This window comes from Melozone crissalis, unplaced genomic scaffold (assembly GCF_028551555.1).
Source record: "Melozone crissalis strain CALT ecotype California unplaced genomic scaffold, PUWL_Pcris_2 ptg000009l_1, whole genome shotgun sequence".
Classification (NCBI taxonomy): Eukaryota; Metazoa; Chordata; class Aves; order Passeriformes; family Passerellidae; genus Melozone; species Melozone crissalis.
Genome location: NW_026535787.1, coordinates 3,407,738 through 3,696,095, shown reverse-complemented (window position 1 = coordinate 3,696,095; position 288,358 = coordinate 3,407,738). Strand labels below are relative to the sequence as shown.

The 288,358-nt window shown below is 39.7% G+C and overlaps 1 protein-coding gene across 1 annotated transcript; it reads right to left on the bottom strand.

Moving 5' to 3' along the window:
• Positions 1-67,028: 67,028 nt before the first annotated feature.
• On the bottom strand, positions 67,029-239,219 carry EPHA3 (EPH receptor A3). Its single transcript, XM_054270246.1, has 17 exons — positions 239,119-239,219; positions 223,688-223,752; positions 186,510-187,170; positions 127,301-127,456; positions 126,482-126,817; positions 113,993-114,117; positions 107,059-107,221; positions 105,495-105,597; positions 104,977-105,044; positions 101,267-101,392; positions 96,583-96,768; positions 92,718-92,779; positions 90,291-90,500; positions 83,580-83,729; positions 81,429-81,622; positions 70,385-70,540; positions 67,029-68,999 (listed from the first exon to the last, which is right to left on the bottom strand). Exons 3-17 carry the CDS (start codon positions 187,102-187,104, stop codon positions 68,894-68,896), a joined length of 2,736 nt encoding a protein of 911 aa, XP_054126221.1. The 5' UTR covers positions 187,105-187,170; positions 223,688-223,752; positions 239,119-239,219; the 3' UTR covers positions 67,029-68,893.
• Positions 239,220-288,358: the final 49,139 nt, after the last annotated feature.

Here is a 288,358-nt window from a genome sequence, read left to right as displayed (position 1 = left end):
AGAAAAAATCCTCATTTTAAAGAAAAGCAGACAAAAACAACAGCCACAATATCATGAATGCAGCCTCCAGTTTTGACTTCTGTGTCCTGTCAGCTGGGCTAGCAAAAAGTACAAAAATTCTGAAATCTCCCACAACATACAGGGAGCTTCTCATATTTGTTAGTTATCAAAATATTAACATTAAAAACAAATAAAGAGGTAAGGTAATAGTAAAAGATTGAGTGAGAGGACTGGTAAGGATGATAAGAAGGCCAACCAAAAAGCCCAACTCCAATTTTTAGGACTTTAAGACATGTTTTGCCACCCTTTGCCATCACCATGATTTTCACAAGTGTCTGAGCTGCAATGAATCACATCATGCCTTCCTTCATTGGCTTGCTCAGGAAGATTATCCTAAATTATCAAAGGAAAATGATAATAAATTAAATTATCATAAATTATCAAAAGAAACTTCCTTTGTTCAGTTGTCACTGCTGATCTGACAAAGTGAGCATCAGGAAAAGCCACCCCTACTCAGAAGCCATCTGAAAGGGAAATCGTGCCACATGTAAAAATAATTTTAAAATAAATTAAAACCACTTTAACACCCAAGACAAAGTTGTCATAGAAGTCAGTCAAGGAAATGGTAAATCATTAAAATGATCAAATAAAACGAGATGGGAGTATTTGGCTGAGATTCCTACTGCTTAATGTTTTTCCCCATTCCTGGTCAAAAGGGTTCCTGACAGAGCATTTTCCGGAATTTTATCCAACTTATTCTGAAATGTCATCATCAGCAGGAGTGACAGAGAGCAGCCCAGTGTTCCCAGCAGCAATACTGGCAAATAACACCCTCTGGGCATCACACCTTGTCCTGCAAACCTGAGCTAAATCAGTGGCAGCTTCCCACACTTTGCCCCTAAGCCACCGTGCCAGGACCACTGCTCTGGCTCACTGTGCTGATCAGGACATTTTCATTATTTCACAGCACATGAAACATTCTATATTTCATTTTATCATCTCATTTTCTTTATATCACAGCACCTATTTCAGCCTTTGCACAGAGTCACAACGTGAGCAGCCACCACAATTCTTTGTGATCCACAGGTGGAGGAAAAGCATTTTGAGTGTTCCTTTCTCAAGCAACAGATTTCTTTCCCTCTCCTACAATTACATTTCTACCATTCTGTGGAAACATCCCCTGGAATGTTACATTTTAGACTTCCTAGATATTGGAGAACTTTCATAGGTGCTTGAGACAGGAGTCCCAAAGATTTGCTTTTGCAGAAGTGTCTTCTGCAGTACTGTTTTATAAATTTAGGAAATTTGTGGAGTGTTGAGATTCCACTTTCCCCTGGGGTCAAAGCATTGCCTGACCACACACCTCAGTGTTGTGAGTAACAAGCAGCTCAAATGATCCACACAATAAGAAAAAAAGACTCTCTATCACCTCCAAAGTGCTGACATATCAGTCCAAAACAGTCACTGAGATCTGCTTGTGGTTTAGTCTGCAAATAAAGATCCCTGATTGAGTTGCATTTTTTATTTTCTCTTGTAAGTGTAATAATTTAAAAAATTCTACCTATTTATTTTATAATAATAAATTCTAAAAATAAATAATGAATATATATTTTCATACACTGAATCTAAGAGACACTTTGCACATCTCTGCTGAAGGGAGTTAAAACTGCCACAGGAAAAAAAAAAAACTTGAAGGAAAAATACATTTGAAACAATAAACTGCAAAGAAACCATGTCCAGGCAGATAAACCATTTCAAATAAAACAATGTAACCAAGCCACAGAATGAAACACACAAAGAACCTGAACTGGATCTTTCTGCAGCTAAAATTTTGACTTAAAATCCATTTGTTTACAACAGCTTGCTAATTATTGGCAATACTGAAACAATTCATTTATATAACCTATGTTTTCACTTACTTTTTACAGCACAGAATTTTGGGTGAGGCACAACATTTCCAGAAGCTATCACAGAACAGAACCATTGAATATTTTGTGTTTGCCTTACTACTACTGATGGCATGGGGGTATCTCCAGATACATGAGGCCCATAAAGGACACTTAGCCTTAAACTGAGGCAGAAATACATGAAAAAATGTAGCCTGCACCTTCCTCAAAACCAAAATTCTTCAGACTCCTCCATTCCCACCAAGACTGGGAATGTGTTTCTGCTTTGCATGGAAGATGTCCATGAATGCCATAACCAGGAAAGCAGGCAGGCACTGCCAGTGCAGCTGTAATTGTGGCCTGAATTCTGGAATTCTGCTGTTTAGCAATAAAAAGCAAACCTTTCAAAATGGGATGTGAGAGACAGCTCCCCATTCCATGCAGGATTCAGGCTGTGATCAGCTCTTCCACTTGATGTGTTGGCAATTTTGGCTGTGGCACACACACCACCAGGTGGTTGTCAGGACCTGTGGGGATTTTTATTTGATCAAATAACTTGCCTTGATAAATGGCTGAAGCTGTGCCATTCTAGGCACAGCCCTACACATCTGCATTCTGCTCTGTCAAATACAGATCCACATCTGGAGCTGGGGAATTGCTGGAGGTTCCATTTGCCATTTAAAATCTTAAAGAAAACCAAGAGGTGTTCTCAGACACTGGAGAAGAGGGGATTCAAGGGCAGCCTTTTCTCCTGTGGCCCCAGGAATTCATCACTGGTGGTGTCAGGTATCTTACAGCCTCAGGGAATGAAAAGATGCCCTTTCTGAAGGACGTTATCAACTGTTATTTTAATTTAACACATGCTGACTGAAGGACAGAGGTGTCATCATAATATTTGGCTGTAGTTTCCCTGACTGTAGGTCGATGCCTGGTTTCAATTCTCTGCCTCCTGCCTTTCACCTACATGGCACCAACATCTGGGGAATTATAAAACCAGTCTCCTCAAACTGTCTCTCTTTTTTACTATTATTTAATACATATCAATATGAATATTTAATATAAAACATATTTAATACTATTAATAATTTGCATTATATATTATTAATATAGCAATCTATTTAGTACATATATTTAATATATCAATATTTCATATACATAATATATGAAAATATATATTACCATTATTTATACATATATTTAGTATATTATATGTAGCAAATACATACATACATATATATATATACATATATATACACACATATATATGTATATACATACATATATATATATATATATATATATATATATATACATATATATATATAAAATATATATAGTTAATTTTGTGGGTGAGTTGGGGGGGGGGATGTTGGTTTGGGTTTTTTTGGGGAGGTTGAGATAAGCAACAAATTACAAAGTTGTACAAACCAGGATTTTAACAGGTTGGAAATGCAGTGTACTCAGAAATGTTTGAAACTGTCAGCATGGACCAGGTTGGAAAGAACTGTGTGAACACAATGAAAATCAGTGATGTAAGTGTGTTCTTTTCACTCAGATTTTACTTTGTAGAGGGAGAGTGAACAGACATTAGGTTTTTTCAAAGCAGTATTGCCAATAATGCCTTCAGAATAGCAGCTACTAATAGTAAATATACATATGAATATTAAGGTTGTGTAGGTACACATCTGAACAGTGCAACCTGAACGTGACAATGCAATTATTTTGTTTCTGAAAAAACACGGCCCTCTCAAGTTGCCATAAGCCTTAAAAATATTTTGCAGCCCTTCAGCTTGCTCTACAGGCTGTTCTTTCAGGAAAAAAAAAAAAAGAAAGAAAGAATTAGATAAGACTGAACTCAGAATAAATTCACAAAACTTTCTAAGGCACAAGGGGGGTGTAGACTCAGATCTAGTGTCCAGGTCAGAAGCAGATGAACTTTAGGGTCCCTCCCAACCCAAACCATGTTACAAACCATGTTATAATTCCACATTGTTGCTTCTGTGCCCGAAGTCTTCCTAACTTTATCAGCCTCAGAGTGCCACCATCCATCCCCCTGAGGAGCTCAGCATCTCCCCTCCCCAGGATGGCCCTGGGGGCTGCTGCCACCCCCAGCCCCCCTGTGGGCACCACCACAGCCAGAGCTGGCTTCCCCCAGCTGCAGCAGATGTTTTGGAGCTTGGGCCAAAGGAAACTGTGTAAGGCTTTTCCTCCCTTTCAGGGAGGAATGTCAGAACAGTCAAGAAATGGGAAATATATAACTTTATTCAGCCTTCCAAACCAGGAGGGAAATGCTGCTGTCGGATTGCTTGGAAGGGTGTAAGGGGCCAAACTCTGCCATTTAAGGAAAAAAAAAAAAAAAAAGGTAGTTGCACCTGTGTAACTCAAACATCCCTGTCTGCATAAAGGAGGGGGGAATCTTCTTTCCATTTCAACATATAATATATAATTTTTCTAAAACTCCTTCAGACAAGCATAAAATAGCAAGGTATTTTTTAAAAAGTAATTCCAGAATGGAACAAAGAACATTTTCCTACACAAATCTGCTACTTCACCTTATCACACTGAGATTATGATGTTTTGGCTGCCTTCAAAACACAGGCAGCCTAAGAGTCTTAACCAGCCAACTCTTTTGTTTAAACTAGATTTTAGAATTAACTGTGCCAAGCTTGTCACCAACCCAAAAATTCACTTAGTTTTTAAAATTCTAGTTACTTAAAATAAATTAAACAGTCCGAGAGAAGGGATATATACTTTATCTGCTTGTATTTGAATTTTCTGTTTGTAATTTTTCCTGCCTTGATGATGCACAAAGATGTCTGTGGAAATAATGCCAATTTTTTAATATCACTCATAAAGATTATGAGCAGCTTGAACACTTACATTTCTGCAGACACCCAGCTTGTAGACCTCTCTACAGCAAACTTCATAGAGTATTTCATCTGAGTAATTAATTATTGTACGGAGAAACTGAGCTGTTCCATTTGAGATAAAACTACCGCAAGAATTCCGAGAACAATCCTTGAAGGCAGAAGACTGAGCACATCTGCTACACCCTTGATCTACAGGATGGATTTTTTTTTTTTTTTGGCCCTAGAGATGGATGGATGCATTAAGAAGCCACTAGGCTCCTGTTCAAACTAAAATATGAACAAGGTGGTTTTCAGTTATTCCACTTTCTTTTGGTGTGGGATGGTTTAAAAAAAGCTGAAATCGCACTCACTCAATATTTAAGCAAATCAATAAAACACACTCAGCTCACACTTTTTCTTGAGATTCACAGCAAGTTTCAATCATGAGAACAGCATTTTTCCTGTGAGCATGAACCTTTTAAAACTCCCAGACCTGTAAATCTCTGAGAGCTGGAGCACACCCAGGGCTCTGTGAAGTCCTGGTGATCTGAGCTCGGAGCCCTCCACACTGCTCTGGCAGCAGGGCAGGTATTAGAATATGCAATTATTTATGGAAATGGTCAAAACCTCGTGGAAATAATGAGGTTCTGATGACAGATAGGCAAAGCTTTTGTTAAAGTAAGAACTAAAGGCTTAACATTTTAAGTGGGATTGAAAATGTAACCAAAACTCTAATTTGGTGAACTCACACAAGCATTCAGTAAAACAAAAGCACACAAACCCCACATGGATTCTTTAACCTGTGTGGAAGAACACAGTGGAGATGAGAGCGTCAAGCCACAATTTCAGTCAGTAATCTATTTCAAGAACCTGTTTTTTTCCTCACATTGCTTTTAAAAGTGTACAGCCACTACAATTCAGGAAAGATTCCTCAACAGATAAGTGGAATCAGAAAGTAGTCCCAGGGAAGTCAATTTATTTTATTTTACAAATTAGTCTCTTCACCTTTAATTATTTATTCATTAATTATGAATTAACTGAAGCCTTGTTTGTGTCAAGTTTGCTCTTTAAGCACATTTGGGTACCCTAGATGCAAACATAGCCTGCCTGTTTTCTTAAATTATTTGGTACATTCTTAACTTTGTATTTTGGGGGCCTGACAGTTCAGAATCAAAGACTTTACAAATTACAAACCTTTCTTTTTCTGTCAGGCTGAAGTATCATTTATTAACAACAGTGATATTGAAGGTTATGACTCCTAAAGAAACTATTTTTTTTCTAGGTGCTTCTTTATGTCTACATATTTTCATAGTCTGAGACGCCCATTCTCACTAAACATCACAGCCATACCTCATATTATCTGAGTTAAAACCACAAATGTCCAAGGGTTATGGATTCCCCAGCTTATTTACAGGTTTTAATTTATTAGAAAGAAACCATAGTTTGCACAAACATTTGCTGAGAAAGTGTGAACAAGCATGTTGAGGTCAGGAGTTCTGTGAGAATTGCAGTTCAGATCACCTGGGAGCAGCCCTACAGTGGCTGAATCCTTTCAGAGGAACACTGCAGCAAGGCTTGCAGCTCCTTAGGAAAGTATTTTCTAGAAATGATTGCTACAGGCAGGTGAAAAAGCCATTTCTTTTCCATTATACCCATGATGCAGAGGCAAGTAGAGTGCAGATGCAGAAATATCTGTCTGAAAGGCAAGAACAAAGGCCTGGGATAATGAACGCTCTGTATTTCAATGCACAAGAACAGTCTTTATGTTTGTGGCAACAAAACAGAATTCTTTTGTAATGGATCATCCCAACCTCACCAAAACATCTGGTCATCTTTTCCCATCTGGACCCTTTTCTTCTTTTTATTTTTTTTTCAATTTGGCTTTGCTTATCTTGGGACTGGTGAAGGTGAAGCAAGTGCTGGCAAAGAAAACCAGTGAGAAGGGTTTGATGGTTTGGGGCTCAGCCAAGAGGACATTGTCCAAGCTGTTCCACATTGACCCCCAAGTGCCTGAATTCTCCAGCAACAGAGAAAAGCCTCCCATGGGATAAGTAATTCAATCTTTTTCTGGCTGGCTCAAGTCCTCTTACCAAAGGCTACAAGTTCATCACGACTTGAAATGAATTAAATGGAGCTCTCTAATTCAGAGCTATTGAAACATCACCTGCAGCTTTAACTCTCGCTTGGGAGACCTGAAATATGATAACTATTTCCAGTTGCTTCCATTTGCAGAAATCCTCTGTACATAAAAAAGTAATGCCAAGGTATTACATGGCCCTAAATACATGGCTGTTATCAGTTTGGAAGGATTAGCACCTCATCCCTTCATAAACAAACCTCACCCACTTTGTGCTCACACTGCAAATATCCCCTTAAAACTTCAATCTACAGCAAAATGAATCAAAATAGCTCAGATGACTGATGAAGACTCACCTATTTTTAGGGGTTCACAGCTGCCTAATTTTTAGCCTAACAGTGGATATGATGTTTGTGGCCTATTCCTCTGCCCAAAAATAAACTTTCAACTTTTTTTTAATATCACTCATAAAGATATTACCAAACACCAAAGCTGGAAGCAGTTACTCTCTGATAGGAATTCTCTCTAGAAATCTTTTTCAGAGCAGAACTAATACATGTATTTAAAAAGTAAACTAAGGCTCTGTCTAAAAACTCTTCTTATTTGGACAAATTTATTTTACCAGTAAAGACTTTTCCTGAATCTTATGTCCAGAATTTCATTGAGCTTTGATTTTTCAGTCTTATTTTTTTTTCCTTCTTCCTTCAGCTTTATCCACCTCCCATCTGGAGATGTGCTGCAAGTGCTATGTGGTGCTCCAGGCACTCCATGATTTTGGGAGTATTTGGTGAAAATGAACAACTCCCAGACAGTTTTTAACCTGTTTTGAGTGGAAATGAACCTTTCAAAGAAAGAAGGCAAGGGACTCTCTTCTAGTCAAGGTGCATTGAAATTTGAAAGGAAAGGGCCCAGAGGAGCAGGAACAAAGTGGAGGAAGGTGGTGAAGGAATCCCTCACACTCAACACTTGTGAGGTTCAATCTGGAGCACTGCATCCCATCCCCACCTCCTGAGCCCTCAATACAACACCAGACTTCGATAAAGGTCACTCTGCAGGAGCCCGGATGAGCAGGGGCTGAAGGATGAGTTCCGGGAGGAAAGGCTGAGGGGCTGGGGCTCCTTCAGGCTGGACAGTGGGTGGCTTTGAGGTGACCCAGCAGCTGTCCCCACTGCCCAGGGCAGGGCAGAGCCAGGCCCTTCCCAGGCCTGCACAGCAGGGCCATTGCAGAAGCTGAAACCAGCAATTCACACTGGGAATACACAACATCTTTTCCCCCATAAGATCAGTGAGGTAGTGGCGCAGTTCCTGCCCAGTGCGGTCTCCAGCCCTGAGGTATTTCAAACCCTGGCTGGATCAGGCCCTGAGCAGCCTGGGCTGAACCTGTGGCTGACCCTGCTCTGAGCAGGAATTTGGATTAGAGGCTTCTCAAGATCCCTTGCAAACCCAGATGCCCTCTGATCCCATGAAAATTCATGCTTGCCCCACAGGTGTTTCTCTCCTGACTTTTTCAAGCTCCACAGAGCTTTTAAGAGATTATTATAAATATTCCAGTGGACTCTTGTCCATTCCCCTATGATCCTGCAGTCCTGCTGTCACCACTTAGCAATGCAAAAGAGATCATCAGCTATCTTGTGAGATTTTTACAAACACCTTGCAGCGAGAAAGTATCAAGGTACAAATTCTGTGTTAATACACCTACAGGGACAATCAAAGACAGGAAAAAGGGTGCACTTAAAAAGGGCTAAGAAAAGGTGTTATTTATATAATAATAATATTTAGTCAAGCCTAATAAATACAGAGAAGCAACAGCAGCCACAGCAGTATGTAAAGCTATGATAAAAAAAAATATTGCAGAAAGAGGTGTACAGGACAAGATTTCTGGGATACCTGCAAGTCTTAATTTACTGCACCAGGAGCTGTTGGTGGACCCCATCCCTATCACCACACTCTGCCCACCCAGCACTCATCCAGGCTGGGGAGGGCACAGACTGTGCTGGGACACTCCTGTTTCTGGCTTGTGCTGCCTCATGGATGCAGATTTCCTAAACAGCTATGGAGAACCATTCTCCTATGGAGAACCATCAGGAGAATAACACGTCTCTAGAAGAACAACCACACATGGACTCCTCAGAACCCACCCCTATAGCTGTGTATCAAAACCTAAAACATCTGCCACACTTAAAGCCACTCAAGTAAAAGCATAATTAAAAAAAAAATGGATGCACACTGCTGCCCAGACACGGTGCTAATCTCACCAACAAAAAAATGTGTCCTCGGCAGAGTTCGAAAAGGTAAAGCAAGCATTAGAGAGAATCACATTTTCTGAGGTGCTATTATTCCCTTGGAAGACACTGCTCAATCCTTCAGCAGCTGCAGCAGTTGGTAGGAAGGCAGTGAATTGCAGAGTCTTTTGGAGCATTTTAACTGATGTCACTGCAGGAGAATGGCAGCTCAGCCTCTACTGACACCACTGAGAAGACAAATATTCCCCAGATCTCAGCTGGATGAGCCAAGCAGTGAAGCTCAGCTCTCAGCAAGCTCCCAGCCCAGCACTGACTCTGTGTTTTAAAGTTTATGGGGTTTTGGTTTTAGCTGAGTGCAAGCACTCCATTATCGATCTGTAATCTGGGCCATTTCACAGAGCCCTGCAGAGTAGCAGGGAAAATAAGGGTCTCTGACAAGTAATAACTCCTTTTCACCTCTATTTTTGATTCTATCTCCAGCCATCAACCTTCCAAAGGCACCTGTAATGAAAGCTCCTAGGCAAATGAAATCCAGGTCCCTTCCATAAGTCAGAGCTAATACACCATTAAAAATACTGCTGAGGATTTATAGCCCCCAAAAAAGAATACACACTGACTGCACAGAGAGCATCTCATGTGAATGCCTCTGGGCCACAGAACTGGGAAATCTCATCCTTGTGAAAGATGGACTTTCTTTAAGTTTCTGCTATGCTCAGCAACATAAGTATTTTGGTTAAGGACTGCATTAAAGAAGAATTAGCTAAAATAAATGGTATCACCCTTTTGATCTGAATGTCTCCACAGATATTTAGGAGTGGGGATTGGAAGTAGTGCCCCTCCACTCGACCTCTCTGCATTTCCCTATGACCAGTTAGGAAACAACTGAAAACAAGGATATTCTATGTTGCAGAACAAAATAAATTTAATAGGTTTACAGGTTCTCTGCTCCTGAATCCTACACAGCCTCAATGCAGGCAGTTACTTATTGGAGGAGTTTGCCCAAGAGCCCTGGTAAGGTCTCAAATAAAGTTTACTCAAGTACATTTGCAGACGTGTCACTGAGAATCCCCATAAAATGGTCCTTAAACTGCATTTAACAGGCTTTACTTGATGAATTGAGAAATATATTGGCTGCTATTGGTAATTAGTAGACACCTAAATGTTTTCATTTACAAGAACCTTAATAAGAAGCATTTAAGTAGAATAAAACTTTAATTTAATTTTGAAAAACAAATCAAACCACACAGATTTTTTTTAACACATCACCTGAGTACACCATGTCGAACCAGCAGTAGGAAATCAAGACCACACTGACAACTTCTGACTGTCTAAATCCTTACCAGCAAACTTGTGTTTATTAGTATTGCATTAAAACACAAAAACTTCTCCAAAATCAACATATATACACATATATATTTTAAAAAATCACTTCAACAAGATGTAATTCATCCTTTCTGGACGCAAATCTGTTAACTAATTGGAGACATATTAATTCCTACATTAATCCACATCCTGAAAGTTATTTTGTTTATTTTCCTTCAAAGTTTTCCAGAAATAATTTATGTGGGCTTTACTAGATCATCATCCAAGATCTGCCTGACCATGTTTTCTCTACAAGCAGAAAAAAATCTGCAGGAATAAGGAGCTTCTGTGAGCTCCAAATTGAAGTATTCAGTCTTTGCTGATATAGGTACAGATAAGGCATCTTTTAAGGTAATGATTAAAATCATTCAATTTACCAAACTCAAGGCAATAATTTTAATCAAGACAACCAATGAGTATATGAAAAAAGTAGAACCCAAAGTAATTGTTTTATGTTTATGCAGCAATAGGAGAATTTATCTCGGTCCTATTGATTTCAAAAGTGGTACAAAAGACAAAATCCTTGCCCAAACCAAAAGTCTCATCATCTTCTGTTCTAAGCTGAGTCCAATCTCAGATTTCCAGCATATATTTAGAGCTTTAGTCTGAACTGGTTTTGCACTCTGAGCAATGTAACAGATATTGCCCCAAACCCATGTGGTTCAAGTTAAAAGTAGCTATTTGAAGAAGATAATCTCAAATGTGAAACACTGGAGATTAATACCAGGAAAATGCTGAGTGTGTTGTACACATACTCAATTATATCTTCCCAAAAAGAGAAAATCCTCACACAGTATCTTGCTTCTAATTAACACTGATAAAACATCATCAGTGCTATGAGAAACACACTCTACACTAAGGAGGAAAATTACATCCAGGAACCTGCATTTCTTTTCTAAAATGTTGACATCTGCCAACAGTAGAGTAATTCCAAGAAATTTCTGTTTTCTCCCAAGGAAAACAATCTCTACTTTCAAAACGGGGTGCAAAAAAGATTCAAGAAGGAAAACTTCCAGAACACAGTAAAACATAGGAAGTGTTCTCAGCAAGAGAATAAACCTGGTTTGTTGTACTTCAGAGGGGACATTGTAGAGGCCCAGTGGAGCCAAGAGCATGAAGAACAAACTACCCCAGAGCAGCTGATGTGACATTCTCCCAGAATGGTTGTGGAACTTCCAGCAGAATAAACCCAAAACCTGCTTCACAGAAAACAGGGCAAAATTTCCCCCATCCTATTTTCAGCCTGGCTGACAAAGTTTGTGTCATCCATAAGAAGCCTCAGAATTAAGATCCCATCATATGCTCAAAACAAAAAGAACATTTCCAAACACACCTCTGATTTTAAGAAGATATTCTTGAGCCTTTTATCACTTTGCATCACACTTTGGCTTGTGGGGTCTCAGTTGCCTTGTAAAATAAGATTTAAGATATTAAATCTGCTCTGATTCAGATGAAAACATCCCCATACAATTTCTAAAAGGATGCAGCTGATTTCTGTCATAATTTTTTACACACTTTATTATATTGGTTAATTACTTGGGAAAAAAACTCATAGAAACCTAAATAAAACAGAAAAAAACCCCAAAAGCAACCATGCTGACTGATGTGGGGCTGCAAAGACTTTTAAAAGCAGGGCAGTCTAGAGAAATTAGATTTGTAATCCATGTTACAAACCCAGTTTTGCTTGTGCAAATATCCAGTGTTAACCCATTTTAAAGCACTGTTCCACTTCATTGTGTGTGATTTAAAAACCTACAGAGGTGACTATGTTTTATTAGTGGAGAGCAGCTGGGGAGAGGAGAATTCCTACACAGCACCTTGTCGTGCAGAAACACAAGGCATTATTTTTATTAATTGTTAAGCAATTTGTCTGCTCTACCACCAAACAACTTTCCCTCATGTGCAATCCACAGCCCTGCCAAGAGAAGGCTGCCAAATCACCACTCCCTCCACCTGAAAGCCATTTTCATAAGCTCTTGTTTAAAGTAGAGACCAAATGGTTATTGTATTTTTGTTAATGTAACGCAGCTCAATTATAACAACCTGTGGCAGATACGCAGGATTTGGACGTTCATGCTAACAGATGTTTGAGAAGGGAGCAATTCTGGTTGGGCTGTTTTTATGCCAGCAGATCTTGTGCTGAATCTATATAAAAACCATCTTCCTCCCCCCTGAACGCGTATATTAGAGAAAGGACTGCATTAATCCCCAGTGTAAACCCACTGAAGTCAGCAGTGTTGCATCAGCAATGAATTTGACCCTTTGTGGTTAGCTGACATTTATTTTAAAGCACAGCCATGAATCCATCTTCCCCCGTCTGCCCACCTTCCTTCAGAGAGGATGTGCTGCCCCAAATAATGAAGGGACTGACGTGGTGGTGGCTGAGTATGAGCTGAACTTGTGCAGTTATCTAAGGATATGGTTTCACATGTTTAGCTTTTGTATTTGGATAAAGGGATTACACCATGAGTAATGTCTAACAACCATTGCATACGGTTTATTTGCTTTCCAACATCTGCTGAATCTCAAATCCAATTAAAAAAAATACATCTAAAAGCTAACTAAAGTCTCAGCAATGTGCCAAATTAGCGACACTGCTCTTCTGCTTGAAGAGAAATGTTCCCATGTCCACGAGAACACAAAATGGCCCTGCCTCAAACCCACCCACTGATCTGCATCACCAGTGCCAGTAGGAAATACAAAAGTGAAAAGAAAAATAAACAGCAGAAGAACAAGGGGAAGAAAAATAAGTGCAGGACTGAGCAGAAATAGAATTCCCATGAGGATGTAAGGCTGGGACAGGGTGAAAATCAAAATAACAGAGGAAAGGTTTTGCTGGTGAAGTAATAACACAAAAGAGAGAAACCGTGTTGGGCCTTTTTGAGGTTTCCTTGAACAAATTTTCTGTTTGCAAAGGGCTTGGGTGGCCTGGCAATATCCCTATTTTCCCTGTGAACACTGACATGGGGTCTTTGAAGGTCCATTAGGAAAGTGACTCCATAACAGATGAATTTCTCTGTTTATTAGCAGGTACAAGCTAATGACAAACAGCACTGTGGCTATTACCTTGTACTTAAATTATTTCCTTAGCAAAAGACCAGTGCATTTAATGATTCCAAGAAAATAGAGAATAGGAGCATGTTTCCAACTTTACTTCTCCTAAAGAAAAAGGTGTCTACTGACTGTTTCTTTCAGGTTTGCTACTCATATTTTAATTTCTCTCCTCTTTTTTTTTAAGTGTTCATTTTTTTAATGTTTTCATTAAGTGTTCATTAACATCCCAAATGCTTGAGTGCCAAAATGGAAATGTTTGATCAGCAAGCATTACACTAGAGAACAAAAATCTTGGTCAGGTCTCCTCTCACTCGGTCCTAACAAAAAGCAGGAATTGAAATTTTATTCTTCTTGAAAAGTGATGCTTTCAGTACCAGCAGTATTTTTATGCCTATTCTTTTATATAATTAAGAAAGCAAGGCAAATAAACAGAAAAGAAAGATGTTTCACTGATGCCCAGTGGTTGGTGTGGCCCTTTTCAGGTTGTTAGAACATGGAAAAAAATTAGATGCTGAGACTGAGTGGTCATTTGAAAAAGAGGAGGGACAAGGTCAAACAAGCTGAAAAATCTGAGGCTGTTTGAAGCCTCTCTCTCATCATTCAGGGAAAAATCATCTCTCCAGCAAAGCTTGCTGGTGCTCTTTCATTTTTCTATCTAGGGAAAGATGCTAAATTATGTAAATCCCAAAGAAGTTTATTAGACCCTAGGCACTATCTGGGTTTGTTATCCAAGCATGGCAGTTTCATCTGTGTCATCATTTGGAAAGCTGTCAGTCCTGTCAGCATTTCTCTGAAGTGTGAAACAAAGACCCCACTTCTCTGATCAACAATCCTTTTTTATAGCCCCCACTTTTCAGCTAAACTTGGAATTGTAAATGGAATTTACCTTAATCTTCTGAAATATTAAACACAATAATGCAATTTTTTAAAAAATAAATCCAAAGCAACAGTTTTCTTGATTCTGCTGCAAATTCCAAGTTAACAGAAAAAGTCTGGACTGTTTGAACAGATTTAGTCAAAGTGATACTTATTGTATAAGCCACTGCACAGTTTGCTGTTCCATCCCAGAGCAACCATCAACTCAATTAAGCAAATGAGAGAATCAAGTTATTTGGGGAATGCACACCTCTAATTAGCTGGAATTATTTGTGCAGTTAACTCATTTATGGATAGATTTCTCAGCAAGCCCACAGCCTCCTCTGCTTTCTCACCGCTGCACTGAGCCTAATTGCCATTCTGCTTCTCTTAAAAACCTTAATGGGAAATTGAGTGCTGTGGGGGAATGCAGGTGGGGAGAGGGAGATCTGTAAAGGACAGGCTGTCCTCAGTCACAGAGACAGAAAAGAACCTTTTTTCTTCCTTCTGACACCTCCTATTGCCTGACCTGCACTTCTTGTTGGTACAAGCATGCACCAGAGTGGTGATTGCACCTTGACAGGAGGGGAATGTCCAGCTTGAACCTCACCTGGCAAACACCATCCTGCTCCTGGCCAAGCCTCCTTGCTGTGTTAAACCAACCTGACAAAGCAGTAAAGCAAGGACTCTCATCAAACGGTGGAATTATGCCTGAGCAGAGTATTCATTATTTCATTTCCACTGCAAATCCACATCAGAGTCACATAAAACCTGTCCAACATGTCTATTTTCTTGTTAACTTCAAGTGATGGTCATCAGTCCAGGGAGGACACAACTACAGCTGATTTTAAGAAAATATATACCAATAAGGGAAAAATCTTATCAAATGCTGGGGCATTTTGAGGATTTTGCTGTCTGACTCCATGAGGGAATGGAAGGCTCTTAAATTTTTCCAATTTTTATTTTTACTGCAAAGCACTGAGGACAGATTCTTTTTTTTTCCTTTTAGTGACTTGCTGCACTTTGGATGTTGAAAGGACATGGTTCTATTTAAATTAGCAGTTAGGCATCTGACCAAGTCAGTCATGATTAGAGCTATACAAAAATACATGGCTGATGAGAGGACTATTTTTGACTGATTAGAGCATGGAGAATTTTTATCAAACTGGATCAGTTACTGTTCAAAAATTACAAGGAAAGGATTGTAACCACTGAGCTGACATAAATTTCCAGGGTAAATAAGTTACTGTCTTGTGACAGTAGAAAGAAAACAAAACAGCCGCTAGAAATGGTGGGATGGAAAAATCAGGGAGTTTCTCTTTTATAGACAACATGCAGTGCCTGTTGTGTTGCTGCATTTTTTCCAAGGAAAATATTTTAGCTTAGCACATACAATACATTGAAAGAAAGCAAAATACCCCAATATTCTGTGATAAATTGGAACATGACACCTAATTCCTGAGGCAATTCACGACCAGAACAAGCAGCCTCTTGCCAGCAGCACGCACTGAGTTTGTTCTGCCTCCCCCAGCCCCCTGAGAGCTGCAGGCTCACCCCTGGGAGCTGAGGGATATTTTCCTAACACCAAAGCAGAAATCATCGTCCAGTGGCTGAAATTCAAGAACTTCCTGGGGAAGTTGCTTGCTTCCCCCTGAGGTCTGGTTTTAGACACGTCACTTCAACACTTTTGCATCCTCTCTTGGCTGCTGGCTGCAGCTGTGTGGGTTCAAGGCTCACTAACAGGGATGGTCACTGCAGCCCCACAGCCCTGACCCCAGCCCAGGTTGCTAAGTGCTGCTGCAACACAAACAAGGATCTGGTGCTTGGCAGCTGCCTGAAATTAATGAGCTGGAGGGGAGCTGAGGGGCTTTCCAAGGGTTCTGGAGAAATCTTAGGCCAGGCACTTCCCATCCTGGATCCCAGCTTTTCCATCTGTAAAGCTGAGGGTGAGATGCTGACTCCATGTGAAAGTGCTTGGGAACCTCCCCGAAAGCCAAATGGTAAAAACATGCCCCTCTGTAAGGAGCTACAGCCCATTTGTTTTACTAATATTGGACAATGTGAACTACATTTAGAAGGAAAGAAACCTAAAATTGCTTCTCTAAATATATAAATTATCCTTGCTGCTACCTTTGCTGATGATACAACCACACAATATTTGGACATGGGGAGCGGGCATTGAGATTTCAAATATAGTTCATAGAAAAGATACATACTGCCCTACCCTAAATATCATCAGAGAAAACATTATTTATGCTCTAGAGATTAATTCTGGATCTATTGGAAGGAAATAAACGCAGCTATGAGCTGTTGGATTGATTTTTAATTAGACATTTTAAGATGTATTTATTTTAACTGGCTTCAGGGACGGATCATTATTTATTGCCACATCAGGTTTTACTGGAAACTGGAGGCACGGAGTTCATTTGCCAAACTCACTGCAGACAGGAGGAGAGATAGACAAGTCTCAGTCTACAACTGGGAGAATTTTAGAGGAAACCTTTTGATGACTAAGCAATCCCAAAGAGCAAACTTAAAGGAATTGTAATTTCTACTGCTGGAAGCCAGTAGCACCCACATGGATGGAAGAGATGAGGTGGGAGCCTCCAGGAAGCCAAGCACAGAGCAGCACTTTCTCCCAAAACCAATATTTTTTGGAAATCACTCTTTCCCTAGGGCTCTACCCTCTGTGGCAGCAGCGCCTCTTTTAAAGGGGTTCCAAGTCACTGTCCCCACTGCAGATGTGGGATTGCACTCCCTGGGTCTTTTCCTGGCAAAATCAGCCTAAGGATAAAGCCAGGAGCAGGAAGGCTTTGAACAGCACAAGTCGCTTCCTCCCACTGATTTGCTTTGCTCAGAGGGGTGCAGGGCAGAAATAAAGAGCAATGTCTCCAGGCAGCTCTCACAGAAAAAAAATTACCATCTCTTTTTATCTGGCAAACTTTCCAGAGTCTTAGCACAAGATATGAGAGGAACAAATCCCCCTTGGGCCTGGCTTTGTGGTCAAAAGGGGCAAGCTTGGGAAAACAGCTCTGGTCCCTCCACTGCTCCCCAGGCACTGGGGTAAGATATTTATTCCTGGGTGAGTCACTCTCCAAGCTGAGCCCCTGGACCAGAGTCCACCCTTTCAGCAATAAATCTCAGCTTCAGGTGGTGCAGAGGCACCTTGGGAAAAAGGGACAAACAATGCCCAGGCTGCATTGGTGCCTCTGACACATCTGGAGAGAAGGTGATGCTGCAGCACATCATCGGCTTCTCCCTCTCCTTCCCACAAAGAAAAAAAACCAAAAAATATATCTTCAAAAATTTTCATGGAAAAGAGGCATACCTGAGGCCAGATAGGGAACTAAGGAGGTTCAGAAAATTTATCAGGGACCACAATGAATATATGTGGGAAAAAAATCACAGTCCAGTAATTTATATTTCTCTGCAACAGCTGAAGACTAAAGGTGAATTGCCCTGTAGCATAAAAGAAACTAGATGATTATCTAATCAAGCCAAGCAGTGATGAATTCATTCAGCCACTCTGCCTGTCACTGTTTACAAGGCACTTTGGAGATGGATTTCCAATGAAAGCTCTTTAAGTGTGGTGCACCGACAAGTTACTGGCATGTTTTGTTACCTGTGGACTTGTATTTCATTCTTGTCTGCCACAGGAAGGAAAAGGCTGAAATTTATAATTACCAGGGGTGCTTTTAAGTGGTGCAATTTTTCAGTAAAACACAAAAAAGAAGGGGAAATAAAACCCTCAACAACTAAACAAATCTTACACGCACACAAAAAACACCCAAATAAAAACAAACAAACAAACAAAAAACCGAAACAAAAACAAAGAAACAAAAAAACCAGAAAAAAACCCCAAAAAGTAAGCAAGTCCAGAATTTTCTCTTTTTAGTCGAAAAGGTGCTCTCATGCCTCCATAAAATGACAAAACTGGCTCTAGTGGCAACGACTAGATGAAGAATTCACAACTAGACAGCAAATGAGAGCAATTAGGCCAGAGTTCACAGAAAAGCAATCAACCAGCCAAGTGCTCCCTCTTAAATCTCATCTCTCCACCAGGAACTCAGTAAGTGTGGGGGAGTTTCTGAAGATTCCCCTTCCTCCCATTAAAAATCAACCCCAAAACTTTTTCTTTTGACTATGGAGAACTACACAGGCCTTAAAAATATTTCAGCTTTATTTCAGACTAAATCAGTTTTTTCAAAGTAGACACTGAACAAAATATTTATATGAATGAGTAAATAAAGAATAAGTATTGTAGCTCAGCAAGTCAAAAGCTTCCCCCAGTTCCTGCCGTCACACTAAGCTCATATTTGCTAACTTTCCTGTTTAAAACCACACATGTGTATCACAGTTCCAGCAGCTTTCAAAACAAAGCATCATCAATAACTTGTTTAAGAAACAATTGTCTAGGCAGGACACTGAACTTTTGTCTGGAAGCCTCTGAAGACATCCGGAGTGGGGCAAAAAAATAGAACCAATCTCCAACTCAAAGTGCAGTTTGGAGACTTCTTCATTTTCATTACCACATTTAAATTCTGAAAGACTTAATTACCTACTGAGGACCTGACTCTGATCTAAGCCACTTGATATTTTTAACAGTGAAAACTAAAAATGTTACACTGAAAGAAATTCTTCTCTCATGCAGCACCACACCAGATATAGCTATTGGCAAAATTATTAGAAACAAGTCCTAAAGGTTCCCACATATAAAATCATGCAATGATTATTTTGGGGTGTTGGTTTCCACGTTGGTTTCCCTCTATCCCTTGCAGCAGCACCCATGCTAACGTTCCTCTCTTTTCTGCAGTGCATTTTTTTATTTTTCTTCCAAACCAGTTATTAAAGGATTTTTGTTGTTGTTTGGTGGTTTGGTTTTTTTTTTTCATTTATTACAACAGAAGAAAAATATTTACTAAAGTAATTCACAATATATCCTTCAAGTTCTGACTTTGCCTTGAGGACTTCTAAATATAACACTTCTGCCTCTCAAACACAGCAGTAGTTCCAGTCTGGCAAGATCATTGTCCGGAGTGATGGACCACGTGGGACCAAGCTGGAGCAATGCTGTTCCTCTTGCAGATGAAAATAAAGGAATGCATTTGTGGGTCCATCTAATCCTTTCTTTGCTTTTTGCAGGCCAAAGGTCCTCTGGGCATCATTGCAACGTGTTCCCAAGGGCTGCACTCCACATTTAGGGGCTGGCTCTGCTGACAGATGTGAAAACACCTAGCCAGACATTCTCCAACAAATGCACAAGGGGATGCTGAGAGCATAAGTAATCACAGACAAATTTAAGAATAATGTCCATTTAGGATTTAGGCTATTTTATTCTAAGCTGAATTTTTTGTTTGTAATGAATTTATTGTTTACTGATCTGCTTAGAACACAGACTTGCTGTTTTCTTGCTGCAGAATGCTACAAGATCAGATGAAATTCACAATAAAGCAAGTGTCTGCTGTGTATAAAATATAAATAATTTTAGAGTGAGGAAACAGGATAGCTGGATCTCACTGGTACTGTTTGACATCCTAAATGTTTTCATTTAACCTTAATTTATAACTGCATCTAACCATTTCATGCCTCTCCTCTTAGTTCCTTCCTCACCTCATTTCTTGCATGTAGACACTGAAGCTCACAGTTATTTCCCAAAGTTAATAATGATTTTTATCTTTCTGCCTCTCATTCCTTTTCCAGCACACAGCTTCATGTCCTATAACCACATGACACAGTGCTTGATTTTAACATCAGTCCCTCCAAGATTGAAACTTAGCACAGAATGTCATTGTGTATAAACCTGAATGCAAATCCCCATGGCTCTTCCTGAATAATTTAGAAAACTAGTCACTAACTGATGGCAAGAAGTGTTTAGTCAAACTCAGAAAAGCTTTCTTACAGCATTTCTTGTCTTCTCTGGGTGCAAATCCCTCGCTAGTGTTCAAGATAATTTTTTTAGGATTAAACTCATCACAGCAGAACATGTTTATGAACCCTAAATCTGACTTCTGCATGCTTTATTCTCTTAGCCTTCCCAGCTGGATGCTTTATTCTCAGCCTCCTCAGCTGGCCTGAAAATAAATAACCCAAAGATCTTTATAAAATCTTTTCAGATACCTGCTCCATTTGATCCTGCTTCACTTTGATCTCATTTGGCAAAGGTGATTTATATTTTGAGCCCTTGGAAGTACCAAGTTGGAGCTTGTTCACTGCCTGCTTTGCTGCCAGGTGTTTTGGAAGCTGTGCTGAGCCAAAGCTGGCGGTGAAAGGTGGAAGGGGCTTCCCTCTAACCAACAAGGCCTGGCCAGAGGTCAGGGCATCCCTCCCTGAGGGGCTGCTCAGCAAGGACCACTCTTCCTCCATTCCAAAACTCCAGTTAGGAGGAAAATGAGCTTTTGAACCACCAGCCCAGCCAGCCATGGCCATTCAATAGCTCTCCAATACCATCAATCTGTGTCAGAGCAGCAGCACCAAGTCAAAATAAGGGTCCAGCACCACCCCTGTCTGCCCAATAATACCTGCAGCTTCCACCCGTTTGCAACTCAGACTTTCTGAGCCTGACTTCACCAATTGCATTTTATATCAATTTTCCTGGATGCCTTATAACAAATGTAGACTTCCACATCCTCTGGAAGTGAGGCCTGTGCTGGTGTGCAGCCTGGGTGTCACAGACACTGCAGAGGCAAAGGGGGAGAGAGGTGACATTTCTGCGATCTTCAGAGCTGCCCAGATGACAACACACATCAGCATTATGAGGGAAATAAGGTTAACTCCTTTTGAAAGACATGCACAGTCCTTCAATAGTATTCAGCTCTGATCTTTATCTAGGCTTTTACTTGTCTGGGTTTTTTTTGTTTTTTTAAATCATATCTATTGAACTTTGAGGCCACAAATCAAAGAACAGGATCACTGCTGCTGTGGTCCTCCCTTATTTCTTTACTGCTATTTATTGCCCAGGCCCTATATGCTTGCATGCACCCAGTTGTTAATTTTAAATTACTCCCAGTCACTCTGTCAAAAATCTTTTTGCCAAAGACATATTCAGCAATGGAGGCACAACTTTACTTGCCTGTTATGGAAAGGCAAACAACTTTTTATTTTCTTTTGTCATCTCTGGTGGGTTAAAGTACGAAAAAATTAGCTGTGCTTGCTGTTACTTATTCAAGAGATTAAGATGACAAAAGTCTCAAAACAAACAAGAAACACTGATCTACTGAAAATGTTTTGTCTGAAAGCTCTCAGGAATCCATTCTTGGCATATACCACATGTCTCCTCTTAATGTGGTACTACTGAACAGGGTCAGAACTGGGAAGATTTTGGTAACTCACCACTCACAGACAGATAATCTTTCGTATAGAGGAAACTCACACTGGGATTTCTCAATGTGAAACTACTAAAAACACACACAAAACACAAATGGGCCACAACCACAAACAAGTTTTCAGCTCACAATATATGAGTGCATACTCCCTCTGAACAAAAACTCCCACTGATGTCAGGAGGGCCAGAAGGGCACCTTAAATCCAAGATTTCCTCTCAATTTCTGATCACATCACTAGAGGAAAGTGTGAGGACAGAAAAAAGTATGGCTGCTACTTGGAATAAATTAGAGTAGCAGAACTGCACAAAACACATGAGGAACTCAGTGTATTTATTCACCACTCAACTCCCAAGGTGCTGAACCACTTTCCTAAACCAGAGTCTGTGAATCGATCATTTTTGCCCCTTGGCTATAAAATTTCCATGTCATAAAGGATAAAATATGTTTGTAAAAGCATTGCAACACAAGTATTTTAAAGTCTTTACAGCTGTCAGATGAAGATGCAGCTTTTAAACACAGCATTCACCATTTCTGAGCAGGATCAGGCGGCTCATTATGTGCCTTGAGATTCCATCTCCAGTTTCCTAAAAATCCCTCTGCTTCAGCACCTCACTGCAGTCACCTCATCTTCCCTGTCCCAGAGTATGACTGTCCTGGCCATCCTTTGGAGGAAGGGAAAGCACTCATTAATTATTAATTTGTCCTGGCCATCCCGCTCCTCTCCCCAGCCCCTGGATGATTTAAGTACCATGACTTGTTCTTTCCCATTCAGTGCCTCTTGCAGAAGAGCTTCAAGTAAAGCTTATGCACATTTTTTCCCTAGTAGTATAAATTCGACATCCAGTGGCTTTTGGGTTTTCTAATAACATTTTTGAGCCTTTTTCTTCTCTTGTGATGAGATCTATTAAGCTACACAAGGTAGAGGTGGACACTTTTCTCACCTCATACTCTGGAAGGTGTAAAGTAAATTTGTCATCACAGGCAATGTCAAACACCCAAGAAACACCTGAGGATAGCGCAGCAAGTAAAGAGTAGGAGTAATAATTGTAATAAGGTTAAAACCTAGAGTGAAAAAAGTTAAAAAATCCCCCCAAAACAGAATAAATCTAGAAAATCCTTCACTGATAATTTATGTGTGCTAAGGAGAGAACATTGAAACCTGAGCAGTGTTGTCAAAACCCAAGGGCACAGAAAGAAGCAGAACTCCGCGAGAAAACCAAGAGTAAAGCACTACATAAGATACTGCTGGGGGATGATCCAGGTGGGAGACTGGAGAGGACTGTAAATTACCATCCAGGAAGTGCTCACAGAAGGAATAAAACCCTTTTCACCTATTCTTATTGAAGAAAACCTCCAAACTAACCAACCAAAAACAACACCAAAAATAAGGAATAAAAACCTATTCTTATATAAGAAAACCTCCAAACCAACCAAAAAAAAAAAATCACCAAAAACAAACAACAACAACAACAAAAAATCTTTTTTATTGCTCAAGACTTGTCACACTTATTCTGTGCTTCAGCTGCAATTTAAACACGAATTAAATAGAAAAAAAAGGTTAACAACACAGGCAAAAACCACTCCAAACCAAACCTTAAGCAAAAAAGTGTCATCCAGCTTCTGAAACACTACTGTTTCAAAATCTACACATCAAAGTACATTAAAAATTCCATCCAAGGTACAATAGCAAGATAAATATTTCTAATTAATGAATTATCATCTTTTGGACACTTTTCACTCTTTTTTTTTTTTTCCCTAAGGAGAAATTATTTTGTGAAGTGAGTGACATGTTTAGAGTATCCATGCAGAAAGATGTGGCAGTAAAATTCAAAATATGTCATTATAATCACAGAGTTGGGGGTTCCTTCCCCTGGCTTTCTGTTTTTTACCTTCCAGTTTTTGGTTATGGTAACAACAAAATAGTACACAGAGGCAAAACCCCAAATCTGCATTACAGTAAAAATTACATCCCTGGAAGAGAAAGCTCACTAAGATAAACACTAAAATCTAATTATAAGCTCATCTATGATGGGCAAACCCCCCATATGAGTTTTTTATCTTTATCATATAACAGAATCAGGCACCTGTCTGAATATACACATTGTATGGTACAGGATTTTATTTCTCCATCCTCCTTTTCCAAGAGTTTCTGAAAGTTTTCTAACTCACCACCTTGACAGTTTTGAAGATGGATCTATTAATTTCCTGACACTCTGGCAGCAACTGCTGTGATAAAAAGGTAATAGCAAGAAGAAAAATAGGTGTCGCTTCCCTGCATTAATTCACAATTTCGTTTCACATCCTTTAAAACCCTTCCTCTCCCATGAAGTCACCGGTGTAGGGCACTGGAGCAACAATGAAATTCTACTCTAGTGAAGGAGGGGAAAAGGAGGCCTTTCAGTCTGCACAATGAAATGCGACAATTGCCATGGACACCTAAGCTGTTCCATGAAAAGCATTCCTGTAAAGGATTGCACGGTGCCTGTCTGGAGAAATGCAACTGCTGCATTGCCAAATTATTCCCTCAAGAGGGGGCATTAAGTTGTCCCCACAAGCTCATACCCCTCTGAAATCTACATTTCAGGGCTGGATTTCTTTGCACTCATCAAGATTGGAGGTCCATGGTTATGCACGTCTATAGTCTAGCAATAATTCATTAATCTCGAATTTATTTCTTGCAACAGAACATTAAAATACCTTAAAACATCCAGGGCACAGATTCCCTTATGGAACTAATACAAAGTGAAAAGCTGAACAAGGAAGGTACCAGCACAAGACAGATACACACTAAACAAATGTTATTACAGAAAAATGGCAATTAAGATTCTCTTAATTAGCCTGTCATTTTGTATTTATCATCATAATGTTTGTTTTACAATGCTTTATTAAATCTGGCTTTATGACAAACAGTCTGCTGGCAATGCATCCTGCTGTGCAACATATGGTGTTACACCTAATGAATATTAATGCTGAGAAGTACAAATGGTCTTCTGGGACAAGGGCTGATGGCTGGGAAACTCCTGCAGATGGCATCATTATTCAGAGAGCTTCACCTCACGTGTTTCTCATCAGGTCTCCTCCACAGCTACCTGGGATGCTGCCTGTGGGCTTGCAGGGGAAGTCTAATACATTAAAATTCTTCACAGTCCCATTCCAGATTTTCAGGGGGTTTGGTGGGGGTGTGTAGCTTTTTGTTTTATTTTTGTTTTCTTTTTCTTTTTTTAACAAAAAGTCATAGCTTAGGTTCATATTACAAGTCCTTCTACTCTTTGATTAAAACAAAACAAAACAACAAAAAGCCTCCAAGCTGAAGCCCATCCTCATTCAGGATTTCTTACTGTGCTGGACAGTGTCTGGTGTTGTTCTTATTTCTCTTACATGGTGCTTATAATAGAGAGACATTCCCTCCCTAGACAGAAACATAGGGAGAAGAGGCTTTTCCCTTTTCCCCTGGTCACTTATTTGTAGTTTTGGGCCAGCAGAGTTCTCAGATGGACACAAAGGGACCATGGTAAGGAATTACAAAGTGTTAAGCCTTATCTTTTCCTCTTCACTTTTGGAAGCCTTTAATTTCCCCTGGAGAGCTCAGAACAGGAGAGCACCTGAGCACATCCAGCTAACAGAGCTCAAGCTACACTTACCCAAAAATTAAACCTGTCTAACTGGGAGACTCTTGAAGAGGCCAGATACATTAGTGGTACAGACCTTACTGAAGATAGAAGACCCCTCATACCATTAAGTCAGTTCTCCTCCATCCATTCCCTGATAAAATGTTTATCTGTCAAGAATTCTCTCCCTTTTTCTCTGTCTGCAATATCACAGCACCAGCAGAGGCAATGCATTATCATTTCTATAGCATATCTGCTTAGGGAGCTCCTGCAACTGGACAGATTCCTACCCTGAGCCAGTTTCTTATTATTTCACAGCCTCAGCAAAGCAGCTCATATCTAGCAGTGAAGTTATTTCTGACCAAGAAGTTATTTCTGGTCCTTTCAGCCCATCAAGTTTTCAAAATGTGATTACTTAATATGATATTTTAAAAAGCTACTTGCTTGTTTTAAAAATTACTATCATCACTTAAAACAAATAAACCAACAAAACAAACAAACAAAAAAACCCCACAAAAATCCCCAGCCCGCATTCAAAAGCTCTGATTAACTTTGCTTTGATTACTTCCCTTTGCACCCACAAAAAAAAAACAGTGCTGTATCTCAATGAGGAAAGAGATTGCAGCTTTTCCAGCACAAAAGACAAGCACATTATGTTTCTTTGAGAAGTCTTCTAGATTCTTCTGGAAGCCTACAAATTAAGAATGACAAAACAGACCCAGCAGATTTTCACAACATGCGACTCCCAGATTCTCCATCAAGTCTGACTATAGAAATGACAGCTGTGCTCACCAATAATCACTTTGTTTGTGGTACACCAATTATGCAGCACATTCTCCTAAACAGCTGGGCAATACACACTTATTTGAATGCCATCAATGCTTCAGCTATTCACAGAACCACCCCAATATAAGCTTTTGGCTTCCTTCTGCTGAGAGAAGTCACAGTTTGACTCGGAGCAAAGAAAAACAAATACAACATTGGCTGCCAGAATGCTGAAGATAGGCTGTTGGTTTTCACTAGATTTATTTTGAGAATATTACATTTATTTTAGTCTTTCAATGGCCTGTTGCTGCAACAAATAGAAGAAACATCTCTTTTATGTTCCAATATTCAGGGTAAGCACCATGGAGACAGCTCTAGCTGAGACTGAAGAGACAAATCAGCAGCTCACTGTATGCCATAAATATCTGTGTGGCTTTTGCAACATTTCCCAACCCAAAAGGTTCAACTATTACATAGAGATGGCCCAGAAGGGTAGGAGCACATAGTGCTAAGCCAACCACACCTTTACAGCAGAAAAGAAAATTTTCTTTCCTCTTAGCAGAGGAAAGAAATGGATCTGCAGAGCAACCTCCACAGGGTCAGGCATCAGCTCCTCAGATGAAATCAGAATAACCTACATTTTCATCAAGTTTTCCAGGAATAGCAATCCCTTCACCTGCTGCTCTCCAAGCCAGAGCAGTTTGGTTGTTTGACATGAACCAAGTCCCACACACACATCTTGGGGAGCTTTAGGACATTCCCTGACCAGACAAAGTTTGGTTTCTGCTGTCTGAACCAGCTTTGTGTCCAACTCCCACTTCACCTCCCAGCTCCATTCCTTGCTCCCAAACACAACCCCCATATAAAGCACTAATTAGATTGATAGATTAACACAACATACTGTGGCTGAAGAGCCAGCAAAGGTTGATGTAAGTCCTGAAGATCAGAAGGGTATGAATATTACAGTGAATGAATCAGTGCAGAGATTTCCCTGTCAGCAGAGAGTTCCCCTCCAGTGTTTGAAAGGAATCACCTGGAAGCTGCCACAATTCTGGTGTGAGGCAACAGCAAGGGGAATAAATGGCAATAGCAGTGCATTTAAAAGCTATTTCATTTATCAACAACAAAAAAACCTGTGGAGTTTTGGCAGTCTTTGGACACGAGGTCAGAAGCTGTCTCGCCAATGTCCTCCTCCATCCATCCCCGTGCTTGGTTGATGCTTTTTCTCACTGCACATTGAGATCAAAGTGCAGCCAGACTCCCACCCTCTGCACTTGTTTTCCTGTTTGTTAAAGGCACCATCAATAATGAAGGCAGTGCTCTGGGAATTAGGTTTGTTATTCAGCTTGTGACATTTGTTGTAACTGGATCCAAGAAGTGTAAAACATTGTGGAGGTTTCTGTGCAAGTGGATAAACAGTAGCTGCTGCTTTATGGATATTTTGGCTTAGGGCTGAAGCAGTTTCTAAAGAGGCAAATTCTTCATTTTTCATATGGCATCTCGGGAATACATCACACCAGATTAGACTGAATTTTAAGGCAGAGACATAGCAGGCCAAACTCACAGTGTTGATATAACAGATCTTGCGCTTTCACATTGCTCAGCGCAGACGGTGCTAACTCTCCTATTTCTTCCCTTGTCTTCCTTTTAAAATAAAAGCAAAAGATGACAGAAAGCTTACATTCTAGCCTGATAAAGTTAATTTATTTGCCAATTTTAAGGGGCTGCCTGCTGTCAAGGAGCAGGACCTCCCAAGCTATTTGTAGGGTAAGGACATCAGGATTGTCTCTTACCCAAAGTGCTTCTCCTCAAGGCACCTCCCTTCACCCCCCTGTCCTTTTGGCACGGCTGGACCCAAACCTCCAGCAGCTGCTGAGACACCCAGAAGGTCCCTCTCTATCTGGCTTAAGGCTGTAATTCTTTAGCCTGAGGCTACTGTCTTCTTTTACCTATTTACCCAAGAGGAACAATTAGCAGCTTCCTCCAGCAGAGCTGTTTGAATGCCACTTTATGATTGTTATTCCTGCTAGGTGGCTTAGCATGCACTTTTTTAACCTTCATTTAGTTTTCAAACTAACAGTGTTTGAATACTGATCAGTTTAAACCTGACAACTTTCACAACAATTTGTGTTTTTGTTATCCAAATCTGAACTACTTTACTGACCCTGGAAACTTCATCCAAATGATTGATAAGGGAGCTTCATTCTTTAAAATGGGTCTCATTCTTGATAAAGATACCACAAAGTAAACACACTTAAACATAGGTCTGAAAACTTTGCTGCTGCTGCTCCAGCTCCAGGCAGCTTTCTGAGGTCAGTTTGTGAAATTCTGCACCAGCTCCTCCTTCCAATACCTTCAAACATTTCTAGGAAGTTCAAACAAGCAGCTACAGAGAAGGTAAAGCCCATAATGGTTTCCAAGGATGAAGCTGCAGGGCTCACTCTGAGAGCAGAGTCAACTTTTCTTAGGCTGCTGATACAGCCTCAAAGATAAACACAGGCACTAGAATAACCAATCTCTCTCTTATCTATTGTGTGTCAAAGCTGTTTTCTCTCTTGCACAGTACACAGGGGTAAAACTTCTTGGCTGTTTGGTATCTCATGCAGCTGCTTGTCCTCTCTGAGGGGACATAATTCAGTACTGAGAAGTTTTCATATCCAGACATGAGTGGGAACAATAACAGATTCCTGCAGAGTTTGGGGCAAAACTGGAAGAAAAGTGATTTTTAAAGAATGGCTGGGCTATGCCAGCTCAGCTGAGAGTTTTAAATACATTTCCAAGTATGTTCTCTAAGCAACAGAATAATTTTTTTCATTGACACTAACCTCCAGCTGCTGGGGCTAGGAGTCCATTTTACCCTGTCCCCATTCCAGCTACCAGGTTCCTGATTTGTCCAAGCAAATCTGAATCTCAAAATGTCCAGGTTATAACCTGTACCCAAAGCACATTTTCCCCATCACTTGACCAATAAGGAGGAAAGATTGGCTGTCTGAAATGAGCACTTTTCTTTTTCTAGAAGATACAAGCATCTCATCAAGTGTTCCATCCCTAAACAGACCAGCAAAGGTTAAAACAGCATTAACATTGATGTCCTGCTCATGAATTGCTCCTCACACACAGGAGGCAAGTGGTTCACAATTCTGTGCTAATTCAATAATGAGAATAGCCAGGAAGTTTGTGTTTTTAAATTAATTGGTGCTGTATCCATCTTAAATGTCAAGTACCGAGTTCCTAAGAGCTATGAACCATCCATGAAAATCCCAGAAATGGCAGGTGTAATGCATCATATCTTATATACTAATAAAAATACTGCCTGCTAGGCTTTATAAGGTCATGGCTTACTGCTGTCTCTCAACAATAAAAAGCTTAATGCAACACTGGGCTCTGCATGATCTTCATAGCCAGAATTAATGAGGAGGAATCACAATTAATGGTTTTCTGCAAACCAATGGATCACAAGTGACAGGAGCTTATTCACAATTTATGAAGAACTGATTTTTTTTTTTCCTTCTTTTTCTTGGTGGGTAGAGGGCTGGAAAATTGCAAAGAGATAATGAAAAGCAACTATTACACAGAATATGGTAATGCAGGTTTATAATCAGAAGGCACAGATGTGCCCATGGCAGGAACTGGCGAGCTGCAAGCTCCTACATGAGCTTGAGATTTAAGACACACTGACAGAAAAGTACCTGGGGCAGCATCTGCAAGTAAATCACTGCTCTGTAAAGTGACCTACAGAGGGCATCTTTCTGTATGATTTGTGGTCTGAAACATGAATCAGAAAAGACAGAGGAGAAAGGTAGATGATGAGGGAGAGTTGAGCAAACAGACACATTTTGCTCACTTTTCAGTCACAATATCACCGGCTCCTGCAACCCTCAGGAGCCAGGTTTCAAAATAAGTCATTTTCTAAATGCCCACAAACCAAATTTAACTTAGGGACCTAAAATGTCATAGTTATCTGTGGCTCAAACAACAGAGTTTCAGTTCCCCAGCCTGTTCTGGTTTTAGAGTGAAAAATCCTATAAAGGCTCATGTTTATACCTTCAGACACATACAGAGATGTCCCACTCCTTACAGAAGTTGGTTCCTTGCTACTTCTTTATTGAAAAAAAACAACAAAAACAAACCGAACCAAACATGACCAAAAGCCCAGCAAAAACTACCAAACAAAAACTGTGATATAGATATTGGATTTTCTTTTCTCATTTAAAAGTGAAACATTTAAATGTGAATTAACTGATGTGGACCAAAAACACTGGGTCCTAGACCAGACCTTCACCTATTTCCTCCCAACATTCAACAGTATTCCTCATCTTTAGACCACAGGGTCATTTTAGACCTCTCTGCAAGTCCCCAGGAGACATCACAGCCACCCCAGAGCTCAAACCAGGACTCTCAGTGCCCAAGGTTCCCTATGGCTCAAACCCTCAGCTTCTTTGGCTCCTTAAGATCTTCCTTGGGCCACAAAAGGGAAGCAAGGTGCCCCTCCTTTATCTTTTGAGGGGAAAACACCAGTAGAAGAATTCTGCCTGGGATCCACAGCCAGAGTGGCACTGCAGAGGTTTGAACTGAGGTGCTCAATGAAACATGCTTTGCTTTCTTGCAAAGAGAAAAGAAAGGGCTGGAGAACAAGCCCTTCTATACAGCACAGGGCAGTGACAGAAAAAGAAATTGATTATGTGTAGTGGCAGGAAGACGAAAATATTAAATCAGTTTGGGAGGGCTTTGCTTGCATAAAAACAATGCTGTCAAAGTGAGCATCACTGGTTCAAGGCTTCCACACCCTTCCTCCTCCCCATCTCACCCCAGAAACCCCTTTAGCACCTAAAGCTTAATGTGTTTCCCATTTGAACATTTTGGTTAAGGAAACCAATGGATTGTTTCCCCTGTCACAGGCAGTTACCAGGCAGATACAAAGGAAGGCAGGGTGATGAAACCTGGCACAATAATTCCAGCTATGACATAGACTGTGCACTCTTAGATTAATTATTGAATTTGGGGTGATTGCTTACAAGGTGAGCTCCTGTTTTCCTTCTGCAGCAATGGATGCAAATCAGAGCAGGCAGCTGGTGACATCAAAAGGCCTGGGCAGCACATCTGATTTTCCCCTTGCATCTGCATAACTCCACTGACTCAGATTTATATTGGGGTGGAACAGAGAATAATCAAAGCCAGCGTGCTCTGTCTGAGCTGGGGCACAAAAATGTCAGCAGCCTTAATCTTTGTAAGGAATCCATCATTAAAGCAGGGCTTTAATGCAGCCTGGGTGCTGCACCCAAAGCTGCTGCTGCTCAGTGATGGATGCAGGGCAGGTAGCAGAGCTGGAAAGCAGGGAAGAGATAATTGAAATACACGTGTAAGCCATTAGGCTATCACTCCCTGCGGGGCAGGCAGGGGGAGCAGCAGCAGGATGGCTTCCAGGTGGAACTTCTGGAGCCTGAGCTGAATCCAGCCCAGGAGGGGGCACAGCAAGGGATCAGGAGGGGACAACACCCCCTGGTTATTGATTAAAACAAAAAAAAAAGCTACAGATGCACACAGCACAATTACAAATAAGAGCTATGACAATCAGAAGGGCAGGTTCTGATTAGGATCTGCAGCTCACAGAATTCTTTCCCTTAGGTGGACTGATAGTGGCAGAGGAAGGTGGAAGGGACTCACAGGAGCAGCATCAGCCATGCCCTGACCTGGGCTAAGTGCACATTGCAACCTTGCAGCAAAAAAAGTGACTCCAAGGTGAACATAGTCAAAAAAAAACAACACTGCACATGTTCCCCACATCCACACCCTCATTCCCCTCTTCAGAACAAGGCACAGCTGAGCCAGGCAGGTTGTGCTGGTAACCCTGCTCTGCTGGACAGAGCCTTTCAGAAACAAAACTACCAGCAACATTTGTGCAGGGGTCTAATGGCTTCTTAATACCTGCAAGAGTGGAAAGGCACTTTTAAAATCCCATGTACATCTTCTATTCTAATATACCTGAGAATCCAGCACTAATACTTAATTTTTACCCACACAGTTTTTTTCTTTGACACGTGAGGACAAGAAATTTATAAGCCACCCTATGCAAAGCTAAGGACACAAGCAGAAAAGTGATCCATTTGCAGGGAACTATTTGGCACAGATTAGCTCCTGGTCTAACTAACTAGTAGAAGTGAAAGAAACTGGAAGTGCATCCTCTCACACAGACATAAGTGTCAGAGCCGTCCTTAGAAGTGAAAGAATAATCATTGCAAGAAATAAAGCTGAAACATGTCATGTAAACACACAGATGCACAAATGGTGAACTTGTGAAGCTGTGTGCTCATTGCAATGCCACAGAGAGTAGTGGAGCAGATGTAATTAATCTTGGTTGGAAATGCACAAAACGCCTGAAATTTACCCCAAGCCACAGCCCATGGTCTGCTTGTAGTGATGGTTTCCCCTCCCGTGCTCCTGGTCACAATGGATTTTGTTCCATCCTTCCTCCATCCCTCAAACACTGATAGGTGCTTGAACTCCTCCAAACAGAAGGATTTTCCAGTCAAATCCAGTTTGAAGGCACGCTTTTTTTCTGGTTTACACTCCGAATGGAAAATAGAGCTGAATGACACCACAAGTGATGACATCAGCTTTAATAGCGCCTCAAAACTCAGATTATGCATGAAACATTTCTTCAACAATTCCCCAAACCCCATGTATTTTTCCTGGCCTGCAATTGCAAGAAAAGATACACTTCAGATGAGTTCTGGAAATAGCTTGGGGCTGTATTCAGAACAATGACCTGAGCTGTCACCTGCTCCTGTGTCCCCCCACACAACTTTGGTGCTGATTCCCAAAACCCCATTTCCATCCTGCACCTCCACTTTCTCCCACCACCCTGGGGTCTCCTGCAGCATTTAACCTGAGGATGTTCTGTATTTGGAGCATCAAAGTATTTTTCTCGAGGACCTGTGCTATTTGATGTGCACGTGGTTCTCATTAGTTAGGAATGGTTTGGGCTTTATGAAGAGATTAACTCTGCTGAACTTGTTCATGGGGTGAAAAACAACTTTCAGATGCAGAACTTCTGTGATCCCTCCTTGCCCAGGATGATTTTAGGATATGAAATAAACCAGTTGCAAAATCAGTCTTGCTCCTTGCAGGCTCTGGGAGTGAGCAGCAATAAAGGGCATATTCATCAAAGGTTAGTGCTCAGAGTGAAGGAGTCCATATGGCTTTAGACTGGAGCTGGAGGTGGGGAACAGGCAAAGGAGGGGGAAGAAGGGAGAAAATTTCAGCCAAAAACTATGAGAGAAAATGTATATTTAACAAGACTATTGCATAAGGAGGCCTGAATGATATTTCTAGATAGACAGCAACTTTGTCAAGGGCTAAAAGAGAGAGAGTAGGACTGGTACTGCATTTACTGTGCTCACTACAGTGCCTGGAGAAGCCAGGTGACCAAACAAATTAAACAATAAAAAAATCCTTACAGGCCAAATTGGGAAGATTGTATTTCAAGCTCTTTTAGTCTCTTTATTTGTCTATTTCACACAGCTATTTTTCAAGAGCTACCAGACTGTATTGGTGCAAGACCCAGGACAATACACCATAAGAGGTTTTATTCCAAGCAGAAAGAGATTTATGGCTCTGGAAAGTTTCCCTAGATATTCCAAAGTCATGTAACCGATACCCTGAAAAAGTGTTGAGAGCCTCCCACTACCAAATAGGGAATTAAAAAATTCTAGACATTAAAGCTGGATACTTGAAGTCAACATGAAAAAGAAACATTTAACTGCATCAAAATGAAGAACACTGGCAAAGTGAAAGAAATTTGGGTTGATTTAACTTGAACATAAAAAAATAAATGACCCAAGTATTGTGCTGCATTCTCACAGTTTGGCTGGCATTCACACCAGATCTGCCTCTGCCCCATCTATCAGAGAGAGAGGAAAAATTGCTTAAAGCCTCAGTATCATCAAGAGATTTATAAATGGTGGGGTTTAGTTACAGCAGATTGAATTCGTGTCTGCATCTTATCAAACTGGAGCCAAATTGTGGCACAGATCTGAGGCTCAGGGCGAGGCACAGGGAACAGACAAGGCATTCATCTGCACCAGGGCACAAAAGGGAAGGGCCAGATGTGGGAGGGAAGGCGAAGTATCATTTAACCAGAGATGTTAAATCCAGGTCTTAAAGTGTGCCAAGGGAAAAAAAAAAAAAAAAAACAAACAAAAAAAACCAAACAAAACAACACAAAAAGCCAAGCAAGAAGTGAACAAACCCATCTGTTGTTGCAGCTTAACTCGACTGCAGCCCCACCTCAGCACTGAAGCAATCACAGTGTGCTGCACTTCTCACCAGGGCTGCATCCCTGCACTTGCCCAAGTGTGAGGGGGATGCTTTCTGCCACCAAAAGCTGTGAGAGAGCTGAACATGCTCTGTCCCCTGCCAGCACAGGCTGTGTCACTGAGGCAGAGCTCCACTTGGCAGGACCTGTGCTCAGAAAAGCTGGAAACACACCACCAGGCTTCCCACAGCTTCCTCACACCCCCTCATGCTGGAGCAGCATGCAAGTTATTCTGGAGGCTGAGAAAAATGTCAGTTTAAAATATTCCTGCGTGAATCTGGCACCAGTTGTCTTGCTTAGTGTCTTCACTGTAAATTAATTAGCCCTTCTGCAGACACATTTTCTATTTATAACACTTTTCTCTGTGACATTGGTGCTGACTTCTTCCTGCCTAAATATTAGATGCCATCTGTGGGCTCCCTGTTGTTTCACCCACAAGTCAAACAAACAAACCACAACTGAAAGCGCTGCTATCAGTGCCTTCAGAAACAAGGCTGAGGGTAAATTTGAAATTTGGCAATATAGAATGGACAACATGCATACACAAAAAAAAAAAAAAATCAAACAAAAAAAAATCATACAAATAGCTGCCCCATTCTTCTGTGAAAAGAGGATGCTGACCCCCATTGCTCCCAACACTGAAAGACTTTTTCAGCTTTGTCACTCCCTCTCTTTCTCTTATGACAACATGCAGGTGTTCTCTACTACTTTCAGAGAGAAACCTTAAAAGACTGTGAAATGATAATTTTAACATGCACAAGGAAGAAAAACAAATTGTGAGAAGCCACACAATAGGATATAGCCAAGCCAGGAAACTTCACATACCAAGACCTAACTCTATTGATTTCTTCACTGTCTCATTATAAGATCCTCAAATGATCAATAAAATGCAGAAGAAATATAAATATATAATTTATGAAAAAATATAAATATATAAGTTATGCAAAAAAGTATAGAAAATACTTTAAATCTTTGTTTTAATCCCTGGAGGTGGAGCTGCCATCTCATAAGAAATTTCTTGTAATTCCCTATAGATAAATGACATTTAAATTTACACACATACACCAAAGAAAAAGGCACTTCAGCTTGGAATAAGTAGCTGGAAATTCCTGCTCCTCCTCCCTCGATGATCTAATTTAGAAATATGTTGAATAAGAGTTTTGTTCCCACTTAAAAAAAAAAACCAAAACAATCAACTATTGGAAGGTATAGACAGCTCATGAGGGGATACAGGGGAGCAGGTGAGGAAGAAAAGGGCCAAGAAGCCTTTGGGGACAGGAAGAAGGGGTGTGAAAGGAATGCACCTGAAGAACAAATATTGCTGTGCAGGGACCTGCAGGCTCCAGAGAGGGGAGAACCCTTCCTGATGCAGCCAAGAGATTGTTGCTCAAGCAACTGCAGACATAAATAAGCATTGCGCACTGAAAAGAGCATGAGGAACCTATAGAGGAAACACTGCTGTCAATGTGACAGTATTTTTTCTTTCTCTAGATAGAATAAGACTGAAAAGGAAAACTTATTGCCTTCATGAATTCTTATCAACATTTATGGTGTCCTTTATATATCAGGCATTAATATTTCACACATCCAAGGTGACAGAGTATCCCTCTTCCCCTCAGAGGTTTTCTCTCTAGTGCACAGCAGAGATTTGTGGACACATCCATTATCATAGACCAATTATTTAGCGACTATTTCCCTATAAAAACCTTTCCTAAAGCTTCCTACAGGACCCACAAGTCTGTTCCAACTGGTGCTGCATTTAACCAAAATTAAAACCCAGTGCACAGAGTCCCAATGGTCTGAATTCTTTCTGTGAACACTGATCAATTTTCTTTTCATTCTCATCACCATTTCTGATTCAGCTTCAGACAGGAAGAAAAAGATAGAGGGGAAAATCTGTGGATAAATAGATACACACACACACACACACCTTGCCCAAACATGTTTATGCACCTTGGAAAACCTGTGATGTGTTTTATACCTCCCAGTGGCTCCCAACACCAATTTCCAGTTATAATCAGTTTTTCATCTTGGCTGTCACACCACAGAGACCACTGGCCAATTAATGGTTGTATCTCTTTCTCTCCTTATAGAACTGGGGAGATGTTAAGCTTTGCTATAGTGTGGAATAATTCCTCAACCCTGCTTTCAGAGATCACTGCCTCCACACCAGCTAGGAGGAAAGAAATCAAATGTCTTCATCTGCAGCTTTCAGGTTCTTCACTAACATTTTAAATAGAGATTTGGACAAAAATTAAGGCAATTGGTACCCCTGAAAAAAATCTTCAGCCACTTAAGGCTTAGAAATTACTTATTAAACGATTATTGAGACTCTAATCAATCACATTCCAGAGATAATATTTTAAAAAAGCAGCAATTTCTTAAAGGCTTTAAGGCTCTTTGTCTCTAACAAGTGCTTAGATTGCACAGCCTTACCTGGATTTAAACACTTCATAATACATTTAAAGTTCATCAAACTTCTGCAAGGTCAGCACAAGACGTTCTGGGGTAAATCCTTCTAACCCTTGCACATCCAAGCTCCAATAGCAAAAGAAAAGAAAAGTGAGATACATCACAGGATTTGTTTGCCATTAATGCTGCTGATCATGTCTGCTGATGCAAGCCTTAGCAGAGATTAATGCAATGATGAAACAAGACCCTGGTTAAAAGCAGTGAAGACTTCAGAGGGCAGGAAAGGAGGGAGAAGGAAATGTGACACAAATCAAAAAACTGGTGCTTGACAGAAGGAAAAAGCAGAGGCATCAAAAAGCAAGAGACACATACAAGAGGAAACTGAAAAAATCGAAGGAAACACACACAAATGAAAAACCAATTCACTTGAAACAAAAACACCTTACTGGGCTCTTTGGTGCATTCTATTTACACAAATAAGGGATGCAGCAGGAGCCAGGGCAAAATTAAATGCTGAATTCTTCCCCAGTCACACAGAGCAGAATGAAGTTTGCATCATGACTCTCAGAATAGAACGGACACACCAGAATTGCTCACTGATATTAAGTTTGTATTTTTGTTTTAAATTCCCTTTCTAGGGACAAATTTCATCACAAGGACAGGCCCAGTAATTACAGGCAGGTCTCCTTCTCAGTGATGAAGTTGCAGCCATGCCCAGACAACATCAAAAAGGAAGGAGCATTCATCAGGACTCCTACAAGCCCTTGGTCACAAAATTAGGAAATAGCCAAGCACAAATAAGGGGGAAATGATGGATCTGAGCAGCAATTCTTTTGACATTTCTGCTAAAGGTTCTTCCAGAAACAGTTTATATCCAGACAACTCATCCTAGCTGTGCCCATAGTTTCCTAATCAAATTAGAAAGATTGAGTCATTAGGGTCAAGTGACCAGCCACAAAATGATTAAAGACCGTAATCAAGAAATCGAAACTAATTAGTACCTAAGCCTATTAAAATGGCTTCAAAATAAATTACTTCTACGTAAATTTATGTGCAGAGGTACAATTTTGAAAAGTAACAGAAGCTCCAGGTAGAAGTTGCAGCATTCCTGAGAAGAGCAAAGCATTTCACTGGGACAGCAAAACACAGAAAAAAGGGCTTGGGTCCAAGTCAGCATTTTCAGGTGAATCAGCAGAGTTTGAAGGGTCAGGAGTCACAGTCTGAGCTCATCTGAGCAGCATTGCACAGAATTTATAGTCAACTCTTCTAAAAATTCATTTTAAAATACCCAACTTAAGGAAATTTTACTCCTAAATGTGAAAGCAATGAAATGAATTGTTTACAGAAGTTCTGAGAAGCTAAGGGGACAAAACTAGAAAACAAATCATCTCCATCAATTTGTAGTGGTTGGAAAACCTCAGAGTCTGGCAATTTTGTACGTGTAGAGACCCAGAAACCAAGGTACCCTCTTGGTTACACAGAGCTGGATATGACACCAGATTTCTATCTTTTTCTAATGGAAACACTGCAAATGCAACCCTTAATTTAAGACATTTCAGCATTTTTGTATTACTCTCCATCAAAACCAAGAAATGGAAATGAGCATAAAAATTAGGAGTTACAGAGAACAGCGAAACCTCATGCAACTACTTTATACATCAAGTTCAATTCTGATTCCACTTAAGAAAATAATTTTGAGCCATTTTTATTAGGAACATGAATCCAAATAGATTTATGCACTCCCCATATAGGCTATCCTTGTGCACAGACAGAGTTCCTTCAGAGACAGCACTTCCAGGAACTGTGAAATTAAGCACATTATTCTTTCCATAGCTGAGGTTTTCTTGCTAGCCCAGTCTCCTCTGCAAGCAGTCAGTACATTTTAGGAAACACATTTTCTTGCATCTCAGCTCTTACTTCAAAGCACACTCCCAGATTTTTCTCATGGCAACAAGTAACATAACGTGCATAACCAGCTAAGAGTAATAACACAGCAAGGATTTTCTCAATTCAGAATTGATGGTGTGATGATTAGAGTCAAAATAAAAGCAGAATTAATTCACTTTATTACTCCTGCCCTACACGTTTTCAGATGTTTCCTTGGCTGGTGTATCATCTAGTTTGATAGAAAAAGGAGTTTGCTCCCCTGCCCTTTAAGAAGGTAAGTCACATATTTTATCTTTTCAGTGAATGAGAAATTATATTTCTTTTCCAACTTTTCTCTTTTCTTACATCAGTTATTACTACTTTTCATATGTTCCCTCAAATCTTGCCTCAGCTCCTTCACTAGATCTCTGTGCCATCTTTATCCCATACAAAACCCCATGGATTCTTTCAGAGCTGTGGCTGCAGCAGATCTCTCTTTATCTCTCTCTCATGGCCCTCCTCCAGTCATTGCCTTGTTCTAGGGCTCAGCACCAAGGAAACCCCATCTCGTGCATGTTACATGAGCTTAGATGGAAAATTACTCTTTTTTTCTGTGGCTGGGATGGGCCACTCTGGCTAAAAAGCAAAGGGAAGATGGGAACAGCAGCTGCAGAGTTTATTCAAGATTCAGAGGATTGCATCTGCACCGTGTCTCAGGTGAGCACAGCACAGAGGTCTGAGAAGAAAGGAGCACCCCAATTTTTGTTGGGGTAAGGATAGGAGCACATTGTGCTGAGGGGCAGGGAGGCCCTAAACTCAGCTTTGTAGCTGGGATTAAATACTGAGATCTCCCCAAATCTGCCCCAGTAAGATTCCTGCAGGCACAACACCCCCAGCCACACAACTCTGCCTGCTGACACAGAAAGGAGCTAACAGTAAAAAATGACATGCACAGCACATTTCTCAGTGTTACACCAGATAAGCAGCCTGTCTGGCAGTAATTCAGTTTGAGCCTGCTCTGCTTCTAAGGGTGTGTGCTCCTTGAGGTTTGGCTACCAAATGTTATCCTCTAATTATCATTGCTTCCTGGAGCTCTGCAGCCCCTCAGAGAGATCCTCACTGGATGTATTGTGCTCTTTGTAGTAGGAGCAGCTGCTGGTGCTCACCTGGATGCATTCATCAGGGTAGAGCTCCTCAACACTATTTCAATCATCTTTGCAGGAAAACCAGTGCTAAGCAACCCCAAATCTCTTCTCTGCTTCTTGCTTACATTAAGCTTTCAGCCATTCTGAAGGTTACTGTAAAGGTGAGAGCCTATTGCTTGTTAGCAATAAAAAAGTTAATTTGGCTCTGCTATAAAATAAACCTAATCCTAAATAAAAAAAAAAATATAAAATAAAAATCACATTAAAGTAGTTACAGCAAATTTCCTAGGTAATGAAGAAGGTATGGTCCTTCATTTCCACCTCTATCATTAGTTACAGATGTTGAATTTTAAAATATTTTTCCGTGATCATGGACTGTACACCCTGGGAAAACAAATATCTGGGGGAGGGAGAGGAATTTGCTGAGGAACATTTCTCCAACAGTAGTTTTTTTCATCCATTGATTTACAAGGCACTGATTTACAAGCTGTGAATGAATAGTAGCCTTCAACAACAGGAAGCCACGGCATTGAGAAACCCTAGAGCGTCAGGTGGAGCCTGGAGACAGGGCTGTCTGCTAGCAGGGAAATTCACTCCAGGAGCCCCTGTAATCAGAGCTGTTAGCCAGAAGGAAATGTCTTCAGCAGTCTTACATGGCTCTTAATCAGATACTGACAGAGTGCCTTTGATCAGTGCATTTCCACAGCGAGGGGAGCTGCAGCTCGCAGGGCGTCTACACGAATTTCACAGCCAGCTCCCAAAGCGTGCAGGCACAGCGATTGCTCTGACTTCATCCTGCTCTCTCCCCTGCCTCAGAAGACAGGCAGGGCCTTAGGAATGAGCAGTGAGGAGCAGCACAGATGCTGAGCAGCTTTGCTGGTGCCCTGCGTGCAGCAGGGAGTCAGCCTTGCCTCTGTGCCTCGTGGCATTTCACAGCCTGGGGGTGGAGCAGCAGGAGAGAGAACATTTGCTCAGCTGCTCCTGGCTGGTCCAGGCTCACGGGGAGCCAAGGCTGGAGAATCAGGCTAAAACAGCCTCCCATAAAATAACTATGGTCTAAATAAGAGTTTTAAGAGGGCAGTAGCGAAGATTAAAGCCCTGCTGCCCTAACCAACAACTAACTTTAAGTGTGTAATAATTTACAGAAGGTATTTCATGGAAAGCATCAGCTTCACCCAGAGTGTAAAATGCACATGGTAAGAGGAGAAGTGAGGCAGCTCTGGGCACTCCCTGTCCATGCCATTGCAGGAACATTCTGCAGTATGAAAGCTGGCACACGCCAGGACTCACTTCTTGACTCGTAAGAGTAATTTGGGAAACCCAAACAGGCTCCTGAGCTTTTATCACTCGAGGAAAGGGCCTCTGTTTCTAACAAGCTGAAGACCACAACAAGAGGTTCCACACATTACCCAAGTTAAGCAGTGAAAGACAGAACAGGAGGCTACAGAGGGGAAAGAGGGTTTTGGGTCCCACTCCACTAAAAGAATGTGCTGTGAGCAGAGAGATCATCAAGCCAAACAGGGATACATTAATCAGGCAGTCATTCCTCATCCTCTTACTTCACCTGGCTGCAGGCTGATACAGCAGGGGTCCAGAGCAGTGGGTGACCATACACAGCATCTGCAGTGACCTGTGCAGCACATATGGAATATACATTGCAGAAACAGGAGATAAAAGCTCACCTGCTGCTCTGTGGCTTTCTTAATAGAGTGCCTCTGCACCACTGGGTGAATTAAGAGCAGAGCAGCAGCTTTAACTCTGGATTTCCTCACCTCTGTGTTAGAACACCTCTCTTGTTTAATTTAAGTACTTATTAAGTCATTGAGGAAATGAAGAATGTGATGTCAAGACAGAGCAATTCTATTCAGTCTTATTACACAGTAAAAGATACTACACAAGATAAAACAGATATAGGAGAGCTATTCTATAGCAGATGCACTCTGTAATAATATCATCAATAATTATGCACACTTAAAAAAACAAACAAGACAAATGGCTCACTAAAGTGAAGGAACACTGGCACTGCTGCTCACAAATACATCAAAGAATCCAATGAGGTCAAACCAAACATTCAAATGCTCTAAAAGGGTTTACACCTTCAGGGGTAAAGAGAGAAAAAATACTAGACCATTCAACACATAAGTGGTGGCCCATTTAGAGTTTGAGAGGGCACCTGCATGCAATGTATATATATTTCATTAGGCATATAACTGGTTTGGATATGGGCAGGATAAAACACAAAATCCTGACAGCATTTTATGACAGAAATCTCATCTTAGACTTGCTGCTTGCTCTTTTCTCCTGTGTGTGTACGAGATGAAATAAAGTATTTCAACCCAGATTCATCCCACATCATTTCTGGTGCCCCAGCAAGGAAAATAGTTTATCAAAAAAGCAACAGTAGTTCCATATCATGGTCTGGATCATATGTGGAATATGAGATTTTTTTGGTTCTTATTTTTGGTATTTTCCTGGGCTTTTCCAACACCACTTGCTATACAACATATAGCACATAATCCTGGTTTTCTATTAAATAAATTTTGTATTTGCTCTCACACACAAAGTGAACTTATCATGGATTCACAAGCTGTTGCTTGCAGCAAGAATGACCTTCTAAGTAATTGTTTCCTTTCAAGCTTATTCTGCCATTCACCTACTAAAGTTTATTATAGAAATTCTCAGAACCAGCTTTCTACTGTTTCATGCACAACCATTCCAAGGAAAATTGAGATGAATACAACACAAAGCAGAATGGATCTCTTTCCTCCCTAGGCCCTTTAGAAGATATCATTAATTTCAGCTAAACTTTCTCCATCATGGAGGGAAACAACCCAAATGGTGGAGATGGAAACTTTTTTATAAAAGTCATTAAGAAGCTTGTTAAGCAAAGGCATCTGATGGAAAAGGAGCAAAAAGAGAACAATAATGATCCCCAACATGGACTCGGTGAGTTTGGCTGGTCTAGAGCATTGTGCCTGTCCTGAGGAGCCAGCAGAGCATCCAAATAGAAATCCTCCCTTGCTGCTGCATGATGGATGTCAAATATGGGGATGCTGCTGTCCTTGTGGATGTTTAGAGATATACATTTCTACAGCAAAACATAAACAAGTGGAACCACCATGCAAGCCTCAAAACAAGAGCAACTTTGTGTGCTAGCCCCCAGATTGAAAGCAGATGTAGGGCTTGGTAATTAGGCCTGATTTGAGCTGCATGAAGTGCATAAAAGCAGTTGTTTTGGAAATGAAGGGAAGGACCAAGGTAATGTAAACACAATTTGTCTTTTTGCTGCACATGGCAACAGATTAAAGAAAATGAAAGAGAATTAATCATGGGGCAAAAAAAAAGGGAAAAAATCTTCAGGGAGGGTACTTACATACTCTCATCCTTCAAAACTGAAATGTTTAAATGCTGCTCTTTCAGGGCTTGTATTTGCATTATACTGATGTGTAACCTGATCAAAAAGCTCATTTATTTTATAAAGTTCTATATTTATCAAACACATGTGTCTAAAAATGCACAATTAAAGTGGTTGTGAACTCATCAGGAAGAGATTGCTGATAGCTGACTGATTTGGTCACAGGCTCCTGCTTCAGTCAATGGAACCCTTCATTTCCAGCATTTGGATCAGACCTTGTCCTTGGGAAAGACTGAATGCTGGCAGAACCTTTTCCAGGTGAGTGGCACCAAAATGATGTCTGGAGGAAGTCACTGCAGATGGATCCTAGGATTTCATAATCTTTTCTGTTGGTTTTGGCTTTGCAGAGAATTGAAACTCTTCCCACTCTGTTCCCAAAGAACCAAAGTGTGATTGCAGGGCACAAAATCCATAGGTTGCTCCAATATCCTCTCAAGGTGCACTGGGGCCTCTGGATGTTGGATTTAATCATCCAGGCTCCTCCAGCATCCCCACCTGAATGTGATGTGGGGATGTGACAATGTGAGATTCCTTTGTTTATCTCACTAAATGCTGTCAGTCACACACAGGACACAAACACATTTTATTAAACCAAATGAAAATGTTGCATTAAACACTGAAGTCCTGTAGGCTAAAATCCATTGCTTACAGTATTATCACACAGATGAATACAATATTTTTTTTTTTTCAGTTTGAGAAAAATCTGATATTTAATATCTGCCTGGAGCTATGCTGAGGGCATCAGTCTTGTAAATATTCACTATTCTTAATCTCTGCTTTGTGTTTTTCATCACTTAACTCAAAGTGTTGCCATTTGGATTCTAGCTAAGTTTTCCCAAAAACCAAAGCACCACAAAAGAATTGCACTCCTCAAAGATTAAACATGCATTCCCACCCAACATTCTTTTGTAGCAGCAGAATTATCACTATCTCTTTTTCCCCTCCCCAGTATATAAAAAAAGCAGTTTTAAGTTGCAGTATGCCTGTTTTAAAGGCATTGCCCTAACAGAAGACAATGCCTACTTGCAAGAAGTGTTAAAAATGGAGTACAGGTCATTACAAGGATACAAGCTTTTAGTAGGAAATTAAATTAAAGTTCCCTGCCCATGTTCACAGAGTATATATATGTATATGGAAGTTCACTAATAATTATTTTTACTGATGATGTTTAGGGCTGGGTTCTCTAGGGTTTTTTTAGGAAGTTTTACTGGCCTTTGGGGTTGGGGTATTTTTCTCTGAATATTGTAGAGTTTAACAGTATCAGGCTGAAAGAAGTAAAAGTGCTTGCATCACTACAAAGCAGCCAAAAGAATTTTTCAACCTCTTTGGTTTCTACAGCAAGGATGTGTTAACATCAGATTCTTGCCCTGCAAAGGGTGCCAGGATGTTACATTTCTCATGTCTCAGAAATTCACTTTTTCTCTGAATATAGAATGTATCACAGTAGCAGCAGTGCCATTCCATTAGAATTTTGAAACAGAATAATGAGCTAAATGAGCTAAATATCTTTTTTTTCCAGCTAATTAGAGGCTTGAATATGCTTTGAAACATTAGTGAGTGGTGGAGCTTTAGCATGAATGATCCAGTAGAATCAAGGTCAGCAAAAATAAAACTCAAAAAAGGAGGAAGCACTGACAAAGATTTTTCAGGTGGTTTCCTTGGGGGAAGGTGATGTGAGAAAGCAGAATGTGGCTTACAGAGGCTCATTCCACAGTCATCAGCAACCCTCAACTAACTTTGGCTGCACTACTTATATATTGATTTAAAGAAAGCTGATCATTACCACTACTTAGAAGAGAATTCTGCATTAGAATTTCTTTTTTTTTTTTGTGGGTTTAGGATTGTTTTTAATGGCTTTTCCTGTTTATCACGAAGTCTGAGGCAGCTCTAACCCACCACAGCACTCAGGGCTTTGTGTTCCCCACAGTGAAAGAGATTTCTGCAGCCGCAGAGGCAGCGAAGCCAAAAGCACAACAGCTCAAACTGATACAGAAAACATTCAGGAACTCAAACTCTGATGTTGGGGAAAACAAAAGAAAGAAAAAAGGGAAGCTGTTTGTTTTGAACATAGTAACATTAAATTCCAATTTAAAGGCAATTTGGGAATCTCTGCAACCATTTCAGATTTGTCAGCCCAGTGGTTTATGAAAACAACATGGATTCTCTCTCAGATCAGAAGTCCTCATCGCTCCCCCTCCCTCAAACACACTTTGGACCATGAAATGCCTACCTAAAAGGAAATTCAGTGCCTTGTGTCACCTTTGAGAGGCTCTGCTCCCAGTTTTGGACTCCTGGGGCTGTGGTGAAGAGATCCCTTTTATGGCAAGGAGGGCCAAGAGACCCTTTTAGTTTCCCTAACTTGCTACCACATCACTGACATTTCAACTAAAAAAAACCCAAACAAACCAAACAAACAAAAACCTGTCCACAAATCAAAAAAAAGATCAACACAACCAATCAACTAAAAAATAAAATCAAAACCAAATAAAACCAAAGTAGCCTTTGACTGACTTTCATTTTTACTATTTTACAGTGCAGAAGCTCTTCTTAACTGAGAGCAGTGCAGCTCTAAAATGTCTGAGGTTGTGCTGAACCAGCCTCACAATTATATTAACCTTCCTTCCACACTCCAATACAAATTGGCACTTGTACAATTCCTGTTTCTAGCTCTCTGTCTGAGGGATTGGCTCCAGGCTGGGCAGGCACCAGCCCCAGAAAGGCAACATTAACTCCAGGAGATGTCAGAACCCTGCAGAAACCCTCTCAGCAGGCTGGGAGCTCTGGATACCAGCACAGCACAAATGAATCAAAGGGGTTTGGAAATCTTTGTTCCAGCATTTCAGCTGCCAGGTGTCTGCTGTCAGTGACCACAGCCTCAGCATCTAGATGGGCCTTTTCTCCAAGGCATGGTTAATTAATAATTTAATACATAACGTTAATTTTTGTCTCTGATGGAATTTGCTGAGTTATGAAGTTACCCTCAAGCTCCCCTTTCCCTGTCAGGGTGGATGCTCTCCTAATATTTTAGTAAGGGCAAAATCAGTGGTACAGGATGGCAACAGCCTCCTTCAGAGACACATTCCTGGCAGGGGGAGATGTAAACATTAATGTTGAGACTTCTGTCTAAATTCCAAAAGACCTTGAGTGTCCCCAGGCATTTCTCCTGCCCCAGGATCAGTTCTCATTGCAACCAGCCAATGGCCAGATTCAAAGATCAGCTGGATCATCTTTCAAACTGAGCAAAGCACACAAGAAACAGCAAAGAATTTTTCTTTATAGAGCAAACCTGCAGGGTCTGGAAGTTGGATGTAGCAGCAGCTCCCAGGCACTCCTTTACTGGTTAGGTAAACAAAGTAATTCACATCCATCCCCAGATGATTGCTTTAATATGAGTTTTTCAGGGTTTTTTAGATCATTTTTCTTGTTCTCACAAAATACACCTCAGGAAAAAAAATATTAAAGCCTTATATCAGAACATTGGGCTGCACAACTGTTTCTATCAAAATGTGTCTTTCTACTTTGCCCAATTCTGCCAACAAGTGTTGCCAGTACCCCTACTTTAAAGGCTTATTTGCTCTTAATAGAAAAGTTATGCATCACTGCACAATCACCTGAAGGCCAGATGGATTATTCTTCCCTCAGCTGAGATTTATGTCTGTCAGTATTACAATATATGACTTGATAATTAATGAGAATTGTTTACCTTGTGAGGTCTCCCAGTCACTGCAAGTGTAAAACTGAGGGAGATCTCCTTGTCCAGGAATATTAGTTCCTTTAGGTCATGTGTCTGCAAACTGCTTTCTGTCCTCAAACATATAAATATCAAATATTTCCTCGTTGTATCCTCTCAGTTGCCAGTGTAACGGGCTCTCCATAAGTTCCATTGTGGCACATTAAAATAGGCCATGCCATGAGACATTTCAAATGCAATTGGTTCTGCTCAATAAAGAATTATTCTGTTGGTTTGTGCTTGTTCAGTGGGAGCCATGAGAGACTAAAGACCTATGGAAGAATGGGGAAAGGTAACCCAGCAGGATTTCCATCTTTTTTCCTCCTCTCTAGTCCTCATTGAATACAGGTAACCAAGATTTTGGGGAGACAACCTCCCACCCACAGACCCCATCAGCTGTTATGTGTAGAATTAAGAATTATTACATAAACTGAAAAATAGAAAAGGTAAGATAAAGAGTGATATCAACCTTCTATAGATCTCCCTTTAATGAAGCTTTTTATGTCCCTACCAGCACACTAATTTTATTAGTTCAGGTAATCAAAGGTATCACCTCATTTAGAGGCAAAGGAATCAAAGTGGTTTCATGATAACACAAGCAGCTGTAGCAGACACCTCAGGCACCTTCCAGCACCACATTTCCACCAGGGAACAATTTCCTGTGGACTCAAGGCACTGCTACATCCCCACTTCTACTCCAGAGAAAAACCATAAATCCCCCCAGTCCCAAAAAACCAGACCCAAACCTGACACACTGGCTGTTCCCTTTTCCTGGGAGCACTTCAAGGCACACAGCAAAAGTGGTTTCACATTTCTCTTTCATTCAGAGTCAATAAAAAACTGAGCAGTCATGGATGAAGATGTGTTACTGAGACTCACAGAAATGTAAAACATCCTAAAATTGAAACTGCTGCCCTTTAAGTGGCTGTAGGTAATAGCTGAGCTGCAGCCACGCTGCTTTTAATTTAACAGCACTGAGTGACAAATGATAGCATGGAGTGGGGAGAAATGGCCTCCCTGCAGAGTCCTGCTCTTTGCTACATTTTTAGTGTGCTTACTAATCAAATATGAAAATAAGCATACTGTAAGCAGCACCTTTTAGTTTATGGAGGGGACTTGAACTAAAACCTCACAGACCTCTCGGGTGGTTGAGCCAGGGAGGTTTTCCATCTGGAAATTATCTCTTGCTGTAAACTTCTCTCCTTCACCTTTATGTTTATCAGAAAACCAAACATAAAATCCCAAACAGGGGATTTTTGGAAATCTTTAGCAAGCCTTAGCATAGTCAAAGTCAAAAATGCTGTGTAAACTATGGGTCTAAAACCTTCTATCAAGGTATTCCTCTCTATCCTTAGTGCCTATTTCAAGGCTTGTCCTCAGCCTCCTCTTTCTGCCATTTTATTTACTCACAGTTTATCATCCCAGTCTGGGGACAATAACTATGCTCTCCTACTTCTGACCCAGCTCCAGGCTTTAATCTCAAGTCTTCCATTATTTACCCTCAACAATTTGAGAATTTTTTTACTTTGACTTAACCATTCAGACCACCCCATTGCCCTACAATTCAAACCTTGCATGAATTCAATTTCTAAACACAAGCAGTGTCTGATAACCACAGCTATGAGACAAAACATTCAACAAGGTTTACGCAACCAAGCAAAGGATGGTTTGCAGGGGACAGCAATTTTGCCTCGCTCCTCTCAGAAGGCAGCTTTGAAATAGGATTTAAATCAGCTCTGAAACCTCCTGCAAGGAATCAAGTGATGCACCTTGGCTTCTCTTTGGTTTGGTGACATGGGACAGTGCTGCTGCTGTGCCAGAAAAAAGGTGCAGGGTCTGAGGTGCAGCAAACCCTTCTCATGCCATGGCCCCAAAACATCTCTGCAGAAGATGTCACACCTGCCCCATCACACCCAGAAGGAGAAGTTAAAAACTCACAGAGCAATCCCAATCCATGGGCACAGAAGTGCCATAAAAGGGGTTTTTATCACCCTGCTCATCTGAGCATTGCCTTTGGCCACACACAGGATCCTAAGCCACGACAAATTGCTCTGTCTCCCAGGATGACACACAGCCCTTTGTCTCTGGGTGTTTTTCTGTTAAGCAAAGTCAAAGCCCTGATTTATGTGAGGCTACAGCCACTGCTCCACTCTGTGAGAGGGGTTTTGTTATGTTTTTAGACTTGGTGTTGGTGCCCTGTACACGAGCACAAAGGTGGTGAGGTTCAAAGGAGCACAAAGGACTCACATTTGTCTGTCCCTCAGTGACAGCAGGGCTTGGGCACTTGGCTTCTGCAGAACCTGAAGTCTCTGTAACTCAATAACTAGGTAGGCAGGCTGTTTGAAGCCAGTTTAAATGTGTAACAATAACAGAGAAAAGCGAGGGACAGAGTTGGAAAAAATATGTCAGCTCAACTGACAAACTCAAGGAGCTACTGCTATTTTCTACTTTGATTTATTTTGGGAAAAATAAAAAGAGCATTTAGATTTAAATAACTAAATTTGCCCAATTCACACCAAAGGAAATGCTGGCTCTTCAACAGCAAAGGCTCAGCAGTGTTTCCCAGAGCCACAGATACACAGAGGTGACACAGACATAGACCAGACCTGGCATGTTCTAGGACGTATCTCTGGCAATATTTTAATTGCTGGAGCCAAGACCCATCATGCTACCAATGCTGTTGAATAAAAGCTTTCATTTGAAGTAATGTTTTTACATCCTAAAATTGGTCCTGATCGACTTCACCTTCAGGTAATCAGCAGACACTCCTAAGGGATTTTTTTTCCACAGCCCATTTTCCTTACCCCCACTGAAATTCTGGTAATGGAAATTTGACATGCAGAACCCAAGTCATTCAAAGCCACTGTTCTTGTTAATTAAGGGCCTCCTGCCTTCAGATTTCTTCCAAAAGTCACATTTTCCTTTGGCTCCTCCAGACCTCCCTTGTGTTCCTGTTTCAGTTGCTTCAACCTCAGCCCTGCTCAGTTCTTTACCAGAACTGCAGGCTATGTCTGTGCAGCGAGGCTGAATAAACAACCTTAATCTTTCACACTAGGTTCAATTAGATGAGAAGCAGTCAAAACCCTGATCAGCAGAGCCTAATCAGTGTAGATGTGGCCCTCTGTCCTTCCCTGGTGTAATTGGCAGTGAAAACATGCAGAAACAGGAGGAAAGGACAGGCTGGAGACAGAGGTGATCATCTCAAACAACTGACTGATCACTCATAATCTGGATTCATGTATTTGGTAAATACATCCTCTTCCTTTTCACGGGCGTGTGTTGACACCTACAGTAATTACTGCAGAAAGTTAACTCTCTGAGGCAAGATTTCTACCCTGCCTAATTGCACAAGTACCCCCTCTTAATCCATCAGCACTGATGAGCGCTGACACCCTCCTGTCAGCCTGTAATTCCTCGGCAGAAAATGCCACAGACACTTTCTCCTCCACCTTTCAGAGCTCCTCATGCAAACCCGAGTAATTAGCACTGACCTTTGGGCTAATGCTGCTTGCCAATCAGCAGCGCTTCCCCACTCAGCAGATAAATTTGTGCAGCCCAATTTGACAACCAGGAGCACAAAATAAGCACAGCAGGCAGGCAGCAGTGCTCACAGCCTGCTCGCCAGCCGGGGTGGGGATGCTTCCCCCAGCAGTGCCAGGGACTGCAAGGGAGCACAAGGAGCAAAATTCTCATGACACTCCACACCTCATAGGATTAAGGGCAAATTTGAGACCAAGGACCAAAAACCTCACAAACAGAAAACAAAACTAATAAAAAAAAACAACAACAAAAAACCCCCCCTAAACCCCCAAAACAAACCTCCCCGAAACAGAAAAAAAACCCTAGACCAAAAAAGCACAAAACCAAAAAAGCACAAAACCAGAAAAAAACCAAAACCAGAAAAAAAATGCAAAAACCCCAAAGCAAAAAAAAAAAAAAACAAAGCAAAAAAAAAGCAAAAAAAAAAAAAAAACCAAAGCAAAAAAGAAAACCAAAGCAAAAAAGAAAACCAAAGCCAAAAAAACAAAGGAAAGAAAAAATCACCAAAGCCAAAGAAAAAACCAAAACAAAAAAAACCAAAGCAAAAAAAAACCAAAGCAAAAAAAATCACCAAAGCCAATAAATAAACAAAAAAACCCACAAAGCAAAAAAAACCCAAAAACCCCACAAAACAACAACAACAAACCCTAAAAAAAAAAACCACCAACCCCCCCCCCCCCAAAAAAAAAAAACAAAAAAAACCCCAAAAAACCAAAAAATTATTTTTTTGTTCAGGAATCTTTCAGTGATAAATAAATGCAGGCAACAGGGGAGTTGCAGGAGTGTGTGCAAACTGAAGTCTGGTCTGGGACCTGCCGGTTTGGGAGCAACTCTGCTTTTGTGGAAAAGGTCATTTGAAGCTTCCAAACACTCAGGTTCAAGAGTTCAAGTGGCCACATATTGTTGCAGGTTTCCATAAGTGACTGCCCCTAGACAAGGAAGGGCACAGAGGGCTGTCCTGGCCACCCCCTAAACCTTCGGGGTTTGCTCTGAGCCCCCTGCTCAGGCACATTGGTCACAGCCTCATTCACTGTCACGCAAATCCCACAGAAGATAAATCACCCTGCATTGATCTTTGGCAGTCTGCATCTAATAGACAAAAGAGCAGAAACCTGACACCTTAATCATGGCACTGTTACAAGCTGCTGCTCCCCACCAAGCTGAAAACTTCTTCTGCACTTGGGCCCATCATCATGAGCCCCATCCCAGGTGTCACAGGGTGGGAAATGCCATCTCTGCCTGCTTTCAGGGATCAAGATTAATACAGAAGCCAAGGGAAGGTGCTGGTGCCTGGCAGGACAGAGGAGGAAGCAAAATGTCCTGGACCACAGGGATCCAAGCAACCCTCCCAACATGAGGGTTTGAGCTTGCTCTGAAGATACACAACTGCTGGCATGGGCATCTCCATGGTACAAAGCCCTGTCTCTAGTTCATTCTGATTCCTCAGAAAAATAAAATGTTACCCTAGGAAGCTGTTTGTCAACAGGATCCTTCCTACCTGCCACATCCATCGAGTTTTGCCACTGCAAAAACCTCTCTGCTTTCTTTGCAGCATCACCACTTTGTCAAAGGTAACAGAAACATTTGTGCAGTGAGATGCAGTGTTTTTCATGGATGGACATAAAGAACTACTTCAGAAATCCATAACTGATCTGCTACATCACAGGAAAATACACAACTAATTTTCTACTCATGGTTTATACTTTAAAGAAGTCACATTTGCAGTAACAGAAATGAGCTTTGTCTGGGAAGAATGATTTGTATTAAGCTTATTAATTAATCACAATGTCACATTCCTGAAGAAGAGTTCGGCCCAAAGAATTTCCATTAGAAAACAAGACACACAAGATATATCTAGAAGTAAAATTGAGATAAATTCCTCTAAGCCACGCACCTGTTTCTGAGTTGTTCTATGGAACAAGCCTTTGTCCAAATATTCTTGGACAACTTTTCTTTAGGAGATGCTAAGCCAGAAGCTCCCTTTGAAGCCAGGGAAAGCTGCAGTTTCTCCACACCTTCAAGCAGATATAACTTGCAGACAAACACAGATGCATACATCACACATACATAACACACACAGAGCTGCAGGAAGACATTTAAAACAGAGTTCCCTTTTGTATTTACTTTACAATCACCATGGGACACAACAAATTAACTGAACTAATCAACTAATAGAGAACATTAACTCTCTCAAAATCTAGATGTGGTTGCTGGATACGGGAATTGGTACCAGACAGCCTTTAGTCACTGACTGTGTTACTGATTACGTCCAATTATGGCAAAGAAAAAGGATTCTGAAACATTTGAGCTGGGGCAGAGAAAGAGAGAGAGAGAAGCATAATTTGTGCCTTATGTTAGGCAGATCTTCCTCCTCTATTACAGCATTATTCAATTATTCACCATCTCTTTACCACCAAGGAGACAGCGTGGCCGTGAGCTCTGCAGCATTTACCCTGTAGCCGAGCTGCCTGATGCTCACACGTCCCATTAACAGGGCACCAAGGGCTGACACCCAGCCAGGCTGCCCTGGAGAGCCTCACACCATGCCCAGCTCACAGCCAATTTGTCAGGGTGGGAGGCTGAGTTTCAGGCCTGGGATGGGATTCCCATTTCAGGGTCCTGCCAAGAGCAGTGTCGGTGCCCTGGGCCTCGCGATCCTCGGCACGGTTATCCCACACACCCTGCCCTGGGAATTCCTCCTGTGCCTGAGCACCACAGAGCTGCTCCTTTGTCTGCCAGCACCATTCATGGGTGAGCTCCTCACTGATCTCCGGGCCTGGCAGCCACAGCTCTGGCACACACAGGGCGTGCAGCACAAAGCAGACGATGCTCCCTGCTCACAGCAGTGGTTTGGGTAGAGTGGTGCTTCAGCAGAGCAATGGGCATCACTTCCTTTCCACCTCAATCACCTCCTTTCCCCAACCCCGAGTAAAAAACCAAAATAAAATAAAAGTAAATCAATCTATAGCAAAAACTTCTAATTCAGCAAAAGATTTACAGCTCAAAGGGTGCAAAACAGGCTGAGACTGTCACTCTCCAAGCTCAGTTTAGTCTCTTAGATGCCTCTATAACCTAACCTAAGCCTAAGCATAAAATTATTTCCCTCCCATCATATCTTCATGGTAAATTAGCCCAGTATGCATCTGTTCAGGAAAGGGTGGTAAGAGGAAGCCTGGAATTGAAGGAAAGAAAGCAGCTCTATTTCCACCAGGCAGGTATTAAATGTAACAGGGAGGTTTATCACTCTTTCAGAGGCACTCATGCCATCACACTTGAAAATCTCACAGTTTATAAAGCATATCATAAAAGCAGGAGCCTTGGGTCTAGCTAACTCTGGAGAAGAGCCAAGCATCTATCTTAGGGCATATCTGCCCAGGTGGGCAGGACACACAAGAGCAGAGGCAGCAGAGGCACAAACCAAGGTTACCATCATTCCTGGTTTCAGTCCACCAACTTTCACTTCTCAAGCCACAAAAAAAAAATCTCAGCATCGCCCCAAGGCAAGGCCAAGGCACAGCAGAGCTCTCAGCCCATGCAGCATCCAAGGTCACAACGCACCCAGAACAAGGGGCTCTCCATGAAAATAAATTCCTTCCCTCTCTCAGGGCTTTGCAGGTCATCTGTAGCAGAGCAGCCACACCAGGAGCCCCCTCTAGCTGACAAAAAAAAACTCTTCCAAGCCAGATTTTAACCTGTGAGAATCTACAAACCAACCCAAGACAGCTCTAGGTTTACCTCAAATTTGAGAGCACAGAAAACAACAATATCAAGGGCTATTTTACCTTTTGCCAGCCAGCAGTCTGCAGCCCTCAGGAAGTCCTGGCGTGCTTGGCCATCAGCAAAAACCAGACACACGTGCCCTGAGTTGCTTTAAGCACTGCTTTAAGTATGCACAGCTGTGACAGAGAACCTCCATTTACACCCCAGCAATGAAGCGCTCTTCAGATTACACAGCATTTTACACAGGTGCTGAGGACTATGCCTGATAAAAGACCATAAAAAAATAGGTGCACTAACCCCAGGGGTGGTCTGTTTTTTCCTTTATAAACGTTTTTAATTGATTCTGCAGGACAGAACACCAGAATAGACTATTAATCCCAATATAAGTTTTGCCCTGAGTAAAAGGTTGGACTGGATTTACTTTTATCCAAATCTGTCCCTTGTGTAAATCTGTGGAAGACAATCAAGTTACAGCATGGGAAAATACACACTTTTATATCTAAATGCAAGCTGTCTTTATTAACTCACTGCAGATGGATGCAGGTGCAGGTAGTTGCTACTGATCCCATTTAGAAATTCAGGCACACAGTTTCCCCTAAAGATCTGTGCATACTAAAAGGGAAAAGCTGAAGCTGCACAGGCCAAATGTTAAGCTCCTACAACAAAAAGAGAGGTTCCTGTGACAGTAGGACAAGTTTCTGTGTCTCCAGTGTTGTTCCCTGATGGCCACAGGCTCCAGGACAAGAGCACATCCCACGCCAGGGAATATCCATCTGGGAGATGCATTTTGGGCCCCTGAGGCTATGACAGATTTCTCTCTTGCATGTCATTACATTAAACCACTTCTTCTGTGTCAGATGGTCATTTCCTCAGCAGTTTCTGGAAGGAGGGAAATCCCTTAACTGCCTTGGGATAAATCCCCAAGTCGTTCGGTGTCTCAAGGGGACACAGGATTACAGCTGTGCCAGGCTGAAAGCACTGCTCCTTCCTGGCTTGGAATAGCAAGGAAGGGAACAAGCATCTCCCTATTCAAACCTCAAATAAACAAGATAAAAGCACAATACAATTTGATCATCTTTCTTTCCTTTTTTTTTTTTTGTGGGTTTTTTTTGTTTGTTTTATTTTTTGTTTTTTGTTTGGATGCAGCCCAGTTAGTTTTGATCTGATTTGCTGGCGTTTTTTCCACTCTCATCAGTTAACAGGAATTAAACCAAAGGAAAATCTCTGCTTTTTTGATCAACCCACCCAGGCAGTTGTGTAAACATGCAGTGACTCCACATGTGGTATCACTCAGTCCATAAACAGGAGCTGATGCTCTCAGCATCCCCCTGGCTGTGCAGTGCACCAGCCCCTCACAGGTGACAAACAGGATGCTGATTCTCCATCAGAAGGGAAGGTTTCATGGCTTCTTTGTCAAAAAACTAATGAGCAGGGAAGGAGTTCAAGGCTACATGAGAAATGTTTTGCTTCTGGATAGGTTCTATAATTTTTGTAGTTCGTGAAATTTCTTGTTTGGGCAAAAAGAAAAGGGCCAGGGCACCACATCAAGGCTTGCACAGGTGACATAAAAACTTTTGTGCCCTTCTGTCCAGCAAGAGGCTTTAACAAGCACAATATTTTTCTGCACACTGCACCCAGGAGAGAACAAAATCCTCCCTAAGATGCCCACCTAGGAAAATGGATTGGTTTTGTTGGGTTTGTTACCTGACTCATTAAAAAGTTCTTTAAAAATATCAGTTCTCCACTGTTGGCACTGCTCAGGCCTGCTGGCATTGAGAGAACACTTTCTAGATAGAAAAATGCTCATTTGTGGAAATTCCAGTTAGTCGATGAAAAATCTAAAAATATTTATATTCATCCCCAAAGCAACCCAATAAGCAGCTAATAAGTCTACAGATGTGCTGAGCTCAGTTTTTGTGCTGTGAGGACTGTCTCAGAGCAGAAATCCAGGATTTGAGAGAGCACAGGAAGTCAGATAAACTCCAGCTACACATCTGGCTTGAGCCTAGCAATTTCCCATTTCTTGGCAGGTGGGCATGGATATCCAGCCTCTCCTCTTTTGGGCTCCTGGGAGTCGTGTGTAGGGGCAGCCATCCCAGAAGGTCTTTCCAAATCTTCAGCAGGATTGTAAATCCTGTTCTTTTTTCTGGCCTCCTCAGGATTTTATGCTCCATGGACCAGAAAACCCCCAAAGCCTTGAGAATCAGGATTGTCCAAAAAAATCCTCCAGGGGTAGTGCTGTGGAATCCACATCTAGATGTAACCATTCATTGAAGAATGGAAAAAAGACAGGAGGCTGGGATTTCACCTCCCCTTGGCCTCTGCAGCATCCTTTGTGGGGCAGTTGTGCCTTCCAGCTGTGCAGGATAATTAAAATGAAACACTTTCTTTGGTTGGTGTTTTGTTTTTTTTTTTTTTTTTTTTTTTTTAAAGTGAGATTTTTGAATGGAAATGTCAGAAGTTCTATGAGGACATAGGTACCAATCCCTGCTTGGGGACTAAGCTAAATTCAGGGAGCATAGTAAGGTACAGAGTTCAACATGCAGCACTAAAATGAGATTATAATGGATGCTGTAACTACCTGGTTTTGAAGGATGGGGTCTTTCAGCCCAGGGAAGTGCTCAGTGTAGATGTAAACTGAATATTCTTCCAATTATAAGTCATCGGTTACTACCCATTGGTCAAAGGAGTAAACACCATGTAGCTTTATATAATTTCTGTAATTTTATTCACCATGCTCCCACTAAAATCAAATTAAAATCCCTTCCTTGCATCTTTTTGTTCAAAATCTTACCCCTTCTCCTTCCCTCTCTGTGAATCATTATCTTACAATAAAAATAAGCTCTACTGTGACCACATGGAGTCAGTGATCTGAAGCTTTAATTGCCTTCATCATGTCCCTTAGTTAGTTAATTCAAGAAAAATAAAGGTTACAGAGAGTGGGGAGGTGCAAAGTCTTTTCTCAAGCCACAGGACTCCTTCATGCTCTTGGTCATCATTGATAGAAACTGTAGTGACAAAGGTTACATTAAATGGTCTTTAACAGTGTGCTCTTTAAATACAAAATCAGAAAAGAAATAAAAAAATCCACTCAGCAAACAATATAAACCCAGTGTTTTGGCACTGCCTGAAAAAATGAGAGTGAAATTATCAGGGTTGCAAAAACATTTATTTCCACTTACAGAGCAAAATCTCGCCAACAAAATCAAGTTGTTTGATTGATTTTAGTTTTTATAAAGTCATCCAAGCCTCCTGCAGCCATAATCTCTGCGTTAAAATCTACTGCAATTTCATGTATTAAACATTAAAAAAAACCCAAAAAACCGTAGAAGCTGCTGCCATACTCTTAAATTTCTTGAAGCTGCAATTGACTTGTAACAAAGGCCCCCAGTGCATCACAAACAGGGCTGTCAAGCCATAACAGCTCTATTGCAGCTCTGTCAGCCCTTGTGCAGGCTGCCAAAATCCCCACCTACCCAGGGGAGGTCACATCCGACAGCAGAGGGGTAAATGGTCCTTGTGCGAGCTGTTCTCCCACGGAGCAGATTGCACAGGTTGTTCCCTTGCTCCTCAAGTGCTGAGGAGGAGGAGGAGCAGTGCAGAGTCAGGGAAGCGCCAGGGGGTGAAAAGCAGCAGGGGATCAGTTTGGGGTTTTCCCCCCATTTTGTGGCTCTCCCAGTGTGTCGGGGCTTTGTGACAATGAACAGGCAGGGCAGAGGGACCATGCTGGGTGGGGACCAGCCCTGATGCAGGCAGCAGCAATATTAACTGTGCTGTCATCTCTCTGTGCCCAGCACACCAGGGAGAGGCGAAAATGGGATTTGTCTTTTAGGACAAAGATTTTTCAGGAGTGGGTGGTGCCTTGTGAGGGCTGACCTAGAACAGAGGCTAAGCAGAGCTAAAGAATAAAGCAGGGATTTATTCAGAGGATCTCCTCAATGGATCCACCTTGGGCAGCACAAGAGCCCAGCCAGGGCAGCACCCAAGATGAACCAAAATGGTCACAAAATGCACAAACACCCCCAGGGTCTCTCACTTTTGTAAGTCCTGCTCCATTTGCACCTTGCAGTTCATTGTCCCATTCCAGCTTTAGCCCCTGCAGCCCCACCCTGCTTGTTTTTCTCTCTCCAGCCCACGGTGTTTGTGCTCCTGGGCTGAGATTGGGATCATTTGTCCTTGGTGCCCAGCTGGAGCAGGAATTGTTTTGTCTCCCTGCTCTGTGCACAGAGCTCACCATCCCCTAATATGAAGCTCAGACCCACACACTAAAGCAGCACAGAATCTGAAAAATATAAAAGCTAAAACCTGAGGCATCATAGGGAAGGGAAGAGCTGTGTGAGTCCACGTGAATCATGCACTCTGAAGCTGAAAAGACTGAGAGGTTTCTCTGCCTCAGGCCATTCCAAATGATTTCTGTGAGACACCAGACCAGATTATTTTCTTGAAAGCCTTTGCTGACAAAGGTTTCAAACCTACTTTTGCTGCTGATTTTGGAGCACAGCTAGTGTCCAAGTGAAAACTTCTCAATTATTTCACAGCTACACTCCTCATTGTATTGGTTTTCCTCTTTGCTGTGATTAAATCATTCCCACTGTTTTGTATAAGGCACATAAAGACGTTTCAGCAGAAAGGAGAAAATGTCCAGTTTTAAGGTTACAAAGTAGACCTGAGGGTTTCTAAAATGCAATGACAAACCCAACAAGAGCCAAAGCCAACAAGGCACTTAACAAAGACAGGCTTTTGCCTTGGCTGTTCCCTGTTGCTGAGGCACAACAAATACACACAGAGAATGAAATGCAATGAGTTTCCAATGATGAGCATTTTCCTTAATTCCACCACCATTTAGCCTTGCCAAATGTGGCAAGGGCTGGGCAGTGGCTGTTCCAGGTGCTGGTATCCCCCAGGGAAGCCTGGAGCTGATTTTGGGGTCTCCAGCCAGAATGAAATCCCCTCCCTCACCCATAGCTGCTGCTTCAGCCCCTTCTGCAGCTGGGAAACAGTGCTGGAAATCACAGCACCACAGGGAAATTGTGGCTTTCAGGAGATCCCCAGGGACTGTGGCACCACGGGGTGTGATGCCAGGGATGTGGTGGCAAGATCAAAGCAATGTAAAAAAACCACCCCATACTTAACAGAACATTTTTTCATTTTTCTTTCATTTTCTTTTTTCTTTTTCTTTTACCTCTGAGGGTTGGATAAAGCGAGCATGGCCTAAAAAGAAAAATATGTGCACATTACTGTAAGCTTCTAATGGTAGCAATAAGTCTCAGGGGCGCTTCTCCAAGTTGCAGTTGGACTTTTACAATATGCAGAACCCCCTTTTAAGGCATCTCATTCTGCTTTCTCACAAATGCAAAGAGCTAGGCAATTACTGAGAGGTTGGAAGTGCCACAACCCTCAAATGACACAAGAGCCGAGGTATTTTTCTTCCAAGAACCTTACACTCTCATGTTCTGCAGAGAGATTTATAATGCACTGCTCCCATTCCACATCCAAGCCCCTGCACAGCATCTCTGGAGAGAGGGGTAACTTTAGCCCTGTGTCCAAACTCTGCTAAGGCTAAATGAAGGAAACAGGAATGCTTCCCCTGAGTCCTCTGCTCCTGCCTCTGATATTACTGAGCTTGGTATTTCAGGGAATAAACCAGATCTTTTTTTCTTTTTTTTTTCCTCCCTCACTCTCCCACTGGAAAATTAATCAGCTTTTCACAAACTGTAGGTGAAATCTCTGACAAGCCTTCTGAGCTTTTTCAGATTCCTTTGTACTGGAAGATATAGTTTTTGTCTGCATAGTAATGGCAACCACTCCCTCAAGATACAGGACTAACATTTAGCCTAAAACATCAAGCAGATTTCATTTACCTGGTGATCCAAGCCCATAAAACTTTTAATTGTTAAATATTTTCTAAGTATTTCACGAATATTTCAAAAGTATCACAGTAACTACACACAGCCAGACCTGTCATAGCAAACTCAATGTTTTACAGCATGACAAGAATAGTTACTTGGAGAAAGAAGTGCTGTTGATAAAATGATAGAATAGCAGCAGATAAGTTTGATAAGTTTTCCCTTTTGGGAAGCCACTGAGACATTTTTGACCATTGATTCACTTGGCTCTGTGCATTTTCAGTCAGATACTGCAGACACTGAGGACACAGATGAAAGAAGGGCATGATCTAAATTTCAGATTGTAAATTCCAAAGGATTAGGAGAAAAATATCCAAGCTGGTTGTTCCACTGGTTTCCCACAAGATAGAAAACTTTTGTTCTGTCTTCTCAAGGAGCCCTATTTACTGTGATCCACAGGATCTCCTGTTGAGAGCAGCAAATTATTTAATCTGTAATTCTGGCACCCTTCTAGCAAGCACTTAGCAACAAAAGGCCATAGCCAAAATCATTGCAAGGCCTTGGGAGGGCATTGAACAGCCTGTGCTCACCTGTACTAAAGGTGATCTTTACTAAAGGTAAAGACTTGGGTTTGGGAAGAAATCCTGTGAAAGGGGCTGCTCTGGAAATACACCCAACAGATCCCAGTGAAAACACTGAACCAGGCAGAGTGGGGGGAAAGGGTTTTTTTGGTGCTGTGCTTGTCATGGTTAAAAACAGACAGATAAACAAAAATACAGCTCAGATAGAGTGCTTGAAACCCACACTAGCAGGAGGTGTTGTGGCAGCCAGAGAGAACAGGCCAAAGAGCTGCTTGTGTCCATAATGTTTATAATAATATAAATTTATAGAGATTATGCCTCAAAACATATGTTGAGATGATGGAGCCTGGTCTATACACTGTAGAGAGCTGGATCACAATCACCCAACATTATCTTAATCATGGAGGAGCTGCTTAGTGTGTGGGTGCTATTAAATATCTTTTTTTACTGTCAAAATGCATTAGTTTAGCTGGTTATGGTACTTGTTCAGCAGAGGATATATTGCATAGAAATTAGAATAGAAGGGAGAAAGAATGCACTCAGTTTTGGGTGTTAGGAGTAGCAAAGGTCTCTGATTTCTTCAGCTCTGTGATTCAGTGTCTGCCTTCTGTCCTCTTTCTAATGGGATCTCTTACCTTGCAGCAGGAAATTGATAAAGCTGTGTTATACCTCTGAAGGCTGGCTGGTGCCAGGGACAGAGGTTTACTTCAATTTAATCTTTATTTTATATTTGTTTGAAAATCTTTATCTTCTATTTGTTAGAATGGCTTAATTACAGTTATTTATATAGTCCCAGCTGGGGAGATGTTCCCAGATTTTCGTTGGTATCTGATATACTTGGTTTTTTTCACAAAAACCCTCTAGAACCTTACATGAAGAGGACAGCTTTTATATGAGGAAGAGGTAAAAAGGCAGAAAAGAAATTTCTCTGTGGGCCAGTGAAATTTGCTCTGTCTCCAAAAACCCACATGCACAATGAGAGAAGTTGGGAACAGAAAGTAAAGAATGGAACCAAGTAATAACTGAATATTAAATTAAAAAAAAAACCAAAACAAAAAAACCCCAAAAACCTCAACAACTAAAACCTCATGCAAAAAACTATAGAAAATATCTACATCCAAATCTCAGAAATAGATTTTGTTTGTTCAGATTGTTTCCTATTTTCGTTTGACTTCCTTGGCAGGTAGCCCAGTGCTCCATCAGTGAGAGGAAAGGAAGTTACAGCACCACATTGTTGTAGGGATTGGATTTTATTGCTTTGCTAGTACAATTAGGCAACTATTAACTCGGTTAAATGAGGCACAATTTTTTATTAAGTATATCCAAATTCCCACAAGTGGGAATTGTGACTTAGTCCTCAACTAAAGCCCCCCAAAAAAGCTTTATGAGAGTGAAAGAAAGAGATCAAAAATAGCTAAATAATAAAAGGTGATGCAACTTTAAAGGGGCACACTGAAAATGGGAATAATTATTGGTAATTAGCTGACAACCAGCCTGAGGGGAAGCTGCAGCTCAAAAACCTGGCAGCAAATATTCAGCTTGGACCTGCAAAAAGCCACCCAGATAATGCAGAAAAGGTGGGGACAAAATGTCCACACTGGAGGTGATTTATGGGGGAAAGAATCCCAGACAAATCAAACTGGGATTCACAGAGTTAAACTTGGATGGCACAGAAAGGGAAAGCGCAGCAAGGCAAGCAATGAATAGTGCAAGGACAGAAACACTGCTTTGACTCTAAAACATCTCCCCAAGTCATCTCCCGTCCTTGTTTTTGGGATTTCTGGGGGTTTGGGCTGTAAGCTGGCAGCAGAGAGGGCTCGGGGCGATGCTTGGTGGGGACAGCAGGGGACAGCAGGTACCAGGGAAAGCCGGCAGGAGGAGGGGGCTCTGCCACACAAAACTCCTCTGCTCTGGGCCCAGGTTCGGCCTTTTGGCCTGCACGAGCTCTGAGAGCAATGAAGGTGAAAAGAGCCAACCAGCCCGTGAAAATAAAATCCTTCAAATAAAATGAAAATAAATTTCAAATAAAATGTAAACTGTACCTAAGGACAATTTCCTGCTGGGTAGGGAGGGGGAAGGACAGGAAGATTGACTTCAGAGATGTTTATTTGAATCCCTGGTCAGACTACAGTGCAAAACTACCAGACCTTCATGATTTTTTAATTTTGATTTTTTCATTTAAACAAATAGGGTTTAGCATTTATATGTTTTTTACTGGCTTCATTTCATCTCAGGGCCTTAAAATAAAATGTTTTACTCTACGCTCCCATGAACACATTGAGACTAAACACTCTTTTTTTTTTGTCCTTACAGGCCCTGAGGCAGGAGAAGCCAAAAAAGCCTGCTTCCCTAAATCCCCAAAAATTAAGAATAAAAAGCTCTGGTTATTTCACATTCTCTAGCAAACATACACTTCTTTAAAGGGCTAGAAGCTAGACTCAGTATTAATTACAAATCCATGATGAATAGACACTCACTTTACTGAAGAAACTTAAAACTTGAGCTTTCTAAGACTACTGGATAAAAGAGGAGAGGAGATAAAGGATATTTCTCCCCTTACATGGAGAGCAATAGAGTGAATTGAAAGATTTCTAATAAACCTCAACTACCTTCAAATTGATATATCAGTGATGAACCTTAGTTGCTGACTCTAATTAAAAGTAAATAATGAAATTTGCTAACCAAATCATCCCTTAATGATGACTCTAAGTCATTGCTTGATGGCAAAAATTCAAAGCAGAATCTGGTCATGCACTAAAATATTTTTCTGGATGCATTTTATTTCTGTTTCATAATTAGAAATCTTAACAGTCAAAAGTGATTGATGCATTCAGGATTTCAGAGTCTGTGGAATTTATAGCATTTATTATATATTTATATTTTATATTTATATATTTTATATTTATTGTTTATTTATAGCATAGATTATAGCAAAAAGGGACTGGTCCAAGTACTGGCTATTCTCTTGGAGAAATCCTGGAGCCAAGATCATCCTGAGCTTTAAAGAGAGGAGAAAAGCAGAGCCCGGCAATTCCAGAGCAGGCATGCTTACCTCAAATACCCAGAAAGATTTTACACGCATATATATATATATATAGCAGCTGGAGGATTCAAGGTCTTAAGAAACCAACTCAGATTTGTCAAGAATAAACAAATCCTGTCAAACTCATCTAATTTATTTCTGTGGCAGGATAATCTAAAAAGTAGTGGATGTGATTTATCTTGTCTTTACTAAGACTTCTGGTGCTGTCCCCCTTGACATTCTCATGAGCTAACTGGGGAAATATGAGCTATTATGAAATAATTTTAATGTGAAAGCAGAGAGAGCTGAAAAATCCCATGTACTGAGTACTCTTCATTTACCAGAGGTTCTCTGGCCATCTGAAAAGGATCATGAGGAAGCCAAGGGGAAGCTGCTCTTTGTGTTTTGTGCTGTTCACCTTTGCATGAGTAACCTTCATGAACACCATGTGCCTGTTTGTATATGGGAATAAATCAAATCTGAGGGAAATATCTCTAAAATAATTTTTTTTTTTGACAGGGGAAAGTAAAATTCATTAAGGAATCCCAAAGGATTGGACTAAGGACTGAAAAAGGAACTGAGTGCACACCCATTAAACAGGGAATTACTGACCAGGCAGTGGTGGTTTGGAAAGGAACTGAGGCATTAGAGCAGCTCAGAAAATGAAAGGAAGCCAATAGCATGGATATCCACATGAATTAACAGGGGTGGCACATGTGAGACAGCAGAAATAATGCTCTGATTACACTTGGCACTGCTGGGCTTTTAATGGTGCAGATATCTGATGATGGGCATCATCCTTGGGAAGAAATGCAGAGTAGAAAAACACCACTTGGGCAGCACTAAAAAACCCAGGCAGGCATATTGAATTTATGGAAGTGATTATCAGCAATTTACCTCTCCAGACTCGATGATCCTGATGGGTCCCTTCCAAATCAGCACATTCTGGGATTCTGGGGGCTGCCAGGCTGTTCCTTGTCCTGCTGTTGTTAAGTGAGTGCATCTTGCTGCCCTTCCAGAGCTGGCTACATTCATTAATCAAATGAATACCATTTTACAGTAAAAGCAATAAAAACACCAATAGCCACCGTGCCCTCTAGACTCTGGAGCAAATATAATGTACCAGCAATGCCACAGGGATGGACACAAGCTGGGCTGACACAACTGCTGAGGAGAAACCTATTGACAGAGAAAATGGTTTGCACCATTATGTGCATGGAGTAGATCCCATCAGAGCCCTGGTGCTCAAGCACAGCATCAAGCCCCCTGTTTGGAAGCTAAAATGACGCCATTTGTCCACCACAGCATGAAGCACTCTGGTGGCAGGAAGGACAAGGGGCATTTAAGGACAAATCCAGCTCTGGGTGACTTTTTCTGTAATTCCCCTTTCTGTTAAACACACCAAGACAGAATGCCACCCCCACCCCAAAAAAGAAGTATGCTACATCCACATTCATAAATTTTATCAACTTACAGACTCCAGGACAGGTATATCATTCATTGTTTTGCACCAGTAAGCAGAGTAGTATACAAAAGCATGCAAAATCAGTTATGGTACAGAAAGAACCTGCAAAATTCAAGAAACTGGCAAGCATCAAAACCATTCCTATTTTCCTAGGAAGAGGATTCCTGAGTTGTGTATGTTGGCATTTCCAAAGACCCTGTACTTGGGTGAAGCACACAGAAACAACATGGCAGGGACATAACAAAACAGGGGCAAAATATTATCTAATACAGGTACTCAGAGGCAAGAAATGATCATGGGGTGAAGTTACAGTATGTGGTGGGCTATTTTATTTTGTTGAAAAGTACATCTTTGACTGGATTCAACATATTAATAAGATGAAAATAGGTCCACTGGTGAGGGAGGAAAGAAAGCAAAAGTTTGGAAATACTTGACACAAAAATAAAATAAGTGGCAGCTTTTTTCAATATCCCATAGGCAGGCTGTAGAAGATGATGTTTTCCAGTATCCATGGAGAAAGTAAAGTCTTTGACTGATGTAAGTCAGTTTTGCACAAATGCTGGTCTGTTTAGTTAAAACCTGCACTGCTTGTTTCTTTCAATAGATAATATAGGTAATATCTAGCTTTCACTCCAGACCCATGCTTTAACACTCAGAATTTATCCATATTTAATTACAATTTTATCACACTAATCAGATAAATTTACTTTGTCCTCCAAGCAATCACCTCAGTATTTCAGTATGTAAAAAATACTTTCATTATGTTTATTATAAAAATATAAATGTTTCCACTACAAATCATTTTACATTAGTAAGAGGCCATCTACAATTGCACAATATATAATCTAAATGAGTAAGTAATGCTTTTGAAATACAAGTTAAAGTAAATACATATTGCCAATCAAATCACATCTATACATTGCTTATTGGATGCTAAGTTACAGCACAAAAACTAGATTATGTTAACAGAAATAAATAAAATGGAAACTATATTGAAAGGTACAAACCCAATAACATGGCGTGTCATTTTATGAGCAGTTTGCATTTTGCTGGATGTCCATAACCTGTACAGGCAGATGGCCACACGACCTCTATTTCTCTACTCCACACTGAAGAATTGTACACTGCTATGTTTACATATGTACAGGGGGACAGGGAGTACATGATGCTTGCAACAGAGGCCACTTACAGTACAAATCAACTTCTGACAGGGAGAGAAAACCTAATGGGCTTTAAAAACTCTCAGCTCCTAACAGCAAAGAAAAGCAAAACCCAGCTGCTTCATTTTGTTTCCCCTCGGTGAGATTGGATCTTTTATGCTGAGCATGCCTGAACAGTGGGCAAGAACACGACAGGAGGAAATTGAGGGTGGTTGGTGCAAAGTTTTCAAGTGTCTAAAACTCTAAGAGCTGGGTCTCCAGGAGCATCTCCAGAGGTCAGCTCCCCACCCCAGCCCCTCATCCCCACACTCCAGCAGCAGGGTGAAGCTGAGGAGAAATGTCACAAAAAGCCGTCCCCACACAGACAGTGTTTGCCACTGGGTTTTGGTGGCTTAAATTCACTAACAGTGTCTGATTTAGAGCAATCTCAACCCGAAGTAAAGATGGATGCTGAATGAACTAAGCAACACAAAACAGCTTTTCTGTCCAGCTCGCTGCATTTCATGATAGATTGGGGCAGATAAGGGGAAGTGTTCTTTACATCTTGAGTGTTTTATTTTACCTTTCTTTCATTTTCATTTTCAAATTTCAATTTTAAAACCCATTCACTTCTCTTTCAGAGAGAATTACTAATTATTATGCTGTGAGTGTGTTTCAAACCCAGTCCTTTACAGCATGCTCACTACCAGCACTCATGAAAAAGCCTCTAACACTTCTTCTAGCAATGTGTGATAAATGTTGTGCCTGGACATTTTTTAAGTCCTGGATTCATGCAGAACAGTTCCAGTCCCACAAATCCTAGAAAGTGATTCTTTCCTCACTTACATACCAAGGAGCTTCAAAACCCAAGCCAGCAGAAGGAAGCACAAGTGGTCACCTGCTTTTGCATGCACAGAGAAAACACAATGTGCCATTTTTTCACCTCCTTCTCACACAGTCTTGAATTTTTAGGGATTCATCATCATCAGAATCAAGTCTGTATTCCAGAATGTCAAGTTGGGAAGCAGAATGGTTTCCCCTGGTGACCAAGGCCTGCTCTCTGTGTGCCTGGCATCACATCTACAGCATTAAGAAGCACAAGAAATGGCTCCCACTATGTTTTAAACCACTCGTTTTCAGAGCAAAAAGTGGTGTCTGCTCAGAACTGGGACTGAGCAGAACTGCTCCAGAGCAAGAACTTAGGAGTTGGGAAGCTCTTTGGAAGATGCTAAAAATGGTGGAGGGCCCCCAAAATCCACCTTCCAGTCTCCTTTTTCCAATGGGAGATGTCAATGTTCTCCTGGACTTGGGCTCCCTTTTGCTTTCTTTCAAAGGACAGGTACCCACTGAAGCTGTGCCAAAAATTCAGGTCCCCTACAGGATGGCAGTGCCTCTACAGGGGGGTTTCTAGCTCAGGCATGTGTAAACTTCCACACCAAAGCCTCCCCTCACAGCTCAAGTCATCCCTTTAAACAAGGGTCACTTCCCAGGGAACTCAAAAAGCATCATCAGTTAAAGCAGGATGCAACAAACCCTGGCCCTCTTTTCTCTTTTCTTGGCAGATCTCTCACCTGAACACCATCCCAGAAAAAGGAAATTATTGTGACAGGAAAGCAGCCCTGGGGTAAGAAATGGGATGTCCTGCTTGGGGCAGATCCTGATCTAAAGATCAATGCACACACCACTGACAAAGCCCCAGCCTGGAGGAAAATACCACTCACAGCAAATGGAAGAAATCTCATTTGCCAAAAAAAGTCCAGATGCTTTTCATAGTGTCAGTGCTGGAAAAAAACCACCTTTCTTTCCTTCTGTATTTCATACATGATGCTATGAGTGTATAAAATCATCTAGTCACTAACCCTCAGACAGTTTCTCAGGTTGAACCAATGAAGTTTGGATAACATTTGGCACTTGGCAATAATACAGCCAGGTTAAGGTATTTAAGCATAAATATAAACAATAATGGAAAAAAAAAAACCAAGAAAATAAATAAGCCTTTTAAAAATTAAGACTTGTTTCTATTTAAATGAACACAGTTAGGGAAGCTAACATAATGGTGAAAATCTTTTGTCAACTAACTCAAAGTCACTACAAACTTTATTTCTGTGTTCCTTCCTGAAGCTGAAATAGCATGTTACAATGACATTATAGTAAATATGGCCAGACAGGTTGTGAGGTATAGTCCTCTATTTTCCTTGCTTTTAAAGAAATAAAATACCTGTTACAGATCTCTTCTGTATAAAAATACTGCAAGTCTTTCTTTCTTCTTGTTTGCTGTATAGATCAAATACACAGCTTTTATGTCCATGGTTTTTTTCTGTTATTCAGTCACTTAATATTCAAATGGCTCTAAGTTTTAGTAACACTGGTTTTTACTTGGAAGGATTTTTCACATGTTTTTTTTTTCTTTTGATATTTACTATCTGCATTAACAGTCAGTCAAGAGCACCCACCCTTTAGGATTAACAGATAGAAAACAAGTTTGCTCCTATTTTTAAGGCATTTATACTCAGTATTTGAGTGTCTTGTGGGTTTGAAATCTCAACCATTGCGTTTCCCAAGCTGTTGCCAAGATCTCCTTTAAATTCTGCCATTTGTCAGCCATCACTTTTCACCTGCGATGCAACTTTGCTCCTTTTTTTTGTTTTCCTCTCCCGAGCAACATCATTTTGGTACCTTACACAGGAACAGGGCTGTTCTTTGTATGAGTTTCTAGAGCTTTGATACTGCTGACAATCTTCTTTTGAGGGCCCACCACTGTAACACCAACTTTCTTCATGTCACTGGAAAAAAGAGGAGGTGTGTGAGTGAGGACACTGAATTTCACAGCTCTGCTCCCAGCAAACAACAATGAACCTGCTCGTCTCACAGTGCTGCACTGCAGGAACCTCCAGGTACAGGGATAATGCTGAAACACAAGCCCTGCTGCAAAAAACCATAGAGCAACTGCCTGAAAACATGAGGGGCCTGCAAAAAATTAGTCAAAGCTCGTTTAGCCTTGTTGTGGAGGAAAACATGGAAGAAAAGGCAATGAAATCGTTCTCCAGTGATGCAAGCACTGGGGTTTGGGGTTTTGGAGCAAGGGGGTCACTGCTGGATCAGCTGAGCCTCTCTAACACCTCCATCCCCCTGCCAATCTGATGGCTTTTCCTGGGCAGTGCTCACACATCACTGGCCTGTGAAAGGTCCTCTGAGCTCTGCTATCAGCCCTGAGGTAAAGGAATCCATGGCCAAGCTTCCCTCCCCTGGTTCTCCCCTCCTGTCTGTCCAGGATCTCAGCCTCATTGTTCCTTGTGCAACACAGAGGTGCTTTAACACCTGTGCAGGGCTAATTAACCAGGGGCCCACAGGAAATTGGGCATTCCTAGGGGATTTCTACACTGTCCCCAAAGGGTAATTGTTACAAAAAGCAATTAGCACCCTTTTAATAGATGCAGTAATACACTAATTAATGGCATTGATGTGTTTAATTGTTGGTAGCACAGCTGCTGCATACTTCTCCATAACTTGTTGTGCATCCAGCCAGCCAAACTGGGAATTAAGATTTCCTTTGGCATTAAAGTTTTAACTGTGCTTGATGCCTTTTCAGGTGCAGAAAGAACATTACCCTACTCCTACTTGTCATTAGAACAAAGATGGATTGCATTTAAAATGTAATAAACTTGCAATTTGCTCACTTCCAAGCATAGCAGGAGGGAGCTCAGCTCCTGAGTAATTATTAGCATGGAGGAGGAAAACAGCTACAAAGAATTTGCCCCTTCACCTGGTTTGGTGGAATATGGGATAGGCAATAAAGGGAAAGATTGGTAATGTGTCAGCTGTAGAGAAACTCCCATGTAAAATACAGAATTTAAAGAATCAACAGAGAAACTTCAGTGAAAGGAAGTGATGCTCGTGTACCAGATGATGCATGGTGCTACTCTATTGGAAGAAATTGGGAATTTCCTTGTATTTAGTGAGAAAAACCTGTGGGACCATGGCCTTCACACAATCACCAGACACAGATTTCCTTCATGGCTATTTCAACTACAACAAATAACTCCCATTTGTCTCTTTAAATGTAAGAAATTTTTAGCTAAGAATTAGGAACACCATACAAAAGTGCTACCTTTGTGCTTATGTTTGAACTTGTAGCTGTGATGAAAACCCACATCAGGCTGCAACTTACTCAGTGGAAATCTTGGCTATGGTGTCACAGGAGCTGTACTCCACCCCAGTGAAGATGTCCTTGCACTGCCCTGTCCGGAATCCATTGAGCCAATCACCCGCGGTGCGGAAGGCTGAGATGTCAACGCTGCTTTGGTCCAGGAGGAGATTTGATGGCCTGAAATGAAAGAGTCATGCAATGGAATTTAGGAAGCAGGGAGAAACACAGCTTTGTTTTGTGTCTAAACTCAGCAGTGGCAGGAGCATCCAGGCTGGATGTGGCTTTGCTGTTTGTCTGTGGGAGTTCTCAGCTGCTGAGGCCACCATGGGACTGGTGCTGGCAGCCCGGACAAATGCTGTGCAATCATCCTGCTGAACAGCACCAGCTTCCCACACCCGTGTTTAAATCACTGCAGCATTCACAAAGTACATTGGGACCTCCCAAATTAATGTTAACAAAGACTTAATTAGGTTATATTTATGTGATTCACCTAGTCCCAAACATCACACGGACAATGCACACTCCAGGCTCCAAGCTGAGTGTGTTGGTAGAATTTGGTCATATCAAATGTTCAGAATATTGTGGCCCACTGAAAAATCCTACTACATTAGAAGCTTCAACAACATGCAAAGTACCTTATTTTTCTTGTTTTATTTCATGCTTAAAGCCAAGCATGTGCTTGGCTGGGCTGTGCCTGAGACTGAACTAGAGAATGTTCAAAGCAGTTTTCTCTGCAACTTCACATTCTATTTTCTGCCCCAGAATTCTTTTTCTCTCTAGCAACCTGCACAGGAGTCTGACTACTGCTGCTGAACCCATTTGAAGTGACTTTTGTCCCTGAAAGCAGTGAAAATGAGAGGTGGCTGGACTGACAGCATAATTTAAAGGCAGTGATTGCACAGTGTAACAGGTAGGTGACAGCTACTGGAACTGGAGAACTGATCTGGGCTGTAAAACACTCTCTTCACTCCAAACCCAAGTCATCTCTGTTCATCAATGGAACCAACATAAATAGGAGGAGATTTTAAAGGCACCAAGAGAACCACATATTTAAATGTAATGATTTTAACCTCATAAGAACCCTAGAAATTCCAAATCCTTCTCAATTCCAGTATGTCTTAAATTTCACCAAAATCAGCAGCACTACATCACATCTTTGCACTACACCTGACTTGCCCTGGAATCAGGGGATACCACATCAGTCACATAAGTAACATTACTTACATCACTAATTTTACCTTTCACTTTTGAAGAAAAGAACAATGATTTTTAGTATTGGCCACATCTTAAACAGCTCCTTTCACTTTGATTGTTATCAATCAGCTGATTTCTTTCAGGCTCAGAAAGTTAATACAGTATTTTTTTTCCCCCTTCTGGGATTGCTGGGCATAATTAAAGAGCTACTTGGATTCTTGAAAATTGTAACTCCAAACACACACAATCAGTTTTCACCAGGTCCCAGAGGAGCTGAGGTGTCCCTGATGGGAACAGCTTTTGCCTGGCTCCCTTCCCTCCAGAGCCCAGCCAGGACTGTGACCACTGGCACCAACTCTGGACTTCACAGGCTGGGAACAGCCACCCATGGAAAGAAAAGCAACAAAAGACACAGAAACCTGCTCTGTCCCCAGAACAGCAGCTCACTTCATGTGCTGCTGCCGTGGTCAAACCAAATCTTAGACACCTACATGACACCCAGCTTTAAAGGCTCAGTTTGATAATCAGGCCCAAGATAGTTTTAATCAGTAGCTGTAAGGCCTGAAATTCACTGACTACTGTTTGTCCTGTGAAGAGCCAATGGTTTTTTATTTATAGTTTTCTGGGTACAGTGGCTGGAATCCCAAGATATTAATTAAGAGTATTTATGAAGTGTTCTTAGTGATAAAGCACACACTTTTTTTTCCCCAGCTTAGTACACCTTTTTAACTTAAGTCTAATAAAACAAGGTCTGACTCAAGAATCACTAATGAAAAAAAAAAAAAAGTATAAACAAGTTGAAATAGAACAGGTCTCTAGGATTAGGAATTAGAGTGGCCCAAAAGAGCCTTTATGTTTATTACTTGGATCAAAGTATCATCATGACAAAAAATATGACCTAATTTTAATGCAAGTGACCTCAGAGTAACCAGCACTGTAAAGTATCATTTTTCTTCTTGCAGTACTCCAAACAGAAATTAGTTACTTTCCTCCTCAGAGAGGACATCTGGACTGTTTATCAACGAGCAGGAATTCGCCTTGCTGCGAAGAGCCTGCACTGTCTCCTCATGTGCACCAGGGGAAAGCTGGGCTTGCAGAGCATCTGCACACCCTGGCAGGCTTTTCCCCCTGCCCCAGCCCCTAGACAGAAGGGCTGACCAGGGAATTTATGGTCTGGGTGATGTGTGCCATGAGCTCACACTTTAGCAGACAAATTAGACGGGCTGCAGTCCGTGCAGCTGTAAACGACGTCCTGCAGGGCTCCACCTGATCCTTTACAGCTTTTCATAAATCAGTACCTACCAGCTTCAGGAGAGAGTCATTAAAAAGAAATCATGGAAATTACATGTTTGCTCAGGGGAAGTGAAATAGAACATTTCTCTCCATCTTTTCTTCTCTCCCCTCCTTTTTTTATTTTCTTTTTCCTTTCTTTAACTCTTTTTACCTTGTTTCTCTGACTAACTATGATACACCCTCTTATATCATCTTTTGACAGTCATGGCAAGATTTTCTGTCCTGTTCACCCTGACTGTTGTTGTATCTACTACACCTACAAAGTTGTATTTACTGACATCTGGTGCCCTAAAAAAACCCCAACAAACAGCAAGACTCAGTTTGGAGAGACAAATTGAACAGTGAGATGCCAGTTACAAAACATCCCGTGGCTGGAGGCTTTCTCTGGATGTGTCCATTACTTTAACAGTTGGCATTAACCTTTGAGCCATCTGCACTATGGTGTATTGTCATTAGCACAGTTTTTTGTCACAACACAGGGAAAATTTTGCTGCACTAGCAAGAAAAAACACAGAAAACATCATCAGAACCCTTCCCAATACAGCATGAAAATCTCACCTCTGGTTGGCCGCTGTCTGGGTAGAAAAAGAGACAAACTAACTTGTAAAATCCAGGAACTGAGACAAAGAAAATGAAAATGTCCTGCCACTTCTTCTTCAAATACACAGAGGAGCTGTGCACACACAATGCCAGACTTTGTACTGTAGGAGCCTCTCTCTTTCCATCCTTTCCTCCAAACAGCACAACCAACCTTCAGTTTTTTAAATCTGGACTTTCCTTTCCACAGTCAATTTCTTTTAAAGAGGAAAGGATTTTTAAAAAGTCCCCAAAAACATAAAGTAATTTCCTGTGGCAAATTTGAGGTAATTAAAAGCTGATTTAGTATAGTGAAATTGCTCCCAATGAGCCTGGTTGGAACTCAGATCCTATGGGCTTTATGACCATGGTGAGCTGAAGCACAGAGTTGGGGTCTAACAAGAATTTTATTTCAAGAGAAAAATAACCCCAAAACCAAAGGTGGCACAGAAAGCAAATTTCAGTTTTATCTTCTATAGCAATCAGAGTCATATGCATGCATGTGTATCAACAGGAAACTAGTAAATAAATGACATGCCAAGGAGAAGTAGAGTTATTCTGTTTACTTGATTATCCCTGGACCTTAAAGATAAAAATCTTTGGAGTTCCATCTCTTCATGCCCATTTTTAACATGCTCTGAGCAGAAATGGTAATTTAGTCCCTAAATTACAATTCACCCCTTAAAGGGGGCACATGGGCTTTTCCCAAGGGCCTTCCTGGGTTGTTTTCATACTCTCCAAATAATCATGTTGTGGGCTGTTCCTTGGAGTGAAAGGAGAGCTGGAGAAATCAAGAGGGGCAACACAAATAACCAAAAGGAAAAAACAATGCTGTTGAGGCTGCAAAAATGGCACACCTCTCTAAATGTCAACATTTTTGGTTTTCTAGCTCCATTGTTGGCAAAACAACCAAACCAAACCCAAAAAACCCCAAACAGCCAAATACAAAAAAACCCAAAACAACCTAACTTACCACAGCTTCCACTGGGATAATAACCAAATAAAAAATTAACTGTCCCAAAGGTCAATCCTTCAGTCTTCCCTACTCCTTCAGCTGCCCCTCAGAACATGATTTTCAATGTGCTCTTATTTTTCAGCATCTTGGTGGGATAATGAATCACGTGCCTGAGTGTATTCATGCTCCTTCATTTACTTCTTCCCAACAGCAAACCACTAAAGGCAAAAAAAGCCCCCAGCATGTTGCTGAATTTTGGTTTTTTCCCCCCTCATAACCCAGCCTAAGCTGTGCTTTTAAGGAAATACAGGCACATGGCCATTTCCTGGGGTGTGTGGCTGGCTGACAGACCCTCAATGCCAACCACTCATTATTGTTAGGACAGTCTATGAGCTCCTCAGAACAGGCAGAGAAAATAGCTTTATAAAGCTCTCAAAATGCTTAAAAATCTACCATTTTCTGTGGAGAGCTTCCCTTTACATCTCACTTTTGGCTGCACTGCTGTTGCCTATCATCAAAAGAGAAAAACCCCTTGAATCAGGGTTAGAATAGTAAAGTAAAATGCAGATCTTTATCTGGAAGCTTCCAGGTGTCCCCGTGGGGATGGGCACACCCAGAATCAATTTTCTAAGATTTTATAAGGTTAATTAATTTAAGGTTAAATATTTAACAGCTGCATCCAACAGGAGATTCAGCTGGCCCAGTAACCCACCCCTGGGTCAGCCCCTTGGACTTTCCCCACTTCTTATTTTAGGTCCCCTATTTGGAATAAAGAGTATTTATTAATCTAAACAATATTTCAGGGATGTGTTCCAAAATCTAGGGGGAAAGGGCAGGAAAAGTACTACAGCCATGCATTAGCAATCTACCAAGCTACAAATATATGAGAAATATATAAAAAGCTTAGGCATCACTGTGAATTTCTATTTCTGTCACCTCTTTCCAGCATTCCCAGTGTGGAATTGCCACCGTCACCAATGAGGGCTCCAAAAACTCCTCGGAAATCCCAATAAACAGCAAAACCTCCCCTCCCCACCAGGCCACCCGCTGGTCCAGCTGCATTTCTATTTAAATTACAGAACACTCAATCCCAACCCAGTAAATTCTTGTCCCAATTTCACCAAACTAGAGGTGTGAAAGTGCAAATAGATGTTTTACTGTCCCTGTTAGCAGCCAGCCCTGCTCACTTCCAACCCTTCACTTTGAAGGGACAATGGCTGAGTGAGTAATAATGACCACTAGGAAAATCAGGGGTTTTCTGTCTGAAAAGCTGAATGAAGTCCCTAAAATCTCCTCAGTCTAACCCCTCAATCCAAACTGTGCTTTGACACCGAGGAGTTGGACTTACTGCATTCCATTTTGTGATTTGCAGTTAAGTTTCTTTTTTTCCCCCCTCCTTCCATATATTCACAATTTTATGTTTAGCAGGCTTCGGAGAGAGAGCTGGAGTTTTAAGTTTACATTACTTGAATTCTTTTAGAGCGAACAGTCTGGGTTTAGGACACAGATTAGGTTTTTGCTGGTTTTTAAATGAAGCTTAAAGTCCACACAGAATCTTGCCCTACACAGCTTTTGGCCAAACTCAAACCCTGTTGTTAAGACCCTGACAACATCCAAGGAAAACTGAAATCTCCTCCTCTCTTCCATCCTGGAAGTTCCTAACAGGGAGAAGCAAACAAACAATATTACAGCAGGTCAGCACTATATGTCAAGCATCTGAAGCCTTCTGACCTGAATGGCGAAAAAAAGAGACTTCTCAACAAAGTGTTCAGCCAATCTAAACAGTAATTTCATTGCAAATATTTTTGTAAAAACAGGGCTTGAATTATGCTACAAAAAGGAGCAAGTCCAAATTTTTTATTTGCCCTGTTCACTGCTCCTTTTGAGTTTGATTTTCATAAAAATCCTACCAAGCTAGAATGTAGTGTTTCCACCAAATTATCAGATTTTAAATGGAAATAGAATTTGTGAGGAGCAAAGTTTAAAATGCAAATTTTAAATTTTAAGTGCTGCCCCTGGATGTCTGAGAATGACAGCAGTGAGAGCAGCACAATAAGAGACAGCAAAGCTGAAGGTGTTCAGCAGTGAACCCTTGCAAACAATTACTCAGAAAAATAACAGCCCTTCCAAAGATTGCTCAAGGAAATTTCCCAGCCAGTGTTCCAAACTACACATCAAATTTAAGCAAATCAAGGCAGGGTTGCAAACAACTCGCTACCATGAAAATGAATGTATGAGGAACTAATTATTCATACACGTTTTTTCATCATGAAGAAACTGACCCTGACCCCCTAAATTTTCAGAGCTCTATGAAAAGAATTTCAGTTATGATTTTTCTGAAATATCCTGAATTTTCAGGTGTTCTTCTCCTCTTCCTTGCCATACAATTATTTCCTCTTCTCCTAAATATGTGCTTGCAGTAAAGAAAAACAACAGCAATACCTGACATTGACTTTCACACTACCAAAAGCAAACACAGAAGCAGGTTGGAATTTTTTGGTGCAGATTCTGTATCAGTTTTGCAATCAATCAGAGGTCTGGCAGAAATCCAGAATTTCTAAAGGAATTAAAAGCAAATTTCAATTTTCTTTCAAATGAGGAACTCTGTTCCATAGGTTCATGAAGACTAAATGACTTCAGTCCCCCCTACATCACAGATGTGAACACACAAAGCAGATATGGGAAAGCTGCCCCAACGTTTGAGCTGCCTGAATCCTGTGTCACAACCTTATACCTCAAGATCACACTGTACTATGACAGCTTTGGACACGTAAAGGCTTTAAATATATTATATTACACACTATGGTTTAAATATATTTTTTCAAATGGTCATGTAAGATTAAGATTCATATGCATAAAATGGTAATATACATTGTAAATATATATATATATTCATGTATATATGTATACATATAAATGGAGAATCATAAATTTAAGAATAAAAAAACCCATAAATCTAAAAAAATGACAAATTTAAATCAGTGAAAAAAGTTAAATGGATCAAAAAAAATTTCAAGAGTCCATTTCATATTTGCAGTGTACACAAAGCACTTCCAGTTGCATGACTCAAGTTACAATTTTTTCCCCACACAAATGAAACCACAGCTAAAGAGCCGTTTCAGCCTCACCAGCTTGCTTGCAGGTGGGTGAAGTGATTCTGACTCCACAGCCCAAGCTGAGAAAAGTTTCCATCTGCTTTGTATCCGTATGAAATGCTCACAAATGTGAAGCAATACACAGTGGGCTGAAAAAACAATAAGCTCAAGAGGAAAAATAATGAAATTGATCAAAACTGGAAGAACGATGAACTCACTCCCACCCTAAAGATATCCAAACAACCAAAGGACTCTGTTAGAAAAATGAACATTGTGTTCAGAAAACAGGAAAGAACAGCAAGACATAAATCAAATAAAAATATCATGAGACTGTGCTTTAGAAAACCACATGGGTTGCACTGAGTTCTGTTCCTGCAGCCCCTTACAGAGCTGCCTAAGGGACACAAAAACCCCACGTGTCCAAAACCAGTGCAGGTCTTATTAGCAAGAGCTCAGGGTGGCCACCTGATTAAAAAGTGAATTTAGACAGGTAAGAAAGAAATCAGCTACAAGGAATAGAAACGGAATTTGTACATGAACCTGAGATGAAACACAACACCAGGAAAGGTATTATGAAACGTTTGCTGGGCTGAGGCTACAAAAACCTTTTGTCAGTGTGAGGTTCAAAGGCACGTAGAACGGTCTGCAAAACCATGATCAATAAGGATAAAAACATCCCCTTGGGAATAAAGAAATTATTAGATACCATGGAGTGGCCTGAAGGGATAGAAAACTTTAAAGGGAGGAGGGAATTGAAGGCTTTGACTCCTCTTCTGTGAGGTATTAGCGCAGAACGTGCCTGGGCTGTGGCCTGGAATCAGATGTTCAGCCAAGCACATCCTCCAGTGGAGGTCAGTTAACAGCAACCCAGAGGACAGGGATATCCTATGCACCTCCAGAAATATGTTTTTTAAACAGATACAACGGTGCTGTGACTGCTTTAAACAAACATCAGCCCTAAAATCTGTAAGAAGAGACAGGTTTTGCATCTGCACCAGACATCGTCAGGTTAAACATTTTTCCCCTGACCGAGGATATTCTGAACACCTACAAGCATATGGAGGGCATGAAGCTTTAGCATTCCTCCAGTAGCACCACAGACACAGCTAGAGGAGAGCTGGGACCTCTATAACTTAGATTAATTGCTTATTATGGGTAGGAGGAGAGGCAGTGTGGGAGTGCTGCGGCCTCAAATAACAACTGAGAGCAGCCACTTGAGCCAAGGCACTCTCCAGAGCCCTCAGGGCTGAGTCCCTGTGTGTTTCCCCTGCTCTGATATCTGTCCCTCTCTGGGATCCCACTGTGTCCCCTTCTCCAGGAGCTGCCCTGACCCACAGCCCTCCAGTATCACTTACACATTCCTGCACACAAGGCTATGGCAAGGCCCCAGCCCATTTTAAGCCTCACTTCTCATTTTTCTGTCTCATTTTTCTCTGTCGGGCTGTCAAAAAGCGCTGCTGAACCTCCAGGCTCAGTCCCTGGCCACCAGCACCAGGGGCTGTCACCTGCCACCAGTGCAGGACACCACAGGGCTGTGCAGCTGGCTGCAGATTTTCACTCCTATCTAAGGTTTGAGATTAGTCTGCTTTGACAATGATTTCATGGCACAGGACTGCCCAGCACCCCCCACTGGTGTTTATTTGTGGCTGTGTTTAAGGATAGGCTGGGCTGGCCTGCAGACACTGACAGAGGAGACAGAGAGATGACAGATCATTCCCTGAGCTGCAAGAAGCTCCTCCACAGAGGGAACTCCCATGCTGGGACCCCACAGTGCCCTGTGTGTCACCAGGCAGTGATGGAGAGACACTGCACTGCCTAGCAATGTGCAGGGATGTGGCACTGGAGGGGTAACTGGGAAGGAAAGTAGGAATGAAATCACCTTTGACGCTGCCCTCCTCAGAAATCCACTCAGTATCAAAGCCAAGCAGCAGCAGGAGGAGCATTGCACTGAGAGCTCTCCTAAAGCAGCTGTGAGAGGTTCCCTACCATGCAGGCAGCCTCCTTCCTCCCCTCCTTGCCTCCCCATGAGCTGAGAGCATGGCACTGTGCTAGGGATGTGCAGCCTCTGCCACCCTCTGTGCCACAAAGCACAGAATGGAACAGGAGAGACAAAAGGGAACAATAAATATCCCCCTGTGGAGCTCCTGCACAGAACCCAGCAGGTGGAAACAGTGCTCAGCCTGAATTTGGTCCCCTCTAGAGGATATCAGCTTCTACTGGCTATGAACAGGTAACGGGAAATTAGGGTTCCACACTGTTTTTATCCCTGTTGCAGTTCAAATCTGCAGCTAGACGGACCACAAACAACACCACAAACATTTTGCTTCTGTTTGGAATGAAAAACGTGCAGCCCTAGTTTCTGCAGTCAGGTCTCCAAAGCCAAACAAGATAGTTATGATTTCCAGCTCCCCTAGTCATCAGATTGCTGCAGCACATCCCTAGAAAATCATTCTTTGCACCAATGATTTGCCACATAGTGGTGCAAGGTCTTTGGAAGAAATGTACTTGACTGAAAAAATGCTGTTTAAACAGTTTGGAATTTTTCCCAAAAATGTGTTGTGGTGTTTTTTTGGGTTTTTTTTTTGGTTGGGTTTTTTCTGCCACCTCCTAGAAATAATTGCTTCTGTAAGCATGTTGGTTTCCTACATGTTAAACACTCACCAAGCAAAATTATTCAAATATAATTTTGTGCGAGCCATCTTCTCTCAATATATAAATTTAAAAGCAGAGCCCATTAGTATGCCTGCCTTTCTCCTCCCAGTTTTCCCTTCTTTTTCTGCCCTCTGGCATGGCAGCAGGAGGCAATTAGAGTGGCCAGTGTGTGGCTGAGGATGCAGCACAAAGCCTGGGCCAGGAAGGAGGAGGCGAGGTCCATGGCCATCGCACAGCAGGCTGCAGGATCAATGCAGCTCTTCCCTCTGCCTTTGCTCCATTTCCCTCAGCCTCCCCATCCAATTGCCCTGGTGGGAAGGGTGCTGCATCACAAGGAGAGGTCTGACAGCAAGGTTTTCTGTGCTCCCTTTTGAAACCTGCCTCGTGTCAGGTTCTGGTCTCTTGCCCAGTGGCACACAGAACACCCTCCAGGGCCCGGCTCTGAAGCAGCAGAGGAGCAGAGTGCTTTTCTCCCTGACTCTGCCTGCTTTGCTGACAGAGGATTTGGCACTATCATTCATGCTAAAAATACTTTTACACTCCTTCAGTAAGAGTATGACATTTTGTGCATTGTACAACTGAGTCTCTTTAACACTTCTTAACTAAAGCTCTTCTTTCACCACGTCTTCATTATGCCCTTAGGTGTCAACACACTCTTCAGCTGCTCTCTCTCAATGAGATAATTCTTATCTCATCATAGTGATGATGTTCCAGAGTGTGTTGAAAACCCAGGATTAAAAATGAATGTTTCAAATGCAATTAGGAACATTGCACAGGTTGAAAATTAATTCCTAGTTCACACATTGATCTAAGAGGGAGTGTAAGTGCATTTTTAGGTCTGTGAGCACTACTGAAAAAAAAAAAAAGAGAGATTACTCAGATGATTAAAGTTAACATGACTTGTCAGAGAAGAGCCTAAGTGTATTTGGACCCAATTCAGAAAGATACTTAGGAACATGGCTGTCTGTAACCTGTGAAACACTAAGCACTTACAACACCACCAAAGGGCAGAAGGAAAAGGAAAATCCCACGATGGCCAAATCTGCCAGCTGTGTTTTTCTCAAAAAAACTCTGCTCAGTCTTACAGTAGGTTTCATATCCTTAGCATAAAAATCTTTCACAAATTGGATGAGTAATAGCAAATAAATAATAAAATAACCACAGTAATGATAATGATAATAATAATAATATTATATCCTTCTCTCAAGAGAGAAGGTGGTAAAGAGTGCAAACAAATTCTAATTACAGGAGATGAAGGAATCAAAGAGGTTCATGAGCAATGCAAGATCTAGTGTGTCACCTTGCCGCCGCGTTGGTGATTATTTTCAGACTGCTGGGATTACGGATCAGCTTATCCAGGATGCTGACAATCTGCTCAAACTTGGGTCTGTTGTTTCTGTCCTTCTGCCAGCAGTCCAGCATCAGCTGATACAAGGCAGCTGGGCAGTCCATGGGAGGTGGCAAGCGGTACCCTTCATCCACAGCCTTAATCACCTGCACAAGGAGAAAAGTTTGTGCAAACTTAAAGGCACTTTACAGCAACTTGGGTTTTTATCAGCTGTGAGAACCTTAACGTGGACGCTGTGTGTTTAAACAAACGTGTTTATTCACTAATTGTCTCTCCTTTATCTGCAAAGTAAACCAGGCAGTCGATTAGGCATGCAGAAAGGGGAGTTAAGATACAGTGTGTGACTTTGAAGAAGGTGAGTGTGTGGAAAGGATCTCAGAAACTCACACTCACTTGAAATAAATCCATAAACAAAAGCCACAGTTAGCAAGAGCTTGCTTAAGTATACAAAACTTCAAAAGGTCCTGGATATGTCTCCTCTGATTACACTTAGAAAAACAACCTTTCCACATCCTCCAGTGGATGCAAAACTCAAAACACCAACAAGAAAAACAGCCTACCTTGCTGAAAAATCAACATGCCCCTCACTGCCATCCTCAACCAACAGACAGAAGGTCTTGTGGATGATGTCACAGGGCCACAAAATGCTTTTAAAACTTACCTCAGCTATACATTTTCTACTAGGCAGTGCAAGCCCAATTCCTTATAATTTGCCTAGGCGAATAAAATTTGTCTAGATTTTCTGTATTTTTTCCAGATGGACACATGCAAAACTAAGATTACTTTAGAATTTATGTTGTCCAGAAGATTTTTAATCCAGCCTTTTCACTAGAATCCAACACTTCTTGATCAGGCCTACAGCATCTATTGCCCCCTAAACAAAAAAACCCAATGTAGAAAATTCAATGTAGAAAATGATAAAGCCATATTCTGTTAATCTTTCCTTTTCATCTGTATCAATTAATTGAAAAGCAGAAGAAACTACTCTAAATCAGAACAAGGACAAGAGCACAGTTAATGCTTTAAGCAGCCATGAAGGAGAGATACATAAATAGGTTAATCCTTCCATTTTAGATTTCAATGGGATATTATTAAAGACATCCCACTAATATATCAGTCTGCACAACAGGATACATTAATCTCCACAAAAACAATCATTACCAATTAAAAGAAATGCATCATTTTCTGCAGAGACTTGGGTTGCAAGGGTACCCATTTAAAAGGAAGTTTTCTTCTCTTTTTCCTTGTTTAACATAAAGTAGTACAGAAAAATGTTTGACTACAACTATGTAACTGACTTATTTATTTTAACTTAGAACTAGTAACAATATATATCATCTCCTTGGAAAATCTGTTTGTGTGAGTGATTGCACTCCATAAAATTTTGTCCATAAGAAACTCCTGTGGAATAAATCTAAAATTAATAAAACAACAGAAAAAGAACTCAAAATAGACATAATAAAAAAATCTTCTTTGGGGAAATGTTATGCTTCTTTTAAAAATACTGGGAGAGCTCCATTAATCATTTGGATTGCAGGCTTGGACAGTTTACTAATGTTACAAAGAAACCTGTATTGGAAGTCTAATCAGATCACTCTCCTTCTCTATTTTATCCATTGATTACTTCCAGAAGCATTTTGGTTCCATTAAACTCTTAGCAGAAATGCTTTGCTTCTCTTTTTCACAAGTGCCAAGAGCAATTTATTCTGTGCATTTGACATTTGCAGAAAACTTCTATAGGATATTATACAAGTGGAACCAAAAGGGGATCAACAGAAATTTAGGAGGGTTTTCTAACAACAAGCCAAGGAATGTAAAAGGCAATGACCTCATTGCAGTGGAATTATTTGCATCATCTTACAGAAAACCACCAATGGGACAAAATTCTCTACTCTGCTCCTTCAGAGGTCCAAAACACTCTGCTATAAAGATGGCGGGTTTTTAAAATTCTAATGAACTTTTACTTGACCAGGGAGATCCGGTGGTTTTCATCTCCACACCTTACTGCATGTCACCATCAAAAACTCAGAGCCACCTGCTCTTGGCCTCCTTTCACAGCTTGATCCCTTCTGTGAGAACACAAAAAGCCAACAATTTACTCACATCCTGGTTGGACATCTCCCAGTAGGGTCTCTCCCCATAAGACATCACCTCCCAGAGGACAATCCCATAGCTCCAGGCGTCGCTGGCTGACGTGAACTTCCGATAGGCGATGGCCTCTGGAGATGTCCATCGGATGGGAATCTTGCCCCCCTAGGAGCAAAACAAAACCAGAGAGTCCATTTGACTGTCCTGCCACAAATATGATTTCATGTGGTTGATTATTTTATCTCTGAGATTCTCAGTAATCGTGATATTGGTGTAAGAAAAACTAGTGCAAGCTGGAAAATGCTGCTGCCATTTGTTATAAGAGCAAAAGAGAGAGTAAAATACATTTCAGTGCAAAATCTACTGATATCTAGATTTACCATAGATTTATCTATCTACAATAAAGATTTATAGTACATTACAGCATACATACTTTATAGACACACATATATATACATATTTCATATATATATATATATATATATATATATAATATATACACGTATGTATGAGTGTGTAGCATAATTCACACAGATAAAAGTAAATGGTAAACCAAGTCTGGTTGATTTTCAGTTATGAAATGTTGGAAACTGCCACATACATCATTAAAGGTGAAAAAACCACTCCAAGGTCCTTGCTTATAACCCAGGTTCTTTTGCACAGCCCAGGAGAGCTGGATTTGGCTAATTTAAAGGCATTGAAGTGAATTCCCTGCATGGCTTCACCAGGTTTTCTGGGACATTCAAGAAAATAAGGGGCCATGATGTTGCTTCACTTCACTAAAGCCAAGCCTCCAACTGAGACAGAAAGTCAGATTCAGATGGAGTCACTTGTGCAGTGGGAAGAGTGAAAAAATGTCAGCTGGGAGAGTGACTTTGGACATTTTTTACAGTCACAAGAGAAGCAAGCCACCATTAAATGCCAAGCTTGAAGAGAATTGAAGCTTCCAGTACAATTAACATGGTAGGTAGGGGAACATCTCTCTCTGGTCATGGCCACCACTTGGTGCTGTAGGTCAAGTTAATAAAATGCACATAAGAAATCTCAGGCTGAGTTTCTAAAATGTGAGAATTAGAGGAAAGACAATTCCTGGTGATGCCAGCTTTGACAGAGTTTTTTGAGAGTCACACATGGGAAAATGAAGTTCTAAATGATAGCAGTGCAGAACTTGTTCCTGAAGGCAATTCTGGAGTGAATGTGTTTGTACAGAAAACTGTGAGAGTTTAAAGTTATTTCCAGTTATGCATAACGTGTACAGAATATATTCTGAAGATTTCACACCAGACCAGCTCTTTGCAGTGCTTCTGACACCTCCATTATATTCCAGTCACACACCTCTCCTCACAACCACCTCTGTGGGGAGAGAGTGCTCTTACTTCCACTGAGTAACCAGCAAGAAAAAAAGAGATTTAAATATTTTACTGCTTTGCCTACGCTCCCATGAACTGTACCTGCACTGAGGGTAGCTGTGCAATCACCAGCTTTAGAATCACTGGCTTGATTAACAATAGAAATGCAGGCATTAGTGTTAATGAGAAACCTAAATACAGTCTAACTACACTGAACCATCTTCATTTTCATGGCTAATATTGCATAAATTAAATTAAGTACAAACAACACAGGCAGTCCTGACTCAGACTACGATTTAGGCCTCCAAAATGTCACTGGATAAGCCTTAGAGGCTTGGCGAAAGTCAGGGAGGGGATTGTCTTGGCATATGGTTTTCATGGATACCATTCTGTTTAGCAGAGCTCCCTACCAAAAGAGAAATCTTCATTTCCCACACAACCCTTAAAATCAGGTGATCACCAAATTTACACAGGAAAAAGAGGACACAGAAGATAAACTGGAGTGTTTGAAACCACTGTTTTATCACTGAAGCCAGATGAAGAGCTTGATCTCTCTCTCTCTCTCTCTCGGAAATTAATCTATTGGATGATGGTCTTTAGTCACAAAAAGTACATTGTATTTTCCATGCTTTATAACTTTATTCACAATTCCCAGTGCTGCTCCAGAACAGTACCAAGAACATAAAAATGACTTTGTTTTTCTCATACTCAATTAATAAGCTCCCTTTACAAGTGTCCAGGGGCCCTCAGCAAGCCCAAGGCCCAGCCAAGAAACAAGGAAAGCTCTCCTGTAGCCTCGTGTTTTCACAAGAAATCCACTTACAGTTTTAGATGTGAGGCTGATAAAGAAATCAATCTCTCTGTTTTCTATGCTAGAAGTGAGCCCTGGTTTTCAATAAAGAACATAAATCCTGGGGGAAAGCCACATCCTAAATTTACATCAACAAAGACCCCACCACCATGAAGAGGATTGGACATCTCCCAATAGGCAGGGGCAGGAATTTCATATTGGACAGAAGGTCTTTATAATCTTATGTAAAAAGTTATCTATGAAATTAGAGAAACATTTAAAAAAAAAAAAAGCAGCATTAATTAGTCTCCTAACATTTGGGACTGCTTTATTGCAGAAAGATTAAAAACTCAATGAAACAATTTCTGGCTTTGCTTTACTGAAAAAAGAAGGTGCATCTACCCCAGATCCGTCTTGCAATGAGTGTGAGTCAGTGACTTTCAAATTCTCTTTGCTAAGTCTCAGCTGTAATCCTATACAAACCTGCAGATCCACACAGCATTGCCATAAATAACTCAAAAATATTAATTAAAATGTAGTTAAAAAAAGAAATCAACTGCCAGTGAACAGAGTCTAAAAGTGTAATTTTGCTCTTCTGCTCCCCAATTTGTCATATAAATGTCATAATTATTTTTAAAAAGAGATTTTGCTGACTTTTTTTGGAATAATTTAAGAACAAGAACAGCAATATATTTACTGATTATTTTCTGAAGATAAGTACAGTTTTTATATATTTTTGTCATGGTCTGCCTTTAAGGACATGCTCGTCATCAAGCTCAGCTCCCTAAATTTGAGTAGAAAGACAGTTTTGGTGTTAGAAATTGTAGGAGTTTGTTACTTCAGCTCAAAATCCCAGGCACTCTGGGTCAGAGAACCTCTCTCAGGGTTGGAAATCAGAGAGCCAGCAGTAACCAAAAGTTTTATCTTCTGTAGATGGAGCTGCTATTCCTGCAGTATCTGTCTCTCCAACGTAATTTATCTAAAGTCAATGAAGTCCTCAATTTATTTCGAGCACGTCTGGCACTCCAGCACAAGGCAGCTGTTTCCAGGGCTTCAGAACCCATTCCAATATTCTGATTTATAATCTGTTACAGGGTGACAGCCACAGGCACCTAAGCCACAGGCCTGGGGAGGAGTGAATCAAGAAAAATGGATTCTAACTGAATTACTAGAAGGAGTTTGCAGAAAGAGCTGAAAGTAAAAGCCTGACATTCATTCATTATACCAGGACTTAGGAGAGGCCAGGAGATATCTTAATGGCACAGAACAAGAGAGATTCATGTGAGTGAGATGAGCCAGTTTTTACCGTTTTACATGCCTGACATTATCTGATTCTGCTTGTCAGTCCCTTACTAATGCATGTTTTATATTGAAATCATCTCCTCCTTGAGTAGTCAGTGATGACAGAGCACTGCTCATCTATTCTGTGCTTTGGAGAAAGAGAATTTTTGGGATTTTGGTTCCTTTTTACCACACCCTTCAATACATTCAGACTGTATCACTGTGATTTTGCGTATTTAGGGAAAACAACTGATTTCTGTCCAGCACAGGCTGCATTTACATTAAAATGCCATGAATACTGGTGATGTATCTCTGTGCCTAAATAGTCAAAGTTCATCTACAGATTACCCAAATATTGTCTTTGAGAGACATAATTACAGTCCCTCTGCAACTGTGATTGCTTAAATTCACTTCCACTTCATAGTGTGTCATTAGTCCACCCATTTGTCATACAGACATCTGAAAAATAATAAGGATAAACCATATCCATTTGAAATGACAATTTTAATACAATCTCAGTGTTTCAATTAAAAGTGAATAGATATGGAGAATGTGGATAATTACAGCACATCCCCTCAGGCACAAAGACTCTGTGAAAAAATTAAAAAATCCAAACAGTCAGCCTGGTTCACATGCTGGCTTCTGCTTCGGTAAGCAGGCAGACCCCAGGCTGCCAAAGGCCTTTTGTGGTATCAAGGCAGTGACAATAATTCAGGAGGTAAAAAAATGACCCTCTCAGTTAGAAAAGTTCCTTACAACTCCTGATTCCCTGTAATTCACATGTGCACTTGTGATCTTTGCATTGTCCTTCAGGCTTCTGGTACAATAGCATGAATATCACAGATTGTGCATTGATATATAAAGGAATACATAAATTATTGATGTATAAAAGAATACATGTTCATAGCCTTAATGCAAAGCTTCAGACATGGCTTCTGAGAACAGCACAAGATAAAATTTCACCCAGGCAGTGCTGAGTATTGAAAGCCTGTCTGGGCTTCTTGGGGGTAGATCAATCCTGACTTGCAATTATGAATTAAAGCAGTGAAATCATTCTCAGGCTTTGACATTTACAGGTGGAAAATAGGGGTAGATAAGGAGCCTAAATAGATAAAGCATCCATCTTTGCAGCTAACTTTATAAATTTCCTAGCACCACTGATACTAAATGGACAACTGGGAGTAGGAAGAACTGGAGGACAGGGGGACATCAATATAATACACACTCTGTAATGTTTGAAATTTGAGTTATAATTTAGATTTTTTTTTTGTTGCTTTTTTAAATATCTTGTTGTCATCCTTTAGTTTTAAAGACATTTGTTTTGGGACAATTTTATTATTAGGCATGAAATAATTTGAGATGATACCATTATTTTTAAAAAGTGGCACTATTTTTGTCCTATAATTAGTGGTTGAAAAATGTGCTAAGCCTAGGAAATGGTCCTGTGTTTTGTGAAATATCCAAGCAGCAGGAACACAAACTGTTCATCTCTCTGCCAGTGGAGTGAAACTCTGTTTCACATCTGTGATCCCCATTTTTTCAGTTGGGGATCAAACATCCCACCTGGAAACACTCCCCTGACATCAACATAAGACTCACTTCAAAGGGAAATGTGAGCAAAAAAGATGAATATCAAATAGCCTTGTTCTTCTCTCAGAGCCAACATGTGGCACAGGTATATTCACAGCAACAACTCTTGAAAAAATAAATTAGATTTGTCCTAAGTTGTATTTGAAGGTTTTAATTACCTGAGCTTTTTGCTGCAGCAGTTTGCACACACACCATAAACGCCAGATGGAGTTTACAGAACACAGATGATTACACTTCACAAAATAGTTTCTTTCCATCTGATTTCACTATCTAATTGCAAATAAGCAGGTAGACTCAGAAAATAGGTGGCAGGGGGAGAGGAAGAGGAAATTCACACAGAACACAGGCTGAAAACACTGACAACTTGTGCAGCCTGATTTGTCCAAGCCACCTACAGACACGTCACTGATGTGACAGCTTCATCCAATGCTTCATTTTCAACTTGATTTTAAGAGAGCAAACAAGTATCTGACACAGCAATACACCTATTTATTTATAATAATAATTACTATTATTATTAATAATACTATATTTATAATATTTATTTATTAGAGCTGTAACACTACTGAGAATGAACACTGCTTTCTCCTGCTAATGTCTCTCCGTATTCACCATGCCAGATCTCTGCAGACAGTTTTCTAAAGTGCTATATATTGCATATTTCTAACTCCATGGCAAAGTTTATCAGAGGGCAAAGAAAACACTGAAAGATCGAGTAAAGAATAGTGTCTTTGTGCCTGCTATGTTATGAAGGTATGATAAATGTATCTATTAATGTATGAGTATATAATGTGTAAGAAATCTGTCATTTCTTTACTCATTTCTCATGTTATTTTATTTCAATCATGAAGAAGGCAGCATGTAAACTACTAAAATTATTGATTGCTCCTGTCAGTGTTCAGGAATGAAAGAAACCTCAGAAAACCCCCATTAAGGTCATGCTGATACATTGTAATCTGGTTTGTACAGTGAAGATGAGGTGATCACTGTGAGCAATGCAAATTACACTTGACTAAGATACTGGATGTTAATGTCACTTTTTGTAAAGTCTACAAAATCCACTTTAAATAGCATTAAAATGAACAACCAGATATCCAAGTACAGTACACCTATATACATAAAGCTAAAGGCTTCCATAAAAAAAGGGAAGTGTTATTCAAGGTCATAATCAGATGTGCATTTTTTTGTTTTACTCAGTTAGGAGTACAAGAGCAAGTATAATGACACACCCTTGAAGAACAGTGATTGCAGTATGCCCCAGTCAGAAATTTGTTTTATAATGCTAGAAAGCACAAAAAAATTCAATGGGTAGGTAGGATATTTTTTTACTGTGTGGGAGCTAAATCAGCAGTGTAACTAAAACTTCTCAAAGCACACATGAAGGCTTAAATTATTGTGTGCCAAAAGAACTCAGGCTTTAATTGTAATATTCACTCCTTTACACAGCCAGGAGAAAGAAACAGAGCCAAGAATTTTGAATAGTCTAAGGAAAGTAATCCACCAACAGAAGCCATACTTTTTGCATGTACATTTTCTATTTTCTCCAGACATGAATTTAAAAATAATTGTGATGAGCTCCTGGTTTATTGAGCATCTCTGGGCAGACAGACTGACTGCCCTCTGCAACACAGCCTCAGATTTCAGATTTCCATCAAATCTGAGTCTTTGCCACAACCAACAAGAATTTAAAAAAGGTAAAGGAACACAGGAACTCACCCTTGTGGTGTAAGCAGCTTCTGGGTCATCCTCCAGCACACGAGAGAGACCAAAATCTGAGACTTTGCAGACCAGGTTGCTGTTGATGAGGATGTTACGAGCAGCCAAATCCCGATGGACGTAGCCCATATCCGACAGGTACTTCATGCCAGATGCGATCCCTCGAAGCATGCCCACCAGCTGGATGACTGTGAACTGGGCATCATGCTTCTGGAAAACATTGAAATGTCATCTCAGGGATTGCTCATGCTCCTTCTTGCACAGATTGTTTCATAAATAGCCTGGAAGCTCCTCAGATGAAGAGCTCGTGAGTCAGGCGTTGTGATTTAAATGCCACATGTTGGTCTCCCAATCAGCTGAGGGAAGGGGACAGATTTGCAATTCAGATAAAAATTCATTTTTCCTCTTCTTGCTGTCATCAGAGTTTTAATTTCCTAGATGGGGCACGTGTGAAAGCAGCACATAAATCTAAGTCGTGTGTGCTCCTGAGACTGGAGTGTCAGAACATTACAGAAACAGATGTCCAACTTCCCTGCAAGACCACAGGATTTTCTAGTGAAAATCCAAGCCTTCCCCAATGGCCTAATGAAAGTTTGATATTACACAGGAATTCATTTAACAAAAGCAAATGCTGATCTGAGTCAGCGGCTTTCAAATTCTGTTAGTTTTAAACTCATTTCAAAAATTCAAAAATTACTGAAACATATTATGACTTAGCCTAGAAAACATTGCTTGGATATATTTCAAATCATCTACTTCTGGGCATAATTCAAATCTCCCAACTCTTACTAATCCTGTTTGCTAACATCTACTTTTGATGTTGATATATGGATACATAGACAATAGGACAGCATTTGCTGTAGTGCAGCTCTCAGATGAATTCCCCAGTGCTGTAAATGTAACCTCATGGGCAGCTCTCCAGCTCCTCGTGCTGCTGCTTCTGGAATTTTATTAAATACAAGGGAGCTGGCTCTGTCACATGAGGTGATCTGACATGAATCAGTTTGCCAGACTGATTGCATCCATTTTTCCTTTTTAGTTAGTGTACTTGGGGGTAATATTAGCACTGGAAACATTAGGCAAATATATGACACAGTGGATACTTAAACAGTCTCTCAGAACTCCCCTTCATGAAGAAATTAATATTTTAAAAGATTCTAAGCAGTTGTCTGTCCCTTTTTTATCTGAGCCAACACAAGAGAATTTTATATAGACTCTGGAAAAGATTTAGCTAAAAACCAGAAGGTTTCTAACCATGAACAGAATCAGATGCTCAGAGAGCCTCTCAATGGCAATGAGGAAAGAAAACTAAGTAGTTCCAAAAGGCATTTATAAAAAGGTTATAGGGCCTGAGTTGCCTGTGATATTAATGAGTCACAAGGTTCTTATCTATGCTTCCACATAACAGTAGTAAAAAAAAAAAATCACAGTAAAATGAAAGAACAAGCTGAACAACTGTTCTGTGCAGTCAGAAATTATTCTCCCTTCCTCAGGGCTCTCTTCAAGGATTTCAAGTCTAAACAAAATATATATAGTTCAGTACAGAGATATTTCATTCAGCTATACTGACACATTATTTATATGTATTTTACATGCTCCAGTGGACACCATAACATATATAGTACATAGAGAAACTAAGGTTGACAATCTATCCCCTTCTGGGGTTAAATGTCTAGTTCAATGTTATGAATTTGGGGGATAATGTCATTCAGCCGTGGCAGAACCAAAGCAGTCTCCCAGCCAAAGCTGAATTTGCCCTAACAAATTAAAATTAAACCAGTGTTTCCCCTCAGATGGGATTTCACTTCTCCTGCACTCCTTGTTTTGCCACAAGTAAATCTTGGTGACACAGGGAGCGTTTGAATTTTTTTAGGCTCGCTACCAACTTTGACAGAAAACAAAGATAAATCAGTGACAGCATTAGTGTGTCTAAGGTTGGAAAAAGAAAACAGGCCAGTAAACGTTGCTAGTTAAACATTTCTAACATCCTCAGGTATGGGGCTATTCTCTCAACTTTTCATTACTGATAAAATTTCCACAAATCTATTAATTTTGAAAATCTCTTGCTTAGACAAAGAGACTGCCAACCAATAAGCATAATTGCACAACAGTCATAATTCAGCCTCCAGAAAAACAGTTCTCATTTTTTGTGTGCCAGAATGTTGCTTTGTTTTCTTCATTTTTAATAGATATGACACATTAATGCAACCAAAATTGCCTTCATTTTGGAATAATGCTTACTGCAAATGGACCAGCAGATCCCTAAGTGGCTTTCTGAGCACATCATGATACTCACAAACCCAAATGAAAATAAAAAAATATCAAGCAACAAGAGCTGCTGATGAATCAGTGCAGAGTGGCAGCAGACCCCTAACAGGTCCAGAACAAGAGCCACTTCTGCCCCATTTAGTTTCCTGTTGCACTTACTCGTAGGAAGCTGTCCAAGGAACCATTTTCCATATATTCAGTAACAATCATAACTGGTTTACCTGGAAATAGAGCACAGAGGTCAGGCTTTTCAAAGAAACACATTAGAACATCATCAGCAAACCCAAACATTTCAGGATTGTGTCCAAATCTTCCTAACCCCAAGGATAATTTTTACATTATTCCTTTACATTTAGAAAAGAAGCAGAAGATGTGTGGGCAAACTGACGCTGGGTGCAGATGCAGGTGGAAAGGAAAGTGCACAGTAAAACACAGGGCACAGGAAAGAGAAGCAGAGCTGTAGGATGGGCATTCCTTCCAGGAACTCCTTTTCTCTGTGCTGGGATCCCTGACCACAAAAAATCCCTGATCCCTTGGACATAGCTGGGACCTGAACATGCATTGGCAAACTCTAAGAAAACAGCCCTTGAAAAGCCTTTTTTGTTCCCCCAAAACTCATCCAGATACATTCAGACCAGTTTTTGAAACCATTCCCTCCACCCTAGGGCATTTTGTGACATAACCAAGATTTTCTATGCAGCTCTGACAAGCTGGAGAGAAAGTAATGCAAAAAATCATGCGATGACAGGGAAGTTTTCAGACCAAGGTCATTGCCCTGCTAATTTTACCATCATATGGATTTTATTATTTCATAATATTTACTAATGCTTTGCTTATTTTCTCTTTGTGGTGGAGAGAAGGCTGGGTAAGACCATGAAGTTATTTAAGGAGATGAATTATTATTGCACATAAAACACAGGAAGGCATCTGACCATAAAAGTAGGACAAAAGGCCTGCATATTGTATATGGGCATGGTGAAATTTTAGCTTTTAAAACTGAACAGCATGAGGCTTGAAAAAGGTACCCAGCTTAATTAAGAAGAAGAAAGCCATCAAAAAAGCTAAGTCAATGGTAACAACTTTTTTTCTGTTTGCTTTTCAAAAAGTACAGCTTCTACCAAATAGAAATCCTAGAAGAGAAATAGTCATTTCAAAGAATGAATTTAACACAAGAACATTATGAATTAATGGGTTCAAATATCTTCTTTCTGTGGTACAAATGATGTGTTATACTGTGGGAGTCACACTAATGACTAATTAATTGACTCTCATCCATTCACCAGTAGGAAATACTGTATGCAAAATATTAATCTTCAATGATATGAGAGATGATACAGATAAGAGATCTAGCAATGTAAAAGCTCAAACAAAAAAAATCTATTTATATTTAGTCTTGCTTGCCTAGAAAGAAAAGAAAAAGCACTTAACTTGCACTCTGTGTGTAACATGAATTCAAAGGGATTTCTGGTAACACCCAGAATATGCTGCTGGACCTTTCAAGTACAGGGCTACCAAAACTTTCTATGATAAATTGATTTACTTTGCCCTGCACTTTGAAGCCAGGAGACAGGTGCCTGGTTTCTGTACAAACTCAGGCAATTTTACGAGACTTTATCAGAAGAACTTAAATTAGAGTAAGAAATATATCTTCCAAATAATTACAGGAGCATCTTCCTGCCTTGCTCACCCACACTCTAAAAATCTAAGTGCAGGGTTTCAACCTCATTCAGTTGGAAATGTGCCCATAATAAGAATCACATGCTCTGAAGTTTTAAAAGAACCCTCTGCATCCATTTATCAAAGCTCAGCCGTTTATAAATGATAACAAGTTGTGTCAACAGCATTGCCCAGGTTTATTAGAATAGCAGGCTGCAAATTGCTGTAAATTATTAGTAAACTAAGCAGAACATGTGTGCTGGTTATTAAGACTGCTGCCTACAGTGTGCCCAGGGGTGCAGGGCAGCAGCTGGGAAATGCAGAAATCCACAAGGAGCAGAGGAACAATTCTGTGCTGGAGGCAAGGCTGGAAGCCTGATATAGTGATTGATTTGTTAAAAAAAAAAAACAAACAAAAAAACCCTCCAAACTCCCAAGCTTGTTCTTCCATCACCCTGCAGAATGTCCAATAGAACAAATAATTATATTTATTGTTATATTTAGTTTGTGCCAAATACTTTTGCCCAGTAAAAAGCAGCTCCAGAGCAGATTTCTCAGCTCCTGTTCTGGAGCTATCTGCAGAGGGTGTTGTACCCCTGAGGTTTTATTGGCTTCAGCAGGGAATATTCAGAGTTTGCTCTCTCACACATGGATGTGATGGGCAGCTGGCACTCCTGATCTCCTTCCCCTGCCCCCCAAACCAGACAGCAGTGCTGTGAATGCACCTGAGTGCCAAACTCACTAAAAGTCACTCACACAGAGTACAGAGAGAATTAGTAATGCACATTCAAGAGCAATGCACAAATTCCTGCCTGTACAGCAATTAAGTTATTGTCTCAAGTGCTCCAGGAATACAAAATGTAACAAAAGAGATTTTAGCTCAGCTGTGTGCAGGCTGATGCTGGCGTTTCAAGTGATTTTGTGACTGCAAATCTTAGTCTGACTGTACAAAATGTGTGTCACTACAAAGCAGGAGATAAACCTCAATTTATGCAGGCAGACCTTTCCTAATAGGACTGTGAGACCTAAGATAAACAATAATTTCTTTGTTATTGAAATCAGCAAAATAGAATTTCATGACTCACACATAGAGAAGGCATTATTATTATTATAATTGTGACTCTTCATAACATGTAGTGTTTTACATACCTTTCATTAGTGACTTTTAGACATATTCTAGTGGGGTTTTCATTTCTTATACTTTTCAGCAGTACGCTATGAAATTTTTTCATGCCTATCCTTGTGAAACTTTGAATCACACAATTAAAAAACCAAAATTTTCTTCAAACTAATAAAACCATCTACTTAAACCCAAAGAGTTTGGCATGATTCTAGTCAGTTAAACTAGAAACATCCTCAGCAAATTCCAAGCTGATCGCAGAAATGGCAAAGAGGTGCTTTGCCAGCAGGGTCCTCTGGGATGAACAAGAAAATATCCCACCAATTTTTTCTGCTCCCATGAAAAATCTTGGGGCACTCCTTTTTTTTTTTTTTTTTTTTTTTTTAAGATTGTGCCATATAAAATTTTATTGATCTCCCACTTAATAACTAATGTAGGTAGATAAATTTGATTACTGAATGTATCTCTTCACTCTGCAGTGGATATATAGAAAATGTGGCTAAAGAGGGTTGTTGAAATATATTACTTTTCCAAGAAGGTACCACATGTACATGGAGGTTTCAGTTAAATTTTTTTGATCTCAAAAAGAGAAGGTGATTTGTTATCATAAACAAGAATGAAGAATATGCTTTAACAAAAAAAAAAAAAAAAATCCCAAGCAAACACATAACATAAGCACCAAAAAGCAGATTTAGAAAAGGCATTTGAGTAAATATATATATAAGGACAAAGATAAAATTAATTTTACTACTGACAGATTAAATCCTCAAGACTTCTTCCTTCTTTGAGATTTTTACCAAGATGTTTGAATTTTGCAATTCTGGAGCTTTAACATGCCTTGTGCTGGTACATATTCAATATCCTATGGATTATTTCCCCTGCATGAAAACCATCTAGTAAAAAAGTTTGGCCTTATTTAATGATTCACTAGAACCTGTTGCTGTACCAGATAGGCTGTTCATTAATTAGTGCTAATGACAAATCTAATGGCTTCGCTGAAAGCAGAACACAGTGAAGTTCAGTGCAATTAAGAAGCCTCATCGCTCTCCACAACTCCTCACCAGATCATCACCACAGTGCCTCCTGGTCCTTTTGGAGCAATTCCTAACTCTGGAGTTTATTACACCTGCCAATTTATTATTGAGCTTTTTGCAGAGCATAAACCTGGCTGACTTCATTCATAATTCACTTTTTCTCTCCTTTGACTGATCAGCAAATCAGAGAATTATTCAGGCTGGAATTGCTTACTTTTAGTGACGACTCCCTCCAGCCGGATGATGTTGGGGTGGTCAAACTGGCCCATGATGCTGGCTTCTCCCAGGAAGTCCCTCCTCTGCTTCTCTGTGTAGCCAACTTTCAGGGTTTTGATGGCCACTGAAATCTCCTTTTTAGAAGGCAGCTTCAGGCGTCCACTGCATACTTCTCCAAATTCTCCTAAAAAAAGAGAGTGGAAAAGTGATGAAAGCTGAAATGTGGTTATTCCGTAGGGATTCAAGGAAGAACAATCAGCACTCAAAAAAGCCCCTGGAATATGGTGTATACTGATTTACCCTTTTGCAACATGCAAGAGCAGAGCACAAGGAAAATCATCTTGGAATTCAGAAGAGGAAGTATTAAATATATAGAAAACTGTTGGAAGAAGACACCTCACTTGAAAATTTTTTTCTGTTGAATAATTTTTACACAGATCACATAAGGAAGTTTCAATATATTATTATTTGAGCAGCAACTGATTTTAATGCCCCTTTTCAGCTTTTCTTTTCTGAATATTTTTATTTTTTAGACAGCCGAGTTAATAAAAAAACACCTGAATAAATGTGTGGTAGGGCAATGACCTTTCTCTGTTGCTAACCCAGGCTAGATTTGAGTCAACAACATAGACATTAATGTCACCATATCTTACCACCAGCTGCTTCATCCTCTAGGCATAGAACTGTACTATCAAGGTAATAACCAGTCAAAGGAAGATCCATTTTTATGTACATATATATTGCTAAAAAGCACTGACATTACATCCTTTGATTCTAACACTGTTTGTATTTCAGGCTGCCAAGACAGGCAGCGGCTCAAAAAACAAATTTTAAAAGCTGTTACTAGTAACTAAAAGGAGTTGAGTTCTTTTCAGACCTAATTAAAAGCATTCCACTTCTGCAAGCCCAAATGACCATTATACTTTACCAGGAGTTCAAACACTAACCCCAGCTCAATACTGTCAGAGCACCACAAAATAGGAAGACCAAAGCACATCTTGAAAACAGAAGAAAGGGGGAAAAATGCTTGAAATAAATCTTGTAGCACCCTGCTTCCAGCCCCATTTTCTTGATGTTTTAATGGTCCAAAAAGCTATAACAAGCTAAGCTCTTAGAACTATTTTACAGTTACTGTCAATGGAGACTTTAGCTATGATTTCAGCCAGCAGCCCAGCAATCAATCCTTCATTTTAAAGCTGGAATTGTGTATCTGATATTTGTTTAACTTCTGGGAAGGAAAAGGTTGTGGGTAATGTCCATCAACACAGTCCCATTCAGCCGTGGCTGAATGATCCAGAGCTTGAGTGATTAATCAGATTCCAAAAGTACCTCAAGGCCAGCAGATGCTGCAAGAGAATAAAAGATGGGCCCTTCCTAGTTGTCTATGGATATAAAGCAGGTTCACTTTCTTGGAAAATGATTTCATTGGAAAGAGCTCCCCAGGCAGCCCAACTACATTAACCTATGATTTTTTATCTCTAGGGCAGCATGGATGCTAAATACATTTATCTGGTCAACACCATAGTGACCCATGCAGTTACACCACAATTTTTCCTGCAAATTATTATTATTACATGACCCCAGTAAGAAATGGACTGGGTTTCACCAGACACTGCTTAGGAGAAACAAGGGCTTGTGCTTGAGTGGAAAACCTGGCACTGACTGTAAGATGTGAGGATGATGACTTTTCATACAAAGCCTTCCTGACGTGTTTATTTTTAATTACACCCCACACATAAAGATTGAACAACCTGCCCTGCTGACTGGTATGTCTATTTACATGTGGGAAGCTGATAGGGATTATTTAGGAGGGCTGTTCATGGCACAAAGATCTCTCTTCAGGATATTTTAATTTCTTTTAAAAGAGGTTATTTAGTACATTAGAGGATGGTGTTTGCTGTGCATTTAGACTCAGGGGAACAGTAAATGAAGATTCTGTGAAATCAGCTACTCCCTCCAGTTTGCTGCATTTTAAATCTGCGCAGAGAACACCCTCAGATTTGGAGAGGCACCAAAGTTCAACATTTCATAAACCTTGAGAACATCAGCCACATTCATTGGGACACTGCAAACCTTCACACTAAGTTTACAGACAGGTAGCCCCTGAATTTTGTGAATAATTTGATTAACAAGATGTTGTGCTACAAGTATATTTCTTCTCTGGAAGAAAAGCAAATGCTTGCTTTATTGTTCAACAAAGCACATAGTCAAATCCACCCCAAATCAATAAAGTACTTTCTTCAGTATTCTCCTACTGCCCAGTTGGATTTAAACTTCTGAAGTGGTTTGTTGAACTGAATCCATAAAAATAAGTGAGTTATTTTAAAAGAAAAAAATTACTGTAAAGAAAAGTCTGAAAAAGTGGCTTCTGACCTCAATTTTCTTATGCTTAGCCTCCCATGAAAATCCCTTGTGTTTTTCTTGAGGTTCTTTTGGATAAGAATATTTCCTTATTGCATTTGTGTATGTTTTCAAAGCTATGTAAGCTCTGAAAGCCCTCTCTTCTCAGAGACTTCTGGCTAAAGCTGTGAAAAACTGCTTGGAGCACTTCAGAATGTTGAGACTGCCTGCCTGACTTGAAGGTCTCATTACTTACGTCACACTCCAGGGCAGTTAAATGAATCCCTTCTTCTCAAATCCCTGTCTTTTTTTATATAATTTCATCCACACTTGCCTTGCAAAGGACAAGGGCAGGAAGAGACCAAGTCATTCACTCAAACAAGGCATTGACTCAGTAAGAGGCAGGAAATGCCTTTCTGGTTTTGGGGAGAAGTGTTCCTGAAGAAGTTGCCTCAGAGCACTCTGAATGTGAAAGCTACCATGTGCTGAGGGTGATAGCAGTGTAAAGTGATGCCACAAACTCATTTTGGGTGCTCCCAGCCCTCTGTGGCCTGATTTTCATCTGTTCTTCCCTTCCTGTCTCTTCCTGATGGCATCTCAAGCAACTGCTAAGAGGAAATGTTAACTATAATGCCCTATGTGCTCCAGACTACATTAACTGAGTTATGGTGCCCAAAAAAAAGGTGTTATTACAGCCTGAGTGCAAGTTTTAATGTAAAAAGTTTGCAGGAATCCTCTAACACTTGGCTCAGTTGGTTTGAGCAGGGTGCTGGTAATGCCAAATCCAGTTTCAATCCCTGTGGGGGGATTAATTTGAGAGTTGGGCTCCACAATCCCTGGGGTCCCTTCCAACCCAGAATAAACTGTGATTCTCACTGCAGTGGAGCAGGGAGGCTTTTAAAACATCTGACCCTACAAAATTTTTCCTCTGTTTGCAGAGGCCATATTTGACAAATTTTGATTTACTTCTTATTCTGCTGTGCATCCTGACTAAAAACAGGTCAGAACAACCAAGCTGTAAAACATGGCATGATCCTAGGAACTCCTTTTCTAGATTCATATATCGCACACAGCCCAAATTTACAAACTTTGCATTTGTGAGGCTCCTGAAAGTCTTGCAAGGAAACACACTGCTTCTGGACTTTAATTTAGAGTATTCTTCCTTCTCCATCTCCACACGAATTCCCTGCTACGTGCAGTAAGCAGAGCTTTGCTGCCTTGACTGAAGATAATGGAGAACAGTGCACTCTTGTGGGGCAAAATTAAAACCAGCAAGGAACATGGATTCCATCTTTCCATAAAATAACTTCAAGCTAACAACAGCTGAGTAGCTTCAGTAAGAGAATATGAAAACTGTTCCTTTTGTTTGCTGGGTGATTCAGGAGATGCACTGAGTGCAGTACCTTGGATTCTGCACTTTTTCCAGCTGAAAATCTTTTGCTGTGCACTCAGAGTCTGTCTCTTACATCTCATGGTTTTAATTCAAACCATATACTTAGAGAGAAGCCAAAAAAATCAATAGTAAAGGAACAAGTATTTTTCAATGGATTAAAAATCAATAGTACTCCTCATAAATGCTTTAATATAGGAGGAAAGGCAACACTCCATGATCTCCTGGCTCAATGAGACAATCTGCCACTTCACTTCAAGGAGCAAGCACACATTCCATCAGGAGCTACATGCTCCACTGCAACACTCAGTGTAATGAAAATTTCTGTAATCTGGCTCCTCTGATACAAAATCTGATCATTTCACCAGCTTGTTTTCTGTAAATCCAACAACCTGTGGCATCTTTATGGCTCAGACAACCAGTTAGTGGACAGACAACCCTTTTCTCCTAAATCAATAATTCAAATCCCAAGCAGTGACCAAAATCAATCCAATGGCCAGAGGTCACTGCAGCCTGATGGATGCATGGTGACTGCTATGAAATGAGTTTGTGGTTTCACTCAAGGCATAATAGTCAAGAGTCCTTTTATGGGGAAAGAGAAAAAAAAAGAAAACATCTTCACAGTTGATAACATTTTCTGGGCTGACAGATTTTAAAGAGAAAGATAGAAGTGAGGCAGAATGATCTTTTCCCTTCCAACAGTGGTGCACTCAAGTATGGGCTTGGTGTCCTTTGAGAAGCTGTCTTGCTGTCTCCTTTCTTTCAGGAAAAAAAAGAAGTAGAAAATTGTGTGCCCTTAACTTTGCACTAAAATCAGCTGCAAATGTGACCTGCTAATTTGAACACTTTCTAGAACATTTTCTTTCCAGTAACAACTATGAACCTAAAGACATAAAACAGTATATACACAGCAAAAATATATCTTTAATTCAGTATAGATGGTGGTCATTACCTGCTCCAACTACTTTATCAATGGATATATTGGAAGCATCCAGTTCCTTGGCAAACTCATGCACAGCTTGGTTGGGATCCTCATATGTGTGTGGATCTACATAAGTTCTCAGACCTGGAAGTTTTACTGTGTAAAAACAAATTCAAAGAGAAAATGTTACTTAGACTTGAAATAAAACTCATGGGACAACAGAAACCAAATCAATAGAAGGAAGAAGAAGGAAAGAATTTCCTTTGAAGAAGTAAATTCTTCAAACCAAACTGGTTTTTGTGGGTCCTCAGATTCTTTGTACAGTGTGAAACCAGACACTAATGCAGAGAAGTGTGACAACCTATTTCAAATATCTGCAATTTAAGGCAACATTTAGATGCTGCTTTAAATTGACCCTTCCAAAATAACAAAAAAGGGGCAAGGAACAAAATGTGTTGCTACAGTCAACCTGACAAGTTCTTAGGAATATATTAAGAAATCAGAGTAACTCCAGCTTTTTTTTTCCCCTAAGTCCATCAACGAGATGCATAAAAGGAAACTTATACATTAAAAAAAATGCATCTCTGCCAGAACATTCAAGGATAGCAGACAATTGTTCTGAATAAAGGCTGGTCCTAGAGCTTTGTTCCCCATACATCCATGTTATTATTTGGGGCACCTCTAGAGTTTCTTGGCTAGGGATTGCTGGAAGAGATCATTGCCAACCTTTGCCTCCAACAAAAATGCTGAAAGCAAAGCACAGCCTCATTCCTCCTGCCCAGCTCAAAGCCTTGCTTGTGTTTGCACCCACTCCCTTCTGTGCCTGCCTCTGTTGTACTCATTTTACAACAGGAATATATTTTATTAACAAAAAGTGAAATACTCAGCTTGAAGTTTTCTGCTTCTGACACAAACCCTACATTCCCAGACATGTATTCCAGCTTTCCCTAACTGTACCAGTAGGTCTTGTAAAAGATATTAACTCCTTCAACAAACACTGCTCTGACCCACTCAGTAATATCCTTTCCAGCTTAGCATTATTATACTGCAGCAACTTTTTCACTGCTAAAATAGTTAAACCTTTTTTTGCTGGGGTTGCAAAGACGCGGGAAAAAAAAATCTTTGGACAGTGAGAGCACAAAATTGTTTTATCAAACAATACAAAGTGTACGTATAAGAAGGAAAAAACCCCTCAATTTTATGAGTATTTATTGGCCTCAGATTATAATCATACCAGTTATGATAACTGGGTAACACAGCAACAAACAAAAAAAAAATGATAAAACTGAGTTCCCAAGCTAATTGCCTTGAAAACAAAGCAAAGTAAGAGCCATGCTCCTAACACAAGGGCTGTGTGTGCACAGCCTTAAAAAGCAACTGTGTTTCCTTCAAGAGCCTGATGATTACAGAATTACCTGCAAGTAAAACAAAAAGTAATTGGCTGTATATTGCTGTTGGTTAAAAATCTTGTAAATGCTCCTTCCCGTCCATGCTGAATGTACATTACAGGCCCCCTCACATCCCCAATAAAAATAACAATTAAAAGCTTCTGCACTGTGGGGTTTTTGGCTTGGGATTTTTAATGCTGACCCCAGTGGTTCCCAAGATCAGGTGATGGTGGCTGCAAGGAGAATAATCCCTTCACACCAATAATTAAGGGCAGCCTGTGCAGTAACTGGGTTCTGTCATGAAATACAGATAATAAACACGTGCACATGTGTTAAGCTGCACTACTTTACAGCTCATTCTGTGCAAACATAATAATTTACATTTTCATTTTAACGGCACAAATTGCCCTAAAGGTAGCAAAAAAATAAAAAGGCCCAGCCAGAGGAGGCAAAGGGAGAGGATCTGAGGAGGTGAAACATTTTTGTTCCTTTGAAGTAATATTATAGGATTTGTAATAAGGCTGCAGGGAATAGCTCATGGCTGGAGCCTTTTTAAAAGTAATTCAGAGTAAACTGACTGAAATAAACCAGCTGCTGTGTATAAGATGCTGAAAGTTTACGACAGCCATGGAAGTTACTTTGTCCTTTTTCAGTTCATGAGAGCAATTTGCTTACTTTTTGGGAATGACTGTAATTTGGTAGATTGAAAATTTCAACAGCCACACAGGTACATACTTCCAAATTGTAACAGATAAATATCTGCAAAATCTATAATAAATAATTTTCAAGAACTTCTAACAGACATACCAGACCCATGATTGGCTCTGGTCTTATTGCATAGTGAATCAGCATGGCACTACTCAGAAAACAGTACATAAATATCTAAAGCCAAATTAAAAGCAATTTAATCCACAGGAATTTAACAGCACTGCCATGTTTAAGAATAGTGATTGCAACTTTCCATTGTGTGGGAGTAAGGAGAGCAAATTCTGACCTGTTATTTGTCTGTGACACTTATTTTACTGGCTGCTTTTATTTTATAACCTCATTAAATTTGGATGATGAAGCATTAATTCTATGGGCCACATGTAGCCTTAGAGATTTTTTTGAGAATAGTTGGTTAGCAGTTGTTGGGCTGCAGCTTGTGTATCCCCTGACAGTGCTGGGGAAGGAGACAGAAATTGTGGATATTCCTGCTCTTGGCTCTCTGGAGATAAGGAGAGGCAGGAAACTTAAAAGAATAATAATTTGAACAGTCAGAGCATAGTTATTCCATTGTCACGAGGATTGGGAAGCAGCTTTAATTTCCAGCTACTGCAGGTAAATCCCTCATTAAAATGTTAATTCACTTATATTTGGGGAGAGGCCACCTGATTATGGTACCAGCAGCTCTGTTCTTGCAAACAGCAGAGTGCCAATGTTGTGTGCAAAAAACCCAACAGATATTAATGTTACAACATGCTAAACAACAGAAATACATGGCTCAGCCATGGTTTACATGGTGTAGCAGGACACTCATCTACAGCTGAAACAGTTTCAAAGATGAACTACTGCTCCTTATTAAACAAAAACTCATTAGACATCAAGAATTACGTGGGTTAAAAAAAATATTTTCTTGTCTTGGTGTCTGTTAGGGGCCTTATCTTTGCCTGTAAGGATTTAAAAATCCAAAGTACAGTGATTAAATGAAAAACCAACCAAGTAATCCTCCCATTCCTGATCAAGAATTAGGCTATCACCTTCTTTTCACCTCAGCTTCTCTTGCTCCAAAACTAATTTTTTTTCCTGTTTAAAGGGTGTATGGATGGAGCTTTGCCTGTGAAACAACCTTCAGGATCCACAGCTCTGCTATGGAAAAGTGTAACAAAATTATGCACATTGCAAAGGGGATCCAGAATCAGATTATTACAATTATTTGTAGGTGAACTTCTTCAAGCAAGCAATTTTCACAGCAGCTTTGGTGTTCATCAAGATGGGTTTAATTTATTCATATTTTGCTCTGGGAAAGGAAAATATGTTTCTCAGACTTTATATAATGAGGAAGATGCACTCGTACTCTGGATTTCAGTGCTGCACAGCAGGATAAATATTACAATTCCAAACACATGCATTGTTTGAACATAGACAGAGATGTTTTGCTCATTACTAACCTGGACACAGATTAAAGAAGTTGAAACAAAGAATAATTGTTTGGGGAAAATCCCCTTACCCACAAGAGAGGGGATAATTCTCTTCCTAATTTCACCTTGGTTTAAGTGAGGTATGGCTCTTTTTTTTTTAATTGAAAAATATCAGTTTCCTAGGGGAGGAATTCAACAGATCTGGAAGCATTAAAAGGCTTCAGTAACTTACAGTGGCCATTCCCAAAATGCAGCCTTTTCTCATCAGTGCCATGTTTAGACTTTTTGTATCCACAGAATCTACAAGCAAAGAGGAAAAAAAAATTAATACAGAGAATTTTATGTGTTGACTGCAGGTGGAAACAGAATAGAATGTTTTCCCTGCACAATTAAAAGCCTGTTTGAAAGTTTAATGATATTTACATTCTCTGTGCCCTATAGAGGCATGTGATGTTCTCAGGGAATTTGAGGAAATTGGCTAATGAGAGGATTTGTTGATTTTTGACCCCTACAGTTTAATTTTACAATTGCCTGAGAATGTGTTTATAGCATTTTTTAACAACTGCTGCATGATTTGGGCTGCTAACGCGAGCGGGCTCATTACTGACTGTGAGCAGTGCTTGGAGCTCCTGGGCAGCAGACAAAGGATTAAAAAACAGCCACACCATGACACCCCATGTGCCACTGTCACCAAGGCTCCCCTGGGATGTGGCAACAGGAGAAAATGTGCAAATCAGACCCCAGACTCACCTCCCAATCAGGACATACACCACCACGGTGAGGAGGATGATGGCCACTGCTGCTGAAATGGCAATCAGCACCACCTGGCTGTTCTCACTGGAGATGGAGAAGGCTGCAAAGGCAACACAAAAACATGTAAGTAACCTCACACACACACACTCATTGGTGACATCAGAATTTACATGCACATAGGGGACAGGCATCATTATATAGCATTTGGTCTCCTGCCAGATATTGAATCCAAGACATAATTTTTCATCAAACAAATAAATACAAGAGAAGAAAACTTAAGACTCCAGACACCTTTGCCAATTTACCCAAGTTGTTTCTGCTACTCTCAATTTTTACTCTTGCTTATTGTACCAACTGCTGGCAAACTGATGCTAATATAAAAACATATACATAAATACAAAGATACATGTCATGCATGCCATACATACTTTATGTCATGCTCAGTAAGGAATACTTCCTTGGCAAGAAACCCCATAATCATCACCTTCACTTCCTCTTCTGTATGATGGAAAGTGTTTTTAGGAGCTAAGTTTCCCAGTAAAGCCTGACAATATCCACATGAAGGTTGTGGAAAGCCAGGGCACGCAGGCACAGATGTCTACAGGGAAAACAAGGGCAATTTTCTGCCTTACTTTAGGTATCTCCCTGGGTGCCTGAGCATGGAACTTTACAAAATGAACTGTTACAAAATGACAGGATGGCTTTAGACCTTTGGTGTGAGAACCAGTGTACAGCTACCATTTCTGACCTAGACGGGTTAGAGAGCCTCTGTTTAGGATCATAGCATTCCCATTTGTGCCTGTTACACACAGCTGCACCTATTTATGATAACTGGGTAACACAGCAACAAACTCATGCCATTTGTTGGTCATCTGTGTAATTTGTATGCTTATTATTGAGATGTGCACCCCTGTCTCCTTCCATATTTCTATTTTTTCAATTTCCCCTTCTTTTGGTAGTATTACTTTGCAGAGAAAACTCATTAACCTCTAAACTGTTAGGCTTTTAATCTCTGCAACTATTTTTTCCTCCTTATTGTAATTGTCCTAACTTGAGTTCTAGTTTCAACTAGAACACCAAAGCTGCAAGTCACCATAACAGCAATTTTTAACTCTTTTTCTTAAGCATGAAACTTATTTGCCTTTCAGAATAAGAGCTGGGGTGGAGAAGGAAGAAGTGGGGATGAAATACATGACGTATCTCAAATATACACAGAATCAGGGTGAAAGATTTGGCTTGACACTACTCTTTGTTTTCTATCACACCTCCTCCCTCAGCAAGAGCCACAGTCTAGCAAGGCATCAGTTCTGGCTTGAGGTAGAAGTAGGGTAGGGAATGGAAGAAAACACCACCTGTGATAGTTCTGGGATAGAACTTTCCTTACAGCCTGTTTCAAGTTTAATGATAACACATAAAGTTATCCAGCAGTGCTACCAAGAAAGACACATCATAAATAGTTATGAGACACATTTCCTCAGCTAGAGAAGGAGCGAAAGCAGCCATTGAGATCAGTCAGGAACTGGGCAGGATGTCAGCAAAAACCTTCTGAACAGATACATACAGTCTGGGCTGGTCTCAAACTCAAACTTGCGGCTGCTGGTGCCGTATCCAGCTGCGGTCCTGGCTCGGATTTGGAAGACATAGGTGGTGTCAGGCTTGAGGCCACTGATGGTCACGTTGGTGCCCCTGGCTCTCAGAATTGTATAGCTTGTCTCTTGTTCCTGCTTTTGAAAAAAGACATCAGATTAAAATCACACCCTAAAAAAAAAAAAAAAAAAAAAAAAAAAAAGGTGGTTGGTTCTAAATTACTACAAAAGTCCTGGAGACCACTGGTGTATTTTTGAATATTTATAACCTAACAAACACTTGTGCAAACATTCATTTTCAACCATCTTTTAACAAAATACAAGATTTGCCATGGTATTGTGCTGTAAATTGAACACTAGACATGCTGAGTTTATGACATTTTACTAAATGGTTTTGCATCATTTTGTCAGTGGTCTGTAATACAACAAGAAAATTATTAAAAGATTATTTAAAAAACATAAATCAGATTTGCCTACTGCACTGATCTGGAAGTTGTAACAGGCCAACTTAGACATTTTAGGGCCCTGCAGAGCTATTGCAGGATGCAGTTTTTACTGCCTCACATTTTACAAGACAGTGGTTACCTCTATAACAGTCAGAAGGGAAACCCCACTCAGGCTCCTCAGCTCAGCAAAAAGGCAGATTTAGCTAGTTTTCTATTATGCTATAAAAACTATGAGATAGTTGTGTCCATCCTCATTTGGACAAAACCACACTGAACTCAGTCCTGGACTATGTTCATAAACCCTTCTCTGCTTAAGAGTCACCTATGTCTGACATAATGTTCTTTATACAAAATAAGAGGAGGACTGGTTTGTAATTTGGTAAGTTTGGATACACTTCACACTGTGTAAAAAGCTAATCCTGATAAAAGTATGTCTCTGTCTCACTGTAAGCACATAATCTTAACATCTAAGCATGCATTTGGGGCCTGAGGTACTGCTTATTTTACTAAAGCCATCTTGTACCAAAAGAGCATTTTTGGCTTCCTAAATATGGCAGCTGGAACTGTCTCAGGAAAAAAAACAAACTCTTGGCCAGCAGCCACACATGAGGGAAACTGTGAGAATCTCAATTGTTTAGGTTCCCCAGCATGAACTTTTTTTTAATTCTGGAGGTGGTGGGGATTTCATGTGATGTCCTTTTGCTTTGAGCCCCGTGCAGAACACTGCGGCCATTGAGTCCTGCCGCACGTCGGGTGCAGAGCATCTCACCCAACCCTCATCGTGTCTATGGCATTGCATTAGCTGCTCAGGGGCTGACATTTTCACTCTGACAGCTCTGCAGTGCCAGTGCACGAGCTCAGGGGCTGGAAAGCACCCAACACACTCATTGCCATTTCACCTCCAGGTGTAAAGTTCAAGTGACTGGAGTTGTTTTAGTGTGTTTGCTCTGCTGTCTGCAGGAATAGAGTCAGGATATTCTAGGTTAGTAGGCGAACATCAGAAACTGCTCACTTTGGTGCTAAAGAAGACTAAGTGCCCTGTTCTTGGCAGTGCTTTGATATACAGAAACAGAAACATTTACACCATAGTTAGGAAAATTTCCAGAATCTCCCTGTAGTACTCAACATTAGGCTTGTGAGAAATCACAATGAAAGGAAAAAAAAACTTAAGAAAACAGAAAAAGCAGCTAAGTGCCTAAAAGTTACCATCCAGAATCTAAACCTCAGATAGGGGGAGCTGGGCCCAGTCTTCAAAGAATGACTATAAAAATGTTGACCATGGCCCATTTTCTTTGCAAAATTAAAAGGAAATCAGTGTTGGACCTCCTCAGTTTCCCAATACTTCTTTAAAAAGTTCTCTGTTCTAAATTCAGGGGATCAAATTTACAGGAGGACACTGTAAAGAGCTAACAGGCTTGTGTAAAATTATTTATTTTTGAACTAACAAAGGCCTGGTATTATAATTTGCAGGCTTTCCTTATCTCATCATTTAGTTGGATGTAGGCAACTATTCTAATTTCAAAGACATAATAATCTTGTCTTTAAAACACAACATCTTTTGTGTATGCTATGACTGGACATTCATTTTGATCTCGCTTCAGGCTGCTTTTATGAAATGCAAACATTGCCTTCTGGTGCAGATACATACGTGCAAGGGAAAACACAGTCATGGCCCTGTCTGTTAATAATCCACACTGGAACTTGGAAAATAAACCTTTAAAACAATGGTATGGAGGATGTCATGGTATCTCAGTTTATGGGAAGCTTTTTACACACATATTTTGTAAGTCATTTTTTATGTTCGTAGTAATCAAATCAGCGCAACACCACATAAAAGCCCAAGTTTATCTTTCCTGGGGATAAAGCAAAACTTCAGAAATACAGCACTAGAGCTCCCATAAGCAGAAGGAACAGACAAAAAGGATACTCAGTCCTTGCCAAGCAGAACTTCAACCAAACACTCTGAGGATAAGTTTGAACTTGGATGCACAAAGCAATTTCTTCCTGAATATTTCTGCATAGTTTATCAGACACAACCTTTGCTGGGAAGAAAATCCTACTGCTGTTAGGGTCTCATTTGCAAGGGACATTTTATAATGTTACACTTTGTTTTACAAAAATCATGTTTTGGAGACATTTTAAATTGATACCAGGAAGGGCAAAAGGTTTGCCCTTTTCCAGATAAGCACAGAAAGTGCTTATATTATAGAAGGAAAAATATTTTTTCCATCAGCTTCACGTGCACTTGAGAGGCCAAAACCTGGGTACACATTTCTAGGAGGAGGCCACACTCCTGATACTGCTTCCCTTATTGCCAGAAGTGAGCTCTGCATGGATATGACATTTCCTACAAGTCTTGTGGAGTACTCATGGTCTACCTGCACTTAAAGCCAGAATAATTAGAGTTCAAAAGCAACAAAGTGCATTTGAATATAATGCACTTTTTCAGCCTCCAAGTGCAGAGATCTGTATTGGCTGTAACCACTGATCACACAAGTCCTATGATGGCAAAAGCAAATCTATTTTAGTAACCTGAGCCTGCAGCTGAATTTCATTCATGGTTTGCAGAAGACTCCATCTTAATAAAGAGTACGTGATTTAATTGTAAGCCACATATTTAGTTGAAACAATTAATAGTTTATGAGTGGTGTTTAAGAGATGACTTTCTTCTGTACCTTCACATGACAAGATACTCCTTCAAGAGAACATGATTATGTGAATAAGGACAAGGAGGAAACAAGAACAGGGCTTGTGCAAGGGAAAACATGGCTTTGTTATTTATGCACTTTGATGGATGAGACACTTAAAATTCAGCACAGCATTATATGGATGAACTAAACTGAGGTGTCATTTAGTACTATTACCTTAACATAAAATGTTATGCCTTACCATAAAGCGAATGCCTAAAAATTCCATATGGTCTCCCTCTGAGAGATTTTGTTTCTTTTAAATGTTTTGAATAAAAATTGATTGGGGCTTCATAATAAAGCTCTAAATTGTATTTTTTTGCAAAAATACAATTCTATTCCAAATACTGCCGCTGAAAAACTGCCACTCAGTTCATCATGCTATGAAGTGCTCAAAGCCTGGTTGGATGCAGCTTTGGACAACCTGGGATAGTGGAAATTATCCCTGCCTATAGCAGAGGGTCATGGATGATCTTATAAAGTTCCTTTCCAACCCAGGCCATTCTGATTAATTCCAAGGAGTTGAAATAGTTTCCTAAAGCTGTAGCTACTAATTTCTTTAGACACATATAAAGCTGTTTCAGCTATACAAAGGCAATAACTGACGAAAAAACCCCAAATGAGCAGGGTAATTAACTGCCCTTGAGAAACTGAATATATTTCACATATTTTATGACAATAATCCATGAGAAAAAACTACAAGATATTCTAGTTTATATACATGACATTGTATTTTTTATTCCAAATCTCTTGTAATATCCTAAATACCTTAAGACCAGCTTAACAACATAATGCCATGAACAAGATATATGACAGAATTGGGCTGACCTGCATTGCTCTATTAATGCTCTGTTTTTTAATTTCTAAGAGATGACAAAAGACATATCAAGTGAAAACAAGCAGGATGAAAAAGGATGGCTCAACACAAACCATCTATCAGCAATCAGGTATGACTTGTCAGGAGAAATACCCAGATTTGCTAACTCTGAAGGGTTTCTTTCCATTTAACAGCAGTGGATTTTCTGATGAGCACAACCGAGATGATTTCTGAAGCAGAAAAATCAAATGGACTGGACCAGTTTGAAAAGAAACCTCTCCTCTCAAAAGAGGAGGGAAGGAAGCATGTTCAGAGACCCCAGACTGAAAAGCAGCATCTTTCAAAGGCGTTTAGTGGAGGAATGAAGAGTAACAATTCTGCATGAGCTGCTCTGGCCTCAAGTAAGTTTATCAGAGAATTAGTTTTGAACCTATTTGCAAAGCTTAAAAATATATAGATTCAAGTTTCCTGACAACAGATTTGCTTTTGACTTTTTTTTTTTCTCCTCATAAACCCTGAGGAATAGGCTTCTGACTCCCCAAGGGCCTGCAGAGCACACATTAAAAACACTGGTGCCAGAAAGGTTGGCTTTTTAAAAGCCTTTTGCTCTAAATGGTCTGGCTCCCATTGTCAAGCACTTGGCTCCCTGGTTTAAGAAAACTGTCTGGTGCACATGAACTCTTGATCACAGACTTCAAAGGGGAGAAACACATGTGCAAGATCAGCCCCCTAAGACTGGTGGGTTGTCTTATAAAGCTGTCTTCTGACAACCAAGTGCTCCCTGAGAGTGGATACACCCGGTGGGAATAGGAGCTGTGTGCTCTGTCTGTGCATAAAACAGCACTGCATGGCAATTTTTGTGAACAGAAAACCCCAGTTTTGGTGCAGAAAGATGATCAAAACATCCCAAACCAACACAAATAAAACTTACAGGTGATTTAATTAAAATTAACTGAATGTGCACAGCAAGGGAAAAAATCTCTCCCTTTGGGGCAAGTAAAACCCAAGAGATCACCTGTGCTGTTTTTGGCTGGGGTGGAATTAATTTTCCTCACAATATCCAGCTGTAGCTTTGGGAATTGCACTGAAAACAGGTTTGATAATAGAGAGATATTTTTGTTATTGCTGAGCAGTGGTTGCAGTGTCAAGGCCTCTTACACCTTTCCAAAGAGGAGGCTGGGGGTGAGCAAGGATTTGGGAGGTGACAGAGCCAGGACAGCTGATCCCAGCTGAGCACATGGATATCCCATCCCAGATGGCACCATGCTCAGCTTGGAAGGCTGAGATAGAAGAAGGGAGAGGGGGATATTTGGAGTGTTGGCATTTGTCTTTCCCAAGCCCTGCTTTCCTTGGGATGACTGAAATTGATCTTGTCCCAATTGAAATTAAAAAAAGAAAACAATGTGGAAGCCCACAGATGCTGCTCCCTTAAATGAGACTGAGTTGAAACGTTTTGGATGATTTCGTTTTCCCCCATTATCACCAGCACATGGTATGTTTAGATTTTTACCAAAGTCTTTGAAGGTTCAAGTGCTCAGCAAAAAAACTCTTCCCAAAATCAGATTACATAAATTTGGGAGAAATCTTTCAAGCATCCAGCCTTCTGATCCTCTTTCTTCATCTGAAGATCAGGCATGAGCTACCAGCACCACATTGTCCCCCTCCAAACCTTCATGAAAAAAAAAATTCTAAAGATTAACTGAATACTCATGGAGTATTTTTAAAAGCATTTTTTAGAGGATATTATCACTACATCTTCACTGGTATAAAGCCTGATTATTAGATATGAAGACTGTTAGCTAATGCTCAATTTGCTAACCAGAAATCTGGCATTTTTTTCAACGTTTGTTAATTCCAGGAGTAATATATAAAATAGAGCTATCAATAGATCTATAAAAAATTGGCTAAGACCACACTCCTCAATCTCCATGGCAATTTATGATATTTTCAATTCTACCAGTAAGACCTGCTAAAAACATTCTATTACGAAGATTTTTTTTTGGTAAGTATAGATCTCTATAGGATGTCTAAATGAATGGTTGTAAATAAAAGAAAATGTCAATAAAAAGCAGAAGGTAGATTTTCTTTCATTTGTAGTAATTTGCTTGCAATTTATGAATAATTCAGTTATTCATAAAAACAACATTCACAGTGCAAACCAGCCCAGTAGGCCAGCCAACATTTTCCAAATAATTTTCACGTAAAAGATGCTCATGCTACAGGGAAGTGCCACCAGCATGTGAGGAAATGTATGGGCACTGACAGCATGACAGAACAGCATAATAAGGAAATTTTAGTTGAGAAAATAAGAAAATAAAGGAACTATATATTGACTGCATTACTTTGTGTTTGTTTTATGTGCTTGGGGATTCCCTATGAGGGAGCTGGGGGTGCTCAGCCTGGAGAAAAGGAGACTCAGAGGTGACCTCATCACTCTCTGCAGCTCCTGAAAGGTGCCTGTGCTCAGCTGGGGCTGGGCTCTTTGTCCAGCAGCACTGACACAGCCTGAGCTGTGCCAAGGGAAATATAGGTTGGATATTAGAAAAATTTTTTTTACAGAAAGAGTGATAAAGTTCTGCAATGTTCTGCCCAGGCAGGTGGTGGAGTCCCCATCCCTGGGTGTGTTTAACAAAGCCTGGATGTGGCACTGGGTGCCAGGGTTTAGTTGATGGTTTGGGGCTGGGTTGGACTCAATGGTCTTGAAGAGATCAAGAGTCAAGGATCAAGAGATCGTGAAGGTCTCTTTTAACCTACTCATTCTGTGAACTTGGTAGACAACACAATGATTTCACTTTGTATTTCCAGATGTTCTCATCACCAAAAACCGAGCAGTTCCAACACTCAGTGCTGTTGAGGCAGGCTGTACAAACCTGAGTGTTTCTGAACCCTTAACACAGGCAAGATGCAATGATTTCATCCCAGCAGTGCTGAGCAAACCCCTCCCCTTTGACCTTCCCACCTTTTCGTAGTATTTGACCTCGTAGTCCAAGATGATCCCGTTGGGATGCTCGGGCTCCTGCCAGGAGAGGGACACGCTGTTCCTGGACGTCCTGTCCTTCCTTATGACTGTGATGGGGGATGGAGCTGCAGAGGGGGCAGGGGGAGAGGGGAGGGAAAGAAGCAAACTGAGTTTATCTGTGTTCCAGCTCTTGGCAAAGAGTGAGGTTTTCATTTAATCCAGCAAAGGTCTGGCCCCTCACCGACAGCAGCAGCTGGATTGCAGCCGTGGTACTCCTGCCTTGGAGCACCCTGGCCTCACGGAAAACCAGCTGAGATTTTCCCCTCCACTGGAGGAGGACTGGTGGCAAGGCAGCAGATGGTTTTGATCTGCTACTACAGTGTTAGCAATGAAATATATTCAGTGGGAAATACAGAGCAAAATAGCAGCAGTACCTGTTTGTTATAATGCTGAGGTATTATCATTACCAGACTCTGCAGAACTCTGACTTCAGACTTTCCTAACATTTTGATAAGAAAGTCTAAAAGGGGGCTGGGATGCATTAAAGTACAAGGAGCTCCTGCTACTCACGGCTGGGAATAACCATCAGCACAATTCAGCCTCTTTGGCATCATTATTTGGTGAAGTTCTCCAGATGAAAATTGCTCCCATACACACTTCACTTTTCACCACATTTCTTTGAAAATGAAAATGAATAAAAAGGGAAAATATAAACTGCAAAATAACATAATTTTTTTATGTGCATTGATCAGGGTTAGGCATGACAACTGATTGCATACCATAGGTTCACACACCACCCACAATGTGGAAATAGTATCAATGTTAAACACACACACAAAAAATAATAATTACTTAAGATTCTTGAACATTGGTTCCATTTTAGACCACCCAGATCCATAAGTTGTTCCAAGACCCGGTCTGGGTTTCCTGGACTCAATGAAAGCTGTGCAATTTTTAAAAATTATTTTGTTTTGTTTCTTTTGGGTTGACTTCCCACTCCAAATGCTTCTTTCCATGGCTTTGGCTAAAATTCATCAGATTGTATTTCACAGATCACACACTGGAGGTTGTAACTGTCATTTCAAAAAAAAATCTTTTACTAATAAACAGCCTTTTATCTTAACATGTAAATAAAATCTGTTTATAAGTTCAACATTTGCTATCCTAATAAAAAGGCTCTAGAGCTGATCTCAACAATTTAGTATCGGCTGAATCCTCTGAAGCTTTTATTGTTCATATAAAACTAGCTGCACTTTATAGGCATTACATATTTGCATGCTTCAGCCAATGCCCTTTCTAAGTGGGTTTTCATTTTTGCAAAAGAACTTTTCAATAGTCAGGAGAAAAAAATTTAAAAGAGAAGAAAATTAAAGAGAAAGAAAAGTTTTAATTAAAATAAAATTTTGACAATTCATTCTGCTTTTGATTTTGCTGAACTTCCAGCAAAATATACTTTCTAGTCCTGAGTCATAATCTAAGTATTAAAATCCTCCTTTAACAGAGTGGAGGATCCACTTTTTCATATTCCTTCCAGGCTGAACACGTCCTCTGAACAGCATTTTCACATTTCACACAGTTCACAAAACATTAAAATGTGGCAATTTTTTTTTTCTTTTCTTCCAGCAGGAGGAATTTATCCTGAATTTAAATTCCTAAAATCAATCTGGGAGAAGCAGACACGATTTGTGTGCAACAAACATCCTTCAGCAATTCCACTTGAATCCTGCAAACCAGTGCCAGAGCCAAAACACAAAGTGCTTAGCAGGCTGAACTTCCCTGCTGTAGCCAGCTCCATGGGAACTCATATGTCCATACTTGCTTCTTTTATGCTCTCCTAAGTCATTTTTATGTCTTCTTTTTAAGTCAAGCTATTTATCCCTCTTTATTTCTTTTTTTTTTTTTGGTATGTGGATAGATTATCAAGCCCAGTACCCAGCTGGTAACACTTCCCATTAAGGTAAAATTAATACTGATGTTATGAATAATTAATATATGATTAACAGAAATGGCTTTTCCCCTAATAAATTATGGTAATTTTGCTCTAAAAGATTCTCAGGGCAGGCTGAAACAATGTTGCATGCTGCAATACAGACCAACTTTTAAAAACAAGCTTTCTCCTAACACAATATTAATTATTTTGAGCTCATTTGCACACATCTCTGCAGATGCTACCAGTAACTTATCTCACAGCAGTTTATTAGAAAACATCTGCTCTGCAGTTATCAATAACATTATAAAACATTCATATACCTTCCCTAATCCCTAGGGTTCCCAAAGCTGCTCAGAAATGAGACATTCAGAATCCCACTGCATGGGCTCAGCGAGCGGAGATAAATAATCAAGGGAACATCATGTTTCAACTGCCTTTAATCTCACACCAAGGTGAGACAAAAAGGAAAAAATTCCCAGCACAAAACCATTCTTTGCAGGTTAGTGACAAGCTGGACTGTCACAGTTTTACATTTTAATGCATTCTTTTGGATTTTTTTTTGTACACCTGTTAGGTGGGTTTAAAAAGTGCTAGAAGGCTTGAACCCAATTAAAGAAAATATCTTGTTCAGATAACTTCTAACTTTATGCTTAAATCTACTACAATCAATGAATTTAAGATACAGTAAGAGTTAAGGTAAACTGAATATAGCCCCAACCCAGGGCTGGGCTATAATTTGGAGAAATAACCTGACATTTGAACCATTTAATTAATTTCTTGTTGTACAAATGCTCAGAATACAATGTAAAACTTAATAAGCTCTGTTCTAAATACTGTCTAAACAAAAGTCAGCCTTAATTTCCATTTTGTAACATCAGAGCAGCTCAGTTACTGTATTTCACTATTTCATTGGAAGTGTCTGAAAATGCAGCAAAGAGAAAAATCAAAGTAAAGGCAGTTAACATTATAAACCAATAAACAGTGAAAGCATCACCATGTGCAACACTGCTTAGACTTAAGTCTTTCACATGAGGGAGAGAGAATTAAGAGTTCCCTAAAGAGAATTAAATAACCACAACAGGACGAGATGGAATTCAAAATCAGGCTACAAAAAGGAAGAGAAATACATGATATTTAGAAGAGCCATTTTTCATTGAATTCCCATTATTTTTCTAACTTAAATTGAAAATTAAAAATGAAATTTCTATTGTAAACCTGCAGCTCTCACTGACAAAACAACTGGGTTAGCAAATAATGAGACATTTTTAAGCTTTTTAGGATTAATTGAAATTTTAAAAACTATATGACAGTATCAACAGTAATGCAAAGGTTAAATTAGTTTACCATTAGGAAAACTTGTACCTAAAGGGCAAACTTGCACCTAAAGGTAAAACTTAAGGAGAGTATATTTTTGGACTAAGAAAATGTTTCAGTGATTTTTTATTTAATCACATGTCTCGTATGCTGCCAGGTATTTATATTTTTATTGATATTTTGATTATTGTATTAGCACTCAACTTCTTCACCTGAATAGGAGCTGGGATTTTATGACTAACTTTAGGCTTGTGTGAACATATATGAAGAGTTTTAGTCTTAGCAGCCCCATGCAGTGCACAGAGAGGCATTTTTACACTTCACATGGTTCGAATTTGTCTGGCACTGCAGCCTAACTGCTCTGAGCACTTAACAGGAACCTTGAAAACTCCCTGGAGCTAAGAGGGGAAATGTACTTTGAGCGCTCGCTGTTGTTAGGTAGCATTTGTGACAACTGGGAATGTGGATGTTGAAAAGGTAACAAACACAATGATTCAGGGAGCTCAGGCTCAAGTGTAAAAACCTCCTCGGTCATGACTATTAAAGGTGCAAGCAAATAACATGAAGGATCTGCAGAGACGACAATAAAACTCTGCTCAAATTGATTTCCCACTGAAACTGACCCCAACAGATGATTTGTTTTCCTCCAGTTTAATAGCAGCTATATATAAATTTCCTTATTGACTTTTTCCTTATTCCTTGGTTATTGTTTTCATATGTGACTGGCTTACAGATGTACAAATGCATTGAAAGAAAATTCCCTGTCCTGTGACAGGGAGAACTCAGTATTAACTCTGCGAAGGCACATGTGTACAACTGCTGAAACATTTAGTCCTATTGTTTCTGGCTTAGCTTTCTAGGTCACAAATTAAATTTTAGTAAAGGATTTAATTCTAAAATTACTCACAGCTCACTTCCAGCTTTTGCTTGCAAACAAGAGTAAAATATGCTTTGCCTTTCCAAACTATGCTGAAAGATGGTGACCAAGCAGAATTGACTGTTCTACTCAATTTTCAACTTCTGCCCTGCTGAAAAAATGGAAGGCTTGTTCCTTTTCCTTTCTTTAGAAAATTGATGCTTTTATTATCTAATCATAATACTGTAATCTGATATAACCTATAAATTTTTTTTAATGTCTATGATGCCCCCAGGAGGTAATGTAGAACAAGAGCAGTAAATAAAGATCAAAACCCGAAAATTAAATCTGCATTCTCTGATCCAAAGTAGGATCCGCTGGGACTCAAACCTAAATCTGCCAGTCTTAGAGGACCAGCATCCAAACCACAAAACTATCATGCAATTTAAAGTAGAAATAGCAGTATTTGAATGAACAAACTGATCTCTCACTTGAAGAGAGTTTCTCTGGGACACTGGAGCCACATCCACGTCAGGACAGGAGAGAACTCACCATGGTGCTGGCTCTGGCAGGCTCATAATGCTCCACACACACGTTTGGATTAGGATTAACGCACAACCACCCAGCATCTGGGTTTTTTGGGAACCAACATTTTCTCTCTAGGTTTGTCCATCTAATTCCACTACTCAATTTGTAAGAGCCCCAAGCACTGACTCACAAATCCATGTAATGATGTCACACCTCCATGACATGATCACACTAACATGAAGTCTGAAACCAGCTGCACTTTTACTTGGAATCTTTCACACCTCCAGCCTCTATTCTGTGGATTAGTGTAGAAGGGGTTTATGAGAGAAGCCTGCTCACAGAAAGCAGCACCTGCCCCTTTTTCAACCTCCTCTGGCTGCACTCCTATTCACTTTCTCTGTTAAGCACTGCTACAGGCTTGTGCTGAAGCAAGCAAGCCCCATCCCAGGGGCACATTCCAAAAAGGTCCCCAGGTGCCTCCCAGGAGGCAGGAGGAGGAGGAAACAGTCCCACTTTAACAACTCTTTGGAAACCTGCTAAACCCTCCACGCTGCTCCTCCAGGTACAACTCCCCACCGCTTCAAGGCTCGTGCAGGCACAGCCCTTTGCCCTTTAATCTCCAGGACACATAGTTAAAGCAGCACAGTGCCTGTGTTTGTCCTCCTGCACCTTTTCCTTGAGCAGGCTCCATCTATTTTTATGACCTGGGCTGTAAAATGTCACCTGAATCTGTAACATCACTGGGTGACCATCAGCCTGAAGGTGACATTCCTTCCACTCATCCCACACCAGCAAAAAGCCCCTCACACCAGCCCCAGGCTGGATCCTGGTAGGGTTCCATCATAAGCAAGGGGGTGAAAAGGCTCACAGTTTCTGGGAGAAGGACTATCAAGATCACATTTACACACGCCAAAATGTGGGAGGAAAGAAACAGGACGAAACTTCAAAGGCAAACTCAAGCAGGCTGCCATTGGATGGAACAAAGCTGGGCACATTTCTCCCAGAAACAGAAAAAAATTAAAAAGTGGTTTGTTCGTGGCTGTTCTGATGGATGACTGCCTGCATTATGGCAGAAGTGCCCAAATGCATCTGTGAAAGGCTCCAGCCTGTGGTTACAGACTCCAGAGGGGCTGCAGGCATTTCACAGGTGCTGAGGAAGAAAGACTGCAGGGAACTGGAAGGGGGGAAACAAGCAGCTTCAGCAGGAATTACACCAAAAGGCAGCTGCTTGATTTCCCTCTCAAGCGCACAGAAATGCAACCTTCTGGGCAGCAGCTGTCAGTGGACAAGTGATTATCAGAGATCATTTCTCACTTTTACAAATAAACTCTAAATTAAAAGAAACCGTCATTAAGCATAGCGCAATTGTGTTCTTGCTTCTCCCTCTTTTTATTAAAAGAGATAGCAAATGCCTTCCCCAGAGCAAACAAAAGGTTTGATTTGCTCATGTGTTAAACACATGTATAATAAGTCATGGAAATGCCATGTCCATTTGGGGAGGATCAGGCTGCACAAGGCACTCGCTTCAGAAACTGGAAATTATGGTGCTGTGGCATTCCCAGCTGTTATTTCAGAGAGAGGAGACAAATGCTGGATGTGCTTTCATAAGGATTCATCCCAAAGGTACTCACAACACAAATGTTATTCTTTCTGCTCTCTGTTGAGCTGGTGATGGTGGGAGCTTTGCAATAGTTCATATTTTTCACTGAATGTGTTAAGACCCTATCAGTTTAAATAAACAGTTTTTCTTTGCCTTCCCCATCCCTTTTTTACATTACATTACCTTAGAGGATTTTAGAGCCTCACATTTCCTGGAGTGAAGTGTTCAGAAAGAAGAATTTATTCACCATGCTCACAACATCAACATTCAGGTGCTGAGCAGGCTTTCCTTTTCTGTGATAATTTGATTATTTCCTCAACCAGAGAAACCCCATGCACAATGTAAGAATATACTTAAGAACTATCTCTAAAAAAGCCAATATCCAAAACTGGAGAAGACAATTGCCCTCAAATAAGTAATTTATGATACAAAATACTTTCTCTCCTATGTAATCACCGAGTGCTCCTGAACTGGTTTGTCTGTAAGTATTTTCCATCTGCTCAGAACAAGAAAAGAAACAAAATTTCTCAAACTTCTTGCCCTGTCATTTGGAGCAGCTGCTTCTGTGGAGGTTCATCAGAAAAGAAGAACCTCTAACAGAAAAGACTTGAAAGGTGTTGACATCTTTCACATGCTTTTGCATTTGAAGGTGATTTAATAATTTTGTTTGATTTAAAACATTTTTTCATATACACAGACATTTAGTTTACTAAAAGGAAATACTAAAAAAAGAATCTTTTGCTTTTAAGCTGACACTTATTACGTTCATAATTCCCATTGCAGGAACAGTCCCCAAACCCAAAGGAACAATTTTTCCCATCTCTCCCCAGCTTGCAGATTGCCTAGAGGGAATTGCTTCAGGAAGCAAATTGGTAGCTGTGTTTACAATCAAGAGGAACACAATTTCCCTCAGTGATTACAGAGAATGCCAGCACAGATAACAGAGAGAGAGACACAAGTCTAAGGGTTATTATTTAACAGAGGACTACGCATCCTGCTTACCAGCATTCCTTCATTTTTACTCTTGTACCAAACTAAGATATTAAATGAGGAAGACTAACAGAAGCAAGAAAAGAAAACCATTATCCAGTGACTGCTGAACAAAATCTCACTGTGATCTGTGGAAAAACCAAGTAAAAGCTCTGAAAGAGGAAAAACTCTCTGAGCCACAAACTTCACCTGTGAACTTTCTGTCAGGTCAGGAGCGTTCACATGAGGACTGAAGAGCCCAGAGAGTGTGTGTCACAGACTTTGAGGCCTTGGCAGAGCTTCCTTGACGTTCAGGGGGAAGAGGGATCAAAGACTTTGCAGGCAGAACATCTCCAGCTAATAACAGGCTATGCATGGAGTGACATTGTTAAAAACACTTCCCTTTATATCCCTAAAGGAGTTTTATTGAGTTAAAATGATCCTCGAATAGCCTCTGGGCTGAACTGTAAAACACATTTGAAGAGCGTAAAATCTTTATTTATGCCAGGAATGTTTGAAACTCAAAAGATAAATGTCATTCAGGAAAACAAGCATGTCCTAGGTATTCAGAACCTAATGGGGCACAGCTGTAATAACAGTCAGTGAACCAGAGACTCCCTACATCATGTCATTAGCTCACTTTTAATAAGTCTATCTTCTTGTCCTTTTTATAAGGGCCATAGGGAAAGAAAGAAATATATCATCCCCCAAACATCTGTGCCTCACTCAAATTGTCTCTCTTAGAAGACAGATCTACTTAAGGGACTTGCCTTGGGATATAGGTTGTAAAGTGCACACAACCCTCTCTAAATATGGATTTTATTTAAACAGGGAGCATCACACATCATTTGTGAGCTGCTGAAGACAGTGCAGTGCAGGCTGAGCACATAAATAGCATCAAAGTACCTGCAAATAATCAAATACATACACTGAAACAAAGCTTGGGGCTGAACTTATTCCCTTGAAGCCAGAGATTTCATACAAATAAAGTTCTGGTTCTGCGAAGGTTTCAACAAGTCTTCCAAGGAGCCACAGAAGTCTCTACTTAAAACCGGACTGAAATATTGACTGGTTCTTTCTCCATTGTAAATGTTTATCCCTCCAAGCTGAAATTAACACATGGCTTGGAATTTTAAATGGCACAGGGAGGTCAAGATACTGCAAACCCTTCAACACTACTAATGATCCTAATTTCTCTATCTCCACCTTAATTTTGTTCAAAAGGTTATTTTAAAAATAATTTTCGTTCTGGCCTCTTGTAAAACTCTGCAGTGCCTTACTGGTTACTTTCTCACTAAACAAACTGATTTCCTATGTCTTTTCATGCCTAGGTTCAATGATTAAGCAAGATGATTAAACAAGTTAGGTGGCTTGTTCTGCCTCCTGGCTTTTAGAAGTATAAAAGATAAGAGACTCTAGATAATCAAACTACTGCTTGTCAAGGGAAGCTTGAGGTGATATAAAGTAGATCTGGGGTTTTGTTATTATTTATAATGTAGCCTTGCATAGGATGCTTCAGTTTGGATGCAGGGGTGGTTGCTCTCTAAGCTTCCTCTAGGAAAAGTCTCTGACAGGGAAAGGAATCAAAATTTTGCAGGTGCACAACTGATCTGTGGGGAGGCCAAACCTCAGGGTTAGGCACTTTTAGTCTTTCAATTGAGAAGCATAATCACTTCCTACAATTAGGAAAAAACTGACATTTCTAGCTGAAATTTAGCCCACAAAAAGCCTTCTATGTTTCCTCTGCAGGGATTCCTCTTTATTCTCCAGTTTATTTACTTTTGGCACCTATCTGCATCCTGCCTGAATTGTGTGGAAGAGCTGTGGTGAGCTGAGGACAGAAATGGAAGAAGTCTCTTGTTACAACACATCCCATTTCTTCCTCTGCTGGTGCCAGGAGATGTGACAGCACAAAACTCTTTGGAATTGGTTTAGTGCTGACATTGCCTTATTGTAGCTGAATTTAGTTGCTACCACCTTTTGCAGCTGCCCTGTTGAGACCCTGGGTTAAAAGGCCTTAAAGTCCTTAAGAATTAAGCTCCATTTAAAGCTGTTACAATGATCAAAAAAATCCCAATCTATTTTGTCATCAATGTAATAAAGAACTGAGATATAAGGGGGGAAGAAAGGAAAATATTTGGGGATTGGCATGAGTAGATTGGGAAAATACAGAAAATTTAATTATTTTCACAAAACTTTGATGTTAATAATAATTTTGCTAGAAGCATGAACACTGAATCAGCACTAAATAATGGAAGGCATAAGAGTTCAGGAAGATGCACATGCAAAGTTGGTGTTTTGAGACAGAACATTCAGATTGATGTGGAGCAGCTGCCAGGAAAATGCTGTTGCAAAAAGAAGGTCATAGACCTGACCTTCTTGTTCCCATCTACCCTCTACAGGGTTTTCATTTTGCTCCTTCTGCTTGCTCTGCCCCATGGCCACTCTGGTCTAACCTGGATTTGTGACCCTTCATGGCAATCCAGACCCACTTGGATATGGTACATGGAAATTAAGCTGTAGAATAAAGCTGGATAAAGCTGTAGAAAAGCTCTCTTGGGACAGCATTCTAGACCTTACAGAGCTAAAAATGTGCTTCTGATATATCCCTTTTGTGATCTGACCAGTGAGGGAATGCAATTATGTTTTTGTAATTATACTTTAAGAGACCGCTTATATACATACTTAAGGTCTAATTTTAACAACTTGCAGAGTTTCTAAGGGAATTCTAATACAGTAAACCAATTGGCATGATCAAGAGATAGCACAGTTAAGCCTGTACTAACCCACATCACCTAAATGTACTTACAGGAAAAATGGGCCATGCATAGAAGCAGAAAATAAACTGCTTAAGCAACCTGTGGGTTACAGTGAACAGAGCTGCTACTGCCAAAAATGCTTTTGACTTTGCCACATCCCAGGTACTGTGTGTTCCACTCCAAAATCAAAATCCACCTTGCAGAGCAAAGGCAGCAGCTCAGGGCCCTAGGGAAGCACGCTGTAAAGCAAGAGGGAAAGAACTTCCCTGATCCTGCACAGTTTTTTTTTTTTGTGGACTGTCCTCAGGTGATTTCTAACTGCTGCGCTGATGAACAAGCTGAAAGGCAACACCTTTGATCAGAGAAACAGAAGGAAAGAGGGGAACTCAACAAGGACGCTCCAAATCACTGATCCGAAAATCCAAAACAACGAACTATAACAGCAACAAATTGAATGGACATAAAACGCAGGTGCCAGGGCTGAACTGGGTGGATTCACCTCTGTCTGCCTACTGCACAGTTAGACAGCCCCCCAGAGCACTGGGAAATGTAGTACTGGGGTCAGGAAATAGCCTGTTCTCACATTTTTATGCCTCCCACTACCGCTGATCTGTGATTTAAGGAGCAAACATACACCCTCTACAGTGAAAAACATTGCAGTAACACAGCCCACCAGGAGGATGCCTACTTAGAACAATGTGAACTTGTCTGTGGCTTCAGGAAGACAGAACTGGAAGTATTTTGGGGACATGGTGTGGGATGGGAGGACGTGGGAGGAAGCTTACTGAACACATGCATGTTTTCTGTACAAAGCCTCCTGATGGAAGCTGCATGGAGCACAAGCACAGAAATTGCAGCATCTAGTTCTCTCTCTTCACTGGCACACATTGCTCCTAAAAATTTCACACCCAACCAAATGCCAAGGAAGAGTCTAGATTCTTCACAACTTTCAGATAAATGGAGCCATGTCAAATGAGAAGCAAATGGCAGAACAGAGCAGCGATGACAAAGGCTCTGATCCAACAGCCAGGGCACACTGCCGTGCTCAGGCAGGACCTCAAAGGCTTTAAAAAGTCTCCACAGAAGGAGAGCAGCCCTTTTGTACCCCATCAACTGTGACACCACGATCTAATTCAGTATTCAGCTCCACACCCCCATCATGTTGGCAATAATACACAGTTGGTGAGACAACTTGTAAAGGAGTAAAAAAAAGGAAAAAAAAAAGCCGTGTTTTCAATCTCTCTAATTTAATGTTAGCTTTTTATGCATCTAACATCAAAGCCTTTTTTCACTTCTATTTAATCAAAATTAATCACTAAGATTACTACAGCAATTTACGTTGGAGATTATTGAAATGAGTGTTTTATTAAAATCTGGTTTTATTAATAAAACACATTCTGGCTAAGGAATCATGTGAGCCTGCTATTAGAGACTATTAACTGGGAACTGGGAGTTAATCATAACAGTCATGCTGCCAGGCTCTTTGACAGAAACACACACTAGGTTTGTTTCTACTTTTACAGGAATATCCAAGACAATTAGTCACCCTGGCACAGAGCAAATCCTGCAAATCAGGGAGAGGAAACAAAGGTGCATGTGGCATTCACATTCTCTGAAAAATCTTTTCGCCCAGGATTTTCCCCTGGGAAGCTGAGAAGCCTCAGAGAAAAAGGAAAACAATTACTATCTCATTTGCTTCTCCTTCCACATGAGTATTTTGCTCATGTGGAATGTGGAGATTGTTTACCCACAGGTGAGTGTTTCACTGGATTGTGTGTGAGTTGTTTTCACTCATTGGCCAATCAGGGCCAAGCTGTGTTGGGACTCTGGAAAGAGTCATGAGTTTTCATTATTATCTTTTTAGCATTCTCTAAGTATCCTTTCTGTATTCTTTAGTATAGTTTAGTATAGTAGTCTTTAATATAATATAGTATAATAAAATAATAAATTAGCCTACTGAGTACATGGAGTTATCATGGTCATATTTTCTGGAAAAATCCCTTCACCAGGATTTCTTCTCTTGGGAAGCTGAGAAGCCTCAGAGAAAAAGGAAAACAATATATCTCATTTGCTTCTCCTGTGTTTTGCTGCTTTGGAGTGTGGTTTGGACATTGTTTATCCAATAGGTGGTTGTTCAGTTGGATCCATGTGAATTATTTTACATGACCAGTCACTGTCCAGCTGTGTCGGGACTCTGGGAGGAGTCACGAGTTTTTCATGAGTATCTAGTTAAACTTTCTGTAAGTATTCTTTCTCTATTCTTTAGTATAGTTTTAGTACAGCATAATATAATATAAACCATATCATGTCATATACTATCATATCATATCATACCATGTCATATCATATCATAATAAATTAGCCTTCTAAGAACATGGAGTCAGATTCATCTTTCCTCCTCACAACGGGGGACCCCAGAAATACCACATAGAGTCAGATTCGTCATTCCTTACTTCATCTGGGAACCCCACAAACACAACAGGTGCACAAACCCCAGCAGCTTCAAAGGAAAGGAAATCCGAGGGAGACTCACCAGCCTGGTTGGTGGTGATGCTGACAGCAGCGAACTGCCTGGACAGGGTGCTCAGGTCGGAGACGCCGTTGAGCGCGTCGATCTCGAAGGTGTAGTTGGTGTGTGCCAGCAGGTCCACCACGGTGACGGTGGTGTTGGTGAGGCCGCTCTGGCGCGGCAGGAAGCGCACGTTGTCGCTGCAGGGCTCGCACAGCCGCCCGCCCCCTGAGCACTTCTTGCAGACGATGTTGAAGGTGACGTCCTTCCTGCCCCCCGTGTCCAGGGGCCAGCTCCAGTCCAGGATCACCGAGGTCTCGTTGATGTTGGAGATGACGTTTCTCGGGGCAGAGGGTGGTCCTGGGAAAGGGAAAGCAGGGAGTGAGATTTTCTCCCTAAGGGTGCTCCAAAATGGGAATAACGAGGGCACAGAAATATAAAAGTAAAAAAAAAACATTATTAACCAAACTCTTCTGGTTATTTCCTGTGGAGACTCCTGCAATATTTCACTAGATTACAGACCTAGGCTAACAAGAACCATGTTTTCTTTAGAGAGTTCCCTCAGGGTGCAGTTCAGGATTGAGGGCTGAGTACAGGTAGCAATAAAAAAAATCCTACTTCTCCTTCTCGACTGTGACAGGGTACAAGAAGGAGAAAATGAAATCAGAACAGGCACAAACCCAGCCCACCAATTTCCAGCAGCCTGTCCAACACTCAAGAAGACACGAGAGGGAGTGGATGGCTGACTGCAGTGGGACATGAGAGGAAGCAAGCAGGCGAGCTGTTGTGGAGGGACAGATGGAGCAGCAAGAATGACAGCCCCGAGCAGAATGAGCTACTCACTGGTGCAAGCCATGGATGGAGGGTCTTTCTCAGAGCGAAAGTAATTCTTTTCACACCTGCAGTTCAGAGATGCATCTTCGTAGGTGGAGCTGTGAGGGGGGCATTTGGCACACTTCACATTGCCAGCAGAGGCTTTGTAGAACCCAGCTCGACAGGCTGCAAAGTAACAGGGATAGAGTTTTAAATTCCTTGGGCATCTTGATTCTAACATGTGACTACTGCCCTGGAACCTACCCATATGGGGATCACAGTTTGCAGACATTTATGGTCTAAAATTACAGATTTTTCTCATAATCAGAGCTGGCAGAAATAAAACATCTTGGTAGCATGGAGTTCATGCATCAGCCTGGATTTGCATTTAATTTTGCCTGGAAAACAAAACAGGGTATTGCACCACTAAGAAGAAACATTTTCTACACTTCCTTTTGAGAACTTCGCTCCTTTTCCTTCTCTTCTGCTTCATTTACCAAAACTTTGGCCCTGCATAAGAAGCTAATTTATCCTCCCTCTGCTGCGAACATTTTCTTACAAGGGCACACTGATTGGAAACTACATCTCTTCAGTTCATCAAGTCAGGAGCAAGCAAGCCAAAACCAAGAAAACAACCTGAACAGAGAAAGATCTTTTCCATTTTTAAATGATCATGTCAATGAGCTGCGTGTATTACCTGTGTAAAAAAGATTTTTTTTTTTTGGATTAGCAAAGTCTTTAGATGGGCAGCCTGAAGTAGGAAAAAGCTCTGAACAGATATCCCAGTAGCTTTTCAAGTGATGGAGGAGGTAGGGACTGTTATTGTCTATCACCAAAACCTAAATAAACACCTAGGCAAGGCAGATTTGTTGGTTAGCTACTGATGCCAAACACCTGAGTGAAATGCTCTGGTGAATCGTGAGAGAACAACTACTCTGCTCTTCTCTGAAACATCCTAAAAAGGGACAGCCTCCTCCAACAAGGGACAGCAGGAGGAGCACGAAGGGTTTCACAGGGAAGTGCCAATCTCAGCCTCCCTCCAGCTCTTCCCAGCCCTGGCAAATGGCAGTGCTTGGCTGCAGCTGCTCCCTCCAACTTCCAGACTGCAGCAAAGCAGCTGCCAAAGACAGCTCCTGCTCCAAGTTCTCTCCTGCAAGCCCTGAGGAAACATCCCTGAGTCTGAGCCTCTGAGTCACAGCCCCAGCAGACAATCTGCTACAGCAGAACGGTAAGAATTGCTAAAGAAAAGCAGAACTGCTACAAATGACCTTGTGTGAGCAGCACAAACCTGCCCAACCTGGCACAGCCCATCCAGCTGGCACTTCTGGTGTTCCCCTCTCCTCAAAGGCTGCCCAAGGGGCTTGGGGATTCCCATTTAACTGGAGGAAATAAAGGAAACCTAAGTCCTTCTTACACCCCTCCACTAGAAGGAAATGCAGCAGAAAACAACAGAGTTTGGGGGGTTTTTTTGTGTAGCTGTTATTTTTGCAGCCTTTCACAACTCAAATGCCATCCCCTCCCATGTGATGCCCCATGAGGAACCTGGATCAAGCCCCTCTGGCTGACAGAGGAACCTCCAGTGACTTTGCTGCTTCTGTTCCCAGCCCTGAGACAGCAAGACAGGCAGAAAAGAGGCCAATCCCCTTCTTACCAGCAATAATAACTAAGCAAACACAATAAGGAATAAACACCACACTTCAGTTCCTTCATTAATATAGATAACTTCCACTAAAACTTCTCATGGAAACTTCCACCAGGTATTAAACTCCAATGGTTTTGCTTAACCAGCTTGAAGGGACAGTTTTACATTTATGAGACAATGATGTATTTATGATTCCATACAGCAGAATTTTTAAATAAATATATATGCTAGTTTAATGCAAGGACGAAAAAAGAAAGGCCCTACCACCAGTATTGTAATAAAAGCAATGAATTTAACAGAAGTAAACAAGCTTGCATTAGAAGAAGACATATTCAGAGGGATAAAGAAGAGAAACTGCCCATAAATCAATGTCTCTCATCCCTCAGGTGAAAACTCATGGACCTCATTTAAGAAAAGGTGGTGATGGTCAGTGGGGGAGTGAGCCAGTCAGATTCCTGCTGTCCCAATGTGCCCTAGCAAGGGCATCCCAATCTCATGTCTTCCCCTCAGGCTGTCTTGCACTTTCTGTCTTTGTCTGTCAGACCAATTTCAGATTACTCACAACTGCAGCCCAAAGGAGAAAAAAAAAAAAATGCATTTACACTTGAAACTGAAGCTCAGAACTGGAGGCGCCAATGAAAAATATTGTCGATGTACTTCCTATAATTACTAATAATTTTTTAAAATTCTGATATATAAGAGAGAAAAAATGAAGCTGTTACTTCCAAAGGCATTAATTTCTCTGTCAGACAAATTGGATTACAAGTACTGATAAAAGAAGCTTTGGCTTTTTGAGGCAAATACCATGGCTTTGGTTTCAATTAGGTTGATAAAAATCATAGGAATTAGCATAGGAAGTCTTCACAGAATCTCTAATTTTAGCATGGAAACCAGCTGTGAACAGCAGTTGCTTTTACTCAACAATTTCTTGCAAAAACTAAGCACTTTTTCTTTCCCTCACAATGGGGAACAATGCAGGAGGAAGTAGATGCAATGGGCCAGGAAGAAAAAAACTGTTAGCACACTAAAAGTGAGTCAAGGAAACTTTGGGAGCTTCTATGATATAAACTTCTGTGATATAAACAGTACAGCAAGGCTGGCTGGTTTTGCTTTTTTAGGAAGATCTCCTCAAGCCTGCTGGCTCTGGTGACTCCTGTGGTAACTTCCATCTGCAGCATTCTAAAACTGCATTTATTCTGATTTCAGTCTCTTTCGTTTGGGTGTGATGTCAGGATGACTTTATTGAGTCACATGTTAGTCAGAATTTCAGGACTCTGGTTGTCCTTGTTACTGTGTGAAAATGAACTTCCTTGAGCTCTAACTGATGAGTTTGTCTCAGAAACAGAGAGCAGGGAAAGTTAATTCAGTGAGAGGAAAACAAATGCATGCAACAATCTGTGCTTGGTACTGATTAAAGGAATGTGGTTGCCTTTTCTGCAGCAAAGTGAATTTTGCCTCAGCCTGACTAATCTGCTTGGGATGAAAACACGCTCCTAATTAAGGGTTAAATTATTAATTTAAACTGCAATTAATTTTATATTAAAACATAAATCTGTTAGCAAATAGGAGCATTTTAGCATTCAGGTCCTGCAGCCCCCTGCACACAGAGCAATCTCAACAATTCCCAGCTGTAAACACCAAGGAACAAGTGGAGCCTGCACTGGGGATGTCCCAGCCCCAGCACTCCAGGCTTGACAGGGCCCATCTCCTGCACAAGGTCAGGGAAACTTCATTTAGAAACTGCCTGGCACTGCCCAGCCCTGCAGGAGCTCGGCTTTTTGTGCTTTTTAGGCAGGGCTGGAGCATCACAACAGGCTGGAAGTGGATTACACATCCATGGCATGGCTGACCAGCACCCACCCATTGATTGTTTCCTGTCTTTATTCCTCTGCTCCTCATTAAAACAGCCCAGGGGTGAAATGTCACTGAGGCATTAAGGTACAGCATTTACCAGGAAGGGAATTCAGTCACAAACCTGTGCAGCTCACAGATAACACATCCTCAGAGTGTGCACTAACAAGACAAATCAAAGCAACTCGGGACAAACCTCCTGTGCCAGGACAGGGAAGCATTCCCCATGGAAGTGGCCACTCTTAGAGGGGCTTTGCAAACCATTCCCACTGTCACCTGAGCAGGTGAGTTAATTGAACTAATCAATATTTTAATTCTCATATCAGAACGCATTCTTCACTTCCAGGATTTTGAGAAAATCCTCCAGTCCCTGCAGGGACATAGATTTGCTTGTGTTTGAACAGGTACAAAGCCCTGAAGCTGGGCCTGGTCATCACAGGATGACCCTTGGCTGGCCAGGTGTATTGAGAAGGAAATCACAGAATAGGTGGGAAAAGATCTCTGAGACCATCAAGTCCAGCTTATAACCTCCCACCACCCCCACCACCATGCCAATGAAACCACAGCAATGGGATGTGTCCAGTCTTTCCTTAAAATGCTACTGACTCCCAATGCCCACACACAGCCTTGCATCTTTGAACTTTTCTCCAGTTCCTTTTGAAAGTGTTTACACATATTTTCCTTTTTTTTTCCCACTATGGCACCCCATTCATCAGCAAACTTTATAAAGTAGATTTCCTTCAAAACCCCTCAGAGCAATGAAACCACCTTCAGCAGCTCTGGTTGTTCATCACTATTTCAAAAGCCATAAATTCTATAGCATTCTATATGTGTGTAGCATCCCCTCTCTCTCTATCCTGAGCCTCCATGAACTTCTTGAACACCAACTCAGCCCAAAAAGGCTTCTAAAAATTAGACTGTACTTTTGATTCATACTTCCACTGAACCGCAGGCACACTTTTTGTCATCAGACCTGAATAAAAAGACACCACTTAAGTGAGCAGCTCTAAAACCAAGGGCTATTGCTGTACATGCAGAGCAGGCTTTCTCTGTGATGGGCTGTGCTGCTGGCACCTGAGCAAAGAGAAAAAAAGAGTGAGAAAGGCTTGAATGAGGGATAACAGCTCTTCTTGGGATTCGACCCCATTACCACTACTGTAAGAATATCCCCAGAAAGAGGAAAGGATATTGACAGTCCCCTCGCCTTAGGATTCCATTCTGTCCGTTAAAGAAATTAAAACTTAAAAATTATCCTAGTATGTGTATTCTTGCATCATCCATGAGATATGCATGGAGCAAGTATTCAGTGCAATGTCACACTGAAATGTCTCTAGGAAAACACTCCTCAGAATGAGCACTTCTCATTTTTTATACCTGAAAGCTGCTGCTAACACACAAAAAAAATCAGTAGTATTTAATCTTCCTCATGAGTAAATTTCTGCCTTTTTCCTCCTCGCTTCATATTTTATAGTGATCTGTGACCTTAACATATTTTAATCAGATGCTTCTTAAATTGGCTTTACTCCCAGGTCAAGCCATTGAGCAGAAACAATTCCTGTTCCTTTGTTTAATAACTGTTACTGGCAGACATATTAATTATATGTACATAAGAGATAGTCCTGTCCTGAGGGAACAACACTGCACCTTTCAAGCACAAAAAACCCAAAGTCTGTAATAGCTGCACGTTGTGCCTTGCAGGGCTTCTGTGTCTCTTTTTGCGCAGTGCATTTCAGCCAGGATTGCTGCCAGCAGCTTTGTTTAAAGTACAATGTCAAAGATTGCAGACCTAAAACAGACCTAAAACCTCTTTACAGAAAAGATGTTCTCACTTGTGGGCATGCAAGCACCTGGTTTCAAAATGTGTCAGGCATTGTGTCCTCTCTGCAGCCAGTTTTGGGGGAAAGAAATCTTAGTGGATCACTTAAACAGGTATTTAAACCTTTACAACAGGTATCACTTAAACAGGTATTCCTTAAACAGGAATTTAATAAACTCATGTTTATAAATTGCCATATAAATTATTTCACCCTCATACCTAAAACTCAAATACTATTTCAAAACCCTGGAAATATAGAGATATCTGTTAATTTATTTTTTTAAAAAGATCGTTATGTTAATCATCATTGTACTGCCCTTCATGTAGACTATCCAATATTTGGGGGGGTTTTTTTGCAAATTATTAGTTGCGATGTATTCTGCTCCAGTTTAGGTAGTTGATGTGAAGTACAAAAATTCATCTTTCCTTCAATTTACCTTCAAATTTGTTACTTTTTTCACCAAATCAATGTACCCTTGGTTTTTATTACATGACAGGAAGACCAGCTGCTCTTGATGTGTCCTCTCAAAGCCATTCCTCATCTTACAAAGATCTATCATGAGCTTATCTTCTCTGTGATGAACAAAGACAAACTTTTCCATCAGCTTTAACAGGAATATCTTCTGATCCTTTGATCATACCCATCTCTGTTTCTACACTGCCATTTATACAGTGGAAAATGTTCTTATTTTTCCCATGACTGTCTGATGAAACCAATTGACTTATATAGTGGACCACAGATTACATCTTGCTCTCTAACACATTTGGGCCTTTGCTTTTTTTCAGATTTTGTTTTTTATTTTGAGCAACCCATGGAACATCTCTCCCAGTGTGTCAATGCACAGATCCCAAGTCAGAACAGTTAATTCAGACATATAAAAGGGATAAATTTTCTCTCAGGGATGGAGGGAAGATGATGATGCATTTACTGAGGCTGAATATTCTTTTGCAACTTCCCACCTCTGTTAGCACATTCAGGAATCTTTTGGTGTCCCTGGGAGAAAATTAATGCAGAACAGGCTCCAAACCCAGTGTCACCTTCTAATCAAAATGCTGCCTGGTGGCCTGTGTGATGTTTCAGAGAGCCCAGCCCAGCTCCCTGATGACACAGGTCCACTACTGCAATTTGCATGAATTAGTACTTTTGTTAGGAGTCTCTGCAGAGCTGTCAAATTAATTGGAAAAGAAATTTAACAAACGCCTTTTCCCTCAGAGATTTGCTCTAAGGTCAGGGTTGAGGCACATTGCTCGAGCAGCGTGGGGGAAGCTTGTGTTCTTCACACCCTTGCTGAACTTATTTTGTTGGTAAAAAAGAGAGGATTTTGGTTTCTTGAGCTGTTAATTCATTACCTGTCACTGACATAAAAAAAGACAATCTATTTCTAATGCTGCATTTGGCTAGAATAGGATTAATTTTTTTTCATAGCAGCTGCTATGGGGCTGTGTTTTGCATTTGTGCTGTAAATAGTGTTAATAATTCAACCAAGTTTTTATTTTTTACTGCTGAACTGCTCACACGTTGTCAAGGTCTTTTCTAAGCAGGCTGGGGGTGCACAAGGATTTGGGAGGGGACACATGGGACAGCTGACCCAGTTTGGCCAAAGGGATGTTCCATCCCACCTTTTCTGGGGATGGCTGAACACCTGCCTGCTGATGGAGAGTGGGGAATCAATTCCTTGTTTTGTTTTCCTTGTATGTAGCATTTGTTTTCCCTACTAAACTGTCTTTCTCTCAACTCACAAGTTTCTTCACTTTGCTCCTTTGATTCCCTCCCACATCCCATGAGGGGAGAGGGAGTGAGTGGCTTGGTTGTCAGCTGGGCTTAAACATGACAATCTCACAACACTAAATATACCAGACGCTGATAAAATAAAAATAGAATGGCTCAGTTAATAGCCAGTGACTAGAATGTCTGTACACTCATTTCCCACAAATTCTCATACCTCAAAATTAGTTATTTTTCCCAATTTCACCATATTTTTGAATTCAACCACTGGAGGCAAGACATGGCCAGAGGCACATAAAGTTTAGGAAGCAAACACTGGAGATACTTCACTGTCCTCCCTTCCAAAACACAACCAACCAAAATAAAACCCAAATCAAAACCAAAGTTCACATTTTTCAGCACTGATGTGAACAGGAGCTGACAAGCTGAAATTTTGTGCCTATGCCTTGTTCAGTGCTACTTTCACTGCCAACCACTGACTCATTGTTTCTTGAATTCACTGAGAGCTGGTGCTGGGAAAGGAAAGCTCTTAGGAAGAGAAATGCTGCTGCAATGGCAAGCACTTAAATCTGTAGGAAAAAAATCCCTAAGGTTTAAGCAACTGTCATTAAACCTGATATAATTTAAGGTATCAAAAAATGGTTGTAATTTGCAGCAGTATACAGCAAACAGCCATTGCTTTGCGAGTGATGCTGTTAATACCACTTAATGGCTGCATCTATATTTTAGCCACACTTTGAAAGGAAAATCCCATTTCTCCCCCTCTTGTATTATGATTCACAACAGAAAGTGTGCCCAGACCACACAAATACATTTATTCCAGGTATACTGGAAGAGGTTCTCCCTACTACAGGAAGTCTGTAGGATCTGATAGAGATTTTCTCAAGTGAAAATTAAATGCTTAAAAATTGTCATGGTGTGGGCACAGGATCCTTAATTCAAATTGCTGAATGCTACTGATCTGCTCCTATTTGGCCACACTCCTTGCTAATGTAGACTTAAGCCATGAGCACCAGCCTTCAAATATCTCTGTGCTGTCAGAATCTGGCAATAGGAGGATGATTTAAACTAAAGCCATTAAACATATAAACAGATATAGTCATGTGCAGAGAGGTTTCTAAAGAAAAGCTTTAAACAGAAGACCCAAAACATTACAGCTTCATCATTGTCAGAACATCTTCCTCCCTGTGTTTTTTTTTCATCAACTGTATTTTCATCCTTCCAGCAGAAAGCCTGAAAATTAAACAGTTCTAGCCCCTGGGGACATCTGTGAGCTGACAATCCTCTCACAGCTGAAAAGAAAGGCTTTTGCAAAACTATCTGAACACTGAAATGCATTTCTGCACTGTGTGCTTTAGGTTTTGCCTCTTCTTCCTTGGTATTTTTCCTTTTAAAAAGAAATTTCTTAATTACCTAACATGCATTTTGTGTGCATGTGTTAAAAATGTCTGGGTTTGCAGGGTAAGCAATTATCTGCTGAACAAAAATCCAATTAAACGTAAATTTTTAAAAACATCTCACAGTTCAGCATTTTTATTCACTTGCCTGCTACCTGTGTGAATCCAAGGGGGGCAGAACCTCAGCTGTTTAGAAAACAAAGAATGCGATGTATTGCATTTTACACAGTATTTGCTACAGAATGAAACCCTTCCTTACAATCAGCAACAGAAACAAGAAATCAATATTCTCCAACAGCATTCACTTGCCAATACAGGAAATTCATCAGAAGGGATAGGAAACTCAGTTTGCATTGCTCTGCTCTGTGCTTTTTCTAACAAATAATACTTGGTGCTGATATCCAATGCCACATGTTCAATTAACAGCTTGCAATTCCACTGGAGTTTATGGGGAAAAGAATCACAAAACAGAATTACAATGCCTTTCATGACTCTGCATTTTTTTATAAGAAAGGTTTTACTATATAGACACCATGCCATTTTCTGAGTGAAGGAACTATATTGCAAACACCATGGATTTAACTACAACATTGGTTTTATATAAATTTTTTCCCACTTCTTATTTTAACAGTCAAAAGCAGAAACCAAGAAGGCTGAAAGGACATCCAAAACCCTCACAAGATGGAAGCATTTAGGGAATCCACCATGAGATTTGACATTCTGTATCTATCAGGACCAACTGATGCAGAATAGGGCGGGGTTTTTTCCCTACTAGGAATATTCTCAACTACTTCCATTAGAATTCTTTGGAGTTTACTAAGAGGTAATGGGGAAGTCAAATTCCATCTGGTTGCTTTGCTTAGCAAAGCGCAGATCACAGGTCTGTTTCCAAAATATCTATTTTACTTTTTCTGAACAAATCTCAAGACAATAGAAAAGGTTTTCTTTTTTGTAGGCTAAGTTTGAAGAACAAGAAAGAATCCAGAAAAAAGAATGCTGTACACATTAATCTGGTACAAATGATACAAGATAGCACATAAAAACCCAAACAATTTTAAGCAATCAAGTCAAGAAAATCTGCTCTTGAAAACTAAAGTTGTAACAGAAATAATTACCTGCTTATTGATGTAACTTTGACTGAGACGACTGGTTTCCAGCATACATGTCATTGAGACCTCTTTTTCACTAAATACTACTTTTTAAAAGCCAATACAGAGAGCACAACAGGAAAAAGGTCTGTCCTTGACTAAGCAGTTACACATCTCACATTCACTACTAACCAGGTGCATTTCTGAGAGCCCAGGGCTGATGGGTAAATCTCTACACCTGACACAAAAGCCTTGCAGACTGGTGAGATCCCACATAAGCTTTCCAGCCACAGCTGGAGCTCCCAGCCTAGTGCTGGGACAAAATGTGTACTACAGGCAGGCAAGGGTTCAGCTTGGGATAACCCTGGACTAGAAGATAACCCTGGAAGGAGTTCCTTAAACTGTGTTTTTCTGCAAAGCCATGGTTCAGCAGCTCACAAGCCCTCATTTCCCCACCAAACCCACAGAACAAGGGTGTATGTCAGCTGTGAGCATCCCATGGAAAGTTTTTCTTCTATAAAAGGCTCTGTGCTTCAGACAGGAATCCAGTTAAAGTGTAATAGTAATAATGTCCATGTAAGTCACTAAAGCATTTCTACTTTTTTTCCCCTTCCTCCTCTCCTTGCTGCCTGTCCTGTGTGTCAGATTAAAAAACATACAACAAGTGATTATGATAGGCAAGTGTAACTGTATTTTGAAGGTGCTGTCAAAATGCATTAGCAAAATGTCCCATTACAGCCCAAGCAATCTGAAATGATCTCCCACTAACACAAATGCCATCAGTGCTGTGTTCTGCTGCCCTGACAGCACAAAGTGAAGCTGTGACAGCTTCCCACAGCTACGAACCTGGCCCTGCAGATCCAGCACCTCACATCCCCACCTGGTGCCAAGGACATGGCACACGCAGCCCTTCGCTTTGTCTTGCTCCCCCTTATAAATTAATTTATAATTATAAATTATAAATTAATTACTAATTTATAATTATAAATTATAATCTGTGCAGTGACCCTCCCTCAGCACTGCTCAATAAATCCTGACTACCCCTGTCTGGGCAAGGCATGGCCAGCAGTGCAAGGGCCAGGGAGCTTCCTCCAGCACCATCACCATTTTCTGTGCTGCTCTGTGCCCCTTGGGACAGGAATTCTGAATAGCTGTGAACCGGAATATTAATTGCACTTTCTAACTGTTCCCTAACAAGGAAAACTTTCCTCCTGCATTAGGATTTGCTCTTAAAGAACATTTTGCTCTTTTTCCACTTCTTCTCTTGGCTGCAGTGAAGACTGGGTTAAATGTGAATTCCCACTAAATGTGTGTGCAGCAAGCATTTGGAAGAGGCGAGCAGCAAGCAGACTTGTTATTCTTGATGAATAATGTAACTTAAGAGCTGTAATGCTCACAATTGATTTAACAGCTGCCAACAGCCCCAGTTTAGAAAAGAGTGAGGCAATGCTTGTAAATTTGGCTTGAATCAGATTAGTCCTCCCTGTTACCCTGCAAGTGGGAAATATTTCTGCCTTGCCTGGTTGGTGGCACCCTCCTCGTGCTTTATCTGTTGGGCATTTTTTAATGACAATAAGTACAGTCATCTTTCTTCTCACACTATGTGTAAGTTTGTAAACCTTCCATCAGAACTCTTTGCATATAACACTGAAAATCTCTTCCTGCTCCCTGCTCCATGCACTCTCCAAAGCCTCCAGTAATATATAGATATTTTTACCTCAATCTTATCACATTAATTTCTGCATATTTTACGTCTGTGGCACAACAAAATCAGAATAGGAGTTAGAGCTCACGTAGTAATAAAGGACAGTGTTCTATTTAAAAAAACACCAAACTTCTTTCTATTAACAAAACCTCCTTTCTTCTAAAACTCCTGGTTTACAAAGGGATCACCTCACAAGGTTTAGGCAATGATCCCAAGCCTCTGCATCAGTATCACAAAACATCCAAAGTAGCAGAGGAAGGAAAATAAATCTCTCAGAAATTAGGAATGCTTATCCATGGAGGATTCCTTGTGTATAGCTAATAATCAACAATTTTAAGGCAGCTATAATGGCAGCAATCACCAAAAAACGCAACCCATTTTCCCCTTGCATCTGAAACATGTGGGAAAGGGTACAGTGGAATTCCCTCTCCTTTTTTTTTTTTACCCTTTGACTTCTTCAGGTGTTTTTACAGAGGAATTTCTCTGAAAAAAGGTCTAAAACAGAAACTTATGGCCCTTCCAAGGGCTATTTTTGATTCGGTAATTTCTGCCCCAGAAGAGTTTTGTATGACCAAAATAATTTGTTGTACAAAATAATTGTTTACAAAAATAATTTGTTTACAAAATAATTGTAAACAAATACCAAGTTGAATTAACTATAGGACCATCAAGAGAGGGAAGGAGATATTTAAGGATATAAAGGAAACAGTAGAAAACAATCATGAAACAACAATAAGAGGAGAGTCTAAAATTTTTTAATTAGCATTTTGTCATCTAATTCCTTTTCTTTTCAAATAAGTCTACTACCTCAACATTCACTTGCACTAAGATGCCACAGTCCAAGTAAAAAGCAGAAGCTGAGTGCAATACCTAAGTGATGTCCTCTCCAATATAGAGGAAAAAATGAGTGTGTTATTTTCACAGCCAAACATTCCAGCCTACTAAAATAACTCCGTTTCATAAGTGCTCCTGAAACAGTTCCAACTCAGGCAGGAGCAGAGTTGGCCTGGATGAGCAGTTCAGAATCCATGTGATTATTCAGTCCTCATTTTTGCTAAATTTAATATTGGCTCTTTGGGGATGGACTCCCAGAGGTGAGGCAGAAAAGGGCCACTCAAACCCTGCCAAGTTCAGTGGGGAAAAACTTGGACTGACAGCCTGGTTATCTAATTGTTAGCAGCAGGCAGCAGCAGTTTTAAGTAGCAAATTAATATGTTTGGGGGTTATGTAAAACAAGAATAATTTACAACAAATTGGTATCAGGAGAAGTTCTAATCAGCCACAATCTGAAAATCCTGAATTCCCATTAAAATAAATTGGAATTACATTTGCTACTACGTAGCCTGCTTTTGACTGCAGGAATTTTGAGTGGTGAAAAGAGATTAGTCGGGGCTTGGCTTTATCTGTAGACTTTATCTATCTAATTATATATTTGAGACTGGTAAAATTAGTGTACAGAATAATGGAAAAAGTTATTAAAAAGTTGCTGAACAGGCCATTTTTCTTCCCTACATATGGAAAACAGGATTCAAATCTGACTCCAAGAGATCCTCAGCTACTGAAGCAGTGACTAAGTTCAGGGGTAAAGAGAACAGAAAATATTAAAGAATAGCGGGGGAAATAAAATCTACTCTGGAACATTTAAAGGCTTGTTTCCAGGGGTGAAAGGGAGCATGATCAGATTAAAAATTAGAAAAAAATAACCAGGCAGCATGAGAAAAGAAGTTAAAATTGATCTTGGCTCTGGGGAGAGAGTGCAAGTCCCCTCCAGATCCCCCCTGCCACTCCAGCAGTTCTGCACTAAGGTTCTTCCTCAAGGGCCACCTCAAAGGCCAGGAACTTCTTGGATGAGCCTTTAAAAGCCACTAAAAATATTTTGAATTATTAAATATTCACAAATAGAAAAGCAGACCACAGACAACAAGCACCTGGGATTCTTCACTGTCAGAAAGAGAACACAGAACTAGAAAATCACTTGTCCCCATTCTACCCCTGGCAGGATCCCCATCTGTAGGAGTCTCTACATTTCACAGAATTACACCAACATAACTAGACATGGTCTATTTTTATCTTTCTGCAAAAAAAAATCTCTGTGTGCTGATATTTTTCCTAGCTATACCTTCACAATTTAATCTGAAGCTCTGTATTTTTAGAGTCGGCAATAAGAAAAAATCACCCCCCCTTTGCAGCAGCTCAAAAGATTACTTCAAATGCACACACAAGAAGCAGCTTTTTGAGGCTTTTCTTTGTTTGTTTTTTGGAGGTTTGCACATCTCTAGCTTAGCAATCACTTCTATCAGCTTATATTAAATAGCTGCTTCATCAATTTCAGTTAAAACCAAATTAGCTTGAAATGAAGCCAGGATCTATACAAGACTAGGAGAAACTTAAATAAATCAATATCAAACAACAACCTCATCTGAAGCTAGACAGCTTGCTGATGTGCTGAACAAGAATATAAGCATTGAATCCAAGCAAGAGTTTCTTAAATCAGAATAATGTCCCCATATGTGTTTGCAATTATCTAATAAAGCTGTTCTCACTAACTGGGACGGCAGCAGAGCTAAGAGAAAAAACTGACACAAGCCAACAGGATTTCCTGATAAACACAGATAAAAATCTCTCATGCAAAATGACTGATTCTGGCATTTCTAACATTTCTGTGGGAAAATCCCAACACACCCTGGAGAGAGGCCAAAACCATACAAACCCTACAAAAGTAGTTTGATTATTTCGCTTCTAAATTTTAGGACAGCACTGTTGAGTCCCATCTTGTTTTCTATTCTCATTGTCTTTCCACAAGAGAGTTCCAGGAGTTTCTATGATTTCTGTGATTTCCTAAAGACTTATTAACCACATGTATATATATATATATATATATATACATATACATACATATATATACACACATATGTATATATGTGTGTGTGTATATATATGGAGAAATATCTAAAAAAAAAAATTAATGCACTAATTTTTTTAAAAGCTTAATTTAAATGTATAAAATTGTATAATTAAAATTTATAAAAACTAATAAATTAATGCATTTATTCCAATTATTTGTGGGAGTTTATTTGGGAGAAAAATGCACATATTCTATTATTTACTGTTTTATAAGCCTAAAACAAAGAGAAAGTTAACACAATCTTTTCCAGAATTAGTCTGTTCATTTCCTTCAGCTATCTGCTGTTCAATTAAGCTAAAGAAGCAATGAAATCCCTTCATTATCTTTACCACTAATTTTCTACCTCCAAAATTAAGACCCAGCACAGAAGACAGTAACAGTATTCCCTGGTTTATTTTGTTGTTGAACTTTGGGATTCATAATGGATGAGAGAATTTTAAAAAAGTAATTTAAAAAAGAGAGGGACAAGAGAGAGAAAGATGATCAGGTATAACAAAATTATAAATTGATTCATGAAACAGAAATAGTGAAGTGACAAACAGAACATCTTACATTCCAACCTTTAAAAAATACCATTGAGTTAGGGAGAAGATGGTGATATTTCTGGTCTTGAAATGTTTGAGTTGAAGATTATTTTTATTATTTTATTTATTAGTTTTTATACATTTCTCCATATATATATATATGTGTGTGTATATATAGATAGATATATACGTGTATATATATATATATATAAAAATATGTATATATATATATAGTTAATAAGTCTTTAGGAAATCACAGAAACTGTTGTCAGACATGTCCACTCTTTCATGCAGAGGGAGAATTTGGTCCACCTACCTGGTGGTGAAGTGCATGTGCACAGTGTTTATGTTGAAAATGCCACCAACTCTGTCCAGAACAGCCTCCAGAAAATGCCACTAAACAAAATGCTGTACCTGTGTAGAATCTCAATTTTTAAAAGTGGTCCCAACAGCCACCCAGAGGAAAAACGTTGCTGAAATTTAGCATTATTTGTAAGAGCCTAAGAAGTGTTCATAAAAAAAGTGAGGCAAGTGCAAGAGAAACAGGCCTGTAGTCAAGAAATTAAAGCTAACATCTTAAAAGATGAAAAGGAAACTACTAAAAACAAATAGTGTAATAATTTGGCAAAGGAGATGCTGAGATCATTTCAAGCAGAGGGCTCAGGGTTGGCTGTGACAAAGAACCACTGTGGCAAACCAGCAGCACTGTCATGCAATAACACAAACCCAAGTGCAAAATGACTCCAGAAGCTCTTTTTAAGCCTTTAATATCTCTGAATCTCACTTTCAAGCCTCGCCACGACGTGAATTTATTACAAACACAGAGGCACAAAGGCTTTGCTGCCTGTCGGCCATGGGTGTGAGCAGCAAGCAGTGAGCCATGGTGGGGACCCACATCTTGAGCACACGTGCTCTGGGACCTGGGAGGCTCCTCTGGCAAACTGGGATTTAAATGGCTCAAACAGCTTTGTTCTCACCAGCTCAAGTGTCTTGGCAGAGTGGCTGAGAAATGCTGCTGCAGCACTTCCCTACTCTAATCCTGGCAAGAGCTGCTGTTGTTGTTGTTAATCTTCTGCTTTCCTAAGGACTAAATTCATTATTATTTTAAATAGACGTGGCAGATGCTGAACTGGTGCTATTCATGCATCCACACAGAGATAAGGGGCCCTCCTTTTGCCCCAGTGATGCAACTCCACTGACAGTTAATATCCTTTAATTATGTCCCTTAATCCTAATATTGTCATCAATAAGATACTTGAGATCCTTGTAAAAAAAAATTAACGCATAGAAAAAAAAGAGAAATATTTTAAAGGTAGATTTCAAATTGACCAATACTTTATCTACTATTCTTATTTTCATCCCCTATAAAATAAGAATCCACTATTCTTATTTTCAGACAGGACAGTGAGATGCTTCAGTCTTAACTACCAATATTGAATTAGAGAAAAACAAGAGAAAAAAAATTAACAAGAACAAAACAAGTAAATGCTGTGAAAGAGTCAGGTGAATTATAGCAGAAGTATTTTATCTGGCTGTGGGCAGTTAGGAGAAATTCTCTCCCTTCCTCTGATTTATTTTGTGTGTGTTTGGTTATCCTAAAGAAAGCTGTCAAGGTAGCAGCACAGGCAACCCCAAACCCTTTACTTAGAACTATATCACAAACAATCCAATCTTTACCAGTTAAATACCTTCCTTTTAATTAACCACTCTCAGCAAAGATAGAGAAAATTAATTTCTTTTTTGGTGCAGTAATTCCTTATTACATGCCCACTGTACTTTAGAAAGAGGCTGCTATGATGACACTACTAATTAGATTTACTTTTAAACTATTAATGCATAAGAACCTTGTGTCTAATTCTTTTAAACAGGAGAAGAAACAGTGTCAGAGCAAAAAAAAAAAAAAAAATATTAAATCTCAACTATTCCCCAAGGAGAGAAGGGCAATCTTCAGTGATTAAATAAAAACCAATTATTAGAAAGCAGAAGATGCAATTCCCATTTTAAAAATAAAGTGTCAAAAAACCTCTTTTCCTATGAAATTATGCAGTGTGGTTTTTTTTGTGACACTACAAAATGTTCCAAAAATTTGAGGCATTTTACTTTGTAAGCATGGGAAAAGGAGCATCTTACTATACTCACACCATAGTTAGACTAAACTTTTAGGAACAGGGAGTGTGGAAGTTGCACCCCTATAAAGGGAATATTGGGCAGCTATTCTACAGTTGGAAGGGAGTTTTTTACACTTATGAAGAGTTATCAGGGACCTGCTGGCAATTCAGATAAACAGCCATTTTGGCACTCTGATATACTGATACCTTCCAATAATTAGGTGTTTTTCTCCTAAGTAGCATCCTCCTGTGACTGTTGTTTCACTCTCTTTATGGCTTTTGGGTTGATGAAGCCCCTATTTGATGAGTATCTGGCCCAAATACTCTTTTGATATTTCTTTTTCCCTGTGTCACCTTTCCCAAACTCTGACAACCATTCCTAGTTCCACCCTCCCACGCTGAGCATTATTTTAATCTAAGATCAAAGGCTTCACAGGCACAGTGCTGGCCTCTGGCTTTCAAAAAGCTGCTTACATGTACCAGGCATGAGATGTTTTGAAGGGAGACACTCACTTGTATGCAGCAGTAATGAGTTGCTGCCTATTACTGTCCAGCCTGCACAAAAACTCAGTGTGAGTGACCAGCAAGACAGGAATGCAGCTCAACTTGCTGTGTGTCATTTAACCACTCTTATATCTCAAATATAAGTCATATATCCATTAAAAAAAATTACCAAAACCAAAATTTAGTGAAGGTGAGTTGGTGCCTTCCTGCTCAGCATACAGTGGAGGAATATCTTATGGTGCAACCCTGCATTTCCAAGGAGCACAAATGCTTAGGTTTTCTTCTTCTTTGCATCAGAGGTTATGATAAATATAAGGGTTAAAACTACACAGAGAAGTAGCTCTTTTCATGGGATTTCTTGTGGCAAAGAAATTAACACTACTTGGAGTGCTGACTGCTGCTATAGGACAACCAGAGTAATTAAAACAGGGGAAAAAAAGGAAAATTTCTCAAGGCTTTCCTTCATATAGCTCATTAACTCAAGCACTGGCAGGTGCCAGTATTAATTCTTCAATTCCTTCTCCTTTATTTAGTTTCAGAAATAAGCCTGACTAAACACAGTTGAAAAGAAGCAATGGTGCAGGCTGCAAAGGCTTTGTAATTAACACCAGAGAGAGACAAATGAGAAAGTGCTGACTGCATATTCCAGCATCTGAGATCACACCACACCAAAAGAGCTGCCCAGCAAGAGAAAACCAGCAAACTTTGTAACAGAAGCATTAGTGCTGAGTGAAAAAGGGACTGTTTTATTTCTGCATGCATCAATTAAAAACCCCCATCTCCTGAGAATAACAGAGCAGAGGGACGTCAAGGGACAGCAACTCTTTACATCCACCAAGGAACAAAAAGAAAACCCAGCAAAAAATCCCCAAAACAAGAACAACCCCATACAAAACAAAATCAATCAAATCATATGTCTGTGGTTCAGCTGGGATGTCAGCACCCTTTTTAAGATTTCACTGCCAGCCATCAACAATTCATCTCCACTGACTGGACACTGAAACTGTGACAGGGTAGGTTGAAAACCTGCTCAAAATACATCAAAGCCCTTGTGAAACAACAAGAAGTTCATCAGGAGAAGAGATGTTTTCATCTATCATGCCAGCTGGGCACCCACGTCACATAAATCAGCCCAAAACTTTGAGCCATGCACAAGGAAGTTCCTTTCTCCTTGCTGCCAGTGGGTGACAGAGTTATGAAGTGCAGGAAATGATCCTTGCACATCATCTCATGCAACGTTGCACTTCTAGGTCCTCAGTGGTTTAATAACAGCTCTTCAGCCCAAGTACCTAAATTGCCTAAAAGGTGTCTGCAACGTGCAACCTTGTACTGATCTCATTATTCCAATATTCTGTGAAATATTCTGTTGTTTCCTCCCCTTTCCTCCAGGCTTGGGCTTTTGTTCAGGGCTAAAAGGGCATTTATTACCATCTCTGAATATGCACCATAAATGTTCTGCATAATGAGCTCTGTGGGTTTAGAAAATCATGATTTTTCTCCAAGCCAGGCATCCCTCGAGTGCCTGAGGGATGCTGAAGGAAACAGTTTGTTGTGGAATTGGGATGTCTGCAAATGCTCTCTCCTTGGGGAACGGTGAGGATTGGAGCTCCCAGAAGTGACAATGCCAACAGTTGAACATCAGAAATAAACTGCTAAAGGTTTCTCCTCACAGCACAGCACCTAAGGGGTTGGTTTGCTCCCTGCACCAAAAGCATGATAAACTTCATGTGGCCAGAGTTGAACTTTGAGAGATGTCATTTATCCTTTTATAAGAATAATTATATTGAAACCCACTCCGTACACATTTTCCAAAAATATGCTGAAATGTTTTTTTTTTTAATATAAATAAAATGTTGTAAATTATACTCAATTACAAAAAAGAAAACCTACCACCCTTTCCCCCAAGAAATAACTTCAAAAATTACATGACCAGTTCGTTCAACTCCTGCATTCAGCTTTGCTTGGGGAAAGCCAGAGCTTTCCTGTATTAAAATACAAACCTTACCAGCAAACTCAACAAGACTCGCAGTTCAGCACAGGCACATCTTTTTATTTTTTCATGTCTTTATAAAAAGAACTGATCAAAACCCTTAAAATTCTTTCTAAGGACCTTCCTAAGATGACAGCTGTGAGCTGCCACTATATTTTTGTAAATGGTTTAAAATAAAAGAGGAGGTTAAAAGCTTTTTCCCAGTTCATAGCCAATGGTGGAAACTCCTGCAGACCTCTTGACACCACATACTTTACATCTGACATAATGACAAGTTTTCTGATGTTTAAGCTGAGGTCTTAATTTTCCACCAAGTATTTACACCAGAAAGAGCCCATGGCTCTCTGAAGGGTCAGCTGGAGCAAGGCCACGTTAAACACACATTCAAAGGCTTCTGAAACATCACACTTCCATTTCTGAGTCAAGAAATATTCACAGGTTTTTCCTTGGGGTGTGACACCACCCCTGTGTGTGGTTGTGGGGTGTTCCGAGCATCCACAGAAAAACCAGAACAACAACTCTGCTGCAGAAACATTGCTTTAAAAATCACCTATTGCACAGCATGCTGCTTTTTGGAAATTCATTTTCTTCATAAAAAACATCTTCCTGAGAAAAGGTACATGGTGACAACCTCATGGAAAACACATTAATGTTTCCAAGTAATTCTCAGCTATTAAACCAGAATTTTCACCCAGTTAGACCACTCTGAGGGAATTATACTAAACCGAAAACCTGGAGAGATCCACTCCATATTGATGTGGTCCAGTGAGCAGATAAAATGCCCTGCACTGCTACTCCTCTACCTGTGACAGCAGCAAGGCTGCCAATCCAATAAATCAAACAGTGGAGTGAGGTTTCAGCCTCTGACACTGAGGAAGAAGAAAAAAGGCTTCAATGCTGTAAGGAATTACAAACTATATTTAAAAAAAAAAAAAAAAAAAAAAGACCACCCAAAAAGTTTCTTTTTTTTTTCTTCTTTCCCCTCACATCTCTATTACCACTGCACTGCCACAGGTCTTAAAATTATACCATGCACACACATACACTGACATGTACATACCCTAATCCCAAAACATCATCCTAACTTTGTCAGATTTATACAAAAATAACATTTTTCCTCCATTAATGACTAATACATTTTTCATAAGCAGTCATGGAGTGAGAGGCATCTCATTCATAACATGCTTTTCATTCTAAACATCTGCCTAAATGGATGCCAAACACAATTCTGGCTATGTTCAGTATTTAACTGATAAAATGCCTTCTGTGACAGAAATGAGGCACTGGGATGCTGTGCCCCGTTGGCATTTACAGCCCTTTCCATGGGCCACCTTCAAAAGCTGTAGAGAAAATATGAAATGCAATGTACAGAGCAGGCAAACACAGTAATCTTTTCCTGATGAGCACCATTTTTTTTCAGGATTATATTCTTGAATGCCTGCACCAGCAATATTTATTCTGCAAGGAACTGGGAGACAAACAAAACCTTGCACTTGGTGCAGTTGCAGTGGCAAGGACTGGAACAAAGCTCCAGTGTCACAAGTCTGAAATAATGTCCCACACTTTGCTGCTAAATACTGGTTTTGTTAAGACTTTTGGCTTTCATGCAAGCATATGGCCATGCTGCAGTGGTTATCATCATATTTATGGTTAGGAGTGGCCTAGAAAGCTGTTTGATCACTGTAAATTACACAAGGAATGTCTGGGATCTTTGGCCAGTTCTTGAGTATTGTCTCCTTCCTAAGGATGGGAATCTACAAAACCACATGAATACTGGGGGGTTTGCCTCTTGAAGGGCAGAGATTCTGTGTTGTTTCTTAGCTCAGGGAGCAAAGGGAAGGACCCTGGCATGCCCCACTCTGGTTTCTGGCCAAGGTTTGACAAAGATGTGCTCTCCAGGTGTCACAGAGCATCAACTCTGCATGGTTCCAGCTGGATCTGTCCAGCACACCGTCCCCAGCAAGCCACAAACCCTGCTCCACACAGCTACCCTCCTGTTAAAACTAGATCCACACCAAATTATGTCATCTGAGGGGTCACTCCCTCACCTGTGATCTGACATCTTCTATTTATAATTATCAGGTCTAGGAAAAAAACCCAAAAAAACCAGCTTAGCTGCTCCTGTCAGAGCCAAAGCACGGAAACTGTCAATTCCAGATCCTGACGTCTTGTAAGGCGCACAAAAATCATCCCTGTTTGAAGCCCAGCTACCACAGGTAGAGCCTTTTAACCTCTATTAACCAGTACCAGGGTCATGCCAAAGTTGCTGTGAAGAATGCAGATGGTGCATCACAAATAGCACAAGCATAGTTTGGAAATCTATAATTCATCTCAGTAGCGAGTGAAAAGAATGATTTCTTGACAGTACAACAAACACTTTCACATTTTGGCTTCTGAAAATGCACTTAGCACCTGCACAAACAGAGCTTTTTCTTGAATCATGGCCATTTGGTGGAGTTATGTAAGGTAACCAGTGCCAGGACAACTGGCACATTTGCATTTCATACAAATTACTTGTGCTAAGAATATGCTTCCACACTAAAAAAAAATTAAAAAAAAACAAAACCAGGAATAGAGAAAAGAAGCAACTCATCAGTAGAGATCACAATAAATGGTATCCACTCACACCACTATAAATGTCCAAGCCACTGATATCCAGCCACATAAGAGCTTGGTACCACTGTGAGGGAACTGGGAAAGAGCCAGAGAGATTCAGCTCTCCAGAGGATCCCAGGGAGCCAGAAACTGAACCACACAAAGGATTCATGCATGAGACTACTACTTCTCACCTTTTAAATGAAGAATAAAATAAAGGGAAAAAAATAAAAATACCATAAAGTCATTATTAAACAGATAACCTAGACATTCATAATTAAAAAAAAAAAATTCCCCCCAAACCATCACTTATAACACACTTCATATTAGAATCTTATACTCCTCACTTCAGAGAAACAAAACACAAAAGATTTTACTCTTTGATGAGTGGAAGATTCTCATCTCAACCATATTAAATTACAAAGGATGTTCATCAAGCAGGATGCCAGAACCAAATATTTTAAATGATCATAAAAATGCCTAGGGAGATGGTAAAAAACTTTCCCACATATCAAAAAATCCATTGAGAAGTTTACAATTAGACAACAACAAAAAACTTGCTCTTTGCTCTCCTGCAGGATAACCCATAAAATGGGAACTAAATTGAGAAAACTCTGGGATGCATGTTGAAAATAAACTATACTGAGGCTTTCCATACAATAATAAAAATTATTATTGTTCAACTCAAGTTATTTGCAATTGCAGTGGTTTAGCCATTACAAAACCCAGGACTTGATCAGAAAAATAAACACCATTCTTCACTCTTTTGCAGTATTTTATCAGTGTTGTGACTCACTGATAACAGGAGTTTCCCAAGAACCAGAGTTTAAAATTTCCCAGTTTTAGATGTTCCTGTTTACAAATACAGTTGTAACTTTAAAAGCCATTTTAGTAGCATTTATGTCAATTAATTTTTCAATTTTGAACCATCACAGCCTGCTGAACATCACTGGATAAGGTAGTGGGAGGATTATCTATAAAGAAGATACACCAGGCAAACAGAAATTCCTGAGGATTTCTGCAGACTGTGGATTATCTCATGTCTATAACAATTCTTCTCATGTCCTTGTGAGTTATCCCACAGCTTTTATCTAAAGAAAATAATTTGTAAAATCAAGCCTAATTAGAGATTTAGGAACAAGAAACTTCCCTTTTATTGGTAATCTGAAAAACAGAATACAAAAGTAATTCTAAAGTTAGCACACTAAGCTACAAGCCACCCATAAAAAGCAACAATTCTGTTCTCTCTCTCTCTTTCTCCTGAATTTTCACAGTCATCAAACTTCCTCTAAGGCAGAACAACTCTGATGCAAGACAATACAAGCCAATGCAACCCTGCTCTTTATAAGAGGTAAAAAAAAACCAAAAAACAAAACCAAAGTAAGACTGACACTCCATCCAGAAACTTCTCTCTCAAAATGGTATATTGGCTACAAAAATGGAAATTGTCCTCAAATTAAGCTTTGTAAGACTCTAATTTTAAAATGAAGCATCAATTACTTGTCAGTCTAATTTGCTCTTCACAAGACATAAATGAAAATTTTATTAGGATATTGAAATCCTAATGCATCTTATTGCATAACTAAGAAATAAATTTGGAAGGAGCTTAAAATAAATAACTTGAATAACTTGTACTGAGTACTGAATTTCATGTATAACATTGGAGTAGACATTTTCTGTTAATTTTTTTTTTTAAAAAGTGTAATAATTTTAGGAGCTCCATTTATTACTAAATAAACCCCAGATTGGGTGAGGTTGGAGGCCACCACAGTGGGTCATGGGGTCCAGCCTTCCTGCTCAGGCAGGGCCATGCCAGAGCACATGGCACAGGATTCCATCCAGAAGGTTCTGGAATGTCCCCAGTGACAGATACACAGCCTCTCTGGGCAACCTGTCCCAATGTCACCTAGAAGTTTTCATGCTCTTCTCTTAAAGAAGTTTTTCATGCTCTTCTCTTCATTTAAGAAAGATTAAACAGTGTATTTCACTGCCTAAATATCACCTTACCAGCATCTGTGGCACGTGGTTACGAATACCTGCACGAGAGTGATGCTCAGATCCTTGGGACTGTGGAAACAGCCAGGAGAGAAGGTTTGAACACCCTCAGCAGCAGCCCTGGCCATCTCCAGCTCCATGGAAACCCCACTGCTCCCTCTGAGGCACTCTGGGTCTCTGCCATGCAGGACATGCTGTAAAAACCAAACACTGTCCCTCTCAAATCTGCGGCAACAGATTGGGTAAGAACTCTGGGGCTGGGATGAGGCTTTAAAACCTGCAACAAAGCCACTTTGCATTTTTTGTCACTCTTTCAGGGACATTTGCGCGAGAGGGCATTGCTTTGTTGTGTATCTCCTCACCTCATGGATCAAAAATGCTGTTAAGGTTATGCATTCAGTCAAGGATGGAGCAAAGGATCCAAGAAACCTCTATTTCTACTTGCCAGCTGCAACTTCTCTTTTCACCACCTCCTCCTTTTTAGCACTTCTACATGGTAGAGCTAAAACTGGGTTTCTGGAGGCACTCTAAACTGGCTGCACTAACCACTGCCAGCAGCCTAGCTTCAGATGTTTGAATAGCTCACAAAAATCAGCTGGCTGCAAACAGGAAATACCCAAGGAATATTTAATGCCAGACTCCAGGAGAATTTAAGTGCTCACAGAAAATCAGTAAATGAGTAAATCAAAAAAGGAATGGCTCTTCATTCTGGCTGGAATTGTAACCTTGGAAGGCAGTACAAAAAAGCCCCAAACAAATAACAAAAACCAAAACAGAACCAAAAAAAACCCCAAAAAAACAAAAAACACCAAAAAACAATGCCAGCACAACAGCATCGGTATCTGTGCCCTGAAGGCAACATTTGCCCATCAAAATAGTCATTATTAATGGTAGAGACCACATAACTTACAAGAAGTATACTTTGACAGATTTTTGTAGAGTTTTGGCACAGAGGCTTTGTTCAAAAATAAATTTGCCATGACAGATGTCCTCACACACTTCAAAATCCAACAGTTCCTACATGCAATTCCAACGATAAGGAGTGAAGAAGAAACAGTGTCAATCAAACCCTCTGTTCCAGCTATTGTAAAACTTGCACAGCATATGAATATCAGTTTCCTAGAGATCAGTTCCCAAACTCTATGCTGCAGGATTCCTGCCTCGTGCTCCTGGGGTCTCAGCTGGGTTTCTTGTGCTCTTTGACACGTAGCTATTGGTAACAGTGCAAAATGAATGCAAAGCAGCTTATAAAATATTACCAGCACCACACCCTTCTCTCTCTCTCCTTCCTGGGGTTTATGATGATATAAAATGCATAGCATGTGAATATCACAGTCCCACCTGGATCTCTATAGGTTCATAATATTTTTTTCCCCTTTTCCCTTACCAGCACATTACAACACTCAATACTTTTCTTAGTGGAAACACCAGAAACTCAACATCAACATAGTAGGTAGTAATTTGAACATAAAAAATATTAAGACAGCAGGTAAATATTCAATTATAGACTTTTGTATTCTGTGAATTATTAACTCAGTGATGAAACTCAAGGTGAAGGCTTAGCTGCCTTCATTGTGTGCTGAAGATTTGCAACAGTAAAATCTGAATCTCAATAAAAATCAACTGCTTTGGAGGGCTGAGAACAGATAACTGTTACAATAAGTTTTTGATTCAGTTTTGGTTTAACCTCCACTTTACTCAAGCTGCTTTAATTCAATTTTTATTGAGAGAAAAATCATCTGTAGTGATGTTTGGTTAGGTTCGCTATTTCATAGTTGGGAAAAAAAAAGCTATGCCTAAATTCCCAAAACAGCTTATCCCTGGAGGCTGATCTCCTGCAGTTCATCCTCCTTCTGGGAGAAGCTCTGCAGGAGGTGTACTCACTTATTTAAGATCTGAAATAGTCTTTTACGTGGTGTGGAAGTCCATGATAAGTCAGAAAAACCTGTGCTAAAAAAGCAGAGTGTGATGCTTTTTCCAAAACCAACACAGTTTTACTGTTTCCCACCTTTAATCTTTGTCCTCAACTTGCATGTGCTGCTTTTGAGGCTAAACTCTAAAATTTGGCTCTGCTGGATGCCCACAGCATGAAGAAGAACCAAGGGGTCAGGTTCACCAACACTGCAAATATATGTGTGGTTTCCAATAATTCTCACATAATTTTACTTGGTTCCTCTTTCAGACTGTTCATCAAAAGGATCAAAACCACACTATGAGCTTTCTGCCACTTTCTCTCCTGCAGGGTAGGGAGGTGAACTCCAGCCATTCCTAACAGCTGCTCTGATGGCACTCAGAATCCATGTGAAACCAAATCAAAGACACCTGACACTGGCAAACATCAGTGCCTCCAGGACAGCTCCCTGAGCCGAGATCGATGGGCACAGAAACGTCGCTTGTCTCTGCTGCAGTGCTTTGATTTGTGTGAGCTGTACAACAGGCAGCAGAGACAAGATGACAATGTGTCCCTGGTCTGCTTCAGCAGACCCTGGCAGCCTTCTTATTGATCTGGAATTAAATCTGAGCAGCTCTCCCTGCACTGCTGCTGTGAGGATGCAGACCTGCTGTCTAATGCAACACTCACCCCTCTACTCAGGTCTCAACTCTCTAGACATATTTTTTGTGAAATATAATGTTGTACTGAAAGAATTCCAAAAGCATTTCCATAGACTGAGTAATAAATAGCATAAGTAATGCTATTTATTATTCATTTAATGCCACTTCATGCATTTACAGATCTGGGGGAACTTTTAGATTTCTCTTAGTATGTACTCAGTATTTATGTGTGGGCATCTTGTCTGGTTTTAAAAGGCTTTAAATGCAGATCAAGCTAAAAATGAATGAGAACAGCCAGTAGCACCTAAAAGGCAAAATACACCCCTCAGGTGTGCTGTACAGGGGTTCCTTTTGCACATAAAACTCTGCACTTCTGCAGGACACTCCTGAAGATGAATGCCCTCATTTAAGAAACAGTGGGATGTGACTTGTGATCAATTAGCAAAAATCCTATGTGTACAACTGGCTGACACACCAGCTTATTTCACTGAACACTGAGCAAATTGAGCCATTCCTCTGAATTTTCAGCTCCATTTAGCCTAGACATTTATTAAACTAATGTCTAAGCCCCCTACCAATCATCTATGGAGATCTGCTTAAAAGGAGAGTATAAAATGAATTAATGATGCAAAGCTCACAACATTTCTTTTCTAAATTAGGCATATCTGGTACTTTATCTGTAAATATTACAGTACAGCAATTGTACCTCATTGACCTTTTCCATCTTGTCCCTGAAAGACAAGCAGAGTGGAGCTGTTGTAGCAGACAGGTCTGCACAACCTTTTAAGGATATTGCTCACTGCTTGGAGAAGAATCCATACCTGACTGATCACAGTTTGCTTTTTAGTCAGAAATGGCCACTTTTATCTTAGCAGAAAAGGATACATTTCATTAGGAAGAAGGTCACTCTTCCCAGTTACAAACATATAAATAAATAACAACAGAAAGCATCTTGCCCCTCGTCAAAAACCTTTTAGGCTTTGACTTTTAAGAGGCACAAAATGGACTGAAGGCAACTCGCTCCTAAGGAATATTGATGCCAGATAAACATCTTCAAAGTGCCCTTGAAAGCCTGCATAAATAGTTTCACTTAGTTTGGCTTTAGTTTTAATAAAACTGCTTATTAAAAAAAAAGGAAATCTGAAAACTACTCCAGACAGCACTTGTGGGAGCAATGACCTCTCAGACCATGTTTTCTGCATCACAGAGCCCCACAAAAGCTGATTCCAGATCCTGCAGCCTTTTCTATCTCTAAGTAACTGCAATCACTGAGGAAAGAAAGATTTGTTTATGAATGAGGGCAGAAAACAGCAATGATAAAATGAACAGGCACCACATTTCAGCTTCTGGCTGACACAAAGTGAAATTTACCTCTGTGTCTCACCTGGGAAGCTCCTTAGCTGCTCAAAATAGCAAATGACAGACACATCTGGAGTTTGGGCATCCCTTCTTTATCAAATCTTAATCATATCCTGTGCTAAAAGATTACTTGATGTGGCTTAACCTTTCAGGTTACAAATATACCATATTTAAATGTACTGAGAAGAATATTTCAAGGGCAACTGTAATAGTTTGGTTGAGATATTCACGTCATTATTACAAGAGATATCCATGTCATTAAATGCTGTTCTTCCATATTTTATCCAAACACAAGTTTGCTCATATCCACCATGGCAAAAGACAGCAGATAATACAGATTCTATACGTGACACCAACCAGAATCACAGAAAACACTTTCTGGCAGAGGAAGTCAATGGGGAATCTGGAATGTCCTCCTGCTGGGCCTACACATGGTAATCCACTCAGTGAATGAAAAACTGGATTGTTTCACTGGAACAAACAGGGAGCAATGGGAACACAGAGCTGCAAAAGTTTTCATTTAATGAACTTGGTACACTAATCATGTTCCCATAACTCAGCCTGACAGGCTGACTTCCCACCTGAAAGAAGGCAGCTTCTTCAACCTGAAACCACCTACAGAGCCCACCACATGCTCACTGCTGCCTTTATTCCAGAGATATGGCATGCCTGGATACTGCTGGGGAACCAGCAGAGCACTGGAAAAAAATCAGGCAATATGTCTTGAATCATGCTCCAGTGTGCTTGGGATTAGAAACACACCTTGAAAATGGGAAAGGTGGCCAAGAAAAGTTACCACAAATCTGTCTTCAGGGTGATCTTCATTCAGCAGCAAAGCTGACAGAGTCCAGTTTAAAAAGCTTCAGGGGAATTAAAGGGTGCTGTTACAAAGATACACTATAAAAAGGTTAAGCCTAGCATGAAGCTTCTAAAAGCAAAAACAAGTATCTTTTTGGGAATATTTTTGTTGTTGTTTGTACAGTCTGTACACTTTGAACAGCTACCTAGAAAAGAAAGGTGGTGCTATGCTTCACATAAAAAAAAAAAAACCCAAAAAAACTTTGTGAACTGAGCTAAATGTACAGAATATCAACATTTGAATATAAATTGTATTTGGCTATCAAATAAAATAATGATGCTGTGAATTTCTTTCTCCAATTTGTGTTTAGCTTTACCAAAAGTTCAGGTTCATAGCCTTCTCCTCAATGTCAAATCATTTTTCACTGACAAATCACTTTCTTTCCCATTAGAAAAGGACAGACAGAAGTGTCATGCCCTGAAATGAGATCAAAGCTCTGCAAATGTGAACTGGGGTGACTGGTTGTTCTTTCTACAACAGATACTATTCATAGCTCTAAAAAACTTCTAAATTCTCCTCTCTTTCTTGCCTAACTTCATTGTCTCCTTGTTTTTCAACCTTTATTTATGCACTCCAGGAGCTCTTGCTCTCTACAGCTCTGATTCAGGACGTGTGTTTAAAATACACTTTCATTTAAGCACGTACCTATATCCTAAGGGGCAAGGCATATATTTAAGTGCTATTCTAGATGAATGCCTTTTTCCCTCCTCTCTGCCATTTTTATCCCCTGGAGGGTCTTTACCAGGTAAAACACAGATCCAATTGTGTTAATCCCACTAATTTAGGGTTTATTCAGACGGGATCAAGACAATTCTAAACCCCCTGCTGCTTAAGAACTTCTGCCTTTTATCATGTTGCTACTGCAAATTAGTATTAAATGCAGACGAACTAAACAGGTATTTAATTTCTGGTCTTACACAGTTGGAAGAAAAAGGCAAGCAGGACTGAACTGTAGCTGTTCACAGAATAAAATTAAAAAGGAAGCCCCTTTTGATCTTAGCTCCTTAGAATCTGGAGAAATAAAGATCCATATTTGAAACATGAAGTGGTAAGAAATTGTAAAAAGCTGACAGCTCATTACTGCAAAACAGTAAGAAGTTCAGTGTGAAAAGCTACAAGGTATGTGGAAATGCTTCCATAATTTAAAAAGAGTCAGGGGAAGGTGATCATTTTAAATGTAACTATTTGCCAGCAATATTATCACTTTCTGAGATGTAACCACAGCCTTGGAACCCTGACAGGCACATTAATGCAAACACTTGCTTTGAGAAATTGTTGGCTCATATTCTTATTTCATCATCTAATCATTACTTCACTGCTAAGGAAAATGCAAACCCCCAGACAAGTGCTTTGGTCCTCTGATGTGAGTTTAATGCCACTTTCAACAGCTCCTCCTGTCCTTCCTGCTGAAGCAAAGGATACTCATCTACAAATGATGAGTCTGCATATTTAAAAGATGTTAATTTCTGTGTCTTTCTAAATTAATTAGGTTTTGTTTGTTTGTTCAAAAATAAGCACCCTGAAACTTTGAAAAGTTTGGGGTTTTTTTGTGCACAAGCATTACTTTCATAGCTGGAATAAAAACACAGTCCAGTTTTGTGGTTCCTGAACTCACCCCTGATTTTCTATCCACTTTCTTAAGAGATTATTTCAATTTTTAGCTTCCCATTCAATGACAAAAATACCTCAGCTAGAAAATTCACAGTGGGACCTTCCCTTTAACACAAGGGGCTGCTTTTCCCAGGCAGGGATGACCCTCAGCTGCCAAGCCTGCTGATATCCTGCTGTACAACAAATTCCAGCCTATAAAATTCCAAAGGAAGAAAGGTCAGTTCATAGGACAATCACTTAAAAAATGTTACTGCCTGAAAAGCTGCAACTTTAATCCTTCAATGCAATGCTCACTAAATATAAGCAGAGAAAGCACATAATAAAAAAAAAAAAGCTGCTGTTACAGCTTTAACCAAAACATGATCTCCTGGAATCCCTGCAGCAATCCATGCTCACATTTTGCAAATGAAACAGTAACTATGAAAACAAGCTTGAAATAACGTATCTTAAATCAGCGTTTCCATTTCACTTAAGTGCTTGCACTTTGTTAAATGTCAGGGACAGAGCGTGGCCATTAACTGCAGCAACATCACAAGTGTACCCAGTAAAAACTCAGCTGTAATTGCTTGAGGAAAGGAATAAATTTCAGACCAAAAACTTTACTTCAGACTAAAAAAAAAAAAAAGGAAAGAAACAAAGACCTGTCAGATGACAGAAGAACAACAAGGCTTTTGAAATATTCATAGTGGATGTGAACTGCAACACTTTTTTGGGAAACAATATGTGGGGAAGCAACAGGGGGAGCTTTTAAAGATTATAGATTAAAATGAATTTTGATTGACTCTTCAGTTTAAAAGAAATAAAATTATTGCAAAGTATTTGCCAGATATATGTAAATCCATCTTTGGTTATTTTATTTATCTAACCGGGAGTAAAATTACAGTGGTCTGGATTAGTACCACAGCTGCACTCCCTCAGAGCATCAGTGACTTACAGATATGCCTTTTAATGCAGAACGCTCTTTTTAGTGTTGCAGAAAAAAAATACATGATTTCCTGAATTCTGTGGGAACTTTGGCTTCCTGAGAGCACCATTTAGCTCATTCTCATAAATCTTCCCACCAAACACAGAGAGCTCAGGAAAATTCACTCTTACTTAATCAAACTTATAAAATAAGGCCTTTTTAAAACAACATCCAAGCAGTTCAGCTGGGTCCCTACCCTTCACTGCTGCTTTCAGCTCTTGCTTTTATTTTAAAAATTTACATGTGAAACCACTGTGTCAAAAATAGAAGAGCACAAGTTACCTTCGCATGTACTGCTATTCAGGCTTTAATAACACAGTATAAAAGACATACAACAGCACTGGCAGGCAACCATTAAAAAAACCAAACTCTCCCATTCATTCCCCTTTTGCCCTCCCTGTAAGCACCAGCTCGGGGCAGGTAGGACGATCAATAATTGATCAGTAATGCAGGAGGGGTGGGTGGCACGTGGCTCAGCTGAGCCCTGTCCAGGAGCCCTTCCAGCAGCGCAGGATGCTCGTGGCTGTGGGTCGGCCTGGGTCAGCATTTCCATCACAAAACCCCATTGTTCCTCACTTGTAGTTCGAACAAGTGGCCAGATCTCGACTTTGAATTTGCAGGAGTGAGGCTGGATTAGGAAAGAAATTTATGGCAGCCAGCTGAGAGTGCTGCTCAGCAATTCAAAAGCACATTGCAGTGCGAGTGGAGAAAACGTGTGAGAGCTTCAGAGAGCTCTTTTCCTTTCAGAGGGTTCAAACTGATTTTGCTCAAAACAATGACAGAGCCCAGGAGCCAGTGGCAGCCTCCTGAGCACAGCTCAGTGCTGCAAGAGATGCACAAGAACAAATTTCCAGTGCTACATTTAATCCTCCCTAAATTAGGCACAAAGCAGAGTCTGTAGCCTTGCTGTGCTTCTCAAATCCCTTCAATAAAAAGGTAATCTAGAACTCATTATGAACAATACCCAGAACAAAGAGAGGGGGGTAAAAAGAAAGAAAAAGAGACATTTCTTCCCATGTCCAATGGTTCTCAAGGGACTTTCCATGTGACTAAATGTAAGACTATATCCCATTTGCAATAGTGAAAGTATCCTATTAGCCCTTGGGAAGCCTGTTGGGACTTCAAACAGCAGATTTTGAAGTTACATGCAAGCATCACTGTGCAAAGGCTAAAACTATCTAGAAGAATTGTCATATTCCATGATTTTCATATTCCCATTTCACTTAGTAATATCAAGGATTGCTCTATGAAAACTGTGGAGAAAACCAGCAAAGAAAATGCAATTCATTTGTTTATGCTAAACATTTGTTTATGGTTTTTTTCTCCTTCTCACTTCAAAAAAAAGTTTCCTGAAAACCTTGGACAGAGCCAAAGTTTTCATTGTTCAGTATCAATGACTGAACAAATTTTCCTTTAGAACATCATGTTCACAAAGAAGGAACCTGATTATTTATTCCACACTTCTCCTCCCCTTACACAAAACACATTACAGTACTTTTAGGAATAGAAAATATGGCTGTGTGAACAAAGAAAATATCAGTAAGTTACTACCCACAGATAGCCAAAGCCTATTTGTGAGCTTTGTGGATCCCTTTAAAGACATCATTTTAGCAAAGTAACTCTTCCAGTGGAAGGTTCACTTGTTAAAGGAATCACCTGCAAAAATACTAAAAATAGGTTTTTTCTCTTGAATTCAAGGCATTACACAGCTCTCCTCTGTTATCTCAGTCATTATTAACTTACAGATATGCTTAAAACCGAAATATTTCTACAGGAAAAAGAAAGGGGAAAGGAGCAGCAGACAGACATTCTATGAATCAGGGAGAAAACAGCTGCAAAAGGGACCAGCAGAAGTTATGATGCAAGGCACATCACCTCACTGAGGCCTGATAGAACTCCTTCCTCCTTCTACTCCTGTGTGAGCTCATCGTGTTTTTGGGCATCACAACGAGAAACTAAATTGCAACTGCAGTGCTCTCACCACAATGGGGAACATTAGCTCCTTTGTGGGGTGGAATACTCAGGGCCAAAAAAAAGTCACCAAAACCATCTGTAGAATATGGGAAGGGGATTTGGTAGAGCTGCTCAAGCCCTTGACAATAAAGCACTTTTCTTCTGAAACAACAGCAGCTTGGCCATTAGCATTTCAGCACAAGATAAAACCGGGTAATTCTGTACCATTCTGGGAATGAAAGAGAGCAGGGCTTGGCAGGGCTTTTTCTGACTCAGCCTAGTTAATACCAGCAGTGGGAAGGGATTCAAGTGTTTGCCTTCCAGTGATTCTGCTGGCAGAAATGTTGGCATTTTTGCCAAGCTCTAGATGCAGAGAAAGGCAGGAAGACAACTTCCTGCCTTAAAGCTGCCCCATCCCAGCCTCAGGTGTATGAATTCCACAGGAACTCACTGGAAGTAGGAGCAATAAACACTGAGAAAGACAAAACAAATAGGTCTTGCTTCATCTCTACCTTAGACACTCTTAAATTTGTCATTAGAATTTTTTGCTATGGATTTCCTTCTTTTTTTTATTATTATTAGAATGGCAATGAGGCAATTGAAATTAAATATTTAACGCCATAAGCATGCTGGTCTGCTTTTGAATGGACTTCATAGCTTCACTCCCTGTAGGAAATCAATAAAATGTCTAAACAACCTCTACAGATGCTTATAACCAAATAGAATACTGAGAATAGTTCTTAAAAAATTCTTTGCAGAATAAAATAAATAAATCCATTTGAAGAACATTCCTCACCTATTTTAACAAAGACAGACTGATATTTGGAGGGTGTGGATTCAGCCCTGAGTAGCTGTGAGAAACAAGGGGGGGGATAAAATTCTTCTGTCAAAATGCAGACCACATAACTCTCAAGCCATCAGAGATTTTCTCCAACCTCATTTCTGGTTTTATTCAAGGATTTGGATCAGCCTTATAAAATATCTTGAAACTGGTGTAATCAATGACTTCATACCAGAATTATGCCCTGCATTCACACCAACGCTCCTGCAAACCACTGAAGACTAAGAAGAGGTACAGAATTGATGTGTACAAGCAGTGAAACCTGAACACTTTGATTTTTCACATTCCTGACTGATGAGGCTTTGGGCAATCCAGTTTATCTGTAAAAAGAAACCAGCTGGCAGGCAGAAAACCCCTGGGTTTTGCACTTGAGTCCCTCCTTCCTTATCCATAGGCGCCACAGTCCAAGAGGTAACCCGGAGGCTGCCTCTGGATGGGCAGGATGTCTCCTTCTCCGTGCAGCCAGGAGGCCCCCAGAGGAATAGAAAAAGGGTTAGGGATGGCTCTGTGTCCCAGAAAAGGGAGGGAGACCAAAGGCAGCCAAGGCTGAGGCAAAAGGGACAGAAAGCACAACAAACACCCCAGCACAGCGTGGTGCCTGCTTTGCTTTCCTCTATTTTAGAACATTCCCTGTTCAGAAATGGGTACAAAACCCACATCACAGGTCAGATCTACGAAGATAAAACAGATTCTAAAAATCCCTTATGTAAGGAACCAGGTAACAGCAAGGGATATTTCACCAAAGCTTCCTAAACATGAACCAGAGCCCATAAAAACAGGCAGAGCCAAACAGACCAGGATGTTCTTGCTGGACACAGATGTCAGTCCCAAAGCAGATCTTAGGGCTGTGGCACCACATCACAAGTGCAGTGTATTTTCCCATAATTTGTCACAGAAACCTTGGAAAGTGTCCTGCTGATCCCCTCCCTGTGAGTGGCACACCAAGGCCTGAGCCCAGCAGTTCCGGACATTTATTTCCTCCCCTATCATTCCTCCTCCATGATTTCCATTGGGAATTGCAGTGTGGTTGCTCATGGAGGATTTGCTGACTCCTCTTTTTCTTTTTTAATATCTCAAGGCCCCAGTAAACCTATTTCCTAATTCATAGAAGCTGGAGATGGAAAAGCCCTAGGTCATGCAGGCCTTTGCTTCCCCTCCCTCCTTCCTTCCCCATTTGTCCAGTTTGTGATTGTTTCCTCCAATTCTGTAGGAAATGTATTTCTTCCCTTCTGATTGATCCACAGTATGGAATCAGCACAGATAATTAATGACACATTTTCAGTCAATGCCCAGCACACTGCCTTACCCAGGACTCCAGCTCCCACACCAGCAAACAGCCAACTGAATTCATTTACAAAGCAAACAGAAATGCTGCTCACCGGCTCCTTAAATTACTTCTGGAGGCCTTGAAACATTTTCTGTAACTCAGAATTTGGCATTCTGAGGATAAGGTTACCTTTTCCCACTGATCCAGTTTGATTTCTACTAATTTTCTGCTACATGTTTTATTCAGTTCTATTTGCAATTTAGTTACCACAGAAAAAGAGCAGTCTTGGGGTCTGGATTGTATTTTTTTCCCTCTTCTCCTCAGTTTCTACCAACAAACCTGGCTGTGTTGTAGTAGCAAGAGAGAATAAAAACTATGTCTAAGCAATGAATAATATCTGAGAAAAAGGATCTAAGCAAGAGTTTCACTTAACAAAACTCTCATCTGGCATTTTGTTTTAAATATTTTTTTAAAGGTCAACTACTCTTGAAGGACTTTAAAGGTTGAGCAGGAAGATCTCGGTATCTGAACAAAACTTAATCTCCACAAGGCAGTAAAGCAGTGCAAAAATGTTATGGATGGGGGAGTCTGACAAATTACAAGGTCAGTAATTATCATACTTCACCTCCTTCTTTTCTGCACTTGCTAGTTACACTCCAGATCACAAAAAGCACACAAGTTTTCTCATGTTTGTGTTGCTGCTCCACACACAGTCACCCCCACCCCATACATCAGGAATACCAAAGCCACAGTATATTTCTGTCTGCCAAAGGTACCCCCAGCTTTTCCTCTCAAAGGTACAACAGAACAACTGCAAAATGAGGCAAACCAGCAACCTCTACCTGTGCCCTGTGATTTCAGCAGGCTGTGCTCAGTGAAGGCATTGCCTGATGACCCCAGAAGACCCAAACTTCCTTCAACTCGTTCTTCCATGTCCAACCACGTGTGCCCAGGCCCTGCTTGTGGCTACAGAGAAGCTTTTCAGTGGTTTGGGCAATTTTCATTGCAGCCTTGGGGAAGCATTCATTAGTGCTGACCTTGAGCTGCTAATGACTGCAGTTAACGGGGAACCCACAATTATCGTTCCATTCCTTGTCTCTCTCCCACTATTTCCTCTGACAGCCTTTGCCTCCACACCAGTAAACCTAACTCTCAGGCAGCAGGAAAGCAAATAGGTGAAGTGAAGGATATGAAAGAGTTTAAAGATTTCATACCCACCTCATCCTCTCTCCCATTTCACCTTTCATTCATTCTGCAGTTTCATCTTCTGAGGAAATGAAGATGACTTGGGGAAGCTCCTCATGGTCCAGCACCCTGAGGGACTCCACAAGGAACCACAATGCTCTGGAGAAGGCATCTTTCATTCTCTGCTCAATCTATGAACTCTTTAATCCCCATTGAATAAAATTAGTGTAAAACAAATCATCATAAAACAGGGGGAAGGCAACAATAGGGTGGCTGGCTGTTCAGGGACCAGCTCCTGCAATGTTGAGAAAAGGCCTCTCCTCAACATTCCTCTCAGGATAATCCCCAAAAGAAGCACCTCCATTTGTTAACTTGCCTGCTTTTTACAAACTGTGTCCTCTACTGCACCCTTTACATCTCCAAAGGACAAACAGCCAACAGTAAATTAGGGTTGTATTCAAAATTTCCCCAAAAAGACTGAAAGAAGAACAAATATTGACTCACCTATCTCTTGGTCATATTTCTGAGCAGAAAAAGTGCTGTGCGTATAGTTTTGTATACACGCCAGTGACAGGTTAAGAAAAAAAAAAAAATCTTATTTACAATCACATTTATAAACTACTTTGATACCTCAGAGATATCCTGAAGGCATCTTAACCACCCTTGCATACAATCAACAAATTTCCTCCCTTGTTTTTAGTGTTTTTTGTTTTGGTTTTTTTGTTGGGTTGTTTTTAGGGGGGGTGTTTTGGGTTGTTTTGGTGGGTTTTTTGGTGTTTTTTTGTTTGTTTGTTTTAGTCAATGTAATCTGCGGATGAAAGTTCCTTTGCAGTTCAGATTATCATAAATTCAATTTCCCCACCTGGTAAAACCAAAGATACATTCACTGTGTGCAGACACTCTGAGCAAAGTCCTGCCTTGGAAACAACTGAGATGCAGTATAGGATGATAGCCATTGCTTTTTATGTGCTATTGAAAAAAACAGCTGAAATTCAACTATTTCTTACAGCTACCACTATATCCTCAATCCCTGCAAAGACAAACCAAACTTTTATGAGCTGCACTTTGTCTTTTGGTTTTTTTTCTTCTGAGAATCTCCCAGTAAAGGCTTTTGAAGCCCCAAATATTTGGAAGTGCAGCCTGTGCTAGGCTAATCAAGGCAAGTGCTTATTTATAACATCCCTGCTTGACTCAGTAATCTCTCCCCTTTTCTTTATATGTGGGACCTGAAACTGTGGGTCTTTAGTTTTTAATACACCATGAAACCAGGACCTGATCTCTGCCCATTATACACGGGGTCATTTCTGACACACATTCTCTTTTTGGTGAATTCAATCCATGTTACAGCTCTCAAGAGATTAACTGCTGTTACAGCACAATCACACAACTAAGGCTTACTTTGACTCCTGAAAAGTTTTGGGGTTTTTTTTTTTTGCCTCTCTTTCTTTGTTTAGGTAGGGTTTTTCATTCCTTTCTTTGTTAAAAAAGTTGTGGGAGAAAGGAATAAGAAGCACTCAAACTATTAATTGATGGTAATTGTTCTTATTTCATAAGCCTGCAAATCCTCTTTTTTTCCATATAATAAAAGCCTTTCAGATCCTCTAAGCAAAAAATGTACTGGATTAATGTCTATTATGCAGCTCAGAAATCTCCAGGCCAGAAGAGGTGACATTAGCTTCCACAAGAAAAGCCTCACTGCAATAATTTATGGTTATGCACAAGGGGAAACTTTGCAAAACCTTCCAAAAAATGCAAGCATGACAGCAGCTCCTGCTGGGATCAGGAGTATCACTTGCAGCACTGCTTTAACCACAATTTCACCTCCACACTTGTCGATGCATAAATCTTTCATTATCGCTGGGAATAACTGAATGACACCTGGGAACAGCACTGGAGATGAAAAAACACCCTAAAGACTCCCACATTTCCTCAAAGCAGATGAATTTGAGAGGTTTATCCAAACCATTATGGTTAAATATACTCATTTTATGTTCAGAGCATTCTTGAAATGGAATAAGAGATAAAATTGTCCCTGCCCTGTAGTTAATCACCATAGTTCTGTAATTAATATGGTCTGAATATTTCTCTAGTGACCATATACAGAGAAATCATTGCAAAAATCCTGGTTATTTCAATTCCTCTCACTCCTTAGCATAGTTTATTTAAAATATCATACATTTCTGTTTTCAGGAATATACGACAAACATTCAGTAAAAATCAAAGGGTGTCACAATTTAAGTGTCAGCCATAAACCTCTGGAAATAAGGGACCAAAATAAAAAAAAAATTATTATATATTGTATGCATTTTGTTTCCCAACTATAGCTCTTGGACTACCTCTAAGATACTCTGTGAAATTTAAGTATCGAGTATTTAGTTCCAGTAAAATTTCAAATGCACAGATTTATATTTGCCATGTTTTTTTATAGCTGAATCAGTGGTTAGGGTGCAACATACTAGAAAATACTTCACACTGATATTCTAAAAAATGCTACTTATGGTTTTTATGCAACAGCTCTAGCAAAGGTAAAATATCTTTGTTCACAGCTTTGCTCCAACTAACCTACCTTCCTTCAACAGAAAGGAAATCCCTCAACTTTTTTAGAGAAATTTTGCGTGTGCATACATGTAAATATTTACATATGTGCAGTCACACACATGCACACAAAAATATTATTTTGGCAACTAAAGAGAATTTTGAAGGGATGTTACATGAGACTACTTCTCTGCTTTTCTCACTCTGGCCAGATTCTTAAATAAACAACCAAATGCAGTGTAGTGTGAGGACAGGAGAGATATTTAATAATGCATCCATTTGTTCTGAGCCTTCAAAGGCTCAGTGACCTTCAAAGCTGATCAGGTGGGGCTGTGGTTGGATTCCCACCAGCCACAGCTCCAATAATGAAAGCCCAGCATCACTCTGAGTGAGAGCTACTCTTCCCACTTCAATTTGGATCACAAATACACTCTGGAACTCTGCTGCTAAAATCACTGAGTCATTGCACTATTATGGTTGAAAAAGGGTTAAAATTAATCTCATAACAGTAATGCACTGAAGTTATTGCTTCTATCAATTCCTTCTCTCACAGGAAAAACAGAGAAAAATGTTTAATTTCTCCCATGTTCCCTTTTGAAAGGAGCAGTTAACAGAAAATTATCTCCCTACCGTATAAAAATTGATATGAAGGAGACTTCTATTTTTTTTTTTAGATAACAGATTCAAATTTATGATGTATTGCTCCACAAATACTTCAGATCCCTGAGCATTTAGGGGGTCCTTTGAACTGTTGCATGAGCTGCTTTAAAATTTTTTCCCATGAAAGAGGTTGTAGCTTGCATGGGATAGAAGTGAGCACTCCACAGCATCCCACAGACCAAAATCAGGTACCAAAAATTAACTCAAATAACTCACTGAGATGTCCAAGTCCCACCAATATATTTAAAAAGCTGTCAAACTTCCTTCCTCAACCTGCAGCACCAGAAGAAGACCTTGCCTCAAAACCCTGACCCTCTGCCTATATTGGGATGTCCCACACCTTAAAAGCTGAGCTGGTTGGAGAGGGACACCCAGGAGGGACCTATTAGCACCTCCACAGCTCAGGCCACTCTGCTTGATTACACATTCATTGAAATTAATTAATTTTTAATTTCCCACTAACCTCAGCTATTATAAATCAAGTCAACCAGGCCAGGGAAATGTTCACTGAAATATGAAACTGTCTCTGGAAGAAGTGCTTGAGCAGAGGTTCAACTTCAGCAATCTGTCACATGAGAGACAAGAATAAAGCAAATTACTCTGCACAGAAATTATTAGAAAATAGTGCCTTGATTAGTTATGCTGTTTCAGAAAGGGCACAAAAAGAAAAAGATGTTATACCAGTACTGAGCTCTGTAAGTCTGGATCTGGTATTCCAGCTAGTTGAATGATCTGGAAAATCCATTTCTTATTTAATTTAACCATTTGGAATTTTTTGTTTGTTTAAAAATGAAGGAGTAAAACTCATTTTACACAATAAAAACAATGAAAAATAATATACAATATTACTGTATCTGTATCTATGAAAGCAAAATCTAGGCTCCTCATAGATGTTTCTCTCACTGTCCTCAGACTTCTCTGCTATAGCTCCAGGGAAAAGCAAAAATCTCACTCTGAGATATTGGCAGGTTAGATAAAGACTCACTTGATATCCTCCTTCCTGCCTCCTGGTGCTTGGTTAGCATGAGAGTCATTTATCAAACACATTTATCCAGCAGGAGCAGGTTTCAGCTCCACAAAAATCAAGGCTCATGCAAGATCCACAACCTTCTGTCATCAGAAAAGATGAGGATGGGAGGAGACCCTTTGGTCTCCAGTTTTAAAGTTCAGATTTATTATGTTGGAAGTATGAATTCACACCTGGGTTAGACTCCACTGGTTTAAATGGAAGAGTAACTCACATCATAAACCTGAGCTGGTTCAGTATTACCCTATTAATATTCAGATATTGGGCCCCACCAGTGGCTAGTATAAGAACCATGGCACTGAACACGTAAAATTCCAGTTAATTTTAGAGACAAACTGGGACTTGACACTTCTGGAGCTACTTTTCTTTCTCTACTCAACACCCATTTTGCATTTTCATCTACTTACTCTCAATGCCACTTTGAAGCAAAGCTATTTTTTCTTCTTCATGGATAATATTTCATAGCCAATACCTTTACAAGTGTAAGAACTACTACAAGACGTATTTCATAAAATAAGAGCAGACATCCACAGAGATTCTATGGTTACTTAAAACTATTTTTGTAACTACCTCTGCCTGAAAAGAGTACAGCAAGAAGACAAATGGGTTTTGATGCTTCCTCAGAATATTTCCCTTCACTCCAGGTATTTGTGGTAAAGGGACTTCTTGAGCCAGAGAAGGTGCCTTTGTATTTAATAATCTTTGACAGCATTTTCAGCATCCCCAGTGTCTCAAGGCTGCCAATACTACACCTTAAAGTGAAATTAGACAACAATTAAACAGGTTTAAGTAAGGAAATTACTACAAATGACCTCTAAAAATGGTAGGATAAAAACCATTATCTCACACCCTAACATGTTGTGGATAATTTACATTAGTTGGTAGTGTAGGAAGTAGAAGTAGTGCATTCTTAATCCTCGTATTCTTAGGATAGAAATGGATGGAATGGAAAGGTGGGAGTTTTCTCTTTCCCAGGAGATAAAACTCATACCTCAAGACTTGGTTGGCACTAGTAGTTAATTTAAAAGTTGACACCTTTACTAATGGAACAATGATGCCAATTTAAAACTATGATACCTTTAGGAACAGGGAAGTCATCCCTGCTTGAATTTGGCTCCCATTCCTTTTTGGACAGAGATGGTTTCAGTAGGAGCATTCAATATTTAAACAGGACAGGCATTTCTTTTCCAAAACCAGAGTGACTTCAAAGCTACTCAGATATGCAAGATTAGAGCCTGATTGGAAAATCCTTCACCAAACAATTTTTTGTTTAAAAATACAGGTCCACAAAGACTGAAATCCCTCCTCAAAAGTGACAGGATGTGTGCCTGTGCATAAATATTTGGGTGACTGAGAAAGTCAATGAACCACCTAGGCTGGAGCATACACATCCATAAATGTCATCCTAAAAAATCAGGTTATTGGAAGTTTACCACCTGGTAATTCAAAAATGCTAATTTTTTTGAATGTGTTTAAATTACCAAAAAACCCCAAGCAACCAACCAAAAAAATCAAACTAAACCCAAAATCTAGAGATATGGAATAACTTTCCCTACATCCTCTTTGAAAGTACTTGATGATACATGGCCTAATTTTTTTATTTTCAAATATATTTTATTTTATTCTGTTTCCTCTAGAATAGCTCATTTTACCTTGGAAAAGATATTTGAGAAATTTTATTTGGAACTTAAAATTTCAAAACAAAAGCACAATAAATGTGTCTGCAGAAACACAGAATGCGAGAGCCTCCGCTAAACTTTTATCTTAAGGATAATCATAAGAAATAGCAGCCATTATATTATTATATCAATATTTAAGCAAATAAAAGCAATGTGTCTTCTGTAAGCCACTGGGCAGATGAGTTATGAAAGTTAAAACTTATTCAGTGACCTAAAGGAAAACCATTTTAGGAACAGCAAAAGTCACCTCACTTCTCTTGCAAGGGGCTTCCTCATATGATCTCATCCATAGTGATGCTGCATTTATTCTTTTTCATTCCAAAAAAAAAAAAAAAAAAAACAACCAAACCAAACCCTCACTTCTGCTTTGTTTCATGCTAGCTCTTTTCCTCCCCTGAGAAGGTTTAAACACACATTATGAGCTTGGTCTAGCAATCACTCAGAGCAGAATTCTGACACAAGCCCACAAGAGTTTTGTCTGCACAAGGACCACAGGCTTGGCCTCTTGTGAATACTTTCATTAATACTGAAAGGCCCCTTTGTTTACTGCATGACCAGAACATGCATATGTGCCTATAAAGGGGAGGCATTTATCATTCCCAAACAGTGATGAGGTGGCCACGGTTCATGAAGCAAGCAGAGAGATGAGACTCAAGAAATCTGAGTTCTGCTGCTCACAGATTTATGTGACCAAGCAACTGCAGCTTTTCCTATTTTAGTACTCTATTTGTAAAATGTAGATGATGTTTTATTGTGCTTCAGAGTGCTTTCAGATTAATGAATTAAATTCCCTGATTGATCATTAAACAAAGAGACTTCTTTGCAAACACAATCATCAGCACGATGAAATATGAATGAGACACTCTACACTGAGGTGCAGGGGGAGCAGAAAATCTCTCATTTAACAAAGCTAAAGTATTTCCATAACACAGAGCTGTGGCTTGGTCCATCTTCACTAAAAATACATTTTCTACAACCACCACCAGATTCTGTGGACCTTATATGGCAGGCAAATTTTACAAAGTAGAGACACAAAAGAGAAGACATAGAAATAACTTGAGCCCTTACAGGAGTTTAACCTTTTTAACCCTTTTGGGGTGCACTGTGCTAAGTACCCCAAATCCTTTGAGCCTCACAGATGGCTCTGCTTTAGCAGCACCTGTCCAGTGCTGGTGCTGCCTGCCCTGTCCTGTGGTCACACTGGTGTCACCACTGTCCCCAGCATGCCTGGGACTAAGGCAAGCTCAACTCAGACAGGGCAGGAGGGCAGCACATCAAAAAAGAGCTCCCAAAACTGGGAAATGACTTCTCTAGTCTGCAGCTGTCAGGTCTGAAACACAGCAGATTGGCTGATTCTCTAACAGTGATCCTTTCAACTCACTTAAATCAGGAAGAGGTTGAAGAAGGTCAGGAAGTAATAATCAATACTATTCTTAGAGAGTCACCTCCCCCCAGAAAAGGCCCTGAGGGGTATTTATCAGAAATTCTAGAAGTGAGGAGCATGAGCTACACCCAGACAGGTCCTGAGCTCAGCTGAATGCAGGTGATAAGAAAAGATCATATCAAGGGGGAAGAAAAAATAGGAGCATGAGTGAGCAATACAAGCACTGGACACTAAAAAAGAATAAAGAGATGGGGACTGGAGGGAGACAGCTACAAACACAACTGCAGAGGACAACACTGAGCACCTCAGCTCAACAAATCTGCCAGGAACTGGCATCTGATTAAAACAACTCATAATTCAGAATTACAGAGAGTGAGCAAGAGGCTGCCACTTAAAAGAGAACACTTCAGCTCTCATAAAAAATACATAACACTTATGAACTAAGATGACACAAACTATAAAGTATTTTTAAAAACCCACCCATTCAGATCATAGTAATTTACTGCATTATTTGAATAATTACTTTTAAGCTATAACTTAATTTTGAGCTTTACTCATGGAAAACCAGCCTAAGAAAAGCTAAAATTTAAGTATTCTAATCACAGTTCAGCTTAAGCCCAGCAAAAAAACATTTTTTTTTGGCTACAGACACAAGAGCTTCTAGAGGTTTTACATAATTCTAATACTTTATTTATGCACCAAGCTTTCTTCTTCACTGCACATGCCTTGGTAGCTTGTTCTTTAAAACAGAGTTTTAAAACAGACCTCCTACATTTAAAATCAATTATTATTTATACCAACAAATCAATTCATCAATTCAATTAAATTCACCTGCATGCCTTTTTTTTTCTTTGATATATGTTTTTTTAGATTAAATGTGTAACTGTTATTCATTGTTTTTCGTTTCGTTGTTTATTGATTACATAACTTGTGTTAGTCCAAATTCTCCTCTGTTTTGGCAAGTTTTGGCTTTATGGCCAGTGGACTGAGAGCCAGATTTCCCTGGTCACTAAGCTGAGCTCCTGCCAGCCCCAGCGTGGGGTCACCCAGGCTGATGCAGCAGCTTCTGTTCAGGTTGAGGTGGAGCATCCCATGCTGGGCCAAGTGGCCTCTTCAGGCTTCACCCCCATGGTTTCCATATGTTTTCAAATAAATCTCCCTGTTCTGTGTTTTGCAAATTGCTCTCTCAAGGCATGCAAAGAGAACAGACCTCCAGTTCTTCTCTCTCTCTTTATATATATATCTATATCTGTACAGAGATATAGGTATGACAGAAAGAAAATATACCTCAAGGTCAAAAAAAAAGGCAGAAAAAGACAGGTTTTCTCTTAAGGTATTGCATAGACTGATTTGAACCAGAAGCCCAGACCCAAAGCCCTCAGGCACGCTGGAAGTCCTGTGAATGCAGTAATTTATGCAAACTCCTAAATTACAGCAAACCATTTGCAAACCATTTCCATATATTGCTAATTGGAGCATTTTTCATGCATTTAGCTGTAATGAAACTGGGACCACGAAGACTCTGTAAAATACAAACCCAAAAGCAATAAAAACAAAGCCTTCAGGTTATCATAATACTTCTGTAACAAAACATGTGTGGGCCACTGGTTAATATTTTTTGTAACTGATAAAAAACATTTATTTTTTTTTTTATAAAGCCTTGATGCACAAACATTGCATTAAATTTCTCAATGGCAGGGCTGTATCCAGAATAATGAGAGCTGTAAAAACACCAGGGTGTACACAGCTTTCTACACTCTAACCTAAATGTGAGCTGGACAAAATTACATTTGAACACAGAAAATTATTGCAAATACTTGCTGGTGAAGCTCAGCTGCTGCCTTTTTATTGTTTTGGGAGATACTATTTTTAGATTAAGTATGTGCTAAAGAATCTCTTTAATTACATATTTGTTTATTAAATTGATCTTTTGAAAGTTGGACTCTAGCTATTAGTCAAGTCACACAGCCAAATGCTTTTGTTTTCCAATGGTATAACATTCACCAGAATTAATAGCACACAAATGGTATATATTTCATTGAAATATTTCAAAGTTCATGTTGATGTTAGTTATAGAGGCTGGAATCTAAAAGAATCCCATTTGATTAATATTATTAGCACGCCAACTGTCTTGTACTTTAAAATACAATACAAAGAAGTGATTTTGAGTTACTGACAAAGCTAAAAATCTTTGCTTGGTAAATTAGCTGAACGATTAATTCATAATTCTGCAAATTCCATGATCTGATTTGTATTTGATTTGGTATTTCACACATACAAAAATTTATTCACTAATGTATTGCACTGCATTCCTGACTGTAGAGAGGTATGTTATTTAAGAGGAATAGCATTTTATCAAAAAGCCACACGTTCTCATCCATCCAAGAGCTAATTGTCTGAAATTCTTGACTTCTTCCCATTAAACCAATGGGAACTTCACCACTGATTTCAATGACAGCGCAAGCAGCAACCCTGACATGTGGTTAGAGACTTCACATCTAAAATGTAAAGACAAAAGAAAATACATCCTCCACCAGGCAGCCGTTCCCCAATGTCCCACCTTCACAGGAGGCAAGAATCAAGCTCTGCTGATGAGTAAAGCATTCCTGCTCATTGGGGCCCCTGCCATTTTCAGCTGGCAGCTCTGGTGTGCCATCATCAGTCTCTGTCACTGCTTCCAGTGGCTCCCACTGCGAGCCAGCCACGAGCATCAATCCTGAGCCCGAGGGCTTGCCAGCTCTGAGCTGGGAGAGCTGCTCTCCCCCCTACCCACTGCCTCTTAGCACAACAGGAACTCAGCACACAGGCAGGAAACGCAGCCTGGGCAGGGCTCCTTGGGCCCATCACAGCGTGACAAGGTGAGGTGGAAAGGTATGTTAACAGCCATGAAGGGAGGGATGAATGCTCTGAGCCTATGGATGGGTTCTGATGCAGAGAACCTGCTCCTGCTCCTCAGGGAAAAGCACCCCCAGTGCCACTGGTCATTTTTACTCATTTCTCATCATTTCATTTCCCCCAGAATGAACAAGCCTTTATTTGTTAGGAAACCTTTCCCTGCCTCACAGTGAAAGCCTTGCAGGCACGCTTTTGATGACTCTCCAACGGGAATGCTCAATACATCTACCAACAGTTCTCTTCATAAATATCTTTTTCTTTTGTTCAATCTTAACACAAAATTGCAGTTGTCACATCTCTTCATGTGTTCAACTTGACATAAAGAGGACTCCTAATGCAACCTGGTGTGAATGATTCTGCTCACATCCAAGAGTCTCCAGTCAAGTACATCTCACTCCAAAAATCTTCACAATTACTGGTGGAAGGAAAAATGATACATTTTCTTTTTTCCCTCAACTAGAAGCCTTCTCAAATTACTGCAGGACGTGACTGTTATCCAAAACCAGAAAGTGTTTCTAAATTGTTTGCAGAGAGAATATATAACACTGTTTATTCCTCCAGTTGTTTTTAAGTCAACCTTTGGACACAGACAGATTTTCAAGTAATGGAAACAGTCTATAGAAAGTCAACAAACACATCATCAAACACCACAAAACAAAGTGAAATGCCCCAAAGCAGATTTACAATCTGCAAGGAAAGACCAAAAGTGTATCAAAACACAACACCTCTAAGATGTCAAGAGAATTTCTTAAGTCCTAACTCCCAGAAACTTTTTGCAAAGTTTCCCATGTGATCCCACAAAATCAGCTGAATCCCACAGCAAGGTTATGAATGCATAACCTTGTGTTCACATGTGTTTGGGCAGGGGGGTTGGGAATCTGATAGACTTGACCAAACTGACCCAGGATAAAATCCCCTTCCTGTCACCTTCAAACTTCTAATCTAGCAAAAAGATGAATGCAGGAGGCAAGAGCACAACACAGAATTCAATGTGCCTAAGAAAAATAACTCAGAGGAGCACAGAATCACGGAATCACTAAGGTTGGAGAAGACCTCCAGCATCATCCAGTGCAACCTTTGACCAAACACCATCCAGCCCAACCAAACCATGGCACTGCCCTGTCCAGGTGTTTCAGGAGCACTGCCAGGGATGGGGACTCCACCACCTTCCTGGGCAGCCCAGTCCAATGCCTGCTCACCTTTTCAGGGAAAAACTCTTCCTGAACCTTCCTGGGGCATGTCTCCTCTTGTCCTGCAGTTCCCTGGAGAAGAGGCCACACCTTGCCACAGCCTCCTTTCAGGTACAGTAAACGTCTCCCCTGAGCCTTCTTTCCTCCAGACCATACAGAACCAAGAAAACACCTGTAGGTTGAATGACTGCAATCTGTGGAAGTCAGACAAGGAAGCTTCCCAGCAGATGGATAACTGACAAGCTACAAAATAACCTCTAATTATGAGAGAATTTGGGATAGAGGGCATGCTAGGTTTTAAGACAGTCATTTAAATACACAGGCTCTGGAAAGTAATTATTGCACAGAAAAAAACCAACGCATTCAATTCCAAAGAAGCCTCTAATCCATGTTTAAATAAGCTCTTTACTAAACAGGCTTGTGCCTGAACACCTGCTTTTACCACAGGATTTGGCAGTGCTTTGTGTATTTTTCAATTAAAGACTAGTATTTAACTTTTGGGGGGAAGCAGGGCCTACTTGTTCATGGAAGATATTAAAAATTAAAAGGTTATGTTGTTATCACACTGCAGCTGTGGATCAGAGGCAAAACTCAAAATCCAATTGAGTGAAAACTCCTGTGAGCTGTGTTATTGCCATCACATTTCAGATTTGCTGTGGATTAGAACGGATCAGGACCATGGCCGCAGTGTGAGGGCAAACAAGGATTAACTTTTACCCAGCCCAAAAAGCTCTGCTACCCTCTTCCTCCAAGCCTCTGAGGGATCCATCATCTGGTACCTCCTCTCACCTTCCAGAAGTGGCCAAAGAAAGCAGGAGAGGAGGACTCAGAGCTCTGCAGCACACACACAGCCCCTCCCTGGCCACAGCAGCTGCTTGCCCATGAATATGGCATGAAGCAGCAGCTCGCAAAGGATGAGGGTGATAAACTGCACCTCTGAGTCATCCCTACAAAGGGAAGCCATGGATGTGACCATGGTTTCTATGTCACATCACTGACAAGTGCTTTATTTCATGTCCCTCTGCTAAGGACACTGAAAAGCGGTGATAAATCCACTGGACAGAGGCTTTTCAAGCTAAAAAAAAAGCTCCTAGTCCACTGAGTTCAGAACAAGGCACAGTCATTTGGCTTTCAAGTTCACAGAATCACAGAATTGTCAGGGTTGGAAAAAATCTCTGGAGATCTTCCAGTCCACCCGCAAGTTGTTTCCATAATTTCTGAGAAATTGCTAGGTCCACACCCACAGCCCTTGGAAATTCAGGGACACAAAGAAAAATCAGGGAAACATTATTAAAATGTTGGCCAGACAAAATTCAGAGAGACAATTCACATCTTCCTCTGAGAGGAAGGCTCTTGAGAAAACAGCAAACCTTTTCTAGTTCAGCTTCATTTAGACAGGGCTCCCTGAAACACAGATGCGTCACTGCTTACTGCACCTCACATCAGCTTTAAATCTCTCAATGTAGCACTATCATTATGACAATTTAATATTCTTATTTGCAGACCAATTCCATGTGAGACTGTGACAGAGACCCACCCAAACATGGACTTGAAGCAGTCACCACATTTTTTCCCCAGAAACATGAATATCTTTAGTAATTGGGCACAGACTAAACTTGCATAGAGATTTACATCCTCCTTTAAAGACACCATTGACTCATACTCCTGTCTGAACTAAAATCAGTATTCCTTATCGCAGGAGAGCCTCTTACTTAGTAACTTTTTTGAGAATACTAATTTCAGCATTTAGGTTTCAGTGAAATAAGTATATTTTATTTATTATGGTGATTTTTTTTCTCTCTAGTCTCTTTCCTCCCATTGTCTTTCTTATTCTGACCCTCTTACAAAAATGCTTTTAGCTTTCTTCCACCATCTGCTGTGGCTGGTGTGGGCAGAGAAAAGACACAGAAGCTGATTCTCCTTTCACTGCTAATTTCACTGCCAGTTCACCCCCTCACACAAGGTGAGCAACAAGAATGCCATTGCTTGTTAAATACCATACACACATAAAAATTTCATGTTTTCCTCATTCCATCCTCTGCATTTACAAATATTCCTATGAGCTCGAGGTGAAGGTTCTGGACACTCAAAAAAAGCCAGAGACATTGTACACTGCACAAAAGTAGCAGCTGAAGGAATGGTTGATTGATTAATGAAGATGAAGGTTCATTAGCTGTGGTTACCTGAGATTTCTAAGCAGCTACTTCAGCTACAATGTCCTGCTTCCCACCCAGCCTCCTCCTCCTCCTCCAGCCCAGGATAACACCACTTTTGCAGCTGCAGCAGTGATCTCATGCTCGTGGTTAATACACCTTGACTCCACTTCAAGTCACAGTCCCTCAGCCCTGTTTCAGTTTTCCATTTTATCCTTTTGGGAGCAAAACCTGAAAATTCCTAGAACAGATTTGAAGAGTAGCTTCTTAAAATAAACTGCCCAGAGCTTTCATCTCAGTATTAGGATCACATTACCAAAATCAGGAAAAAAAATCCTGTTAGACCTTCAGAGAGTTCAAGTTGTTCTGGCATCTAAAGAGGCACATTACAGCAGCTGGAGATGCTCCTTTTAAACCTGAATTATATATTATTGAATAACTTGCTTGTATTTCATTTTATAATAGTGATAAGGAATACATTATGCCCTTCATTAGGAAAACAAAGGAGGAATTTTTACTTACTGGATTCTACACCATCTTAATATTAATGTGGCATTAAAAATGCTAGAGAAGACATTTATAATAAACAATTCTATATGTGCATACCTAAATCACAGAATTACCTCTTACAGAGATAAAGGGGCTGGTCAGGTTAGGTCAACTTCTGCCTAAGTGACCTCTGTATAGGGTTGCAAAACATCAAAGAACATATTTCATATTTGACTTTAACATATTTGCCACACTTTAGGTCTTTTCTTAGCTCAGCTGGGTAACAGATGACCATTTCAACATATTTTACTGCTTTACTAGAATCACCTCAGAGATTTTATTTTTTCTTCTTTTTTTTTTTTTTTCTAGGAGAAGGAAAGAAAATTTTGTTCTTCTTTAAGCAACAGGTTTTTGTCCCATTCTCACTATGGGGGCAGACAGGGGAATGGGACACACCAAAAGAAGTTTTATTTCTAGATGGGAGTGCAGAGCTGGGGGAAAATTTTTGGTCACTTGTTTAGTGGCATTTTTTCAAGGTAAGAGCTGGGCACTCTAAGTAATTGATTCTGTTATTCTCCTTACCTTAAAAATCTCTGCCACATCAAAAAGAATCGGTGGCATTTTTTTACGTAATTATTCTGACAAATTATTCCCCTCCTCCAAATTGGATGAATTCTCCATAAGATTTTGAACTCCTTATGACCACCTTATTCCTACTGACCACTACTGTTTAGGTAGAGCATAGGGAATTACTAATTTCACGAGGTTTCAGGCTATTTCACATGCTCAATTTACTGAAATTTAGGTATGTGAACAAAAGCAGTGTCACTTAAGTGAATTACTCTGCTAAAAGCATCTGAAGTTAAGTATGGGATACAGCCTCTAAAAATACATGGTAATATACTTGAAAATTTTGAAGCAATCATTCTATAAAACTTTGATCTGTTTTTAGAGTACAAAGAGTGGTCTGGATATGGCTATGAATAAATGGTGTATTTTTAAAGCCCCTCGCCTTTTCTGTCAATTAACCATCACTGTTAATAAAAATTAGTATATAAAAATAGCTAGAAAAAAAGTATTTGTAGAAAGTTTCAAAAGTTAAGTTACAATTCAAAAAAAGCACATGGATTGGAAACACCAATGGCAAGCAAAATGCCTTATTTCAAGCATATTGTTGAAGAGAACTGTCCTGTATCACTTCTGCAGTTATTCAGGCCTGGCACAGCATCAGCTTTTACCATATGGCTTTTCCTTCCCTTGCTGAAAGTGAATCTTCCTGTCAAAGAGCAGCTGTTCTAAATTATCACATCAAATTTTAACCTTACAGTAGACAGGCACTGAACCCACAGAGCCATGACGGTGAAACAGTTCACCTCCTTGACCTGGGTAGGATTTGTCATCTTTCAGGGCTATCCCTGCCTCAGAACAACACCTACACTAATTGCCAGGGTATCTGATACTTAAAGCTGAAGCCACAAACAAATTCTAGGCAGTGAACTTTGTATTTCCCCTCCGTAAACAAGCTGTGTGAAGTCCAAGTCATTATTTTCCTGGCACGCTGTAAAGAATAACACTGAATTTCAGACAGAATAACAGAATTTCAAACGCAAGGAGGATGAGACACTACAAATGAACTGAATGTTATTGAGTTTGTCATCCAAGAAACAGCAAATGCTGCTACTTCTCCCACAGTCTGAGTGTTTCAATAAAGTCTGCTATCAATTGCTGGTTATTTAGATGTCTGCCAACAGCGTGTTTTGACAACATCTTGAGCTTCACGCTGAGGAGCAGCAGACTCAGAGAAGATTCTCCTCATCTTGTACTCATCTTTCAAGATGGTCCTTACTCTGAGAGCATTTTCAGAGCTGAGTGTTATCAGAACTCACAGCTCTTGCTGCAATTGCTCTCTATTTAAAGCCTAGTGCCAGCTGCCAGGGGCAATGCAAACCCCTGTTAGCCTTTATAAGTCCCACTCTGGAACTAATAAGGGCTTGTCAAAGGGCTCTATAAACTCTGCCAGTGGCAGGGAAACCAATGGACAAAGTTCTCAATGGAAAAAGTTCCCTCAATTCCCACTGATAATGCAACCTTCATGCAACTCCAAGACTGAAAAATCACCCAAGGCATGGTGAGCAAAATGTGCTGAGGATGATACTCATTATTTAGTCTTTAATCTTTTAAAAGCCTCCAAAGAAGGGAACCCATTCCAGTGAAAAGGTTAAGGAAATACCAGCAAGATCCCTTAGGATTCTCAGTGTCAGACATCCAGAGGATTCCTGCAGCAAAATCCTGCCCATAAATTCAGTGGTAGAGCCCTTGAACAGGTGAGTGCCAGAGAATTAAGGCAAGTATTTCTGTGCGGAGAAGAACAAGTAAATGTTTCACAAACTTGTTAAATTGGAGAAAGCCTGGGGGGAGGCTTCCAGTGGGGAGTTTGAGGAGTTTCCTTGTCAGAGTTTGGAGTGAGGTGGTCATTGTGTTGCTTGAAAAGCAGGTAAGGGAGACAAGGAAAAACTGCCAACACACCCACAAAGTGGCAGAACAAACACTTATAAAGTGGTAACATATCTGGATCAAACAAACATACAACTGTATTATGTTGCATTTTCTAAGTCATTAACACTTTTGCAAATATTTCCATTATTTCTGAGTTAACCCATTTCCCGCCTGATTTCAAATACAAAAATTCAATCTTGAATTATCTAGTCCTGCCATATATTGACACTGTAGTACTGAACAATTTGCAGAGATGTATTACTAAGTTTGCTAAGAACACTCAACAATAAAGTTACATTCAAGCTTCTGATCACTGAATGTTAAAAACTTTACAGCAATATTTATCATCATGTTTTTAAAGACTTCTATCACAATCTTTTTCAAGAAATTAAAAACGGCCAAAAGAACATTTTTCTTACATGTACGTAAGAATGTGCATAGTATTGTATCAAAAACCCCCTCTTTTCCAATAATTTCAGATTTTTTTCTTCAGGATATGTGAAAATGTGTTCAAAAAATCACAACATTGTGCCAAATAAATTTTGCCTTAAAAACTTGCATTTTTCTATCTACTAGCAATAAATTGGAGAATATTTTCCAAATTTGTAACAGTCAGAAAATGTTACATAAAAAGTTGGCTGGGATCTTTAGCAAGTATTGAATGCAACATAATTCTTCTCCCATAAAAATCATCTGGACATCTTCGACATAACTTTTGTAAGAGTTAAATAAATTCTGAGCTAGAAGGTAAATCCTTCGCTGTTGTGCCCTGTTTATGTACGTACAGAATACAAAGTGGATCAAAACAATGAATATTTTAAAAATAAAGTGATTCATAATTTATAGCTGCTGTCATTTTAGTTTACCAGCTTGAAAGACTAAGAGTCCTTTTAAAAAGCATCTCTCCTGTTTTTAAAATCAAAATACAAACCAAAGGAATACAAACACACCTCAAACCTCTGTTAAAAAATTTGAATCTCCAGGTTTTGCAGATTTCACATAAAAGGCAACTTTTTGACAGCTCCATTAATATATTGTATGATCTCCACACGATCAGTGCCTATATTTTATTAAATATAATTACTCCTGTGCAGAGTCTGAGTTAAGGCCACACATTTTTGCAGTCTAACACATTCAAGCCACTCAATTAATTCCAAGAAAAACTTTGCAGTTGCAAAAAGCATTTGTGCCGTCATTCTGTTTTCACCTGCACAAAATTGAGTAGTTCCTCAAGGTATCTTTTTCTCTTTACATGCAAAGTCATATTTTTTTTTCTTACTGATCTAGAAAAGTAAAAATTAGATTTACTTATGCAGAGACAAAATGGTTATTTAAAGCATAGAGGAAAAAAAGGAGTCTGGAGAAATTTGCTTCCTTGATATTAATGATGTTGCACATATTTTTACCACAAGTGCAGCAGTCATTTCACTCAAAGAATTAGGCAATGGATGTGATGGTTCAGATTTAGCAGCCACAGATGGCATTCCTTTCATATCTCCAGAAACTCAGAGAGAGAAATATGATTTAGGAGACGCTCACTGCACAACTTGAAACACTGAAAAATTTAGTGTTAAGGGAAATTTTCTGAAGTCATTTTTGCAATAACCAGGCGCAGTGGGTGAACTTATCCTCTCCCTCCTTTACCCCTCACTCCCTTTTCTCCCATTCAATCCACCTGATTAATAGCTAAAAGTTAAACACATAAGGAGGACCTGTTGGGTTACATTCTTTTTCCTTCTGGCTTTGTTATAGAAAATGTATCAGTCACTCATGATTAAAACTTACAACTACATTACATAGCATTACATAGGAAATTTACAGTTCAGATTTACTCAATTCCAGCAACTAAAATTTAGAACTATACCTTGAAACAACACCATGCAGAAAATGTTATTCTCTGCTTTTTGGGTCATTCTGTTCAGGCCTGCCAATTTAAATTTCTCATTAATTAAACAGAGCCAGAAAATTTGGTTTTGGTATAGAGGGTCACCTGTTGGAAGCCTTCAAAAGAGGATTCAAGCTCATAGTCCCATATGGATAAACAATTGCCCACTGCAGGCTTGCTAATTAAATATACTGCAATGAAAAATAACATTTTTCATGTCCAACTGGTCTTCCTGAAGTGCATGAAACCAACAGAATAGACACATTCAGGATGGAAAAGATTTAGTAGTCCAAACCTGCCAGTGCAGGATTTCCTTTATCATCTGGTTCCTGCAATTTTTTAAAAAACAACTCCTGAAATGAGGCTTCCATTATTTCCCTGAGGAGCCTTCCAGATCATTACAGAACTACAGATAGTTTTTCTGCCATTTATCTTACATTTTCCCATTTATTTTGGTATCAATACCCCAACTAACCAACATGCAGAGTGTGAGATCTATTTCTTCTATAGTGTTCAAAATAAAACTGAGTCAAGTTTTCCACGTACAGATCCCTCACTGGGCAGGTGATGTGAATGCCCCTTTTTTTAACTCAAATCTCTGGGCTGTTCCAAACTCTAAGCCACTGTCTAATCTGCTGCTGCACTTGAAACTTCAGTAGTGCACACAAGACTCGTTGCCTTTTTCATAAAAACCACATTGTTTACTTTGAATATGTACAGAGGCAGTCAAAAAATATGAGGTACAGAGCAACCAGTCTGTCCTTTAAAAAAGAAGGCACCAGTAGAGGGGAAAAGCTCAGACAAGAGGTATTAGAGACATTAGACATGAAAGAGATCTTGAAATTTGTTCATATGGAAGCTGAAAGGGAGCAGTTATTTCTTCACTACACAGGGACATGGGAAACCTTATCCCAGTGACTCTAAAAGAGAAGGGTTAAACACAGCAAGAAGTTATGGTCTCCACACAAGGCAAGATATGGCATTCATTGCCACAAAAATTAAGAGATTAAAAATATGAGTCAAAATATAGACAAATTACCAAGAGACTGGTCACTGACTCTTATTGTACATCGTCTTTCTTACAAAATGTGTCTTAAATCTTCAAAGGTCAGCAGTAGATTGGCAGAAGCTTTGCCCAGGAAAGTAGCACATGTAAGAAATTATATAATTTCTTACACTTTCCCTTAGTTTCCTTAGGAGGATGCCACTAGTCACTGTCAGAGCAAGAATAGTAAGACAGATCTAATCTGATCTACTCTGCCTCTTTGATGGGGAACAAATTGAAAAGATGATTTTTCCTTGTTGACTGAGGATCAGGATGGAGATTATTAGAAAGCATTAAGTTAAGTGTCTAGTTCCCTCCAATTGGGGTTTTTTCCCCCCTAATTAAAACACACTAATTCTAAAAGAGAAGATGCCAGGAAAATGTAGTTTGGTCAAAGTGACAGGAAAATACAATTTATAAAATATATTGTGAGGAAGAAAGTCCGTTCAACCGTGTAATATTTAAATAAGATTAACTAGAGAGGATCCTTGTGATGCTAAAAACCTGTAATAACAAACAGCCTACAGTGTATGATATATACCATTTTAATTAACTAATAAATGTATTAATTAAGGTGAAAAATGGGTATGAAAGGGTGCTTTTTCCAACTTGCTCCCCAACACATCTTACTTTACACCAGACAAACTCTAATTCTTCCAAAACACCGAACAGGTGCACAAGCCTTTGCTAGAGGAGGAATTAAATATTAAGCTGTTAACCTCAAGTGTATCATTTTTGGGAAATCTTTGCTCTACAAACACACAATAAGGAGGACAAGGATGGTCACAGTGAAATTCTTTTGCTGACTGACAGGTAGGGATGTTGCTGCTGTACAGGAAAAATCACTCAACAGGATCCAGAGCAGAACAATATTCCACCCAGAAAGAACCCATCAGCTGAGCTGGCTTTTCATAGCTTACCCATAAATGTGTTATAAAAATGTGCACTAATAAGAAAAACTGGTCTGAGTTTATGTTGACTTTTCCTGGTTATGCAGAGAAAAGAAAGCAGTTAAGGAAATTGGTGACATTTTTGTTATTTGGGAGGCCATGACTGTGTCTAATTTTCCAAGTACAAAGAAAAGCTGTTCTGAATGGAATTTAAATAGGCTCATCTTACACCATTAAGGTCCTTCATTTTAGTTCTCAGTGATAATCTCCTGCTAATGCAAAATGACATTGTTTATGAAACCTGCATTATGGAAACAAACAAAATCAGAAACAGTCTGAACACAGGATCAAGAAGCGATTTCTTAAGATCTTGAGCTTGACAAGCTCTTAAATGTTTTCAGCCACGGGGAAGACAATAACTTCTACTACTAATTATTGCTTCAAATTTCAACTAAAACTTATTTTTCCTAAGTTATGTCTTCATTCCAGCCCATGCCTGTAACAACATTCTGGGGTTACATTACCACAATCCTGATTCTACTGCCCTTTCAATGACAAAAAAACCAAAACAAAAAATCCCAAACAAACACAAAAATCCTTAAACAAACACAAAAATCTTTAAACACCCTAAAAGATGGAGCAAGAGAAAAAGAGAAGAAAAAGAAAAGGAAAAATGCAGGAGCAGCCTTGATCCTGATGTCAAAGCTGAACAGTTTTTTTGAGTTTTCCAACTCCTGCTGCGCCACCAATGTCAACAAATGTGAGGTTTTGAGTTCCTGCTTTTAAAGAGCCACTTCAATCACAGCACACTGAAAGGGTCTGATCAATATTACTTCCAATAAAGGTTAGTAGAACATTCTATGTTAAAACAGAATAAACCAGAAGGACCTGTTGCTATTGTTAATGGTTTCATCATATAAAACACCCTTGATCAACAGTGAGTGAGAAAGAAAAAAAACAAACCAGAAAAATATATTCATTCTATGGTCTGATTTTCTCTGCAGAACTTAGTAGGAGCTGCTTTGCCTGTCTCAAGCATTTGAGAACTTGTTTTTAATAAAAGTTTAGTTTCATTTATTTAGCTTTACTTTTGCTCAGTTGTAGTGTCTCTGTGCTCACGTGTGACTGAAACTCTAAACCAACAGCTTCCAACCATTTACAGAACACAGGCTCTGCAGCAAGCAAGAATATACACAGTGGATAAAAGATTCACTCATGTTTTAGCATTTGTAAGTGCAGCTGTAGGAGGCCCTGGAGAAAGGATTCTGAACAATAAAATATCCTCCCCTGAATTCAGCTCTTAACAGAAGAGCTTACTTTGTTTTTTATAAATAACAGTATCTAACCCCAGAAAAGCATCCTTGGACCTGGCTACTCAATTTATTCAAGACCAAAAGATTATTTAAAATCTACCTTAAAGAAAAATCAAAGGAAGAATACTCTTACCCCTTCCCCCAGATGTCCACCTGTCATTTTCTGAGAAAAAGTGATGGCTTTGGTTTGTTGGGTTCTCAGTAACTCCCCAGGACTTGATTGATATATGCATTGCTGTAGGACTAATTAAAAAGGAGTAGGCACTGTCCCAGCCAGGCTCAGAATACTTTAAATTTTCTGTTCTACACATACACACACCCCACAGTAAACATTTCAGCTATTCTGCTTCCAACCATGTGATTTCCAGACATTAATGTTTAATTTTTACTTGTATATTTAACAGAAAACCCTTTGCCACAGCCAGCACCCTTCGAGGCACACTGTGAAAAGACTGAATCAGCACAAAGCTTCAAAATGTAATTTTATAAAAAGAATAAAAATATTAGCTACTATCATCTTGCTTGATACTAAAATTAGTAAATACAACATGCATTTCTCTAAGATTTCTAAGAAGGATCATTTCTGTAAAAAATCCAAATCCCCAGTGTACTCTTGTTCTTGGGAGCATTCACATAACCACAGTTAGCAGAAACCAAAAGTTTGGAGAAGATAGAGTTAAAATACGTGAGTATTTATGAATAAACTTGAACTATTAATCTTCCAAATGTATCTGCATTTAATATTTATGCTACAGGAGCAATACCATATCTTTTTTACCAACCAATTCCAATTAATCAACACAGCTCATTGGCAGAAATCATATGTCAAGACACAAAGTATAAAGACAAGAAGACACTGAAAAAAAATCACTTTTTTGACACAAACATTTAAGAAAATGGAAGAAGGTCCAAAAGTGGTAAGAGAGGCTAGATTTGCTGCACAATGTGCTACTAAAAATCAGCTGTTGACTCTTACCAAATACTTTTAGCAGATTACGTTATTAACACAGCTTGACCAAACCCCATTTGCACAGCAATTTTCCCACCTAACTGACTGATATTTCTGCAGGGATTCAGAACCTGGAGAAAAGGAGCACAGCACAGGGAGCAGGGGGAGCCCCAGCTCAGAGCAGAGCTACGGGCACGCAGGGCACGGTTACCTTGGCAGGCAAAGCCTCTCTCCTCGTAGCCAGCGTTGCACAAGCACTTCCCGATGGGCACCAGCCACTCTCCCTCCGTGCTGCAGTACATCTTGGGGGGCTCCTCCTCCTTGGAGTGGTTGACACAGGAGCCCCTCACCTCCACCAGCGACTGGGAGTCCATGGGCACCGTGTCTGGGAACATGGCCAGGTTCTTGACGGTGAAAGGGCACTTCTTGAAGTAGACCCGCACCGACACTAAGGCAACGCAGGCGCCCACGTCCTGGAAAGCCAGGTAGAAGCCCTTCCTGCTGATGGGCCCCACCTCACGGATCTCCGTGTTCAGCTTGAGGATTCGGTCGCCCAGGTCCATCTGGGTGAAGCTCTCGTCGGCCGCGATGGTGTCGATCTTTGTAAACTGGTGCTCCTTGAACTTGACCGAGTGGTCGTCGTCAGACTCCATGTAATAAAGGTTGAAGGTCTCTTTGCAGGTGCCCAGCACCAGGGGGATGCTGTTGCAGTCCCTCAGGGTGAACTTGAGCTCCACGTAGATCTTCTGAGCCGAGTTGCGCGGGATCCAGTTCGTCCGCAGCCAGTTGTTCTGGCTGTGATCCATGACATTGCACACTTGGTAAGTCCTGATCGGAGTGTAATGCTCGTCAACACCGCTGATCTCTTCCCACTGGATTAACAAAATAAAAAGAAAATAATGTTTTAAGATCAATTATTATACCAACAAAAATAATGTTTAGACCAAAAGCTGTGAAAAAGCAAAAATAACTTTGCTTGGGCATATCTATAAAATAAACAGTAAGGTCTGGTTCAACCTTCTCTTACATTTTTCTAAATAAAAACTAAAAACATCTTAAATGATCACAGAATTCCCCATTAATAAGTCAGTTTTTACCTAGTTACTTCAAGGTGGATGAGCTGTTTTGCATTACTAAAAACCTGTGATTTCCTTAACAATAAGCAGTGCTGTCCTTTCACCCACAATTCCATGCCTTTACAACAACTACACTCACCTCAGATGGAGGAGATCCTCAAGGACAACACACACTTGCACTGTTAGAACCAGCTTTATTTCCAAGATTAAACAAAAGCCAAAGGCTCCAACTGAAATTCCATATAGTCGCAAAAAAATGTTACATTTTTACATCTATTCAAAGCATGACAATTGATTTTCCTTGGGATAAATGTACTCTGGACAAACAATAACTCTGGAAACTGGGTTGAGCTGGACTAAGAATTACAACCCATTTGCCATATCTTGATTAGTTGGTTCTTCTGTGGACTACATAGGCTGTGACATTGGAACAATTTTGGAAGAACACAAGGTCATGATTTGTCTTTACAGCAGTCCTCAGCTGACAAACTCTCTTGACCCAAAACATGACGGAAGGGGTTTCCTACTTGAGAATTACTCACATACCAGTCCTACCTGGTTTCCAAAGTCACACTTAAGAAAGAGGAATATTTATCACTCACAAGAAAAAATAAAAAAAACCCCTCACAACATAAACTGGAGAATCAATGTGAGAAGTCACTGCCACTCTTGAGGAGCAGAGACAAAGAAGAATTTCTACCAGAAAAACATCTTCCCTCAAAAATCAAGTCATTTCAACTTTCTATTTAAGATCTCAGTCTGATAATTACTTGTTTTATATAAGCACCTTTTGTTACAGGACTTTACTGTAATGCAGACAGTAGGAGAGGAAAGAACTATTCCCACTACAGAGACAAAAACCATGGTGCAGAAGTGCTTACAGTTTCTTGTGTTTACAATGCATGTATGTCACACACATATACAAAGGAAGGGAAAAAAAACATGGACATATCAGAGTAGCATCTGAGAGTTCTCAGTCTCAACACACTAATTTAAGGAAGTTTTGATCTGACTAAGAGCTGGTCTGCACAATGAAATTGTCCACACAGCACTGAAGATGTGATTTTAAACCATGTCATTAAACCAGCAGATAAAAGCAGTGTAAATACTCTTTCCTTTAATTGAAACCAAGTTTACTGCAATTCACTTTACAGACCTGACTATACACAAGTTTTATCTCTTCCTGACTAGTTCAACAGAGTTTAAAACACAATCTTGGATGTGTCTACAGCAGCTGATATGCTGCAGCATGCCACAGCAGAATCTATTTCCAAAAAGAGCCAGCAGCGCAGGGACTTTTTAAATCAAAATTACCACACTGGAGCCCATGGCCACTTGAGAGCTTGGCACCAGCCACACAAGGATGAGCTGCTGCCTGTAGAAGAGGCAGCTGGACCCTGGCTCCCAGCCTCTGCCAGCTTCCCAAAAGCGAGCGAAGGACCCTCCTCTGACAGATGTCCTTGCACAAGCACAGGCCCTGAGCCAGCGATGCAACCCTGCCTCAAAGAGCCATAATTGCCTCCAGTGAAGCTGGATGCACTGATTTATCTGCAGCTCTTACCTGGACAAATAGATACTGAGTAACAACACCTGGATGAAACTAGATAGGATTATATAATGAAAACAAATTTTAGAGACATTTTAAGAAGCTCGCACTGATTCAGAAGTCATTCAGTGGTTATCATTTCCATATAATTTCTAATCAGTTCTATTTAAAATGTCCAGAGAGAGATAGAGCCAAAACCAGGAACTGGCACAGTTTAAAACATCTCCTCAGGAAGATGTTAGTTTTCTGAACAAGACTCATGATAAATTTTTTGTCAGAAGCTTCTTATCCAACAGACTTTTGAATGTAGATACAGGACTTGCATAACAAAGGTAGTATCACTACTATGTTCTTCATCCAGAAGTTTCAATTAATAATTTAATGCAATTATAATTTCAGTAATTTTCAATGAAGATCAAATTGCCTGGAAGTCTGTGTTAGTCCACTTACATTAACAACAAAATTTTAGATTGATCACTTAAATGCTGAAGCATTGCTGAAGGGAAATGTCACTCTCTCAGTGCTAATTTGACTAAAATACTTTAACAGTTATAAAATTGTGGAGATTGCAGCTATTTCATTAGAAAAAGATTAAATAACTCACCAAAACTACAGGAAGAGCATTCAAATCCCAACATGTACATTTGGGAATTCAATAATTATCATTATCTAAGTAAAAAGCAAAGAGTACATTTGCATTGCTCATACATTGCAACTGTTCCCATTAAACCTCTGTATTGCCATTTAAAGGGATCTTAATGGTAAACAGATAATCAAGGACATTGAGGGTTTTTTACTAAGTAAGGTTTCTCAAATGCCTGTATTCCCATTTATTTTAATTTTATTTTGGTACCTCCCATGTCCGTCTGTTTTATTATTTTCCCTGCTTAATTTCACCCCTGGAATAGGAATTTATCTCTATTTATTTTTTAAATTTTTTTAAAAGAAGTTTTGTAACTATTATAACTTTACAGAGCAAGTTGAACACATGAATTGCAAGTACCAAAATTGCTAGAGAGGAAATTAATAGGCAAGTCCTAAATTCTGGAATGATGAAATGACGGGACTATCCTCCTCCAAGCCCAATAGGAATGATAAATTCAAAAGTTTTTAGGAAGATGTTTATAAAAGAGTGTCAGTGACTCTGAGAGAATGACGGGGCCACAATTTCTGAATTCATATTATTACACAGTATTTATGTCATATTCCCCTGATGCCTTCAGGCACTTTCAATACTTTTGAAGCATTTCCAGAAGTGCCATAGCACCACTCCCTTCCCAGCATGTAATCTGGCTTTTGGAAAATGTTCTTTTGTTTGCTTTTCACTATTTGAAATCTTATTTGGATACTGTTAATGACAGGAAACAAGAGATTGCTTTCAGTGGTGGAGAGAAACCTCCAGATCTCCAGTGAGAGGGTCTAACTCATGTCTCTGAGTGACAAAGTTGAGCCAAAAAGAATTTTCTTCTCCAAGATCTGGCACTGTGCTGGACTTAAGACTTTGGTTTATTTATTGCAATTTCTTTGCAAAAGGAAATGCAATGTCTTTGCAAAGGGAAATGCACAGAAATGAATGTAGGACGTTTCTAGGATGTCATAAGCAGCCTCAATGAAAAGCTCCCTCTCAATGTGGGAATCTAGGACATGAGTGATTTCAATTCTTGCATCCTGCCTGTGACATCACTTGTTGTGTCTTTTTATTCATCCTAATTTTAAAAAAAATCTGAATTACAATAAGAAACAGAGGGATATTTTGTGATTTACAATACAACATATGTGCAACTGGGTGATTGCAAAAAAAACCCCCATTTTTCAGTCAGCATCACATTGCTATAAAACTCTTTAACTACAAAGTATAAAATTCCAAATTGAGATGAGCATTAGAATAATTCAAGTCTAAATTAAAAAAAAAAGAACCTCCCCACATGCTGTTTAAAAGCTTAACAAAATAGTAGCAGGATGCAAGAGCTCTGAAAGGTTGCTATTAACAAAAACCCTGTGATGACCATATTATAGGAGAATGCATTCCAGGGCAGCTCATCAGTATGGAAACTTTCCTGATAACATCACCAAAGATGCTGATTCAAGGCCAATAAATACCAACCAACTGAGATCAGAGGACAGAGAATGATCTGATTTGGGATTTTAAGAAACTTTAAAAGTACCATGGAATTTTTTTTTCTGCATTTGACATTCAAAAATCAATGAAATTACCTCAGGCCACTGGCTCTAGCCAGAGGTTTTTAGTTTTTTCTAAGTGGTAAATGGAAGAATAAATTGCATTGCAAGAGTTTTCTGATTAAGTTGTACACACAATGAAATTATAATTTCCATCACATAAACCTTCATAAGACAGAGACTGTGGGTACACTCATAGCTTCAACCTAAAACTTGGTTTCTTCATAGCTAAGCAAAAGAGTTTCAGAATTGCAACCAAGACAAAATATTAATATCTTGTCTGTTGAGTGCTCAGGTGACATGAGAAGCTCATTTAGAGTACCCAGATACTAAACTTCCCCAAGAAAAACTGAAGTTTAGCATTTTACCATACACCTAGCCCCAAATTTATCCCAATTATCCAAGCCAGTCAGACCTGTGTTCCATACAGTTATGCTTCTGAACTTCTAAAGAAATCTGAAATAAAATAAAAATTACAATAAGTAACTGTCCTACAGAATATAAGCACACATAAACAATAGTGAGAAAGGATGAGTGCATACCTTATCATGGGACTACTCAAGTAATAATCAAACCAAATTGCAGAAAGATGAGGAAGACCATCTTCTCTCCCCCATCTCTAATTGGCAGACAGAAGAGTACTTCATCATCACATTTGTAAGGACAGCTGATTCTCACCCATCAGCAAGCAAAACCTCTTAATCACAGTGAGGTAAAAAGGTCACCACAAGGAGGAAAACATCTGACTTCCTAACAGACATCTGAATCCAGCATTCAAACACCCCTTCAGAGCTTGGACAAGAAAAGCATTTACAGCTTCATTTTTTTTTTCCTAAGTTATATATCTCCTGGAGAAGCAGGTTTCAATATTATTTATCTCACAGGTTAAGCAGATTTTCTGGCAAGTTCTCAAACCAACAGTCCCTATAGCTCAAAACTGTATTGAACAATAATTTTTATAAAAGGACCTTTCTCCACAAGCATTGAATAAATAGGTAAGATTCAGTCTCTAAGTGTGGCTGTTCCAGAGATGGAAATTTATCCAAGACAGATATCACACAAAGCTGTGGATGTGGCAGTCTGAAGTGAAAAAAGTGTCTTCAAGGAATTATTTCACACAATGTTAGACATGACATTTAGCTCATAACAATCAGCTCCTGTAAATTTTCAATACTAACACATATAAACAGTATCAGGCTGTCCAGCACCATCCTCTGCTTTACCTAAAGCACCACCCAGCAACAAAAACTGGATCTGGCCACCCACACAGGCAGTGATTACAAAGAAATAATCAGGACACAGTCAATCAAAAGTGGGAAGAATCCACTTCTCCAAAGTGTTTGCTGGCTAGCTAAACAGGAATATATCCCTCACCCACATTTATGCCTCAGTTTTCTAAGAAATAAATTAGGAACAAATTAACAATGGGGCGATAATTTCGTTACTATTTTAGCTATTTCTGGAACCATAACAATGATGCCTGCATGGAAAAAAAAAATCAAATAATAAGCAAATACTTTCAAAAGCATCAGCAAGCAGGATTTTTTAAAAATGAAACCATTACTTAAATGGGAAAACAACACCACAACAGAGAAATTGGAAAACATCTGTGGCACAAGAACACTTAAAAATTCACATTTGAAAAACCCCTGCAGTTTCTTGTTTTGGATTTGCCAGCAAAACACATAAACAAAAAAAATATTTACATCAAAACGCACAAAACAGGTGCATAATATAGCCTTTCCCTGCTAGCCAGTCTTTCAGAACAATGTATTTTTACACAATGGCATTTCCTAGAGAAATCCCAAACCACCCCACATTCTCCTATTGTCATTGACACAACACTCAATGGAAGTGAAATTCAGTAGTGTTGTGCTGAATGTAACTGTAAAAAGCACCAGCTGGCTGTATTAGAAATGGCAACCTTCCAGGTCTCAAATGTCTTATTTATATACAATGGAATCCTTCCAGCTGTTTAATATTTAGGGCTAATAAATATAATTGGCAGTACTACTGCACAAGGGCAAGGAACACAAATCCATATAAAACTACTTCCCAACAGAAAATCTCATTTGTTCTTAGATGATTAAACCAAAGAGGGATACAGAGTTCTGAGCAAATTTTACATAGCAGACTTTTTTTCCCCCTTTAATCCAAATAATATTTGCTTGTTTTCAAAGCGCAAAACTGAACAGAAAAAAAAAAAGGCAAACCAGGCATCCTTACTCCAGCTGCTCCTGGAGCAAAGTGTCCTTCAACCAGTGCCTTACACAGGGCATAAATAAGTAAACTGGCAATGCAGAAAGACAAGAAACAGCAATGTTGGATCCAGAAAACAGTCACACCACACCAACCAGTCCAGAGGTGAGACTTATTCCCAATTTTGTGCAGGAAAATTTTACCCCTCTTGCAGGAGCAGATTAACCCCATAGTGAGCAGGAGGTGAGCAGAACACAGCCAAGAAAGGAAATGGAAGAGTTGTATGCTGTAAAGTTTGTGTCCCTATTTCCAGCTTTGCAGCAGATTTGACGGTGGCAAAGCCACCCCAGCGTGGTGTCACCCCAAAGTGACACTGCAAAGGTTCCTGCTGAGTGGAGCAGTCTCCCTCAAGCTCCAGAGGATCTCCAATTCCAAGGAGCTGGAATTTTGCACAGCCATGTTCACATGAAAACTGAGGAAAAGCCCCAGGATCTCTGGCCTCCAACACAATAAAAGCTTTAAGATCTCAACACTGGATGTAATCCTGCACATAAAGGCAAGAACTGTGACTCTGCCCCTTCTGAAAGACCTTGATTCCACAGAAATCTTCAACTCCCTGGCACAACCCAGATGGGGAGCTAATCTAGAAATGGAAACCTTTAATTTGGGTGAGTGACACATACCTAATGCTTCATAGGTCCATGTGAGGCAACAATTTAATCTGAAACTCAAACAACTTCCATGACAGCTGGAGCCCACAATCAATCCCATAGAAGGCTGCTCAGAGTAATTACCATAATTTAAAGGTATTTGGGTTATTTTGGTTTTAACTTTGTTCATATGGCAATGCTCTTTTTATATCCTTTATAAAGGATATATTATCCTTATCCTTTATATATGTTCTCTTTATCTCTATTTATATCTTTTCAGCTGGGCAATTACACATCCACATATCTCCATGTTTCCATCTTTAGAATAATTTCTTAATAACTACTTGAGGAGACTTCCTTTTCATTCATGAGTTTATCCTTTCATTGAAAATTGCATTCTTCAGTAGAGGCATTTAAATTATACTATGATATTCTTCTATGTTGTCAATAAAATACATTTTTCCTTCTGAAGTTACCTCTTTATTCCTGTAGAAGGCAACACACCTTAAAGAAAATAGCATCTGAAATCCTGTCTCAGCCATCATATCTCCCCTTTAATGAGCACAAGCCAAAAATAGTTATGAATATAACTGAAAAGCATAATATTCATATTGTTTCCTCCAATCCCTTGCTTGGGAAGTACTGCAAAAAAAGGCAATAAATTAAAATAGCACATGTACTATTTTTTAAACATAGCTATTCATATAGGGTCTTGAAAATTAAACACATGCTAAAATCAGACAAGAGTCATTATGCTTAAAAGGCTAAGTTAAAAATACCTCCAAAAAGGTAATTATTCTTTTGTCAACTGCTGAGTCAAAAGAGAGATGGTAATTATTATATTTTTACTGTAACTCTATGGAAATTAATTTCTTCACCATACATTTAGGAAAAGTTAGTTCTGTGCACATATTTCCAGTTATTCTAATTGAAAAATATGCTTAATACAGGAACTCATTTTTCATTGACATTTCATATTTTCTAAAGATAAATTTGTTTCAGCTGAACAAGAAGAAAGTAATTAGACTGGGAATTCTGGGGATAGTCCAGATATCTTCTCAACCTCTGGCTGAGACACTCTTGATTTCTCAAGGCTCTAAAACATTATTAAACAATTATTTTTCCTGTGTCAGGCTAGGGATGAGAGAAGAACTCATGCCCAATTTGATATGAGATGAATAAACAGAAGTAACTCAACCAGGATTTTAACCAAAGACTCTTGAGAAGCAATGGCATTAGCTGATGTTCACAGTTCTATAGTGTAGCAGCAAATTGGAGATAGACCGTTTTCTAAAAATTCTGCTTGTTACTTGATAAATTGTCCACACTGGGAACTACAAAATAGCATGCCACAAAAATATGTAGTTTTACCTGTAGAAACAAAACAAAACAAAAAAAAAAAAAAAAAAAAAAGAAAAAAAACCTCAAAGTCAACCAACCATAAAAAACCCCCAAAAGTTAATCATACTTTAACAGCTTACGGGTGCATTCAAATCCAATCTTGGGTAAACAGAAGCTCATTAGACAAAACAGCTGACAAATACACAAACAAATACTTGGAAAAAAAAAATCTGGTCACAGGTCATTGAAAGCCCAAGGAAGAGCCAAATGTCTCTAGGAATAGGACACATCCAATACTAAAAGGTATTGTCATGTTTTAGAGTAGGCTCACAAAGAACTTCAAATTCAAAGGTCATTAAATAGAGATATTTGTGTACTTGCTCTGTGGGAGGTTGAGAGACATCAACAGGAACAGAAACTCCTGAGCTATAATCCTACTCACCAAATTCTTCCATTAGGCCTTGCATGTAAATATGAGGCTTAAATTTCATTTTCTAGCTTACAGTGGAGCACAAAATGCTTCCAGAAATGCACTACAGTAATTATCAGTGGCACCAATACCTTACTGCAGAGATTAAGCATGGTTCAGAGAATTACCCTAAAGATGAAGAGTGTTCATTAGGTATAATGCCAAAAATAGTTCCATATATTACTTTTATTTCCTCAAGCTTCATTTCTTTGTCATAATGTTGGATATGAACACACTCAATAGTACTGCACTGCAAGTTTGGTATTCAAACACTCAAAATTGCCTCACTTCTAGGTCCTGCTGTTAGAAAATAAAGTTAAGTTTTCACTGCTCTCAGTAAGACACTGATTGCCTGCACGTGAAAAGCTCAAAATGAAAACAACTGCACAGGAGAGAGGTTTGTTATTTTTTAACACAAAACACACTAAATATAAATGGAAGTCTGCTGGGAATGTGCATCAATAAATGCGTGTTTGACTCGGTTCTCTGCATTTGGGACTGCAGAGAGGAAAAAAAAAAATCAGACAAAGATTTCAGTGTTTTATTTATTTTGGTGGATTTTTGTGCTCCAGAGGTGAAAGTTTACTCAGAACCAGAATACAATGAGCCCCTGTATTTGCCATCCAGGTAGCCTTGCAGAAGTAATCACATGGCCTTCCAGGATGTCCTGAAGACCTCCAGAGGAACGGGTGAATCACAACCCAAAGGAGGACAGACAAACCAACCTTCCCCCTATCTCTGGTCTTTTCCTGCCCCAAGGTCATGGACTGTGTCAAATGATTTATGTTTCTGATAAAGACTAAATTGCAAGGCTCTGAGATAAGGCCATCACAGCCTCTCTGGGTGAGTTAAGTCTTTGAAGTCCCATAAACCAGAGATAAAAATTACATTTTAATATACTTGGTTAGTCAAGCTACCACACGTATGCAACACTCTTTCAGAACTTCAGCTTCAGTCCCTTGCTTCCCAGGGTCCCACTGAACACGTTGTGAGAGTGAAAATCAAAACCCACAAAGAACCTGAGCTGTCAGGAATCCCTTCCATTGCTGGCATCAGAATTCTCCCCTAGAAGATGGATGGGACCTAGTGAGAAAACCAGGACATGAAAACACTTGGAATGTGCTTCAAGCCACAGGAAACAGGAAAAATCGAGTATCACTGCTGATTTATAACCCATGAAACACAGGCAGGAACACAGATTTACTGATAGGCAATGAAGTCCAGAAGTGCATTTCAGAGTTGTTTCATATTCACATGTCCCAGAGCCAACATCCCAACTGGGAATGTTTTGGGAAATGAGAACTCCAGCTTGAACTGAACCCACATGCCACTTAGAGCAGCAGAAAAAGAGATGGAGAACATAGGAAGCTGATAACCATAACAAGAGAAGTTCTATTTTTCAAGTGATACTGAGTGAAATATTGCTGATGAACCACAGTGGTGCTGCATCCAAAAGCAAAGGAGTCATGCAAACAAATAAACCATCAAATAAACATTATCTTTGACTACACCAAGCCTCATATTCCATATACCAAAATTTCAAGTGTAAAGACTCAATTGTTTTCATGAAAACAGCAATTTGTGCCCCAAGCATACCAAAATTTGTTTATCCATTTCAATTGTCAGGAAAAAAACAAGAAAAATCAAACTAAAAACCCAAAACATACCTTTGAACACAAAGGAATATTTTATGCAGGTGATGTTAAACACACACTTTATACCTGGGAGTTTCATAATTTATGCATTAAACATTCTGGAATATTCCAATCTGCTAATTTTAGATGCAATATTATTTTCTAGTAAATGAGAAATTGTGTTTACTGTAATCACACTGCACTTATTTCACCCCATAAATAAGAACACTTCCAATAGAAAAATAATTTTGTTGCCATTATTGGTAAGACTGTTATTTACTTAAATTGAGTACAAAAAGTCAGTGAAAAAGCTGCAAAATAATTTTTCACAAGCCTAAATATAATTTAAACACATTTAACATTTCATTCACTATATACAGAGATTTTGGAAAGAAAATAATAAAATACTATTTATATGCTTACTGATACCACAGTTTTAGAAGAAATTGCTTAGACTTAGAACTTCTGCTAAACATAATTACGTGGGCAGAGAGTCCAAGAAGTTAAAAATATAAGAACTCTTTTTTTAAAAATAGTAAGGCATAACTTTCTGTTATAAAGGCCATATTCTATATACCACATATATTTATTTTGTATTGTAATTTCTGTCTTTAATTAAAGCATTTTTGACCTCTATAAAAATGATAAATTGTTTGTATTACTCTGTCTGGGACATTTTGGATACAATTGTATTTCTCAAGATGGTCTAATACAATGTTATAAAGCATAAATTAAAATTCACTGCCCTTAAGAAATAACCACTGTCTGGGTAAGGCAAAGTAAAACAACACAAATAAAATACCTGGCTAAAATACACTCTCTCTCTGATGTTTTTTTCCTGTGAAGAGTATAGAAATGTGCATCTGACCTCTAAGCGCCACATGGAAAACTGAACTTGCACAGTAAGGGAAGTCATGGCCCTACACAGCTTAACTGCTGATTCTGCTCAGTCCTGTTCCTAAAGTGCCCATTCTGGGAGCTGATATGAGGAAAAATCTGTCTACATGTCAACCTAGCAAAAACACACCAAAAACAGAACACAGGGAAACAAACCAACCAAACAGCCTTAAATAAAGACACAGAAATGGCTGCTATGATCAACAATCACAAAGTGTTAATTCCAGTTCCTAGGCTGGGACAGGAAGAGAGGGCTGGAGAGTAGAGAAATCCTGAGGAATCAGCCTCCATTCCTGTGAAAATAATTGAAAAAGCAATCCTAGGAATCACTTCCAAGCATACAAAGGACAAGGAAACCATCAGGAGGAATCAGCAGAGTTTCACCACTTTCTCCCATAACAAGCTGACAGAGAATCTGAGAAAACACAGTTGAGCAGACAGGGAGGTGAACTGAAACTGAATAGCCAAGTTTAGGAGGTTGGGATCACAAGGTCTGTATGGAGACACCCCAAGAGTCTAATCCTGTTCAACATCTTCATCAATGGTCTGGGTGATGGGGTTGAGAGCACCCTCAGCAGTTTGCTGGTGACACAAAATTCGGAAGAGCCAGAGGGTCATGCTGCTACTCAGGGGACATTGACAGGCTGGAGAGATGGGCTCAGAGGAACTGCAAAAGGTTCAGCGAGGGAAATGCCAAGTTCTGAAGCATAGGAGGAACAAAATACTCACAACTTTCCCTTGGCAAAACTGGATTCCTTTGCCACATCATTAGCTCACCATGACCCAAACAGAAGATGTGCACTTTGGTAGAGACATCTAGAGACATAAAACTGCTTTCTAGACTGTTTCCCCTCTGTCCTGAGGTGACTTTATGATGCTGAGTTGTATCCCCACTCATCTGTTTAGCCCAGAAATAAGTTTTGCACCTTTAAGATTGGTTCTGAGAGTGAAGGTAGCGAGAAGAAGTGCGGAGTTTGTTTTCACAAACTGCACTCACTCCTCCCCGTTGCTGCGCTGTCTGCAGCATGGACAGACAGCAGGACAGAGGTCTCCTTTGCTTTTAGTTAGTTTTTAGCTAGCTGAGGCAGAGAATTTCACTGGACTGTGGTTTTTCATTTCCTTGGAACTGATCAGTCCTGCTCTGGACTGAAAACCCAGAAAAACACCGGGAGCTCACCCCCGAGGCCCAGCAGGCCAGGCCTAGGCCATGGCATTTGCAGCACCAGAGGGACTGATAACAAACTGAGCCAACTACAGCCCACAAAGGGGACTTGCTGAGTTTGCCATCTCTCCAGAACAGTGAGAGGTTTTCCTGTTTAATATCATTTTTTATGCTTGTGAATGAATTGCTTGTTAAACAGTTTTTTCTACCTTTCTCCAAGGAAATATTTTCCTGTACCAGCTGGCGGAGAGGCCGCTTGAATTTGCGTTCTAGAGGAACCCCTTTAGAGGTTTTGTCCCAAATTTGCCCTAAACCAGGACACCCTCCCAGGATGGTAACACTTAATACACTGCAGCAAGGATCCAGCACTGCTGCTTTCCTGCATAATTCACAGCCACCTCATGGTGATTCTCAGGAGGGCCCCCGAGTGTGGCACAAAGCATTGGACCGTGCAGGTGAATTGTCCATCTCAGCAGCAGCAAAGCACAGCACAAACAGCAGTGAAACAGTCCAGCCCTGCAGGTAATTTAAGGCTAAATCAGTAACTCAGCAGCTGTGCATGCACACAGGTCACCAAGTTGCTTCATTAAATGATGATGAGAGGACTCCCATTCCAGCCAAGCACGAGAAAACAGAGTGTGCCCTGAATACCTGTGCAAGGCCTTTTGTTCCTACATAAAAGCACTTTCCCAGACACCTTCTGTGATTCCTCAGACCCAATGAGAATTTTCTGTTCCTGGAATCTAAGGGCCCTGTCTCCTCCATCAGCAGGGAAGGTATCCTCACTCCACAGCAGGAACACCATCTCTGTCAACTATTTCCAGGCTATACTGAGCAGCCACTTATTTAAATAATTGTAATTCAGTCATGACAGTGATGCCTTGTGAAGGCTGCCCTAGAACACAGGTTAGACAGAGTTAAAGAATAAAGTAGGGATTTATTAAAAGGCCTCAATGGATGCACCTTGGGCAGCACAAGAGTCCTGCCAGGGCCACACCCAAGATGAACCAAAATGGTCCCAAAATGCCCGAGCAGTCACGGGGTCCATCACTTTGATCAGTTCTCCTCCATATTGGAGTTAATTGTCCAATTACAGCTTTAGCCCATGAAGTCCCATCCTTCTTGTTTTTCTCTCTTCAGCCCCATGGTGTTTATGCTCTTGGGCTTGAGATTTGGAGAAGGAATTGTTTTGTCTCCCTACTCTGTGAAGAGAACTTACCATCCCCTAATATGAAGCTCAAAAGTACACAGTAAAGCAGCAGAGAATCTGAAAAATATAAAAGCTAAAATACTGAGGCATGAACAGGAATTCTGGGGTGACTGCACATGTGTGTTCCGAGGAAGGAATCAAACAAACCTATGCCACAGAAACAACCTAAAATCCATCAAGTGTTTCTGGTTTATGATCACAAAATACAAAACTTAAAATTGGAAATTTAGATAGAATTGAAATTATTTAGGATGCACTAAATTACAAATAAACTGAGATTTGCACAATAAAGGCAGATTAGCTGTGGAAAAAGGAACAGATCTCAGAAATATCTACCCTAAAAAGTAGGTCACCTGAAGAAAAAAAAAGTTTAATGTTCCTGAAAGTGACGTAATGGCATTTTTTTTTGTAGCAGACAAGTACAGGAAAGTATTTTTGCTGCTACCTTTATTACTTGAAAAGTGGTAGTACTGAGAAGAACCAATTCCATTGTGAAAGGCATAACAGGAACATGTAAGAATGACTCATCTCTGGCCATAAGAAATTTTGTTTGAATGGTAGATGCTATTTTATAGCACAGATTTGAGAGAGAGGGCCCCATGCCTCTCCACAGTGAATTATCACAGCAGAAAGAATAGAACATTTCTCAAAACAGAAGTTCATGTTTCATCAGACTAAACAGTATCTGTAATGTCCTGGTTTAAAATAACTACAAGCCAGAAAAGTCAAGTGGACTTTTCTGTAACACTCGAATACAAATGTCTGAGCACACAAATGGAGTGAGTCATCTTTTAATGACATTATTTTCTGAAAATAGAGGCCTAAGCTAAGGAAAGGGCAATCAAAACTACACAGAAATTTGACTGAAATAATGAAGAGAAGTTGAAACAAAGTGTCATAAGAACATTTAGTGGAAAGCATTGTTGGCTTTCATTGGCTAAGAAACAAAAAACCAAAGAAGTCTGTTGGGAAAAAAATTAATTTGATTCTTTGTCTTACACCTGGAAAGGAAAATATTAAATATGGCACAATGTTAAACATCTATACAAAAACCCCTGAGATTCTATACCAGGAAGCTATACCAGTTTAAATTACCCTGTGCAATTTTTTCGTTTCACTTAACCAGAAAATCTCAAACAACCAAAAATCCTGCTCTTTTCTTGCAGGAGTACAATACATTATTCAGCAGTCATTTAAAAAAATTAAAAACACATTTATCTTCCTGAAAGTTGCTAGCTGCTGAACACAACAAATTGTTCTATAATGCAGAAATGAGGCAAAGAAATATTCCCTATGCTAATTTTGTGCCAGCCCACTCTCACTCTCCCATTTATTTTCCAATGAGGAAGAACTGGTTTCCTTAAAAGTAACTTGTTTTGGTATTCTGTTGGGTTTATCTTTGGTTTTTTTCTGCTTTGTTGCCCTTTTTCTTTAAGGGGAGGAGTGTGGGACAAGCACAGCCCAGCAGCTCCCAGGTGATAGGAACCATTCGCCTGCTCCCTTGGACAGCAAAGCCCCTTTATGTCCATTCTGCACAAACAGACTCCAAACAGCCCTGCAATTATCAGCAATTTCAATCAAGTGACCAAAGGAAAGGTTGACTTGGAGAAAAAGAAAGCATGGCAACCAATTAATGTGTCAAAGCAGCACTCTGCTCTGTTAATGAAACTTTAGCAAGGACACGAGAGTGATTTTTGGTGTCCAGGCTTGAGGACCAGCACTGAGTAAGATTAAATAATTCCATTTTGTTTCCCCGGGCGTCAACAGCACCTGAATACCTCTGCCAGTGTCCCCTCTTGCCCAGCAGGAAACTCAAAACATCAGAAGATGGGTAACAACTGAAGGAGCTCGTGGCACAGCACTGAACAGGAGGGAGACACGATGAATAACCTGGTTTTTCTCTTTAAGGTCATACAAAAAAAACCCATTAAAAAACACCAAAAAGCTCAGCCCAAAAGCTCCCCAAAAACAAACAAACAAAACGCCCCCAAAGCAAAACAAACAAAAAACTAAAACCAAACAAACAAAAAAAAAAAATCCAACCCAGAAAACAAAAGAGCCAAACCAAACCAAAATCTATTACCTAACCCTCTCCATACACCCCACACTCTGTGCAAATGTTGGAATGCAGAAGATAACCTCTGAGGCAGCTATTCTCATGCTCAGTCCATATGTGACAGATTGAGATACTAACAATAAATAAGTTTATTTGCTTCAAAAAATGTGTTCTTCTCCTCAAAAAAAACTTATTGCACTCTGCTTCCATCCGGGAAAAACCAGTACATTGTTCAATCCTATTGCCTCAGAGAAATTATCATTTTCAGTTTGGTTTTTATGGGAAAGGAGTACACTGCAAAAAAAATAATAATAACAAAACCAATAACTCCAAATTACATGAAAATCTACCGCAAAGATTTTCCCATCACAAAGAAAAACCCACATGAAACACTGGTCAAAGAACATACAAAAAACCCCAACAAACATTCTTCCTCTTCTTACTTGGCATAAGAGCACTTTTTTCCCTCAGAAGACATCATTCACCCTGATTAGTTTATATCACAAAAAACCAAAAAAAACACATTAAATATATTGAAGTGATTTGTGAAGAGTAATTTTATAAGTAAAGAGTAAATTACTCTTGTTCCTATGACCACCTAAAAATCTAGTTAGTTTCAGGACCACTGAAGAGTCTTTCCAGACTGAATTATTTACCTAAATAAATCTGGTAAGCTTCCCGTTTCATTACATTGAGGTGTGGAAATCCACCTGTGCTCCAGGGTGCACAGACATGGTGATACCGTCTAATTCAATGATTGAACATCTTCTTTCCCACAGGACCCTCAAGTTCTAGAAAAATGGGAAATCCGGATGAATGGCAAGATCTGCTCTGGATTCTGACACTTCTGGACAGAGATTTTGAAAATTTTACTCCAGATTCTGGCCACAGGTCAAGGACCCCCTTGATTTTCTAGAGAGGAATGCAGCATCCTCTTAGCTCTCTCTTAGGACAGCTGTTCTGCAGAGAGAACACCTGGGTCAGCTGTAGGAGATCAGCAGTCATGGGAAAAGGCAGAATCCAGAATGAAGAAGACAACAAGAGGGGATCTGAGCAGCAATTCAAGAGACTCTGAATTGCTCAGGCTTCATTTCACCTTTTACTTCTGCCATCTTTGGCATTTAAGATAAAAATTACCCATGCTAGGTAAATATTTTGCCTGAGTGAACAAGGTGCATCAGCAGTGAATAAGCATTTAATACTTGAATTTACTTTTATTTAAGTTTCTGGACTAAAGGCTGTGAACATAGAGTGATTCCCCATGTTCTCTTTCCCCAGCCTCATCCCACATCAATACCGAGCAGCAAATCCAGAGACCACTGAGATGAAAGAACACACAAACAAAAACCTTTAGCGATTTTAGGTGATTTGGACACAGCTCTCAGAGAGGTTTATAAGAACAAGTATCTGATCATGCCAACTTACTATCACAGCAGAACTTCTAGGAACAGATTTTGCTTGGATAGGTTAAAAACTCCTCTAGACCCATATTCTACCAAGGCATCTTCAACCTAATAGAATTCACTGCCCAAATAGGTGTAAGTTTCTGGTGAAATATTAGGATTGGCATTGGAAAAATCACTACAAAAACATTAACCTCCTGCTTCTACATATAATTAAAGACCAGCTAGAAGTTGGAAAACTTATTATATGCATTCTATTGAAGTCTGCACAGAGTTTAAGGTCCAATCAAATGCATGAAATGCCTGTCACCAAGAAACTCCTTTAAAACACAACACATGCAGCAGCAGCCGACAAAGTCAAAAATTTAAATCTTCATTGTAACAATTTTACTTGAAGCACACACAGAAGTGAAAAAACAGACCAACTCTCAGGCTGTCAGCTCTCCCCTAAATTTATACCTTGCATTTCAATCTGAAAAATCTTTCTTTAGAGCCACATTTGTTGCAGAGAACTTTTCTCACAATGTTGTAATTTCAAGGTTGTGAGTAGAAGCCAAATAATCTCTGGATGGAGAGACTGCTGCTCACAGCTCAGGTATGGAGTCACTGACCTGAGCACTACCTTGCACCCTATTTTAATCAATTTATTAGGAACAAATTCAAAACTACTAAACATTTGTTCACTAGTCCAACAAGATAAAAGGAAGTCCAGAAGATAAAGGAATATTAATTAAAATTAACTTTTTCCCTCTTCATTAAACACATCTAATTTCAAAAGAGCCTCACTCCACCTGAACCTAAATCCATATATAGTGAATTACATAGATAGAAATGAGCATTCAAGCCAGAGAAAGAAAACACCTCTGAGGACCTCAGAAGCACTAACTAAGCTACAATGGAGGAATCTGAACCCAATCTTTCTGTTTCTGCTTTAGCTTTGCTCTGGTAATGACACACAGCTGTATTTACACCGCTGAATATTGACATCAAATGTGCCTGCAACCTGTGTGAGATAAGCAATGCATCTTGCTCATTTAACATTAACTTTTGGCTCTGCTGACCTGAGTTTTCAAAATGCTCCACCTTAATACCCCCTTCATTTTCCCAGCCCTGAATAGCTGCACACACAGCGTGCAGACCTGTTTCGTGTTCACAGCGCTGGAATTCCTCCTGTGCTTTGATCATGGCCCAGTGAGTGGTAATTTTCTATGTTGAACATGTCAGTCTGAAAAAAAAAAACAAAACAAAACCAACAAGAACAAACTGTTCCCAGTCTCAGAAACCTAAAAACAAAAAACCCACAGTTGCCAAAGTTATCTGCTTCTTATCAAGATCAGTGTTTGGCACCAGATGCATTTGATTCATTCATCATTGTCACTGCACTAGCACACTAATTATTTCAAATTGTTTCCTCAGGCAGAGGTCTAGGACAAATGCAAGCAAGCCAAAAATAGCAGTTATGAATAATTATGCATCATTTACCTCAAGGCCTGGGCCAGGCTATCATTAAAACTTCTTCTTGCCACCTGTGATCCCGACTAATTGTGGACTTTAAATTAGTTCAAGATTACTTTTTTTTTCCCTAATACAATGCCCACGTTTAACCTACCTATTAAAAGTTTTCTGATGCTTTAAAAACTCCCAATAAAATGTCAACAAGGTTCCTTCTTTTTTAACAATGCCTTTGTATTTCACAGCCTGACAACAAGTTTGCTAACAGGAAAAACTTCAGAGACAAGGTCAGCAACCTCACTTTAAGAGACTGCTGGAGAAGGTTCTTAGAAAAGCACAATTCCTCAACCTCAAAGTAAATCCTGATGCTCCAAAACTAAAGCTTTTTTAGCCCCTAGAACTTTCGCTATTACAGTTCTGACTCCTTCTTAAGGCAGGAAGAGAATTTTGACAATACTGACTTATCTAACAACAACCAGAGGAAATTGAGAAAACACTTGCTCCCCTAATTCAGAAGTGTCTGTTTAATTTTACAGATAGCAAACTCATTAATTCCAGTGGGATCCAAAATGTAGATGCTTTTGCAGAACCAGAGCCTTGTTCCATTCATTGTAATGAATATACCTCCCATGCTCTTGTGCTGCTTTAACTTTTCAGATTACAGGTTTAAAACAGAAACAGCTGAACTAAAAGGGAAACCCACCCTAATATTTCCCATAGAAGAAACATGCATCTCATTTAAAAAAAGTGTATGTACCACTGATAATTCCTAACCACTCTCCAGTTAGGGAACACAGCACACACTGCATTTTGAGACAACACAAAATGTGTAACAGTAGCCAGAGCTATTAATAAAAAATTATAATTTTTTTTATTTACAATTACATTATGTACAATTAAAAATCATGAAAAAACATCTACATATTCGTCCATTCAGGCACCCAATCATCAGACCTCTCAGGGACAAATATACTCCACTGTTCAGCAAACAGTGGAAGACATGAAGGAACCAGACCAGCCAAGCTCTGAACCCTTTGGAGCTAAGGATGTGTTTATGTGATCTTTTGTGACTTTCCTTAAGCAAGACAATAAAAAATATCAGAGCAGAGATTAAAAAAAAAAAAAAAGTTAAGTTAAAAAGTAAGATGTTATTAAAAAGATAACACACACAGGAAAAGATGAAGCCAAGCTGTCTTCGGGATAGCTTCTTAAAACATTAGTCTCAAAATAGCTCTGCTATTAAAATCAGATGTTCTTAAAATATTAGTGAATTACACACAGTGTGATCAGCTCTGTAGCTGACACACACAATTCTGCACCAGCACCAGACTTCTGGCAGAAGACAAAAGAAGCCAACACGTCCTAAATTGGTGTTTACTAAGTTTCCTAAACAGGAGAAGAAAAAATAACAGCAATGTCTCAATTCTGTGTCCAACTTCCGTGTGGTCAGTTCACGGTTATGGACCTCCTACACTGAAGTTTGTTATTTACCAATCTGCCTGGGTTTGTTCTAAGGAGTAAGGAAGTGCTTTGCAATTTGTAGAATAGTTATTTCCAGAATAGATATTTCCAGGTCCTTCAAGACTGAATTCATTCTACCGTGGAGGACTAAGTTCTGGAATTCAAGTGACCTCTTCAACTTCTATTTTCCACAAGGAGAAAAAAGCATAAACTCATCTTTCAGCTCTTTTCTATCTATCACACGCCCCTTCTATGTGAGGTATAGACTGCCTAATGCTCCTCAAAGAAGTATTTTTATTATGAACAACTCAAAAGCTTTGTTATGAGCAGTTTTCACAACAACTAAAATGAATAGGTAAACAGCATCAAGATATTGCTTAGAAACTAATGAAATCTTACCACAAAACAAATTAATATAATGGATTATACGACAAACTGCATTATAACATCATGGGCATCTTAAAAATCTCTCAGTAAGTGTCATCAAAATAAACACACTCATTTTTCCAACTACAATCACAGTGATGCTGTTGCATTATTTTTCTTCCACATGACTCTACTCTTTTTTTCCAGACAATGCTGCACTCAAGGAGTTTTATTTCACATCTCTTCTATGTTACACCCTCAAATTACTTGTCATAAAACATCTGCTTTGAGCAAAACAGTATCTAGGAGAAAAAAGAATAAATAAAATCCTATCCACTGCAAGGAAGCTTAAAACCACAGGACAATGAAGTATCAGGTATTTATGAGAAAGTGGAACAAATTCAGAGATGCTGTGAGCCGTGGTGTCAATTACACACAGCGAAACACACATAATTCAGGGTGAAAAGAAACAAATAAGCAGGCTATCCCCTCACCCCACCCGGCTGTCTTATTTCACAGCAGCACAACAGACTGAGATTCTCTTTTCTAGGATTGCATTCCCATTCTGCAGGGCTCTGCTGCCTCCATGAACCACGGCCCAAGGTAGCTCCAGAGTGCCCAGGAGGGTCTGGGGGAGTTTATCCTGTGCATGAAGCACAGGGCCAGGACAACAGTGGGCAAAGGGACAAAGCCCCACTCAAATGCAAAATTTGTCAGTGTTTGACCTTCAGCTGTTTGGGGTTTTTTATCTGCAAGCTAATTTTCCATTCTCATTTTTCCCCATCCATGCTGCAGTTGCTGAGTACAGTAAATCTCTCCTTTTTTTTGGGATGTATAATCTCTTTTAATATCCTGTGCTGTCTTATCACACTGCAATCCTCCCCTGTAATATATTGTCCATAAATTTTTCAAATTATATGAACTTCACCAGCTATGGAAATGATTGAAATACAACAGTAACTATTTTGTTCTGACAGAAATATTCTAGGGAGGCTTACACTTGTTCTTGACACAGAAGTAACATCTGGGTCATGCAAATTTAAAAACAGAATAAAATTACTTTCAAACTCTAAGTCATAAAAGACACAATACCAAAGATTATACTTTGTCTGATTTCTTCTGATTTATGATATACATTGACTTGATCATTAAAGGAGGTGCATAAGCAATTCAAGTCAAATATGGGTAATCAAAACGCTAAAACTCAAAAATGTGAAGTGACATTGTTACTGCTGAAAAATATATCAGCCATAAACACATCATGTGGATGGCCTATAGATCCTCTGCCACAAGTAAGAATGAAAGTTAAATTAGGTTTTGTTGAGATGTGACATAATAAAATGTTAAAAAGCACAGTAATCCTCCATGTTAAAATGCAGTTCTTTCTAAAATGATCCAGCTCACTGACTGAAATGTTTAATTTTTGCTTCTTTTTCCAGCTCTTTCCTCAGATAATTCCACCAAACTCAAACAATTGTATTTGTTAACTGGAACTCTGGTTTGGGTCAATTACAGCTACACTTCCAGCTGCTAATGGTGCCTTTTGAAAATTGCAACTTATTTTTCATGTCCCCAGCTTCCACCTATCCCGGTGTGCAAATTCTATGGCACACTCATATGCAAAGCAGGCTAATGACCCCAATTTGTTACAAAAACTTTAAAATGTGGATTTTTTTCCTGCAAGTTACTCTTTTGACAGACCTTTGGAGAGGTCTAATGACATATCTTACACAAAACTCTTCTGCAACTGTAGGTCCAACACCCTCTTAAATTTCCTATGACAACAAGCACAAAAAGCCAGAGGTAGTATCAAAACCTGAGATTGCCCTCGGTATTAATGTCCAAATGCTTTCCAAGTTCCAAAGTTTATGCAATAAGCTGCATTTATTTATAAGCTGTAGTTTGATGACTTTTCAAAGAAACTGTTTGAAACTATTCAGAGCTGTGGAGTAAAGGCAATAGAGTTTCAAGAAGACATAGCAAAAAATTAAATGGTAGAAGGTATAGGAAATTATCACCTAGACTTTAATCCTGCATACCCAGTAACAACTTTTGTAGAAGTAGCCATCCATTAAATCTTATTTTGTTATGAAACCATGAAAGCAAGAGATTTAATGAAGACTTAATTTCTCAAAAGGAGGAGAGTGGTCCCAGGACAAATCACCCCATGCCAGTTAAACCAAATGAGTCGCTCAAAACAGAAGGTTGGAATGTTCATTTCTTCATAGTAATAAAAAGGTAGGAAGTAGTGAAATAAAGAATAACCTTTAAGAGCAATAAGAAAGTAGTCAAGTTCTGTAAGGCAGATATCACATTGCACGTTGTCAATACACTGCAGTACAAAATCAATGTCTATCAAATTAATTTCTTATTCACTCTTGCACCATCAATCACAAGGAACTTGATATCAATACAATGATCTGGTCTATAGCCTTCATTTGAATTAAACTGAATTCTTTTAATACTGGCTGCTTGCTTTGGGAATAACAAAGCTTCTTTGATTTGTGAGGGGTTGGGATTTCTTTAACTTCTGTTAAAATAAAAATCTGATTTCCACAAGTGTTTACATATATTGCATTTGGCTGCTCTGATTCACCAGCAGCAGAAGTTCTAGTTTAATAAATATAAGCTTATTTTGGATGAATCTTTTAAAATTATCATGCAAACACTAAAAAATACCAACTTGTTTGCATAGAGAAAAGACAAGATTTGTATAGCAGGCCTGATAAAAAACCTTGAACAGTCAGGACCTAATGCAACTCACAGATAGGCTATGAAAGATGGACTGCACTGCATACAGTATTAAATGCATATAAATTTGTAGGGCTTTTTGATTTTCAATTTCTTTATCAGAGAAGAGTGAGTGTGTGCATGGCTATAAAGATATTTGCTTTCATAGAAAAAAGAAAAAAAGGACCAGAGAGAACTTGTACTCTCTGTCCCTAAAATTGTAAGCAAAGAACTATTAGAATTTTGTTTTATACTGTAATATCTTTGACCAGGACTCTGTATTTATTTTATCCATTAAGGTATCTGCTGAATTATGGAAAATGATACTTAAAAAAAAGAAAAGAAAAAAGGGAGAAATGCTGCTATAGAAGGAGTCACTGCTTCAGGAACACACAACCCTCTGGAGAGAAAGGACCATGCTTCCCTACAGACCCCAGAGCAGGAAGCAAACATGGATTCTCTTCCTAGTTTCATAAACAAGAGGAAAAAAATAACCTATAACCCATGCATGTCTCTTTCTCAGTTTGCAGCTTGTTCATAAATTATTATGTATTTTAAAGATTGCACCCTTCATTTTTCTTCTTTTTTCCTTCTTCCTGAATTTCCTCTTGGTCTCTCCCTCAGTTTCACCTTTGTTTGCTCCTTTTTAAAATCTATTATATTGTGATCTCCTGTCTTCCCCTATATCCCTGTTCATTTCAGTGCACAAAATGTCAAGTGGCACCAAAAAACCTAATTCTAAACTCTTCTCTGTCAGTTATTCCAATACCATCTTTCTTGCATTATTCTTTGTGTACACATTTCTAGAGATTTGTGGACACTGAAACAATGTTTTTAACCTAATTTTGGTTATATGCAAACTCCACATTAATCAAATTATTCTGGGTTACTTCTAAGCATCTTCACTTTTTCTTCTTTTTATTTGCCCATTCTCTCTCAGATAATACAATCTATCTTAAGTATTTATTTTGACCTTTTGGCATTCGTACTTTATTGTCATTTTAATAATGCCATTAGCCATTCCCTAACCTTTCCAGTTGTCCAGAATACCATATCCATTGCTCACACCAGCCATCAGTGGTTACTTATTACAATTCTGCATTCATCCTCTCTTCACAACAAAGGCATTTACAGTCACATCGAACCAATGATTCCTCTTCAGACACTCACTCCACCTCTGTCCTTTCCAGCCATGACTTTGTTCCACAAAGTCTGGCATGGTACATGATGCCAAAATGTAATTTATATTCATTTTGGTTCATGCATTTACAAAACATTACTCACATTTAGGAAAAAAACCAAAACCACAAAACCTTTATATTAAGTCATCTCTTTGTTATGTTCAGTGCAGAAGCATTACCTACACAAAGTCATATTTTACTCTCAGCTACAATGGAAATTCAGCCCAATTCAAATTTTAATATGAACAAGGCATAGACAAAGAGAAATAAAACCCTGCCAAAAGTCACTAAATGAACTTGATTCCTAAATACAACACATTGCAAGAGGCCATGACAAAACCTATTTACTTTTGGTCACAGTACTGCCTTGAACTCAACTAGGGAAGCAGGTTAAACAAACCTACACCACATTTGGCCAGTGTTTGTAAACACCTCTACCATGCACCAGTTAAAAGGCATATGGTATTAAAAAGTTCACTTCCAAACATTTCAGAGGCAATTACATATACATTTTATGTTAAATATAAAATAGGGTGGCAGATAGAACCCTGCAAAACTTTTGCACATCAGGCATTACAAGAATCCCTGAACCTTCAGTTCAGACACTTCCTTGCTCCCCTGTTGAATCCTCTTTATTTTTCAAAGGACATAAACACAAAAAATTACACATGTAATGGAAATTATATACTTAATAGCAGATTATATTCCTCTTTTTCACCTTCTATATATGAACCTGTCATTCTTCAGATTAAAACACAACTCTGAGTCAAGTAAAACTTTTTGCATTTTCTTTGGTCTGTTTTCAGTGTCTCCACATTTCAGCCTAGGTAACAGAGATTACAGACCTTCCACTTTGTGTCTCTGTTAATAGTGGTTTACCCCAGTAAATTAGCTCTATGGGTTTAATGCTGCCCTCCACCTTCTAAATCAAGACATTGCAACAGTGCAGTCACATGCAACAACTGAATTTTCAAAATGTATCATGCAGTATATGTCAGATTTCCTAAAAATCTTAAGAACACCAACATTCAACATTTACTGTTTTCAAAACATTTTCCATTCTCTCAGCTTCTGCTTCCATTTTCTCTATCAATACTTTATTATAAAAATCCCAAGCTCTTCAGGAAGTCAGTGGGGCAGCCCATAATTCACCCTCTGCTTGCTCTAGCACAAGACGGACAACAAACAACTTTCTCTTAAAACAGTATTTAAATTAAAAAGGTGACAATGCTAATGTTCAGTCAGGGGTTTGTTCCCAGATCTGCCCATCCTACCACATCCTCTGTGATTGAAAACCAACACCTGCCTTTAGTATTTTTAGATACTCCATTAAGTTCCACTCTATAGGAGTAACAATTCTGTGGTTCTGGCAAATCAACCCCATGGTAAAGGGAAAGTTTCCACCTGGGCTGCACATTTATTTTGTGCATTACCTCACCACCTCTGCCTGTCCTTCATCCACACAGCACTTTTCTACAAGATCTAATCAACATTCACCCTCTGGATGTTTTCATTGTAAGAGGATGTTCTAATCTGAAAACCATTTACTTCTGAATACACAGCGCTGAATTACGGTGCCATCAGCAGAAGTGCACCTCAGCCTCTCCTCTAAACATTTCTTCAGGCTAAAACACTTCTACAGAAATGCTCTGCAGTTCAAACATTTATTGCCAGGTTTCAAAGTAAAATTAAATTACCATCACAGATACATTATGTTTATTAATAAAGTGTCACAGAAATATTAGTGAAAGTTAAACAGGTAACACAAGGATATCAGGGAACATAAACGCTCAAGTTCCAGTAGCAGTGTTTGCTTTGCCAGGTTACACATCCCATAAGTCTGATGGAATGCGCTCAACATGGTGTATCAGACTATACAGGCAGGAAGAAAATTAACTTCTGAAGCTCTGGTTGGGATTTTAATTCTTGTGAAAAGTGGAGAAGTGAGAATCCTGTTTGTTTGGACTCTGAGTGAGCATTCACAGAGGTGCACAAAGGCAGAGTTCTGAACAGGTGACAGGCACACATGTCACTGAATCCATCTCTGAAATATGAAGTCAGAGTCTCAGGGAAATCCAGAGTTAACCCAAGCTCTGTCCCTCTCAAAGAAGCCACAGGGTCCTGTCTTTTCTCTAGAACAAGAAGATTGTTGTGGCATCTTTATTCCCTACTGTCACATGGGAAAGAAGCTCCAAGCCTTGCAGATGGAAGGCAGCAGAAACAGCTCCATAAGCAATTTAAATCCAGGTTGCTTTCTGGAAATCTCACTCCACTCTTGGATTCTTCGCTCACCCTTACACCTGACATCTCTCCACACAGAGCTGAATGTTTAATGTCACTATTCCCAAAGCTCTCACCTTCAGTTCAGCTGCCATTATGTCCTCAGCTCTTTTTTTTTTGTATCCAGTTTACCCACAGAAAATGATCAGGTTTTTTAAACAAACAAAACCCCAATAAACAAAAATCCATACAAATAAACCCACCCCAACCAAAACAAACAATTAAATCCCAAAACACTCAATTTCCAAAAAGCAGTTCTGTTACTGAATCTTAAACAGTCAAAATCCCCCCTCTGAGTAGAAAATACAATCTTAGGATTTTCTGCTATTACGGACAGAGCTGTTAAGATTGGAAAAGGTCTTGAAAATATTCAGATTTTGGACAAACACGCTCTTATTATAAGAGCTTTTTGATCACAAGTTAGTTTAAGGCCAGACTTGTTATTTTTAGGAGCTGTGAAGCAATAAGCCACACTATGCTGTTATCTTTCTTTTCAAGAAATCCCTCCAGAACCCATTTAGCTTTTACTTGTTAAATCCCTGGGTTGTAAAAGGAATGTAAACTGAACTGCAGCATTTCTGTGAGGTGTTTTTAGACTGAAACACTCCATCAGTTACACAGATAAAGCACCTACATCCTTACTTCATCCCATTCTTGGATATTTTTCCACCATCCTTCCAGAGGTTTTCCACATTAACCTCCCCATTAAGGAAGCCAGGATAGCAGTGAGTATGGCATCACACCTAATAGGAGTGTTCAATACCAAGTTGGAGGACAAATACATTGCAAAGACACAGGGATTGTTCAGTCTTGTAAAAGAAAAAAAAAGCTAAGGAATGATCTCATTACAGACTGCAACTTGAAAGGGAGTTAACACAAACTCTCCTTAGTAACAGCAGATGGTGTAAGAAGAGAAAACAGCCACAAAATGTGTCTTGAGAAATTCAGGTTAGGTATCTGGCAGAATTCTACCCACTAGAAGCACTGAAACAGGCTGCCTGGAGGGGCTGTTATATCTCCAACCTCAGACTCCACTACCCAAAACCAGAGCTGCTGCCTGATAGAACCTTAGCAATTATTCTGCACCAGGCAGGAGACTGGGTGGCCTCCTGGCAACTCTCCTAAACAACATTTTAATTTGTCTCTGCTAATCTACATCTCTCAAAATTAGACACATTTCAGTACAACATTTTAATGGAGATTCCAAGTGAAAAGTAGATTCTGATTTATGCCACTCTGCAGCCTGACTCATAACCAACACTATCACCCTCTCCCATCAGTCATAACTTTTGGGTGAATTAACTTAAACCAACTTAATTGACTTTAATGCTTTTGTTGATATCAGTGAAGTCTGAACAGGCACTAATTAAAGGATTAGTGGTCAAAATCTACCTTTAACATTCCAAGATAAACAATTGATATAGGATACTAATTCCTACCTTTCTACTCAGAAAGTGCAGCATATAAACCCAGACATCCAATTTAGAAACCGAGTTTCAGCTACTGCAAACAGAAACTTTCCTCTAGATTTAAGAGATTCACTTTGGGGTTAGCCTTTTATTTTGTTTAAAAACACGAACACAGAGCAATTCAATTTTTTTTTCCCCCCCAGAGTCCAACTAAAATCAATTGTCAGGCTCTTGAGGAAGGATGGTGTTGACTGCCCCTCCTTGCCTACTGCAAGAGAACACAAACCACATCGCAGCACAGCTCTCATCCCCCTGTCCTGGTGCTAACAACCAGCAATCAAATCACCCTGTGTGTCTCAGCTGCCCTCTGGGGCCTCTGGAAACCCAACAGCTGGAAATAAAGTTGGAGTAATCGCAGTTAGGCAGGAGAAACCAAGCCGCAGATGAAATGGCCAGATGTCACGGAGTGAAACTCTGAGATTTCATCACCTTATTATGTGTAAGATGGTATCTCCACCCCGTGCACAGAGCCCCCAGCAGCACACAGCTTTCACCGCTGATTAAAAGCAGAATATCGGCACAAAACACGAGTTCCACCGTAACACCTTCTGCTCCAAACACCAAAACAACAGCAGCGGGAAGCGAAACAGCGGCTGCTGCCTGAGCTCTGCCGCTGGATGCCTTACCAAGGGACACAGAGCAGCTGCCTAAAGCCTGGCGAGCCTGTCCTGGCGGGACGTGCGGGACAGCATCCCGGTGCCCGCCGAGGTACATCGCCACCTGCCGGGACACAGAGCGGGACGGGAGGCGGGATGGGGGCTTGGGAACCGGGATGGGGGCTTGGGAACCGGGATAGGGGCTTGGGAAGCTGCAGCGAGGAAGGTAGGTGGGATAGGACTTGGGAAATGGGATGGGGCTTGGGAAGCCGCAGCGAGTAAGGGAGGCGGGATAGGGCTGGGGAAACGGGATAGGGACCTGGGAAACGGGATGGGGACTTGGGGCGCTGCAGCGGGGACGGGAAGCAGGATACGGCTTGGGAGGCGGGAGAGGGAATGGGAGGCGGGATGGGGACTTGGGGAACGGGATGGGGACTTGGGGAGCGGGATGGGGACGGGAGGCGGGGATGCTGCGCTCGGAGCGAGCCGGGCTGTGCCGTGCGGACTGAGCCCCCGCCGCCCCGGGACACCGACACCAACATCCCCGCTGGGCACAGCGTTATGGGGACACTGTCCCAGCTCCCCACCAAGCCCGTCACCCTCCTCCAGTGCAAGGGAACAGCGAGGCGGTGCATGGTCCCACCACACTCCTCCTCCATCATCATCACCATCGCCGCATACTGCTCTGCCCGAGCCGCAGCCCGTCCCGGTGTGTGCCGCACACTCCCCAGGGCTGGCGATGGCCCGGGCCGCGGTGAGGGTGTCCGGAGCAGGCAGAGGAAGGACAGGCGATGTTTTTGGGGCCGGAGCAGGCAGGGGAAGGGCAGGCGATGTTTTTGGGGCCGGGGAGCGCTCCCGGCAATGCCCGCCCGGCCGGCGCTGAGCGCTGCCCCCGCTCCTCCTGCCCCGCCCGCAGCCAGGCGGGAGAAATTAGGAAATTAATTGCCACAACCCTCAGGCTATTTTCACAAATAACTCTAAAAAGACAGGGGGAAGAGGGAAATCAAGCAACGCTTGTCTCCTGCCTTGAAACATCCTGCGAGTCTCGCTCCTTCACCCTGCACCCATCAGTGCCCTTCGCGCCCACTCACCAACTCCTTTTAAAAGCACTTTATACCTTCTAAAAGCACTTCTAGAACTATTGTCATCTCACACTGAATGCTTACAGAAATTTGGAGGAAAAAGAAAGAAAATGCAGAATAAACCACCTAGCCAAAGTATTGACACCATAAATTCAACCAACAGCAAAGCTATCAGGAGAAAACATTTATGGGCTTTTTTAACTGGAGATGGGAGTTACTTGTCTTGTGGACTTGATGTTATAAAAACAGTCTTAAAACCAACTGCAGTGTGCCCCTGTGATAAATAATATTGCATTTCATGTCAGTTCCTGTATTTACTTTGTTCTGTTCTGGTTTATGCAAATAAATTCAGCACAAAAGAAGAAAATTATGAAGTAAGCGTTTCTTCACAAAATGAAAAATATCTCACGGCGATGAGTCCATTTGAGAGAACTTCTCACAAATGGCCTGGACTTATGCTGACAGAAATAAAATTCTGCCCGTGAGGAGAATGATGTTGCTTCTAAACTTTGAAAGTTAAAAGGAAAAACTGTAAGCTGAAGCATCTCCATTTCCAATTTTAAATAAGATCTTTCTTTAACTCTTGGAGCAAAAGCCAAAACTTGCTCTTTCTTTTTTTTCTTTTTTGTTTGAAACCACAGAAAACTGATCTCCAACCTTCAACAACCTTGTTAGCAGCGAATAAAAGGACTGATGAGGGTAATGAAATATGGGGAGGGTGTCCATATTTTTCATTATAAAATATGTTATAAGGACATTGCTCTTATAGTATTTTTTCTTCTTGTTCTTATAGTTATTGTTTAACAGAAATCTTAAAACTTGAAGTAACATAGTAAAAAAGTAGAAAAAAAGAAAAGCCTCCCTCCCTTAATAATCATCACTGAAACTAGCACAGTTTTTACTTTAGATCAATTTAAAAGCTGTTTTAAAAATGTACCAAAACACAGCACCATTATGATCACATTGAACTTTTCAAAAGAATGCAATGCAGACTACAATTATAAAACAAAATATAAAAATCTTAAGAATATTCCAGTACTCCACATTTTAAAAAGGAAGGCATTTGTCTCTGGTAACAATTCCTAACAAGACCAGGGATGCATAAAATTCTCAAGTAATATGTTTAATGTCTTTATTTTCCCCCAAAGCATTTATCTTATTTCTTCAGTCAACTCCACTTAAGTTTTTTGATTTAAACTTCCCTTTTAAATGCATGCTTAGTGCAAGCAGCAGAAGATAGTGCACAGAAGAAACACAAGTCAAAACCAGCTAAAATACACTGCCATTGACTACTTACACACTGCCTCTGAAAATACCAACAAAACTCACATTTATTCAAAATCAGTCCAAACATAACAATATTCACAGAACTAACATATCTCTCTGGCCTATCTCACAGCTTTATGTTGCTCCAAGAAAGATCTATCAGAAAGGGGAAAAAAGTATCATACAAACAATTTTCTTTTTACTAATTCAGATTTTTTGTAAAAGCAGCACCCACAAACTGAAGAAACCACAATTGCATTCTGATTCAAGGCTGAGTGTGAATGAAGAGACTTTAAAAATTCAGAAATCAGGCAGATTTTTAGTTGTCCCTCTCCAAAGAAAAATCATTCCTTTTACAGCAGAACACTCAGAGAGTTTTATTCCAGCAGGAAGAAAACAACAAGTCTAAAACTGAGAAACAGCGCATGCTTGATTACAGAAAACTGAGGGTAAAATAAAAAACTTTTATGAAAGCTCTTACTTTTTAAAGTTTTCACTATTTTGAAAAAAGGAGAAACTAGTGAAACAAATACACTTTCAGTGCACCCAAAAGCATATAATAAGCAAAAAAATGAGCATATTAACAAAAAAAAATATTTTTCCAATCAGCCACTCACTGTAAGAAGAAACAAAGTCTATGAGTCACAAAACCAGAACCCCAAGTGGTTCATCTGACTTGCAACCGTCACAACAGTCTGCCTGCATTTCAGACATGACACACAAATTGTGGAAGGCAGGGTAACAGCATGGGGTTGTAAGGAGACCTGAGCTCAGGCAAAACAGATAAATCTTGATTTTACCAGAACACATTGTTTTAAGAAGTACTAAGGAAATTCCACTGCTAATGGATAGGAAAACGAAAGTATACAGCATGACATGATTGTTTTCATTTTTAAAACAAGGACCTAATTTTTTATTTTAAAAAGATATCTTTAAGTTTCAGTCTTTTGTCTCATACCAATTGTTTGATATCACTGGTTCCCTTTGAAACTCATTTTGACAACCACTTAGTGATTTCAGCAACACTGCCCACTTTATATACAGTACCGCTTATAAATTGTCAAATTTGTTGTCAGATAAAAAATGAACACAGGCTAAGATGTCAATCAGCATAAAAAAAATATAAAATGAGGCATTTGATAATTTTTTGTATTTTTGTTGGCCAGTTTTGAGGGTTTTTGGCAGCTCAGCTGCCCTGATTCTGCAGTGGTGTGAAAATGTTAGATTTGTGCAAGGAAGAAAAACTTTACATGTTTTTTTGTGCCCATCTGAGGGAAAGGCTGAAGGAAAGGCACAAGGAAACCCACTGGCATTAAGGATGTAGTGAAAAATAAAAACCAAACCCAAACCTTCTGCAGAGCAGGATGCAATTAACAGCAAGACACAAAGCTGCAGGAAAGCAAACCTCATGGAAATACTTATTAATCTTCAAAATGTCTTCTGCATTAACAGAGAAACTTCCCAGTCACAGTGGGCTGAGAAACTGATTCTTGAATAACATTTATTTGAGAGCACCTTCATCAGAACCAGGCTGTACCCTGCACAAAATCTCCTCTACCTTCACCTAGTCACAAGAGACATCCAAATACCTATATAATTCAGGCTCTTCTGCAGTCACTCTGTCCCTGATATCCCCCAAAAATAAAGAACCCAAAAGTTTTTATAGGGCCACACATTAGCCAGCTATTGAAAGCAGAACAAATGAAACCAAGGAGGCTGCCAGCAGCCTGGGTAGGCAGCAATGCAGCCTAACGTGACAAACTACTTTCAGGCTTTTGAAATATAAGAAAGGAGGCCTTTTCCTCACTTTTGCTTGGATTATTTTGATTCTAACCCAATTTTTGGTTGATGGAAAAACTCTCATTAATCTCAGTCACGCAGGCTCTAGCCTGCCTGGCACACCACCAGCCATTAGGGGAGCAGGGAATGTTACCCTTCTCTCCTCAAATACTGATGAACCAGATTCCATTACTGACACGATCAGCTAGATTTGTTCAAATGACCATCAGAGTGACCACTAAGAAAAAGCCAAGTTATTCACACCAGATTTCCAACTACGTGCCCAAAAGTTTAAGGTACTGAGTATGGCCAGCTCTCAAAGGCATCTAATGTTTCTGAGGAAACTCAGGGATTTAGAAAGCTGTCAAGATCAGAAACAGAACCATTATTTTTCCAATCAGCCTTTTTAATTTTCTCTGCATTTTACTAACTTTAGCCATGTACAGAACTCATTGAGGTTGGGTAATTTTTTTTGTTGTTGTTAGAGTTGTTTCTGTTATGGTTTGTTTTCCCTGACTTGGCTTGGTTTCTTTTTTGAACAATTATCTTTTACATGACAGTAAAAAAATGCCACAGCATTCCTTTCTCTAGCTACAAACCAAACAAGATAAGAGTGATTTCTCTGTTACTTTTCTCTGACTACATGAAAAAAACATGACCAAAAATTTCAAGTCCATAAATTTGACTAATAAACACGTAAAGATTGAGTCACAAGCTGCGTGACTGCAGAACGATGGATTAAGATTATGTCACGAATGATTTTTTTTGTGAAGTTTGAAAAAAAAGCACCACATGGAGCAGGAGTCAGATACATCTTTCTCCCTAAAAAATGATGCTGAAACCAATAAAATTCCTCCCATGAATATGCAGAGCAGGGTTTGACTGTACTCCTTTTGTTCTGTATGAATTATCCATCACATTTCTATTGTATATTATTAAAGTGACTTGCTTTATCCTCCCAACCCCCACATCTGTGCTGCTGTAATTTATGTGAATTACGGTTAATGATCATTTGCATTATGCTTAATCAGCATATCAATAATATACTCTGCACAGAGTAAGTAGCTCTTCTTTCTTTCCCTTTTAATGAAACCTATAGAAATGGAGCTGGGGTTTGACTGATTGGCATCACAAAAAGGTTGCCTGGGCAGGTGCTGGGGATGGTGGCCCAGGACAGGGGCCTTGTGGCTGCTGCCAATCATGCTCAAGCATCAGCAAAACCTGCTATTATACTTTTTAGTTCTTGTGCCTTGCTATCTGGAGGGGCCAGTGCTTTGTGCCGACAGGGTTTTAATGAGCTTGACCAGATCAGTGTTCCCGGAGCCAAGGCTGTGGCTGTGTGGGATGGTTCAAGGGGAGATCACATTCTTCCAGGGTGATATTACTCACCAGAGTCTAAATCACTGCCATTACAGCGTGCTCATGTGGGACACACAAACCCCTGAATACCAATGAGCTACAAACCTTAACATGAATATTCAGGAATTTCTGGAAAGCTATTATTATATATGCCCAAGTCGAGACAACTTATAGAAATAAAGAAGAACCAATCAATTCAGGTCATTTTGCCAGAAATCAATCAATATCATGTAACAACAGGACAAAATTATTAACCTAGTAAGAGGTTTGTTAAACACTTCAGTTAAATTATTTTTTAAAACTCTGTAAGTCACCAGCTTTGGTGTCCTGACATTTATGTGAACACTGCTGCACGCTCGAGAGGAACTGGCACGACACCAATATTCTCATTTGTGAGTCACAGCCTCCAGTGCAGCTCTATCAGCTTTACCTTCTAAATCACTGCTCTGCTATTAGCAATCTTTCAATATGATGTGACATCTTTATTATAATGTTTTTCCACTGAAGTTTAAGTTCATATTTTAGCTCAGAGACAGACACAGCCATATTTACCAGGTTTAATTAATTGACTATAAATAAAGGGCTGTAAGAAGGCGGCGCCTCTCTCACACGATGCTCAAGTTGTCACCATTTTACAGCAAAATGCCAATTGGGATAGGATAAACATTGTTATTTCTACACTTTACATTTATATTTCAATATGTAAGCTTAAAATTTCAAGGTATTTTGAAGACTCCAGTCTAGAGGCTCAGTTCTCTTCCAAAAACAGTCACAGCATATGATCTACATTAATTTACTGCCACGCGATTTTTAACGAGGAATTTCATTAACTTGCAAGAACATCAGTGAAATTCCATGATTTACTTTGGCTTCCATATCCGAGGATATGGCAGTAAATAGGAACAGCATGTATAAACACACGCAAACAACAACTTGGGCTGGATTTACCTGACAAAAACTTGCAAAAGCCAATAAAATTGACCTTGACAGATCCAGGGGCCCTTTTTGGTGGGGTAATGCAGCACATCTGTTTTCCTTATAGCCCCCATGATACCCTGCATCATTCCCTACCAACTGTTTGAGGCATCCAAGGCAGGAGAGACACAGCTGCAGGGAGCAGAGCAGCAGATCTGCACAGCTGCAAGAAGCTGAGCCGAGCAGGAGAGCAAAGCAGAGGAGCAGTGGGAGCTGGGAGAGAAAGCCTTCATTAAAAAAAAATGCAAGTGAAAAAAAGAAAACCACACTGATGAACTAGAAATTGCTGGAGAGTTCCCTCTTGGACATCCTGTTTAGAGATGTTTCTTGTTGGGAAAAGTCAGCAGAAAAAGCCACTAGGAGGAAACCTGAACCCTCTTCCCACTTCTTTCCCATGAGAATGGAGCAATTTTATCCAGAGACATGGAGAGAGATCCATGCATAAACTCAAAAAATGAACCAAACCTTCATCCTTAAATACTGCAAAGCACCTGCTTAATGTCTAATATCAAGAAGGCACAACTTAAACATTAGCAAAGGAATCCCATGAGGCAGGGATGCAAAGGCACTCTTAACATTGATTCTGTAAAAGTGATAAAGGTGAATCAACAGCTTGCCCAAAGCAAAAACTTGATGGCTCAGCCTTCTCTGAGAACAAGGATATGGGGGTTCTGGACATGGGGGTTCTACTGCCAAGTGGGGTTTTTTTGTGTTTGGGGGAAACAGAATGCAGGAATGCAAGAGTCATCCTGCATATCGGCATGACGTAACGCAGAAAGAGAGAGGTGGGATGTTCCTACACACATACACACATTCCACAGAGACATGGAGGTGGGGAGTGAACACATATCAGCATCACTAGACAGATATGCACCATTTAGTCATCAATACGATGTTATTCAAGAATTTTTTTAAAAGAGTCTTGTTGAAAAAAGCCATGTAGGAATGATGGAGTTAGCAAATTGGAAAGCACAGGTGCTTTAAGACTCTACTTCTAAATCTTCCAATAGAATACCTAGTTTCATTAGATTTGGATACAAGGTAAACAAAACAACCACCAACCTCCTCCAGAACATTATGTATACATTTCTGTAGTAATACTTTAACTCATGAGTTGAACAGTTTAGCAACAATTCAGCACAGAAGTTACAAATAAGTACTTACATCAGCCACTTATGTCCGCACAGCTTTCACCTCCCACCACTTCCATCTGAGCAAATTAGCAAGTAACACCATGAAGCAGAGCCATGGTCTATTTTAGAAATACACTTTATGACAGAGAAGGAGCAGTACCTAAAGAGAACTTTTTGCTACTGTTGTTCAGTGCACCTCTTGCTTTCATGTTTCTCCCCAAGGAATGGGCCCTTCCAAGGGTTTATCTGCAGTGGGATGGGTCCTCTAAAGAGAAGGCCCCACACCTGTGTAAGCCATATTTTGCAAGTTCAGAGCAGATTATTTCTGCATCTCCAAAGCCCCAGCCTTATTGCACAGTGTCCTCTGAAGAGGAAACAATGGTTAAATGGCACATTGGTCTGCAGCAGCACTTTGCATTTCACACTCCAGTGGACTCACCCCATGTGACGGGTAGGAGATCCAGCCCAGCTCCCCTTGAATTGTTTTTGAATCCAGCAGATTAACTGCAAAAGAAGACACAAGGAAGAGGAGTGAGTTCCCTTTGCCTCTGCCCAGTTAACCTCAGTTACCCACACCCAGAGTTGTGTTTATTTGTGAGCAGATGATTTGTTCAGGTGGCCAGGCCGTGAAGCTGTACAAAAAAAAAAAGACAAATAAAAAAGATCGTCTCCTTTAGCTTAAAACACAATGAACAGCAGACAGGGCAACTTCTGAAAACCAGAAAAGTGACAAAAAACAAACAAGGGATCATGGCTAAATTAATTACAGCAGGGGGTGGGAACAGAGCTCTTCTATCAGCTGCACAAACCACAGCGTTTTCCCCTCGGATGCTTGAAATTTGGGTCACTGCATCTAACTGAAATGGTGAGATCTGAATATTTAAATCATTATTTGATTAAAGGCATCCATTTGGTATCTATAATCTTCTCAGAATACAGGAATAAATAATGAAAGCTGATTAAAGTCCTTCCCGCAGTTCTTTCTTGCTTCTGATCTAATTTGTTCTCAAATTGTCTTGCAGTAGTGTTTTCTAAATGTCATGTGTAACACATTAGATACAAGAGTAATTATTTACAATGCTACAAGTTCAGACAAACCTGCTTTTAAAGAGGGCCATCAACTGATTGCTAATCTTGCTGGTTTGGTTTTTTTTGGAGGGTTTTTTGAGTCATGCAATAATTTTATGTGTGAAAAGGAACATTTTATTTGTAAACAGTTTCACAGGCATTTTCTAGTCAATCAAATCTCAGTGGATTTATACCTTATTTTAAACACAACAGGTATTTAAAATAAATATGTACATCAAAATTATAGGATATTCTTCTTTTGACATTTGTTTCCTACAAGCACAAAAATAAAGCATTTTTCTCATCTTGGCCATACAGCCTCCAAGTGCTTGATCACACACTTCCCTAAGAACCACTTCTTTATCAACATGAAGCAGAACAGGTGAATTTATACAAAATACTGCATAAAAGAAAATAGCCTCTGTATAAATATCAACTAATGAAGTATTAATACTTCATAGCAACACTGTAATATTTATTATCTGCAATCTGAGCTTACTTTGTTCTGTGTGTTCGCCACCCCCCACACTCCCTTTATATTTTTTTCCCCTCCAATATGGAAATAATGATAACGAGAAATTAAATAAATCTCAGCATATGCTAGGACATTTTAACACCTGACAATGACAGGTTTATTAGAGGTAGCCACTGTAGCAGCTTCATCTTCTATTTGTTAACCTGAAGGGTTGTCACTGCTGCCAGAACCAGATGGCATGAGCATAGGTGTTCCAAGTAAACAGAAGAACAGGAAACAAAAAATGACGGACAGTGCCTATGAATCAGCTGAGTTAAGCTATTTGTATTATTTCATCATCCTCCTCTAACTGCTGTTTAATTTTGGACACCACTTAAAAAAAATAAAAAAACAGCTTTGAAGGCATTATTTTTACTGTTAATTGGAATGTGCAGAAGGAGACACAGCTGTACAGTATTAAAAATAAGATTGTGCTATAAAGAAACATAAATAAACATATTTTCTACATTTTTGTGCACACATATTTGTGTTCTGTATGGATATATGTGCACTGCTATACTGCCAGGACTGAGCTGCTCTGCCATCTATGTGAGAAAAATGTTTCCTCCTGCAGTTATATTCCCCTTTAAAAGAAAACAATAGCATTTTTTTATCCACATCAATAAACAAAATATCTTTACTAATCTTACAGAAAGAACATAATCCAGTGCTACATATTTCTTAGCTCTGAATCAAGTCCTCAATCATGTAGACAAAGAAAAATCAGCCAGTCCTTTATTGAGTGCACAGGGCCCTAGGCAGGCAACTCTGCAGCAAGGTTTGCATCCATAAAAAGGAAACACCAATAAAAACTCAAAAGGAAAAGCGCACTTCTCATTTTTTGTTAGCAGAAATTCCCACAGATTCTGGATCTCCCGGGATGAGACAGATCTGTTTGCCATGCACCTGCACTGCACGGTGCTGAAGGGAGTGTGACTCCTGAGGAAAATCACTTGGCAAGAAGTGGCTGAGGCAAATCACCCAGGGGCAAACTTAAGTGATATATTTTATATAGAATAAATAATATATATTAACATATTATTATATTAGTTATATATTATTTATTCTTTCAGGACAAGCTCCTGGAAAACATGACTGCAGTCACTCTGAAATTGATTAATTCAGTCCAAACTCAGTTTCATCTGCAAAACACATCCAGGCAATGGACCCACAGCTTGGTGGAAGTTCCCCCTCTCTAGATCTGCCCTGCAGGTCCAGCTTGCCCTCACAGGCATCACAACATCACATGGGTGGCAATGAAACGTTCACTGTCCCCCACAACAGGCAGGCGCCTCAGCCACGGGACAACCTGATATCATCAGGATCAAATCTATGAAGTTAAGAACAATTTTTCAGTTCTCTCCTTCATTCCACTTTCCTCATCTCCTTCAGACTGGAACCACTACTTTTCCATGCTCAAACATTTTAGAAGTCCTTCCAAGGGAGGTTTTCACACTGGTTACAGGAGACCTCTGGTTCAGATGGGTGTTGTGCTGTTCTTTAATAGTATCAAAAATACAAAAAACATATTTCCTTTCAAGTAGTAACCTGAAAAAAACACCTTCTTCTTCCTGATTAAAGCTTCTAGTGACTTCTAAAAGCTACTGTGACTTCCAGAGTTGCACATCTCGATAGAGGGGAAACAATAATGCAGAATTTAGAAGATGCAATCCTGGTCTCTAGACAAAACTGACTGGGAGAAGCAATGGTAAATTTTGTCATTGTATGTCCTAAAACTCTATATTAATCTGGAAACTGCAGAAGAAAATGGCATTTCCATACACAAAGACCTAAGAAATATATAAAGAATGGGTTAGAAATTCATTGTCTGATTTATTCTTCTTCATGGATTTGGATGGTTAGGTAAAAAGTAAAAATGGAAAACTTCATGCAAGCACTCAATTCCTACATTAACTCATCACAACTTCTTTTAATCCTGATAGATCCTTTAGTGTAACAACACACAACACTTGGTCAGGTGCATTTTGTGAACCAATTAATGAAGTGTTTCATGAAGATGTACTCAGCTAGATCCTCACTGGCAGGCATTTTTCAGTGTGATCCTCATTTGTTTTCCCATATACTATTAAAGTTAAATGGAAGCCAATACTTAAATAGCCTACAAATGCATACAGCCATATATTTACTAGATGAAAGAAGTTTATGAGTTTCTCACACAACTCATGTGCTCTCCTTGTACCAACTCCTCCTGCAAAACTGTGTGACCATCACTCAGCTGGTTCCTACAAAAATCCCTGAGGCTGACCAGCCAGTTACCAGGGGTAACTATAGAAAAAAAAGCTGAACACTTTCTTTGCTAGTGACAATTCTTTCCAACAGAATGCCTTGGAAAAGATTCCTGGTTTTGCTGAGGAGACACAGAGGAGCTCTCATAAAGCAACTTTAAGTAAATAAATAAAGTGCTGTCTAACTAGCTTGGTGTCCTGCATGTAATTACCTTGATTTAAAGCTAGCGGTAATTCCAAGGGAGAATTTACTGGTATTAAGATTAGCAGCCATGACTTCTGACTCTGAAAATCAGTGATTTGGTCCTCCTGTACAACAGCCCTGCTCTCCACACTACAATGCAGTATTTCTGCTGATACAGCACACCCCTAAAATGCCAATTAAGAATATTTTCTCCTTCTAGAGAGTCTTTCCTGATTCTCTTGCCCTTCCCCATGCACAGCCACAGGAGAAAGCATTATCAGCTCCCTCCATGTGGATTTCCAGGGGGTAAATCCAATCTCGCCCCAGAACTGGAGATTGGATGTGGATGTGAAACACAAAGCTCCCTCACTCTCCTCTCACGGCATCAGCAGCAGATGAATGGAGGCTTGGGTGGAATATGACACTTGTACTACCAGAAACTGCTTCCAGATTTGGGAGTGATGCTCCAGGGCTCACGAACAGCATGTTTCATCAGGAGGGATGTCAGGGAAAGGAAAGAACCCTAAAACTAAACTGATTCCTGAACACAGTCTGAAAGCTGCAGCATTTCCAGAAACACATGGGGTAATAACTGCCACCATGAGCTGAATATGGTAGAAATACCTCCCACAACAATAAAAATAAGCAAACAAATCTTGTGCCAGGTAGAATCACTCTGAGATTCCCCTCACTGCTGAAGAAATGAGGAAAGCCTGCTAGGGGACACTATCTGCAACTTGCAATATTTAGAGAACCACCTATAAACTTCACCAGTGGAAAGCATTTCCAAATTTTCTTCTTTGTATAGAAAATACAGAGCAATAGCCAATGTCAAGAGATACTTAAATCTTTTTTCTTCAGCTAATTAACATTTTCTATTAATATTTTAAAAATGCATAAAAAAACTCACACCACTATGTTGTCTTCTCTTGTCTGGCAACAAACTTTGAGTTTCTACCCTAGCTGGTTATTAAAAAAAAAATGCCAACAAATGGGAAAAATTAAATTTGCTATGCAACAACAGCAACAAAAACAAAACTAAAAAATGATGACTGACTAATTGAAATGTGCCATATAATCCCAAGCAGCAAAGAAAATACTCTGTGGCAGAAAGTCAGCCAGAACTTGGTTTTGGGGTGGGACAGAGTGGAGTCAGCACAAAGCCTGTTGTACATTTTTGGAATGGTGAACTCTTCCCAGCAAAGAGGGCTTGCACCTGTATTTTCATCCATCTATGAACACAGATCTGAGCCTTCCCAACTCTCCATTGCCCCAGCACTGCCAGCACATCACTTTTGTGATTATTCTGGGGCTAGAACCAACATTTACAGATAGGTAGGCAGAACTCAGGGCAAAGTTGCACCTTGATGCAATTTTAATTTCCAGCTAGGATCAGCTATCACACTGATGTTGCCAAAACCATGCTGAAACCAGCTAAGGCAGACCAAGAAACCTTTGGGAAGCGATAGCAAATAAAAAAGGGTGTCCAGCAGTGAAGTCTGGTTTTAAGTAGTCTGATTTGCTGCTTGCTTAATAATAAAAGTCAAGCCTCCTGTCATTTTATGGTCCTGCATTTCCCCTCAAATATTTTAGTGAAGATGTTAGCACTGCTCAGAAGAAAATAAAATGAAAAACAGCCAGTAGAACTCTTCAGGACTTACCCAACACACATGCCAAGAGTTTGGCCCATTTACTGACAAACTCTTTCCTAAAGCTGCGATTTCTGCTGAGCCCAAAGCCAGGCTGCAGCCCTGAGAGAGGCACAGCCCTGTGGGGTCTGCACTTCCAACCCTCCTTGCCTGAGCTGTGACACTGCACAACACAAATGTGATTTTGTGCAGAACGTTCCAAATTTGGCAACTGTCATGTTCAATCTGTGGTCAAACTGCTGACTGAAGGACTCCACCAGGGTGAGGGCAAGGGATGAACAAGCAAATAGAAACCAAACTGAATTTAAAAGCAGTTGCTGCAATACTGAACACAGGAATATTCAGAAAATACTGGAAAGACGAAGCCTCCATTATTTTCACTTTAGTGTTCATTAAAAACTTTCTAAAATTACAAGAATTTGTCAAAAACTATCAGATGAAAAGACAAAAAATTAGCAAATTATGTCAAATTACCCTAGAGATTATTGCTTCTGGAGAAGATAAAAGCTTCCACCATCAATTCGGATGATTTGGCAAATTCTAATTTCATGGCAACTTCCTGCAGTTTTTGAATAGAACTTAATTTTCCTCCTCCCAGGTTTTACTTTTCTTATCAAACACACTCCCCAAGAGCATCTGAGGCCAGATTTAGATACCTACAGCTGAAAAAGAAGAAACAGCCAAAGCAGCAACCCCTCACTGCAGGTTCCTCCCAAAAGGCTGCCATGAAGGAGGGAATGCAGGGCAGTAATCAGCAATGCAGGAATGCCTACAAATAAAAAACATCACCTGCACTCCATGCTAAGTGGAAGCTCTCCAGTGGTCTTCCCCATTTTGCTAAGTACGGAGCCTGCCTGTGGAAAAGGGACAACCATCCACCCATTCTCAGTGATGAACACAGGCAAAACAGGTTTTTTTTCTTTTTTTGTTACTTTGAAACATGAGCCTTCTCTTGATATTGTTAAAGTGGCACAAAGCTCAATTTCCAAGTATGCAAAAACATATGACTGGTGGTGGGCTGGAATGCACTGTTTATCAAAGGGGCCTAATAAGGTTTCAGTTTTATTAGGCTATTTCCTGTAAGTTGATATGTGCCAGTCCTTTTCATTAAGACAAGGATATAAAAATTAAAAATGGATTAACCTAATGGCTTCCAAATTACCGTCGCCTTGGCTTCTTTGCATTTTTTTAACAGTTCCAATTGGTCCTGTTCCAGTGCCTCCTACAAAAGAGCAAGAGGCAGAAAGCTTCAGGATACCTGAATTAGAGTTGAGCTGAACTGACATTCAGATACAAATCCCACAGATCTCATTCCATTCCAACCACTCTGGCATTAAATCTGATACCACTGAGGCACCATGTTAAATATGCAAATGCAAAATGGGGGCTACTGTGTTGAAAGGGAGTTTAAATTCCCTTTAAAACCCAAGTTATTTTCCTCCTCTCAGAGGGAAAAAAAAAATCCAGAAAGTATGGATGAGATTGAGTTACCTAAACCCTGCCAATCCCTGCCTTTTATCAGCCCAGAATAGAAGTGGGTCTCTTGTAGGATGTGTCATATTTGTCAGTCCCACTGGGTGCCCAAACCCTGAGGCACATAAAATGGCACCACATGTTATGTCTAGCCAAAACTCAAGAGCAAACATTACTCAAAGCATTTCAGTAAGTCCTAAAGCACTTCTAAGAAAGGTTTAACCACACTGCACATCTAACTCTTTTTACTTCTACATTCCCTTGGAAACAAAAAGTAATTTCCAGTATTCACTGGTTTTACAGAACTGAGCTCTCCGAAGGTCTGGTGGATTTGGAGCGTGACAAAGATCCCTCTTGAGAAGACTTTTAGCAGCTTAAAGGGGAAAATAAATGTTGAGTCAGTGTCCAAGTTCACTTAAGGTAAGCTGAGAGGTCCAAACCTACTATGACACACTCAGTTTCTAGAATTCTAGACACCAGAAAGTGTCACAGAAAAGACTCTTGGGCACACACAACACCCACAACTAAAAGTTCCAAGGTTCCCACAGATTTTACTGCAGTTCAAACATATTCAAGGTACAAAAATCAACAAAATCCACAGCAAGTGATCAATACCCCACTGGAGGACAGAAATTTTTGAGACAGGGACCAGAGCATAAGTCCAGGAAATGGCTATTCATTTGTTAAAAAGGCTGTGATATCCCCCTGGTGAATCAACTGGCAGCATGCCACAACTCACAACTCCAAAAAATTTGGCTTTTAAGGAACTCCTCGCATGGGGCACAGAAAAACAAAAATAAATAGAGTTGGGTTGGGCTTGGTTGAGTTTTGTTTTTCTAAGCTTAAAGCACAGAAGTCAAGAATTATAAAACAATTCTGAGAATCCTGAAGCACTACATTTGGAAAGCCACATACTCAAGTGTGCCCTGATAACTTTGTCAAGCTTTTTTTCTCTACCTCCGTGAATAAAGATCCCCAGCTTGCATGGAATGCTTGGGCCCTTCCATGGCTGCCCCAAAGATAAAATAAACCCACAGAGCCAATGACTCAACACCACGGTGCAAATTGCAGGAGTAAAATGCCAATAGCCTAAGAAACCTCCTCAAGTGTCATGCTGAGAAAATCAAGATGCTGAACCCATTTTTATTTTCCAATATAGTGATGTCACCAGCATGATATTTTCATTGTTTGCCAGGTTAACAGAATTTATGGAGGTAATTAATGCAGAACATGTGTGCTGAGCTATCCGTATGAATAATGGAATTGCCCCGACTTCATTTGCTGCCTTTGCAACCGAAACCCCACTAACATCTTTTTTCACTATTTCCATATGTGAGAAACACAAATATTTATAACAAAGGTAAATGACTGCTCTATTCCCATCTACCCACAAGACACTTTCAGACCCCTGTCTTCTGCTTATTCTTCTGCTTCCACCACCTTACCACAAAGGGATCAAGTTTCCATTTTATTCCATAAACTAAGCATGTTCCTCACGCCTCTTCTCCAGCGTTTCAGTCCTTGGTTTGCATGGAAAAACTTCTGTTTTAATTCCTTAAACACCCTATGTCTAGCTCTAGCCCATCTTTCAGGAAAAGCAACGCCATTAAACATTTCATTCTTCTCTTTTGCCTTTTCTTCTGGGCATCTACAGGGTCAAAGCATCCCTCCCCTTTGGTAAACAGCTTTTAGTAGAAAGAGGACTGGGCACATAGCCCTCAAAATCAGGAAAAAAAAAACCAAAAAACATCTTTGCTTTCTACTCTTTCTGGCTGAATGTTGATTTCTGGAAGGGAAGGAACAAAACAAAATGGCACAGGCATGAGAGGAAGGGTGGGCAGGTGAGCTGAGAATAAAGAACGAGATGAGTTTTCCCTGCAGCTGGGTTTTCTTTGGAGAGTTTGGGTGAGCACAGAACATTCTCCACAGCTGGAACCACGTACTCCAGGAACGCTGAGCACTCAGGCACTGCCAGGACATTTGTTCTCTTGGGTAAATCATGGGAGAAAAGTTTTTTGTAGGGTAAGGCCCTCACCATCTCAGAACCTAAATGCTTCAAGTCAGTTTTCTCCATGACATGAACATTAAGGCTGGGCAGACATAACTTGCCTTGCTTTTCTTTTCTTTTTTTTTTTTTCTTTTTTAAAGAAAGCACTGTCAGAGCAAGATTAAATGGAATGGTGAAAATGCCTCTACCCTTCCTTAACTGCAGCCTCTGTTGAAATTCACCACTGGTAAATCAGAGTCACGAAGCTCACTAATGTAAACAAAGCTCAGACTTTCAGGGAGGCAAGGAATTTCTTAATTTGTGCTTTGCTCACTCTTTGGATCCCTTTCAGGGCTGAATTCTGCGTCCCTAACTTTGTCAGTAATCAGGGGAAGTATGGATTTTTTTTCATATTCAGATCCGATTTTCTTCATCTCTGCCTACTTTTTCTCTTCCTTTAATCCTTCTCTTCCCCCCCTAAAATGGAACTCTCAAAAAGCCTTGCCTCTTAAAAAAAATAAATCAAGAATAAACCCCCTCTAGCTGCCTTCTAACTTCTCAGCAACTTAATTAAGCAATCCTGTGTCACTTGTTATTATTTGTTACTGTACAAAGTTTGTGGGGTAGCCCATCATGGACCAAAAGACATTTTTGTGATTTAATTGTAAATTATTTAAAGAGTAACTTGTCAATCTAGATTTTCTACAAACCCCTCCATTCCTAGGCACCAATTTAAAAGTTTCAGATTTTAATTGCTGCCCTCTTATGTGAGGCAGCTATACTTTAGCAGGTTCAATTATTGTTTAAAAAAATGCCATGCAAATCTTTCTATCTAAATATAGATATAAAAACATTATGAGAAACCAGCTGGAAATAAAAAAAAAGCGCCCCATTCCCACACCATATTACACTAAACTGCCCTGACTGAACCTTAACATTCAACCTATTGTTCTCTTAATTGCTAGCAAGTTTCAACCACTGTTCGCTTGCTCTGCTATTCTTCTTTCATCAATATTTTTCCAGTAGATTAATGGGATTTTCCTCCATATTTTGCCTGAAACAGCAGGACACGGTAGTTAAATGAACAAAAAAAAAAAAAAAACAAGAAAAAGGAGAGTGGTACCAATGTTTCTGCTTACAATGTGTCTGATTTAATAACATCTCTGCAAATTTAAGGCTTTACGTGCTGGTTCCCCCTCACTCTCACAGACTGGAACTTTTCTGTCACCATCCCAAGGTTTCTTTCAGGCAGGATTATCTTTATTTCTACATCTTTATTTCTTTCATTCATTCACTGCAGAAATTTGAAAGGAACTTTCAGTTTAAGGGACTGAATTTTAATCTTGCATCTGTTTCATGCTGCAAAATGAGAACTTGCACTTGGGTTTAGCAAGCGCCTAGGAAACTAAAAGACACAAGATTTCTGCTGGGGAATACAATCCTGAGCCCACAAATTGCTACCACACTCTGTTTCCAAAATTACACTCCTGGGAGCTCATATCTAATCTTCTGAATTAACCTATTTTTGTTTAAAAGTTTTAGTTCTTGTTTAGAACAAGTTTAAATATGTTTTTTTTTAAAAAAAAAAAAAAAGCTACTGCTCTCAAGTGATTACAGAAATAAGGGCTACCCCACTGTGGTGAATTTTTAGGAAAAACAATCATTTTACAGAAGCCAGATGCTTTTGTAAACTAAAAAGTCTTCTATTTCACTCTATCATTTCTTATGACAAATCTTTTTCTCCTCAGTGAAAATATATTTCAGCAATGCTTCAACAAATCTAACAACGCAAAAGAAAGGAAATGTTCCATTCTAGAAAAATCACTCTTTGGATGCTGGAGTTAGGCTTTGGAAAGGCAGGGGATTAGGGAAAACCCTCTGCCCCACCTCTGGAGATTTATCTAACAACTCTGGAAACATCCAGTTTTGCACCTAAAGGTATCCAAATTACCTTCTGGGTTTCAATGCCAGCTCCACTGAGCAGAGCTTTGAACTTCACCCTAAGTACCGGCATGATTATTGCAGCAGTTACTTATTTATTTTTATTTTCTTTCCCAGAAAAATCAAAGAGCAGCTACAAAGCTACAGGAGTTACAGGTATCTTATGGCACTAACTCGGGCTCTGTATAAAACTCCACAAACAGGACTGTGGTATTTGGTAACAGCTCTGTAGTGACCCTCACTGGTGATAAAATCCAGAGCTCTGAAAACGAGAAAATGAACACCTGCATCTGTATTTCTAAACTTTCATCAAGTGGGGATTACAAGAACAAGAGCAATTATAGGCATTTTCCTGGAGGAAAACTCCCAAGTTCTCCAACAGAATCAAAAAGTAAGTATACTAATAGCAATTTACCTAACTCCAGCAGAGAATAATTTTAAAAAGAAAAATTTAAACTAATTTGTACATCCTCCCAGCTGGGAACAAAAAATTTAAGTTCAGTTAGAACACACTCCTGATTTGCAAAGCTTTTGTGTAAACAACTGTTAAACTTGGTGTGCCTATTATCTGTTTGATGCCTGCCCATCTGCTGGTGCCTTTTTGCTGAAGCTGAGGGTACAGAAGAGTTCTGACCCATTTCTCTGCCCTGAGTGCTTTGCTGGGCAGCAAGTAGGTTGTGTCCAAATTAACTGCAATAAGAATTAATTGCTGTGTCAAATTTGCACATTTCTGTGTTTCAAACACCTGCTTTAAGTTTGCTATAGCCAATGGAGAGATTTTTTTTTTCATTTTAATACACTATGCTGAAATAGCAGTAAGTCAAGAAAAAAGCCCAGTGACAAACAATTAAGAAAATTAGTTATTCCACATGTTACAGTCTACTACCAAAAATGTTGTCAGAAAATTATGCATTTACCCAACTTCTCCTAGCTTTAACACCATCACACCCTTATGTGAATTCTAAAACATACTTATTATTTGTCTAATGATACAGTTTAGGATTAAGCACAGAAGCTTTGAATACGGCACAGCTGTATGAAAAACAGTCCTCTAGCCCCCCACAACTCTGAGCTTGCTGAAACTAAATTTTAAAAGGTATGACATTGAGACTTATAAACCTGCTTTCAACTTCTTCTGCAGATAAACAGTCAATTGCAAGGCAGGGACGGCAGCAGGAATAGTGCCACGAGAAATGAAGACTTACCCTGACCTAATGATACATGACATAGAGCAAAGTAAGATCTGGAAAAAGCATTTCCCCCTTCTAATTCTATTGAAAAGTGCCCAGTATTGTCAGCCTTTCCCAAAATCACATGCAAGAATTGGGCAAGGATTTTGTTCCATGTGCAAGCAGCACATTTTTCAAAACCACACCAAGAGCTGTCACTACTACAAAGGCACAGTAAATTGTCTTTAGCAATTTTAAGTGTTAACAGAGACCAGCTCAGATAAAAATGGTGCATTTAATTGTGCGGTTCTGCAAAGTTCTGAGATGGCAATCAATGCTCAAAAGATGAAGCTGCAGCTCCAAATCCAGACTGAAAAGTGAGGCTGATCGGAACCTCCTTACTGTAAACCCAAAACAGGCACTGTTTGAAGCCAAGTACTGTAAGCAGATTTCCCGTATTGATCTTTTGGTAGCTGTGCTCACAAGAAATTAATTTTATGCTAGATTGAGAGGTTAAAAGAAGTTTCCTGTCTGCACAGTCAAAATATTATTGAAGCAATTCAGGTTGTCAGTAAAAGCTTAAACAAATTTGCTGATAATCCTGTTAATGACCTAGGTCAAGTGTTAACTGTTGTGGGTTATAAAACAGTGAAATTAAGGTGGCTGGTACCCTCAGGCAGGCAATATAGTTACAGAAGAGACCGAGGAGAAATTATTAAATTAAATCACAGAACACACTCGATTTCTTGATACCACAGGAATTATTCAGAAAGAGAAATGCATCCTTCTAAGAAAAAAGAAACACAATCCTCAGCAAGCAGAGAATACCCAGCAGAGTGGAACAGGAGAACCTGTGGTTTCTGTGCACCTACGGGGCTCAGTCTGCAAACTCCAAACTGGAAAAGTTGCATGTTAAATTTTCCTGACATTGTCCTGCCCAGCAGAAAACAGCACACACCTTTTACCAGCAAACACAGATTAATCTGAGCTTCAGAGAACCTCCTTGGGTTCCTGTGATTGAGTAGGGAAAAGTTCTCACGAGCACGGCAGAGAGTTTGAAAACAAACTCAGGGAAAGTTTTACTTTTTATCCAGAAAAAATCCTGAATAAAATTTCTCTGGGATGAAGCAAATTAAGAAAATCTCAAGCTGTCCAAGAAAAAGACAAAAAAGGAAAGCACTGAACACCACAAAGTGCAGTAAGACAGCAGTTTGTCTTCAGCCCCTCTTTCATCCTTTTCTCCCTTCATCCCATCCACTGCCACTATAGTATTACCACCAACAGTCATAAGTTTTCGTATTAATTACAAATGTTAAGTGAAGTTGGATTTAAAAAAAAAATATTATTTCAAGTCAAATAAATTCAGGAGCTATTTCTCTGCCCACACTCTCGTTACGTGCCCACTACAACATTTACATCCCCTAGAAGTTAGACTAAGCTACACAAACACACCAAAAATTAGTTCCATCCACTGTTAAAACAATTTATGGGGAGAATTTCAACAGCAGCTTTAATATAAAATGTAAGGAAAAAGGCAGACATTTTTATCTACGTGCCTACATTAACAAATGCTGTCCAAAATATATCTTTTTTTATTCTCAGTGTTGGAAAAAGGAAACTTTTCTAAATACTCCAGAGAAATATAGAAACATCTATCTCTAGTTTTGGGAGGAAATTTATGGGAACAACACCAGAAATGTAAATGAAGTGGATAGAAAAAGATTATTTAATAGAGAAAAACATCATCTTCTGACATGATTTAAAGCTGCACGCTAACACTTGTTCATCAAATAAGTGGGCCAGCAAATTATAAGAATTAAGATTTCTAAACTCACACGATCAATCCATGTAACGTAAATAAATAAAAGGATTACTGAGCTTTCCTAAATGGGGTTTAAAAAAAAACAACTGAAAAGCACTTGGACAAGTGTACTTAACATGCATTCCGTATGACACCCATATTTTCCCTTCTTTCCCCATTCTCAGCGCCAGTGGCTCCAAAGAAAGACACAAAAAGTGGGGTTTTTATGCACACTGGAACGCTCCAATATCTTTCTGGCATAGCCACTCAGTTTGCAGAATGTGCCTCCACTGCCATGGAGGCAGAGCTGCTCCACTGACTGACAGAACCACAACCCTTCCCTAAGAGGAATGGTTATCAGACAACAGTAACCCCTACCCACGCTCTTGCTTTCATTCCTGAAAACGATTTTTGAGAAATGACAATATTTACAAAATAGTTTCTATCTGGAGGTTTAGAAGTGACTGTTGAAAGCAGGCTCATGAAAAAAAAAAAAAATTATAAAGCACTGCATACAAAACAAATTTGCATAAAACACACAAACAGATGACATACTGCTCCTCTTGTATAATGGTACTATAATTATCTGCCAGCAATGAAACCAACTGATTAAAGATTACCCAGGACTTGTGAAGTTTGCATCTTTCCTTAGTTATTTTCTACTATATTTCGTTTTCCTTCCAGAAATCATGGGAAGTTGTTATCTCACTGCCTTATCACACAAGCACCAGGAATATCAGTTAGTAAACCAGCACTATTTGTAAGGGAGAAATAAATAATTGCTCTGACAGGTTTCAGAGCTTCTCTACACAACATCCAACTCGAGCACAGGTGCGAGTTTTACATGGTTGTTAGGTGCTAAAAGTTCTTCACAACCTCTGCCCTCTAGATTTTATCCCGAAAGATAATTGTACTGGACAACCTGGTCATGCCGAGCGCCTTCACTGCAAGCAAGCAAAAGCTCCATTTCATTTTTTTTTTTCCTTACTAGGGAAAGGACAGGGTCTTTTAGGGTTTTTTTCAAGTATTTCAATCAGTTTCACAGTGTCTGGTTGTCACTATTTATTTTTTTCCCTGAAACTAGCATGGGTTTTCAGCAAGCGTCATCTTAGGAATTAACACAGCAAAAGAAAATAAACTACTCACTCTTTTTTTTCCGGAAAATCACAAACAGTCGCATACACACACAAACACAACTTTAACGCGTTGATACACATCCGATACAAACAACGCGATCTGACACAAACCCGCTAAGGAACCAGGAGGAGGTTTTACAGGGCAACAACCTTCTTTCGCGGATTAATTAAAAGTTTTGAAAGGCACGACGGCTAGCGCAACCGCCAGCCCTGCAGGCGAGCAAGGGCTCGGAGTTATCACCGGGCTGAGAGCGGTCGGGGGCTGGGGCAGAGGCGGCTCCCCCCGGGCACCTGCCGGGGCTGCGGGTCCCGGGCCCCTTCCCCGCCCCGGGGCTGCGGCTGCGCTGCCCGTCACTGCCGGGGTGGCACGGGCTGCGCTGCCCTCACCAGCTCCGCTCGGGGGAGCGTAGGGCGGCTGCCCGCGCATCCATCCATCCATCCATCCATCCCTCCCTCCGTCCCCCGCACGGCCGCGCTGTACCTGGGCGAGTACCGCGCTCCCGTGGCGAGGAGCCGCTGCCGCACGGGACCACCTTAAAGGGGAGCAGCGGGGCGGGGGAGGAAAAACGGGGGTGAAAAAAACAAAAAAAAACAAAACAAAACAAAAATTTTTAAAAAGGAGAAAAAAATCAACAGAGAAAGGGAGGATAGCGGAAAAAGGAACGAGGAAGAAACGGGTCACCCCGCCGTGCCGCGGCTCACCTTCGTTGCCGGGGCGGGCGCTCAGACGGCCGGCAGCACCGAGCGCGGCGCGGAGCAGCAGCAGCAGCGGGAGGAGCAGCAGCAGCGGCGGCGGCGGTGGCGGCAGGCGGCGGCGGCGGTCCATGTCGGCGGGGCAGAGCGCAGGCACAGCCGCATGTCTCCGCGCCGCATGCCACCGCTCCGCGCCCGCTCCGCGCCGCCGCCACCGGCCCCGGCGCCGGGACCATGCCCCGCGCCCGCCTCCGCGCTGCGCCCGGGAGGGGCCGCCCCCGCCCGGCCCCGCCGCCGCCGCCGCGCAGCCCCCGCCCCGCGCCCCGCCCCGCGCCCCGCCCCGCCTGCCCGCAGCGGAGCCTGCCCTCAGCCCGCGGAGGTGCCCCGCTAGCCCCGGGAGGTAACCCCGAGCCTGCCCTCAGCCCCGGGAGATAACCCCGAGCCTGCCCTCACCTCGCGGAGATGCCCCGGAGTCCGCCACAAGTCCCGGGAGATAACCCCGAGCCTGCCCTCACGCCCGCGAGGTGCCGCCCGGCCCAGTCCCGTGAGGTGCTCCCGAGCCAGGCCCGGCCCCGGGAGGTTGTCCTGTCACCCGGAGCAGGGCTCGGCAGTAGGGCTGGGTGACACGAGTCACGTAACTCGGGAGCCTCGGGTGGGTTGCAGCCAGCTACGAGCCGGTCGTGTCCAATTACCGGGCTCTCCCCGGAGGAATGCAGCGGCAGAGCAGCGGTAAAAGCTCGGGAGTTTCAGGCTGCAGCCGTGCAGGAGCGAGCGCCAGTTCCATCGTTCGTGCCTTGGCTGCCCGCGGTGACAGCCCGCACCACGCGGGGACACAAGTGCGGCCCCAAGAGCGGGCTGGCTCTGCCATCACTAAAGCAAACTGGAGCAGGGGCCTCCAGCCGAGAGCTGCTCTCTGTAGGAGTGTGTACCTCTACTCTAGAAGTTGCCGTGTAAAATGAGTTTTTTCTTCATGCTTGCACCTTTCCTTCTGCCCTTGTAGCCCGTCAGAGGCCCCAGAGTACCTGTCAGAGCACAGAGCAGAGAAACAGAGCTGCTATTCTGCTGCTCTCAGGGGGAATCACTGCAGAGCAGCGCTTCCCAAGCTTCCCCTTCTGCAGATCGTTTTTTTCAGAATATGGACAACTTCCTTCCCAAGTGACTCGTCTCAGGTCTCCAGAGTCACCCAGCATGATTCTGTTGAAAATGGGGAAATATCTGAATAATACTGAGGTCAAATAAATATTTCACTCCAAACCAAAGCTATGCATCCTCCTAGTACAGAGGCTGGCTCTGAATGCATGTGGCTGTCTGCACACACAGCAAGAAACAGGATGGGAGGAGAGGAGCCTCTGGCAGCAGATGTGGAACTACATCTCAGAATCAACATCAAAAACCTTTGACAGCAGAGAAACCGATCCCCAGTGTTTCTCAAACCAGTGTGGCAAACATCTGAACAGCCTCCTTCACATTGTCCCGGTGTCCTCAGGGTCACCAGTGCCAGCAGGACAGCTGGGAACTGCTACCACCTGAGCTCCAGGTTCATCAAACACAGAATCACCAACTTGCTTCAACAGTGATGCAGCTTCCCTGCAGCAGAAGAGGAGGTGCTGGACGGGTTGCAAGCCAGGACCTGTGCCAAGGTCTCTCCTGCACAGTATTGGCACCCCCCAAACATCTGGTTTAACTGTGCACTGCACTGAAGGGGTTGGAAACCAAAGCAAAGCAGAGACAAGGCTGTGAGAAGTCATCTCAGACAGGTTCCTGGTTCAGGAGAGCACAGGGGAGGACATGGGCACTGAAAATTAACATGATATTAATCTCCTTTCCTGTTTCCAGGCTTGATTATTCAATCAGCCAAATAAAAGAATCATCAAATTTAATACTGTTTGTTTCATGTCTCCAACTCTTCCTTTCACTCATATTTACCATCTACCCAGTTTCCTCTGTGGTCAGACTTCCAAGAGATGGAAAAAATGTCCAGAGCTCTTGAGCAGGAAACTTGCAGGGGCAGAGGGAGGAGCAGGGTGCTCTGGTCATGCAGTTAACCATGTATGGCCCAGAGAAAAACATCTCCTGTCCTCCTTTATCCTTCTCAAGTCTCATTTCACCACACCTTTCCATTCATTGGACAAGGATGCTTTTCCACAGCAAAAAGGCCAGAAATTCACATTCCTCAAAATATAACTTTCCCTTGTAATAAAAACTATTTTGCTTTAGTTTGAAGGGGGTTTTTCCCGAACATTTACCTCAACTTTTTTATAATATACAACTTTTTTTTCTTCATTGAGTTCTCTCATACAACAGAGATACATCCTTAAAACCCTACTAAGTTCTCAGGACTACTAGTTCTGAAGCTGCATCTTTCTTTCATGATTTCAGGTCTTTTTTTTTTTTTAAGGTATGAGAAAAAGGTGAAAGAAAAAGGGTAAAGAAGGAACAAATATGGGGGGTGGGGAGGAACAAAAATGGCAATCAATCCAAAATCCAAAAAACTTCTGTTTTCAGTTAGTGGAAAAAAAGTATTTCCAAAGAAGGGACTTTATGAGGTTACTCATAGCAATCACTTTCCAAATTTGTAAATATCTCAGCATCAGTGAACTCATCTCATATAGGAAGAAAAGTATAATTATCAACACAATCCATATAATACAAATTTTAGTATCAAACTTTCCACAAAGAAAACCTCCCAAGTGAAAAAATGAATAGCAGAAATGCTTGGAAAAATTTGAAACAAAGAATGCATTTTTAAAAAACCTCACTAAAAAAACCCCACAAACCTGGGAAAATTCTCAGCAGGAAAGAAAGATTAAATTCATTACAAATTTCTCACTAGGCTTTTTTCTCTGTGACGTACGTTGTGTTAGTTTTGTGCAAATTGCATGTTTACTCTATTAAGAGTAATTTTCTGTGAGCTTAAAGGGCACCTTTGAAGAAAGAAAATAGCCTCTAGTGGCATTTCTACATAACCAGAGTGCACATGGTAATATCTTTGCCCTAGCATCCATAAAATCCTTCTGGAGAAACACATAACTATGATTTATGATTTTCTGCCAAGCCTGGGCTTTAATTTCTTTAATATATTGGAGATCAAAATCCTTACTAAACACAAATTTTATCTCTTACATTTTTCTTTTGTAAACAGGGAGGTGACACATTCTGTGATTGTATAATGGAAAAAAGAAATCATAACACATGGGCAGAATGCTCCAGATCCCACGTTTGCATACTAAATAGGAAAACAACTTTCTACCTAATGAAAAAATGCTACAGATTATTAGGAATAGCCACAGAAGTAATCAATCAATTTCTCCAATGAACTGGGCCACAGCCTGCTTCCAAGAAGCTTTTTAATGTTTATGGCTCTTGAGTGGCATCGTTTAATTAATTGAATGGTACAAAACTTCTAATCTTAGAGATTTAAAGTATTTTCCTTAAAAACAAACAAAAAGAATTAATGACAGGTTCACTACTCATAAAGAAAGGTGGCTGGACAGTCCCCCATTTATTCAGGGAGGAGGAAGAACAGTGGTCCCCAAGTGATGCCTCGCCTGTGCCTCCGTGGGATTGCTGGGAGGCGTGAGAACATTTCCCCCTCAATTTCTGGGATTTATTTATGCAGGTTCTTGTATATATATACATACATATATATATATGTATATATATATGTACGTATATATGCGTGTGCATCTGTTTTAATATTAACTATTTAGTGTTCAGGTAAAAAATATTATAGATGGAAGCATTGCTGCTTGATGGAAGCAATGCTTGACTTCATCCTAAATCTGACATGAGCCACTCTAGGAGATGGTGACCAAGGAGGAAATACCTTCCCACGAGCCACCAAGTAGATTTCCTTGGTTTAAACATTCTTTGGGAGAGGTTTTACAGCATAACTCAAAGGTCTCCTAATGCACAGTGTCGCCCTGAAAATGCAAGCAGATGAGGAAATGCAGGATGTGGAAGAGTAAAAGGCAGGATGCAATAAAAACAAATGATAATGAAGTGTGAAAAGTTACTTTAAATAAGTCATGTAAAGCTAAGCTATAGCCCTTCCAATCAATACTTACATAATAATTATGTGAAAATCCAGACAAATGGATTAACTAGACAGCATAAAAAACTCAGCTTTAAGCAGCAACAAAGCTGAACTTGTAATTATGAAACAACTGCACACCAATCCCACAATGAAAAAAAGTGTGGAGATAGAAAAGGGTAGAAAAGCAAAATGCAAATGCATTTGAGCTGCAAGTTTTCCCCATAAAGCCTGAATCGTTTGTTAAATATGCAATAAAAAGGTGACAGTCCAAGCACTTAGACTGAATTTACCTATCTGTAAACAAAAATCTATAGAAGCCATAAAAGAAAAGCTTCACCAGCGTTACTGCCAGTTTTCAAAGAAAAGCAACATTTATGTGCAGGAGAGAGTATTGCTACCATGAAAGAGCTTGCCAAATTTTAGCTCTAGGATGGAGTACTTACAGTAGAAATCCATAAATCCTGTAAAACCAGACTGTATTATGGAGACACTGGCAGACCTCCAATAAGGTGCCTAATGATAAGTTTGATCAGTTTGCTTTTCTTCTTGCAGGTCACAAAGAATGTTCAGAAATTTCATTTGTAAGTCTAGAAAAAAAAGACAAGCAAGAAAAGAAATTATTTATTCTCAGTTCAAGGCAGGGTTGGACACAAAATAGGCAGACAGATTTTAAAATAAATATGACAGTACTTATAATACCAGGGATCAACATCCAATCTGGGGAATGCACTTGGAGAGCACACGGGCAAAATTCTGTAATCTGGCTGAGCTGGATTGGAAGAATTCCCTTGTCTTTGCAGAGCCAGGCTTGCACACTGACAGCAAAATAGGTTGTCTATTTTTGCCAGCTAAAAACCAGAGAGAAACACTCATGGCCAACTGCAATTTTAAACAGCAGAATGCAAACACTCTGAAGAGTCTGTGTGCACATGTGAGAACTCCTTAACAGTTCCATTTCCACAGGGAACTTTTTGCACTTATTTGTTGATTATCTTCTTTTTTTTTTTTTTGCGTCAGTAAAGAATACCTGAGATTCTTCAAATGATGAAGAGATTTTTCATTTGAAGAGATTCTTCAAATGAAACTTCTGTCATTTACTGCTTTTTCCTCAAATCACCTCACCTCCTCCCTGGTAGTCAAAGTTTCCTCCTCTTCTATCCCATGGAACTAGCAGCACCACATCTGTCCACATCCAAGGAAGCATCAGGGGATAGAATAAGATGGGGGAAAGACCATAAAGTGGAATTATCTTAGAATCCTCAATTTCACATGCAGCATCAAAGCATAAAATCATTTCATACTAATAATATACATATTACATTCATAATTATTGCTCACAATGGCAAGGTGGGTATTTGATTGCCTGTTGTACATATGGTTACTAATTCCCAACTAAATGCTTCCACCCAAGAGGAAAACCAGATTTCAAAAGGGGACAACCATGTTCCAAAGGCTTGTTCCCAATTCTGGTGCCTGCATGGAGACAGAGAGTTCCTGTTTGCTTCAAAAGCTGCTTCCTTCAGGACTTTGGGGAGAGCTTGGGAACTGAGGACAGCATCATATGCAATAGTTAGCTATAATTAGCTATATAATAGCCATATAATTAGCTATAAGCTATATAATCAGCTATTAGCTATATAGGCTCAGAATTTGTCAGGGTACACAGGTGCTTCAGAAATTCCTCCACAGACAAGTTCCTCATGTGCCCACTTGTACCAACATTTCTCAGCCTCCAACAACAATACAGCAAAAATACACCAGAAAAGCCAAAGTAGCCCCTAATTAGAGCACCCCAAAGCATCCTTTCTCCCAGCTGCAGCCAGCTGGGTGCACAACAAGTTCTCAGCAGCCACACCTGTGCTGCTGGATGAGCTCAGCTTCTGTGGAACGTCCCCATCCTCCTGACCCATCACCCCAGCACACCCTGTGCGTGCTGAGAAGCTCTCAAGTCTCCCAGTGTTTTCTTCTTGATTGTAATGAGTTAATTACTTTGCCAGAAAGCACGAGGTGGCTTTTTTATTAATCTCCTTGGCCACTTGGGCAATGAAGAATTGCAGTTTCTGCAGAAGGCTAAGCTAATATTATCTAAATAATATTCTTTATAATTATTAGACAACACATGCAATAAATAATTATGGCTCATTAGTATTCTCCCAGCCCAAGTGACCCATAGCAGGACATTCTGTCAACCTTGGGTCAAGCAGCCCTCATCCATTAAATAGGATATTTTATGATATTTTAGGCTTTCCCCTCCAGTCCTACAGCCAGCTGCAGCTCTGCAGTGAAGGATGGAGCTCCTTAACCTTTCTAACTCAACAAAGAGGGTTGGAAATGCAAACATTTCTTATTCTGAGCTGGAGATGTGCTGTATATGTCAGTAGAGTGTATTACAAAGATTTCTTGTCCTCCTGAACATGAAAACAAAGGTTTTTCCACTGCAATGTCAGATTTGGTTTATCGGAACTAAATTTTCAATCTTTAAAACTTCTTTTTTCATCAGGGTTATTTTTCATGAGACAGACAGTTCATGACTTAAATGTTGGCTTTAACATTTGCTTAAAGAAATTCTCTCATTTCTTTGAGCTGTCACCAAAACCTGGAAGAATGTGTGAGCTACTTTTTTTATACCAGAAATGAAGAAAGTCTCTGTCATTTGTGTTACCAAACTAAAGTTGCTGGAAAAGGTTTACCAGCATTGAAATGAGTCATCTCTCTAGAGATTTTAATGAGAGAAATCAGCCAGTGAGCATTCAATCATTTCCTTTGGATGCATCAGCTTTGGAACTGGGAAGTAGCAGCAGGATTAAAAGAAAGAAGTAACAAATAATCTGTACAGTATGGTGATGGAAATTTATTACAAAGGTTTGCAGGATTTTCCTAAATGAATGCAAGGTTCTAGCTCAAAAGGCAACTGTAGAAAACGCATAGAAAAAAAGACCCATAATAAAACAAAACCAAAAAAGTCCCCAAATTATTGAAAAAGCTGGAGACAATTAGCAGAAAATAGTCCCCATTCAGTTCCTAAAATGAACTTGCACTACTGGCAAACTACAAAACTAAAAATCCAAAACCCACTAGAATCAAAGTGCATTTCTTGAGAAAAGAGGACACTCATCACAAGTGACATAAAATGAGACCTTTACAAAAACTGAAGAAAAGGAAATGCCTTGCAATGGATCTGTGAAAGAAACTCAGGGACTTGTCAGATGTGTGGAAGGGAAGGTTTTGCTGAAACCCAAGCTGTGAAACCCAGTGTACTCTGCTGGGTTTATGGATGTGCTCCCTTTAATGGGACTTTGTTTTAAATAATACTTTGCTTTAAGATGGCAGCTGAGTGAATTATTACCATTGCCCAGGAGAGAACAAAAACTGCAGCATTTACAGAAGTAAGAACCCTGGGATAAATCACAGAGAAGTGGAAGGAGGAGCAGAACCTCCATCCCTGCTTAAGGATGGAGAACCTTGCAAACACCTTCAGTAGAGTGCAAAAGCCTGAGCTCTGTGACCCAGAGAAGGCAGAAAAAAGGGTCAGATCTTTTATATTATGGGTCCTGATTGTTGGGTTGGTTGGGAGAGTTCTTTGTTTGTTTGCTGTTTGGGTGAGGTTTTTTTAATTTTCGTTTCTGTTTTTTTCATTTTGAAATTAAAATCCAAGTTATCACCTACTTTTAAATAATTAAGTTTTATATCAATTTCAGACCTATACATGCTTGGCCACCTGCCCTTTAGTTTTCCTTAAGGAGACTACAAAAGATTGTTGTGAGTTCTAGAATAATAAAGGCAGCATTCTCTATTATTTTATACAGTCTCAAATGTTTTGTCTGGAATTAAATAACCAAGCCATGCTGATTTTGCCAAGTTTTTATTTTTTGGGGTTTTTTTGTCATTTTTTTTTTATTAGGCAATCTGCACTGGGTTTGTTAGATAAGCAAATATATTTATATTCCTTCCACATATGTTGTCTGATTTCATGTTAGCCTTTTTGCAAAGGAGGTAAATAGGTTTCTTGGAGACTTCAGGCATTTAAGCTTATGACCTCCCAGCTTTTACAAGAGAAAACGAAAAATTGCTCACTAAAATGTTAGGAAGGGCACTCCATTTTTAAAGGATGTTATTATTTGAGTTGGAGTTGTAATGGAGCTAAGCCACACCTACTTAGAGAACAGGGCCAAACATTGCTCTTGCTTACAGCAGTTTAAATCCTTGGAGGCTTTTATTACTAAGAAAATTGAGTAAGATTTCAGTAAAATCAATTTTTAAAAGCACCAGGAGCTTGCTGTTGACCTCAGCTACAGCAATCTGTGCAGCTTTGCTAAAACCTGCTCTCTCTCTCTTAAATCTGACTGACACCACTGATGAATTGTGCTGTAAAATTTACTGTTTCAATCCCTTTAACACACAGAAGCTGCTGCTGCTTGTGTTTCTGGAGTACCCTGTGAGATGGAAGGGAGAGGTTCTCCCAAACTGACTGCAGGAATACAGAATTCTCCTCTCTGGCACCACTTCTCAGCTCCTTTAGCACTTAGATTCATCCCCTGCAGCACCAGAGATGGAGGGGACAGCAGCCTGAAATGTGGCACTGGAGCAAACTGTCCCCACCTCTGTCCCCTCACAAAGCCCTGCACAGAGCTGGCAAGACTGTACCTGCTATCCCCCCTTGTTTTATATGCAGTGATCTGGTGCTTTGGAGTTTTATTTCACAATTTTTGTTTATCGTCATTATTATTATGATGGCATATTTGACAATGACTGTAGCACCTAGAATACCTCAGAAATTCAAGCAAGAACTATTCCACACCTTCAAACTCCTTCCTTCTTCTGTGCACCCTCAGAAGCTTTCAGACTTTTTACCTGACACAGCCTGGAATAAATAGGGGATTCCTGCCTTGGTAATGAGGTAATATTATTTCCATTTTCAGTTTTAAGGATTTTTTAGCCTTTTTCCTCCATGAAGGATTGCCCTTGGTGGCACATCTGTCACCTCACACCACCAGACCGAGCAGAGGTACTGAATATGCAATATTTAAATATCTTACCCAATAAACACCTATCAATAATGCATATCCCAACTCCCAGAGTAGTTTCATTTTTTAACATGTCTCTGCCATCAAATCACCATGTGCACTTTGATCTTGCACACTTGACACATTTTAACAGACAGAAGGAACAGAACCATCAGTTCTTTCTGGCACCATCTGGGGTTCTTTTACAGATACTTTCTCCCTGGCTGCCTAAAGCTCAATTCAACTTTGTTTTTTTGCTTTTTTTCTTTGCATTTTTCCCCCACACCATCTTCCTGATCTTGTTTGGCGTCCCTCAGGTTTCCTCACAACATCACCTTCCAAGCCCTTACCTTTGTCACACGTTCCTGTGCTGCTGTAAAGCTCAGGAGAGGGTTTTTTTCCCCCCCTTGCTATTCTCATTCTGCTCAAAGTGCACTGCAATTACAACAGGATATGAACTATCCTGCACTGTTATAGATGTGTTCAATTTTCTCTCTTTTAGAAGAAGTCTTTTCCCATCACTTTGGCCTGACAAACGTGACATTCACACATTGATTGTATATGTCTGCTTTACACAGCATAGCTAATGACTTTCCCTTGCCCTGACTTGAATTCCAGATTAGTTTTCCTACTGCTGAGCATCCCATTCTGTCAATAATTGCAGGAAAATTATCTCATTTGTGATTTTTTTCCCTCCAAATGCTGAACAAATCTGTGAATCTTAGAGAATATGATGCAATAAATGTAAGGGTTTAAACTAATTCTTCATTCTGGAGACTCTCCTCACTGTGTCTATCTGCCTGCAGACACCCCAATGACTTCTGCATATTCTCAGAAGGGAATTCAGTTTGCCTTCTGCATTGCCAAATACTCAGTTTCCTCTCAAAGTTTTTATGGGGTGCTGTGACACAACTGTTACAAAATTTGAGCCTTAATCTTAAAAGCCAGGACAGAAAATAAGATTTCTATCATAAAGCTTCACCACTGTTTCACCTGATTCCTCCATCACTTGGAGCAAGAAATGCAAGAAATACTTTATAAATCATGCTGTTTTCTAGAGGCAGAGGCCAATCACATCACAGAAGATTTTCCTTTTATCTCTGGGGGATCTCAGACATCATCTCCTTTGCAAGGTGTTATTTTGGGCAATGAATCATGGATACCATTTACTACCTTACACAGCTCTTCATTTTGGACTTTCAATCTTGAGTGTAAACATCAAGTATCACTTGAACTCCCCTGGCCACTTCTGTTGTGGTTTTTTTTAAATTAATTTTTTATAGGCTCTGAAATAAAAAAGAAAATACTGGTATTACTGAACTATGGATATATCAGATAGCCAGAAAAGATGGGAGGGAAAGATTTCTTTCCTGGTTTTTAATCTCCTCTCCGTTCCAGGTGCTGAAAATTATCCTAATTTCTTCCCACTAAAGAATACTGTAAGGCCCTAAAAATTAAGAGATGCAAAGTTCTCTTTGACCTGTGTCTCATTTCTGGACCTTATCCACCTTAGCCTGAACAGACAATCCAATTTAGCAAAACAATATCTTCAAATGATTTTTAAAGATTTTTGATAGCAAATCAGAACAACTGTAACTAAACAATATAGAGTTCAAATCTGTATCAAGAAATATAATATTTAAAGAGTTCCCTAAAGTAACATAGGATGTCAAATTCAAGGTAGGTGATGTAAAATTCAATGCCAGGACTGTGACTTTGGTGTTTCAGACTCAGGAGGCACAATGGTAGTTTTGGCTGTTGGTTTCTGCATTTCAGAAACCTTGTGGTTTTGCTTAATATATTTTTCAATACTACTTTCCAGTAAATTCTTTGTGCATTCAAATCAAAGTACATTAATAATGAGAAAGTAAAAATTCTCTCCACCCCTCTCCTCCAGCACTCGCAGAACCATTAAGGTTGGAAAGTACCTTTAACATCACCAAGTCCAATTATTTTTAAAAATAATAAACCCAGTGAAAGACTGAGGCAACTTCAATTTACCAGGCATTTTTCTACTTTGTGGCTAATAGAAAAATAAGTGTAATGACAACGTGACAGATGGTTTTCTTTGTGTAACAGAAAATAGAGGATAAAGAGATTTAACTGAGAGAAATCAGGACTCTTGTCTCTCATCATGTATTTTGGGAACTGAAGGCTTTTTGGTTTAAAGTAACCATTTAAATATTGAGGACAGAACTCTCAAGCCATTTCATGGGTCAAGAAGATGAACATGACTCCATCAGAAGCAAGGAACTTGTTACAAATCCACTACTGAAGTTAAGAGCACATTGGAAGGAGGAAGGCTTAAAATAGATCTCCCAAGAAATATGAGTGTATTTCATATTTATCTCCAATGGAGGTTGCAGAGTGACACAAACATCTCTGTGTTGTTTCTGTGTCTCACTCAGTTTTATTGCAGATCAATCACAGAATACTCTCCATGCATAAATATATTCCTGCCAGTGCTTGAAATATAGATTTTTCCATTATAATTTTTCAATTCCTTCTTTTGTACTACCTTTGCATTGTCCTGGTCCTTTTCACCTCACTCTCAGAATTAAATTGGTGCCTTTAGGAGTTCCTGATTTCACAGGAAGGAATAACTGTCTTTCATAACATTTTTATCATTTCACCACACCTCCCCATCAATACATCCCTACAGGTACAAACATGAATATAAACAGCACATATAATCTTGTTCTTTTTTTCCCCTTTCCTTTTTTGTTCTTTATTTTTGCATTATAACAGTGTCTGGAAATACCAGCCAAGATCAACGTCCTTTAAAGCTCTATGAGAATACAGTCCTGAGCCATAAAGTCCTTGGTATTAAGCAAATAAGATAGGCAAGGAATTCAAGAGAAGCAAAACCTAATGTACAGATAGAAACTGGACCAGGAAAAATCCCTTCTCCTTCAGCCCAAAAAATCACTGGGTCTTTGACCCTTACTGAGAACAACCCTAAGCAGATGAAACACTTGCTCATCTCAGAAGCTCAAGGTAGGAACATTTCAATGGAAACAAAAATGCCAACATAGGCAATAAGAAAAGAGAAAACAATGCTTTGATAATACCTCAGAAGAAAGGAATGAGGCCCAAAGCTTTGGTATTTATCTATAGCAGGGTCCCACAAGATTCTGCAGTTGAGCAGGGGGGACATGGGGGGATGTCAATTTTTGCTCACTGTGCGGTGTGAAACACCTGCCAGGTGATGACAGCCAGCTAAAGTAGAAGAGCTTCGAAATTCTGATTGGAAATGTTACTTTTTCTTGGTAAGATATCAGTATTCTAAGTGGGACAATGAGGCAAAAAAACTGCTTGATGAACTTTTGCTGCTTACCACGAACTGATGCTTGGTACTGGCAAAGATTATTTGCAGCAATTGGCAGAATTGAAAATCTACCTGCAGAAGTAGATTTGCAAGAAAGACTTGATACAGAACTGCTTGTTCCTCTGCTATTGTTCAATTCAATCTAGTGCTTCTTTTACATATCACCGAATATTTTCTGGAAATCATGAGCTCTCATCCAATATCTTGTTTAAAGCTCACATTGGGGGGACCTGGTTCTCTGCAAAATCACACCAGTTGCAAGCTGAACACTACAAGAGAAGGACCCTTATAATAAGGCAAACAATACAAAGTTAAAACCTTCACCACATTATACATAGAACTTTTATCTTACCGTAAAATTTTTGCTGTTAGGGACTTGGGACAAATTGTTTAGACAAATTTTTTAACACAGGAGAATTGTTCTGAAAAAGAAAAATAAAAGAGCTGTCACTGAAAAAAAATTAAACTCCAGGAAAAACTTGATCAGAGAAAAGGGGAAGCCAAAATGAGGGAAGAGAAATGGAACAGCAAATTGAAACAATGTCAGGGGTGGGATTGTTTCTGTCATTGCTCCTCCATCTTCCTTATTCACTTCCCAGTGGGTCTCCAGCTGTCATTCCTCCATGAGAAGCTATAACAGAAATAACCAAATTTATTAAATCTGGAGAAAGCTAGTGCTGTACAGAAATAGTTAATCCTGGAAGAATTAGCAGATGTACTTTTAATGGTGAAACGTGGGCACTCAGGGAGAATTCCCAGCCGCAGCAAAAAGGAACTGGAATTTCAGCCACCCACCACAATTCAAAGCCATCAGGAAGCAGCCAGCTTGTTCTGAGCAGGTACCTCTGGTCTGTTGACACCCTTTTTTGGAGAAGTTTACCTCCATCTGATTTGCACCACAGAATATTAATCAACTTGCACCAGTGAATATTGATCCACACAGCAAAGGTAACAGCCAAAAAATCTGTACTCATTCCATCCTCTGCCCCTCCAGTCCTACCAACTGGTGTGCAGATGTGCCTGACCCTGTGCTGCTCTGCAGGGCTCTGGGGACACAGCTGAGGGATGTCCCCCAGCCCCAAGCACAAGAGATGCTCCTCACAGGAGTAACTCCTCTGGAAGGAGCTTTGAGCCCATCCTGAGCATGTCAATCCTTGAAACCAAATTCTGTGTCTGCACTGGTGCAGATCTGGCCATGGAGAGGTCAAATCTGCTTCAGGCTGCTGCTTCAAACACTCTTTTAATGGGCAGCTTGTGGCAGCAAGGACAACTGTGTGCAGACAATCTGAGACTGCACAGCTTTGCTGAATGAATGCCATCCTGAGTCAATACCTCCACTGCTTACCTTGAGAAGATGAAAATCAGATTAAACTCCTAAGGTTTTTTGGCAGGTGGAACAATCTTCCCCACAAGGACCAGGCACGGTGAGTTTGAATCTGTATTCCTGAAATGCAACAAAGGTACTCAATTAATTTGGAGAAGTCACTATCAATTTCTAAACTTCCATTGAGATACCATAAATAATGCTTTGCAAGCTTATTAATTTAATAGCTCTGATATTCATTCTGTTTCATCATGTGTTTGCCAGGCTTTTATTCATTTTGATTTGTTTTTTCCTCCTCAAATGTAATTTTAAATAGTTCTCATGAAATAGCTGCATAATAAGTGTACCCTTTTGTTCTTCTTCAAGGAAGCTCAGCAAAAGCATAACAAATAATAAAGCTGATAAAAGGATACATGAAATGCATACCAAAATCCAGGGTTTTTTCTGATGCAAGCACCATTTAACTTCAAGCTGAGACATCTCTCATCTTCAGAAGCTGTTGGGCAGTGGATGGAAGCCAGAGCCAAGCAGTGGAATTCTGGTTTTACCCTCCTCATTCTACCCTCCTGACTGTAAGTGTGCAATATAATAATGTGTTATTTGGCCATCCAGCTCAGAGAGGTAAGAAGGCCCTTTCATGGCTTTCAACTTTGTTGGGTGAGCAAGATTTAAAATGAGTTGTTAACAAGAAAACAGAATACATAATGATCATGGCAGAATCTAAAATAAATTGTGACATTTATGCTCACACACTTATATTTTGGAGAGTGAATGTGACTGAACAAGGCAATTATCTCTAATTAGGAGGGGCTAGGGTCATTCCATTAATTATGTCCATCACAGCTAGTTAACAATATTGATTAACAAGATAAGAAGCAGAATAAGCCATTCATCCCTGAATAGGGTTATTATAGATTTTCTAGTGAATTCCTACAATGTATTTCAAAAGGAAAATTGCAGAATTGGAGGTGCCATAATTCCAACAAAGCCTGATTTCAAACAGGCTCTTCTGAAAAACATTCCTGAAACAATCTGCTTTTGTTAATATGGAATAATTATGGAGCTAAATAAACATACGAGAGCATTCCATAAGTGTGCCTGACACACACAGGGAAAACACTCTTTGATCCTTGAAGCAGAAAAAATTTCAGGCCCAAACTTTGCAAGGCTGAAGACAAAGACAAATTAAAATCTGATTGACTGCAAGTGATTAAGAAGAATGCAGATCTGCCACAAGAAGTCCTGGACTAACTTGGAAGTGGTTGCCTAAGAATGGCTCAGTGCAATCCCTGGTTTAACTCAAAAACTGTCAGTGGAAACAAATTATGAAATATTTTGTCTGTGAGATGCTATGAAAGAGGAATACAGACATGTATGTTCACACTCACAGACAAACTTGCTCCTCCTTCACATTTTGCAATAAAATCCTCAATCTGTAAGATGTCCTACTATTTTCAAAACAAAAATCAGGTTTCTCCCGCTTTTTTTTTTCCTTTACATTTTTTTTGTTTGTTTTAAGTGCATGTGCACTTTGGGGATTTTTTTTCCCTCTGCATCCTGTCACAACAGAGTGATTGAACCCCAAGTTTGGTGGCAGGCAACCAAGAGGGTATCAAACATCCGTGGTGCTTCTGAAGCGCCGGTGCCAAACTGCAAATTGGTAACGCTCTCTTGGTTGCTCCACCAACAAAAGAGATGCTTGATGTGCAATTCCACTCCTCATCCCTCTCAGGCAGCTGAGAGGAGACAGCAGCAGCAGAGCATGTGCCTGATTGTTGGCATGTCAGACAGACATTATTAAAAACAGTGGGGGCAAGAAGAAAGATGAGAGGGAGGCTTTTGCTGCTTTGCTCTGATGCCTGAAAGCTCATTTGGGAAGAAAGGAGTTCCTGGATGCACTGACATCGATATAAGGACTTGATGCAATGAAGGCATCCAAACTTTCTCTGTGTGTTTTGGATAATGACATTTTCAGATATTTTCCATTTCATATTAAAAGAACACATATGCTAAAGTAATCTGATTTAGAAACCTTTGTTCTTATATTTTAATATCATATTTGTTTTCATCTCTCCAGCCAAGAAACTATCCCAGAATTAACACAAAAACAAACTTATTCTGACCCTGTGTATAAAATACAAGTTCTTGGTCAGGTCCAAATTCACCTTCTCATATTCACTGCTTCAAAAAAGGAATACAAAGAATAATGCTATTTAGAACATAAAGCAATCACTCATTTTTAACAATAATATTTAAAATTGCTGTCTGAATGAAAACATTTAAGAAGCATTTAACTACAGTGCTCACAGCAAAATTAGAGCTATGGTTGAGCAGATAATAACTACTATCCTCATTCAGCAAGGAATTAAACTCACAACACCTGCTCTAGACCAGAGATAATATAGACCAAACACTGAGGGGAAAAAAAAAAAAAACCTTTCTACTTTAAAAGACACATTTTTTTTTTCCCCTCACTTTTGTTTGTTTTGGTAGACAAATTCTTTGGCAAATTTAAACACTAGAAATATGTGTTTTATGTGTAAATGTAAAACATCAAATCATGCAGCCAAGAAAGACATGCAAAGAATTTTACATGGACTGTCAGAACTTTGGTAAAGAATTCAGAACTGACTTCTTTCAAACCTTGATACTGTGGTGTTCCAGGAAATGCTTCAAGTCAAAGTCTGACAGTGAGCTCCCCAGCATTATCCTTACTTATAAATGGAAATTTCTCCTCCCCCCCTCAAAAAAAAAAAAAAAAATCAGTAAAATACAGACTATCATCATGGGCATCTTGGGCAGTTGACAGCACTTCACTGGTGAAATGGCATTTCTTTAGCATAGTACTTTTGATGATTATGCAGACAAAATTTCCAAATGACCTGAGAAGGTTCCAGAAGAGGTACTCCCTTGAGATGCTGTATGATAAAGAGAACTGAACAAATGAAAGCATGACTAAACTTAACTACAAACCTCAGGATGTGGATATTTTGAGAATAAGCTGTACTGGAATAAAATGCTGCATGTTTCTATATGAAACACAAATTGTCTTGACAATTAAAACATAAAAGGCAGAAACAAGGATGATTTCAAGATTACAAGAAGTTTAAAAGACACCATCCTAGATCTACTTCTGGACAATGGTGATGGTATCTAAAGGCTGTAGCTGAGACTGGTTCATACTAAAAAACAGTTTCTGTGCAGAACTATGATCAGGGAAATGACAATCTCTCTGGTGGCTCCTTGTGAGCATCAGATGAGAACTGAAGATTTTGGGTGCAGATGACAGAGGGAAAACTTTGCCAGAATGCTGGGAACTTCTGGAATAATTCTAAGAGTTAATGGTAAAACTTGATTAAACTATGCTGTTGTTTATGGATCCTAATGCTTTCAACATTACAAAGCAAAACCTTTTTTTTCTCATTAGGCACAGAACACACAATTTCTAACCACTTTTCTTGAATACCACAAGATATAAACTACAGTGTAACCACAATGTTCTTAAATTTGCAGTAAATACCCCCTTCTTTGAATTTCCTGGGGCTGAATACTCCAGTGTGTCTTCTGTGGTTAAAATCTGTAATGTGTTCTCCTTTCTATTTACTTACTTCTCTCTCTCTCTGCAGTCTTTGAATCTTTCTCCTCTAAACATCTGCAGTCTTACAGCTACCAAAACCTTCATGCTTCTGTCAACAGAAAGAAGTTTTGACCTGAATCAAGTATAATTACATCAAGCTTTTTTATTGTTATCACTATAGTTATTAAAGAGCAGCAGATTTTGTAAGAAAATTTTTTGACAACATTATATTCCAGCTCTATGGCACAAATATTTCTATTTCAGCTCACATTGCAGCTGTCCTGAAAAATGTCAGGTTTGCAGAAATGAGCGGAATTTCAGCCTTGAGATCTGTTCAACAAGGACCATGAGTAGTGGCTCAGCATCCAGAACAACCAGCGTTTGTGCCTTCAGTTTGATTTGCAGATATTACAGAACCCACTAACTGTAAAGTCTGGAAGCTTTGCAGGAGCAGTGCACTTAAATCAGTGCATTCCTGTACCAACGGGAAAAGCACAGCCCTAAGCTCCAAAGAGGAATGAGAAGCAAAACAAAAAAGGACACATTAAATAAATTCTGTACCATGTCAGCCCCACTACCTGTCTCATGATACTTCTTCACAGATTAAGTAATAAGCATCTGCTTATCTGCAGTTGCCAGGCTCTTTAGTTTCCAGTTATCAGGTCGTCTGCTTCTTCTGCCTCTCCTTCATGCTCCTGCAGTGCCCCTCCCTGTGCTTCTTTGCTGCTGTGACATTTCCCAGTCAGCACAGGCAGGTATCAAACCCGCAACTGCACTTATTCCTCTGATCTGCTGCTCAGTACAACAGCAATTCTGAGAGTTCTAACCTCCAAACAATCAGGCAGAGTTGTCATATTTATCCTGACTTGCTGACAAACTGCTTGGCCTTTTAATTCCCTGTCCCATCTGATTGCAATAAAAATCTTTGTTAGGTGAAGGAGTTGCCTGCTTTAAGCAATGACAGGGCTTGGCAGTCCCAATTCACTGTTACTGCAATGCCCACCTCCTCAGCAGGGTGTGAGGTGAAAATGTGCATAAGGGAGCTGAGGTTTGTTTTGTCCCTGCTCATCAGCAACACGACAGAATGTCATGTTCCGCCATGGGGAACTGCAAGGACTTTCTAAAAATGGATGGGTCAGGAACGAAATTAAGCCAGACAAAAAGCATAAGCACCAAAAGCCCCCAGAAGGCAAAAGACCAAAATGCTCCCAAGGCTTGTGCCTAGTCCCTTACCAAGCATCTGCCAGCATGACTGAAGAGCCCTGAGTGACAATGACCTTCATTTGCCTTTCTGCACCTCGGGATAGATCAGACAGAGCAGCCAAATAAAGTCCTGATCCAACAGGGGCATTTAGTGACTCAAATGCTCATTTTCACTGACCCCAAGGTGATTATACTCCTTCCAACGTGGCCCAAAATTACATTAGCAGCTGCCAAGAGAGAGATTAGAAAGCACATATGCTTAGAAGATCCATAGATAATTATGTCCCACATTTTACATGTCACACCTAGAGTCTGCCAGAGAGCCACCACATTTGTTATTAGCTCTGACTTCTTCACACCATGCAGAGCAGGAACAGAGTAGCCAAGGAACTTTCTTCTCCTAAAATGTTCTTAATCCAAATAATACCAACAAAGAAGACCATGAAGAATCCAAGTCTCACTTCGTTCTGAGGCAGAAATCAAACACTTCTTATGCGGTACAGCTCTGCTTTTTTTTTTAAATAAATTTGCAAAATTTCTTGTCTGCTTTGTGCAACTGCAAGGTTTGTTCCTCACTGAACCACAGTGACACCTTCCAAATGTTCAACTGTCTCCTTAGCTAATTTTCAAATTTTCATAAATAAAAGTGGAAGCTTGCTACACCTCTCTCTGGGTTTTTTCACATCTGGAAATAACAAACATGAGTTTCCAGACTTCTTCCCATCAATAATTTTTTTTTCAATATTAATTTACTTCAAGAACTTTAACTTGAATAAACACAAAAAACCACTTGGAATTCTTGAGGAAAGTATCATAAACAGTGAATTTTGATAATCTGTGTGGTTCAGTCAGAAAAAGCACCAGCCATGTGAGATGCAAACACTGTCTGCAGTGGTGCTATTTGCTCTGTGAATCCAAATGAGCCCATTTGCAAAGGTTATCACAATATCTGTGATCCAAGTTTTGTGATTCTGTGGTATCAGAAAAGTGATTATCACATTTCTGATACCACAGAAACCCTACACAAGTCCTATAGCTTAGAATGATGATGATCTAACAACTCTGGTGAAGGGTTCACAGGGCAGCAAGTTTAAGTCACCCAGAGCTGGTCAATAACTGATTTCAGAGTTACAATTTGTGCCCATGTGACACTTTGGTCAGAAAAACAGATGAGCTGCACATTCCCACAGTGACAATGCTTTCTCTTCTGTGATAATCAATTTAGAAGTAACTTTTAATTACACAATAAGGTCTTGGGTAGAGGCCTGCAAAGCCTCAGGCAGATCCAGGTAACTGTAAGCCCTGCCACAGGTGGTAGGGCTTTGGTGATTTAAAATAAACTTGTATAACAATAAAATTATTGTGAACATAAATGAACTCTCACTAGAACAGTCAAGTCCAAGAGACACTTGCTCAGAGAACCAGAGAAGGAAAAAAAAGGGAAAGAGACATTAAATAATAGGCACAGGAAGAGGAGTAAGACTGTGGCTAATACAGTGAATAATTTATCATTGAATACTACACCTGAAATGACTCTCAGAGAAAAATTTCAAAACTTCTTCCTGAGCAGGCAGTACCATCAATACCCCTAAATTATAAGTCTGAATCTCTGCCTGTCTTTTCTCTTTTGTGACTCCTGTTGCCTGCAGCGAGTCAGGTGTGGACAGTTGCTGCTGCCCTGAGTGGAATTACTCTTTGATGAGATTTCTTATCCACAGACTGAATTAAAGAACTTGAGCTTGCATTTGCAAATAAATCCAAGAATAGGCATGTAATTCCTCATGGCATATTACAGAGAATGATTTTTTCAAACCACTGGGTATAACCAAATCCACTCTAAGAGGGAGGAGAAAAAAAGGGCAGCAATGTTCCTATTGCTTCATTATTCCTGCAAGAAATTATCTTTCCCAGCACTGATTCCATCCCCTGTGCCAGATTTAACTGGGAAAGCAGAACACAGTAAGTTTGTTTTAGAGCTGCTTTGAGCAGCCAAAAATCAACTACATAAACAAACCAAACATATAAAATAGATAAGAGAATGAAAATCATCCTAATTCTTATTGCAGAGATAAAATCTTTTTGTTTGCATGTGAGAGAACAAAACTTTTTTTGTCATTTGTTTTTCATTAGTACTACAAGAACATGAAATTTTAAATCACAATTACACACAATCACAGCCAAACTGGGATTTTGAGTCTGAATGATGCCTTAACTTCAGAAATAAGAAATAATTAGGTTTTGCAAAGAGGAAGGTTCCACACACACTGAAAGCAACGTCTTTGTTGGTAAATTCACATTTCTGCCCATCTGCTTTTGTGAAAAACTACTAATTTTATGATCTAGGTATAATAGACATTGTGATAGAATTTTCTCCTCTCTGAAAAACTTGAATTATTGGCATTAATGACACTGATCACCATCTTGCATGTTTTTTACTGGAAAGAAGGAGATGCGACTGTGATGGGGAAAAAAATCAATTCTAAAACTGGATACAATCTGAACTTGAAAACAAAAAGATCTGACAGGGAAACAGCTTTATACAATTAGGAAAAATCCCTTCATTTCTGATAATGAATAATATGTTTTGTTGTTTGGGGTTTTATTCTTCTTTCTGAAGGAATCAAAGGGAAACTTATTCTAGGGAGCTTGACTTGAACTTTAACAGAGTTTCAGAAGTTCAGCCTTCTTGTGTGTTTACTCCACCAAGGAAATGTTTTCCACTTAAGCAGCACATTCATCTAATTAAATTAAATTAATCCATTCTATATCCCTAAGGTAGAAAGCAGCCACATTTTCATTTATTTATGTATTATTTTCCCTAGATTCTGAAACTAGTGGCAAAAAAAAAGGAGTGGAATTAATTTTGAAGATGCATCTGATTTATATTATTCCTTGCAGCAAAACTATTCCCTTTCCATGGTTAAAGCTGCTTCCCTGATACCTCCCATCTGCAAGGGAAAGTGACTACAATTTTTTCCTCTTTGAGGGAAAACGTTTCCAGCAATATCTCACTTTCACATAATAGGATTAAATAAAAAAAGAATTGGAACTGTCATGAATACTTCCCTTTTGAGGGCTCTCACCAAGTTCTGGACATGTTTCCCTGCCTAAAAGTTCATAATGTGCTAAATTAATGCTGGTGAGGATTTTCTGTTCCTTCAAGAAAAGGGACAAAATATGTGCCGAGTTACACTCTGAAACTGAGTTAACATTGTGCCAATTATAATTGCTACTTCTCTGACGTGGATAAATGTGGTTTATTATGATGCCTTGCTGCTTTTCCTCATATCATTTAGATGATGTTCCCATCTCCTCAGTTCCCTCTCATCACACATTGCCCATAGAAAAGTGTGAAGCCAATCTAGGTGTCAGATTATCCTCAGATCACAAACAAACAAACAAAAAAAAAATCAAAAACAGTGTTAAAAGTGTAGAGCTGCTCTTTTTAAGATTTCTAGCCAAGAGCACTGTTTGAACAAAAAGGAGAAAACCTCTCTGTGCATTGCAATTTGTGGGTCTCTGAGAAAGTGCTACCACCCTCAGGTTTCAACTAATTCAAAATTACTGTGTAAAACAACAGGGCTTGAATTCTCTGCTGCATCAATCCCACCTTTAAATTCAAGTACAATTGATTTGATCCTCCTAAAATCATCACCAATTTTGGTGCTGCAATTCATTACCCTTGGTCTGAAGCCATATAATGGGAACCTTTGTTGGAAAGGACTTTTTGCATGGCCCTTGCTCAGGGTACAACAGATCAGTGAAACCTGAATTGGGCCAATGGCTCTGGGCATGGATTGGAAATTCAAGGACTGTCAGGATTTATGTTAAATTTTTGCAGAATGAAGAAAAACTTGGCATTAACTCACAAGTGTTTTCACTTTGGGTATATCGCGTATCTTCCTTCTCGGCTATAAACAACGAGGTTGCAGCCACATTATAATTCATGCGCAAAATATTTGCATTTTTCCATAAATGTGTTTCAGATTTCATCCCATGCACTTCAGTCTGGAGGGTATCTGTATTCTCTAGACCTCATTATAAATTGAAAATATGCACATTTTCATTTTTATCCAGCCAAGCTGTTTGTCCACACCAATACTCATGCTCAGATCTGGTGGAGTGATTTGTCAATTTACATCAAACCCAATATTTGTAGCTCATTTGTTTTTTAAGGAATAGGATTGGGGTTTTGCCAAATGCTTCCTGAAAGATATTTTTTGTAAATTGTCAATATTTTTTTTCAAGCCCCTAAATGGTTCCACAGTAGTCCTTATCTGATGAACAAGTGAAAATATTTCTTACATGTAATTAAATATTATATACTTCCAGGACTTACCATGGAAAAAACCCAACTTCTTCTGAAAATACAGTGGTTCAGTCACATCCTTACTTCCAGCCAACTTTCCTCTCAACACGAACACTGATCACAGTTCACTTCAAACACTCTGAAACAGGAACCAACAGCAAAAATATACCTTCAGATCCCACTGGAGTTAACAACAGTTTACAGCACTGTGAAAGTTAAGAAAACCTTCAGTCTGAAACAAAGAAAGCTTGCTTTTTCTGGTATTCCAAAATGTGGCTTTTGATGTAAATGATTTGGTTACTGACAGTGATGCTTTTTGCTTCTGTAAGTTAAAGAACTAGGCCTTGCTTTTAGAGAAATAACAGAGAAAGCCAATATCATTATGTTTGCTGAATTTGTCTTGTGTAGTTATTAGTCACTGCTAAAAAGCAGCCATTCCACTGTAAACTGACAAATAACACAAAAATGGAATTGAATTTTTGTCCAGTAGGGCCTGTATAATTTTATGAAATTTTTGAAAAATTGTTTTTCTCTAATGCAGACAAATAGAATCTATTCTATCATTTCCTGATTCACAGCTGCACCTCACAGACAGTACCCTGCATCACTGCTGAGCTGGGAGACCATTGGCAGAAACTTTCTCTTATCAACTCCCTTGTTCAGGTGCCAAGGATAGAAGCAAATAAAATTACTTTAATTTCACCGGAGCATAACTCCAGTGCCTGCTGGAAAGAGCCACAGCAGCAGTTTCAAAGGTGTGAACATTAAACAAAGATGCTACATCCACTTTGTTCTGTTGACAAGGAATAAATTAGAAATGAGAGGCCAGAGGTGTGAACTGGTACAGTTTGTACTTCAGTAACATTTTTTCTGTTAGATGTTGTATGCTAATAGTAAATATTTTACAGTTTTCATCAAAATCTCTCTACAAATTCCCTCAGCTATAAAAACCAAAGGAATGGAAGTGTATACAGTTAAAAACCAAAGTGTTTTAAGGCATGTCCAGCCTTTTTTCCACTCTGTTTACTCAACCATAATAAAACCCAAGAGGATCAGGTAGTTCATTCACCAAAATTTGCAAGATCAGGACTTTTTGTATAAGCAAAGCTTATTCAAAGCTCTTTCTTAGATACATTTGCAACATCAAAATTACACTACAAGAGTAGAAGAGGACCCTGATCTGCTTTATTGATTTAAAAAAGTGGCTGTAAGTGAACATGGATATCCTTAAGTCATGTCATAAGTGCTTTCATTTACTTTGTGTGCTTTTTTACTCTCAGAAAACAAATGCATTTTACCTGATTAAAGTAAAAGGGCATCCAAACTATTCAGTGGTGAGCAGATTCCTTCCTTCACTAAACTACACAAAAGGCCAAGACAGGAAGTTTGGTTTTCTTCCCTTCAGTTTGATTTTATGCTTATAAGTTTATCTCTCGGCAAAAGTTTAGTTAAATAAAAGCAGAGACTTTCCCACTTAACAAGCAGACTCAAATGTGGCTTCAAATGGGTGTGTGGGGTGTGAATTCCCACTAAATGTGTATCCCAGGAGGGGCAGCAGGTGTAATTCTTGTGTCTTTCTAAATGTCTTGGGAGGCAGAATAGCAGAAAGGACTGAATTTTAGTATTTCTAGAAAGCTGCCTTCACCCTGCACAGATAAATTTGTTTCCAGAAGCACCACAAGCTTCCTCACCTCCTGCTGAAAACTATTTCCAAAACAGAGGAAGGAGAAGGCAAAGAGCAAATCAGTTTAGGTTCTTAGTCCCAAATCTAGACTAGGGAAGGCTTTCATACTCATTGATGGGGTGTAATGAACAAGAATTTAAGTTTGCAGACTCTTTCCAGTGGTTTATGAAGATGTTTATGAGCAGTTGACATTGAGCACTGTCCAGGATGATACCCAGCTCAAACACAGGGGGATGAGGTTGGTCATGGTGCTCATTGCACACCACCACAGACCATCCCAGCCTGATGTAAGAACAGACTCACTGCCACAACCACAAGCTGTGTTTCTTCTGGAGGAGTCTCCAATATCATATTGCTCCTTACAGAAGAAGAGAGTTTGAAGACAATACCCAAGCACAACTCCCCTGGTATGCAAAGGCTTCTTTGCATTGTGTAAAGCAACCTTGAAATGACCAAAATTCCTAGTTACACCATTTCAAGTGTGCTGTACACTGCCAGAGGTCACCAGTATAAAAGGGGGGGTATAGTGATGCCCCAGAATTCTTCAATATTATGGCTTTACATTTCTTGTTCCTTCCATTTTTGAAATACAGCACGTGTTATTATAGCTAGTTATATCTGCATATTACAAGCAATTACTGGGCAAAGTGCTTTTCTTTGTCAAAGTCACTGGCAAAACTTACATTATCTTCAGAGCAAACAAGCTGAGATCAGATCTCTGTGTGCACTGTGAAAGTGAAGCGTGCTGCAAAAAAAGGGAGATGGAAACCGCATTAATTTAAAACACGTGCTCCTAAAAAAAGAGAAGCACAGCTCAAAGGCTCGTCCTAATATAATGAAACCTGACTTCCCTTCAAAGAACATATAGAAAACTTTTCATTTCAACTCTCAGCATAAATATTTGGTAAAAAACTCAACTGAGGGCTTATTGTCATGCTTCTGAAACATGCAGTTTTCCACTCTCCATGGTTTATCTATTTAAGGCATAAATTATAACTTTCAGGGGTATATTTGAATCATAAAGAGCAAAGATGACTTTATAGCTATTTCATTGGTTTGAAAACAGTGCTTCACTCAGGTTTATAGCCCATTAAGACAGTGTGTTTTTCCTTGTATGATCCCCTCCTGTGCAGTACTAATTTAATTTCAACACTATGGCTTGAACACCACACATACAATTAGTTTCTATCAGGAATGAAAGCTCTTTCACTCAAGGTCAAATTATAAAAGGTCTACCTAGCAGGATGAACTGATAATTTCAAATCAAGTAAAATGAGTCAAAGCTGTATTTTCAGATGGTTTTTTCCTAATTCACTTCAGCCAATCTAAAAATTTTATAACTTAAAAACAACTTTTTTTTGCTGTTAATATTATTCCTCAACACATACTGAAATTCATTTTTAGCCAATAACAGCAGCTATCTACATAGATAATTAAAAAATATACCAAAGCATTGGTTGAGAACTTCACCAATGAGCTCACCCCTCAGGAAAACTAAATAGTAGTGATATAACTAGTGTAACAAAGCACTCTAAGAGATTATTGAAGGGGTTTGGGAATTTTTTTAAATATCCACAGAGCAAAAGTTCAGGCAAGCCCCTACCTGTGGTGACAGGGGACCTCTCTCTTTCCATTTGTCACTCAATTAGAGAGAGACAGCTTTCCATGAAAAATTCTCATTTCTTTATTTAGAAATCATAGATCTCATAAATCACCCCTAGAAAACATAGATCTGGAAAACATTCATTTGTGTTTACATCACCCTACAGTGTTTAAATCTTCCTCAGTTAACTGTGTGTCATCTCTGGCTTCAATATTTGTCATATATCACAGCTTACCTGTGGCTTGGCAAGACGCAAGGCAGGATCACTCTGTCTTCCTCCTGATACTTGTAATTAAATCTTAAAAGATGTCTCTTTAACCTTGATGCTGTCTTCCTGTAGAAGGAGTACATGCATAAGACACAAATTCTGCTGGATAAATCCACTGCTTCAACAGATTTGGAGATAGAAGTAAAATCTATATAACCTATATAAAGCCAACAGGTGCAGTTCAGAAAATCAGGCAGGTTTGTTCTGGTCTTTAATGAACACAGCAGATTCAGAGGTAAATGTGAGTCCCAAGAGCCAAGACAAAGCTGAGACAGATAAGAGCTAGGATTTTACTAAGTAAGGTTATTTAGTACCTGTGAAGTAGAGGACATTATAGGAGTGTATAAAGGAAAAAAGAGCAAGTGGAAAAAATTCAGTCAGGACCAGTTGTATCAAATATCTGCCTCTGCAGAAGTCACTTAGAAAAGCACCCACATAGCCCTGGATGTGTTTCTGCTTTAAAGGAAAGCCATGTAAACAAAGTAAAAGTCTCACCAAAGCCAGGAAATAAGTGATGTCACCCAACACCCATCCTTAGAAAACATGCTCCTCCTAGGGGTAAAGGAGAGAGCACGTTATGCTGAATAAAACAGGTTTGAATCATTTCCACTTAAGGTGGATAGCAGAGAAGAGAACATTTTTCAGTTCCCAGCAGCTTTGGCTGAAGGAGACCCAGCTGGGAACTACTGGAGGACATCTGAAAAAAAAAAAGATTGTGCATGAATATAACTGAGCTCACTGAGACTGGTTATATTTTAGGCCATACGGTAATTCTGGTTGTTATTTAACTCAGAATATTATTATTTACATCAAACACTACCTTTGACACAGAGAAAAAATATGAAGACTCTTTCATTTCTGTCACAGCAAAGTCATCTGTGTCCATGCCTTGTTATCCATATTTTGAAGACCATATCAGTTCCCTAAATAAACAAGATAAAGCTGATGTTCTAAATCTCCAAGCCAGAAGGCCCTGATTAGATGTGTTTTAAAGACACACTTGACATAACTGGAAATCTATTTTGGGGTAAAGTTTTAGTTCTGCACCCAAATAAATGTTATGTTCACATTTAAACATGCAAATAAAAGCAGCCTGGGATTAGGCAGCATGGAATGCAGACACTTGTCAGTGAATCACCAAGTGATGAAAATGCTTAGCACCTCTGGGCATAAAAATTCAATTTTTGTCCCAATTACTCATTTGATGGTGCTCTTTCTTATGCTACCTCACATCAGAGGTGTAGAGCTGTGGTTTCATGGATTTGGGAGAAAGATTGATCAACAACTTCAAGCCAGCAGAAGCATCCCCTCCTGCTTGTTCTTTCCTGCTGGGCTGACAGTTACCTCCTCAGCAAACTGAATCAGCAAATCCATCTGCTCTTTTGCAATATTTTATCTATTTTTGTTTTCTTTTTAAAAGGAGAAAGGGAAAGCAAATTGACAAAAGCAAAAGTGAATGCTATCAATAAAAAATTGCTCCCAGAAAAAGGTGTTTAGCTTCATTTCAGAGTGGGAATTTCCAGTTTTACAAACTAGTATTTAAATTCTGATAGTTTCTTTTTTCAAGAAGCCTTTTCATTTACTGTTTACAAGCTATTCCTAATTTGACTCCTGGTTTTTGGTAAGGAAAAAGCAACTTCTAGGTATAGAAAGATTTGGGAAAACACTAAATGAGACAATCAATACCAGCTATGTTCCAAGATTATTTTCACTTCTTATTTCATCTTTGTTTTCTTCCAGCAGCCACGAAAGAATGCATCACCACAGGATAACCTATAGAATCATAGAATCTGATGAGTTTTGAAGTTTAGTTTTAGCAGCTACAAGAGATAAAATTCAGCAGTGATTATATGCAAGTCAAATATAATTGAGGTACATTGGATCCGCAACAAGATAACACCTCCCAGGCTTCCCCATTGGTCCAAGCACTGAAAAATAAATATTAAAATTTCTTGCTCCTCTGTGATTCAGACCATACATAAAACACATGAGGGCATTAGAGTGATCAGTAAAATCCCAGACTGTGCTACATTTTGGCAGCATTAACTGGTTACCATTTTACATTTTAAAGATATAGTATTTAAGTCTTCTATGCCTTTCCAGCATGACATTTCCTTCCAACACTGAAAAAGCAGTGGATGAGTTTTATTTCACCTTAAATTGTGGAGGAAATATAACATACACATTACCCACTAGAATACACATCTGCAATAGCAAAATGTAACTTTTCATGAAGTGTAAATTTACAGGTCCCATTCTCCTCTTAGTTAATGCACACTGTTATGACACTTTTCTATCAAATTTGAATATAACTAATGAAAATGTCTTTTGATAAATATACTTTAGATGTATGTGGGTTTTTGTACATTTGCTTCCTTTAACACATGGCTGGGTTCAGCTCCCTGGAAGCTGTTGTGAATTTACCCAGCCAGTCAACAAAAATGATAAAATGTGGCTTATCTGATTAACCACAATCACACACAGCAGTTTGAATTGAGAATATTCATGATCAATCAACCCAGTCAATTGTATCTGGCAAAAGTTGTTAATAAAAGATATTTGAAGAGATGAACTCCAGGAAATTGTGATCTGTTTGTGGTCATTCCAGAAGCAAAAAAGAGGGACTGAAATCACTCAATATACAACTCTCAGCAGATTATTCTCTCTGCTCCACTGAACACCTGTAAGCACAGTCAACTATTAAATTAGCACTGCTATGCTCTGCTATTTGTGTTGGCTATTTTTATACACAGCAGGCAATAATCATTACTTAATGAGAGCCTAGGCTTTAACACCAGGTGTGATTTTGTCATCAGGGGATCTATTTTTCTACCTTTCAGAGTTTGCATCCACATCAGTTTGCATCCCCACCAGCAGCACCTCTTTCTCTCCTGAGGGTTTTGTGGTGAATGCTGATTCCAGGCTCAGCGTGGTGCACGGTGCTTGGTTTGCACTGATTGTCAGAAATTGTCACACACCGGCTTCTGCAAGGAAAATGTGATCTTGGTTACGTCCCTTGCATGAGAGACCACCTCTAATTTTCTGTTATACTTCACCCATATCCTTCGCAAAGAAAGGCAAATCTCTGTTTCAAGTGTTGATTTCACAAAAGTCTACCTGAAGTAATGAAAGAAATGTATTCACTGTATTTACTGTCAAAACACCACGCAAAGGAAGCAAAAAATTTTCACCTACACTAATGAAAAACGCTCAGCATATAAAAAGCTTGATTACATGCTATAAAGGGCTGACTTACTGCTTTGCTATTCAGCTATTCAAACAGACGGAACACTGCAAAATCTGAAGAACTAAAACTAAGAAAGAAAAAAACCACAACTTCTGCACACTTTTGTAGAGAAACCCCAGTTTGGAGAGGGTTGCAGATGAATACAAACTCCTGCTACAGGCATTTTTGGGAAAAAGACAAATAAACAAACAAAGCTACACATGACTCTCTTTGACAGATTTCATTTTCAGCTTAATGAACTTAAGTGCAACCAGATGAAGCAAAAACATGCCTTCTTTTTTCCCAAAAAAACATGAGAAGATCCAGTTCCTTTCATGTGAAACTTTCAGTCCAACCTGAAGCAAACACAGGGGCTGGGCTCTAAGTATTCACTTCTAGAAAATCCTATTAACAAAGACAAATATGAAGCAACTTGGGAATATCACTCCAGTGATAGATTACCACTTTCAAACTAGTCTAGAGTAGCAATTCTGTAAAAATGACACCAGCTTTTACTGCATAAAGTACATTTTTTTAAAAAATTCTTCAGTCAGTAAGCAGTTGGGGATGTGAGTATTCCCTCACATTTACATGATTTCCCTTCTTTTTGCAAGCACCAAGAGATAACTTGGACTGTAAACAGGCAGCTCCAGAAATGTTGCAAATGGAATTCCAAAATACACTTATGACTTGAATCTTTGCTATTAAAAAACCCCAAATATAGTTCAAAGTTGCAGCTTCTGTACTTTTTCCATCTCTGGGATGAGGATGCCTTGACAACCACAAGGTAGAGCATTCTCATTTTTATATGTCCTGTGATACCCCCAAACATTACAGAAATGCTAAAAAAGCAGAATTAATATTTTTTAATCCTCCATGGACATGGCGAGTTTTTTAAATTGCTGTTGATTTTGGGGTTTCTTACTGTTCATAGCATCAATAACTCAGTAATTCTCCCTTACATTGGAGAATTCTCCCTTACAATTGGCCTCTTATAATTGTCTTGAGAGTATTGACAAACTTAGAAATTTGAGAAAACTTAAAAATAGCTTTATGGTGATTATTTTATCCAGATTTTAGCAAGATTGCTACTCAATACTACAGTGGTTTGTTCAGTAGTATTCGCAAGATGTGATGGCACAGAAGCCCCAAGTAAGGAATTTGATTTTTAATGTGATAATTTGGTCTCTTTCTGCTTTGTGTATCATCCTAATCCTATGGAAACTAGGTGGTTTCTGCTCTAGTGGATATCAGAATCCACATCTCGGTAAGAATTTTTCCAAATTAACAAAAGTAAAGCAAAGTTCACACAACAGGAATCTTCAACTTCATCAATTTGATTCAACAACTCTGCTTTACTGCCATGATAATACTTTGCTTCACCTTTGTACTGCACACATCTCACAGGAATGATGTGAAATCAGCATCCACGTAGCTCTTTAAACCTGCAGTCAACTATTCGGAAATATTAACCACCATTTAAATGAATTCTCTTGTTCTGCAGCAAAATCCCACAGCATTCAGAAACAGCAAGTGGAAACAAGCATGTGCTTGTTTGTGCAAGTGCTTGACTTGTGCAAGCCAAGAGAGAAAAGCAATCACAGGATTGGAAAATATCTGCTTTATGACATTATAGCTTCCACATTCCTATTCTAGCCCTCACACTCCAATTTTTGAAGCCCTCAAGAAATTTCTGTAGAGGCATTCATGCTGCATCTATTTTGCACCAGGTGTGGAGAAAACTGACACATTTTGCTTTTTCCCAGCAGCATCAATCACTGAAACCTTAGTGCTGCCCTCCCAGCATGTGCTCACCCACCCAGATAACTGAGAAAGAGGGAAGTGATCCAGCAGTGCTGCAATAGGGAACACACCCTGCTGTACTCAGCTCCTTCAGGTCTACTGTCCAGATGAAAAGTACAAGGAAAATCTCATTTGTTAAGGAAACGGGCATATTTCTCTTCTATATATTGACATCTACTCTGTGCAGCTGGGTATGAAAATAATCCTTCCTGAAAAATAGCAGTTTAGTGCATAAAGGATTACTCTCTACCAAAATTTCCCCTACTCAACCAAATTGTACCCGTGGTTTATTGACAGGGCCTTTTGCTGCTGTAGATGAATCAGTCAGTGAAGAGGTGGGGCTGTGCTGAAATAACGCAGCTCTTCAGCAACATAATATGGATCTGCAGACCTGTGAAAATTAAACAGAATAAAGAAATGATCAGTTTTAACTGTCTGTGTTGTCTCAGCTCTGCACAAAGAAATGGCTGATGAGGAGCAGCCCATAACCTGGCTTCAGCTTGATTTATGGGCAAACTTGTTTCTTCATTTTTCTGTCCAGAAAGATGTTGGAACCATCTCAGATGTTTTTGAGGCTCAGCTAGACAAAGCCACAGCTGAGCTAATCTGCCCATTGGTGACGGTCCTGCACTGAGCATATGGTTGGACCTCCACAGGTCCCTCCCAGCCAAAGTCTCTCTGATTTTCCATTATGGAACCAGTCTCATATGTGAACTGGAAGCTATCATCAGATTTCTTCTGCTCTCTTTTCTAGAGCAGCATGATCTTCCTTTCCAAATGCCCTTGCCCATGCTAAAATTTCTCTGAGATAGTAATCACATCACTTATTTCTGAAGAAAAATATTTATAGAGCTGCCATAAGTTGCAGCACTACAAAATTAAAATCATGTAAATTTAAGGAATTCTCTCTTTTTGTAAGATGACCCCATCAGGGAGGACTGTAGCAGAAGTGAATGCAGAAAACCAGGACTGGTCTGACCTTTAGGATCTCAGAGTGGTTAAGGTGTTACAGCTGCATTGATTTCCTGTGTCTCCCATACTGTATTTTCCCTTCACTGGCAATCAGGACACTGGGCTGACTCAGGAGAGCCTCCATTTGCATGTTAAATTTATTGGCTTTGTCTGCCTCAGCTTCTGTCAGTAATGCTCAATAAAAATATTACTGGAATGTGTTCTCCATGTCAAAGAGAAAACACAGCAATTATACATACCCAAACAATTACCTGCTCTGCATTTACTCCATTCTAGTTTAAATGCTTTAACTATGGAAACTGGGGAAACTAGTGCCCAAAATATTAAGGAAAATACCTTGATTCGTGGCTGATAGCTGCCAACTTGGCCATGCTGTCACACCTCCTCCTGTCAGTGTTTCTCTTCCTTGCAGTGGAGAACCAGTTCTGATTGTCTTCTTCCTTGGGTTTCCTCAGGGTTTATTGCACTTCCTTCTTTGTAGGACCACAGCTCTGCTCAATCTTTTTCACTTATTGCATTTTAATAATTTTTGCTCATTTTCAGGGCTAGTTTTCTTCACCAGCATCCTCATTTTCCTGCCTATTTGAAACTAAATGTCTGTGTACCTTACCTGCTCAGTGCAGAGTATCATTTTTACAGCGTTAAAAATTATATCTGAAAACAGTTAAGCATGAGTTTTTCTCACTGTGTCTGAATTTAATTTCTTTAACTACTCCTTGTATTAACATGCCCAGCAATTTAAACCACCTAACTTGGTATCCTTTCTGCCATTGGAAATATCTAAGACATTACAAAGAGCTACTAAAAATTAAGAAATTTTCTATAGCTAACAAAGTGAAAGTAACTGAGTAAAATAATTAAATGCTCTACTTCATTAAGTTCTTCATAGAATTAATTTTACAACTTGAAAATTTATTCTTTCCATGAGATACAAATGGAAAGCAATAGAAATAATAAGTATGTTATGCATATGATTACCACAATGGTGCTCAGCTGCCTAAATAAATGAACTTAATGCTGTTTTAGATGCTCCCAAGGTGTTCAACAGAACTCCACACTTCCAGAGCAGCAAGTGAATGCTACTAAAGAAATGTCAAATCGGTGTGGTTTGACAGCTGAATCACTCCCTAAAATCTACTTGTTTTTTTGAAGTGTGTACCTATATACATACAAAATCAGTAATGCTACAAAATGGAAACCAATACAATATTCTACAAACATAGTAGACTCAAAAATGCCTACATTTTAGCCTAGCTTATGACAGAAAGCATTCTCAATATTCCTTCATGGAACTGGAATCCAAATTTGGCTCTCCCTGTCACTATATTTATATTATTTTACTGCCTAAGATTAATGGAGCATAGACTGGAGGCTGAGATTCCCATCTCTGTCATCTCTTTTTAAATCACTCTCCTTCCAAAATGCTTAAAATTTTTGTGCTGGAACCTCCACTCATTTGACATCATAATACATAAAGATTTATGTTAATGAAAAACTGCATTACATATTCATGGAGCTGTAGTGTGAGAGCAGCACAGAAACTTGAGATGCTTTTAGAAGAGTACACAAATTTCTGTGATTTCTGCGTCCACATCATGTGACTTTCCTTATTGGCAACATTAGGACTTTTTTAAGAAATTATGGTAAGCTGTCATTGCTTACTGACATTTGTGGGTTTATTCAACCATCCTAACTCAATCTGACTGCTAAAAAAGTTGCAGACAGGAATTGATTTCAAACTTGGCTTTAAACTTGGGATGCAGACACAACAGCATTAGTACAACCCCTGCAGTCATGGTGGTTCCGAGTAGAATGGAAGTAATTGGATATAAAGATGAAAAATATTGAAATATTACAGATCCCCAAAGAACGCTCAGCTAGTGCTAATTATTTAAACTTTAGGTCTTTGGTTCCCCATTGAGCCAAGTCATGACTTGAGATGGCATAAAAACCAAGGCAGGAGCACTGGAGTCACTCAAGGATAAAAAAAGTAGGAGACCAGAATCAGATCAATTATCTAGGAATGGTAAAATAATTTCCAACTCAATTTCAGGTTGAGATGTCTTCCAACAGCTCCCATTAACAAACAATTCATTACTAGAGCAATAGTACAATTGTACAAATATTGTCTTACAATAAGACAAAAACTCTGAATCCATTCACATTTTCACATGCCTCTCTAAACGAAAATTTTATTCAAGCTTATGCAAAACTCATCTGAAGCACAGAGGTACTGAAGAACTAGATTTTAGATAAATTTGCTGTTGTTTTTAGGATCAATTCCAGTACGTGTGCAATAACTAATAGCTACTTACTGCAGGGAAGGTACTACATATAAGTTTTCTTCTTTCTTCATTAACTCTTTCCAAGATATCAAAAAAGATGTAATGATTCTAGCCTGTGGGTTCACTAACATGATAAACTGTATTATAAGTGAAAAATTTCACTGTTATTTTTGATTCTTCGTGTTTTAGATTAATGGGGTTTCAAAGGTTGTTAAATCTCCTGCATTCATTAGGTTTTCACTAAGTGGAAAATTCTCACTGGCATTGCACTAATGAAGTACCCTTAAAGTCAGCTGGTATAAATTGTGAATGTGGCACATAATGACTTGACTCAAATACGTCAAGAGGTTCAAATTCAGGGAAAATTCCATAAGAGCCCTTTCTATGTTTTTAATCAATTTAGTCCAAACCATTCTTTTTCCCCTTCAATTGCCAAGTTGCAGCTTAATTAAAAAGGATCAAATTTTTGAAAATTTTCCCACAAATAGGGATTTCATACAAACAAGACAAGTCTTGTGATCCTCTTTTTTTCTTAGGAAAACTTGTATTCACATTTATTTCCATCAAAAAGCCAAAACACCAGCTTTGTGTTTTTTTTTCTTTTTGAGCACATGAGTTCACAAACAGTAGATTTCTTTACCAGCCACCCCCACTATTTACACCCAAAACAAATTAGTGCAGATTGATTTACTTCTAAAGCAGGGGCCCAAACTGGAAAAGAGCAAGAACAGAGATCAGTAAGTAATGTCACCCATATGAAAAATCCTGTAGTCATGGAAAAAACAAAAAAAACCTGCTCAGAAATGTGATGTGTACTTGCAGTATAACGTGATGTTTGTCAGCACACATTTTTTACAGAGATGTTTATGACTAAATGCTGACATGTTGCCTAAGAGCAGCAGCAGCAAAATGATGAAGATAATGAAGAAAAGTGGATGCAGCCATTAGTTTTTACCCTATTTATGCCAGGAAAACTTGCTTTTTCCTATGTAAAATGAGACCCAGGCTATGTCTACACCAGAGTCAGCAGCATGACTGCAGCAAAGGTGCCCTTACATGGATAAACTGAAGATACTGAGCTCAGGTATTGGCAAGAGAAAAGGAAATACAACAAACCACCACCACATAAATACACAGATAATTATCCTGAGTTCTGGCTGGAACCTCCTTGCTGATATTGGACTGACCGGACTGATGCAGGACTTCAGTGTTTGCCATGTCCCATCAAAACCAGCAGGGCTACTTTAAATTAGAAGCCCGGCCTGAACTAGAAATAGCTTTTCAGTGCTAAATATTAAAATATTCTGACTAGGTGGCTTAGATTTAAATGCTGCAGCACACTGCAAGGAGGCCAACTCAGCTGGAGAGAAGAGTCCAAGCATTGGGGCCTTAGGTTATCAGAGCCAAAGCAGGTAAAAAAGGAAATTCTGGGCTCATCCCAGATCTGATTCCTTCTTCCTAGAACTGCAGAGGACAGAAAAACCCCATTGGAGCTGCACATGTGTCCCAGCAAAGAGATGAGAAGGAGATACAGCAGTGTTTACACAGAACCTCAATTAAATACTCTTGTGTGAAGGTCAGGGCTCCTCACAATAAATGGTCATCTGATGTTTTCAAACCTAAATTTAAATATTTTATCCCATAAAAAAAAACATGAAAAAACCAGCACAGCCTTACAGCAGAAGTCTGTTTATCAGCTTAAAGATAGGCTCCATTTTCACTCACACAAGTGAATTTTACCCACAGTTTTCTATCATACAGCTCATAAATCACTTAAGCTTGAAATATTTTATAGACCTGTACTTGTATTCTAAGCAGATGATCCTGGAATGCAAATAGATACTTTTTCATTACAAAAATTCCCAAATTTTTGTAATGAAAAAGTATCTATCTATCTATCTCCTCACTTATTTGATTCTCCTGAGAATACTTCACCTCAAGGGAAAACTTATCTATTCTCCTTTCTCCAAGATTCCTCCCAAATCAAGAAGAGTCTTTTTGAGAAGGGTGATAACTTCTGCTGGCCTCTTTCCAGATTAATGCTTTCACCTGGAATGGAACTAATATTCTTCCTGACAAAAGACTTACCTGACATTCAGAATGAGAGCTTTCAAGTGGCCAGGAACTAAAATCCCACCACAAAATGACTGGGATACATGGCTGGAAAGAAAAAGTGCCTCTGTTTACATAAACAGGCTTGAAACACCAGCAGGTTTTTTCAATTAATACTGTCACTTAGCCAAACACTCATGAAATTTGGCAGAAAACGTTGATTCACCAATCCCATGTGAAATCTGTCCCTGAAAAACACAATGCATAGTAACAGTTGTGGCAGAAAAAATGCTGAAGCACACAAGGGTCTACAGGAATTTTCAGCACTGATATCCAATGATAGCCAGAAGAAAAGAAAGCAGAGGGAGTAGAAACTGTTAAGAATATTAAGCTCAAAATGAGATTAACTTGTAGATCTCGTAAATTTAGAGTACCCTAAAGCAGAAAGAACATGAAGCAACACTCTACACTGAACTGGTATTTCTGCTTTATCCAACAGAAACAACATCCTGCTTGTCCATCTCAGGAGTTCTCAGTTTTAAACTTAGTGGCCAATTACCAGCCTCTAACACACCCATCCCAAAAATGAAATTACCAAATGAAATGTTTAGCAAATGACTGCCTTCAGCCAACATTTTGACAAGGAAAAGCAGTGCCAGAAGGATGAAAGGCCCAGACAAGTGTAGGATGACTGCAGTACATGAAACACCTCTATTACGTTGTGATAGCCAGAGCATTTTGCTCAAATAATGTTGAGAAAACAGAATTTAGCAAGTGACATCCAGCAAATACCTAATCAGAGAACGCTTAAGTGGCTTGGGATTTGGAAGGCAGTTCCTTCAGGAATAAGTTAACTGTTTATGCAGAGAGTTAAAAATATGTTAAGAAGAGGGTGTAGAATGACTTGCTAGATGTCTTCAATAATATTTCAGCAGGTACCACACAAATAGTTTTGTTAGTATTGGCAAAACTAAATAAACCCCGAGGAGAAGTATGATTGGAAAAAGCAAACCTTGTGGTGTAAAATAAACACGCATGTCAAAATCAAGTACCAAGCTCACTCAGATTCCTGACAGAAGTCTAGAGCAATGAATTGGCAGCCTCACTGTTTATACTGCTCTAACTCCTCTGTGACTTTAAAGGAAATTTCTTTTTTAGCTAATGCTGAGACCTTGAGGCAGGAAATCCTCCATCTTACTGATGTTCAGCTGTGGAAACGTGGCAGCTCATCCATTGTTTATCTCACCCCATCCTATATTCCAGCATCAAGGTGGTGGAGAATAATTCACCAAAGCAAGAGTTTTTGGTTGATTTAGAATATTAAAGCACAAATAGGGGAAAAGACTTTGAGCACAGAGTTGATTCCTAATTTTAAATTATCCTAGAGAATTCCAATTTAAAATTATCCTAGAGATATAAAAAATTAACTCCCAATGAGGTGAAGCTGTGGGTTTATATGCCAGCCTGCAGAAGCTAATGCACACTAAACTAGCAGGGACAACTGTGGAGAGGAGGAAATAAGACATTCTTCCTATCAGCCTTAACAAAAGCTTACAATATTTGAGCCTTGTCCTGATCCAGGTTTTCAAAAATCTCCTTCTGAGATGTCTGCTTCATGTTATTCAGATACTAATTACAGGCTTTGAAGGCTTTAGAGATGCTGGAGGATTTCCTTTAAAAATTAGTTCAAATTCCAGGGATTTTATAATATTCTCTGAGATTCCTGAATGAAGAGAAGTCTTAGATACAGAAATAAAAGAGAAAATTGTTAAAGGTGAAGACTGTGTGAAGAGTAGAGTGTTCCTACTACCTTCAGTAGAACTAGATTTAGAGAAATGAGAGAAAGGAAGGGAAAAAAATCCCAAAATCAGGCAAGCTGCCTTCACATCTCCTGCTGTGTAGGCAGGCAAAGCCTGGTGTGACAAATAGCATCCTTCCTAACACAGTTATTGTGTTGGGTAGGTGACTCACTCTCCCTTCTAAATCACACCAGTAATGCCAGTAGGAATTATTGACTAAACCACATTTGCTGAGACTTACTTGGATGTCAATAGTATTGAGGGGAAATGAAAGAAAGATCTCCTCGTAGCCCTTAATGGTTGTGAGGGATTTTTCTGATTTAAAATTACATATGGCTGTGGTAGGGTTTGCATCCAGGATGTGGTTTAGAAGTGTCTGGAAATCTAAATTAAAAAGTCAGCCTAGGAGCACCCAGCAAAAATTGGGCACATTAAAAGTACTACAGGTTCGACAGAATGAATTTTTCCTCGTTAGTGTTATTGACTTCTCCTACCAATAAAATCTGCCTGCCTTGCATGAATATGACTTACATTCAGAAAGTTCTGATTAGATGTGTATCTCGTGTTCTCCACTAAGTTACAATTTCTCTAACATATTTCATGGCTGCTGTGAAGAGATTCATTGTGGATATTGGACAACAGTGGAAATTGCTGCATAAAGATTACATTAATCGTGAAATCATCAGGCATTAATTCCATCAGCTGCTCAAGAGGCCAATATTTCTCCTTTGTGATTAGGGAAGGACAGTGAAGGTTGCCAGGCTTATCAGAGAGTCAAAAAACAAACTGGGGCTAGAATTTGAGGACTATGTCAGCTGGAAATTTCCACAGGATTCAATAATGACAGTTATATAAAAATCTGCATATCCCAGAGTCCTGACAGAAAACCAGAGCAGTAAACACTCCATCTGCCCTTGCTGTGAGAGCTACATAAGGACTGATAAAGTTTCTCAATGATGCCTGCTCTTTAACTGGGCTCCTCTGAATTTTTTCAAGAAATACTAGAGAAATCCAGCAGAAATTAATGTGTCCTTTAAATATATCAACACAAGAAAGCTTGCCCAGCAAATGCAAAAGGCTCATTTCTTAAAGGAGGAATTTACTGGCTACCATTATGCCTCTCCATTGTTTTTTATACATTAAAACATTTTGAGAGAGAAGACTGCCTTAAACTACAAACATACCTTCTTTCTTGACCTTTTGGTGTCTTTAAATGAAGTCCTGATATGAGCTCAGCAGAAGTTTCAGTATTGAGTGAAATAAACGCAGTTTATACGCAGCATAATGCCAAAGGCTCATCTGGAAGACAGAACAATTTTTTTTCACTCAAAACCCTCTTTTTGATCCACATGGGTAATGCTCCAAGTGTTATGTTAAGCAACCATTATTCTAAGAGAGCCAGCATTAAGAATCCTGAGCTTAAACTGTCACTTCTTGAGGCAGATTTATGGCTTATGACAGTAATTGCTCACACCAAAGGAGCGAGCTGGTGCTCCATCCAAGCACAAAGAGATATTGCCATTAGATGAGAGGAGGGATCTGATAATGCCTGGGGTTTACAACTAGAAAATTACCTCTTATTTAAATTTTTAAAAATCCCCAGCATACTGCACACAAACAGGCACCTGATCATGTAAATAAACATAAATGTTTGCATTTTTGTTCAGCTTTGGTTTTTGTAAAGTGACTTTAATCACCGCATGGCACACTTGTTCCTCTCTATTTGACTTTGTGTTGCTTTAAATGAACTGCTAAAATCTTTGGTTATTTGAGGTATTTTGTGTTGCTTGAGTATATGTGCTCATTTTAAGGGCTAAAAAGGAAACATGAATGTAAAAGCAAGGCAAAGTAAAATATCTGTGAGAAGGAAAGTCAGTCTTGTGCCTGAAAATTACTGCTATGGGATCTTTGGAAAAGGCAACGACCAACTCTGTGCACCCAGAAAGTCACGCTTGAAATTTTAATATGGACTTCTAAAAAAGAAAAAATAGAAAGGCTTCCTAATTATGAAACTACATTTTAACAAAGACATAAAACTCCCATCTCCATCTCTCTCTCCATTTTAGGTTTAAAGATATTTTCCTAATATTGCAATGAGTCCTCCCTCAGAAAACTGAATCAGCAAAAAATAAAACACCTTTATAAAGTCCACTGTCTGCTGTGTTTTTCCAGGTTCTGCTCTGCCAGTAAATCCAAGCATGATCTGAATGGTAACAGCAAGTTTATGGACAGTGAATAATAGCATGACATAGCTAATTAATGCTATTTCAGTCCAGACTCTTTAAACAATCAGGCCTAATTGTGCTAAACAATGTGATGGGTTTTTATGGACAGCAGTGAATGAGCAAATCCAACGAATATTTAAAGCTAAATCCAGAGTAATTTATGCTTTATGGCATAACAAACTCAGCCCAGTACCTTCATTACTTAGATGTCCTGTTGGTTCTGCTTTCTTTCCTAAAAATACTCCACAAAACCAACAATACCTTCACTCTAAAAAACAAACTCAAAAAAAAACCCCACAAACTCTCCCACCAAACATACTTACTATGCCTTGTTTGGACAGATTTTCTGTCACTGAGTTAAAAAAACAAAGAAAATAAATGCATGCCATTGATTGTACAGAACAGCTCAGCTGCTGAAGGTGCAGGGATGCTTCCTGGATATTTATGCCTCTGTTAGGCATAAAAATGAATCTGGATAGGTTCTTCCTTATGTTTGGCTAATCTTGATGTGGTGGACAAAATAAATCCCTGTGTTCTGATTAGCCTCTGACATGATCAGACTTCTGTGAATATTTTAAATAAGGAGAAATCAAAAAAATCAAAACTGATCACCTACAAGCATTCCTGTTTAATTTTGTTTACCTCAAAGCAGAGAGCCAATCCTTCTGTACACCAAAGATCCCTTGGTAATGGGGAAAGGTATGAAAAGAGAGAAGGACAGAGCTGAAAGGTACAGAGCAGCCAAAAGCAGTTTTGTTGAACTCATACCCCCTGTGAATTCCTCATTTTGTTGTTGCTCTCTTATTGCAAAGCTCCCATACATTCTTGGTGATTTCTCATGGCCATCTCCTTGCAGCACTGACTTCTTTGCAGCACAGCCAACAAACTCCAGCTCCCCTCACCACCAGCCAACCCACTCTTCTACAGCAGTCATTATTATTGGACACAGCTGTGGCCTGTTAAGGGCAGGCCTGTGCCTGATCCTTGGTGATTAGCACAGCTGCAACTCCTCAGGTGTGAGATGGCCTTCTGCACTGTCTTTATTTTCTTACACTCCATCCCTCCACATTTTATCTTTCCTCCTACCAAACCATCCCATCTCCATCACTACAGCAGCAGGTCATGAGTGTTCATCTTCCAACACCAGCATTTAATTTCTTCCCATTTGGCTTTGAAATCACTTAAAGATGTGTGATGGTGCCAGCCCAACTCTTTGCACAGGCACAAGACATTGTGATTCTCACCTGATAACGGCTCATGTTCTTGCCAGGGAGAGCCCATCTTCTCCTTCCCAAAGTCAAGGGAAGTTTTGGACAACCAAAAATATGGAGAACAACAGAATTAATAGCTAATTTTATATTAGTAAAGGAGCTATTGCTGAGTAGTGCTAAATTTCAGATTTGAAATAGACATATCCATGTAATTTCCTACCACATGTCAAGCTGAAGCATTAGTATGAACAAATAAACCATAAAAGCACACAAAAGTCCTAGAAAAGTATTTTATTGCCCTAAGAGATTTATTCAATATTTAAAGAGACTTGTTACCTTCTCTGCTTTACTTTCTTTTTAGTCAGTCAGTTTAAGCACAAGTCTAGTTAAATGTACATTTCATCTTCATTATATCAAGATAGAGCTGGTAGTAATTGTCCTTCCAATCAAACCACCTAACAGAGCTCTCCAGGATTGCTCTTCTGCAATGTTCAGGTTGGGCAGTAATTTATGTCACTTTTGGTACTTGGGTTCTTCTCCATAATGAGGTTGTTAAGTGTCCTACCTGACATTTACATTCCTAATGAGATTTCCACACCTCTGCTGGGGTCCATAAAGACCAATATTATTAGCTCAAGCTGCTTTACTGGATTAAAAAAAGTTAGAATTTACTTTTATGTTACGGCCAAGCATAATAGCCCTTTCCAGTTCAAATACACTAAACACACATAACTGTTAAATTGCTTCACAATTAAATACATTTAACTTGCCCACAGTAGAAAACCACTGTTTTTCCCTGTAAGAAATAAAATAAGTCTCACCTCAGGTTTCCTGGCCTTTCTTTTCCTCCTCCTTGGTTTCTCTCTCTCCTATGTGCTCTCCCAAGCTCCAGAGGTGGAAGAAGGGAGAGTTATTCCTGCTGGCACTTAGGAAAACAAGATGGGATTTATTTTAGGGGAAGCAGAACCCAGGCTGGCTGTTACATCTGGAGGAGGAGAGTTTGGAGATATCCACACTGCTGTGTGCAGGGGTGAGGTCAGAGGTGAATCAAAACTATTTGGAAGGGAAAAAGGTGAGCCAACCCTAAGCTGGGCCTGCCTCCTCTCACACCAGAAACTCCCCTTCTGTTTCAAGGTGTCAGTGAAGAAGATAGTGCTCAGCCAGAAATGGGAAATGCTCTGTGCTGTTTGCTTGTTTTGAAGAAAGTGGAAAGGTGCAATGACTGTTCCGGTTTGTTGTCACATACAGAGCAAGAGTTCTATTATCATTATATTGCAAGGGTTCAATATTGCTAGTTTCATACCTCTTTGATATTTCATGCAGGCCACTCCTCCAGGCACTGACTCTTCCTCATCCTCACAGCAGCCAACTAACCCCAGTTCCCACAAATCCACTCTTTTATAGCACTCATTGGCTACAGGTGTGGCCTGCTAACATCAGGCCTGCTCCCAATCTCTAATAATTAACCCAGCTGCAACTCCTTAATGGATAAGATTACTTCTATACTATCTCTATTTACCTATATTCTATTCCCCTTCACTGGATATTTGAGAGCTGAATGAGCAAATGCATAGGGAGGGGTCCTGCATTCTCTGCAGTGTCTGGTCACTTAATAGCATGGAGGGGCTTGAAAATTTTGATTTGATTACACTTTAGTCAGCAACAAGTGGTTTTAAAGCACAGGAGTTCAGACTCCCCTAATTGACTGATTTTCCATCATCATGCTAGAAGTCTATTTTAACACCCTACCCCTTAACTGTAACAAAAAATATCTTAAAGTTACCTTGTGTTTACTGCAGGATAAAATACTGAATAGTGAGCGTAACACTAGAGTAGAGAAACCACTGAAATCTTACCAAGGCCACAGTTCATGTCCAAAGGTTGTGTAAATGAGGAAAATTTTCTTATAGTAGAAGCATCTTAAACAGGGAGTTGCACTGCCTGGTTTAGCAGCCTTGAATGTGAGGTACACAAAATATTTTTACCTGCTGATATCACTTATAAGCACGTTCTGACATGTCTAATAAATAAATACACATTAGCAGAGTAATCATCACCCTGTGTTATAATTTCTCACCTCTAAGAAATTAATGTGCATAATTTCTTTCTGTTTACATGCAATATTGGAATGGCACAACAGCTGAAGCAAATGTAACATATTTTCTGAGTGCCAGCCAGGGGCTGGGTGCTTTCTGCAATATTAAGTATCAATCCTTCACCAGGATAAGAAGCAACAAATATTTTTTTTCTCTCGTGGTAGAATTGATTTTTGCAAATGGAGCCTGGTTCAAGTGGTGTAATCATCTTTCCTCCTTTTTGCAGTTGCTCAATGCACAACCTCATCCATTCAGTCACAATCAATTGGGTGATAAAGTATTTCCCTCATCAGTGAAAAAGGAGAGCTTGTACCTTGTGTACTCAATATCAGTCATTTGTTTAATTGGCTAATAAGAGATTATTCCTCCTACAAAACCAATCTGCAGTAACTCCTTCATCTTTAAAAAATATGGCAGATCTGTTCCAGACCATTATATATTCTTACATATTTACACTATTTCTATAGTATAAAATTTCTGAACACTTACCCCTTAAATTTAATTGTACAACTCTATATCAAAATTATGCCTTTGTACAAGACCTTGCTGAGAAAACTGAAGAAAAAGTCCACAAGAAAAACTTTCTTGATGTAGGTAGAGAACATTAATTTCTGTAGCTAAAAGGAAGATTAAAAAATTAGTAAATCTCCAGCCTAATTTTATAGGAATCACTTTTTCTGGAATACTTTTTTTCTGTCTCTCTAAATTTGGCAAATATCTTGTTTATGCAGAGATCTTGAAGAAAGCATTTCTCACTTATAGGATGATGGGATTGTTTTTTTTGGGGGGGTTTTCAGCAGGTTTTGTAAACAATTATTTATTATATGAGGCTGAAATGTTAAACAATGTTGTCATAGGGAGTTTCATTGTGGTTATGGATAGATCAGACTTGCAATTTTTAAGCATTTGCTCTTTCTTTGCAAATTGTGTCTCGTGTTGTTGCTTCATTTCCCCCTCTCTCATTTCTTGAGAGGTTTCAAGATTGTTTTAGAGCTTGGGATATGACAAATGGTACTGGTGAGAATGAGCTTCCTGCCAAAACTCATGAATATCACTCACACAAACTTCTAATTACTAAAACTTTAAAAATTATTTATCAATTTATTTTTGGGAGGACACTGTGCAGCAGGTGACCTGTTTGCATGGCTGAAGCAGGTATGGAAGCAGCTAATCTTGGCTAAAAATAGCTGTTATTGTCCTGTAGGTGCTGACTCCTCTGTGCACACTGAGCAGAAATCTGAATTGGAGCTGCTTTGATGACAACGCACATGCACAGTCAGCCACGTCTCATTGATTTCTGGGGAGGTGGGTGGAATGCACATCACTTTTCCTTCAGCCATCCCCAAAACAATTGATCCAGGCCCCATTTTTCACCAGACCACTGAGTGTTAATTCAATTTGATGGGCACAGCAGGCAATAATACATCCTACAAGGAACATGCTTTCAGTGGTGTACAAAGTACATCCTTTTCATCCAGACAGGGTTTTGATGCAGATCAAATGAATTTTCATATCAAACCATTTCTGGCTGTCTCTCACTAAATCAGCATGGTTTTCCTTTTGCTTCTTTTGTAGTTTTTTGGGGTTTTTTTTCAGGAGAATCTAGAAAATAGAACAACACAAACTACCAGCACCACAGGCAGGCCTCTTTCTACACATACTACAAATTTCTGTACTGAAAAATTTCTGGATAAGTTCATTGTAGATAAAAGTCAAATAATACATTTAGCAAAGCAGAAGACTTAAAAAAAATACTAGAACACATTGTTTTATACAGCACTGAAAATGCAGTACAGGAGCTGCTCAAAGAGGGAATAAACTGGGTTTGTTCCCCTGTAGTCCTGAGGAAGTAAAAGGGGAAAACCAGAAATTGATTAAATATTAGATAGCAATTAAATATGGAGGTAACAGTTGGCCATGCAAATTGATAGACATTTTTCTCAGGGTATTATTAAATTGCCAATTAAAAAAAAAATGGAACTGTTGGAACAAAACTGAGCAGGCAGAAAGCTGCTGTTTTAAGCAGTGGTTTCTATTGACCTGAACTTTGAGGAATTATCATCATCTCCAAAGGTAAACCAGATACAAGTAATAAGGTGTTATTCTTTCTTAGTAAAAAAGATATAAAATAAAATTTTCATAACTTGAATATAAAGATCCAAAGAAGAAGAACAAAACCATGAATCTTTGCCAGCTATTATCCTAATTTATTTCTGTTTTCAGAAGAAAAATAAAAACTTCTGGGGAACAAAAGGAGTGGATAGGAAATTGAACAAAATGTCATCTTTGGGAGCCCATGTGCTAAATTAAGTGAAGTTACCTTGACTAAATGGAAAAATCAACTTCATTTTGTTCTAGGGATATGACCTTTGGACTCCTAATGAGAACTAGTGAAATAATGAAGTATTTCCAGATAAATTCTTGCTGCTATAATCTGAGAGAAAGGAAGCTAAAAAGAGTACAAGGGGATTTTGCAAGTGATCAAGTGCACATACAATTAGTATCTCATCAGGGGTTGTTAAGGACATGATTAAAGGACAGCCAATTTACTAAAGACTTAAGAGGTTCATGGTGAAGAAAAAATAAAGTGACAATATCCTCCCTTCCTCCCCTCTCTCCTTTGATTGTGATAAATGTGTGCTTTCCACACATCCATGAGCACAAGATTGCAGATTTTCCCTGGGAATTTAAATAAGCACTCTTCCTTAGAGGACATGCAGAAATTTAGTTGGGGAAAAAACAATGAGGTGGGGATGGTGGTGGTATAATACAGTGGAAAAAGAAGACTTTTAAAGATTTTTGAAACCCAAAGCGTTTTTAAAAAGTAAATTAATACATCATGATGTTGAAAGTGGATAAACGAAAAGTGAGAGATAAAAATGCTCTTTGCCCAAATGTGGGCAAGGGTAGCCATGCTTTGTCTATGCTATTCCCAATTCCATACACTGGAGAAAATATGAGTTAGGGTGCACTTTAAGAGGATTTTTGCTCAATAGAATAATTGTAGGGCCTTTTAGGCCATCATGAGATCGATGACCTTTTTGGATCACAGGGCTGGTATGGATTTGAGACCTCTCCCTTGAAAAGCTGCTGCTTTTAGGAACTTTTAGGAGATTTGAGCACTCCAAGGCAAACCACACAGACTGAATTACATGGCTGTCTAATCTAGAAGTAGCTATGGGGAAAACCCCATGGTTTGCTTCTGCTTTTCAAGCTGAAAGCCAAGGCAAAGCAAAGTTTTAATGCAAAAAGGACTTGGAAATCCTTTAATTGGCTTTGTAAAGGCACACCAAAATCTGTTGTCACAGCAGTGAGGTAAATTTGTAACACACATCTCTGCTAAACACTGCTAATCTCAGTAACCTCAGGACAGGAGCAGAGATCAAGCAAACATGCTCAGCTGCTTTCAGTCAGTTGTGAGAAAACTTGAATATTCTTCCATTTATAAAGCTACAAAGGCAAATTTGGTAAACACAATGAAGTGAAGATTGAGATTTCATAGTGAATTTTTTAACTCCTCAGCAAATGAAGGAGGGAGGCCTGAAGATGTTTATGAGAGTTTTTCATTACCTTACTCTGCTTTGATTTGTAAAAAATTAACTCATATCCCCAAATCAAGGCTGTTTTGCCCATGATGGCAGCTGGTGAGTGATCTGTCATGGTCCTTATACATGATCCACAAGCATTTTGTGATATTTTCTCCCCCTGTCCATCTGAGGAAGGAAGTGGCAGCTTGGCTTTGGTGGGCATTTGGTGCCCAGACAGAGCCAACACACCACAAATAAATAATCATTAGATTTAACCTGGATAAAACTCAAATAAATCACAGTCCTGGGAAGAACTGGGTTCAGCTTGGGACAGCATCCAGCTTTTGGAGGTGGTTGCAGTGATGACAAAGAGCTTTCTGAGAACAGCTGCAGCCTCTCTCTGAAGCACGGCCAAGTGTTACTCCCATCACTTCCCTGACACTTAAGGGAAAATATTACCAATAGTGAGGTGACCTAAGGCCTAATCCTGCATGATTCTGACTCCATAATGTCCCTGTGATGATTACTGGGGAGTTAATTCTCAGCTGTCCCATTAAAACCCCATAAGCCACCTAAAAGGGTCAGAGAGCATCTGGGGTGCTCCTTTAACTGCTATCATAAAATCAGAGTCTGAGCTTACAGAGGATGGTCACCACGAGAAGAGGCTCTCTGGATACAATTTCACACATTTTGTTCCATGCCCCGAGGGTAGCCCCACCACGAGGAGATAAAGAAGCAATTGGGTTTTGGATGAAGGTCAGGAATATCCAGAGAAGAGCCAAAGAAATTAATCTGATGACAACTGCATTAAAACATAAAACAGCTCATTTCCACACTACAATGAACTCAGCTCAGGTGATCCTAAGCCTCTATTTCTTGAGTTTATTTCTCTCAAAAAAAATGAGGCAACTCAGTCTTTAAAGCAATTTTTCCTTAAAATACAAGCATGTGATTTTTTACAAATTTTTTTACCTGCAAGCACTTTGAATATTCATTTCAATGTACTAATAGCCAAGATCTGTGGCAAACAGAGATTTTGTTATTTTTCTGTGCAAACTAAGATTCTATCTGCATTTAGTGAATGAAATATTCCCTTCTGTTATGTTCTGTGGATAGTTATAGCAGACATTGCTTTCCCAAGCAGAGCATGTTAATTTATACATTATAGTTTTTCCCTTTGATTGTGCCCACTGATGACCTTGCCATAACAAACTATATTAGAATAATTTTATTTAAAAATAAAAATTAGAGGAGAAAAATATGTTGAACATGATCTATTAAGAGCAATGCCAATCCACTAATTTTGATTAATTTGGATTATTTAACTGAGAGAAACTCTCTTACTGAATTGTCATTCCTACATTTATCCATAGCATTCAGAGAAGTTTGAGGGCTGCTGCATGATAAAACTCGTGCATCCTCCATATAAAAATACACAATATTTCCATAGACCTCAACCAACCTTTCAATTAAAACAAAAAAAGACACAAACAAACAACCCCATACCAGACAGACAAAAAATCCCATCTCAAAAGCCAGAGTTATTAATTGTATCTGTCAGAAACAATGCATCTTCCTTAGAAGAATAAATTTGCAGTCTCTCACTCATAACTATGTGGGCTTATAATAGAGCAGCTGCCCCAAAGCAATACATGGCAGAATGACAATGAGGTCTCACACAGACACAGCCCTTTTCAGCAGCATTCTACTGGGAGAAA

Coding starts and splice junctions, on each gene's coding strand:
- EPHA3 (XM_054270246.1), bottom strand. CDS start 187,104: ATGGATCACAGCCAGAACAACTGGCTGCGGACGAACTGGATCCCGCGC. Junction 126,818..127,300: donor TCCATCCATGGCTTGCACCA/GTGAGTAGCTCA, acceptor TCCCTTTCCCAG/GACCACCCTCTGCCCCGAGA. Junction 96,769..101,266: donor TGATAAAGTAGTTGGAGCAG/GTAATGACCACC, acceptor CTCTTTTTTTAG/GAGAATTTGGAGAAGTATGC.